This window comes from Papilio machaon, chromosome 21 (assembly GCF_912999745.1).
Source record: "Papilio machaon chromosome 21, ilPapMach1.1, whole genome shotgun sequence".
Lineage (NCBI taxonomy): Eukaryota > Metazoa > Arthropoda > Insecta > Lepidoptera > Papilionidae > Papilio > Papilio machaon.
In genome coordinates, this window is record NC_060006.1 from 3335255 (window position 1) to 3591909 (window position 256655).

Consider the following 256655-nt stretch of genomic DNA (forward strand, 5'->3'; position numbering starts at 1 on the left):
ATTACCTATCCATGTTATTAAATTCACTTCATTTTATAGACAAAATTACATTATTGAAGTACAATAGAAATAAAATATAGGGCAATGTATATTTATTTTATTGCACGGTTCAAGTCTTGAGTTGGATTAAATTACACTACAAAAATTAGGTATACTGAGATTTATAAAGGGAGAAAGAAATAAAAGTTTGTAAATAGTATAGTTGTGAAAGTTTTTATTAAAAATATAATAAAATATATAAATTATTGATTAAATAAGACATTAAACTTTGAAATATCTGGTCGCTGTACCATCCCAGCCAGTTCTGTTAATTGTCTGAAATAAAAATGACGATTATGAATAATATAATTTTAAACTAACAATCACTTTTCGTGTTTTCGTATTTATAGGAGATTATTTTTTTTCCTGCTGCTTGTTGTTAGTTGGAATATTTGAAAATGTTTATTTGCTCTTATTATTTAGACAGGAGTTCATAAAATTAATTACTTTGTACATATTAAGCAATCTCTTAGGCCTTTCGTACACAAGGCAACGTAAACCGTTGAAACTAATATTGTTTTCCCTACACATCACGTTGAATCGTCGACACTCGTCGTCTATTCGATCAGTAGGTACAGGCAAAGCGACTACATGTCAATTGTATAGATTTGCTGCGCCATCTTGAAAATCGCAGCAACTCTTTTTACGACAATCTATCCAATCGGGTTTCGAGACTGGGCTTCGAAGATTGACGTTGCCTTGTGTACGAAGGGCCTTACGAAACTACAAAACTCTTTTCGTCTAGGATTAACAACTTTAAAAAAATACATAAACTATTCGCCATCACAAATAGAGGAATAACGCATAAAGTTACTTTTTGTTTCTCAGACAAAACATATAAAAAGATAAAAAGCTTACCACGATCATTTTGTCATTAAAGAATTCCCTCTTTGTAGTTACGGTGCCCTCATTGAACTTCTGGACTTGCGTAAGGGTGTTACCGTTAAGACTGAAGGTTGTCTTTGCCTTGAAAAGGTATACATTAAATTATAATAAGTTCAATAACGTCTACACAGGATCCTAAACAGAGGCAATCAAGAACCTAAGTCTTGAACTGAACTAGCGTTAACTGTCTGTCGGCTGAAGATGTCTATGAGCTTCGCTATTTTAGCGAAATCAGGTGGACGTTTGCTCGTTTTGCGACAGTTTAGTATAAAAGATAGATAAGTTTAGTGTAAAAAATGTAATTCAACTTTTATAGCGTCATAAAATATGTAAGAGAAGTTACTAAGCATTGCAAGAAACTTTGAAAACCAACGCCGAAATTGTAAACAGAGGTACGTATAATTCTATTATACAGTGGACATTGCGACTTTCATTTATGTAGTGGAAATTGTGAGATAAAGATATTTTACACAGTTATGTGGTAAATAGTGTTTCACAACAGTGGTAGACGCCAGCAACAACATCAGGTGCACGAATGAGTCGGCTCGCCAGGTGCAATGTGAGTGAGTTTGGTGTCGGAGGCCTAATTTTAGTCCTCTTCCCACTCTTTTCTTATAAAGTTAAGGATGGGAAGGAAATGGGGATTTGTCGGAGTAAGGAGAAATATTCTCTTCCTGAGCGTGTTATTTACACTTACATTGCGTCCGTCTACAACCGCCTCGTCAAACTCCTCGTTGAGCTTGAAGGAGGTGACTCTGTTGTACTTGTCAGAGAATGTCGTCATAGTGTAAGTGTCACCATTTTTCTCTAATTTGTATTTGGGTTTGGAGTTTTTTAGTTTTTGTAGGTTATCCTCTGATAAGCCTGGAAATATTTAATTATTTTAGTAATCAGATTTTAATACCGTTATAATTAGTATAATCTTTCAACACAAAAAAATGGATAAAAGTTTGATTTAAATTCCCTTTTTCAGCAGGATTATTGGAAAGTATGTACACAAGCATATTTGGACACTGTTAAGCATAATAGATCGAACCAACAATTTGTCGAAAATCGAGTTATACCACCGTGAGTCATTTTTTTTTCTAGAATAATCGTCTTGTGATAAAATATTATAACAGTTGATCATATTATAATCAATCGATTTATACATGACTAGCTTTAGACCGCGAAATTGTCCGCGCGGAATTAAACAAAATGATTACTCAATCATAATGTACGTATGTAGTTATGAAAAAAAACTAAAAAAATAACATAAGTAAAAAGTTTTGACTTGTTACGTCTCAATACAATTCAATTGTCTGGGCTAATTTTAATCTACCATTATCTATCATAACATTTTTGTGAGTAATATTGAAAGAGGCGAAAAAATAATAACAGCACAATTAATCATACAAATCTCACTGCAGTGGAAACTTATTTAAATTATTAAAAAAAAAATTGAACGATAGAAAACTGATTTTAAGTGATTAAATTAGAGTATACAGACCCAAAGTAGCAACAAAGCCTTCGAAATTCTCGTCTCTGTCGTGTACGTAGACTTTCCCTGCGAACGCCATTTTTTTTAAATACTTTTAGCGATTGTGAACTCGGAACTGAATTTGAACAACTACTAAATGAAAATGTCGATAATCGACCTATATAACCACTCTGCTATATAGATAGCAAAATGACAGCGCAAATTATAAATTCACATGAATCATTTTTATAACGGGGTGTCGATGATGTGATAAAAATTATTAATCAAACTAAATCTTGAAAACTCTCACTGGATAATATTTTTAAAGGCAAATGCTACAAAAAGGTATAGTATAATATTGAAAGGTACTGCTTTTGCTAAACCGACGTGTATGTACGTGTATATATATGTACAAATAGAAGTCCGTAGTCCATGTTATTCACTCACGCTATGTCTTTACTTTATTTTGAAGTATTGTGTATTATCTGTACTTTCACATATTTATTTTCATGCATTTTTGTGTAGTGCAATAGATTGTGATAAGTCGACCACACAGAATACGGGCGTTAAGTGGAAGCAATCCGCGTTTCATATGATGAGTGTGGAATATATATAGCTGTGCCCGTGACTTCGTCCGCGTGAAATACTGTTTTCGGTTAGCATTTTTTAAGGCTTTTTGTTTTACTTCACCAACGTGTTATGCGTTGCTGTATGGATGTAGACATAGAGAGATGTGTGCCAGGACCGCGCCAAATGTAGGTGCTTGGTCTCTGCCTAACCCTCTGGGTTACGGTCGTGAATTTAGTTGTTGTTGTGGAATTTTACTTAAACTTATGAAAAATTACAATAAAACATATTAAACTTCCAAAATATTCACATATACTCATCTACTCCCATACAAACTTTCATCCCCTATTCCCTTTTGTTATATTGCAACACTGAGGGTAAAACTAATACAATCTTTATATGTCCTTATTTATATCGATTTAGCAGCTTAAAATATTAGATTCAAACTTCTAACTTAAAAATAACAATACTTCCATACGAATTTCCACCCCTACTTTTACAATATACATTTAAATATTACACAGTTAAATATTTGCTGTGTGTCCTTACTCAGGCTGTAGACTAAATATTAGCAAGGATTTCAACAAATCATATAAACTTGCAAAACAGTCAACAAATCCTAAACCAATCTAAATATTAGAAAGGCTAACAGCAAAAATAGTAAACAAAACATTAACCAAAACCTCACTTATTTCCAAACAAAATTTCATCCCCTATAGTTATTTAGCAACCTTAAGGGTAAAATTTGTACAAAAATTGAATTTCATATTTATTTATATCAAATTAGCAGCCTTATATAGAAGTTTCAAGCTTCTAATTGTAAAAATGACGATATCTCCATACAAACTTCTACTCCCACTTTCAACTCCTTACAACCCTTTTTTCGCGTTAAAAAATAGCCTTTGTTCTTTCCGAGGCTCTAGAATATCTGTGTACCAAATTTCATTTAAATCGGCTCAGTAAACGATAGTAGGCGGTACTTCCATACAAACTTTCACCCCCACTTTCTACCCCCTTTTGCATTAAAATGTAGCCTATGTCCTTCCTAAGGATCTGGACTATCTGTGTACCAAATTTCATTTAAATCAGTTCAGTAGTTTTGGCGTGAAAGCGAGACAGACAGAGTTACTTTCGCGTTTATAATTTTAAGTAAAGATATAAACCCAGATTGAATTTACCTTCGTACGTTTCATTACAACTGAAATAATCTATAGATAATTTATTTCTACGAATCACTAATTGATAAAAAAGTGAGTCAATCATACTAATATCATATACGTGAATGTTTTGATGGATGGATGTATGGATGTTTGCAGGTATCTCCGGAACGGCACAAAGAATCTTTATATTTGGCACCGTTGTAGAACAAAGAACATATGGAAGAACACGTAGGCTACTCATTAAGTTTTTTCTTTAATTCTGCGCAGACAGAGTCGCGTGCGACAGCTAGTATTTTTTATATTTGCACCTTGTACATAACCTAATCTTATTGTAATCGCTCGTATCAATATAAGTAGCATTTAAGATAATATAATTTAGCCTTGACAGTACAAAGTTCAGAATATCTTTCGATTCATATTTTTATAAAGTTAATATTATGCCAGTTAAGTAGGACAGTAGCGTTCAAACTCAGCGCTGGAATAAAACTGGCATAATATAAACCATTGTAGAACTACAGCTGTAGAACATAGTCTGGAAGAGCACGTATGCTACTAATTATTTTTTTTTAATTTCACACGGCCGGACTTACGGTTGATAGCTTGTTACTTATGAAGTGAATTTTTCCACAAGTGAATTATTATCGACGTTTTTCACTACCGAAACATTTAAGAAAACATATGTTATATCTATTTTTGCAAACAAGAATAAGAGGAATGGCAATATGTTATATCGGCATTGGAAAGTCATGGTTCATAATCTCCCAGACCTTATCCCACTCATGTTGGGTCGGTGCAACAGTTTCCATCCTCCGTATCTATCCAATGACCTACTTCACTACTACTATCTACACTACTATCAACTTTATTTTATTTGCCTTTAAGTACTGTTGTATTATAATACAACAGTACTTATATGCTGCGAACTCTACCACTATTATCTATTTATAAATAGATAATAGTGGTAGAGTTCGCAGACGGCTTATTACGTCAGTGCAATGCCACAACCACACAGAAGACAGCCACTTTATCCCCATTACTCGTGTAACGCATAGAAGACGATGGAAGTAAGCTAATTCTGACTGTCGCAAGCTAAACATCGATTACGTCACAGCGGGACCGGTTATAGTGTACGATGTTTACGCTCTGCTTACAATTACAGTAATCTGTACACCAGGAAAATGCAATTTTACAGATATGTCACTCTTGCATATCGTACTAGAAAATGATGTAGGGGTGCATTAAATCAAGACTCACAGTAGTACTCGTTAGTCCCTACCTAGCCTGTTAGTCGCTATTATAGTACTAGGACAGGTAAAAATTACACTAAGGAGCGCCCTCATTGATTAAGCGATTTTTAGTACGGCAGTTGATAACCATTTTCTCAAATTACTTACTTTATAATATTACCTATCCATGTTATTAAATTCACTTCATTTTATAGACAAAATTACATTATTGAAGTACAATAGAAATAAAAAATAGGGCAATGTATATTTATTTTATTGCACGGTTCAAGTCTTGTGTTGGATTAAATTACACTACAAAAATTAGGTAAACAGAGATTTGTAAAGGGAGAAAGAAATAAAAGTTTGTAAATAATATAGTTGTGAAAGTTTTTATTAAAAAATATTATAAAAAATATAAATTACTGATTAAATTAGACATTAAACTTTGAAATATCTGGTCGCTGTACCATCCCAGCCAGTTCTGTTAATTGTCTGAAATAAAAATGACGGTGATGAATAATTTAATTTTTAACTAACATTTACTTTTCGTGTTTTCGTATTTAAAGGAGGAGATTAGATGTTTTTTTTATTTTACTGCTGCTTGTTGTTAGTTGGAATATTTTAAAATGTTAATTTGCTCTTATTATTGCGATAGGGGTTCATAAAATTAATTACTTTGTACATAATAAGCAATCTCTTAGGTCTTTCGTACACAAGGCAACGTAAATCGTTGAAACTATATTGTTTTCCCTACACATAACGTTGAATCGTCGACACGCGTCGTCTATTCGAACAGTAGGTACAGGCAAAGCGACTACATGTCAATTGTATAGATTTGCTGCGCCATCTTGAAAATCGCAGCAACTTTTTTCACGACAATCTATATAATCAGGTTCAGGCTTCGAAGATTGACGTTGCCTTGTGTACGAAGGGCCTTACGAAACTACAAAACTCTTTTCGTCTAGGATTAACAACTTTTAAAAAAATACATAAACTATTCGTCATCACAAAAAGAGGAATAACGCGTAAAGTTACTTTTTGTTTCTCAGACATAACATATAAAAAGATAAAAAACTTACCACGATCATTTTGTCATTAAAGAATTCCCTCTTTGTAGTTACGGTGCCCTCATTAAACTTCTGGACTTGCGTAAGGGTGTTACCGTTAAGACTGAAGGTTGTCTTTGCCTTGAAAAGGTATACATTAAATTATAATAAGTTCAATAACGTCTATACAGTATCCTAAACAGAGGCAATCAAGAAATTAAGTCTTGAACTTAACTAGCGTTAACTGTCTGTCGGCTGAAGATGTCTATGAGCTTCGCTATTTTAGCCAAATCAGGTGGACGTTTGCTCGTTTTGCGACAGTTAAGTATAAAAGATAGATAAGTTTAGTGTAAAAAATGTAATTCAACTTTTATAGCGTCATAAAATATGTAAGAGAAGTTACTAAGCATTGCAAGAAACTTTGAAAACCAACGCCGAAATTGTAAACAGAGGTAAGTATAATTCTATTATACAGTGGACATTGCGACTTTCATTTATGTAGTGGAAATTGTGAGATAAAGATATTTTACACAGTTATGTGGTAAATAGTGTTTCACAACAGTGGTAGACGCCAGCAACAACATCAGGTGCACGAATGAGTCGGCTCGCCAGGTGCAAGGGATTTGTCGGAATAAGGAGAAATATTCTCTTCCTGAGCGTGTAAATACTTACATTGCGTCCGTCTACAACCGCCTCGTCAAACTCCTCGTTGAGCTTGAAGGAGCTGACTCTGTTGTACTTGTCAGAGAATGTCGTCATAGTGTAAGTGTCACCATTTTTCTCTAATTTGTATTTGGGTTTGGAGTTCTTTAGTTTTTGTAGGTTATCCTCTGATAAGCCTGGAAATATTTAATTATTTTAGTAATCAGATTTTAATACCGTTATAATTAGTATAATCTTTCAACACAAAAAAATGGATAAAAGTTTGATTTAAATTCCCTTTTTCAGCAGGATTATTGGAAAGTATGTACACAAGCATATTTGGACCCTGTTACTCATAATAGATCCGACAAACAATTTGTCTAAAATCGAGTTATACCACCGTGAGTCATTTTTTCTAGAATAATCATCTTGTGATAAAATGTTATAACAGGTGATCATATTATAATCAATCGATTTATACATGACTAGCTTTAGACCGCGAAATTGTCCGCGCGGAATTAAACAAAATGATTACTCAATCATAATGTACGTATGTAGTTATGAAAAAAAACTAAAAAAATAACATAAGTAAAAAGTTTTGACGTGTTACGTCTCAATACATTTCAATTGTCTGGGCTAATTTTAATCTACTATTATCTATCATAACATTTTTGTGAGAAATATTGAAAGAGGCGAAAAAATAACAACAGCACAATTAATCATACAAATCTTACTGCAGTGGAAACTTATTTAAATTATTAAAAAAAAATTGAACGATACAAAACTGATTTTAAGTGATTAAATTAGAGTATACAGACCCAAAGTAGCAACAAAGCCTTCGAAATTCTCGTCTCTGTCGTGTACGTAGACTTTCCCTGCGAACGCCATTTTTTAAAAATATTTTTTAGCGATTGTGAACTCGGAACTGAATTTGAACAACTACTAAATGAAAATGTCGATAATCGACCTATATAACCACTCTGCTATATAGATAACAAAATGACAGCGCAAATTATAAATTCACATGAATCATTTTTAGAAGGGAGTGTCGATGATGTGATAAAAATTATTAATCAAACTAAATCTTCACTCTGAAAACTCTCACTGGATAATATTTTTAAAGGTAAATGCTACAAAAAGGTATAGTATAATACTGGAAGGTACTGCTTTTGCTAAACCGACGTGTATGTACGTGTATATATATGTACAAATAGAAGTCCGTAGTCCATGTTATTCACTCACGCTATGTCTTTACTTTATTTTTTGAAGTATTGTGTATTATCTGTACTTTCACATATTTATTTCCATGCATTTTTTGTAGTGCAATAGAATGTGATAGGTCGACCACACAGAATACAGCCTTTGCCTAAAAAAGGCAGTCGTGCCGACCATGCAAATTATCCATACTCTGTGAGATTTTAGAACGTGTATTGAACTCCCGCCTCATCGCGTACCTAGAACAGAATGATCTCCACAGCAGCCGACAATACGGATTTCGCCGAAATCGGTCGACAGGAGACTTTCTAGTGTTCGCCACTCACCTAATTGGCGAGGTCCTAGAATAGAACGGGGAGGCCATTGCTGTCTCTCTCGACATCTCAAAGGCTTTTGACAGGGTTTGGCACGCCAGCCTTATAAGCAAGCTTCCAGCCTACGGTATATCCTCTGGTCTGATCGAGTGGATAAAGGACTTCATGAGTGAGCGATCGCTCCGCGTCGTTGTCTACGGTTCTTCGTCTGACACTATGGAGACTAATGCTGGTGTTCCTCAGGGTTCCGTTCTCTCTGCAACTCTTTTTCTGCTGCATATTAACGACCTGTATCTTTGGGTATGCAGATGACAGCACAGTTATAGAGAGATATCTACCGGTAGGTCGGACCAATCTGGATCAAGTACAGTCTGAACGTGAGGCCATGGTAGAGCGTATTAATCGCACACTCGAGGCAGTCTCATCTTGGGGACAGGCCAATCTTGTGCGATTTAACGCCGCCAAACGGCAACGGTACCAACACGCGGCACTAGATTCGGTGGAGAGGCGAGCCAAAAAGTTTTTCGGTGACCAAGACCTAAATTTAATCAGTCTTGAGCACAGGCTAGTCTCTCAGAGTTTTACAGGCTGCATTTTAGGGAGTGTGCGCAGGAATTACAAGATATAATTCCACCATCACCATTCTACCATCGGACGTTCAGACATACGGCTGGAATCCATCCTTAAGTAGTAGACGTGCCGCGCGCTCGAACGAAAAAGTTTGAATCATCGTTCCTTGTGCGTACTGCTAAGGATTGGAATAAGTTGCCGTCGTCAGTTTTTCCGTCCAAGTACGATGTGGGGGCCTTCAAGAGTAAAGTGAATAAGCATCTACAAAGCTAGCGCGTGTCATCTTTAGACTACATCATCACCTCATCGGGTGGGTTCGTGGTCAAGCGCTAACTTTTTCAATATAAAAAAAATACAGGCGTTAAATAGAAGCAATTCCGCGTTTCGTTCGAAGGGTGTTGTGTCGGAGGCCTAATTTTAGTCCTTATTTCTTCCCACCTTTTTCTTTTAGGGGAAATGATGGGAAGGGGAAGTGCATTTGGCGAAGGGGCGAACGCATAGAAGGGGGAAATATCCTATTTCTGAGCGTCCTTGGTGGATTAAGGTAGGCAATTTTAGGTGGCCACATACTTGTTCGTCACCATATAGTATAAAAAAAGTTTATTACTTTTTTGGAAGACAAATATTATGGTCATAATATATATAAACCCAGATTGAATTTACCTTCGTACGTTTCATTACAACTTCAATAAGCTATAGATAATTTATTTCTACGAATTACTTATTGATAAAAAAGTGAGTCTATCATACTAATATTATAAACCTGAATGTTTTGATGGATGGATGTATGGATGTTTGCAGGTATCTCCGGAACAGCCCAAAGAATCTTTATGATATTTGGCACCGTTGTAGAACAAAGAACTTAAGGAAGAACATATAGGCTACTTATTAAGTTTTTTTTTAATTCTGCCCAGACAGAGTAGCGGGCGACAGCTAGTAGTTTTTATATTTGCACCTTGTACATAACCTAATCTAATTTTAATCGCTCGTATCAATATAAGTAGCATTTAAAATAATATCAGTTACCCTTGACAGTACAAAGTTCAGAACATCTTTCGATTTATATTATTATAGAGACTGGTTTACATTATGCCAGTACATTAGGAAAGTAGCGTTCAAAATCAGCGCTGGTAAAAAACTGGCATAATATTAACCATTGTTGAACCACAATTGCAGAACATAGTCTGGAAGAACTTAGTAGCCGACTAATAAAGGTTTTTTTTTTAAGTTTCGCACGGCCAGACTCGCGGGTGATAGCTTGTTACTTATGAACTAGTGAATTATTATCGTCATTTTCCACAACCAAAAAATTTAAGAAAATATATGTCATCTCTATTTTTGCAAACAAGAATAAGAGGAATGGCAATATGTTATATGGGCATTGGAAAGTCATGGTTCATAATCTCCCAGACCTTATCCCACTCATGTAGGGTCGGTGCAACAGTTTCCATCCTCCGTATATCTATCTAATTACCTACGTGTTTATTTTTTCCCGACGTTCCCATTCAACTCGCTTTATTTGATGCCTTTAAGTTTTTATGTATTATAATTGAATAATAGTGATAAAGTACGCAGACTGCTTATCACGACAGTGCAATACCACAACCACACAGAACACAGCCACTTTGTCTCCATTCCTTGTGTATGCATAGGAGACAGTGGAAGTAAGCTAATGCTGACTGTCGCAAGCTAAACATCGATTACGTCACAGCGGGACCGGTTATAGTGTACGATGTTTACGCTCTGCTTGCAATTATAGTAATCTGTACACCAGGAAAATGCAATTTTACAGATATGTCACACTTGCATATCGTACTAGAAAATGATGTAGGGGTGCATTAAATCAAGACTCACAGTAGTACTCGTTAGTCCCTACCTAGCCTGTAAGTCGCTATTATAGTACTAGGACAGGTAAAAATTACACTAGGGAGCGCCCTCGTTTAATTACATAACCATTTTCTCAAATTACTTACTTTATAACCTATTCATGTTATAAAATTCACTTCATTTTATACACAAAATTACGTTATTTAAGTACAATAGAAATAAAATATAGGGCAATGTATATTTATTTTATTGCACGGTTCAAGTCTTGAGTTGGATTAAATTACACTACAAAAAGTAGGTATACTGAGATTTATAAAGGGAGAAAGAAATAAAAGTTTGTAAAATATATAGTTTTGAAAGTTTTATTAAGAATAAAAAAAAAAATTATTGATTAAATTGGACATTAAACTTTGAAGTATCTCGTCGCTGTACCGTCCCAGCCAGTTCTGTTAATTGTCTGAAATAAAAATGAACGGTTATGAATAATATAATTTTAAACTAACATTTACTTTTCAGGAGATTAAATGATTTTTTTATTTTCCTGCTGATTGTTGTTAGTTGAAATATTTGAAGATGTTTATTTGCTCTTATTATTGAGACAGGGGTTCATAAAATAAATAACTTTGTACATAATAAGCAATCTCTTAGGCCTTTCGTACACAAGGCAACGTAAATCGTTGAAACTAATATTGTTTTCCCTTCACATAACGTTGAATCGTCGACACGCGTCGTCTTTTCGATCAGTAGGTACAGGCAAAGCGACTACATGTCAATTGTATAGATTTGCTGCGTCATCTTGAAAATCGCAGCAACTTTTTTCACGACAATATATACAATCGGGTTTCGAGACTGGGCTTCGAAAATTGTCTTCGCCTTGTGTATGAAGGGCCTTACGAAACTACAAAACTCTTTTCGTCTAGGATTAACAACTTTAAAAAAATACATAAACTATTCGCCATCACAAATAGAGGAATAACGCATAAAGTTACTTTTTGTTTCTCAGACAAAACATATAAAAAGATAAAAAGCTTACCACGATCATTTTGTCATTAAAGAATTCCCTCTTTGTAGTTACGGTGCCCTCATTGAACTTCTGGACTTGCGTAAGGGTGTTACCGTTAAGACTGAAGGTTGTCTTTGCCTTGAAAAGGTATAAATTAAATTATAATAAGTTCAATAACGTCTATACAGTATCCTAAACAAAGGCAATCAAGAACCTTACACTTTGAACCGAGCTACCGTAAACTGTCTGTCGGCTGAAGATGTCTATGAGCTGCGCTATTTTAGCGAAATCAGGTGGACGTTTGCTCGTTTTGCGACAGTTTAGTATAAAGGATATAGACAGCATAAAAAATGTAATTCTACTTTCATAGCGTCATAAAACATATAAGAGAAGTCACTATGTCTTATTCCATTTCACGGCGGACATTATGACTTTCATTTATGTAGTGGAAATTGTGAGATAAAATTTTTTTATTCAGTTTTGTGGTAAATAGTGTTTCACAACAATGGTAGACGCCAGCAACAACATGTTGTTGCGCGAATGGATCGGCTCGCCAAGTGCAATACCACGACCACACAGAAGACAGAGGTGAAGTGGAAGTAATTCAACGTTTCGTCCGTTGAGTTTGGTGTCTGAGGCATAAACTTAGTCCTCTTCGCCTTTTCTTATAAAGGGAAGGATGGGAGCGGGTGGGGATTTGTCGGAGGCGGGGACAAATAGTAAGGGGAAATATTCTCTTCTTGTCTGTGTAAATACTTACATCGCGTCCGCCTAGCACCTTCTCGTCAAACTCCTCGTTGAGCTTGAAGGAGACGACTTTGTTGTAGCTGTCAGTGAACGTCGTCGCAGTGTAAGTGTCACCATTCTTCTCTAATTTGTATTTGGGCTTGGAGTTACTTAGTTTTTGTACAATTTCTTGTGCTAAACCTGGAAATATTCATTTATTTTAGTAATCAAATTTTAATAACGTCATAATTATAATCTATTCATCATCATCATCATCAGCTCACTATACGTCCCCACTGAAGGGCTCGGAGCCTACCCCAAGTTTTTGGGGTGACTAGTCCATAGTCAACCACGTTGGCCCAGTGCGGGTTGGTTGACTTCACACATAATATCTTTTGAATTTCTTCTCAGATATGTGCAGTTTGCATCACGATAAATGTACATATGTAAATCGAGAGTCGAAAAACACATTGGTACATGGCGGGATTCGAACCCAGGACCTGCAGATTGCAAGTCAAGTGCTTAACCCCTGAGCCACCGACGCTTTTACCTACTACCTACCTAATTACCTATCTACCTATAATCTATTAACACAGAAAAAAAAGAATAAAAGTTCAATTTAATTTAAATTTAATTTTACCATTATTTATGATAACATTTTTGTGAGAAATATTGAAAGAGGCGAAAAAAAGTCAACATCACAATTCAAATCTTACTGCAGTGGAAACTTTTTAAAATCATTTTTAAAAATTTTTGAACGATATTAAACTTTCATTATTAGTTTATTTACTTTTCGATTATATGATCGGTAAAAAAGGTAAGTAGATGACATCGTGAGGATGCAGGACTGGACGTGGATGAGCCAAAAGACCTTAAACCGAGAAGTAAAAAGAGTCCTTTGTGCATCTGTAGATTAGTAAAGGCTAAAATAATTATGACCCAGAAAAACAGTAGAAGATTTTAAGTGATTAAATTAGAGTATATATACCCAAAGTAGCAACAAAGCCTTCGAAATTCTCGTCTCTGTCGTGTACGTAAACTTTCCCTGCGAACGCCATTTTTTTTAAATATTTTTTAGCGATTGTGAACTCGGAACTGAATTTGAACAACTACTAAATGAAAATGTCGATAATCGACCTATATAACCACTCTGCTATATAGATAGCAAAATGATAGCGCAAATTATAAATTCACATGAATTATTTTTATAACGGGGTGTCGATGATGTGATAAAAATTATTAATTAAACTAAATCTTGAAAACGTTAACTGGATAATATTTTTAGAGGCAAATGCTACAAAAAGGTATAGTATAATACTGGAAGGTACTGCTTTTGCTAAACCGACGTGTATGTACGTGGATATATATGTGCAAATAGAAGTCCGTAGTCCATGTTATTCACTCACGCTATGTCTTTACTTTATTTTGAAGTATTGTGTATTATCTGTACTTTCACATATTTATTACCATGTATTTTTGTGTAGTGCAATAGAATGTGATAAGTCGACCACACAGAATACAGGCGTTAAGTGGAAGCAATCTGCGTTTCGTATGATGAGTGTGGTGCCGGAGGCGTTATTTTAGTCCTCGTTTCTTCCCACCTTTTTCTTTTAGGGAAATGATGGGAATGGGAAGTGCATTTGGCGAATAGGAGGGGGAAATATCTTATTTCTGAGTGTCCTCCATGGATTAAGGTAGGCAATGCATCTGCAATTTTAGGTGACCACATACTTGTTCGTCACCATAGAATATAAAAAAAGTTTATTACTTTTTTGGAAGGCAATTATTGTGGTCATAATATATATATATATATATTATAGATACATACGACGTATATAGATATATATATATATATCTATATACGTATATAGATATATATATATATATCTATATACGTCCGCGTGAAATACTGTTTTCGGTTAGCATTTTTTAAGGCTTATTGTTTTACTTCACCAACGTGTTATGCGTTGGTGTATGGATGTAGACATAGAGAGATGTGTGCCAGGACCGTGCCAAATGTAGGTGCTTGGTCTCTGCCTAACCCTCTGGGTTACGGTCGTGAATTTAGTTGTTGTTGTGGAATTTTACTTAAACTTATAAAAAATTACAATAAAACATATTAAACTTCCAAAATATTCACATATACTCATCTACTCCCATACAAACTTTCATCCCCTATTTCCTTTTGTTATATTGCAACACTGAGGGTAAAACTAATACAATCTTTATATGTCCTTATTTATATCGATTTAGCAGCTTAAAATATTAGATTCAAACTTCTAACTTAATAATGACAATACTTCCATTCGAATTTCCACCCCTACTTTTACCCCTTATAACCTCTTTTTCGCGTTAAAAATTTGCTGTGTGTCCTTACTCAGGCTGTAGACTATCTGTGTACCAAATTTCATTTAAATCAGTTCTGTAGTTTTGGCTTGAAAGCGAGATAGACAGACAGAGTTACTTTTGCATTTATAATATTAGTAAGGATATAAACCCAGATTGAATTTACCTTCGTACGTTTCATTACAACTTAAATAATCTATAGATAATTTATTTCTACGAATCACTAATTGATAAAAAAGTGAGTCAATCATACTACTATTATGTACGTGAATGTTTTGATGGATGGATGTATGGATGTTTGCAGGTATCTCCGGAACGGCACAAAGAATCTTTATGATATTTGGCACCGTTGTAGAACAAGGAACATATGGAAGAACACATAGGCTACTTGTTAAGTATTTTCTTTAATTCTGCGCAGACAGAGTCGCGTGCGACAGCTAGTAACTTTTATATTTGCACCTTGTACATAACCTAATCTTATTGTAATCGCTCGTATCAATATAAGTAGCATTTAAGATAATATCATTTAGCCTTGACAGTACAAAGTTCAGAACATCTTTCGATTCATATTATTATAGAGACTGGTTTACATTATGCCAGTAAAATAGGACAGTAGCGTTCAAAAACAAGCGCTGGATTAAAACTGGCATAATATAAACCATTGTAGAACCACAGCTGTAGAACATAGTCTGGAAGAACACGTATGCTACTAATTATTTTTTTGATGTGAAACATCTATAGGCTCACTTATAAACCGAATTGTAGGCGTGGCGACTCTTGCCGTGGCGACGGGTCGCCACGCTATACTGAGGTATACATATACATGTATATATATATATTATTTTAGTAATATTTAATATTATTTATTATTATTATTATTATTTCTTTTATATTAATTCTGTCTCCGCCTGGCTGGTTTTTGGAAACGGACATAGGATAATTTTTACCCCGTTGTCTATTTTTTATTCCGCGCGGACGGAGTCGCGGGTAAAAGCTAGTGATAGATAAAGTAAATAAATAATGGTAAAATATAAACTAATAAATGTACTGCGTATATACGATATATACATATATATAAAACTTAAATTAAACACTATACATACATACATAAATAATCCTAGCCAGGTGGGATTCCCTCGGCAGGGGAGACCAGACGGCCAAGGGTCAGGGAGAAAGGGAAAGAAACCGGCGGACAATTCGGGCGGTATCGAGAAGCTCCGCTTTCTGCATTCGAGCTCGGAGCACACCGTCCCGGAGCCCCAGCCTCCTCAAGTATCCAGAGAGGCTGACTGACTAATTAAACCGTTTGCAGAAATCACTATCGGTATAATTTCAGTCGACAAGCCACCCCACATGTCAAAAACCTCGTGCCAAGTCTAGATATTTTCTTTTCTTTTCTGTTTCTCGAGATTCTCGTCATGGGGGATCGCTATGTCAACCAAAAATATCCCTGACTGTGCCCGGTCCATCAGCACAATGTCAGGCTTATTCGCTGGAATAGTCCTGTCTGTGATGATGGACCGGTCCCAGTAGAGCCTGGCGCGGTTATTTTCGAGCACGGCTTCCGGGACGTACTTATAATAAGGCAGTCTAACATCCAGAAGACCATACTTCAGAGCGAGCTCCTGATGGACAATCCGGGCTACTAAGTTGTGTCTGTGCAGATACTCAGTGTTAGAAAGCGCCGAACAACCGGAGATAACATGTCTTAGTGACTCACCGGGACGGCGACATGCTCGACAAATGTCGACGGTGCCGTCCTCTAGGATGTATCTCCGATAGTTGTTGGTCTTAATAACCTGATCCTGTATCGCACAGACAAAACCCTCGGTTTCCCCGAAAAGGTCCCCAAAGCGTAGTTTCTAAAATAACTGCCTTTTGTATCAGGCCCTTAATCCAACTGTTTAGCGAGAGCTTCTTAAGATGTTGGTCGAAGCTCTTCGCTATCAGTCCATTCACCGATACGACTATCGGAATAATGGTAGTCGATTTCATACGCCACATGGCGGTTACCTCGTGAGCCAAGTCTAAATATTTTAGTAATTTTTCTTTTTCAGCTTTCACGAGATTCTCGTCATGTGGAATAGTGACATCGACTAACATTACTCAACCCTCAGACCGGTCATTATTATTATTATTATTATTTATTTACTTATTTAATTATAATATTTAATATTTTATGCATATTACTTGTACACACACGATGTTTCACATCTGCCGGGCGTCCCATGACGGCTCACATTTTTTAAATTTCGCACGGCCGGACTCGCGGGTGATAGCTTGTTACTTATGAAGTGAATTTTTCCACAAGTGAATTATTATCGTCGTTTTTCACTACCGAAAAATTTAAGAAAACATATGTTACCTCTATTTTTGCAAACAAGAAGAAGAGGAATGGCAATATGTTATATGGGCATTGGAAAGTCATGGTTCATAATCTCCCAGTCCTTATCCCACTCATGTTGGGTCGGTGCAACAGTTTCCATCCTCCGTATCTATCCAATGACCTACTTCACTACTACTATCTACACTACTATCAACTTTATTTTATTTGCCTTTAAGTACTGTTGTATTATAAATAAGTAATAGTGGTAGAGTTTGCAGACGGCTTTTTACGTCACTGCAATACCACAACCACACAGAAGACAGACACTTTGTCTCCATTCTTCATGTACGTATAGGAGACAGTGGAAGTAAGCTAATTCTGACTGTCGCAAGCTAAACATCGATTACGTCACAGCGGGACCGGTTATAGTGTCCGATGTTTACGCTCTGCTTACAATTACAGTAATCTGTACACCAGGAAAACGCAATTTTACAGATATGTCACACTTGCATATCGTACTAGAAAATGATGTTAGTCCCTACCTAGCCTGTTAGTGGCTATTATAGTACTAGGACAGGTAAAAATTACACTAAGGAGCGCCCTCATTGATTAAGCGATTTTTAGTACGGCAGTTGATAACCATTTACTCAAATTACTTAAAATAAATTCATTTTATACACAAAATTACGTTATTTAAGAACAATAGAAATAAAAAATAGGGCAATGTATATGTATTTGATTGCACGGTTCAAGTCTTGTGTTGGATTAAATTACACTACAAAAATCAGGTAAACAGAGATTTGTAAAGGGAGAAAGAAATAAAAGTTTGTAAATAATATAGTTGTGAAAGTTTTTATTAAAAAATATTATAAAAAATATAAATTATTGATTAAATTAGACATTAAACTTTGAAATATCTGGTCGCTGTACCATCCCAGCCAGTTCTGTTAATTGTCTGAAATAAAAATGACGGTTATGAATAATATAATTTTTAACTAACATTTACTTTTCGTGTTTTCGTATTTAAAGGAGGAGATTAGATGTTTTTTTTTATTTTCCTGCTGCTTGTTGTTAGTTGGAATATTTGAAAATGTTTATTTGCTCTTATTATTGCGATAGGGGTTCATAAAATTAATTACTTTGTACATAATAAGCAATCTCTTAGGCCTTTCGTACACAAGGCAACGTAAACCGTTGAAACTAATATTGTTTTCCCTACACATAACGTTGAATCGTCGACACGCGTCGTCTATGCAATCAGTAGGTACAGGCAAAGCGACTACATGTCAATTGTATAGATTTGCTGCGCCATCTTGAAAATCGCAGCAACTTTTTTCACGACAATCTATATAATCAGGTTCAGGCTTCGAAGATTGACGTTGCCTTGTGTACGAAGGGCCTTACGAAACTACACAACTTTAAAAAAAATACATAAACTATTCGCCATCACAAATAGAGGAATAACGCTTAAAGTTACTTTTTGTTTCTCAGACAAAACATATAAAAAGATAAAAAGCTTACCACGATCATTTTGTCATTAAAGAATTCCCTCTTTGTAGTTATGGTGCCCTCATTGAACTTCTGGACTTGCGTAAGGGTATTACCGTTAAGACTGAAGGTTGTCTTTGCCTTGAAAAGGTATACATTAAATTATAATAAGTTCAATAACGTCTATACAGTATCCTAAACAGAGGCAATCAAGAACTTAAGTCTTGAACTTAACTAGCGTTAACTGTCTGTCGGCTGAAGATGTCTATAAGCTTCGCTATTTTAGCCAAATCAGGTGGACGTTTGCTCGTTTTGCGACTGTTTAGTATAAAAGATAGATAAGTTTAGTGTAAAAAATGTAACTAATTCAACTTTTATAGCGTCATAAAATATGTAAGAGAAGTTAGTAAGCATTGCAAGAAACTTTGAAAACCAACGCCGAAATTGTAAACAGAGGTACGTATAATTCTATTATACAGTGGACATTGCGACTTTCATTTATGTAGTGGAAATTGTGAGATAAAGATATTTTACACAGTTATGTGGTAAATAGTGTTTCACAACAGTGGAAGACGCCAGCAACAACATCAGGTGCACGAATGAGTCGGCTCGCCAGGTGCAATACCACGACCACACAGAAGACAGACGTGAAGTGGATGTAATTCCACGTTTCGTCCGGTGAGTTTGGTGCCTGAGGCATAAATTTAGTTCTCTTCGCCTTTTCTTATAAAGGGGAGTATGGAAGCGGGGTGGGGATTTGACGGAAGAGGGGACACATAGTAAAGGGAGATATTCTCATCTTTTGCGTATAAATACTTACATCGCGTCCGCCTAGCACCTTCTCGTCAAACTCCTCGTTGAGCTTGAAGGAGACGACTTTGTTGTAGCTGTCAGTGAACGTCGTCGCAGTGTAAGTGTCACCATTCTTCTCTAATTTGTATTTGGGCTTGGAGTTACTTAGTTTTTGTACAATATCCTGTGCTAAACCTGGAAATATTCAATTATTCTAGTTATCAAATTTTAATACCGTCATAATTATAATCTACTAGCTTTTACCCGCGACTTCGTCCGCGCGGAATAAAAAATAGAAAACGGGGTAAAAATTATCCTATGTCCGTTTCCTGGTTCTAAGCTACCTGCCCACCAATTTTCAGTCAAATCAGTTCGACCGATCTTGAGTTATAAATAGTGTAACTAACACGACTTTCTTTTATACATCTTACTAGTTTTTACCCGCGACTCCGTCCGCGCGGAATAAAAAATAGAAAACGGAGTAAAAATTATCCTATGTCCGTTTCCTGGTTCTAAGCTACCTGCCCACCAATTTTCAGTCAAATCGATTCAGCCGTTCTTGAGTTATAAACAGTGTAACTAACACGACTTTCTTTTATATATATCTAACTAGCTTTTACCCGCGACTCCGTCCGCGCGGAATAAAAAATAGAAAACGGGGTAAAAATTATCCTATGTCCGTTTCCTGGTTCTAAGCTACCTGCCCACCAATTTTCAGTCAAATCGATTCAACCGTTCTTGAGTTATAAATAGTGTAACTAACACGACTTTCTTTTATATAGTCAAAATCTGTTATAACGACATCGAAGGGACTACTCATATTGAGTCGTAAAAACCGATAGTTGTAACAACCGGTGACAGGTATTAATAGGAAAGATATGTAATAACATTCAGCCAGGACCTTTGATTTTGGTCAATTTAACCGGTATGTTGTTCTAAACGATGTCGCTATAAACGGTTTTGACTGTATATAGATATATAAAATTCTCGTGTCACAGTTTTCGTCACCGTACTCCTCCGAAACGGCTTGACCGATTCTCATGAAATTTTGTGAGCATATTCAGTAGGTCTGAGAATCGGCCAACATCTATTTTTATTTTTTTTTTAACTGCGCGCGGACGGAGTCGCGGACGACAGCTAGAATATATAGATTAACACAGAGAAAAATGGATAAAAGTTTAATTTCATTTTTTATGCTTTTTTTCAGTCATTGCGAAACGTGTGACATTTTTGTTTACGTTCGGTTGGAGTTTATATTATTGCGAGGATTATTTAGAAGTAGAGTTAAATGCATTATTTCCTTGTTAATTTATTTTTTTTATAAATATTTTCTGATCAAATACCTAATTCTATAGATAATTTGTTTTTACGAATTACTAATTGATAACGATAAAAAAGTGAGTCAGTTGCACTTTGTACATAACCTTAACTAATTGTAATCGCTTGTATCAATATAAGGAGGATTTAAAATAATATCATTTAGCTTTATCTTCCGATTCATATTATCATAAAGCCTGGTTTACATTATTCCAGTACAGTAGGACAGTAGCGTTCAAAATCAGCGCTGGCATAAAACTGGTATTATGTAAACCATTGTGACCATGCATTAAAATGCACATAAGATATCTTACTAACATTAATACGAATGATTAGATACATAGATGATTGTCATTCGGTATCTCCAAAACAGCTTAACGAGTCTGGCCGAAATTTGATATAGATGTAAAAACTGGTCTGGAAAAACACAGAATAGTTGAGGCTAAATGATACCATCTAAGAATGAAAAATATCTTCAAACGATAAGAATTAGTCGCGGAGCAAATATCTGAAAGAATTTCGGCCTGAGAAAGCCGCAAAAATAGATATTTTGTTTTTAATTTTTAAGAAAGAAAGAAGAAAGAAAGAAAGACATTTATTCAAAAGAAAAGGTGTTCATTCGACATGTGCTGCGGCGGGATCGTTTTTTAAGTTTATGTCATAATGACAGCTAGAGAAAATTCACAATGAAGGTGGTAATTTAAGTAAATATCTACTACGTGATTTTATTTTGAATATTAAATTAGATTAATTTAGATAGAACTGTATCGTTATAAATCAGGCTGGTGGTGGTTACGAGTTATATAAGAGTTATGTGGCTGATTTTGAAAATATATAAGAGCACCTCTAGCTGTCACGCGGCGTGTAGGTAATCTTTGCTACAAGCGCCACACGAACTCAACCGACACACAAGGGAGTATTAGACGACGTGGACGAAGTTTGACAAGTTTGAAGACATGCGTGACATTTTAAATGTTGCCATAACCCTAAAACCGAATAGTTACGTAGTACGGTTTGCAGTCATTTAAAAATGCCTGAAGCCCAAAGAACTATATTTTTTTCACTAAGTTTACACCTATTATAAATAATAAGTATCTATTTGAAAGTAAGTATTGGAATATAATACATAATAATAATTTCTAATTCATACACTTTGCTAAATATAATTACCAAAATACGACAATTTTTAAACGGTGGGAACACTTTAATGAGTGAAAAGTCAATATACATCCTTTAAATTATTATGTTTCTGTGGCTTCAACAAAAATAGAATTATTTACGTAAATTATTAAAAAAATATGTAAATTAATTGTATCTATATGACATTTCTTTTTTCAACTATTTTTCTGCCATTGTTCTTTTGTTTTATAATTCGGCGCGCACTAAGTCGCGGGTGATAGCTTGTTACTTATGGAGTGAACTTTTCCACAAGTTAATTATTATCGTCGTTTTCCACAACCGAAACATTTTAGAAAACATATGTTATCTCTATTTTATTTGTTGCCTTTAAGTACTTTTGTGTCATTAATAATTAATAGTGGTAGAGAACCACACAGAAGACAGCCACCTTGTTCCCATTCCTCCTGTACACACAGAAGACAGCATTTCTCTCTTCATCAAATATGTGTATGTGAGATGCATAATTCTAGCCCTATTCTCGTTTCTAATCATTTTTAACGAGGAAGGGATGAGAAGGGCAGTGGATTTACTAGGGGAACAGTATTATCTTTCAGTACATTCCCTTTTCTGTCCAATTAAATTAGATTACACATTTTAACTTCTTCCAGATGTCTATGATCAGTGGTAACTACAGTATTTTCCTGTGTCCTTTAAATTCATCTTTCGAATATATCCGTATGAACAATGTACCTATATATATCGAGAGAGTATATAATTGTAACATACATATTATGTACTTAAGTTTCATACGAGCTTTATTATTTCAACGATATATATGTTTTTCTCTTAGTCAGGGCTGTTATAAAACAAAGACATAAATGAAGTACTTCATTGTTTTTTTTTTCATTTATTAAAAAAAACTAAACAAATTATCGTGTAATTAGTAATTAAGGTGAATGTTACTTCTGTTATCAGGTTTCCAAACTTTATTTACTTTGCGCCGTTTATAAAGGCTTGTAGACTTTTCTGGCAACACCATCCCACAAGCTATGAGAAATTTCCTAGAAAAGAAAAATTTGAAGAATTTGGGTGTATGTTATTTCTTTTAAAACCTTAACTACGAGTATATTAGGCGATCGGGAAATCCAACTATGCACATCTACTTGTAAAAGTATTACGTCCATACACTCGCGCCTCAGGGCCCAGCGTCCGTGTTCAGGCCCAGGTACCCTAGGTTATGACGGCTCTGCTGACCTCGATATCAAATAGGTTGCACCTAGTTGGATGTATTACTATTATTTTACCTCGATAAATTTGTCATCAAAGTATTCCTTCTTGATAGTAAGAGTGAAACCGATGTCGAATTTGATGATTTGCGTCACTTTATTGCCATCTACAGTGAATATAATTTTGACCTGCAAATAAAAAAAATGAGCCGCTAAGTTTTTTGAAAAAAAAAGTCGACCGTACGTGCGAATTTAAATCTTTGCAACTATTTCAAAGTATGTGTGTATATTTTATCGCATTAAAGTCCGTTGACAAGACACACCTTTTAGATGATAATAAAAAACAGGGCATAGCGTTTACTATCTTTCTAACCTAAAATAGCGAATCAATATCTTATCTGTTAGAATTTTAAAAAAAATATTAGTTTTGTAATAAAACTCCTTTTTGAGCAAGACTGATATTTTAATGTACCCTTTGAATAAGTATAAAATGCACAGATAACAAATCATTCACCTGTTTTTGAATACAGATACTACATCAAGTTCTAAGATAGCCTAAAATGTCACTTGGCGCCAATTAATGTTTCAACAACTGGGACAGGACCGCACAGAAATTTATTTAATTTTAACAAGCTTACAAAGCTTTAGTGTTTGTATTGATTAAAAAAAAAAGATGGTGGATATATTTAAGTCTTACTAATAATAGAAAGAAGAAAGAAAGAAAGAATAAAACATTTATCACCACATTAAGAAAATAGAACGCACTCAAGGTTAAGGCACAAACAACTACACTACTACGACTCGGGGACTACTACACTTACGGGAAGGTCTTTAAAGGTGTCTGCGAACTCCTCGCCTGATTTAGACTTGTACACTTTTTCTCCATTCTTGGAGTAGACGGTGAAAGTGTATTCGTCACCGTTCTTTTCAATTTTCTGGCTTGGTTTGTACTCCAATAGACTCTTCGTTTTCTCCTCGGGGAGACCTGAAACCAAGAATTAATATTGGTTAAATACACACGAGTTATGTATTTAGATATATTTGATGTGAAAAATTTAGAAATGAACCATAGACTACCGATTTTTTTTTACAAATAGATATTAATATACGACTTTAAAAAAAAACTGAGAACAAAAACATATATTAATGAAATTGTAGTATCTGTATGTAATATCGAAAAAAAAATCATACTTCTTACACGTGATATATTTGCGTAAGTGATAAAAAAAAAACAATTTTAACATTTTTTTGTCTGTATGTATCCACAAGGCCGCGCTTGTTACGGGTTTTTCTTTTAATTCTGCCTTGACGAAGTTGCGGGAAAGTTGACTATAAAAATTTGTTTTAGTAGAATTTGATATAAATTAACTATTTTTTGTTACCAGTAGAAGTACATATTTGATATAGATGTGTATTGAGTAAAAGTTAAACACTTAATACTACTTAGCATTTTCAATGTCAATACTTGACTGATAGGGCAACATTTGTTCAATATATCTATACTAATGTTATAAAGTGTACACACTTTTTTATAACGCAGGATCGTAGCAATCACGGCATATTTTTGAATAATTCTTTTTGTAATGAAATGTCCTTTACTTACGACATGCTTAAGGCTATATTTTTTTACACCATCACACTTCGGAGTTAGGAGGTGATTTAATTGCAAAAAAATGTTATGCAAGAAAGAGATAAGAATTGCAAGCAATAGTAGCAAAGATGGATGGTTGATATGGTAATGGCAATACTCAGCCAATGGCGATGGCCGTTGCTGTCATTTGAGCATTTGAATTTTGACATTTCCAATTGAAAGTTTTACCAAATGCAAAAAATAAAACAAAGTTTTTTTTTTGTAACAAAAGTTAATGGAATTACACGTGAAAGAAGTTTTTAGAAAGCGACCTGATTCACCGCAAAGTAAAGTGACTGTTGCCCATACACATCCGCAATTGCTGATGCGTTGCTTACCTTTCATATACAGAGGAGGGGACGCAAAGAAAGAGAATATTTCCCATTCCTAAGTGTCCCATCCTTCTTCACATCCACTGCCTCTTCCTTTCCTTGTAAGAAAAGGGTGGGAAGGGAAAGAGGACTAAAATTAGTTCTCCAGTACCACGCTCATCAGACGAAACGCAGAATTGCTTCCACTTCACGCCTGTCTTCTGTGTGGTCGTGGTATTTCACCGGGCGAGCAGACTCATTCGTGCAACCGATGTTGCTGTTGCTGGCGTCTACCACTGTTAAATAATTATTTATTACATACCCATTGACTTGACGAATTCTTCGTAATTCTCTTGGCTTTCAAGAGCGAAAACTTTACCGTAGAAAGACATTTTTGTAATTATTATTTTTGGGATAAGCACCTCGTTTATTTCAACTCCAAAAACGAATTAATGCATCCGGTTACAATCGCCATATTTATCAATTCTAGCATTTATCAAACGATAATCACGGATTAATGATAAATTCAATGACTTTCTTCATTATACAATTTGTACTTTATGTTCTTATAAATAATGGTTATGGTCTTATCTTATTTGTTTTTCTAAAGAATTAATCTTATAGCATTTTAAATACCTTGCACTTTAACTATTGAGAAACGGACTTGGTTAAGAGCTGTCGGCACTCGCCGTGTCGCGCCTGACCGTCGTTGATTAGAACTTATTTATGGTTCGTTTTTATTTCACTAAGTGCTAAAGATATCTGATCGTTGATTTAGGTATTAAAAATCGGTCATGACCTGTTTCTTACGGCGCTTAATTTTGCGTAACATTATACTCATATGACTTTTACTCATAAAATGCTCCGCCGAAGAATACTAATCGAATTTCACATTTCAAAACCTATCAAACCATTTTGATTCCATATAAGATTCCCCTACTTATATGCTCCCCTGCTAATAGTCGTTCGTGCCAATTCCACATCCCTTTTCTAATATGGATGGATTGATAAATAAAACTCATTGGACATCTAATTGCCTCCGACAGACATACCATGTGCGTCGGTGGCTCAGGGGCTAAGAACTTGACTTGCAATCTGCAGGTCCTGGGTTCGTATCCCGCTATGTACCAATGTATTTTTCGATTTATATATGTACATTTATCCGACGTTCTTATTTGCACATATCTGAGAAGAAATTCAATGATATGTGTGAAGTCAACCAACCCGCACTGGCCAACGTTGACTATGTCCTATCCTCTCGGTGGGTCGTATAGTGAGCTGATGATGAGACGTACCATCTGCTATGTGATCACTGTATTGTACCAAGCGGGCTATTCGCAGCAGCTTTGTACTTTATACCCTTTTTTAAATTCAACAAACGAATAAATTCAGTTAATGTGAAAAAAGCGCCTTAATCGAATAAACGTAAAAATACGAGTGTAATAAAGATTTAACTAGAATTAATTGTAGTTCAAAAAAAATCAAACAACGGGCAACAACTATGTAGTTTATTTTATAATTATTATTCAACTCATAATGTCTTCTTCTATACTCATATTATAAAAAGATAAGATTTGATTGTTTGTTTGTTTGCATTGAATAGGAACCGAAACTACTGAACCGATTTGAAAAATTCTTTCACTGTTCCGAAGCGACACTATCTCAGTTGATATCGGCTATATTTATTATTATATTTTTATAATTTTACGCGAATAAAGTCGCGGGCAACGGTTAATACAAAATTAAATAATTCTATAGTTTTTGTTAAAATCAAAGATAAGTATTTATGTAATGAGTTTGATCATCAATAAAGATAAGTATATATGAGTGAGCTTGTATATATTTAAATTTTAACAGCAACATATTGCGGGTTTGAAATAAAAAGATTAAATCTTAATTATAAAATAAGGAGTTTTAATTTAATTTAAATTTGCAAATTAGAATTATATAAAAAAGTGATTTAGTGCAGTGGCCATGTGGTAATTGAGTTTATATAAAGCTCAGAAGCTTAGGAGGCCACTGTCATTTGTGCTTTTAAAGTTGTGTGTGGATGAATGTGGACGAAATGTTACCTTTTAATGTCGCATCCTGTTTCTTATTAATTGTGACGGTTGCTGCGACAAAAATTGGTATTTATAATCTTAAAATTAAACCCCGATAGCTTATGTGTTCTTTCAGACTATGTTCTACATCTGTGCCAAATTTGATCAGGATCCTTTGAGCCATTCCAGAGATAACTTCTAAAAAACATCCATCCATCTAGACATTCAGATTTATCATATTAGTAAGATAGTAAGAAGTAAGATTACGTAAACATCTTTTGTGTTGACCATAAGTGTATTTACTTATTGCGAGTAAAATAAAGTTAATTAGGAAAACTCTTCTTCTGATTAGCTGCCACGGTAAAAAATACACAAAACTAATTTTTTTCTTATTATAAATCTGTTGCGAAGGATCAAATTTTCGATTTAGTTACAATATTATGATTAGATGTTTTAGAGCATGACACCGATAGGTTTCCACGTTTGTTCCATTTGGACAATTACGAGCGATGTTTGTCGAAAAGGAATGGCCTTTACTGTCTTGGTACGTTCCAACTCAGTTCTGACAGCCCAAATTCGATGTTTGACTCCTTAAAGGTATGTAATCGGTTTTTATCTACTTGTTTACTTCTCAATAGATAACTAACCTGTCTGATATAACTTATGATTTAAAAATCCTGCTATAATCAAATAGTGATTATTTACTTAAAAATCTCTTAATCTTGCTATTAATTTTTTACAGGAGTATTCATCCAACTCCATTCACTTTAATCATACTCTATTACATCGAGGCTACTGTGTTAGCTCCCGCTGCCAGTCTTCTGAACGCAACGCAACGCTTCGCTTCGAAAGATGTGTTCAAGATCGCACTCAGCTTTTATCTATGAACGCGACTTTAAAGACTCTGAAGTACTGTCGGAAAAGCAAACAAGCAAAGACGTTTGAAGATAATGAGCAACCATACATAATAGTTGGAGCAGTAGTCGTTGTTTTGCTGGTCTTAAATGCCATTGGTACTGTGTATCATGCTGTTGTAGGAAATAAAAGTAAGTAAGTAGTCTTATCTCTACGTAATTAATATATGTACTTAGTTTAAATATTTCTCAAGTTTAGTCAGATTTTAAAGGCCCGACGATAATAGAAACGCAGTGTACTATTTTATCTGGCCACTGATCTCTATATATGGATACCTCCGACTTTAACGAGTCTGTTGATCTTTGTCGGTTTCAGACAGTTCCATATCTATATTAGTTCGAATCCTCTTCACCACTACTACCCGCAACCGTCAGCGCCAAAATGACGAAATCAGATAGGTTAAAAATACTTCTGCTTATATCCTGTCCATTAAGAGGTCATATCTAACGATCTTAAAAAAGTAATTTGATAATAAATTGTAGGTTATACCAAATGCCTCATTGTTCATTTATTTTTTAGTACAGACTATATTAGTGTCTTCTATAATTCCAGAGAACAGTATACTGAATTCTTGGTCAGTAAAAGAGAATTGGCGTCGTCTCGTTCGGACCTACGATGACAGTGATTCGATTCGAGCCGCGCTGTCGCCTATACAAGGAGCCAGGTAAGGTGAACAAAAAATAGTCATGTTAATTTTGAAGATGACACAACTGTTTGGCAATAAACAATAAACAAAATTAAAGTAATAGTTCTTCAATTATAGTAACTCGTTCTATCTTTTCAGGGTGCTCTTGCTATTTTTCGTGGTAATAGGACATGCGATTGAAATAACCCATAAAGTGCATCTTGCTAACCCTATTTTCTTAGAAACCGTAAGTATTAATGAACTCTTAAAGACGTTTGATATGAAATCCCTTAAGCAGTGATAAGTGAAGGATTTGTAATTGCTATGATCAAACGTAGTAAACACAACAGAAAGTAAATCAAGAATATTTTTGATATGCGTTACCATAACTTTGTCCGCAAAATTTGCATAAGATTTGTTGTTGTATTTTATGGCCGATAACGCCCGGTGCTGTACAAATCTATATATATAAAAGAAAGTCTAATATAAATGTAGCCAATGACATTCCGAATACTCTCGAAAATCGTGCAAGGCCTCTGTATGTAGTTATAAAAAAAATGCTGCTCCTTAAATGTCATTTTTGTCTCGTCGAATTTATATTTATTCTACATTGAGCGTTATTTTTTTACAATCGGAAGAAATGTGATTATAAAATAACAATATTTCTAATTGCAGGCTCAAAAAAACCCGATGTCGATATTTTTCAAGAACGGCTCCTCAATAGTCCAAGTATTTGTAGTGGTCTCAAACTTCCTATTTGCTTACATGTTGCTAGCATACTCTCAGAAGAACAAAGTCAGCATCTCTATGTTACCATTGTCAATTTTGTATAGAATTGTAAGGTAACTACTAATATTACAAATGCAAAAGATTGAATGTATGGATGGCTGGACCGTTCAACAGATCTTATTGAAATTTAGATTTTAGAATAATTTGAACTAACTTAAAAAAAACTGAGCGGAAAGAGTCACGGGCGACAGCTAGTAGGATAATTAAGACTATCCAAAATATAACCCGTGGGCTTTACTTTTAGCTTAGTTCGTGTAAAATTAAAATAAAATCTAAATATCACTACCTCTGTTCGAAGTTGCATCCGAATTCCTTGGGCCCTCTTGAAATTTAGTGGTAACAAACATACATACGTCCGTACATCAAAACAAGTAAATATATGTAATGAACGTAGTAATTACAAAGTACAAACACTAGACAAAAATTGCAGAAATGACAGAATAAATCATATCGTATGCTTCAATATTTCAGAATATCACCAGTGTATCTCCTAATGGTAGGCTTCAAGTCTAGCTGGTGGCGGCTGGCTGGTGACGGCCCGCTGTGGTCAGACTTGGTCATACCCGAGAGCGATGTCTGCAGGAAGAAGTTCTGGTTGCACGCCTTCTATTTGCAGAACCTGATTGAACCTGAGAAATGGTGTATGCTGCAGTCTTGGTGAGGGAAAAGTTACATCTAGTTCATAACCTAATTTCATAGTAATTGTACAGTTTTGTTTGATACAAGGTCTGCCTGAAGGTCATTCGTGCATGGTTGAAACCGTAATGCGAAACATAACATGCGTGACACTGTTTTTTCCTTATTCCCCGGCTGGCAGAAGGTTTGTATGTATGTTTTGGTGAGCGAGGTTTCATTTGGTTAGTGTCCTTTCCTCGAATTCCCTAAATTAGGTATTTGTTTGTATTTCACCACCAGGTTTACCAATAAAATTGAGAAAATTCTAGGTAATCGTGAGACTTAATCATGACGCAAATTGTACCAAGTTATTGATAGACAAGATAATTATAAATATTGTCCAGGGCCTGCTAAAGATATTCTAGATTTGCAGAAAATCCTACTAGATCTTTAGACCTTAACTCATAAATCCATTTCACTTACAGGTTCCTAGCGGTTGATATGCAACTCCATTTTGTAACATGCTTCTTGACTCTCGTTTTATTGAACAATCGCCGACGAGCTCTTTATATCATTGGTGCGTTGTTTATCGCCTCCTGCGTCGTCAATTCTGGCTTAGCTTACATCTATGATTGGAAACCTTTAATGTATTTGTTATCACCTGAGTAAGTCTTCTGATTGTATTATAAATAACTGTTATTTAATATTTCTTTAGCTATTCTTCTCTGAACATCTTCTTTGTCGGTTTTTAATTTTTCAATTATTAAATGATTATTAATAGGTAAATATTGTATGCGATATTGTACACTTAAATTATAACATGACCTAAATTACGAGAGCAAAATATTGCCTTCTCGCTAATGTCAGGCGCATATTGAAAAAGTTAAATGAAGTAAAATATACAAAATTCTTTAAAGAAAAGCTGCTTTTTGATTTAATGTTAATATTTACTCAGGGTGATGCGCAACACATTTGAGGGCGTGTCCTCGTTTTGGTATTTCTACACTACCCCGTGGGGCAGTCTTCCCGCTTGCCTGCTCGGTCTGTTCGTAGCTCACCTACATTTCTATGCCAAAGAACAAGGATATCAAATAAAAAATACTAAGGTGCGCATCAAAGTAGATATAAGCCGTAGTAAAATATAAACTTCTTCCATTAGATCGTTCTATTTTAACGTTTTTACTATCTATGTCTTTCTATCTATTCCTATGTTCCAAATTCTCTAAAGTGAGTTTGTATAAACAAAAGGCATACCACACAGCTTTAAATTTATTTATACAAAAAATTACATTTCCGATGAATATCTGAGATAGTACGAAACTATAGCAAGTAAGGATTGTTTACAAACGAAATGTTTTGAATTGCACTCAATTGCTAGCCTTTTTCTCACTGACCACAAATATCTTGTTATTCGTTTAATAAGACATTTCTATGTTTTTAGTGGCTAGTACAACTGTATCACATAGCAGTTCCGATCTGTCTCGCTTGGGTACTCAGCGGCTACATTATATCATCTTGGACCACGCGCCGCTCCACGGCCACGTACATTGCCATCGAGAGACCAATGTTCTCCGCTTTATCAGCTCTGCTCCTGTATGGCTCTACTGATAAACTTGATAGTAAGTTATTTACTTGAAATTAAAAATTTTGATGGTTCTTTTCTGAAATTCTTCTTTACAACTAAACGCATTACAGCGATAGTGATGAAATCCATTAACATGAGATTGAACTGCTTCTGATGAATGCTTTTTATTCACTTGGTCGTGACTTGCAACAAAGAAACAAAAAAGTGGGTGCTTAATCCTTCTCATCCCTGGATTTAGCAATAGATATGTTGAACACCTGTATATTCTAATGTTTTTTCATTGTGATGCACAGACTGCTATAGACGTTTTATGGCGTGGAGCGGCTGGCAGGTGCCGGCGCGACTGTCGCTATGCGTGTTGGTGCTGCATCGCACCATCAATATTACGCTGGTCGCCATCCGCACCGCTGCTGTTACTACTTCTGTATTTGCTATTGTAAGTAACAACTCACGACTCATGTGTCACACTTTCTTTGATAAGTTTACATCGCAAATTACTTTCTACTAATTCCTACATTAATTCATCCTAATACCGTATTGCAATGTAGTGATAGGTAGTGTTATCTTCGTGTTCGATATTTCAGAACATTTAGCCTTATAGCTATTCAATCAATTATTTGCTATTCAAACTAGTAGAAATAATCTCACCAAAAACCTCTTAATTCCTTTCGTCTTCAGATACTTATTGTTTCGAATTAAAAATATTATTTTTTCAGGCAACAGATGTTATCATAACGATGTTCGCTTCATATCTACTGGCAATACCTTTAATGGTGCTCGTAGAAATGCCAATACAACGCACATTTGTTACATATATCACAAGAGGGAAGCAGTATGAATAGCAACACGTACACTGCAACATGTTACCTTATGCCGATTACAACTAGTACAACAGTGTACGTAAAAAGTTTACTCATTGAAATAACTCAGCTATATAGAGCAAGATTGTATTGCGTTGTTGCTAGCTGTATAGACAAGGGATCTGGTGGAGTCATTTTATCGCTTTCACAGCAAATATATGTAACAGAGGGTCTATCACCAATATTATATTTTAGTAAAAATGATGTGATGAATTGATGATTTCTGAATTTTATTTTATTGTTTGTTTTTCTTGCTACTTTGCAATTAGATTTGTCGCAGGCGTATTCATATACTGTACATACAATAAAAACTGGATAAGCATGAAACATCTATATCTAAAGCGAGAAAAATATTGCAAAGCCTTGGACACTTGCTTGTCCTGGTTCTACTATAAATAGTAATTTAACAGAAGTAGAGCCTGCAATAACATCTTTTGAAGAAAATCGGCTCGACAGGTGCAATAAAAAAAAATTCCTTTATTTCAGTTTTACACCCTTATCTAGTCAGTAACATGTCTTATATCTATGTTAGTACTTAAAATTATATATTTTTAAGAGTCGGAGCACATTAATCACAGTATTAAAAGATTAGCAACTTAATCAGTGATAATATAGCCTTATAGTGACAAGAGACAAAAAAAACAATACCATGACCACACAGAAGACAGGCGTGAAGTAGAAATAAGTCACTTCAACATTCATACAAGTACACCTACATATAAACATATATGTTCATTATTTATGTATATGCATAATTTGGTTTAATTACCAACAATATTCAAAAAGACGTCATTTTTTGCGTCCGAAATATATTAATAAGTTCATATAAAATATGTTAAAGGGTTTTTTTAACAAACATAACGATGAATAAATTTATAACACAATGAGAATAATAATTATTATTTTACAAAGAAGGGGAGGAAAAAAATTGTTTGTTTGCCAAACCAAGGACTTATTTCTGGAGATATCGTTTACTGGTTTTTATTTAGTGAAGATTTAAATAACCATAATTCAATAAGAAGCCATGTTTAGGATAGGTCTTATGGCGTAGGTTCTGGCTGTTAAAATGGAATATTTTTTTATCCAATAAGTACCGTGTGCCTTAAAGAGTTGGCCATATTTCTGAAGGGTATCTATCAAGTTTAAAAAGTTGTAAACTGGCCGCCTACATAGTGAACAATTAACTAGAGCCTCTGCGTCGACCATTCCATCATTACTTTCAATTCGAAGCCCAAAGTCATCGGGGCACTGCGCAATGTCATTCCCCCGCATCCTGCTACGCACCGCTACATCTCCAATTTGTTAGGCGCAAGACTCACCATGACATCTGAAAACTACTATTTAAGTAAAGTATTGAACAAGAAAGTTATCTGACACAGTGGCCAGTTAAAATAAGTTACGATAGCTTACTAGCGCCCCTTGTTAATGTCGAAAAAGTGTCACAATATCCTTGACGTATTGTATAGTGCCACAAGGATATTATGGCATTTTTTAATAAAAATATTTAGGCCTACAAATTTTAAGGGTTTTCAAAATTTGTCAGCAAAAATTTCTTGCGAAAGTCGTCTATGTTATAATTACGAGCTATTTATTTGCAACTTATGAAGTCTGTTCTTGTTACTCCTCTTTACTATTTTAATCGATACATCCAAATACATTAAATTAACCAAAATATCATAATATCATGCGGGATTTATTAGATTTAATTTCGATATTATTAAAATGGCAAAATTAAATGTAGCTGCCGCTCTCTTAGTGGTCAAATATGTCGTCGTCAAGATGACATTGTTAATTCTCATATTTTCCGACTACCACAAGATCTTTGACGAACCATAGCTGACTTGTTATTAACATTTTTATATTTTAAGTAATTTTCTATACTAAAGTAGCTTTAACATAATTATATTTCGTCAGAACTAACTGCGATAGTAGCGCCTCTCTTACCTTGTATCTATCCTTGTATATAATACATATTGTTATGTCTTTCCTTATCTGTGGAAAAGAGAGACAACAATATGTGTCTCTGCAGTAGAAACCCAAAGTAAGGTTTAGCTTTGAAATTCGACTTTCGTGTCACATACATGTTGTTGTCTCTATTTTTTCAAGAGAACGAAGAAGAGAAGAAGATTTTTTCCACGACAATTGTTAATTTTTTTCAGCTTACGAGTATATTTATAATATAATCTGAAAACAGATGAACTGTAGGTCCTCTGTCAGTGGTAAAAACTATAATTTTTAACGTCATATTGATCCTTGTACAGTATGTCAGGCACTTGACCTTAGACCTTGTACGTAGAAATGTACTGACAATAGTTTTTGATAAAAACTTAAACAATAGGTGGAATAAAATGTATTTTTAATAATTAACTATGTGTTTTTGAGTACGCATAAGTTACTAATAAGTGACAACCAATTCAAAGGTACTGAAAATACAGCTTATTTAAAACTAGCTGAAACGAACTACTACTTACTACTTTAAACGGCCGGGGTGGCTCGCTATCAGAATTATTATTGATTGAGATCACTTGTGGGCGGCTATGGGTAATATCGGATTCAAGGAATACACTGCTTATCACTTCTCAACTCGTTATAATTGATTCACAGGCTCATGTACAACGAACAATGCTTTAGCTACAATCCATATTTCCAGAATAAGAAAAAACAAAACGAAAAGAAGGCAAAAGGAAGCTATTAATTTTTAATATGTTTTTACAAAATATCAAAAAAGGTACATGTGAAATATAGACTTCAATAAAAATAAAATGTTTTGTTGTAATCTGTGGCACAATATCTCTATGTAAAAATGTCTATGATTGGTTGTTGCGGATATAACATTAATGAAGAGTAAACGTGATTATTTTCTCCACCGTGTTTTATTACAATTTAACTTCGCAAACATTCTAAAAGCCCATAATAAATAACAGTACAACGCAACCCCAAGGTCGCAACACAAATATAAGGAGTCCCTTTAGAGAAGGTCTCGAAGATACTGGCAGCGTCCCCCCTTCGAATGGCTAGACTAATTCTTTGTCCGAGGTTTGAAACTATTATTTATAAAATACTAGCTTTTACCCGCGACTCCGTTCGCGCGGAATAAAAAAAAAGAAAGAAAACGGGGTAAAAATTATCCTATGTCCTTTTCCTGGTTCTAAGCTACCTGCCCACCAATTTTCAGTCAAATCGATTCAGCCGTTCTTGAGTTATAAATGGTGTAACTAACACAACTTTCTTTTATATATATAGATAGTGTTATCGGATCCCTAAACCAACTGTTTGGTGATAACTTCTTAAGATGTTGGTCGATGTTCTTCATTATTACTATCTCGATTATTATCATTAGTACACTTTAATATTATGTAACTAGCTGTCGCTCGCAACTCCGTCCGCACGAAATTATAAAAGTTAATTAGTAGCCTATGTGTTTTTCTGATTATGTTCTACATCTGCGAATTTAGCGAGAAACGTTGAGCCGTTCTGGAGATACCTTCTATCAAACATCCATACATCTAAACATTCGCATTTTTAATATTTGTAAATTAGTAAAATTACGCTAAGTGCAAACTTAGGGCACGTCGCTAGTTTAATTTAAGTATGACACGATGTGTTACATAAAAAACAAAAAAAAAAACAAACAACTCAAACTATGAAGGTACTCTTATAATACTCCGGCGAAGAAAATGCCTCAGTTCAGTTGTTAAAGTTCCAGGCATTACGATAGAACTTAAAAACAAACCCACATACATACATGAAAAGGTAAATCTTGCCAGTAGGGTACTTAGGAAATTTACTGCGTCGCCAGATTTAGTGAAAGCCAGTCTATAAATTGAAGGGAGTTCAGACACCATCAAATAAAGTTTTATAAATGATATGTTTTTGTGTATAAATATTGAGATGTCCGGCATTTTTAAATATCATAAGATATTTATGCAAGGATATAACAATAAACCTTAAGGTTAATGTGTGTTAGGGTTGCCAGCTGCGAACTTTGTGAACATTACCAATTACCCGCAAGCCTGTTACCCGACTGACTCAGAGTACTTTTATTTCTTAACAGCTTAGTACTTACTCCATTGTCATATCCTGTAGCCTAACCAATTTAACCTATTTTGATGAGTGAGGTGTTCGTTTTTCATCTGTGTTTTTCTAATGAAAAATCGTATGTTATTTCTTTTAGTTTCTAATAATCCAAACTAAATTCCGAGAATAAAAAACTAATTTCTAATGTTTCGAAATCGGTCAAGTCTTAAAAACCATAATGACAATAAGACGAATTACACAAGTCTTAGCAGTGAAAACACACACTTATTCGATTTTTAAATAAATTTGAGTGCGTTTGTTTCTTCGTCATCCATGAATGTTAATTTGCATTTGTAAATATGCATTTCTATAAAAATAAAAACTTGAATCGTAAAATTTTAACTGTCTGTTTTCTCTGCATACTTGAAAAAAACATGTATCAATAAAAATTAATATACTTATAATGCTATAATTATGGCAAGAAGGGCCTTGTATGCCCTGTTGTTTATATGGTCTGTAAGGACATGTCTATAATACGAGTAGTGCGCTCTCCTATTCATCGTGCCAATGTGTATTCCAACGTCGATACACCTACACAAAATATATTCTAAATCTTCTAAAACTATTTTTTCATATCATAAGGTGACAAACGAACGAGTGGCCACTTACATTCGCCGAAATAACGAAGCGACCGCTGCCCATAGAAATCCTCAATTGCAGATGCCTTGTCTTACCTTTAATCAACGGAGGAAGGGACGCACAGAAAGGGAATATTTCTCCTATGCATAACCTCCTTCGTCAAATCCACTCCCGATCCTCTCCTTATAAGAAAAGGATGGGAAGGGAAAATATACTAAATAAGGCCTCCGCCATATGGCTCAACGCTCATAAGGCGCAACGCGGAATTACTTCCACTTGAGACGTACTTTCCGTATGGTCGTGGTATTTCACCGGGCGAGTCGGCTCATTCGTGCAAAATGATGATGATTTTGTTATTGCTGGCGTCTACTAGTTTAAAATTCTTAGAAAAGATAGAGATATAGGGTAAAGGCGAGATAGATGCCTCAGTGGGATAGATGCCTCATTTTCATAAAACCTAACTTCGCAAACTCGCGAATAAAAATCAATAGTATAACTAAGAGCCGCAGGTACCCTGCACCTTAGTTAGCAATGGGCCGAGGTGCGGTGAAGAAGCATTTCGCTTATTTGTGGATTTATGTCCGCGGCGCACTTAACAAACACGTCAAAGTTTTAAAGGTAAGTATTTGCTGTTGTATATCTTTATAAGTAGTTATTAATTCCGTTATATTTTTTATTACATCAATATACTGATTCATCAAGTATGCATCTAGATGGAAATAGTAGCTCTTTTGTTTTTTATTTATTTAAAAACTACTTGGGCATCTATCCCTATCAAAAAGGATAGTTGCCCTGATTTTCCGGGGTATAGGTGCCCCTAGGGGCATCTATCCCTCCATTCACCACGTTGTACTGAATGCGCTTTGAACATATTTTTATGTTCTATTATATTTTATATGTGTTTATGTATATTCATATTTAGACTTTTTACTGATTGTAGCAGAACTATGTCACGAAAATACAAAAGAAAGGAAGGAGTCCGAGCTCGAGTAGGTATGTTCTTGGCCTACAGAACAATTACAGTCAGCTTTCGAGGAATTGGACAAAAATACAAATTAAGGGGAAGAAAACTAAAGGTTTGACGGTAAAGAGAACTAAAAGAGATGAACAGCATAAGCCTAAAAATACAAAGATAACTGCACAGAATGTTTTGAAAATTATAAACATACGAAGTCTCATTCCGACTGGATACAATGTGTAGAGTGTCAAAACTGGCTACATGAAACATGTACATTCTTCATAAATTATTGCTCAAGATGTGGAAAACTAAAAGCTCTATCCGGTTAAGTATCATTTCAGTAGAATTACAAGATGATCTTTTTGTGTATTTAAATTTTTTTAAGTAAAGGCTTTTATGAATATGTGTGTTGAAACTTAATAATTTGTATGTTATAAAAAGAACTTAGAATTTCTGTTTTTGTTGAACAAATGATATTAGAAATTTATTATGATAATTTTATTTGATCTCATAATTAGAATTAAATTGTAAAGATGACAATTAAAAGATTTTAAAAACTGCAAGATGCTTTTCATTATAAATAAAAAAAAGACAAAGACAAAAATAAAATATTATAAATATTATAATTTTACAGTATGAAGGGCATGTATCCCGCGCCGCAGGCATCTATCCTTGTTAGTATTTTCATGGTGGGGCAACTATCCATACGGGAAGGCATCTATCCTCAAAAATCGAGGTCCACAAAAAGCTAAAATCTGCAAAATCTGTCATTTATAGGCCCAAAAAGACAAATCATAGTAAAAGATAAAGAATTAAACTAGCTATATTAATAAACACTATTTATATAAAATTTATATTTTTTAAATTAGGAGTATATTCCAAAAAGTGGGGCATCTATCCCGCCTTTACCCTATATATCATATCAGTCGGACAAAAACAATACTGAAGTAGATCGAATGAATCTCAGTGCTATGAATATTTCAGAGAATGTTGGAATGACATCTAGACCAACAAAGTTATCTGACAAGGCATAAATCAAACTAAATTATATAACATTTTTTTATAAGAGAAGGAGGCAAACGAGCAGCTGGAACACCAGGGTGTTCATCGACCCCCATGGACATCTGCCAGAGGAATCGAAGATGCGTTGCCGGCCTTTGAGATGGTGATACGCTCGCTTCTTGAAGGACCCTAAGTCGTTGCAGTTTGAAAATACCGCAGAGGACAGACTATTCCACAACACGGCTGTACGAGGCAGAAAGCTACGCGAACATATTTACATATATTCTGACAGAACATAACGCGATAGCAGCGCCTCACCGGGCCAGATAAGTTAGTCGCTGTTTAGGTGGCTTGGCAGTGGCAACCTATGGAAAAGGAATGATAGGAAAAGTCACTAGTGTAGACATAACTTAAGCTATAAAGCGTCTTATTTTATAAAGTCGGCTTCACACCTAAAACCTTACGTGCGCAGTTAAAACTGAAGACTGAACAGTCCGACTGCGGTATTAAAACTAAAGGTGTGTAGCCAGCTTTATACATCATTCAAAGTGCGCTTTCAATGAACATTGTAATAACATAGTTGGATGACAGTGAAGGTCGTGTGAAAAGGTCCGATGGAATTAAAATAGCTCAATTAACGACTAAGTACAACATAAAAATTTCATCGTCGGCCGATGTCTTATAATACAATGTTTAAATACTTAAAAAAATGTTTATAGGGATTTTATGACTGTACAATTTAAATTTAAACTTTATTACATTAAAAAAAGTAATGCCAACACAGATCGCTACATTTAAACAATTAAATAATTTACTTAATTACTTACTTAAACTTAATAATAACTAACTTTTTAATATAATCGATAGCATTTTAAGATGTACATTAATTAAGTTTTTTTGTTTTCATAAGTATATTATTTTTCTTATCGTTATCATTTATCTAAATGTTATGTTATCTTACTAATACGGTTAATAACAGTACAATGACTGTCTATCACGAATATTTGATAATCGCCATTATATCATCATCGCCAAATTTTGTATTAAAATTTGTGCAGCGTTATCAGTTGTGAAGTACGGAAAATTTCATACTAATTTTGACATAATTGATGATAATGATGGTGATTGTCACAAACATGCTAAGCACATTACATTATTAACGCTAAACTTCATTAATTGGATAATATTTTTCAACAAACAGGAAAAAAATTATCGCATTAAAACATTGCTTATTCATTTTATTCAATTTCACTTTATTTTTAATATGGGTGTCAATCCTTTTACCTTACCCTTTAAATTAAATCATGATTATTGAAATAGGATTTTATGTTCCTAAATGGGTTCTAACGAATAAATAACTAAATAGGTATACCGGTAAAAGGAGTGTTGGTCGCAGAAAAAAATCCTGGTTGCGCAACATCCGAGAGTGGACAGGGGTTACGAGTGCCGCCCAACTATTTCGCCTCGCAAGAGACAAAAGAAAATATGGAGAACTGATCGCCAACCTTCGCTAGTCGAAGAGGCACTACAAGAAGAAGAAGAAGGTATACCGGGAGCAGTTTTTTCTAGTACATATTAAAGTGTAAAATACACTCTTTTATAACTACGTTGACATCCATCAGTATCATCGATGTTCAAAATATTAAAATACGTGTTTAACTAAACATTGAAAAACTGTACTTTTATCATATAGTATTGTAGGAGTAATACACAGTAAATATTGTAATGATACCATTTAAATGCGACGTATGTTTATCAAGTTTAAAACTTGATTTAATATAAATTGTATGTAGGTATCGATTATGTCCATTCTCGATTCATGGCCGAATCCTTTGTATTGTTTTATTATGACTAAGATGAAAATAACGGGACTTAAGGTGAAGGATAGCGTGACCATAAACAATACGTAACACGGTAATTATTACTTTAAGATATGTTAATTAATCGGAATCGAACCGAAAAAGTAATCGGACGGAAGAAGTAATCGGATAGGAAAAGTAATCAGACGGCAAATCTCTATAGCCTTCACAAGATTTACGACTCAAGGTTTTTATTCTAAACATTTGCTAAACAGATTTAATTGCCATATTAGTTTAATTATTTTATTGATATTGTATGTTCTTGCATTAATTACGCAAACTTTTGAATAGTTTAGTTAGTGTCTCAATAATTTACAAATCCATTTTAGTAACTATTTTTTTCCGTTATGAAAACGAAACTACTTGCAATAAGGGTTTTTGGAACGAAGTTCCTTATCGCGAATTGTGAAAGGGGGCTAGACGGAAAAAATTCTTACGAAAAGTTGTCACGACACTTTTTGCTATAGTAAGTATGTTAACGACGAATGAGCGCTACTTCACCATGGCAACGACGTGACAATATATAACGAAAATTCATAGAAATAAAATGTACTTCTTGTGAAGACTTAAGTTTTTTATTCATAGAATAAACATTGGTTCCTTCACTAATTAATCGAAAGGAACGTCGTTCCATCCGAGTGTCCCTTGACACCTCTCAAGTTTTTTTTTTTTAACAGGGTTGTATCTATTCTATTCTAAATTTGTTCTATTATATTAAAATATATGTCACAAAGCGACAAGCATAAATATATGCAAAAAACCGAACGAACAAACCTTGCAATAACAAAATTTTACATTAATGAATATGTAACAAGAACAGCATATTTAATTAATTTTAAATACATTTTAAGATACGAGACATTTAAATAAATACGTTTATTTAAAATTACGTATCATTTGATAACATAAATGAACTTGCGTCGAAAACGACTGAACCTATTATAAGTGTGTGTCAAAGTGAAAGAAATCCGGATCTCCTTGCGATTCAGCAGTGCTGATTAAATTTGATCGATTAGAGTAGTATACTTCGACAAACATATCAGCTTTGGTGAGCATAATATAAACTAAACAAAAGTTCCTTAACATCTCCCTGCTAATGTCAAAAAAGTATCTAAAGTTCCTTGTACAGCTGCATTGTATTCTGCTATGTTTGTTATTACCTATGCCTAAATATATTTTCTATATTTTCTGTTAATAATACCCACGATTACTTCGCCACTGTCACCGGGCCAGATAAATTGGTTGCACTATACTACATTCGGAAAAATATTGTACGGCAGAAACACTGACCTTGGTAACTGCATAGGAAATTTCTAGAAAATGTAAACATATTTTAAACATTCCATTACACTACATTTGAACATAAGACACAGTTATTTTACTAATATTATAAATGCGAATCTTTAGATGGATGGATGGATGGATGTTTGTTTGAAGGTATCTCTAGAACGGCACAACGGATCTTGTTACAATTTGGCACCTATGTAGAACATAGTCTGGAAGAACACATAAGCTACTTATTGTGTTTTTTTTATATTTACTAACTTTTTTTATACTTAATATAGAGAAGGGCATTAAGCTATTTTTAATCAAAAATATTTTTTTTCGGTTAGGCATGAAATATGGATTTTCGAAATATTGACGACGGTTTGGCGAAATGTTGGAAATTGTGAATTTGTAAATCTGAGAGATAATTGACAAGTGAGGTGTGATCCGATTCATTCGATTTAGCGAATCGATTTCGCTTAAAGTTTATTTACTTTAATATTATGTAATGTTTTATTATATATTCGAAAACATTGAAAAAAGATTCTGCAATGTAAATAACTTAATGACATTCGAATCCTGTTTTTCACTAAATTAGAATTTTATTACTTCCGTCCACTGTATGTATTTTGTGCAATGTTATATACGCATTTCTGGGAAAGAGATGAATGTCACCTCCCTTGTCAATCATATTATCTCTTCTCTCATATTTACAAATTCACAATTTACAACATTTCGTCAAACCGTCGCCAATTTTTCGTAGGTCAGTAAATTAAATATTTTAAAATGTTAAAATCATAATTAAGAACCGCTTAGCTCACGTATGACGGCACCGACTAGTTTCAGACCCTCACTTTTCACTTTCTCAATGTCTCACAAAAGTTTAAATAATTTCATTTTAAAATCTTAGTCTAATAAGTTCTTAAATGTAGCCAAAAATACTTGAGACACATTACATTACATACACACATACATAAATTTTTAAAAAAATCTAACATAATGCTTGTAAAAATTATAAATATTACCTAAATACATACTAAAGGTTAATTCAAGGTATATATTATATAGCCAAGGTACAGTTTAATTATACTTTACAGTTATATTCTTTGTTCATAGATCAATTTTGCATCGACTACGTGAATAAAGGTCGGCTATGATATTATCTTGTAATTACATTAACTAACATAATTTATTATCATACTGCGACATTATTATGACAAATTATATCTCTTAAAATATATCATAAATACGAGTATTATACAACGCTTTTATTCAGACAAATTCGTTAAAGGAAAATCGATCTTTGTATTACAACTTTTCAATGTACAAAGATGTTTACCCAACTATCATTTGTTACATATAGGAGGCGCGGCAGTGCCCCCGCCGAGGGTAGCATAGTCAACCCATCTTTTTCTCGAAGCGCCTAAAGCCTATTTTGACTCATCGTGGCTTTGTTGTGGATAGACATTTTTTCTTACATTAACGGGTTAAAATTATTGTATTCAATAATTTGTATATTTCTTAATCATAATTTGTATAATTATATTTCTTTAAGATCATTCTATATTTGTTTAATTTAAATTAAATGTTAAATTTAATATTATGATAATAACATATTCGTTAATTCGACCCTGACCAGATTCCGACCGCCTTCTCTATGAAAAAGTTCTAAATATGCTCAGATAGCGAACTTTTATCGGTGGGCTTCCACAGTTGAAAGGACTATAAAACGTAATTCATCCCTTAAAAGTTTATTAGGTCAATTTGCACTCCTGAAACTGCGGCTCTGAAAAGCGCAACACTTTCCGAACCACTGGTTGATATTCTTATAAGAAAGGGATAGCAAATCAATGGCACGCGACACTTTTCGACACGACTATTTTTGGTACGTCACTGCTCACAAAATTCATTATGCACCATGAAAAAAGTGTGGGGGGGGTATAAAATTATGAGCCAAACACGAGTGATCTGTACGCCACGAAGTGTTTATAATAATTACAATGTAATTTTATGGCACGTATATTGACGTCATTTAAAAATTCATTAAAAAAAAAAATAGCACGTTGTTACGTAAATGTTCGTCATCTGTTTTATAGGGTATTCTACTCGGGCCTACACTTAGCTTTTTTTAAATCTTTCTTTGTACGATGACCTGCAGTAATTCGTACTTTATTTCATTCCTAATTAAAAGACCTAATTATTTTCAAGTGTTTTAGTAAATATATCTTCAAAAGTTAACATTGTAAAAATATACAGAAACTTGAGAGAAATGTTAGCTGTTTACAATAAAATGTATTTTACTCGTATTTAATTAATTATGACATTTAATTTTTTATTCTTATATTTATTTTCAAATGTTACAATTAATGTGTATTTTTTTTAATTAAATGCCTTCGAAGTTTGTGTTAAGCTTGATTTGATTGACTGAAGAAAATATTTATAAAATTTATGTTAAATGTATTTTTTATTAAATTATGTGTACAACATCATTTTGGAATGACACTGACACTCAGTCGTATGTCAAACACAACCCATGAATATTAATATATTTTGCATTCACTGCGTAAATTCAATTACTATTTTTGTATCTAAAAAAATATTTCATAACATTTCGACAGTATTTGCTTTTTGTTTGTTTGGTCATGAAAATATACCTACATATATATTTTCCATCGAAACTAAGATCTCACTTGTTTTCAGTGCCAAACCTCTAAGCGGTCTTACCGTGGGTTTCTGAGACCTAAATATGTATAAAAAATATCGTCTTACCTTTGACAAAACACAGATAACAATATGTTTTAAACGCAGATTTTGGTTTCAGTAACCCGTTAACGGTTAATAAGACTGCAAGGAACCAACATAAGATATTAAAATGAAAATAAAGCATACATTATACTTATAAATACTACTTATTTCTTTAATCGTTTTTAATATTCAGATTTCAAAACTCTACGATAGTTTAGAATTTAGAAGATAGTTAAGAATAGATAAAACATAATTTTAATCCACTTTCCCTCTCACCTTTTTGTTATAAAGAAGGGATGGGAAAGGGAAGTAAATTTGACGGAGGAGGGGACGCATAGGAAGGGTATTTATCCTTTTACTGTGCGTTCTCTTCTTCGTTGATTAAAGGTAGGCATCGCATCTGCAATTGCAGTTGTCTATGGGCAGCAGTCGTCTCGCTATTTCGGCATATTTAGGTGACCGTCTATTGTCAAAAAAAATAAGTAATGAAATATTACATAATATTTGACTATATCTTTGCTATTTCTAAGAACGATTAGAATTTTATGTAATTATATGTTGATACTTTTATTACTAGCATTTAAATAAAAAATGTGCTTTTCTGGCCCCGAAACTTCGCGAATTTTTGTTGGCAGTAAAATAAATCTGTCGACTCAGCTGTTATTTCGTGGACCTTACCCTTTTCGTATTTTATAAATAATGCTGGATATATTTTAATTTCGCAGGAAATGAGATTAAAGCAAAGAATAATTATTATTGATCTAAAGATAAGTCAGAATAATACAAAAAAAAGCAAGGTGCTTGCGAAGCCGTGGAACAGCCAGTGCGTCACAAATCCGAATAAATAACGTAATAATATGTCCTTATTAATGAGGGAAATTCTGAGGGTCGCAACGAGGTAGCGGACCTATCTTAACAATCCCTGATATATTTCCATGTAACAAATATTTGTTACCTTTATGGTGGGTTTCTAATGTCCAAATTCTTATATAAAAACAATTGTGATCTCTTAAGTTATCTTTGAAAAAAAAAATAGAGCCAATTTTTGCACAACAATATTTATCGACACATCTTGTTGTCTCTATATTTTTCAAATAGAATGAATAGGAGGAATTTTGTGTCACTACAACACATAGTAACAAATGCGAAGACTATTTTTAAGAACCTGTATAAAATAAAACAATTACTTGTTTTGCACACAGGTTCTTAAAATTTATCAACTTATAAATGCTGCATTTATTTATTCATTACCTTGATCTGTTTAAGGATTTTTCCACATATTACTTGCATAATTTAAAATAACCAAGATGCCTCACTAACTGTACGATATCGTAAAAATGTGTATATTTCTCGAACATGATGTATTTACATGACTTATAATGAAAAATCATTTTTGTCTGCCTGTCTGTCTGTCTGTCCGCAAGGCCAAATTTGTTTTGGGTAATCTCCGGGACGGTTGGACCGATTTTGACGGAACGGTAGTGAATGCACCCGGTAATATTATAGGCTACTTTTATTCTAAGAAGAAATATAGTAGCATGAGTTTCCTCTAATTCAGGCAAATTTTGAAATAACGCTCAATATAAGTTTAGAAATCTCTTAATAAGTAAGCACAATGCTTTTTTGGCTAATAAAAATAAAAATCATAAAAACATAAGTACTGATATTTACTAACATGCATTACGTGTCGAATTTTATTAAAAACATCCTTTTACAAACAAGTTTACTAAAAAAAATAACAAATTTTGAAAGATACATTTTTTGTGTGATACGCATTAATAAAATAAAAAATTATTTTCGCACATTTTGAAAATCATCATAAAAATTTATTATACGTTTCGAATACTTTGTTTACGTTTAATTGTAAATTATAAAAATATCAATGACAGGTATTTTGGCATTTCGTTGTGCCTTCGTAGCCGACATGTTAAAGTGGTAATAAAAAAAATACAAATTCCCGCACTTCCTAATGAAGCAGAGATCATGATGACCTTTAACTCACAGTGCCCTTTGCCTTTAATGTAAAAAAAAATAACTACTGTAATTTTAGTCCTATATTAAATATTATGACATGGAAGTAATCGTAACAATTTAACTATATTTTAACTTTTTAAGTATTACGAGATCATAAAAAAGAATCTCGTTTATCAACGTTCATATTTTTTTGTTAAATACAGAGATAACTGTTAAATATATTTCTGTAAAAGCTGTAAAGGTAGTGGAAGCTCACGTTCAATTAATAATTCGTAAAAATTCAATAACAGCTCTGAATTGTTTCCGATAGTAACGTACGGAGGGTAATCAAAATCATTACTGCATTTAATGTAAGGTTGTTCTTGTTCGTAATAAATAATTGTAGTGCCGAAAATAAACAGACCCAAAGATTATGTTCAAAAACAATTCTTTAAATAACTAATTTAAATTTTAAGTTATGAAAACCGTTTAAGCGCCTAAGTTCGAGATAATAATAACAACTTACAAAATTCAACTTGAAGTTACTTTTTAAGGAAAATTAGAAATTCTAATTCACAATGTGAAAGTAATAAAGAAGAAAGTGACATTGTAACTGATCCCGTTGAAGTCTTTTTTTCTTAAGGTTATTTTATTTAAAAATTCGGTAATGGGCAAAAGTATGCGATCTAAAATACATCCTACTTAAAAAACTTTGGCCTATTCATACAGTTGCAGTGTTAAAATAGGGCGCAGTTTTCTAACGTTGTTGTGTTAAATGATAATGGTTGGTACTTGTCTTTTGTAAATCTCATTATTTATGTTACGGACCTTTGTTTACGTTATACAAATAAAGGGTAAGTAAGGGCAAGTATTCGCGTGATTCTATCTAATTATATGCAGATAGTCATCAGTAGTTGTAGGTTAGTTCCGAGACTTTGTTAAAGTACTAATGGAGTAATTATTGAATTACGATCTGGTTACATAGAATTCCAAACATTAGATTAAAATATAAAGTTAATTTGTATTAATATAAAGACAAAAAAACGTACAAATTGGATCTTTAGTTTTAATGGAATGTTTAAAACTTCGAATGGAACTACTAACGAGTATTGCATACATATAATACAAAAAATAACTTGCATTTGTACTTTAACTCAATATATAAATGTTTAATTATCTACTCCTATATTTTTCAAGGAAGTTAAAAGTTATGATATCTCTAATTACTTCTCGAAGAGTCACATTAAACTTTTAGTGATACCTAGAATACTTAATAGCTGGTTTTATGTTTTATCTATAAATACAAGGAAAATTCTTTAAGTTGTCGCTTTTTCATTTTAATTTTTCCTAATTTTTAACCATCTTAACTAACTCTAAATCTCATTCTACCTATAAGATTATGTTTTAAAAAATCTGTAAAAATAAAAGAGCTTCCGGCCTTCATCGAGCTGGTTTAAATGAATCATTGAATGCATTGTTGATGTAAAAATTATACTCAAAGAAAATCGAACTCAACGCAGACGGACGGACACGCGTGTAGTCGACAACTAGTTTATATGACGGATTTGATTCTACGTATATATTGTAGAACTGATCGCTATTTGCTTAGTGCTGGTTCATCCTTAAGTTTGGATGTAAGTTTAAGTGATGGGTGTGTTGTGGTTATTATTAACTGTTACCGTGGCAACGGGGAATGCATTGAAATTAACTGGTAAGTTGTTTCACTAAGAAATATAAATTTATCTTCTAAAATTTTAAATTAATTATGAAATTTTCTCAATTTTTTTTTCTATCTATTATAAGAAATTAAATCAAGGAGCGCTTATGGGCAAGCATATAAAACATAATTTTTATATATAGTTACAAGTATAATATAGTTACAAGTTGGATATCTTTAACTGTAATGACACGATTATATGATGTAGCTTATATTACACTTGAAAATTAAACTGCTTATAAAGGTGTTTGAATTGGTATTAAAATGATAATATTTGATTGAAATTCTTAGATTCGAAAATATACAATATACGATAGATATTGCTATTCTGAGGGTACTGCAGTATTCTCGAAGAGATTTAGGATATTTTTGACATCTTTACATTTTTTTTTATTTGTACACATACTTACAAGTTGTAATTTCCACTTATTAGACAGAACACTATGCAGAATACATGACTAGGTTTTACACAAAGAGAATAACATGTCAATACAGCGGCCCGTCTCGCCATGACAAACTTCACAACTGTGACAAAAGCATTGGTTTATGTGGTGTTTGAGCAGAAAAGTTTAGTTCGTGATGTACGGTCTTTATATTCTTGAATTTCTTTGATATGAGATCTCACCTTTTTTTCTGATATTGCGATATTAAGATGTTTTATAAGTATTTTATAATTTTTCTAGAATACAATTTTCTTATTTAATTTCAAAAGAATTATCAAGATAAGTTAGCAATGAATGTACATATAGTGGAGTAAAAATTAAAAAGGTACATAATATAACTTATGTTATATACATATGTTGATGCTCATCGCATCTACTTAGTGGCACGGGAGAGGTGCACCCTATTTAAAAGTCGAATTGGCCCCTAACGATAAAGAGCTTCAAAACTATTTTAATTTTTTTTGGAACGAAGTTCCTTATCGCTCGTTGTGAAAGGGGGCTAGACGGAAAAAATTCTTACGAAAAGTTGGTACGACACTTTTTGCTATAGACGAATGAGCGCTACTTCACCATGGCAACGACGTGACAATATATAACGAAAATTCATAGAAATAAAATGTACTTCTTGTGAAGACTTAAGTTTTTTATTCATAAAATAAACATTGGTTCCTTCACTAATTAATAGAAAGGAACTTCGTTCCATCCGGGTGTCCCTTGACACCTCTCAAGTTTTTTTTTACTTTTTTTGTATACTTTACTGATTTATTATAGTATATTTATGTGTCATTGAAAACAATTTTAAATCGCGAATAGATGTTATGTCCAAAAGAGGTAGGTTTATAATTATTACATACATCATACAGTCATGGGCGAACCTACTGCGCGCGGCTAAATTTATCAAACAGTTACACAAAATTTTTGTGACTTTAAAATTTTTTACATTTAAATATGAACGTGTAAAATTATATTGAAACAATGAAATTGTATTTTACCTATAATAGAAATATACGAAACATATTTTTATACGTATTTAAAAAAAAGGTAATTTTTAAATTTGATGAACAATCTGCAAATTAATTAAAGTTTCTATCAGTACCAATTCGATAAACGTATATCATAACCGCAGAATTCCATTGTTGTAGTCTTTGTTTTGTTAAAGAGAATTTGGCAGTAAGTTTCGACTGTGTTAATAAATATACAATGACATCTCTATGATTATTTTTGAAAAAAAAAAAAAACAAAGTATCTCTTACAACTGAAACACCAATAATATCTGAGAGCGGTCACGATATACACGTCTTTACAGAGAAAAAACTAACAAAATCAATTTATAAAAAGTCCCCTACTATGACGCAGAAAATAAAATAAAAAATAATAATGATAATATTAAAATGAATATAAGTTATATGTCATTGCGATAATAAAATCCGTCGCAAAATAATTCATTATTCATTAAAATCATAAAATTATTAATATAACGAAAAGTAAACCGCCAATTGCCTTGACAGAAACATTTTATCAAGGTAATAATAATCGAGAAACGGTCAGTGAACTTATTTTATAAATAAACTCCCATCACTTTTTTAAAAATGACCAAATTACGCACCACAAATCATCAACATCAGTAACAGTGGTAGACGCCAGAAACAACATCTGTTGCACGAATAGGGCGGCTCGCTCGGTGCAATACCTTGACCACACAGAAGACAGGCATCAAGTGGAAGCAATTCAACGTTTCGTCTGATAAGTGTGTGTGTGTCGGAGGCGTAATTTTAGTTCTCTTTCCCTTCTCATCCTTTTTTTAAGGAAAGGATGGGAAGGGGTAGTGGATTTGATGGAAAAGAGGACGCATAGGAAGGCGAAATATTCTCTTTCTGTGCGTTCCCTCCTCCGTCGTTTCTATAGGTAGGCAAAGCAACTGCAATTGAATATGTTTATGGGTAGCAGTCACTCCCCTGTTTCCGCGAATTCATATTTTGTCTTCCAAATTAATCCTTTTACACGTCATTTCATTCTTCACTCCCTTCTCCATCACATCACCTTTAAAGCAATACCACTGTTTTCCCAGGCCCACCTGAATTCACCGAAATGGCAAAGCGACGGCTGCCCATAGACATCCGCATTTGCAAATGCGGTGCCTACCTTTAATCGACGGAGGGGGAGACGCACAGAAGGAGCACATTTCCTCTTTCTATGCGTCCTCCATCAAATCCATTTCCTCTTCCCTCCCTCTCATAGGAAAAGGGTGGGAAGGGAAAGAAGACTAAAATTAGGTTATATTAGAATTTATTATGATTTTTTGATTTTATTTATCCAAAAATCTATATATATAAAAGAAAGTCGTGTTAGTTACCCTATTTATAACTCAAGAACGGCTGAATCGATTTGACTGAAAATTGGTGGGCAGGTAGCTTAGAACCAGGAAACGGACATAGGATAATTTTTACCCCGTTTTCTATTTTTTATTCCGCGCGGACGGAGTCGCGGGTAAAAGCTAGTTATAAATATTGATAGAAACTTTTACATTTTACTAGCAGAACCCGGCAATGTAATGTCAGTCAAATGAATGGCAACTCTAAATAAGGAAAAAAAAAAAATTAAATGTCATCACGCGAGCACGTTTCAATAAAACTCATATATTTTATATTTATAAATTAAAGGTACATTTATATATTAATATATTACTCATTTTAAAAGCCATTATAAGAACTGAGTTTTATTTTTGCGGATTGTTTAATTGTTATTTTTATGTTAATACTTATTATGGTTAAAGTTTAAGATGATTCCATAATTTTTTTATCACATAATTAGATTCTTAACGTGCCCAATTTTTTGTTAACGTTAATGAAGACTTTGCTTGTATGACTTGCCAATCTTTTTCAAAAGTCCTGTGTCTTCAAAATGGCGACTGACATATGGCGTTGTAAAATGGAAAAGTACTGAGATCGATAATAAAAGGGGAAGGGGGGGAGGCGTCGATGGGATTAAACGCAAACAATATCGCTAATTGCACAAAAACAGCAATCTTTATAACGTAGATCTTTTACGTTTTATGCGGAATCGTTTTTGCACAATTAACAGTAAATGTTACATAATTGTTATGTTGACGCAATTAGTATTGTCAGTGTACACGTTTGTAGCCAATTCGTTAAAATAGTGAAGGGATCGTTGCCCATAGACATCCGCATTCGCAGACGAGTTGCCTACCTTAAATTGACAGAAAGGGGAATGCAAGGATCCCCTATACCACCATATATTTTCTAAAAAAAAAACACCCTTTTTTAAAGGGAAGGAGAAAAATTTGCCTCCGGCACTACTACTATGTTTTTTATTTTTTAATTCCGCGCATACCATGTTGCTAGTACATAATATTAGCACAAATACTTTTCGATACGAAAGTTCACTATATAAATATATAAAGTCATTCTTTGTAACAAAGTTGTAGAAGTCAATAATTATAGGTTTTGAATACCTACGCGGTTTCCATTATATCATTTATGGTTCGTAAACTAATTACTACTTCGTAAGTTAATGTTACTCGGGTCAATGACCTCATCTTTAAAAAAAATAGTGCATTGAGTTCGTAATATCGGCTAACTAGTTTTGCAACAATAAATGTTTATTTCTTATCCATCTATACAATTAATTAAATTGGAATGACTGTGTAATATCGGAAAAATATTACGCGATTTTACATTTTTATCTATCTGTCTGTCTGTCCGCAAGACCGCGTTTATTTTAGTTAATCTCTAAAACGATCGGGGGACTTTGACTGGAAGGTATAGCTTATGTATGCGCGAGTAACTTAGGCTATTTTATTAATTACGCGCTGACGAAGTCACGGGCGACACCTAGTCTTATTTCATTTCTTATTAATATTATAAATGTTTAAATAGATGGATGGAAGTTTGTTTGAAGGTATCTCCGATACGGCTCAATGGATCTTGATGAAATTTGCCACAGATTTAGAATATTCTGGAAAAACCTATAGTCTATAAAGTTTTTTTTTAATACCGCGCTGCCGGTGTCGCCGGACAAAGCTAGTATACAATAATACAGCTCTGTATTTGTAAGACGACGCCAAAAAGAGTTTCCTTTCAAACTGTATAAAAAATAATGTACAAAGATGTTTTTGGTCCGGTAAAAAGCGTTCATTTATAAATTGACTTGGAATTGTTTAAAAAACTTTTTTAAACAATTCCAAGTCGTAAAATATCCTCGTAAGACTTTTTTGTATTATAAAACAGAGTTATTTGAGGCCTAAACCTTCCTACTAAACGCCCTCGGTGGTCTAGATCGAGTGCAACAGGAGATCGATCAGGAAACTGCAAGAAACGCACCGGTATCCTAATAGGACCAATAAAACAATCGTTTATTGGATAAAATTTTGGAAATACATCATAAATAGCTGTTGCCTGCGACTCCATACGCGCGAAATAAAAAAAAAAACTTAATTCGTAGCCTATGTCTTCTTCCAGATTTTGGTCGATAACCATGTCAAAATTCATCGACGTCCATGAAGCCGTTCTGGAGATTCCTTCAAACAAACATCCATCCATTCAAACTTTCGTATTTATGATATTAGTAAGATTTACGATTTTTTTCGCATTAACAAAAAAATCACTTCGTTGAATGATATGACATCTCAAGAACAAGAACCTAGGAGAACTGTAGCTGACTTATCTAGCCTTGGTTTTACATAATTATATTCTCTTACCGGACCAGAAAAGTTGTCGCATTACAACGAAAAAATTCCACTACGTCTAATGTGGGTATTTACGTCAATTACCTTGCACTTTGTTTATTGGAAAGGAATTGTAAGTTAAAAATAATCCGTTACAATGAGTAATAGCTAAACCAACGTTGAAGGCTTTTGGAAAAATATTCATGAACGCTATTAAATTATTTAATTCTATTAGACATTGTTTGGTGTTCATTTTAAAATGACAATTTCGTTAGCTTCAGGAGACGTATAAGCTGCAGGAACCCTTCTCCAAGGACTATGACGTAATATACAAAGCCATAATATACAAAAACTTACATAACACTCCTAAATCATTCGGGGAAATCCCCGAAAATCCCTGTTATCAGTGGGATAAAAAAAATATTCATTCTACAGACGAGCAATACCACCAGCTGCCGGAGCTGTTCCAGCTGGACGACTACGAGGCGTGCCTGTCCCAGCGGCGTGGCGCTTTCTGTCTCGCCACCTTTGACCTATTGCCGTCTTCTAACAAACAACTATTCAACATAATTCAAGTAAGTTTCAACTATAATGACATAAAACTAGTACCAATCACCATGCGCAGGAGGAACAGAGGTGGTTTTATGGGTATGCTCCATAAAGGGGAGAGAATCCCACATAACTACCGTGTCCCTGCCCCTTGGGGCACGAAGTATGCAATAAACATTCCCAACTCTATAAAAAGAGCCCAATTACCATGATCCGAACAATAACGGTAAAAGAAGACTAGTGACTTGTGAACGATAAAATACTACGAGTAAGTCGGATTCTTACAAGTTTACGACCTAAAACTCAAATGGCGGTGCAAACCAGGGTTATAGATGAAAAAATATTGTACTCGAAATTTCGAAATGTGAGACAGCAGCAAAATTACGAAATCGCTATCTCAAATATAAATACTGTATCTGTATGTATGTATAGAAAAAATCTGTATATAATATAGAAATAAGTATGTAAATTACGTCAAAGTTAATATTAATTTCTGTTTATCTTGATATTACAATTTTAATAGGGTCCCTTGGATACTAACTAGTTATTTTGTAACTGTGAGTACCTTGTGATGTCCGACCTTGCTTGTTCTTATCCTTTTTGGAGCTAAGGTCTTAATGCAAAAACCGATTTTGACATGTCATTTAAGGCCATTGTATCGTAAGGTCAAAACCATGACCGGTCCCGAAACGGTGTGCAAATGTGCAAATATAATACGCCCACAGTGCCATCTACAGAGTTTAAATGGATTTAAATTACAATTTAAATTACGAAAGCGCTTTTATTAGATAAATATTAATATAGAGATTTCTTTGAACTGATTATAATAATAGTTTCTTTCGTCGTTGGTTTTCACTGCCGAAACACTCGTAGTTATTGTTTTTCAGTTGCTTCAAGGAAAAAGAAATGGATGTCATATGTTTTTTACGCATGTTTCGGCAATGTAAACCGTCATTTCTCTTTCTAGATCGAACCTGTAATTTATATTTGTATTTTTAAATTACAGCAATTCTCCGAAGACCGTGCCAACTTTAATCATACAAGAATCCATCGCGGATATTGTGTGAGCACCAGATGTTCGCACATCGACGAAGTTTCCCTAAATAGGAGATTCGTAAAATGTGTCAGTGACATAACGAAGAACACTTACGGTTTGGACACAAAACTGGCAACACTGGATTATTGCAAGACAACTAAAACACCACCAACAAAACCCATAGATGAATTAGACGTCGCATTCGCGTATATATCCGGGTTTATATTACTTATGAATGTTATCGGAACTATATACGATTTAACAAGAAACCCCGACCACAAGCGTGAGTAGCTCATTCATTATGCAAATGCAAGGTGTACTGGAAAAATTTCCAACTTATATCTATGATTTTTATTAATCTGTGAAGACTCTGCAAAAAAATTCCATTAACAAATAGAGAACCTATAGGAGACAAGTTTACTAAGATTTTTCGAGAAATTTCTAACGATCTTTAAATTAATTAATATGGGCACATATTGTTGCAATACAGAAGAAAATCTGATCAACTAATTTCATTTAAATTTCTATATTTTTCGAACAATAAAATATAATTCAAAACATTATTGTGTCATTTTAAAAAACTGGGGAAGAAATACAAGTTAAGTTACATTGATCCAAACTACTTACGTCATAGCATTGACGTATTATTTTCGATGTAAACGTCACTCGCGCCAAGCTATAATAAAAAAGGTTAATCGCATTGTGACCTGTTAAAGCATAGTTCTAGTTACAAGTAAATGCTTTAGTATTTGCATCATTATTCTAGTTTCACACGAGGGCAGCACAATAAACAGTAGTATCCGTATTGCTATTGTTTGAACACTGGCAAAATTGTACCAAAAGTACACGAAAACACCGTCATCCTTCATACTACTATTATTGATGAGAAAGTTTAGATGGATGGTGGGATGGACATTGTTGTATGGTATCTCCAGAACGGCTCAAAGGATCTTCATGAAATTTGTCACAGCTGTGAAACATAGTCTGGAAGAACACATAGCCCGCGGACGAAGTCGTTGGAGTTGAGGTGCAGCTCAACAACTAAATTGGCAGTTCATTGCGATGTACTATAACTATGTGAGCCGAAGAGCCGTGAGCTGCCTGGTGACAGCTCGGTTATGTTCAGTGTAGTTATGACTATGCCTCACTATTCTGCCTTCGTGTGAGATTATCATTACGTCACTCTAGGTGTAATGTTATAACAAATCATGGCTCACTGTAATTACTTTATAGACGTAGATCAAATAACAGATGTAATTAGCAGGTAACGCAGACAACTAAAGCGCTCATTGAATAGAATGGTCTTTTCCAGTGACAGATAATGGAAACAATTTACGATTTTTTTTTTTATGGATGGCAAATGAACTAGTGTCATGCACACACTATGAATATGATCATCTGCTAACACAATTCTTACATTTTCTTTGTTTAATAATTAAAATAGATTTTAACGCACACTACCCTACTTAGAGATATTTTTCATCAATATGTCATATAGATAATACTATGTTTTCTTACAGCTAATCGTTATTTAATGACATTTTCCTTCATGGATAATTGGAGGCGGCTAACAGACTCTTATGAGAATGGAGATGCCAGACTCAACGCACTTCAGCCTATTCATGGCATGAAGTAAGTATAAGTATTATTTGTATATTTAATAGCGTAAAATATACAATTGTACATTTATGTATTTTTAATGTAAAATGTGCAGTTTATCCACAGTACGTCTTGGAGTGGGTTTTGGTATATTATGTATTTATCCTTCGTTTCGATTGAAAGCCTAATTTGCGTTAACAGCCCTCCGAGACAAAGTGCATTCGTTCCGAAGCGATTTCATAACGAATTTCAAAAATGTATGGAATTTACACGTTACAATCATGTGATTTATCGAAAGTCATTATCAGTTTCCACATATTTTTGTAGTTCGTATGGCATCGCGGCAAAGCGAATGCATTTTGTATAAGGAAGCTGAGGCACGTCAAATCCATACATCGCGGCCATTACGATATTTGATATATTTTATTTATTTTATTAAATCTTATCTATAAAATAAAACTGTTTGTTTCAGAGCGATCACTCTAATGTGTGTCATGCTGGCACACACCGTGATAACTTACCACGCTGCATATCTCATGAACCCACGCTTCATTGAAAATGTAAGTTATTACTTATTAAACAATTTATATTGATTTTATTTTATGATATTTTTATCATCAACGTTTCAGGCGACGATTGTCCAAAATTTATTTTTGCAAATATATAAATATTTGTCACAAATCGAAAAATTAGGGATTTTTATCTTTTCTATTGATTCGCAGGGTAACCGTCACCCGCTGTCTATCTTACTGCACAACGGTACCGTCATAGTGCAGACCTTCATCCTGCTCTCCAGTTTCCTTTTCGCCTACAATATGCTCATCTACATTGAGAACAATCCCAAGAAGCAACTTAACTTAAGTCTGTTCCTCAGCTCTGTACTAAATCGAGTCTCCAGGTAAGATATACTAAGTTCTGCAGCAAATTGAACCAACAAAATGAAGCAAATGCTCTTCATCTTACATCTTACTAATTAGGTACTATCTAATTAGTAAGAAGACGGATGGATGAGGGATGGATGGATGGATGTTTACTAGGTATGTATTAATTATGGTAGACATGTAGAAAACAGTCTGGAAGAACACACTTCTTTTTTAATCGACCGATCTGATTTGGTCGATCGAAATGGTCATCGAATTGATCCAATTTCCATGTCGATTTATTTAAGGTTTTTATAGGAGAAGGGGGAAAGGGGTAGCGGATCGCTTATTTTTAATCGATGCTACGTCCAAGGACAAGGTCTAAAGGTTCATTTAGACATAAGGCGGAAACGTACTTACAGTTCAGTATTATATTAGTAGCGCTTTCATGTATTCTCATACGTTTGTGTCGCTCTAAAGCGACTGCCAAGCGTTCTTCGTACGATTTCGGCTTATGTGTAAATGAACCTTAACTTTTCAATACCGGCTGAAACTTCTGGGCTGATAATACAATTCAATTTTCCAGAATCCTGCCATTGTACATATTCGTTGTGGGTTTTGTGACGACATGGTGGCGACACACGAGCGATGGCCCGCTTTGGTCGCCCCTGGTGGAGGCGGAGTGCGCCCGTTGTAGGGACAAATGGTGGTCTCAGTTCCTATTCCTCAACAACTTCTATAAGCCTGATGATAAATGCCTTGTACAGACGTGGTAAGTGATTAATTTAAGATCTGTGTAACTCTTTAAAATCTTAGTAATGTAGTATATCAATTTTATTTTTATACATTGTGAACTAGTCTAATTCCAAACACCTAGTTCTAATAGTCGGAAGACGAACTAATGATGTTAACTTATTCGAATCCGTTATTAATATTTAAAATGTATCTTAGTACAAGCTTTTAGGCTTTGAAGTATAAACAATATAAGTAAATTACTTCAACAATTTGCTAACATTTGTAGTAAAAAAAATATATTGTGCTAAATGTTAGGAAAAGTTTTAAAAGCGCCTTATTATCTCCAGGTTCCTCGCAGTGGACTTCCAGCTCTACGTGTTGGCGGTGTTTCTCACCCTCATCCTGGGCCAGTCTTTCCGCACCGCTATTAAGGTCTTATCCGGTCTTCTCGTTTTCTCCATGGCAACCAACTTTGCGATCGCATACTACTGGGATTTGAAGTCTGTACTCTTTGTAACGAACACTGAGTAAGTATGAAAAAAAATTTATATTTTATCTCCTACTGTAACGTAAGTTACTTAAAACGACATTGTGTTTTAAATTGTCAGTAACGCCATCTAGCTGAATTATACACATACTTATTTTATTTTCAATAAGGAGTTAGCAGAAATTTTATATGAGTTATGAAAAGTAACATATCGTATGCAACTATAGCAAACAGACAAGGGATATTATGCTTTTGTAGAGGTTTTCAACAATGTAAACTTACGGTATCAAGATTTTATAAGTCGTCTTTTACAATAATAGAGCAGTATTTACAACGTATAGGTGGGCCAATTTACAAGGCCACATTTGACGCAATATTGTAACAACGTTCGAATGACATGGTTACAGTAAACATTTAATGGAAATTTTTAAAAAAAGGAAAACAATTGTTCGATTTAAACTCCAAAAAAAATAATAATTAGTATTTAATGCCTGCCGTTACAAGATTAAGTTGTTAGATTTTGATCAAGTATCTCATATCTTACAATGACCCATCTGTAGTTGTTTTCAATGAAAGTATTCCTTCTAGAGCAATCCGTAGTCTTTACTACGGCGTACCATCGTTCAAGTGGATTTACATGGCGCCTTGGACAAGTCTGCCTTCCTCTCTGCTAGGACTTATAGCAGCTTTTCTTCTCTATCATTGGCAAAAGAACAACTACGATCCCAAGGAGTCACTGGTGAGATGAACATACTAAAATTTAACTAAAATCTACTATATTTTATATTTTTTATTGTTGTATTTCAATATGATTAAAAATCTCATTTCATTTGTTTATGATTTAAAAAGACTTTGGATTGCATCAAGATATAAATAAAGGGTCTTTCAACAAAGACGGTCTTGTACGGTCTTTATAACAGAATACTTTTGATGCAAATTATATGGTGTCTTTTTAACATTTATCTTATGTTCTTTTCCCAGATCTATCGTGTTCTGTACCGATGTTCGGTGCCTATCCTCTTAATTTCCGTAGTGTTGGGTTATTTCATCAGGGACACGCAGTCACCTCTCGTCACGTCCATATACACCGCCATCGACCGTCCACTCTTCTGTCTTACGATGGTTGTCGCATTATTAGGATTTATATATAAAATTGATAGTAAGTAATTTTTGATAGTCTTTATGTCATAGATAGACTGAGTTTACAGTGCCTAGAAAGTTTTGTTATATCAAAAAGGGTCTTTTTATATTTTAAGATGGCAAAAAGTAAGCGACCATCAATTTGCTTAAATAGCGAAGCGACCGCTGCCCATAGACATGCGCAATTGTAGATGTATCGCCTACATTTAATAGATATAGGAGGGGACGCATAGAAAAGCCTATAAACTTTTCTTATAAGAAAAGGGTAAGAGGGAAAAATTAGGCCTCCGTAACGGACACTCATCAGACGATACGCTGAATTGCTTTACATGACGCCTGTGTTCTGTGTAGTCATGGTATTTCACCGGTAGAGCCGGCTCATTCGTGCAACAGATGTTATTAAAATCCCAAGATATTTTATGTAAACCAAATCATGTGTCTTTGTATCCAGGTCTCTGGTGGCAGTTTCTTTCCTGGTCCGGTTGGCGACCGCTGAGCCGGATGTCTCTATCCATCCTACTGATTCACTGGTGTTATAACCTCACGCAAGCCGCAGTTAAAACAGACCTTGCGAGAACTTCGGTATACGAAATAGTAAGTTTATTCTTTTTTTTCAATCAAATAATTAGCCACGAGGAACTATCCAAACTACGTGTACTGAGGAGGAAAAAAATAATTATGATCCAATTATTTTTCTCTAAGACGATCTAATGTAATTTTTTATTAATTAATATTAGGACACGATATAAAAACTAAACTCTGTAAACCAACGAATGTTGTTTTTGAATGCATTGTTGAATTTGTACAGTGAGCTCTGTTGACGCTATTCTACTTACAGAAAAATCAAATTTAGACGTAAAATACTGCTAGCAGAAGCAACTGTACCATTCTATATGTCTGTACATCGTGGTCCAGCGCTCGTAACTGGTTTATGAAGTTAAAATATATAACTAATTGTAAACTTTATTTTCAGGGTGGGCATTGGTTCGTGACAATGTTTATGACGTATGTGACGTCATTGCCGACATATCTGCTAGTAGAACTGCCACTACAGCGGTTCCTAAAGGCAATGTTTTTTTAGAATGAACCACAAACAAACAGCTCTAAACAAAACCAAATAACAATCGACATTGTTCTAGTGCAATTAATAGCCATGTAGTTAATTAATTGGTGAGGAAATTCGGGAATTTTTAAATCATACCTATTGGAAAAACAGATGTACGAATATGTTTATTACATTTCGACAGTGGAATCCAACGGTAAAGATTTCAAAATGTATTTAATTTTAAGATTAACTAACGTAAACTTACTATAACAGCGGTGGCCAAGATCTTCGACACTCCTAAATATTTTTCTTATCGATGCAATTAAATACGTATTTAAAATATATGGAAAAACAGAAATTATCTTTATTATATCGATGCACTTATTATTTCATATTTGGCATCAGTAATTTAAAAGAGCATTTTGAAACACAAAAATATAAAGGGAACTCGGAAGAGTAACAAATAAGTCTTCAAAGAGCCGTTTGTTGAGCGAGTCGCCTCAGCTAGGCCATCGCAAATGAATTGTTCGAACGAGTGCCACAAGTTTGTAGAATATTTTAGTATTTTTATATTCATCTTGAAAAATATATGTTTTCCTATATTGACAAAATAGCGGTAAATATTAGTTATTTACGTAATTATAGAGTAAATTATTTAAATACTTGCAAAACGTCACCTTAATAATATAGATTACATTCCTACATTTTCCAGTTACTATTTATTTATAAATTTATTTTATACTTTCTACTTATAATATTGAAGCTAAAATATAGTTGCCAATACACAAAAATAAATCCATACAAAAATTTATTAAAAATTGTATTATAGAAGCCGAAATATAGCCTTTTATTATATAAATCGAAAGTCCTTATTAATTTTAAAAACTGTGATATACTATAATTGTTGGTATACTATTAGATAAATTTAGTTACTAAGGTTGAATTAAAGGTTTATAAACAATTGGTTGATTTTATTAAGAAATAACAAAACCCTTACAACCTAAATAACGCTTATATACCTTAAACTGCATTAAGTTACATAACACTAGTTGAAACTGAACTGAAAAACAAAACAGTACATTTATATTGTTCGTAAATATGAACCATTAACCTTGTATATTATATTAAAAACGTGCTAATAGTTAAAGAAGTTCACAAGTCAAAACATTAAATACTATAATAGCATAAAATTGGTCCTTCGAGCACGATTTCCTTATATTACATCATTGGTATCATGAATAAAATAGATGAGCGAATCACCTTACGTATAATAACAAAGTAATTACACCTTTAAACTCTAAAAAAAAAATCGCATAAGAGCTAAAACCGACTAAAAACGAGTACTTTCATACATCGTACACAACTCATTTACAGTAACACGTCATTCAAAATGTTGAAACAATTATCATTTCAAAAGTGAAACACCAACAACAAACTTGACTGTACTTTTGTACATATAGTCTAAGATCCCGCTGCAGGATTGGTGTGCTCATCGACTTTTTGTTTAAAACCAAATTTTTATGTCTATTTATAGTTAAGAGAATATATATTTACTAGGGTGCCTATCAAAATTTGGCCGCCATTATTTTTTTTTAAATTATTTTTAATTGATTTTCGGTAAAAAATTTCGTTTATTTATTTTTTTAAATAAAATAACGTCTACATAACGGTAATTAATATCAAGATTCTAAAAAATCACGGTTGCCGTTGCGCACCTGGCCGCACCTCTTTGCAGCCAGGTGTAAACAGGTATGATTTCGATAAATTTATACGTTCATAACCTATTTTTATTAATTATATGTCAAATTAAAGCTAATTTTTTTCTATTAATTATCATATAAAGTTGCTTAATTAAATCTGGCCGCAAATAAGGGTTACTGGCTGTTAAAGATAATAAATATTTAAGGTAGAGTGAAAGAGAGTTAGCGCGTAACATCATTTGTCAGACGAGGACAGCGATTGCCGGCTGTGCGACGCTTTTAAGCCATTGCGCATGCGTCGAACGTTAGTGTTCTCAACCACCGGGGAGTAATAGAGACGACTTATAATAAATACTCCAAAAAATATGTAATTTTTTTCAAAATGACAAATTTAAAAATTGCAACAAAAAATTAATATTGATTTGATATATCGACGGTCTAGTTAGGAATTTGTCTAACTCTGAATTTTTTAGAGGGTGATTTTTTTAACATTTTGATGAAGCAATAATCCAATTACAAATTATTTGAATGATTCAAACTTAAATATTATATCTCTATTAGATATAAATAATTTTAAATGGTTTTTTAAAATGATAATAAATTTTGAAGTAATTGTTTTTTTCGTACAAATAAAAGATTCTCTAAAAAGGAGTTAGATAATTTGCTAATTAGAACGTCGATATTTAATATTAATTTAAAAAATAAAAAAATTCTGAAAATTCTGAAAAAAAAACACTCTGAATGATATCCAAAATCATTAGTAGAGTCAATTGTAAATAAAAGGTCATGATATTTATATATTTTTTTACGACGAAACAATAACATTAGCGAGCACTTTTGGAATGAGATATTATTAAAGTCAAGTACATTGCTTTTTTCGTTACACAAAAAACACGACTTCATCTTTATCAATTCTATTTTACGTTAATTAATATAATAATTTTTAGATGCACAAATAAAATAACAATGTAAATATAAAACGTTGTTTCTTACGAACTCCAAAAAGGACAAATGATGTTACGCGCTAACTCTCTTTCACTCTACCTTAAATATTTATTATCTTTAACAGCCAGTAACCCTTATTTGCGGCCAGATTTAATTAAGCAACTTTATATGATAATTAATAGAAAAAAATTAGCTTTAATTTGACATATAATTAATAAAAATAGGTTATGAACGTATAAATTTATCGAAATCATACCTGTTTACACCTGGCTGCAAAGAGGTGCGGCCAGGTGCGCAACGGCAACCGTGATTTTTTAGAATCTTGATATTAATTACCGTTATGTAGTCGTTATTTTATTTAAAAAATAAATAAACGAAATTTTTTACCAAAAATCAATTAAAAATAATTTTTAAAAAAATAATGGCGGCCAAATTTTGATAGGCACCCTAGTAAATATATATTCTCTTAACTATAAATAGACATAAAAATTTGGTTTTAAACAAAAAGTCGATGAGCACACCAATCCTGCAGCGGGATCTTAGACTAATATTACCCACTAAGGTAGAGACGCACTAGAGTACGTTCTGTGGTGGGCAGTTTGGTGACTGGGCAAGTGCCGTTTGCACGCACATGTCTAGATACACAGCCGTAACAGAACACAAATCTGTAACAAATTACACTTACTGTCACACTCAAGAGTTGTTAAGTCAATAATAGTATTTAGTAAGAGAAATCTACACTTACTACACTATGGATACAAAAAATCAATCAGTTTTTATTATATATATCTACAAAGATAATTGTATAATTTATAGTTTTTTTTTTCTTTTTATATTGGGAGACATTTGACCAAGACTTTTGACCGAAACAATTGCATCAATATAATAAAAATATTTACCCAGACACAGGCAAAACAGTGGGCACTTTCCATGGTTGCAAACAAACAGGACATTTGTTCTTCCATCTAACTGCCTGATCACTTTTCTGTGTAAAATAAAATTCGTTCTATATATTTTATCTTACTATTTAATAAAATTTTATATAATAAATGCGATGTTTGAATATATTGGATGTGTTGGAAGAACACATAGCCTCGCGCCGAGTCACGGGCGACACCTAGTATTTTATATATACAGTTGAAGTACAAGTGACCGCGATATTTTTTGAGGTTTCTCTCTAAAACTAGTTTCTCGCTTATGGAGGTCGTCCATTAGGATTGGACAATGACTCTTGCTTATCCAGGATTGACAATGCCATAAAATGTCGGTTCTATCCTGTTATATTGACAACTTGCATAATTAAAAAATAAAAACAAAAAACTTATATAACCTGTGGTGGTGTTGGTAAAGGCAGTGAAGTGACGGGTGAAGCTTTTGCTTCCCACCATCTCAGTAACTGCACACCAAATGCCCCATATTGCACAATATTGAGTAACCCTCGGCCCAGCAGTGGGAAAGTAAGAGTCACATCACTGGAAAACAAATATGTATATAATTTAAAAGTTTTTAAACCACTCAAAAAAATAAACAAAAGGAAGGATATTCTATTATATACATAATATATATTTTCATACCCAATTTGTCCGGCCCAAAGACTTTTAAATAAATCAGACCAACAATATTCCTCAGGTTCAGGAGGTGGTGCTTCCTTCACCGTTAGGCCAAGCAATGCAAAGTCCAATGTTGGAGATAATGTACGACCAGTCAAATAGCGAGCTAACTGGATAAACTTTGCTGCTTCTAATACGAAATGTGCTATTGAATATAGCTTTATTGCAGCTTTACGCGCTTGATTACTTGTACTCTAGAAATTATATGTGTAGTTTATTAATCTCAAGTAGCAATAAAGGATAGATAGCATTTGCTAGATGAAATGGTCAAATGTACAAATGTGTGAGTGTTACATATAGTCAATCAGGATCAGGATAAGTGTTAACCAAGGATGCAATTTTTTCTCGCTTATAGAAGTTTCTCACTGACCAGTTTCTCACTTATAGAGGTTGTACGTCTGTTCCAGATACCTACTCTCGATTATAGTGGTTTCTAGCTTATCCAGGTTTGACTACATTTTGATTAATGCATATAAAATTTACTCTTTCTTTCAACAATATCTATAAGACCTCTACATATATGTAGCTAGTGAAACTACTACTTTACCAATGTGTAAGAACCACCACATAGAATTTTACTATAACCTCTCAAAATGTTTTTAATTATGTTTATTCACTTTAGATTTATAAAATAAATATGTACCTTGCCAAGTTTCCCATCTTCGTTATCTTCCCTCCATTTCTCAATAATCTGCTCAACTTTATCTTTAATGTAAGGCACCAGAACAAGAAGCAATAAAGAACCTTTCTCCAATAGTTCAGGTAACCGAACACCAGAATGAAACTCGTTGCTTGGACTTATGGGTACCCGTAATAAGCCATAGAAACACTCTGAGAATGAAGAGGCTGAAAAAAAAAAAGATTTTTAAACATACATAATTATAAATACATTATCCTAAGACTTAATAATATTTCTAAATCACTCTACGTTATTATTTTCGATTTATATACAAAATCCTAAAAGTAAAGCTGTTAAATACTAATATATCATGTATTATTTCACTTCATATATCTTACCGTAATGTTTTAAATAGTGATACTGCAAGCAAAAATCTAAAAGTAAATACAACTCGTCATACCATCTCTCACACCATGCATATCTTTGTGGATTGACAACTGCTAAGTACTGAAATTGAAGGAATATTACATTACAATGTGCAAATATTTTTAATAGTATGGTGCATATAATAATGCCCAAAAATATTCAAGTAATTAATAAACCAAATGGTATTTGCATATTATTTCAGTATATTTATATCTACGGTAATAGACTGCAGTACAAAAAGTTTAATTATCATTTGCAAAAAATTTTAAAACTTCGACAGGAAAAATATGATGTAGGTGTAAAATTTTAGATGTTTTTAAAAATGTTTACATGGATATTTTATGTGCAATATGTGGAATACTAGTTATTTGATTGTCTGTTTGTTTTATTAATTGATTTTACCTCTGCAAGTCTTTTCAACGCAGGTTTGACCGTTGCCCCCAAGGCTTCTTGAGCAGCAATTTGAAATATCGAAGGTGTTCCTTGAAGAGTTCGCGTTAAATGAGCAGCGTATACTGCCATGGTTATTATATGATTGTAGATCGAACTTTAATAATTTTTCAATTATTTTCTCTGATATTATAACAAAATCTCATATATTTTTGTTTTTATTATTTGTCGAGATGACAATGACATTTGACATTTTGTGTAATATGTCAATGTCAATTTTTTTTTTAATTTATTAAGGTTTGGATATCGGTGTCCTTTAGCCTGTCTTGAAATAACAAAAAAGTAAAAAGTCGAGTCAAAAATAAACGTTCCACGAGGTTGCACGTTTCAGGAACGCTTCAAATTTTTTATTTTTGGAACTGAACGATTCCCAAATTTGTACCAATATTTGTGCTTTAACTGTGCGTTTCCTTTGCCATTTTGTAGTAGAAACTCACGGTAAGAACTCTATAAAACCGACCGAGACATTGAAAAGGTTTTAGATGCAACATTCTATAATTTCTACGGTTCCGCAGGACATCCATTTACAACTTCAATTTCTATTGAAAGTTGTAAAAGTTTAAATAAAAAACATATTTGACTGAGAAACCATTTATTAAATACATATACAGTATAATACAAAATGTAAAAGCAATTAACAGCACTATCGCATAATCAGAAAACAAATGGGTAATACATTTTGGCAGATAAAATTATTTTCCTTTACATTGAGCTATCTAGACTAACTTAGATGTTAGATTAGACTACTATTAAAAATTAACTTTTACAACAAACGTGTACGAATTTTTGTGATGTTTTTCGTCTCATGACAGATTGTTATAAGCCATGGCCTACTTTAGCACCATTCATTTTAAAGCGAATTTAAGACAATAATTTACATTTATAAAGCGGGTCTATCTATGCTTACATTCTATATTAAACGATTTGGTCCTTTGAAAATATTTATGTACTTTAATGTTAGAGTAAAATAATAAAAAAAAACTGTCAATTTACATATGAAATACATACATTGCTATATAGAAGATATATTTCAATGGGTCCTATGTACAAGGGTCAAAGTAACAAATTGATGTTTTTACTTTTTTATGTTAAAAGCTACGTCAGTTAACATGCAATGAACACATTTACACATTTACAGGTGTAAACGTGTTTTTTTTCTGGTAAAGTAAAATGGCCTATGTGGCCTAATTTCCTACACAGTTGAAACTTTGAGAGCCTCTCCTGTAAAGTTGTCAATTTTTACATTGACCCTTATTTGTAGAAGCCATCGATTTAAGTACACGTTTATCCTTTCTTATTACTTTTATTAGTTAATTAATAAATATATTTTAGAAGAATATATGTATTTAATTAAGTATTAAAGGACCGATTCCAAAAATTATAACAAGATTAGAAAAAAAAAAGTTATTTATAGAACATTCTAAATATAAATAATATACGTTATTAGATCTCCGAAGTTAGCAATTATATTCCGTCTCTTTCATACCACCTGTTCACTTGTATACATCCATCTCGCTCACAAAGTTTAAACTAACTTCAGAGAATAAATGGGTATCGTTTTATTATATGATGAATAGTAAATAAAGCGTTAGTTCATACAAAAATGTTATAAATATTCATACAAAAATGTAATACATTTATTATGCTCAATATACAATAATACATAGGAATAAAAAAAGTAGACAGAAGTGATTTCCTATAAAACATAGTCATTTACTGCGTCTGTTAACATTTTATTGTAAAAGTATATAAATAACATAATGTTATATAAACAATCTTGAGTTCACACACACATAAACATTAACATTTTGTAATCACGTTTGTTTTCTGCCAAAGAAATACAAAATGTGATCACAACATGTTTTTATACAATGTTTCGAATATATGTGTAAGGAATGGATTTGTTTTGATCAAAATGCTATATGTCTTTGCAAGCTTCCTTATCCCATTACTATCTAAATAAAAAAAAAACAGATCCAATAATAGCAAAACACATGAATAATATCAAATGAAAACATTTCGAAATTTTTGGTTAAAATAATTTTTTTTTAAAAAGTTTTTTATACTTTCTACTAATTGACTAGAAAGTTTTATATTTAATTGTTGAACTTGCTAACTAAGTGAAGGCATCAAATTCAAATATTTGAATCGAAAGGAAATCAAAAAAACTACTTCTATCGACCAAAAATATTATATCGGCAAAAAGGCACTGACTTAGTAGAAAAAAAAAATTCTTCAACATTAAAATTACTTTAAGATCACTTAACAACAGTCCCTTATTTATTTACATTTTTTTTGCGATCACTGCAGTATGTTCCCTGACACTGCAGTTTATTTCTATCTACAGTATGTACCAACTGACTGCAATATGTTCCAACTGACTCCAGTATGTTCCAACTGACTCCAGTATGTTCCAATTGACTCCAGTATGTTCCAACCGACTCCAGTATGTTCCAACTGACTCCAGTATGTTCCAACTGACTTCAGTATGTTCCGACTAAATTCAATATGTTTCAATTAACTACAACATGTTCAAATTGACTGCAGTATGTTCCAACTGACTTCAGTTTGTTCCAACTATTTGTGTTTGTGATGTTCCGTTTCCCCAAACTGCAGTGTTCTCCGTGGGCTGCAGTGTTATATTACTAGCTTGCCGAGGTATTGTATTGTGGCCTACCCGCTAGCTCTAATAGATATCTATCGGGATGTTCTATCCAATCAGCTGCGGATAGTTTGACCTGAAAATTTTAAAAGTTTTATTTAAATTATTGTGGAAAAATTAAAAAAAAATTAAATTAACTAATAATGAATTATTTGTTCGATTAGAAATTTTTTGTCAGTTTATAATATATCGAGCGAGATTATAAAGTAAGTTTTTTTTCATAACAAGCGCACTTACACTTCTTTGTCTCTCCGCCTCGCGTACTTGCCATTTCTTAACTTCTAACTGGTTTTCTCTCGACGTCTGATCACCGCAGCCCCATACCTTAAAATAAAATGTTATGACAAAAAAAAAATATGTTACACAAAAATGAAATTGGTTCAAGATATATTTATGTATATTTTTGACACGAGCATATTATGAAACTTTTTTCACGTTAATAAACTAATTTATTTATTATCGTCCATAAATTTAACAGGAGTCCAAAAAAACGTATAACATCAACTCTGCGCAATTGTAATACTGTGTGTACTCTATGGTTATTTACTCTTTGACATAGATAATAGAAGCCACAGAGTATATTATTAGTTATAAAACAATGAATTTCAGCCAACCTGCTAGGTGTTAAACAATTTACTCTATGATTTTTTTTTGTGATAAGACGTAGAGCATAATATTTACCATAGATTATTTTAGGTATTGATCAGTAAGTATTATAACAACACTACCTCGATAGCCTGTATCGTGTAAGGCACGCCCTGGAAGGTGAAGGAGTCAAAGTCCTCGTTGACGGACAGCAAAGGCTTTCGCGGATCGCTACCAGCTCGTAACCCGTGCGGATAACCCCGGATTGAAGTGTTCAGGTAGAGCATCTTTGGTGCGTGCTCTATTACTGCGAATCTATGGACATATCAGAAAAAGAATTAATCTTTGACAATAATTATAGTAAATTAGGAAGACTTCTGATATGTTGCTAAGTCTTAGATTGCACGTTGAATGTACGAATAAAATTTTAACTCTATGAAGTGCAACTTTGACTTTCAAGTGTGGGCTTAATTGTGTAAAGACATCATCCCTCTTATTTTCTTTACAAAACAGAGGCAAATATATCGTTCATTATCGGCAGTGGATCTAAATGGTATAACCTTTTTCAAATATCTAGTCGGCTCGGAACATCGTAGCTACTCTGAACTAAAAAAAGATTGACACGACCTATATAATAGGAATATACTGTTCACGGAACATAGTTATTATTATTTAAATACTTTTATAAGTGCAGATTCAAAACTTACGTGGGATAGAGTTGTATGAGAGCACAGTCTGGGCCGCCCCAGTACTGGTGCGTTTCTCTCCACTCCTGAGGACACGCTATGACAGCTGTCATCTCCTCTGCCGCAACCACCACTAGCGTTGGACCCCTGGTATAAAACCTCAACATATAACGACCAATCCGAAGAAAAAAAAATCTTACGAGAATCCGAGGAAGAATTATTGTGTGTAGGTAAATCAGCTCTGAACCGGATCAAATAGGTCACATAGACTTGAATCGTTGAGTTGCGACTCAATAACTAAATTCACTCACGGCTCATTACCATTTACTATAATGCCCTTAATATACAAGACAAAGTTAATCTTCGAAACCCAGCGAGTTCAATCGCTAAGAGACTTACGAAATACAATGTCAAAGTTCTATCTGTCATTGCTAGAGCCAGTCGCTTGCGACGGGTTTTTGAAGATCGTCGTGAGAAAAGTCGCTGCATTTTTTTAAACGGCAGAACAAATCTATCCAGTTCACATAAAGTTGCTACATGTACTAACCGAATATACGACTTGCGTCGACGACACAACGTTGTGTGTACGGAGCGCGCAATCAAACAATTTTAATTTCGACGATTTTAGTTGCTTTTTATACGAAGTGTATGTGAGAGCAGACGAGCCGCGAGCTAAAAACTCTTTACATGTACAAATTGAGTTGAGATACGAGTCAGTTCACTGATCCGTTTCATGTCAACCATGATCTGATCTGCAGATCATCAATTTTGAGTTACCCATGATTAATTGTGTGACATTTTAAAGAATGTAAGTTTTGTTATCGGTTGTTTCAATTTAATTTAAAAATAACCGTATACCTGTACGCGAGCGTGTGATGTAAGAAGCGGTTAGCACCTAGGCCGTGTTCCCGCGAGGCGTAGAGCGGCGCCCAGTGCGAGGGCACCGCACATACAAGCCTCGCCAGCCACAGCGCCGCCGCTGAACCACCGCCTAGCGTAATATTACTAGTGAATAACAAAAAATGCTGCACTCAAAATTGATGTATTCACTAAGAGAGTTCCTTAGTGTAGCAAAATAAATAAGAGAGATTATTTCCCGTTAAATCAATTAATTCAATGTTTTTAATAGGCCAAATGGCATTATTTTTTTCCGACTGAATTTCCGATAATCGGAAAACATCCCTAAGTGTGCATTTCTTACCAACAGCAAAAACAATTCAAAAAGTTGTGTACATTTAATAATCAGAATGTAGTAAAAAACATATTTTCCTCACCTCTATATCCCCTCCCCTTCCCCTTCCCATCCTCTCCTAATAAGAAAAGGGTGGTAAGGGAAAGAGGACTAAAATTAGGCCTCCGGTACCACACTCATCAGACTGTACGTGGAATTACTTCCACTTTACGCCTGGCTTCTGTGTGGTCGAGATATTTCCCCGGGCGAGCCGACCAATTGATGCAACAGATGTTGTTGTTGCTGACGTCTACCACTGTTAAGTTACCAGTACCTTTGCCGTAGACTTACCCGAGTGTTGTGCGGGCGGAGGTTTGGCCGGTCTGGAGTAGAGCGGCGGGGCGGTGGCGGCCAGCAGCCAGGCGGCGGAGACGGGGAGCAGGGCGCCGGAGCCCGCGTGCCACGCGCCGCGCTCCAGCACAGGAGTCGCCAGCTCCAGGCCCGCGCCAGACCCGTTTGATTCCACGTGCGCTTCGATGTCACGATGACGGGTTGCTAACATGTGGACGCAGTATCTGTACAAAATAAACCCGACTGACTATACCCTATAGCGCTCAGAGGAATAATTGAATGACACAATTATTCTACAGGAGGCGGCAATCTCACAATGGTATTGACATAAATATCGATGGGTCCTACTTATAATGGCCAAAGTAACAAATTGGCGATTTTTACTATTCTGTGTTAAAAGCTACCTCTTAGTTTATTTAACAACACCCACTAAACAAAATACACATTTACAAATGTAAATGTTATTTTTTTGCTAAAATAAAATGGCATATGCGGCATCTTTTCCTATATGGTTAAAACTTTGAGAGGCTCTCCTGAAAAGTTGTCAATTTGCACATTGACCCTTATTCGTAGGAGCCATAGATATACTAATTACGGGCAAAAACTTTAGACTCAGTAAATACAAAAAAGTCAGCACAAAATTATTCATCCCACATACAGGCCTGTAGGCCTGGGATGAATGCTACGTGAACAATTCGGATAAAATTTAGTTTCTGATAGAAATGTGACAAAAAAGAACAATAATTATTTTAAAAAATTAAGATTAACAGATATTTACAGACATTAAAATCTTTCAAATTTGACATTCAGTATAACGTGGCGCCAAACACTAATCAGAAAGCGTGACGTCACGCCGTGGACGACACCATTGTGACTGTCGATATTTTCATAGTTCAGAATTCAGTACCACAATTCAAAATTCAGTACCACAACAATATAGATACGATTCCACTCTACAACACGGCGTGACGTTACTGAAGACACTATGACAGTTTAACGAGTTTACGCGGGACTTAGAATTTTTTCTTAACAACATTATGTTTTTTAAACAAATCATGTATTTCTTTACAGAATAAAAAAATGGTACACAAAGTAATTATAGACTAGCAAAGACAATTTTCGTATCAATTTTCAAACAACAGAAAATATAATTACAAATTCGTCACTTACCTATGAACGGGAAATATAAGTCTATGACAATGCTCTCCCAACCAACGCACGACAAAACCAACACTATGCGTGTCTTTCTTATTAAAACAGCCATTGATCACCGCTGATAGAGTTTTATTAATCTGCAATTATATCTTCGGTCAAAGATCAAGTATGTGGTCCTTATCTTTTAAGTTATTAGGTCACTCACCATTAGACAAGTCTGTGGACCCTCTGGATAATGGTCCATAGACAATTTGTAACTTATATAGAGTAGACTTCTTAAACCATCTGGAGTTACAACACTTTCATCTGAATCTGAACTAAACATTCTGCGGAAAAAAACACAATTTTTTTCATAAATCAGATATGAAGCACAGATATCCAAAACGGTCTGGATTGTAAAGATCTATAGTTTGTTGATGTTGAATAAGTAAATTATTTACAATAGATTATTTATAAAGAACTTAAATCTCAATGAACGATGATCATATCTATAGCCAAATACAGGATGTCCAAAAAGTCAATACATAACTCCAGAAGATTATCCGATTAAACACATGATGTTGAACGAATACGAAATCAAAAAAAAATGTCCTTAATTTTCGCAACAAATTTTGAAGCTATATTCAAAATCTACTAGTCTTCTAGTTATTTAAAAAAAAAAATGGGACCCATCTGCAAGCACTTCCTTTCGATTAAAATAATTTTTATCAAAATCGGACCACCAGGGGCGGAGATTCGCAGTAACACTCATAAAAAAAAAATCAGTCGAATTGATAACCTCCTTCTTCTTGAAGTCGGCTAAAAAAACAAGATGTTCAAAAAAAAAACCAATAAATTTAGATTACCTGACATAAGCCTCAATAATAGCATTGTCATCAAGCATGGCCATAATACGTTCGCATTGTTGTTTGAACGTCGACAGATTTATGTGCTTGTTCTTGCATTTGCCAGTCTTGTGCAGATATTTGAAGAAGTGTCGCGCCAGATCCGGATACATTGGGAATAGGTATTTCTGCCAAATAATAATCCGATAAAACTATACACGTATTTCACACACACTAAATCTAGATAGTATCTCGTCTGTGTGGAATATGATAATAGAATTGGAGTATGTAACTTATTCTTTTTGAAGCAATGACAGTAGGTACTTACCATAGTGGGGAGATGATGGACACATAAACAAAAAGTAACGAGAATAAATGTGGATGGCACTAAGTTAGAAAAGACCAAAGAGGATATGTATAAGAAGGGAGTGAATTCAAATATTAAGGTCGACAGATGTGTACAAGTGTGGATGACTAGATGATCATAACACGACAGAAAATATCAGTCATAGGCCTATATTAGGTATAGCGCCGCTAAAAAATGTACATATTAAAAGTAACGGACGAGAACATGTTTTCATACAAGTCTTTCACAGTGAAAACTATTGTAAGAACTGTAATATGTAACAATGTTTGTTATCATTCCAATCACTTATACATAAACAACATACCTATTGTCAGCAGTTAAGGTATCTATAAAATTAATAAAATCCGAGTGCATGTAAGTAAAATCGAAAAAAAATATTTTTTTTCAAACATGATGTATAATAGTTTACGGTGCTTAAGGCGGAAAACTATTTGTCTGTTTTCCACGAATTCGCGTTTATTTCGGGTAATCTCTGACACGACTGACCGAATTTGAAGGGACTTTTACTGTAAGATAACTGGTACGGGAGTAGCTTAGGCTATTTTTCTAATTGCAAGTATAATTGCAGTACAAGTGAAATGATATCTGTATAGCTTAACCTCTGTTAATATAACAATTACTAGTTAACGCGAAAAATAAGATATTAAAAGTACTTACAGCGAAACAACTTTCCGTAACTCCATTGACCCCATCTTCTTTTTGTGAACGTTGAACCAGCAACTGAAAAAGAAAGTCATATTCATGATGACAAATAATACTTTATTCGATATAAAATTTCAAATATGTATCTTGGCGCCTCACGGTCATTTGTGCGCTGTTATACGCCCCGCTACATCCGAAACAAAATCAAGTCACACCAAGAATAGTCTTTTGTGCAGCGACTTGTACGATATTTCGACCCAACAACACATATGTATGAGAATCTTTTTACATATGTATATTGAAAATTAATTTAAAATATAGCAAAAGAATGCTAAACATTGCAATTGTATATGCTGATTTTTAAATACTAGCTTTACTACTGGGCTTTTTGAAGAAGTAATGATAATGTAGCGTTTCAATGGCAAAATAATTTTTAAAATGGATCCAGTAGTTATTGAGTTTCTTCGTAACACACAAAAATACAAAGCTTTTTAACTACTTTAAATTTAGATAGATTTTTATTGCAAATCAGTGGTAATTGCATACATCTGATATGTCAAAAACATTTTAGTTTCCAATTTGTTATATTTGTTTTATATTTCGCGTCTCGCCAATTGAATAGGTAAATAATGAGAGATACATTTTACGGTGACCTACGTTTTTTCGCGATACACAAATTAATTACTCAAAAATAAGACCTAATTCCAACACAATTAGTGCTAAATTCGAATGTCCGACAAATACCTTCAATAACACTGTACATAGTAGTGGTTATAAAAATAAAAATAACATAAATTACAAAGCTGTCTAGGACAAACCTTTACATTAGCGGAAGCAAACATGTTTCTTCCATAGATGGATTGACAATCTAGACAGAGCACAGAAAAAATATAAAAAAGTAGTGTACGCTTCTAGCAGCTGTTTTTTTCTACTAGATAATTGTAGTTCACGTTTAAAGTTTCCTTATAAAAATATTTAAAGGTTAAGTTTAAGTTCAAAAACCGACCACTAACCCTAAAATAGACAAAAGGAAATTACAATTTTACAAAAAATCAATCATAAATATTCTTCAAAAGTAAAGTGTTTTTCAATTTGTTACTATTTTTATCGAACATACCAAAAGATTTTACTAGATTATTGTTCAGAATAGATTCATTAATAAAGATTATACGATTACAGTCAATGGAATTTTAGATAAATTCAATATTATCTTTTAATTTTACTTTTATCGGTTACGATTTGGTTTTTAATTTAATTACGTACATTTTAGATTTCCACCTTGACCCGACTTCGTTCCTTGCAATGTCAAAACCAAAGTTAAGGGGGTTATGAAATTTCCCTATAACGCTTCGAAAAAAGGATAGTTCGACCATGGGCGGGGCAACTACCCTGCACTCATACTTCTTAAATCTTTTCTAATATCTTGGAGGCGCAGACATTTCTTAGCACAGCTACACTTAATATTGTGATCTACGCAGCGAGTTGTGCGTGTTAAGTGCTGCCAAGATATGTGCCGACTACTATACTACGAATAAAGACTAGGCTTTGTTTTGATCTTGACAATAGGTCTTTAAACGATGACAATTGCTAATAATTGCGACTGTTAAATAAACAGGAAGTAATTATAGAAGTCGGTTATACTACGAATGTTATTAAAAACAATTGAATGATATTTAACGATAAAATGAACGAATTTTGCATTCCTTTAGTTAAAATTATATGAAGGATGGTTATCTGTGCTAATATTATAAAGAGGGAAAAAATTGTAATTTTGTGTGTAACGAATAAAGTCAGAAACTACTGGACCGATTTCAAAAATTCTGTTAGCATACTAGAAAGCTACATTATCACTAAGAAACATATTTTATACAAGATTTCTTTTAATCCTTCGCAGCAGAAATCGCAGTTATATGCTTATCAGGCATTTTTTATTGTGTTGTAAAAAGTTTAAATATCTTGTTTAAGATATTCGGGACTGTACCTAGTATTTTCAAGAACTGTTCCAATGGGTTATCAGTTTACTATACTATTAGTAATTCGAAGATAATAAAATTTCAGTCTGTTCTTTTTTAAACAGTCACAAACTAGATTAAACCCAATCTTTTATTGACCGTTTTATAGTATGGTAACTTAGACATTACTTAATATAAATTTCTCATTTTAAACTTACACTAAACACTTCTTTAGTGGCTACCTAAAGACTCTGATATGGCAGTTAGGCACAGGAGTTAAAAAGACCGATTCCTACTAAATTTAGTGTCTAGTTTTAAAGTGTCAAGTAAAATAGCTTTTATTTACTAAAATGTTAATTAGCTAGCAATATGAGGAGGATGTAAACGTAGGTTTCTCAGACCAAAATCTTCGTTAAAAACAAATTGTTACCTCTATTTGTTCATGATAATGACAGGAATAATGATATATTTCAAATAGAGAAGAGATTTTGGTCTCAAAAACCCACGATAAGTCTTGTATTAAACTATTTTAGTAATACATAGCGCATTTATTGCGACGAAAATTTAAATATTTTTGTGGAAATATTTATACGTATGTTCTGATGTGTCCTTAAATTATTGAAGTTTGAGGATGTTCTAAGGATATTATGAAAGGGGTTTCTGGTTCATAAGAGCATAATTGTAGTCCTCTTTCCCTTCCCACCTTTTTCTTATAAGGAACGGACGGGTAGGGAAGTGGATTTGACGGGGGATGCATAGAAAGGGGAAATATTCTCTTTCTGTGCATCTCCTCCTCCTCGGAACAGATATTGATTTATTCACCTTACACGTCGGAGTCGCAGTCGCCTTCCGGACTTGTTTCACTTGTATACCAACTATAGTAAAACGTAAATCGTTAACGACAACTTTCCAACGATCCATTACGAACATATACAAAATGTATGTATTTATACCTTAATAAAGATCAATTCACATACAGTCACCAAGTATTTAAAATTAATATTAACACTTCACTTAGCATGCATGTAAGCCCACATTATACTGTACGGCACTCGACATAATCGTTGCGTTCTCGCGTTTAATATAACAATGGATACGAATGAAAACAAATCAGTTATATCTAATATATGATAAGATAGGGGTTAGTTTATATCATTTGTCGGATAAAAAACCCATTAGTCTTATAAGGCCCTTCGTACACAACGTCAAAACTAATATCGTAAGGTTGCGCGCGCTCCGTACACACAACTTTGATTTCGAGTCGTCTATTCGGTCACTACAAGCATAGCGCGAACATGTCAACTGTATAACTTTGCTCCATCCATCTTGAAAATTGCAGCGATTTTTCTCACGACGATCTTGACAAACAGGTTGCGAGGTACTGTTTTTGACGTTGGCAGAAAGAAATGTCGGCGACGCGCACTGTGTACGACCTCTATGACAATGTATTGCATATATCTACCTATATAAGTTGTATTGTGTACGAAGAGCCTAAATGTCTAAGACAAAGGTAACATTTCTTATGACAACTAATAACAGATGTAACTTTTTTCGTAGCGATCTGAGATCATCTGAGACGTCATGTGATGAATTGGCTTTCATTAACTAATTATAATTAATAAACTTATATTAATATGATTTGACGTAAATCTTTGGACGGGGCGACATTGTTTACGTTTTTACGTAGCGCGGCGAAATTATGCGAACCATTCCGAGCGGGTTTAAGAATTAAACGGATCTAAAAATCTGAAAATCTTTTTAGGCATATTGGGATTTGGAAGAACTTTTTTTCGACCGTTTTTTTATACGTACGCATTACCGTGAGTTTACATGTACAAAAACATTATACTGTTATCTCTTTTTAATCAAATAAAATGAGGGGGAAGATATGTATATTTGGATGGATGGATGTTTGTTATAAAGTGTCTCCAGAACGGCTCAATGGATCTTGTTTAAATATGAACCAGATGTCAAACATAGTCTGATAAAACACAAAGGCTACGTAACAAGTTTTTTTAAATTTACACGCGGACAAAGTCGCGGTTGACAGATAGTAGGTTATAAATTTGACAAAATTTTATGGGAAACCAACTTTTGCCAGAGTCGCCGTCCGCGTGTAATAAAAAAATATTAGTAGCCTATTCGTTCCTCACAATATGTAAGTACATCTAAGCAAGATTTCAGCGAGATCCGTTTATCCGCTCTGGAGTTAAACTTTTGCACTTATAATATTAAGTTAGATGTAATTCGAAATTTTAGAAATAGTTTTAAATAAAATCCCAAAAAAGAGCGGAAGCTTTTTAAAATATTTATGTAACCTAAAATGACTGAAGAATTGTGATCGATAATCGCATCAGTAATTTCATTGGCCTGCCTCATGGAAAATCAAGATACTAATGACGCAAAATTGTTGACTCGTATCACACGAAGTGTAAATAGATCTCACAAATGTTACCCGCGCCATGTGATCACCTTTAAACATTGCACGTGACGTATGTGCTTAGGGTTGCCACTACTAAGCAAAAAAAGCGACACAATATTCAATAGTAGAGTAGAGTGGGAATAAATAATCTGAAATTAATCTTATCTCAAAGAACATCTTTTATTCATATCTATGAGTAGACGTCTTTTTTGTAGGATTCAGACAGGAAAAGTGAGAGAAATGTGAAGGTGTTGTGAACTAGAAACAAAGAATTAATCTAAATTTGTATGTTAAAATAATTATAATTTAATAGAAAAATTAAGCCTTTTTCCAGCTTCTACTGTGTTTCCACTGCCCAGATATCTGTATAAAACATAGAGTCATTACAAGTGTTGCAGCAAAAGATACTCATGGTAATAAAATGAATAAATTCTTAAAAATTAAAAATACCCTGTTTTCCATATTATATGCTTATTTTTACATAACATCCATCAAGTATTTCATAAGTTAGATATCGACTAAGTTTTAATTTGTAAATATTTTGTAATATTTGCCAACCCTATCTCTAATATTAATTGACCCCATAATCAATGGAATCAATCAAGTTGAATACAATCACAACCTTGTTTTATTGAAACATATACCTTTTCATAAAGATCTAATGTTGTTTTTATAGTGTTTATGTTTAGAATTAGTAAAGTGGAATAACATTTTTAATAATAACTAGCTGTCGCCCGCGACTCCGTCCGCGCGCAGTTAAAAAAAACTTAATAGCGGTATGAATTTTTTCTCGCATTTTAAACCTTCCCTAGACCTCCACGAACATTTCAACACTAAGATAAGATAAATCTGTTCAGCCGTTCTCGAGTTTTAGTGAGACTAACGAACAGCAATTCATTTTTATATATATAGATATAATAATAATATTAGTGAAACTGCTGTATGTAATGAAGATTGCAATCAATGGGTCTAGTACAAATATTTTTAACAATCACTTTAACATCATCATGGTTGATTAAGTCAAAATTAATATGAGATTTTTTGGTATACTTTACACCAGATAGGGCGCTGCACAAATTTGGTTAATGGCAATATGATGGTGGTTGTCACAAATATTTATGCTAGGCCTACTAATGATATTTTTATGGATTTTACATTTATAATATACATAATATACTTATTGATGGCTCCTACATAAGGGCTACTCCTAAATAAGGGCCAATGTGCAAATTGAGAACTTGTCACAAGAGGCTCTCAAAGTACCATGTACAAAAGATGCCTCCTAGACCCCTTTACTTTAGCAAAAAAACATTGTTACAACGGTAAATGTGTATTTGTGTTTACTGTATGTTATTAACTAGACTAAGACGTAGATTTTAAAATAAAAAAGTAATAATCATCAATTTGTTACTTTGGCCCTTATACATAGGACCCATAGTTATGTACCATGAATGATGAATTTGTAATAAAAGCAATAATTTTACTATGTTTTACCATTTTTACAGCTTAGAAATTATGTATTTCTGTTTGTAATTATTTTTTATCAATTGCTGTGTTATCATGATATGTGCTTTGTTTAAGCCACTGCAATACTGAGATAATGAATAAGATGTTTAATACGATATTTTACTTTTAAAACCTGCATCTCGAAATCATACTTGTTTTGCAATCAAGGAAAAATACAAGTTCTACTGCAGTTATCATAAAAACGACAACTCAGTATTTTAGCCAAAAAAAATGAATTTGAAACAAGGTTAAACATTAATTCATTTTTCATACTATTAGTTATATAGGGAAGGAAAACTATTACTAACCCTGACTAAGACCTTGTTTGCATAACATACCTTTGCTAGTTTTTCAACAGGAACCATAGATGTGGTTTGGGAAGTTTCTGGCTTCTCAGGCAGTTCCCCACTTGAACCGGACCGTGTACCTCGCTGAGATCCTCGAGGAGTGCTGGAACCACTACCTCCTTCGACTGAAGACTTTTCATGGCTGTTATGACTTCCCATTTTGCTATAGTTCTTAGAGCATTGAAGACCGTGCTGCCTCGAAATTTACTTTATAATGAAGTACTAAACTCTAAAATAGTTTAAAAATAACCCCAAAACTTAAAACAAATAAATTAATCGTAGTATTGTATAATTATTTGGCGATCGTCGGACACAATTGGACAGATGGACAGATCTTTGACAATTTGATAAAGATCGTCACAGATAAAATGAAAATCACACAGACTATATATATTCGTAAATCGAAATGTTCACTTCAGAGATAAAGCCACGCAAATCGATTGGAAGGTTTAAGAAATAATATGTTTTTCGACTTAAAATACTAAGCCACGATACCATTTCACTTATACCAACTAGCAAAGGGCAATAATAATAAAGTAAAGTAAAGGGCAGAACTTGTAAACTAGTAAAGGGCAATAATAATATAAGTAAACTTCACACCACTCTCTAATCACAGCATTCTTTTTAACATACTTTCAGATTGGTTGAAACAATCATATACAAATGTATTATTTAGAAAAACATTTATTAACTAATTAAAAAACAATTTCTATTTGTCATAATTTTTTATAGTCAATTAAGTAATGATATAAAACGAGCCCGGTTTGGTCTAACGAAGTATAGTAAGTAATCGGCGAATAAAAATCTGTTTTAACGAGTTGGAAATCGATATATTATTTTGTACATTATAAATTGGATCATTAACTTTGGGTTTTGGGGGGTGTTAAACTCAAATTTCCAAATGTGAAAATTGTCAGAATTTGTAAGTTTTTCTATGTTTTCGTCTGTGTTATTCATTTTGTTTTTTATTTATTCTTTTATGCACTGTTTTCTCTGGGCAGCCTGGGTAAATCAGTACTAGAAACACTAACAAAAGTAGCAGACGGCATAAATATACAAGGACCAAAAGTATTACAAGAACAGTGTAAAATATGTGCTGAAGCAAAACAGTCAAGACTACCATTTAATACAATCAGAACTCGGGCTGAAAGGTACTTACAAATAATACACACAGACATCTGTGGTCCCTTTGAGGTGAAGACTCATGATGGATACAGGTATGTATTAACAATAATGGATGATTACAGTCATTTTACAAAAATCTATTTACTTAAAAACAAGAGTGATGCAAAAGGAGAAATTATAAATTACATTGAAGAAACGGAGCGAGAGAAAAATAGTAAAGTATCAACTATAAGATGCGACAACGGAGGTGAGTATACAAGTAACGATTTTAAAGCATTGTGTCAACAAAAAGGCATTAAATTAGACTACACAGTGCCCTACTCACCACAATTAAATGGCAAAGCTGAACGCCTAAACCGGACATTATTAGAAAAAACAAGAGCATTACTTTTTGATTCTAAATTGGACTTGCTTTAGCCAAAGAAATGCAAACATTAAAAAACATTTTAAACTGCCTAGAAAAGGAATTTGAAATAAACATATTCAATGATCCTACTAATTTTATTGGATTTGAAATTAAGAAGACTGAGAAAGGTATAACACTGAAACAAGAAAGCTACATTAAAAATTTATTGAAGAAATTTAGTATGGAAGATTGTAAGCCTGTTAATACACCCTGCAATACAGATAAAAAAACAGAAACGCAAAATACAGATACTACAAACTTCCCATATAGAGAACTGATCGGAGGACTTTTATACATATCTACAAGAACAAGGCCAGACATAAGTCAAGCTGTAAATGAAGCAAGCAGAAAAATAGAAAACCCTACGAAAGATGATGTAATAGCTGCAAAGAAAATACTAAAATATTTAAATGGAACAAGACAGAAAGGAATTATGTACAAGAAGGGAGGAGATATTTCAAAACTAAATGCATACTGTGATGCAGACTATGCCAAATGTATCAAGACAAGACGCAGTACAACCGGATTTGTGATAATGTTAGCAGAAGGACCTGTGTCTTGGTGTTCAAAACGACAACCAATTGTTGCCTTATCATCAACCGAGGCAGAGTATATTGCAGCAGCTGATTGCTGTAAAGAATGCTTATATTTAAAGTCATTTTTAAAAGAGCTGATTGGTTCTGAAGTTGAAATTATATTAAATGTTGATAACCAAAGCGCTATTCAGCTGATTAAAACAGGTTCATTTAATAAAAGATCCAAACACATTGATGTGAGATACTATTTTATTCATGAAAATTATAAACAGGGTAAAATTAATATTAAATATTGTCCCACTGATAAACAGACTGCAGACATATTTACAAAACCATTGTTAAATAATAAATTTAATTTTCATGTCAAAAATATTGTAAACTAAATAAATTCATGATATAGGTATATAATTTAAGAAACACTTAGAAATTGTATAATTTAAAATTGATAGCATAGAATAATAGGTATTATTTAAATTGTAAACAATTTTAATAATAGGAGAAGGTGTTAGTGGGTCATCCCTATTAATGTCAATGGGTACATCCCTATTAAGAGTAGCGTCATTACACTATGGTTTGTCTTTGTGGTTACAATAAAATGTCTAACAAAAGTAAACGGTGTGTTTCAATAAAATAATATTAATAACAGTTCGAATTGTATCAGGCTTAAAAAATAATGGCAACAGTTATCACAAGGGAAATCTTTATAAGTATTGAACATCTGAAGCGTGGACTCCATAAAGATAATAATGGGCAAGCTGTCTTCCGTTATGGGTTATTAAAGTTAATCTTGGAGTCGCTCCCGTCAACAACACAGGTCGCACTGGCAGATCGGAAGTTACTTCTGCTGGTGATAAATTCGTCAGATGTTTTCTTAACTCGTCTCGCGAAGAAAACGTTTGATCGCCATAAATTACTTCTCCCTGCATCGGATGTACTATTTCCCATGGTAAAGATGTTTCGAAATAACCACCTTCACCCTGAAAACGAATTTAAACAGTTATTTCGTTACTGTATTTGTTATGCATTTTTCTTTAAAAAAAAATCAGCTTACTTCAAAATTAGAAACGGCATAATGATTTCCTCTCTTAGCAGTAACAACCGATACTAGGGCGCCCTCTTTGTTGACGATCGGTGTGCCAGCAATATAGTGATTGGCGGACTCGAATGTAGGCGCGCAACGCCATTGCGCCAAACGACCATCACTGGATACCATCAGAACACGCTTACTACGGTTGATAAATACCTAAAAATATTTTAATTTAATTCGTTGTTGTACGTACTGAATGATATACGCAAAATGTGATGGACAATTATGTTATTTATTATGATAGAACCAACAGCGATAGCAGCGCCTTTCTCAACGGTTCAGATATCCTTGTTTGACTTGTGGTGTTATTTCAAACTCTTTACATCTTTTAGTTTTTTATATTTTGACATTATTACGTTGTCATTCACACTGTAATTTTCAATTAAATAAAACCAATATATTTTGGTGTTTCGTTATTTCATTATGTCAATTTATTTAATTGATAAAAACACAGTAATATAAATGGCTACTATAACGCGATTACTTCGGCCTGAGAAGTTTGAAGCGGATCCAGGTACACCCGCTGCGGACTTGAAATACCTTCATTGGAAAGAAACGTTCGAGAACTATCTCGCTGTAGAAATTGAAGATGTTAAGGTATCCGATAGTACTAAACTAAAAATATTGCTTAACAACGTATCTTCCAATATATACTCATTTTTACGGAATATTAAAGACTACACTAAAGCAATAAGAACGTTAGATGAGATTTACCTGAAGCCTAAAAATGAGATTCATGCTAGATTCATATTGACTTCCACAAAGCAGAAACCTGAAGAGACCGTAGGAGATTTTTTACGAAATTTACAGCAATTATCTTTCAATTGCAATTTTAAATCTGTCACTGCCGAAGAATACAGGAACGACTATGTGCGCGATGCTTTTATAGCCGGTATACATTCTCAAAAAATTAGACAACGATTGCTGGAAAATCTTGAGATTTCTTTGGAAGAGGCTTATAATCAGGCGACATCTCTTGAAATGGCAGAAAAGAATTCAAACGATTTCAAAATTAACACTTCAAATTCTGCTATGGACCTGAACCAGGTAGAGAATATCAATTTACGATCCAACAGCCCTAATCTAGCTGCAACGTCATCACGTAAACGTTGTTTTTTTTGTGGTGGCAACGTACACCAAAGAATTAAATGTCCCGCTTTTCGTGCTACTTGCCAAATCTGTGAAAAGAAAGGACATTTTGCGAAAGTTTGCAGAAGCGGCTATGTGTCAAATAAACTGGTTAATAATGCCATAGTAGATTCAAATGATGAAAGGCTATCGGCAATTTTAGCAGCATCGCCAGCTAGTCTTCGGAAATGTACTGTACATATTACTATTAACGACTGTAAAGCTGATGCTTTGATAGACAGCGGAAGTTCAACAAGTTTTATTAACAAGAACTTTGCTGAATTATTACGTCTAAAACGCCATCCCTGGAAAGAAACAGTAACTTTAGCTTCAAAGAAAAATTGTTCTCATGTAGATGGATATTGCACTTCTACGATAAAATTATGTGAACACACATACAAACAAAAGTCTTTGTATATCTTAGAAGATCTATGCGCTGATGTAATAATCGGACGCGATATATTACAGGACCATTCGTCCGTAGAGATAGAGTTTGGTGGTCCAGCTAAGGCTTTAAAAATTTGTAACGTTATGGCGGCCGCAGTGCCTCCAGTTTCACTATTTTCGAATCTTTCATCAAACATAAAACCTGTTGCTATAAAGTCAAGAAAATATTCAGAGGCTGACAATCAATTTATAAAAGACGAAATTGGTAAACTTCTAAAGGATCACGTTATTGAACCAAGCAACTCGCCTTGGAGAGCTCAAGTCTTAGTTACCGGAGGAACGACACATCGGAAACGTCTCGTTATTGACTATTCATTAACTATCAACAAATACACTGAGCTAGATGCATACCCGTTGCCTAATATAGAGTCAATAGTTTCGGAAGTAGCAAAACACAATTTTTTTAGTCAAATTGATCTAAAAAGCGCTTACCACCAAATACCGATTTTGCCGAGTGAAAAGAAATATACAGCCTTTGAAGCATGTGGGAATTTATACCAGTTTACTCGAATACCATTTGGTGTTACCAACGGAGTCGCTGCTTTCCAAAGAACATTACAATATATCATTTCTAAGGAAAAACTGACGGGTACTTTCGCTTACCTCGATGATGTCACAATCTGTGGTAAAACGAAAGAAGAACATGATCACAACCTAAAGCAATTCAAAAAGGTTGCGGAAAAATATAATCTCTCATTGAATGAAGAAAAGTGTATATACGGGCAAGAATCAGTCAAACTGCTCGGTTATGAAATCATAAATAACTCGATTAGACCAGACGAAGAACGTCTGCGTCCTTTAATAAACTTACCGATTCCAAACGATTCTCAATCTTTAAAACGAGCTCTGGGCATGTTTGCACATTACTCTAAATGGATCAAAAATTTCTCGGAAAAGATTAACCCTTTGACAGCAATCACTGAGTTCCCTTTGAACGAAACTGCTATTAATTGTTTCCAGAAATTAAAGTCGGATATAGCGAAATCTGCTTTAACTGTCATTGATCCGCATGAAACCTTTACCGTGGAAACTGATGCCTCTGAACACTCAATTGCAGCTTCACTTTCACAAAACGGTCGTCCAGTGGCTTTCTTCTCTCGTTCTTTAAACGACTCTGAGCGTCGCCATTCCTCGATTGAGAAGGAAGCGACCGCTGTGGTTGAAGCTTTGAGAAAATGGCGACACTATCTAATCGGGAGACACTTTCGTTTGATAACAGACCAACGATCAGTTTCTTTCATGTTTAACCAGTCGCATAGCAGTAAGATCAAAAACGAAAAGATAGAAAGATGGCGTCTTGAGCTATCCAATTATAAGTATGATATAATATACCGTCCAGGTAAACAAAATGTTACAGCTGACACTTTGTCACGTATCTGTGCCAGCTCAACGATAAGAAGTTTGAACGAATTACATACTCTTTTAGGACACCCTGGTATAGTACGGATGACACATTGGGTGCGCTCGAAAAATTTGCCGTACTCGGTAGATGACATAAAACGAATAACATCGGGCTGTCGTATATGTGCCGAAGTCAAACCTAGATTTGTGAAAAAGCAAGGGACTCTTATCAAAGCCACTGCACCATTCGAGCGATTAAATATTGATTTTAAAGGGCCTCTACCTTCTACTACAAGCACTCGCTACATTTTAACAATAATTGACGAATATTCCAGATTCCCATTTGCCTACCCATGTAAAGACTTATCAGCAGCCACTGTCATGAAATGCTTAAAAGATTTATTTCTTACTTTTGGTAGTCCACAATATATTCATTCGGATCGTGGGTCGGCTTTTATGTCTGAAGAATTACGGTCTTACTTGGTGTTGAATGGTATTGCTTGTAGTCGTACTACGCCGTATAACCCACAGGGAAATGGCCAAGTTGAACGCCTTAATGGCACTTTATGGAAGACAATAAAATTACATTTGAAGACGAAGAATCTTGACGTAGATCATTGGCAGGATGTTTTACCAGCCGCTCTTCACTCCATCAGATCATTATTATGCACCACTATTAATGCTACTCCGCATGAAAGATTCTTTAAACATCCTCGTAGAACAATAGATGGAGAATCATTGCCAACATGGCTCCTGGAGCCTGGTCCAGTGTTAATGCGAAACAATCACAGACAGTCAAAATACGATCCGGAGGTGGAAGAAGTAGAGCTTATAGAAGCTAACCCTTCTTACTCTCACGTAAGACTATCAGATGGGCGCGAAGCTACTATATCGAATAGGCAACTCGCGCCTCTGCCAACACCAGAAAATGACCCATTTGAATCTCGGAATCATTCAGAACCTGCAGGAGGTAATGAAGTTGTGAGAACCGATGAAGCTACTTCTCTTCGGCGATCCTCAAGAGAAAGGAGACCTCCAGTTTGGTTGAGAGATTACGAAACCTAACGGAAGGGTGAATGTGGTGTTATTTCAAACTCTTTACATCTTTTAGTTTTTTATATTTTGACATTATTACGTTGTCATTCACACTGTAATTTTCAATTAAATAAAACCAATATATTTTGGTGTTTCGTTATTTCATTATGTCATGACTACAATTCCACCGTAAGAATTTTTGAAATGTCAATGCTATCCTCTTCAAAAATGACCTAGCAGCTACAGGCTTCATGTCAATTAAGAAAAAAAAACAATGTAACGTATTTAAGATATACCTTTTCAGCCGTGTTTTCATCGAGCCGGACAAATGCAAGCTCGCCTAGCGGCGCTAGAAGTTCCTCAGTGAACACGTCGCAGTAATGATGTGTATTGTTCACACGCTCTTTTACCTGGCAATATAAAGATTTTAATCCATACATTTTTTACATAGCAACAATGAAATTACTAGTCGATAGCTTTGAAATTATAGTGGAAATTCATAATTTCAAACTCAACCGTTTGGTACATTTTTTAAATGTTTGAAGCACTCTTTTCTCGCTTCTTTTTCATTAGTATTTGTAAGCCGCGAACCCACATCCCTTTGTCACATTTGCACGCAAGCTACTTGAAAGTGCCAGTAACAGGCAAGTGAAGTACTGTTCAATTTTACTGGTATGTGTATTCGCGTCTTTACGTTAACATGCTCATCGGCTGTCGTCGTCCTTGTAAGTTCCGTACTATTTTCTATCGCAATTTTAACCTTACTAATTTCTTTTCGTTCCTTTAGAAAATTTCATCAAAACAAACTATAGTGTATGTTAACATTTTTACCTCCTCAGGCGTGCAGCAATGTATGGGTACTACTGTGCCAAAACTGGCATATCTCTTGCTGTTCCTATGATGCAGCTCGGCTGGTATACACATTGACTCCACAAGTCCTTTGTATACTTCATTCAGAACTGTGCGTTTAGACATCGTGGTACACTTTAAGAAACAAAGATCTTACTTAATAAATCTTACTTATATTATAAATGCGAATGTAGAGATAGATAATAGATGGATGGATGTTTGTTTGAAGGTATCTCCAGAACAGCTGAACGGATCTCGATGAAATTTAGCATAGATACAGAACACAGTCTGGAAGAACACATAGGCTGCTTATTCGAAGTCGTGAGCAAAAACTAGTAAAGTTATATTTCTCAATACTTAAAATAACACAAAATTATTATATCAGTTCCTATTTAAAGTAATATTATGATCTAAAATCTAAAGCTATCCAGAGAAAGCGTTCTTTACAGTCAGGAACAAATTTTGATAACGTCACTAGTTTTATTATATTTTTGTATAGGTTATCCGGCGTTCTTAGGGTGAAAGAAAACATCGTGATGCAACCTGCACATATCTAAGAAGAAGTTCAATGATATGTGTGAAGTCGACCAACCCGCACTGGGCCAGCGTGGTTGACTATGGCTTGGTCATCCATAACTTAGTGTAGGCTACAAGCCCCTCGGTGGGGACATATAGTAGTGAACTGATGATAGGTTAGTCTACGTTAATATCTTTAAATAGAAAATATCATAACATAAATATTTATAATTTCTGTACTTAAGCTATTATAGTTTTCCGCGACCGAAATCTCTTTATAAAACATATTGTTATCCAATCTTTGATTAAATATAAATAACAATATGTTTTACACGGGGATTTTGTTCTCAGAAACCCAAATTAACAAATACGAACTAATCGAAGTAATTGATTGCGGCGACAACAAAAATTACAGTTTTCGACACGGCTTGATAATCGTATCTCGTATTAATAAAATGATAAATTGAGGATTATTTTAAAGAATGGATAGAAGTGATTACTTTTATGTAATTAGTTTTTTAAATTTATAATATTATAATTTAGCAGTAACACATAACCGTCTCAATAAACTAGGCTGGAAAGATAAAAAAGTGTTATTTATCATAACTATGTATTCAGCCAAAGCAAAAAACAAAGCTCTCGGTCTTTGTGAATAGGACTTTGTCAATACAATAAAATTTCAAAATTTATCTACATATTAAAAACATTAACCAAATTTCAACTAATTCATTTAAAAAAATGTTTCTTAAAGAGGAATTGCAAAAAACTTAATGCTGATAAAAAAACAGAAAAGTTGACGCCAAATAACAATAGATGAAAAAAAAAAAATTATAATTCTAAACGTTTATAAATTAAAAATTTTTTGCTATAAATAAACATATATGTTAAACATTTAACTATGCAATTAAATTTGAATACATGTAAGCAATTAAAAGACACACTAAAATTAGTAAAAACTTTTAATCAATGTAAACTATAATTAGTATACTATTATTTTTTACATTTAAAAGGTGTATTAAAAGATTTCTCACCTGTAAATTCACAATAGCTCGTTTTCACGTATAAACAAAACTGAATACAAACAGATTGCGATACACCGACTTTGTTTTCGATAACGTATCTTAATTTTGATAAGATGTTACCAACTGATGTAGTGTAGGTAAGACGGTAAACTAAACAATAGTGTACACGTCATGAACTGGGTGATGGCATCGAATTTATTTACTTTGAAACATCGCGAATATAATTTGTTCTATAAAAATATCTTGTTAATATAAAGTTAAAAGTCTTCTATAATAAAGTAAAACAGAAATAATAATCACTACCCGCTAGTTAGGAAAAATATTTTTTTTTCAAACAAGGGAACAATTTGATAAAAACTACAAGAATCGTAAATAAATGACGTTGATTTTTCGCAATTGTCATAAACAGTTACGCGCGCGCATTCGCCGAACGCGGACACGCATTTGCTGCGTCCGTTAAAAATATATAATTATGTGAATGTTTTGCGGTAGTAAACGTATAAAATGTCTGATATTGTGAAGTGTAATGTGTGTAACATCGTTATTGATGAATTGCTAGCATATATACAGAATAAAGTATCTGTTGTAGACGAAGAGACGTTAATAAGACTTTGCACGTCTTCATTTACGAAGGAGGAGATTGAAAAATCTAAATCTCTGTTATACAGTGCTTTGCCAGCCGATAAACGAAAAATTCAACGAAAAAGAAAAGGAAAGGAGAATCGTGATGTGGATGATATCATAGGTATAATTAAATCAACGGATCCGGATATATTACCGGTATACGTAGCCAAACAGTTAGAAAAACTGCCACCGATAACATTTGATCATCTGGACTGCACGGCATTGTTAAAGGATCTAATTAGACTTAAAAGTGACATCGAGTGTATTAAATCGACGTATGCCACAAATGAACAGGTAGATGAGCTTAAAACAGAGGTCAATAATTTAAAATATGCTTCAATTCTACCTACTCCGATTTGCAACATTGACACAAAGCGTGGCGCCTGGAATATGGATAGTGGGCCTATAGGACTATCGCATGTAAACGACACTGAGCTGTCGGATAATAATAAAGAACAGTTGGCAATGATTAGTACAAATAACAACAATAACGGTCGCCGTGAATACCGAGAAGTAGTGCAAACCAATACGCAAACTAATACTTGTAGTAATAATTCCATGCAACAGTCACAGATTCAACGCGTTAAGTGTGTTAGAAATTATACGAAGCAAAACAAGCCGGTGAGTCATCCGAGTAATGTTTGCAAACAGAGTGCGGCGGCGGTTTCAAATCAGCTGTGCGATAACAGTATGCAGCGACCGGCCGAAGTGTTTGCGGAATACCCCCAAAATGAAAAAAATAGTAATGAGAGCGAGTGGTCAACAGTGAAACGATTTAAAAATAAATACCGGTTTGCGGGCAAAACGGGAGTTGCAAAAGATGGTGAAGGAATGTTTAAAGCGGCTGTACGAATGATACCAATATTCATTTCTAATATTCACAACGACACAAAAGATGATGAAATAATTAATTATATTAGACTAAAGACAAATGAATTGGTGACATTGGAAAAAATTGATATCAAAAAGCATGATAGCTACAAAGCATATAAATTTTTTATCCCACAAAGTAAATTAGATATATTCTTGGATGAAACTATTTGGCCTACAGGCATAATTTTTAGACGTTTTGTGAATATGAAATATAGATCCAATAATGCATTTAATAAAGACGGCCTAAAAGATAAAAATAATGATGAATAAGGAAATAATAAAAATTGCTAGTTTTAACTGTAAAAATGTAAAACGTTCCATAGAAGGCATCCGTGAACTTTGCTTATGCTGTGACGTAATTGCACTACAGGAGACCTGGCTGTTGCCGCAGGACATACCCTATCTCAGCAGCATTGATAACAACTTTAGTTACACGGGAACATCTGCGGTGGATACGTCAGTGGGTATGCTGCGAGGAAGACCGTACGGCGGAGTCGCCCTATTGTGGAATAAAAAAGTATTTCAGAACGTTCTTGTGTTGCAGTGTGATAATCCGCGCATCTGTGCTATAAAAATAATAACAAGTGAAAGACCTCTTATAGTAATAAGTGTCTATATGCCAACGGATACGAAGGAAAATCTGCCTGAATTTACGGACTGTCTCGGTGCGATGAGTGCATTAGTGAATGAGTATGGCGTAGAATCGACTTTTATATTGGGAGATTTTAACGCCCATCCTAATGAACTCTTTTTTTATGAACTTTTGAACTTTTGTAACGAACAAAGATGGTTTTGCGTAGATGTAGATATGTTAGGATATTCGTCTGATACGTACACCTTCGTAAGTGAAGCTCACGGGTCTAAGAGATGGCTCGATCATTTAGTAACGACGCAGGCTGCGAAGTGTGCTATATGTAATATATACGTTAAATGTGACGTATGGTGGTCTGATCACTTTCCTATAGTTGCTGAGTGCAGGCTAAACGTTTTAACTCCAAAATTAGTAAATCAAAACATTGTTCATAATGAAATATTATGGGGTGAAAGAAGTAATGAACAAATTGATTTATATTATGCGGAATGTAACGAAAAGCTTAAATCTATAGATATCTCTTTAGAACTTAAAATGTGTGTAAATTGTTTTTCAAATAGATGTAGCTGTAAAACGACAATTGATAAATTATATGATGATATTGTAAATGTTCTGAGTGATGCGGCAAAGAAATGTAAAACTTATATAAAACGTAGGAAACCAGTGATTGGCTGGAACGACTATGTAAAGGCCGCACACAGAGAGGCTAGGCTGAATTTTCAAATTTGGGTATTGTACGGTAAACCCTCATCGGGATATATATATGACAAGATGAGTAAATCGAGAAAACTGTTTAAATCCAGGTTGAAGTGGTGTCAAGACCACCAAGACCAAATCAAGATGGATCGGCTAGCCTTTCTTCATTCCCAAAAAGATTTTCGGGGTTTTTGGAAAAATACCAACAAGTTGAAAGTTTCGCCTGGCCTGCCTGTGAGTGTCGACGGTGTTACCGGTTCTAAAGACATTGCTAACATGTTTAAAGACAATTTCTTGGTCAAATCTGTAACAGAGGTAGCGCCGGTGCACAATGTTGAGCCGCCCAATGGTAACTTGGCTACTTGTATAACGGAGGAGGATGTGGTCCGCACAATTAAATCAATTGCCAAAGGAAAATCTCCTGGTCACGACGGGCTCAGCATTGAGCACATTTTGTACGCGGGGCCGCATATCGCAAAAGTCCTGAGCATGTTTTATTCGCTGTGCCTTAACTGTTCATACTTGCCATCGAAACTTACGAAAACTGTGGTTGTCCCTGTAGTAAAAAATAAAACGGGAAATTTATCAGATAAAAATAATTACAGGCCCATATCGTTGGCGACGATTGCGGCGAAGGTCCTGGACGGAATACTGAATACTAAGTTGAATCAATATGTAAAAATTCACGACAACCAGTTCGGCTTCCGTCCGGGACTTTCCACAGAAAGTGCGATCTTATGCCTTAAACAAACGATTGATTATTATACTTCTCGAAATACTAGAGTGTTTGCTGGTTTCCTTGATTTGTCTAAGGCTTTCGACCTGGTTTCCTATGAAACACTATGGAAGAAATTAGATGAACAAAAAGTTCCTAATAACATCGTAAAAATTCTCCAATTCTGGTACGGAAGCCAGGTCAATGTTGTTAAGTGGTCTAATATGTACTCAGATCCGTATAAGCTGGAGTGTGGTGTAAGGCAAGGAGGACTAACTTCCCCTATCTTGTTTAACCTGTACGTCAATGACCTGATCGTTGCGCTGAGCAGTCAACATGTCGGCTGCCATGTTGATCAAGTCTGTGTAAATAATATTAGTTACGCAGATGACATGGTGCTGCTGAGCGCATCGGTCTGTGGCCTGAGGAAATTACTAGGGATTTGCGAAAAGTACGCGATTAACCACGGTTTAATTTATAATGTAAAGAAAAGTGAATACATGATATTTGAGAAATGTGGTAGGAATCGTGATATAAATCCTGTACCTGACATTAAACTCTGTGGCTCCATTTTGAGTAGGGTATATCAGTTTAAGTACCTAGGACACATCATTACCACGGATCTCAACGACGACTGTGACATAGAAAGGGAGCGGAGGGCGTTATCGGTGAGGGCCAACATGATTGCTCGCAGGTTTGCTCGCTGCTCAAAAGAGGTAAAAATTACTCTTTTCAGAGCATACTGCACAAGCTTCTATGCGAGTAGTCTATGGGCGAGCTACAAGCAAAAGTCCTATAACGCCCTTCGCGTTCAGTACAACAACGCATTTAGGTTGTTGATGGGGCTGCCTCGCTTCTGTAGCGCTTCAGGGATGTTCGCAAAAGCGCGCGTTGACTGCTTTTATGGCACAATGCGGAAAAAATGCGCATCTCTGGTGCGTAGGGTGCGAGCCAGCCCGAACAACGTCCTCAACATGATTGCCTGCAGGCTAGATTGTAAATATGTAAGTTACTGCCTAAAGCTCCACATGGCGGTGAATAATTGTATATAGTATCCATTTATATTGTTACTAACATAGTTAATAAGTGTTTTTACTAACAAAATTATGAGCATAACATTTTGTAGCTTGAAATAAAATTATTATTATTATTATTATTATTATTATAAACATGAATAACTAACTGTCGACCGCGTCTCCGTGTGCGTGGAATTAAAAAAAACGTATTAAGTAGCATTTATGTTCCTTCCAAACTATGATCTACATCTGTGTCATATTTCATCAAAATTCGTTGAGTCCTTTCGAAAATACCTTCAAACAAACATTCATCCATTTACACTTTTGCATTTATATTTGTAAGATTTCTTAAAGCTCGCGGTTAAAAGTAAATTAGGTCAAGAAAATTAATTTTTTGAAAAATAAATAACCACCATATCCGATGTTACCCTGGTGCATTTCGATGGAAGTAAATTTTACTCTTCATCATTTTACTGTATACTACATTATGGATGTGACGTTTAATATTTGATTGTAATTTTGACCAATTCTGAAATAGTTAAAATGTCGTATAATATGCTTTATGACGTAGGTAACAAGTATCCAACACCCGTACAAATAATTTGGCAAATGTCAATCGGGGATTCCCCGTTCAAGACTTCGAAATGTTTCGTTTCATGTTTAACATACGGTACATAGTCTTTGATATCATTTAAATTTTAATCACGAAAATGTAGAAAAAAAAATCATAACATCTAATTGCGATACTTTATAAACATTTATTATGAATAAAAAATATATCGAAACATTTCCTTAATTATAAATATTATTACCCGAAAAATAAAGTTCATAGAGTAACAAGTTGTGTAAAAATCAAGTTCTGGGAGTAATTAAGAAAATAACAAAATACATTGTAATATATTTTAAAGTAAATACATTTTAAGATATGTTTTTATTTACTTAATCACCTACTAAAGACTTTGTTAATAAGTATAACATCAAAATCAGTGCCGGGGGCTTGTCTTGCGGCGTGCAATCGGGCAAGGCTGGTGGCACAGAGTCGGGTGCTTAATGCCGGGTCGCGAAACAACGCCTTGTTCCCGCTGCGACCCACCACCAGAACATAGTGACCTTTGTATCGACCACCGAACACACGTCTGGAAGTTATGCAAATACATAAGTATGCCGTAACCATAGATTGAAACATTGATGGAAGTAGTTAGAGCAAATATTTAGGATACGTCATGATTATGTTTTTTATTACAATAGAAACAGAGAGACAGAGAGAGAGAGATGTCATACAAACTGAAGAAACAATTTCTTAAGATGAAGTTTTAAAGTTAGGTCACTCATACACTCATTTCCTTACGTGAAAGAGAAGGAAGGTAAACAAAATTGACAACATAAACATCATGCCTTATAGAGAACATAAAATTGATACCTGAACTCTGCTTTCATCTTGTTATGTTTGCACAAGTCACATATCAATAAGGGTGAGTCGACTAACACAATGGCCGGGCCTTTACACTCTACATGAGACAAAAGATCTTCCACACTCAACTCTTTCTCCTTTATAAAAATTCCAGCCTCTTCAGCATTATAAATCCGACTTTCAACTCGTTTACATGCCTTAAGGTAAAATTTAAAGGTTTAATTTTTTTATCTCATTTAAATATTAAATGGTGATAAAATTTATTACCTGATAATTTATCCCATCATTGATGGCTCGTCTACTATTTACACCCTTTACAATAGTGTACATGCAATGCTCAATACCAAATCTGTACCAATTGTAAGTTAAACATTAAAAGCCTAACCATAAAATAAACTTTGAGTGTTTCAATTATGTTTTAGTTTAAATTTTACCATAACCCTTTCATTGCACACTGATATTAGACATTAGAAGATACCATGATAATAATTGTTCTGAATCTGTATAATAATTGTGATTTGAAAATTAAAAAAATATTATTATTACTATAATGATTGTTGATATATCTTTGTGTAGGCTTCCATAATTCAATCTTTACAATTAATAACAGAGTACTTATACCCGAAGATGTTTAGTTGATACATATTTAAGGGTTAAATATACTCTTTTATAACCACATCAATGTCATGTTAATGGGTTCAAACACATATTTAACTAAACAATGTCTATCTTACACAACACATTCACTTTCATTTCAATTTTTTTTACGAATTGAACTTGTCAGACAAGGCATTGAACATGTTATTTGATAAAAAAAATATTTTTAAAATGTAACTTTTTTAAAGTAAATTTCTTAACAATTTATTAGTCAATTCAACAAATTTATAACCATACTAAATATTATATCCTAATATTCTTTTTGTCTATTGAATAACTTATATTTTTAGCTGATTTTAAAAAGAAGGAGGTAATCTATTATTCTGTATTTTTATTTTACCTTTTTAATAAATAGCAAAGGTCAATAGTCCATGTTGATTGTAGGAATCCTTCATCATAGCATATCTTTGTGAAATGCTTTCTTAAGTAGTCTCTTTGTTCTGATGGAAGTAACATCATAACACATGCAATGCCACAATCCCAATTGAAACGTTGTTGGTAATGATTTAGTTTGTGCTCAATATACTTAGGTTTTATAGGAACTGGAAATAATAAAAACTGGTTATGTATTATTCTTTTTATTAATATCTATTCAAATTTATTACATTAAAAATATAAAGTTACACATTTATAAGAATTGTATTATCATACAACATATCTTATAAGTCGAGTACCTATAATTTTGCTTACGTTTATCTTTTGTAGACATTTCTTCAAACTCTTGAAATGTATGTTAATAGACTCTTACTTTTGTTTAATACCTTCTTTCATATCTCCCTGCTTAGAAAAATGATTGTTCGAGTTTTGACGAAAAGGAAATGATACAATGTTTAGATTAGATCGAAGATAAAAATATTATTTTGTAACTCGTTTCAATTTCAACCGACCACGGCTCCGTGATCTTTTTGACATTGACATTTTAAGTTTTTAAATTCAAAATTTTACAAGACTCTGTTAAGTTTCTTCTCCATTTTTTAGATGTTAGACTTTCAATAAAGCTCTCGAGCTATCTGTAGTTTTTAGATTCGTCACATTTCTCAAAAATGACAACATAGACTGGCCAAGATGATCATGATAGGTATACCTTTGCATTATAGCAACATTTCCTTTCCGATTTTCAATTTGACATTGACAAACAACTGATCCATTTGTGGACAGGTTACCTTATAAAATTAAAGAATTAAGTTTAATTAGAAAATGTCTTTTATAACAAGAAAAACATTAAGATTGTTAAAAATACGAAACTCGACCCATAGTTCGTGTAAACTTAGGCAGTTGAGTACACAAACGAAAGCTACTTTAAATGAAGAATCCGATAAAAGTAAACAAACTCATTTTGGTTTCAAAACAGTGAATGAGGAAGAGAAATGGAAAAAAGGTCAGTCACTTTTACCATTAATTATAATTAATTTAATACTTGTACTTCGAGGTCAGAATACTTCATTAATTTGTAAAAAAAATTATAACCTTTACTACACAGTATTGAAAAGTCGTTTTTTGATCGCAAAAAAAATATTATTTTGACATTTGACTATGCATTTCTATATAAGTAATATTTACATGTATTATACTTTCAGTGCACGAAGTATTTGAAACAGTAGCTGAAAAGTATGATGTGATGAATGATGCAATGTCACTTGGAATACATAGGATTTGGAAGGATATTTTCATTCAAAGATTAGCACCCACACATGGGACAAAACTCCTAGATGTTGCTGGTGGAACGGGTATAAGATACTTTGTAATACTTCCTGAATAACTTACATATATGTTACTGATTCATATTAATTAAAATAATAATACCACTAAGATTTTTTAACCATTCATTTTATTTAATTTCATTGATACATGGTTTTTTCAGGTGACATTTCATTTAGGTACATAGACTATTTAAAAAATTTGGGTCAAGCACCAGAAAATAAGCAAAGCTCAGTCACTGTCTGTGATATTAACCAAGCTATGCTTGATGTTGGAAAAGTTCGAGCTCAAAGGTAAATATAAATATAATATCATTAGAGGTTACAAAAGTACAAATAAAAATATCCACATATACTGCTTTGATCCTGTTAACACATTCAGTGTTACCAACACATCCTAAGTTTACATTGCTATGTAATGTGTGGCCCAGCTCGACCAATGATATACCACAACCACAAAGAATACCCAGACATGAAGTGGAAAAATATCCGCATACAGTCTGAGTGTGCTTGGCTGTTATAATTTTATACCTATTTCTCTTCCAACATTTTTCTTATTAGAAAGGATGGGAAAGGGAAGTGGATTTGACCAAGGAAGGGACACAGGAATGGGAAAAAATCTTTCTCTGCACCTGCAATTGTAGATATTTATGAGCTTGCTTGGCTATATCAGTAAATTCAGGTGGCTGCTTGCCTTATGTCACTATGGTTAGTATTAAAGGCACTAGAAGTTTGAAATTTAATTATTGATTTATCTTTATAGACAAGGATATACAAAAGAATTGACTGGTGTTGATGTTCAATGGTTATGCAGTGATGCAGAAAAGCTGTCTTTACCAGATGAAAGCTTTACGGCATATACTATCGCATTTGGCATCAGAAACTGTACACATATTGATAAGGTATGTGAATTTTTTTTTTGGGCATAATACAGGGACCATGTCACTGTTATTCACTTTAATTACCATAGCTGAACCTGCCACCAATTCTCACTTTAAAAAAAATTATAGGTTTTAATAAAGGTGTTTTGACACTGGGCACTAGTTACTTATATGTGCTATAACATAGTTTTGTGACATTTACTGTTTTACAGGTCCTAGAAGAAGCTTACCGTGTCCTCAGCCCCGGTGGTCGATTTATGTGCTTAGAATTCAGTCAGCTACCTAATTCTGGAATGCAATGGTAGTATACAATAGTCAATTGATGTTTATCTTTGTAATGTTTTGCAAAAGTTTGTAGCATACTTTAGTAACACCGAGTGGCTATTGTTTTTTTTTTAAAGAACATGCTTTGTAAATGAACATTTTTTTTTAAGGTTGTATGACCAGTATTCATTTCAAATAATACCAGTATTAGGACAGCTTATAGCCGGCCAATGGAAGCCTTACCAATATTTAGTAGAAAGTATCAGACAATTTCCAAATCAGGTGAGTCTTGCAAGCATTATTGCATGCTTTGTCTTCTTGTTACTTTTCTTATCTTGTGGGTAGATATTTTGCCTTTATCCTCTTAATACTGTAACAAATTAAAGCTTTCTATTCTTTTAATTCTGATTTTATAATTTCAGGAAAAGTTCAAATCAATGATAGAGGATGCGGGATTTAGACAGGTGACTTACGAAAATTTAACATTTGGCGTCGTCGCGATTCATTCAGGTTTTAAGATATAGTGATTAAAGGTATTTAATTTGTTAAATTTTTTTTTATTTATTCAGAAAATTCAACAAAAAAATTTAAGTCACTTTATATATTGACACTAATTTAATTCATTCTTACAAAAGATTGATTCAAAGATTAATACAACTCCTTGTGTAATATAAAATACTACTAAACAAGCATTGAATTCACAAAGGGACGGACAGCAATATCCTAAAGAAAATTTGAATAATTAAGACTTAGCTTAAAGATAACATGTAATGTGCCATTACTCTTAGCTAAATTAATATAGTATAGAAACTTACCTTACTGACTTACTTATTTATATACTTATAGTTTGATTTTTAGCTGAACGTTCATATCACATTTCAAAGGATTGTCAAATAATTAAACATGATTTTTAAGAGATATTTATTGAGTTCAAAGTATGTTGGTCTTTGGAATGCTGGTTCAGTTCCTAAATTACATTTCACACGCTATGATATCGTCAAATGGTTGACAAAATATTATGATCAGTCGAAATTTATTATAATTATATGTAACAATTTTTGATTTTTAAAATTTGTAATTTACAATTTATATCTATTCTATCATATGTAAAACACAATCTCTGTTCCCCTTACAACATTCACACAGATAGGAAATAAAAGAAAAAAAATGAACCGGCATACTATCTCTAGCACTCTCTTTCGCACACGCCATCGATTTACTGGATATTTTGTATGAAAGCTCAATTAAGCATGCTAATTATATTTATGACATCGATTTGTTAGGGCTAAGACTAATGAGCAAAGCTAATGTACTCTCGCCTCAGGGCCGTGGCGCACCTACGAGTAGGATAATTACGCAGACATCGAGAAAAGCAAATAAAGTGTGAGTTAAGGATATCCAAAACAAACAATTAATACTCTCGTATTATACCGAGCGTGCACTCAACATAAGTTATTTGGCAAAAATTTATATTAAAATCATACCCAAAGATCCATGATCCTGTGGTCCTGCGTCGAGCACGGTACGACGACCTGACGTCCGTATTCACAATCCAAAAAGTTAACAGTTCACGTCTACAAGCGATACTGAGCCAAATCCTCAACTCGAGAGGCCGCAGCCGTCCGAGATCCTTTGGTACGATCCGAAAATCCGAGTATCCTGTGCGATGAGTGCGCGCGTCCTACCCGACGGTCCAAGCCCAGCCCATGCCATCCCATCCATCGAGCGAGATCCTATCCTACGGCATCCTGACTCACACCTCCAGCCAAGCATATCCAACGAGCCAAATCCACAGTGGATGAAACAAAAAAAAAGTACTTTTAATTATATCAACTCAATTACAAACTACAATATAAATACAACTCATTCTGAAAGCGACTCAAATAAAACTTTTTATTAAATATAAAATCAGCATGTTGTCAGGTTTACTGTTACATTTGTGAAGAGAAGAGAGTGCATGTGACATGTCGCCTGCAAAACGAGGAGTATGGACATACATATGTTGATCTTATTATAAACATGGCAGAGCGCTAAGTGGGCGCAGTCTCGGGGCTACGGGGTCGCGGCGCCCGTCCAGTCGCCGCTCGTCGCTCGCTATCACTGTCAAACAACATCACCTTCAGTCCGACACCCGTTACATATTGTCCTAAACTAGTATACACCCACATACTTATCTCACCCGGTAGGCAAAAGGGAAACTATGCACCGACAAAGTTATCTGACCCAATAGGAGTAAGCTTATTAGCGCCACACTATCAATTGAAAAAGTGTTAAAAGATCTATATTGGATTATAGCTGTATTTTAAGTTATTTTTTATGACTATACACTGACAAGGATGTCTGAACTTGGTGAGCATAAGTCAAAATTATGATAGCTTACTAGCACCCCCTTATCATTGTCAAAATAATATCACGAGATCCTTTTCGTACTGTAACTGTCATGTATTTTTTATGTAATTTCTCTGTTCCACATATTTTCTGACTGAACCATTCAATAGCAGTGCCTCTTACCGGGCCAGATAACTTTGTTCCTCAGAAATATTAGAAAAATAAAGAAATCATATGACATCAGACAATAATCTTATTGTGAACAATGCTAAAGCAGTAGTATTAAAAGGCACCCACGTAGACGGCCTGCTTATCATAAAAAACTAGGTTTTTTTTTTACAAGAAATTACATAGGAAATAAGTGAAAATAAAATAAAAAAATACTAGTAAAAGCAACCTTGGAAAAATAATTATATGTTTAGAATATAACAGTAACCTTGTATGCTTGAGGATACCAATAAATAAAATAAAGTTATTAAGTTAAGTTGTATGTAAAATAGTTTCTTGTATCCTTTATGTGCCGCTGAAATGAAGCCATTGATTAAATGATATCAAATTGAATATTATCAAATATTCAGTATCGCAACTAGCATTATTTTCAATAATTTTTAAATTACTACATTTATGATGAAGTTGATTTCCTTTCAACCAAAATAAAGCCATTTAATTAAGCTTTCGGACTAGCTTTTACACAATGTTGTGAAAGACACTTGTAAATGTAAGATGTGTTCATGAATACAATTCTAAGGTGTACAAGCAAAAGTTTGTGAGAATCTGTATATTGCGTCAATATGAGTATTTCAAGTGTGTATGAAGATTTAAGAGTATTTACAGTTTAAGTCGAACGTGTATTTCGAGTGTGTAATTTCAAGCGTGTTAAGACATGGGGTGTGTGTGTATTTCGAGTGTGTATGAATGTAAACATAGTAATCGCTCTGACCTGCTCAGTAGTTGTGATCACGGCTGCGGCTGCGACTGTAGCTGCGACGCACCGGCGAGTAAGTCGGCGATCCGCGTCGCCGCGGTGAGTACGACCGCGACCTGCCCGATGCACCTCTATATTTGTACACAATTTTCAAAGGCCACAACATATAGTTCTAGAGATTGGAACTATAATGTAGACGACCAGGAATCCAAAATTGACCATGGGTACCTCCTGGAGTTTATGAAAGATCCAAAGGGTGTGTATGATGGTAAATAAAGTTGATGCATCACTAGTTGAAGATATGCATTAAAATCACCCACGTTTTTAAGGATAAGGAAATATTTCTATGTGTACAAAAATGTGAAACAATATACTTGTATATTAATACTCACTTTCAATGTTGGTAATACTAAAACATGTTTTTAAGACTGTAAGCAATCATCATTTACATATTAATGTTGTTTTTATTAAGAAGCTAATAATTCTTTGCTAAATTCAAGGATCCTCTACATAATAAGACTGTATATTGATTAAATACTTTGATCTGTGGCCATGAGAATTTACACCTTAGTGGACATAGACATAGTGAATTGACAACTCTGTAGCTACAGATTTAGATTTAGTAAAAAAAATATTACCTGTCACGATCACCACTGTATCTGTCTCCGCCACCGCCGCCATAGTCCTCTTTCACTCGTATATATGACACTTCGCCCTGAAATAATCGATCTTATTTACACATGCGGCCATTTTGTTTTGCATACTAATTACGATGTACACATGACTTTGAATGAAAAAGCGAGATCAACTTCTTTAATTTGCATGTATTATATTAGACAAGATTACAACACTGTTACATTTTTTTGAAGAGGGTGAAAGATAGAATATTTTGTATTGCGACTTTTATATATTTCATAAAATATTATGTTACTTCAAAATGATATGCAATTCTTACTTCATGGCTTCTAAACCGCGAATCGTCAAGTTTTTTCACTGCATACTTCATATCTTCATGACGAAGGAACTCCACTACACCAGTACCATCTTTGAAAGTGTCCGCAAAGCAAACATCGCCCGCTTCACGCATGTGGTCTTTTAGATCCTGGGCAAAATTTGTATTTGTTTAACACTGAACCAAAACTATACATCTCATTACTATCTATCAATTAGATAAAGTCCGCATTTATATTGTAATATTACAAAAATTTAATTGTGTAAAAAACTTAAATAAAAAAAATAATTTTACTACAGCCAATTGTAAGCATTGTCTGATGTCATCTATTTACCAACCTGCCAAGATCCTGATGGTGGTAACCCAGTAACAAGTACTCTGTACTCCGAACGTCTAGCTGGGGGACCTCTTGTGGCCGGTCTGGCGCCAAAGCGGTCTCCTCCCCCACGCCCGCCTCTTGCGCCGCCGCCGCCGCCACCCCGGGGAAACTCCACCCGGAGACGATAACCATCGTAATCATAACCATCTCTTGCACGTACAGCATCATCCGCATCCCTGATGTGCAAAAATATGGCATTCATGAAAAAAAATAACAATCTCTCTCTTCGCCTAGCTGACATTCCAAAAGAACATATGACTGCAATTATAACCTAAGACGAAATTACCGAAGCTAAATATAACAATAAATTAATTTTTAATAAATCAGAGACCACTATTTTTTATCAAAATCATGTTGATATTGCCAATATTATGCATTGAACACAGATTCTAACATTCTGCCAAAGAGGTGGCATACTGGCCACTAAAAACATTTGCATTTTTCATTATGGAAAAAGATAGGTGAAAAAGAAGAGAACAGCGAAAAGTATTTGTACATAGAGTTCAATGAAATAAGATTGTAAATATGTATAAAGTTAAATAAAGTAATAACAACAAAATAAAAACATTTTGGTTGCTATGCTAGTGTTTTCAATTTTATACACTGTGTGTTATCTGAGTATTTAAAAATGTAGTTGAGAAATCAAATGTAACATTTTACAGTATAAATTAAGTTGTTGTATATAAAGTAAATTATCAATTTCTTATCTCTGTTCAGTACTACTGACTTATCATTATTTTGATAAACAACATACTTTGATAACATTTATCATAATGTAAAATTAAAATTTAAGATATTTTATTAAATATAATGTTATAATAATACAACTTGATATACAACTGATTTTAGAATCATGCTGTCAGTGATGACAGTCAAATTGTATCAACTTCTAGAAAGCAAATAGGTTTATACCTATGCTTAATGCCTCGTTCACGCCAGGCCAGCTCAGTAGGCCAGTCGTGCTGCCCTGTCATGGAAGGTGTTGTCCTCATTACACCAGTCCAGTCTGAGGCGTGGCTTTGTAAAGACAAGTAGAGGGACAATGTAGCCGAGAAAAAAATGGAATACGCTACATATGCAATCCTTAGTACTTCAGGAAATTGTAAAAGAAATTAATTATGAGATAAGTGATAAAAAAACCTTGGGTCTCGCTTTACTATTAAAGCGGCTCAAGACGGAAGATCTGGGGAGCATAAATTAGCGACAACAATACATTTTATAACCTCAAAAAGCAAGTTTAGTCATAACTGGACTGGTTCCCAGACCATCCACAATATGTCCGTTGCAGCGGAATGGTCGAACTGGCCTGAAAAGTAGAATGCCATCACAATTATCAGTCAGACTGGCTTATTGGCTCCCATGGGTGTCCACATTAGGCCAGTTGTATGTCAGTGCTGATTTTGTGTGACTGGCCTACTGAGCTGGCTTAGTGTGAATGGGGTATTATTCTAAAACGCTTGCAAACATTTTGGGTGTCAATACTGATGGACAGCATGACTCTAACAACTTACATATTGATAAAGAAATATTAGCTCTAACACTGGTATGATGGTTAGGAGCAGATGAATAGTTCTATCCAATAATGATAATGCTTATTGCACCATAAGTTTCCTAATACAACACCAATGTTAAAATCATGCGAGATTTATAAAAAATCACTGTGTTACAAAGTTATGAAGGTCGCAGCAAAATAAATCATCAAAAAACTGTTTCTGATTAAAAAACACCACATGCCAAAATTAGTTAAAAAATAAATCGAATTATAATCATGTAATATAGATTACGATAAGACATTATAACACGTTGATTTTTTCTTTAAATCTTTAACCGCCTTTTATATTGTTTGCCAACATATTCTCACCTCGGATCCTCGAATTCCACGAATGCGAATGGTGGACCTTTTCTGTTTTTCAGATCGACAAACGTAACTTTGCCAAATTTGTAAAATAAATCTTGAATGTCCTTTGTTCTTATGTCCGGCGGTAGATTCCCTACGTATATTCTGCACTCATTTCGGTTGCTGCTGCTTCCTCCAGACATTGTTAAGTTTTAAAGAATAAAACTTTAAATAACTATTTCCGTATCTTTTATGTATTTATATACTACAATATAAAATAGGATTTTAATATTATCTTTATGAATAAAATAGATGCTACAACTGAAGCGTTTGTGACAAATACAAGATGGCGGCAAACGACAACGATGCGAATAGATCGGATATTCATAGATTGGCAACAAAGTATCATTAATCTCTTGCAGTCAAAATTAATGACTTCCTTACTTAAGCAGTTTTATAATCATGACTCTTTATTTAGTTTAAAAAATTTTATCAAATAAAAAAAATACAGTTTTAAAAAAAATCCTTTATAGACATTTTCAAAATGAAAAATATGCGCTTTCAAGAATAACAATGAGAACCGAATGAAATGTTTGATCAGATTTAATTTATATACGTTAGAATTAATCAAGGAAACACATATTTTTTATAGAAATACGTTCTTCAGTGTCCTTCTTGGCCACATATATAACATACCATGACCGAGTTTTGTGTTTCGAATCGTTTTGAATTTCGAACGCCCTCTGCCGCAATTGGACAAAATCCGCACTGAAAGAAGCCTGTGAAAGAATCCTCTGGAAAGTAGGCATACGATCTCCGGTATCTAAATCATTACGTGAGAATTTGTTCTTTAGCCCGAAGTAAACGTGAGTATTTTAGTTTTAATTATATTCTCAGCTTTCCTTTTAATTCTAGTTCTTAAAACTGGTAGTTAATTTTAAGTTTTTCTTGATTTTCTGAAAAACTCTTGTTTGTATTAACGTGGGTGAAATAAATCTTCTAGTCTCAACCTTTGGGTACTCATCAAAATATTTTATTGATTTAATTTCTGTGTTTCTATGGGGATAAATTAAACTATGCTATATTCGTTCTTTACGAGATCAAATTCATACATTGGACTGTTCTTTATTTCTACATCTCGTTTCTTGCTATAATCTTGATGACTGGTATAACTGCTAAAGCTACGATTAGAATAGCAAAAAAAAATCCTCAGCATTCGTTTACTTGCGTCAGGTATCGATAATTATCAGTATTTTTTTAACGCTCGAACTTTCTCTAGTTTTCTAAACACTTTTTCATAACAGGCGCGCTGATGTCCAGATTTTCGCGCCTGACCTTTACTGCATTCTATAAATAGTTTTGCTGTTATTGAGCGTAAACAATTAATGCGGCTGTTATACGCATGTGGTGAAAATCTAGGAGGTGTGAACACGGTAGGGTCGAAACAGGGTGGATGTGAAGTAGTTAGAACGTGTTATTTGGTTTTCTGCTACAAGAAAACCCATTGTTTTTTAATATTTTGACGCTTAGATGAAATTCAATTGTTCCTTTTGACAGTGTAAAGTCAATAAGATTTGCTGCTAGCAGATAGATAGTGGTGCAATGTCTGATAAAGTTTTCATTGGTACATACAATAAATAAATCAAAGCTTAAATAAATAAACCAATGAAAAAAAAAACAATACCACTAATAATTGCTAATTTTTATATGGATCACTTGTACATTACAAGTCATAAAATTGTATGGATCAGAACCGCAGAACTAGAAAATGACACGCCTTCCCTTTCCCAATAAGAACAAAGTCAATAATAATATAAACATCCTGCAAGTCCCTATATAATTATGCAGAAATATCAACATTCCACAGACTTTGTCTAACCATTGCAAAGAGTCACTTATTTTATTTAAATAATTTTATTGTGATACAACAAATCTCAAACATTTTTGTAACTAATGCAATTGGAATTTTTCTACTTGCTGTTTATTTCTTTATTTTGCATACAATTAGAAAACAGTTGATGCAAAAATAAATTCTTAATGTTAGAATTTTTTGCGAACACCTTATTACAAAAAAAATGTATAATTGAACAACACAATAGTTGCTACTTAACTGATTGGAAGTGATTTTTGTTTTATTCCAGATTTAATACATGTATTTCTATTCATGTATGTCTAAATTTCTTAAATCTTGTTGCAGCTATACATCTGACAATATGTGTGACCGCAAGGCGGTGATCAAGAATGCTGACATGAGCGAGGAGATGCAGCAAGATGCAGTGGACTGTGCAACGCAGGCCCTTGAGAAATTCAACATTGAAAAGGTGACTGAGTTTTGGTGTTACTTTTTAAATGCATCTTTTTCATGACTTCCAAGGTTTTTCTATTATTAAAATATTACCAGTTTTTTGTTAATTAATGAATCTTGTACTTTCCATCTAAGCTTTACGCTTGTGCTGTATTTTGGTATATGACAGTATTGGAATAGTAGGATACTAACCTTCTACTGCGAGATTGGATATCCACACACTTAGTCATTAGGTTATTGTTGATTAAAAAAATTAATAATAAATTACATTTAAAATACAGAAGAACCATATCTAATTTTTTAAATATAAAAATTTGAAAAAAAATCAAACTACTGTCTTAGTCAATAACTTGGCACTATGTTATCTGGTTTATCTGATAGAAAACGATATTTTAACCTGAAATAAAACACAAATTGACTTAAAGCGGGACATTACAAGCTTATAACTTATATAAAAGTAATGTGGTCAATAAGATAAAAACAGATTATTTGTAGTAGAAACCATTGTACTATTATCTAATTTTAAACTAGTTTGTGCCACACCAAAGCTTTACAAAACTATTATCATTGCTTGGCCATGAATTTGTGAATACTAATTCAATTACAGCACCAATAGCAATGGAAAGTGTTAATGTTCCAGTGAAGCTGATATAAAGGGTTTCTTATCAGTTATTGGTTGCCTGTGATAGTTTGCGGTTAAAATTGAGCAATAGTTTCAGAAAAAATGATAATTATTTGGTCCCTTTATATGTGAACTTTAATTGTACATTTACAATTTTAACCAAATTATCGATGATTGCTATGAAATAAGGGAACTAAGTGTCTGGCATTGGACTAAACTATTTTAGATTAATAATAAAGCATCTCAGTATAGCTGGATTTCAGATATTATTAACATTTCAGAATGTAATTGTTTTTTATTTAATAGTGACGAAATAAGAATCATAAAAGTATTGTACTATATTGTCTTGATGCTTATGGATGTGTATTATTTGCAGGACATTGCTGCATTCATCAAGAAGGAGTTTGACAAGAAGTACAACCCGACATGGCATTGCATAGTCGGCCGCAACTTCGGCTCGTATGTCACGCACGAGACGCGTCACTTCATATACTTCTACCTTGGCCAGGTCGCCATTCTCCTGTTCAAGAGCGGTTAATCCTCTACTCTGCACCTTTGCTCTAAATTTTATGTTGTTAGCGATGGACATAGTATAACCGGGTTCGAGTTCCACCTCTCGAACAACCTGCCAACTCATCCCATGCACCGTGACATAGGACACGACACCTTTACATTCCTACCTATAGGTAGCATTTACTTAGTTAATTCGTCTCCTATCTGACTCTTGGGGTGTGTTGACTTCGGGAGGTGCTGTTGTATGTGTACATGTTGTGCGGTTGTGTGAGTGAATGGGTAGAGTGAGCGGTCGCCATGCCTCTTCACCCCCTCCTTTGTTATAGACGGTGTTTCTTACTCGTCGAATCTCCAACACTTAGTACCCGGCGCACTTGATGTATGTTTCTTTGTTAGCTATATATGTTAAGATTCAATCGACTTGGAAAAAACATTCACTTTTAGTGTATTTATATTATTAAAATTTTTAGTTTTATTCCTAGACTTTAACTTAGCATAGCTGAAGTCATATGTTAGTACTTATCTAAATTTATTGTTTATTTCTTTGTTTTTACATACACTGGAGATATTTTCACTACTTCTATAATAAATTAAACTTTCTTACAAACCCATTTTGATGTTTTATTTCATACTACTACTTGGGCATCATCTTTTGCTTACTATGCCTTTGGGGGGGGGGGGGGTTGGTTTACAAGTTTAAAGAAAATGGCAATCGAGCAAGCAGTGACTTGTCCATAGAGATTTTGTTAAAGTTATTGTCACTTCCATACGTTTTTGACTTATCGAATGTTACTTTGCCTAGCCCCCAAACATTCCTAACCGTCCACTTAATCGTGTCATCCTACCCTTCAAATCCCTTTTAAGAATAGGGTAGGAAGGGGACTATTGATTATTATTAAAGAGAACAAAAAGGATGACATCATGTTACAAGTGGCACGGCCGTGAAGTCCTGCGGTTATAACCACCCATGTACAGTGCCGGTTTTAACGCTACCAGCCCCTGCGCGATTATCCCCCGGAAACCCCTTTTATTAAGCATGACTGGGGAGCAATAGGGAGGGAATTAACAGGGAAACCTGTGACTAATTCGAGGCCTTGGTCGGTAGCCAAACCGCACCCTGCCCTTACGCCAGTACTACCGATAACAGAAAACAAAAATTGCAATCATAAAGATGACATTTAGACTAGCTACTAGCTATATATCTCAGAGATAACGGATAATTTCTGTACCTAAAGCGATATGTCATCTAAATTTGTTGAGAATAAATATAAGTATAAATTATTAGTTGGACATAATTAGGAGTATGTATGTAATTTTCATAAATAAATCTAAGCAGATTCTTGTTGGTCTATAACTTTATCAAAACAATTACAAAGAAATCTGATAAATATGATGAGGTTATGAGTGTGAAAGTGTCAGAGGTCATGTATTGCAATATATAACTTTTTACTTAGTTCCGATAAGAATTGCGTATGACAAATAAGCATGCTAATAAATGTACAACTTTAACCGAATGACCGAGGAGGGTATTGATTTTTATTTACCAGTGGTTTCTGAGACCAAAATCTCTGTATAAAACATATCGACGGCAGAAAGCGGAAATGTCGTATCTCAAAATATCTAGTTTTACACCAGAGCCAAAAAGCTATTTCAAAAAAATCACAACCCCTAAATTAATTAAGATAGGAAGTTGAACTTTGGAACGTATTTCTATCAATCTAAGCGTTATTTGATACCGTTAATTGGTATGTCCTAAAGTTACTAATCCATTGATTATTTTTACTAGTTACAGCAATTGAAGGGGCAACTTATTTGGGCCAATTTTCGAGATACGACATTTCCGCTTTCTGCCGTCGATATCGTCATCCCTGTCATTATTTTTTTGAAAAAAACGCAGAGAACAATATGTTTTAAATGGGGATTTTGGTCTCAGAAACCCATGGTTAGTCATGTAAAAGTTTGGTACGGTAATTTGAGTGACACGTTTTTTAAGTAATTAATTGGTACTGCGATGGTTCCTTTAATTGAATAGTTACACATTACCAAATAAATTTGGCATTAATAATTATTCTCGGGCTGACGCGCATGTACAAAAACATATCGATTTTTTTTAAACAATGAGAGTGATGACATACATGATTTAGACCCTTTGTACACAAGGCTAAATCTTTGAAACGCGTCAAGTTTAGTCGCTAAGGCTTAGGTAATTCAACTTCAGAAGTTCGTACACATCGCCAAAGACAGTCGCTCGCAAGTCAAGATCGTCGTGAAAAAACCGCTGCAATTTTCAGGATGGCGGAGAAAATCTCTGCAATTGACATGTTGTACTGACCGAATAGACAACTCGCGTTGACGATTCAACGTTGTGTACACGGGATGTGCGCAACGCGATACAATATTACTTTCGATGATTAACGTTGCCTTGTGTACGAAGGACCTTAATCACTGGCCTCTTTTGTCTCTGGATAGGCTATTGGCCGTGATATTTTGTGCCTATTTGATGTACGCCATTTTGGTGTTGACATTAACTTTTGGGAGAGGTGTTGGCATCTCGAACTAATAATTAGTGGTTTTTTTAGGTCCGAACAAAGTCAAAGCTGTAATTTCCAAGCAGCGTCCTATTCAGGGTGTTTTTAAAGAGATAGTAGTTTTAGTACAGTTGTTTAGGCAGTGTAAGTTCACGGAAACACACCGACTAGCATGTCTATAATGTAGCTGATGCAATACGCAGCCACCATTTTTCTCGCTGATGGTTAGATGCTTTCGAGAAAACAATAATAATATGAATTTTTTAGTCACTTTCCTTATCATCTTCATGTCATTACGGAGTTCTTGGTACTCACACAGGTGGGCACAGTTAATCGAAAAGTTAACTTCGTTAATCGTTAATCCGTTAATTAAAAAATTAACTTCGTTAATCGTTAAAGCGTTGAATTCTCGAAAATTTAACGCAAGTTAAAGTTAATCGTTAACAGTTAACCATACCAAAATTATACATACTAATTTCGCGCTTATTGTGGCGACACTTGTTTAAAATAGTAATTTGACTGTACATTCTATAACACATTAGTATTAGAGACAACTATGAATGCATTATAGTATATTTCATTACGAGTGCGGAAAGCCTGTCATTGCAAAGAGTTCCGACAAATGTCTACCTGAGCCGAGGCGCAGCCGAAGGTGAGGGTTGACAGTTGGAACAAGTTGTAATGACAGTTCCGCACGTGTACTAAACAACTATTTTAATACGGTTGCGAAAAAATTAAGCAATTTAATAGAATAATTAAAAAAAAATACAGTCGAATTGATAACCTCCTTCTTTTTGAAGTCCGCTAAAAACACAATAAACTCAACTAACTAAAATGTTTGAAAAATGGCGCCAACCGTAAAAGAATACAAACAAAGATTTTTTTGTTTTCTTCGCCCATTCTGGGTAGGCAAAGGGAACCATGCCCAAACAGCCAAGGTTTCAGTAGATTATTTTTATTGATATGAAATGAAATGAAATTTTATGAGATGAAATAAAATGAAACCTAACCTAATTCATTGAATCAAATCATTAAATCTGAAATTGTAACAAATTAGGAGCTTCTTTTTAGAAATATTTGCATGAATCATAAAAACTTCAATGATTTTTTTTTTGTAAAAACTTCGTGGTTGGTTTTTTTCTTTATAATAGACATCATTTTTACAGTTGGGAAAGAGAAGGCACGAGTAAAAAGTGTATGCAAAAAGTGGCGTATTGCAGGGGCGAAGAGCGTTCGGATTGTGGGCTATTACATACTCATGCTTTTATATACTCGTAATGAAATATACTATTTCGAACCTTCATTTGATTTTGTCCTGTTGGTCACGTCTTTCCCGGACGCTCTGATGCATCACACTTGCACGCGAACTTCACATATATCAATTATCAACTCGTTGGTTCACCATTCGAGTCGCCGACAGTCGCCCAACATAGTTATACTTACGAGCGTGGGGTGGCATGTAATTTAAACAAAATGACAGCACGTCTCCAAGTTTCTAATTTAACGATTAACGGACTTTTATTAACGGAAGTTGAGTTTAACGGAAGTTAACAAAAGCGTTAACACTTTTTGAAGTTAACTTAAAAGTTAATCCGTTAAGCAAAATGTTAACTTCGTTAATTAACGATTAACGGATTAACGAGTTAATGCCCAGCTCTGGGTACTCATATATTAATGAAATATAATACCGTAATGGCAAAGGTAACATTGACTACAGCATACTTTGGCCTAGTCGTTTTCAATATGGACTATGTCGCTCTTAGGGTTTATTGGTACTTTAGTAGCCCCTAAGTTTAGATTTCTCATACTAAAGTGTACTAGGACTCTCTGAGCGACCATTACAACAATGAATATGAAAATAACAGCCGAAACGTCGAGAACATTTTGCACGTAGTATTTCATTTCTGTTGTGATATTTGTAACATTAGATAACATAACCGCAATTCCTATCTTGTTTTGGTTGTCCAGGATTGAAGTTCATGCTATTTTAGCCCTTACACCATTGACATATGAGCTTTAGTCCTAGTTTTGATTGTTGTCAGGACGTCTATTCGTTCCAGATATTTGATGCACACGTTTTTGTGAAAAATAATATAAATTGGTCAATTTTTGTTTATCATATCAGTCGAGAATAAGGCTTTCCGACTGACTGCCTTTCGGAACTTTGGCAATTTCATTTGTGTTTTTTTAAATAATTCATCCAAGAGTCAGGTAAGTGTTAAAATTATATTAATATAACGTATTGTATCGAAAATAAATCTACGTTTATTAAAATCATTAACATATTTTAGAAAATTAAAATGGCCGGTTCAAAAGAAAACCTTTTACTTTTCTTCGACCGCCCCACGGAGCCATGCTTCATGCAAAAGGGGGAGGAAAGGTCTACTTTCCAGATACCTGACAATTTCTACGTAAGTTTACAAATATTATAACAATTTTAAGTAGCATAAATAGAAACTGCTTAGTTTTCACAGCATGTTCTACTTCAAAAGACTTCAAAAAGAAGGAGGTTATTTTCTATCAGCCGTCATATCTAAATTCTCTTCTTTCATAATTTCAGTCTTATTCTACGTATGTAGCTATCCACTAAATCATTACTTTCTGAACATCTCTCCGCATTTCACTACACGTTCCCACTGAGGGGCTCGGAGCCTACTCTAAGTTAGGGGTGACTAGGCCATAGTCAACTACGTTGGCCCAGTGCGGGTTGGTTGAATTCACACATATCTTAGAATTTTCTCTCCGCATTTATTTATACCAAATTAATATAATTTAATTATAGCCAGATAAGTACAAGGCACTTAGCAATACCTTGGCCAATCGCTTCGGTGCTGATGCAAAGTCGATCCCGGTGAACGAGATATCCCTGCCGAATCTGCAGCTACCGATGGAGCTGCCGTTCAACGAGCAATTCTCTCTGTTCGTGCCCAAGCATAGGAAAATGGCGGGCAAACTTATTGACATATTCATGGGTAAGCGATGAAATGAAAAAATATTATAAGTACTTATTTATTTCATTTAAATTTTACCGATCTGTAGATAGCAAAAGTAACCAAAAAATATAATTTATTGTTTAGAGGTCGATCGAATATTTTACGTACCCAATTTAATACAAAGCAATTAAAATAATTATCAGATTGATCTCAAGGATCGAATATTGATTTGTGTCGAGTATGTAAAAGTAATAAATAAGATCTCACGCCCTTAACTCGGAGAGGTAGGCAGAGATCATCAATCGATCGCTTTTGTTTTTGTCTTATATACTGTAATTAGGATTTGAATGATATTTTTCTAGGTATGAGGAATGTTCAAGATTTGATATCAATATGTTCGTACTGCCAGCTACGTATCAACCCTTATATGTTCAACTACTGTCTGTCGGTTGCTATTTTACACAGGTAAATATAAATATAAAGTATATTCTACATTTTTAAAGCTTTCAACCAAGTTTTTTGACTAAAAGTTTTTGAAATTTTTTGTTAAAAATCAAAATATTATTTCCAATTTTTTCTAACCTATCAATTTTCTTACTTTATTTTCAATATAGACCTGATACTAAGGGGTTAGATATACCAACTTTTGCTGAAACATTTCCTGACAAGTTTATGGACCCTAAGGTCTTCCGTCGCGCACGAGAGGTCAGCACAGTGGTTACTGCAGGCGTGAAGGTATGTGAAGTTGAACGAAGTTGTGTAAGAAAAAACTCTTGGCATAAATCGCCACTCCCATATAAAAAGAAAAAACTTAAAATTATCAGATTTCCTTTTAAGTTTTTTTTTTTTAAATTATGTACCTGATTTCGAAATTCAAATAGTTAACCGACAAAACTTCTATCATTTAACAGATGCCGATAACAATTCCATTGAACTACACCGCATCGCCGTCTGAACCGGAGCAGCGTGTGGCGTACTTCCGCGAAGACATGGGCATAAATCTTCACCATTGGCACTGGCATCTGGTCTATCCTTTTGATGCCGCAGACCGCGCTATTGTCAACAAAGACAGAAGAGGAGAGCTCTTTTATTACATGCATGAGCAGATCATTGCCAGGTATATCCATTTTACGTCACTTTTTACTTTCTCTTTTCTTTTAAAGAAGAAGGAGGCAATATAAGGCAAAATAAGGAAGCAATATTGTCATAATTATTTTTTTATAATTCTCCTTTAGATATAATACAGAACGATTGTGCAATAATTTGGGAAGAGTGAAACGCTTCAGCAACTTCCGAGAGTCCATTGAAGAGGGTTACTTCCCCAAACTGGACTCGCAAGTGGCCAGTCGAGCTTGGCCTCCCAGGTATTAAATTACTAATATTATAAATGCGAAAGTTTTCATAGATGTATGAAAGTTTGTTACCACTTAACACCAAAACGGTTAAATCTGGATGAAATTTGGAACAAAATACTGTCCAGTTAATAATGAACTCAGTTTTTTAATGTCACGCGGACGAAGTCGTGATAGCTACTACCATATAATTTTCTTATTTTAATTAAGATAAATAAACCTTATTATAAATAAGAGATAACACTCTGAATGAAGTGAGTGAATGAAGAAGAATTTGATGTCAGAAATGTTACACATGGATCTGAAAGAGATATAATTTCTACTAAGTCTATTTATTACAAGAGATCAAACTATACTCTCTCCATTTATTAAGTGATGATATCGGGACCAAAATTATAAATTAACTTTACAATTAGTTATTGTTCTCAATCAATCAGTCAATCGATATTTCTCAAATCATTTTTTTAGAATTAATTTACTATTGAGTATAGATGGCTACAAAGATAAAAATATGGATGGATTGTGTGCAAAAGGACATGCATAAGAAGGGAGTCAATTCAGATATTATGGTTGATAGAGATGTATGGAAGAGTAGTACAGAAACCAGTTCGTGGTCAAGTATCGATGTGCTCAAAACATCACGTTGATTCATTTTGCAATATTACCAAAACGCTATAAGTCATTTCTCTAGCAGCTTTCCATAACTTGTTTGAATTTACGATTCTTGCTCGCGTGAGTAAAACCCGTACTAAGAACAACCTAGTACGGAGCAAGTTTTTATTTGATATATTTATTCGGTTGTTTTTGTAGGTTCGATGTCTATAATCGAATTTATGAATATGTTTTATTAGATAGTTTTTGTTTTAATTGTTTTAGGATTACAAATAGATAAATGGTTGTCTCTTAGTCCTTATTATTGTTTTAAATTTTTTTTATTACTTACACAGAAATATTATCAATATAAATATACATAGTATAAAACAAAGTCGCTTTCGCTGTATGTCCGTATGTATGCTTAGATCTTTAAAACTACGCAACGGATTTTGACGCGGTTTTTTTTAATAGATAGAGTGATTCTTAAGGAAGGTTTGTATGTATAATAAATGCATAATATAGTAGAGAAACACTGATAAATTTAAAGTTTTCTAATGTGATGTCGTAAATAAGCACGTTTTTTTGCGCTTATATTGCAAACGCTGGCTGAACCCTACGAGATAGACCAAAATAATGTACTACAGTATTGTTCACCTTAAAAAGTTCAACAAAAAAGTCCGCGATGGTATATGTCTATCTCTTAGGGATAACCCAGCATAACCATTTTTATTCTTTTACGAAGTGATTTTAAACAATACAGCATTAATCCTTATCCATTTAAGTACCTTAAATAAATTGTGCATTTATTCTGTAGTAGGTATATTTTGCATTGCACCCGTGCGAAGCCGGGGCGGGTCGCTAGTAGAATATAAGCCATTAACAATCAACGGATAATAATTAAAGTCAAAAATTTAACTTTTTTTCAAATTATCGCCGAGTCTCAGGGTTTTCTATACTTTCGGAAACGTTGGTATAAATAATCTTGCGTTTGTGTCTTGCATAAAAAATCTTTGATTACTACAAACACAATGAAACAAAAACAATCTCCGGGTGTACTTAATTAGTATTCATTCATCATACTATTATTTGTTTTTTTTATTGTTATTTTCTTGTACTTGTAATTATTTTGTAAGTAATTTGCTATAGGACTGGCATGTTCTTAAGAACTAAAGTCTCTATAAAGAAAAGAAACGTATTCATTAAACACTTTTCCTCCGTCATATTAAATTACAGATTCGAAGGTTCATCAATTCGAGACTTAGACAGACCAGTCGATCAAATTAGGAGTGAAGTTGCAGAACTGGAGACTTGGAGAGATCGTTTCCTTGAAGCTATACAGAACAATGCTATTCTACTGGTATATATTAAAACAATATTTATACCTTGTTCCAATCTAAAGCTTAAATATTTCAACCATAGATAAACAACATACATATATTAAGCTGAAACTAGTAAATTCCAAAATAATCCCGATAAAACATTCTCATATTAGCCTTAAAATTAAATAACGTAATGATCGCTATGCGTAGAATATGTCGTTCATTTGTGAATATGCGTTGCATTGAAACAAGATAATAGATATGGGTAAGGACTATTACCAGGTTGTGTACACGTGCTCATAATTTCTATTCTAAGTTAGTAACAAAGTTACTTAGCCATTTTTGATAAATTTATTTAATTGCAAACAGTGTTTCAAAACAGATTTCAATTTTTTTAATTATTATTGATGACTATAACAAATTCAGTTTTCGGTTTTTTTAATGCAGCCAAACGGCAGTCAAATGGCTTTAGACGAAGAAACAGGCATAGACGTGCTCGGTAACCTCATGGAATCATCTATCATCAGCCGCAATAGAGTGTACTATGGAGATCTGCATAACATGGGCCACGTGTTTATCTCTTATTGTCACGACCCTGACCATCGTAACTTGGTACGTTGATATGTTTTAAAACAGTTGAAGAATTAAACGTTATTGTTTTAACAGATTTAAAACGAGGAGGTTCTATATTTTTCTGTATGTTTTTAATATAGGAACAATTTGGGGTTATGGGTGATTCAGCTACTGCCATGCGCGACCCTATATTTTACCGTTGGCACGCATATGTTGATGATTTGTTTACCATGTACAAGAGCAAATTACCACCTTATGGGGATGACAAGGTGAGTAATGTTATAATTTCTCTTTTCAGGACGTGAATTCGGCCATACATATTTAGTAAATAATTTACATCAACAATATTGATTAATTTGAAATGTCAACATCAACATTATTGATTAAATTGTATTTTGACAACTACAACATAATTTTACAGTTGGATTTCCCTGGTATTCGCGTCTCATCTATTAGTATCGAGAGTCCTGCGGGAGCTAATACGTTTGCAACTCAATGGGAACAGAGCACGGTGGAACTGAGTCGTGGCATGGACTTTACGCCTCGTGGCAGCGTGCTAGCTCGCTTTACTCACCTACAACATGATGAGTTTGTCTATGTGTGAGTATTATTTTATGAACGAGCGCGATGTGATATATTAGGTCCTTACATATGAAATTGGCGTTCTGTATGGGAGGAACAAAAAGTCGAATATTTTTTAATATAATATATTTAATTAATCAAAGTATGAACCATTATTTTCTATGCACTTTTGCCATCTCATAGGTAGTTCATTGATCCCTTTACTAAAAAAACCAGTCGGACGGGAATCAATAAAATCTTTGAAGGCGATTTGGACTGCCCCATCGGAGTTGAATTTTTTCCCTTGCAAGAAGTTATCCAAATTTTGAAAAAAATGGTAATCTGTTGGAGCAAGGTCCGGGGAGTACGGAGGATGTCTTAGACTTTCCAATGGAAGCTCTTCTAATTTAGTAGCCGTCTGTTGCGCAGTGTGTGGTCTAGCGTTGTCGTGAAGCAGCAGTGGCGTGGAGCGATTGACCAGCCTAGGTTGTTTAGCCGCTAGCTTTTCCATCATGGTTTGCAATTGCTGACAATAGACATCAGCCGTAATAGTCTGGCCAGATTTGAGAAAACTGTAATGAACAATACCGGCACTAGTCCACCAAACGCTTACAAGTAACTTTTTTGGGGTTAATTTTCGCTTGGGGCAGGATTTGGCTGGCTGGCCAGGATCCAACCATTGCGCTGAGCGCTTCCGATTATCGTAAAGAACCCATTTTTCATCACAGGTAATGATTCGGTTTAAAATACCTTCATTATTGTGCCGGTTTAGTAATGTAACGCAACAGTCGACGCGCGTTTGCCGGTTTGCTTCAGTCAATTCGTGAGGTACCCACCTTTCAAGCTTTTTAATCTTCCCAATTTGCTTCAAGTGAATTAAAACAGTTTTATCACTAACATCGCAGCCTTCAGCTAACTCGGACGTGGTTTGCGATGGATCCGCTTCCACAATAGCCTTCAACTCTTCATTATCAACTTGAGTCTCAGGCCGTCCACGGGGCTTGTTCTGCAGATCGAAATTTCCAGAACGAAAACGTTGGAACCAAAAACGAACTGTGTTTTCTTTTGCAACACGACCGCCATACACATCATTCACCCTTCGAGTCGTTTCCGCAGCACTAGTGCCACGGCGGAACTCGTACTCGTAAATAATGCGATATTTTAAGTTTTCCATTTTGTCAAATGAGTGACACAAACAGAAAAAAACAGAAAAAAAAACAAATGAATGATGGTCATCGAACCACAAATACATGAGTCTATAGCTGTACAAATTTGAATTTGAAATTCCTTACCAAAGAGGAGAAATTCGTGATTAAAGTGGCCAGAACAAAAAACGCCAATTTCATATGTAAGGACCTAATATATTATAGCGATAAAACCCAATGTAAGTCCTTGAATTATGTCGTGGAAATGGTGAACATGAAATGAAACAATGAATCTATAATTGTTGATAGAATGTTGAAAAAAAAAATATTTTTTATTATATTACAGTTAGTTTTATTTCATTGTCTAGGATCGAAGTGAATAACACCCTCGCTCAAGCCGCCACGGGTACTGTACGCATATTCATGGCACCCACTGTTGACGAAAACGGAGCTCCTTTGTCCTTTGAGGACCAGAGACGTCTCATGATTGAATTGGACAAGTTTACACAACCATGTAAGTTTCATTACAAATGAAAATAATATATCCAATAAGCTGTGCCACTAAGATTTTTTCTTATAAAAGACGGCAAGTAGGTGGCGCTGGACTAATTCTTATATGAAACAAATTCCAGTGAATGCGGGAACCAATACGATCCGTCGTAGAAGTGTCGAATCATCAGTGACCATTCCATACGAGCGTACGTTCAGAAACCAGTCGAACCGTCAGGGGACCGCGGGTACAGCACAAGCCGCTCAGTTCGACTTCTGCGGTTGCGGATGGCCTCACCACATGCTAATACCTAAAGGCACGCCTGAGGGTTATCCTGTGGTAGTCTTCGCTATGGTCACCAATTGGGATGACGATAAGGTATCCTGTCATACTTCAGACACATGTTTGGTATAGCTTAAAAAATAGAGTGTTTCGACGACATTTTCTCTTTTTGTATGAAAAAAAATTGTGCATGTATTGACGTCTCTTTTTTTTTAAAGAGAATGTATGAGATGACAATAATCAATGCAGTAGAAACCTACAGTAGTATTATAATGACGCTTTTTTATCAACGCGCATACAGATTCAAAAATACCTACGTGTTTTTTATTGGGTTAGTTTTGATAAAGAAAAATAATTAATTTATGAGAATGAGAGAAAGGGATAAGAGATGCATAGAAAATATAGAGTTGGGAATACAAATTACATTGCTATAATTAAATTATTTCATTCCCCAGATTGAACAAGACCTAGTAGGAACCTGCAATGATGCCGCGGCATACTGCGGCATCCGTGACCGTCGCTATCCGGACAAACGTCCTATGGGATTCCCCTTCGACCGTCCTGCGCCTGTTGGTATACTAGAAGACTTCCTAAAACCGAATATGGCGATTAAACAATGCAACATTCGCTTTACCGACGCCACTCGAGTACGCACACAGCAAGGGTAGGTTTAAAATAAACTTTACCGTCGTTAAAATTTACGCCGTCTTAACAAAAATCATACACATTTTCGAGATTTGTTACTGGCAACATTATTTTAGTTTCTGATTTACAAACGGGTTTTTATGGTTTGACTTGTAGGTGAACCTTTGGGAAATTATTTGAAAAAACATCTATAGTAGATATCAATAAATATACATATTAGATATGTTGTTTTTGTAAATATGGCGTTTTAGACTGGTTTGACAGCTGTCATTACGACATTTGTATGAGAACTAAAGAAACAGATTAACAAAGTTACGTTTAAAAATATTTTTATTCGGGATTTTTTATTGTTGTAAAATAATAATGCTTTTTCTACTAAATAATTATGTTTATTTGGAAATTCATTTTGTTTAAATCTCTAGTTGTCACACGAGTGTATGTAACGATTATAACAGTACAGAATAAAAACGGTAAAATTACCTTCGAATCTGTAATTAAGTTTAATTGACGTGTAATATTGTTCAATCAAATAATGTTTCATTTACCTAAATTCGAAAATTATGTATTTTTCTTCATTATTTAATAATAGTAACTAAAAACGATAGCAAATAATTTTGTATAAATACATCAAAAATAAAATTATTGATAATTTATTTTAATTTGAAAAGTAAAGTATGTTTGTCTAGATTTAAGGCAGTAAAATGTATTGTAGATCAAGACCAAGCACTAATGCGCAGCCGTGTGGATGCCAGAAGGAATATACTGCGAAGGACATTGACCAAATAATAAAAAAGCCATACTATTTTAATAAAATAAATCAGAAAAAACATTGTCCAGACTACATATTTTCCCGGATAAAAATTTTTAATAAACCCTGTTTTTTAAATAATCTTTGAATTTATCGGTTAACAAAATTTGCTAAAAATATGAAAATATTTTTTTTTCAACTTACTTATCATTCATATATGTTTTTAATGTACCTAATGTTAATTAAAATAAGCGTATTCTTATAAAATATTATTTTTAAGATTTGAGTCCCGACGACAACCTCACTGTTTATGGAACTTCTTAATTTTTAATACGGGTCATATTATTTAGATTTAATTCTGTCAATATTTTGTATTTTATTTATTTCGATTTATAAGATTTAATAAATATTGTTTTTCGTATTTTGTTATTTTATTCTATTATGTGTTAAGGGTAATTAATGATTTTTTTATCATTCTTATTGCAGAAAAAAGGTCTACAAATAAAATTCATAACTTTTATGAAGAAAATAATACATAATTTTTTTATCTTAATTATTATTTTTATTATTCTTAATTTATTTTTCATTCAGAATTTAGTTTTTGATAACTTTCCGTCTTGCCCCAACTGGCACCATGTAGTAATCTTTATTCCTTTCTGCGTTAATTAATTCCATAGGTCTGTAATTACTTGGAGATTCCAAACCAGGATACATCGGCATATATCTGATTTCTGGTATGTTCGACCTGCTGAGTGGATATTCAGATCGATATGGTTGGAAATTGGGGTATCTGGGGTAGCTGGGTAAGCTGGGGTAGCTGGGATAATTGGGACGGTTCGGTTCGTCGCGTTCATGTATCTCAATCCTTAACGGTGGTTTTTGTGTTGTTGTAACCGCGTTTGAACATCTGCATGATTCCGTTTGCGACTCCTGCCCGCATGGGGATTGTGCATTGGCGAACACACAAAATGTTGCCAATATAAGTAGCGGGATCTGTAAAATAATTAATGATTATTCAATGCAAAATATTATTAACAAAACATGTTAGAGACTCCCGTAGATATAGAAGTCAGTTTATACAGGTGATTCTTTAAAGACGGATCATAAGCTTTATACAGAAAATAGCGAGAAAGTAGAGAGTAGCGATTTTACATAGAAAGTTATTTCATTTTTCACACATATTCAAATTCGAAAAAAAAAAGATTACCTGCACTCCGAAGGCCATATTGAGAACTATTAATATAATTGGAAATTTGTATTCTTATATACTTTAAAAAACTCAAAAATTTAACGTTTTCTAATGTGCAGTTACATTAACGATAATAAGTAATTAATAATTAAATATAATGAACCAGACTTAATTGTATACTCGTATACCGTTTGATCAAATCGTATTTAATTATGTGGTAAAAATGACACCATTATAATAATATTCAAAGAATTTCAATTATTATCATGTTTAAAATAAATTATAAAATGGATTTTTAGGTAGAAAAAAAATTACGAACCAAACCGTACTCTCAATATCAACAAATAAATGAATAAATAAAATAACAAACCACACTAGTCATACAGTATCGTCTAGTTTGAAACTTGTGCAAGACTTACGTTGCATTGTGTACGAAGGGCCAATCGTACACAATGAAATGTAAGTCTTCGAAAACCAGCGATCTTAGTTGCTACGCGAGATGCGTAATACAATGTCATCTAGGTTCGTACACAGCGACATTTCTATCCGTCATCACTAAAAACAGTCGCTCGTAAATTGTTTGTCAAGATCGTCGTGAGAAAAGTCGCTGCAATTTTCAAGCAATTTTATACAGTTTACATGTATTCCCTATACCTGTACTGACCGAATAGACGATTCGCGTCGAATACTAAACGTGTGTAGAGAGCGCGGAAACGCGATTCTCGAGACGCAACATTACAAAAATATACTAGTTTCGAAAATTTACGTTGCCTTATGTACGAAGGGCTTTAGCGTTACGGACGATTACTTGTGATTATGTTCAAGAAAGGAAAGCGATCGCAATGTATATAATTAATATTATAGTATTTATTATACTGTTTTTGTATGATTATTACATTAGAAACTCACGTTAACATGTTATGTATTTTTTTGAGGATTTTTTAAACATAAAAACATCAACTTATAGGTTAAGATTGCACAAGTATTTAATTTAAATAAGAATAGGTATTTATAACTTAATGCTTTCCACCGACTGATAGTCGACACGATTTGTTCAGCGCACTGAGGGGTGGCCAAACCGAGCCCTTAGTTGGACATAGACCTTTGTCGTCCATAGATGCGTTAATTTTAGCAGTTTATGTACAATTTTTGATTTAGGTGCCAGAAGCGTTCTCTTCTTCGTTCCATTTCCATTGTTTAAAAAGGTACTCTGTGGAAATTGAAGTTGTTTGTGCTTCTGCGGTCAATCTTATCGTTGGTTTCCACTGAGGAATCACATATAATATCTTATTTTTAAAGATAGTGAGAGGGTTGTAGATATATATTGTTTTACGGTGTTTGTAGAAAACCGCGGTTATTTTGCATGTATCAAAGGATGGATGAATACTTTCGTTTTTCATTTTACGTGCGTCTGAAATTCGTAGCACTTATTGAGTAAAAGTTAAGTAGAACTCTTGGTCTTAATACCTACATAATGTACTCCTTCCTTTTAGTATACTTTTAAGACATTTTCTTTTTTCATTAAAAAACTTTACTTTTAATTTTGATAATATTAAATACTTTTAACTATCTATACCTAAATAGGGTACACCGGAAAGGTAAGATCTAGGAAGAGATGGAGTGATTGCGTGAAAGGGGACGACTAAAACGAAAGATAGATCAGTCTGGAGGACGAAAACGCGCAGACCCTACTTAAGTGGGATAAGGACAGGGAGGTAATGAGTATGTGTATAAAAACATAAAGACATAGAAGAAAGTGAGCATGTAAGAGTAGTAACTACAAAGTATGTCGATACTTTGTAGGAAACTGGCCATGATGTGGTATTTTTGGTGGGCTAGATAAGTATCGTTGAAAATAATAATATTTGTGGCTCTACCTATGCATTAGTTTACTGAACAGTATTTTTATTAGTATTTTCTAAACTTCTACTCAAAAAGATACTTTGATTATCTTTGTTTCCCGTTTTAGTAACCATGTAAAGTAATATTCCTCCATAAAATAGAATAATTTATTTCATTTCCAAATAATTTATTTAACTACTCATTTTATTTACTTTAAACAATACATTCTAGATTTAATAAATAACATTAAATAGTTTAATAAATAAAGTAAATAACACACATATTTTTTTACGCTAATTTGATTCTTCGGTGGGAGTCTTCTTGATAACCTTGCGACGTACCGCAACAGGCATCATGTAATAACCACCTCTATCACCTACAGGATAAGGACTAGGATATCTGACAGATCGACTGTTCTGAGGGAACACGAAATATTTTTGTATAGTCGGTTGCAGTACCACCGGCTGACGCCTGTCTATGGTTTGTGGGTCACGTCTTCTCTCCTGATCTCTGACTCTGACGATCTCTATGGTTCTTGGTGTTGTTGAAGTAGGGTTATTACAGCTGCATTGCTCCGTCGATCCACCGCATTGCCCGTTGACGTTGATAAAGATAATTGCGAAGCAAATGAATACCTGAAAAGTAAATTATTTATTAAAAATTAATTCACCTGTTTCTCCAGCTCTTCCATGAGGTCTTCAGACCCTCATGGTCTGCGTTCCTTATCAGTCTCTTCTACTACTCTCTGTCATTACGATGAAAACTACGAAACAAATGACTTCTCGCTTTTATCAGTCAAGATTGGTCTAAGTCGTTTGGGCTGTCACAATCTATCACTTGTAAAAAACATTGCACTTGTAAATCGGAACTTAAAGTGTTACTTTACAATTTTTTTAATTAGCTATTTTTTTTTAAATTTTATTTACAGTTACAAATGTACCAGAATTTTTTTTAAAGTTGATTATTAGCTTAATATTAAATTCAAATATTAAATTGAAATATTATCTTACCGTGTACAATGGAAGAGACATCTTGATTGAATCTTGTTACAGTTTTCAAACTTTCTCTTTTATAGTTTCAATTACAATCGCTTACCTCAAACTGATATAAAATTAATTAATTAATTAATTAAATATACAGTTCATTATATATCATTAAGAAAGAATGTTATAGAATTTTTGACAAAAGTTTCGGATACAATATTGAATAATGCTGATTAGTATAAAATTAAATTAAAGAAAGTTTTACTCACTTGAAGTACTTCTATGAAACTTTCTTTATTTTAATATATATAAAAAATGATTCCAACTATTTTAAATTCTTTTCATTATTATTTTGAAGTAAAGAAAATGAAACAACAAATAGTCATTCGTAATATCTTTTATAACAAGATAACAACTTATAGGAAATTTAAAAAATATGTCAGAATCCTTCATCGACTGGCATTTTAAAGTTTGAAGACATAATATTTTTTTTTTAAATTAATAACTTTTAATTTCACGTTCCAAATCATTAAATTATTTCCTTTATTTAGTTTTACATCTCTTTCTACTCACTATTTTGTCAAAAAAGTCATTCAATTCCGCAGAGAAATCTTTAGTTTGTTTCTTTCGATTTCTACTCTTATTGACTTCTGGGTCATTTCTATAAAACTCCTTTAATTCTCCAGAGAAATGTTTAGTTTGTGCCTTCCAATTTCCATTCTTATTGACTTCTGTGTCATTTCTAAAAAATTCACTCAATTCTCCAGATAAATCTTTAGTTCGTTTCTTTTGATTTCCATTTTTATTGACTTCAGTGTCATTTCTAAGAAAGTCATTCAATTCTCCAGAGAAATCCTTAGTTCGTTTCTTTTGATTTCCATTCTTATTGACTTCAGTGTCATTTCTAAAAAAGTCATTTAATTCTCCAGAGAAATCTTTAGTTTGCTTCCGATTTCCATTCTTATTGACTTCCGTGTCATTTCTAAGAAAATCATTCAATTCTCCAGAGAAATATTTCGTTTGTTTCTTTTGATTTTCATTCTTTTTTACTTCTGTGACATTTCTAAAAAAGTCATTCAATTCTCCAGAGAAGTCTTTAGTTGATTCTTTTGGATTCCCCTTCCTACTCACTTCTGTATCATTTCTAAAAAAATCATTTAATTCACCAGAGAAATTTTTACTTTCAGTCTCTAGATCAGTGTCATTGTTAGATTTACTTAGGACAGAGTCTTCCATATTAATTACTTCTTTGTCACTCACATCACTAAAAAAGTCAATCAAATCACCGGTGTAATTTCTATTTATTACAATTATCATCGAATTATTATTATTGAAAAAGTCATTCAGTTCTCCAGCGTATGTTTGATTATTTTTATTACTATCATTAGAATCTTTCATATAATAAGTGTCGTTTCCTATTCCAGGAATTTCCCATTGTCCTTCATCATTTCTTGGATCTGTATTATCGAAAAAATCTTGATCAGGAATTATTCGTTCGATAATTGGCTTTATATTTAAATAATTATTGTTTGTCTTCTTTTCATCGTATTCTTTATACGATGTATTTACAATACTTATCACAGGGTTGTGAGAATTACATTTATTGGTCTTATAATTACGATTTAGTTTGTGATGTTTTACTAAGTACTGGTAACCAGTATCTACCCCTTTGTGGTTCTTATAGTTAGAAACGTAGTGAATAGGTGATGTCCCACCTAAGACAATGAATGTAGACAGCGTCTGTTAAATCAAAATATGTTATGAACCAAGTAGGAATATTGGATTAATTTACTTCGAGATACGTATTACTACTCACCAATATTGTTAGCTGGTTCATTTTTAAACTAAACTTAGGTAGTAAAGGCACTGGTAATTATTATTTTAAAAGCATTTGTTATTGCTTTAGCTATAAATGAATTCTAGTAATCCTTTAACTTATATCGTTTCGTTAGGACTGCAGTACAGTTTTGCAATGCGAAATAATAACCGAAAACTTTAAATAATTCGTGCAATATCTAATGATTGTTAGTTTTTGCTTCCCCGTCGTATAACAATTAGAAACTTTAGATTAATGAAGGAACGATAGTAAAGCAATCAAAACTCGTACGTATGTAATGTTGAACATCCTTTATTTACAAGAAAATTGCTTATTTTAAGTGTAAAAGGATACGAGAATTTTAACCCGACGCATATCACTGGTTTCTGATGCCAAAATCTCTATATAAAATATATCGTCATCCCTGTCATTATCATTGACAAAACAGAGATAGCAATATGTTTTAAATGAAGATTTTGGTCACAAAAACCTAAGGTGATACAGGAGAGTTTTCCTTTTTTATGTAAGTTTGTATGTGTGTTTTAGTAGACTTTTTGTGCCAGTCACATCGTAATTGTAAATAAAAAAAAATTGAACATTGTTTTGATAGAAAGACTGATCAATTTTCACGTGGATAGAAATACTTTCTATTGATGAAAGAAACATCCTTTTGAATGGTATTTAGAAGTTTATGAATCTGTGAAAAGCTTATTTTTAATCTATTTGGTGAAAATTTTATATTTTTTTTAAATTATCCGCATATTTAATAGTTAGGGTTTATATCTAATTTTTTTACACAAATGCCAAAATAAGTAGTCCTAAAGTCCTTACTTAATATTAAAAATGCGTAAGTAACTGTGTCTGTCTGTCGCGAGTTCACGCCAAAACTACTGAACCGATTCAAATGAAATTTGGTTTCACAGATAGTAGAGTCTAGAGAGAAAGGACATTTTTAATGCGAAAAAAGGGTTGAGAGGGGAAATGAAACATAGTATGGATTGTATCGTTATTTTTACAGCTAGAATATTGAAACTTATTTTTTAGGCTATTAAATTTATAAAAAAACATATATGATATTCAAAACTTGTAAAAGTTTGAGAATGTTTTGTTGTAATATTTTTTTTTATAATCTATATATATAAAAGAAAGTCGTGTTAGTTACACTATTTATAACTCAAGAACGGCTGAATCGATTTGACTGAAAATTGGTGGGCAGGTAGCTTAGAACCAGGAAACGGACATAGGATAATTTTTACCCAGTTATCTATTTTTTATTCCGCGCGGACGGAGTTGCGGGTAAAAGCTAGTTTTAAATAAAATAATCAGCCTAAATAATTAAACTAGAAGGTAGTATTTCAGACGAACGAAGTCGCGGGCATAACTAGCTGTGTATAATTAGACCGTTTACCACTTTATCGTAAGCTATAATTATAGTTTAATTAGTTTGAATAATACTTAATAATGAAACAAGTTTCCATTCATTAGGTAATGCCACGATGTCCGGTCGGTCGTTAACTATTCGAATAACAGGATTTTAATTGTAAATGTTGTCAATTATAATTTCATATATTTATCTAGGTACAGTTTGGCCATGTTCTTTTAAAGGGAATACATTCGGCCAAAAATAATGTAGTGAAAAAGTTGAAACATACTGATATCATGTTTCCACTATCAAACAACTGTATAAAACTTGTTTTTATCTCTGTTTTTTTCAAATATAATGATAGTGATGTTTCCGCAGTGTAAATCCATGGGAAAACAAGTCTTAGTCACTGCAATATGTATTGAAAAGTATTGCTGTCTCAGTTTTTATAGAAGAGAACGAGGGTGATGGTAACATAAAAGTTTTTAATTGAATTTATTCATAAACTAGCGGTCGCTCGCGTAAAACAGTAGCCTATATTCCCGTATACAACAGCTATCTTCCAGTCAAAGTCCCGTCAAAATTGGTCCAGAAGTTTCGGAGAACACTCGGAATAAAGGCTTGGTTGACAGAAAGACAGATAAATATTTATAAGTAAGCATCTTGTGAATGAAATATAATTGATTTTTTTTCGATGTTACATACAGACACTCTACTTTTATTAATTTATATGTACATATATGTAGAAAGATGAAAAATAAAAATCAAACTGATTAAAAGGCATATATGTAATTCAGTCTTATAAATTTTAAAAAAAATGTACAAAATATTTTACACAGCTAAACTAAATCTATTGACCCGTTAAATTAATACAATTGCTATCATAGAATTTTAAACATGCAAATTATTGTTTGCGATCCCTTATTTCATCGGTGAAGCGTATCGTACAGTCAGTGATAGCCATGTTCTCTGTGATGAAGTTTTGCAGATTTTTAACATGAGGTGCTCCAGGACGGTCGAAGGGGAATCCCATAGGTCTCCTATCAGGGTATCGACGGTCTCGAATACCGCAGTACGATGCAGCGTCATTACAAGTTCCCACCAAATCTTGCGAGATCTGTCAAAGAACGATCGAAATATCAAACAGTTTAAAGGACACCAGAAAATGCATCAGAGATTAAGCAATTGGATATTGGTGCCACCGGTGTCACATTTACTGTTATGAATTGGTTAAGAAAGTTTAAAGTAGGTGCTCCAACTGTTGGTATCTGAGACCGAAATGTCTGTATAAAACATATCATTGTCCCATTTTATCTTTGACAAAACAGGGGAAACAATATGATTTTGGTGAATTTGCTAGCACACACGAGTAAGACAAGCTTAGAAGTATACATGGAGACTTGAGTAATACGTAACTATTTTGTTATATTTGCTCTTTTAGAGTAAGTGATGACAGAACTGAATGGTAAGGACATGCAGAAAAATAAGTATGAAAATTATATCGAGGATGTAACATACATCTGAGTGTATCGCGAAATCAGTATAACATGATCTTTCACTTACCCTATCGTCATCCCAATTAGATAACATAACGAAGAGGGTCACAGGGTAGCCTTTAGTAGTGCCTTTGGGTAAAAGCATATGGTGCGGCCAACCACAGCCGCAGAAGTCAAATTCCGCCACGCTTTGGTCACCGGCGGTGCCTGACCTGTTCAACTGGTTGCGGAATGACCGCTCGTAAGGAATGGTTACAGATGAATCCAAGCTCCTGCGACGTATTGTGTTCATTCCATGTTTTACTGTTAATATGAGAAAACTGTTAGTATTGAATTGAATTAATTCGTATTAAGTCACAAGTCAATTCAGTAGTGGATTTAGTATTGTAATTTTAATTGGGTTGGCCTCCATTTTCTAGGGGATTTGGGTTCTTATCTTCCAAAATGGTGCACAATACAAAAGGGAAAAAGAAGCGCAAGACAGAGAGAGATTAACATATAATGAGATTCATTAATTCGTTAGTGAAATGTTTCATTATTGCTATTTGATCAATTTGAAAAATAATTGAATTGCATAAAAATAATGCGTTACTTACAGCTTTGAGTGAATTTATCGAGCTCGATCATGAGTTTCCTTTGAACGTCAAATGTCATTGTGTTGCCGTTGTCATCGAATACAGGAGCCATGAATATGCGAACCGTGGTCATGGCGTAGTTCCCACTTTTATTATTCACTTCGATGCTGTAAGAATGAAACAAAATCATTTCTCATTCAAGATCAGCATTAGTAGCTTTGTATGTCACAACTGCATAGAAACAGAGTGGTTTTAGAGTTCAAAAATAGATAGATACCTTCTCTTCTCTCCTATCTTTATCTATATTGACTATTCCTTGTTCTAAATATATAATGTATCTACTCATACCTATGCTGTATTGTTTTTGCATGACTGATTTTTTGTTTTGATTTTAAAGAGAACTATGATTCCACTCGCATTCAATTAACGGAATAAGGAGTTTATCTGCTTGTTAAATGAATTACTAATACTCACACATAGTTGAACTCTTCATGCTGTAGGTGAGTGAAACGAGCCTGTACGCTACCACGTGGCGTGAAGTCCATGCCTCGGCCCAGCTCCACAGTGCTACGCTCCCAGAATGTTCCGAAGACATTGGTGCCGGCGGGACCTTCCACTTTGATTGAAGTCACATTGATATTATCGTACACAATCTGTAAAACTTTAGTTTATTAATGCCTGGAAGTGAATCGACTGTGGCTGTCACACCATGTAACATATAAGTACCAAACTTACGCTGACTTAAACAATAGCAGTTTTCAAGTCTCTTTACTAACTTCAAATTTTATAATTAGTTAATATTAAGGTTTCTTAAGGAGAAAAAACTTACATTGTTTCGTGTGTAAGGAGGCAGTTTATTCTTGTACATCTGGAAGATGTCGTCGATATGAGCGTGCCAGCGGTAGAAAATTGGATCTCGCATTGCTGTTGCAGAGTCGCCTATTACTCCTGGTCGTTCCTATTGAAAAATAATCCAAAGCATTAAGCATAGCATTCAGCAGAATTATCCTTAAGACTGGTTTTTAATCAAAGCCACCAAAGAGGCGAGAGAGACGTCGTTTAAAGGTAGGCCGGAAGGAAGAAGAAGGAATACAGTTGGCCGCTTGTTCGTTTGCCACCTTATAAGATAAATATAAAAAAATAACAAGGTATCACTGTCGAATAGAATTCTTCAACAAACTGCACATCAATACCATTAGCTATAAGGTAAAGGATACTGTTTATTAACTATATATGTATGAAACAAAACCTCACCAAATTGCGATGATCCGGGTCATGTACGTATGAGATGAACACATGCCCCATGTTGTGGTAATCGCCGTAGTAGCCTCTGTTGACGCTGAGGATGGAAGACTCCATGATGTTGCCCAAGATATCGATGCCAGTTTCAGGGTTTAACGGCATTTTACGACCAGAAGTTCCTGGCTGTAGAGATAATCATATGTCTAGAATTTATAATATTTTCAAGATTTCCCTTTTAATCTCCTCTAACATTTAAAAAAAATAGCAATTCATTGTGTTTTAAACTACAGATTTAAATAATTATGTATTAGTTTAAAATTGCAAGTGTTGGTGTTTTTTTTTCATATTTATAATATAGAGGTAAAAAAGCATATTTCATTATAACTATTGATTTAAAGTGAATTAACATTGGCTACAAATGTTATGTAAAACCCAATGTACTAACCAAAAGCACTGCATTTTCTTCAATAGCTTGTATAATACAATCTCTCCATCTCTCCATTTCTGAGACTTCAATTTTGATTTGTTCTACTGGTCTATCCAAATCGACTATAACAGATCCTGGAAATCTAAAACAAAAATACGCATTATTTATTATATCTCCTAACCAGAAACTTCTAGATTATAAATCCGGTTGATTTTAGACAATCATGGATTGTACGCAAGAACTTAAATTAAGCATAATTTAACTTTCCAATAAAGAAGAAGTAGAATACCAGAATATTGTAATCTGTTCATAAGGCAGTGGTTTAATGGCGTGAGTGCGTATTTGTCTATTTGTAATTTTGATACCTTGGCGGCCAAGCACGACTGGCAACCTTCGAGTCCAGTTTAGGGAAATATGCCTCCTCAATGGGTGCTCTTAAGTCCTTAAACATGACTACCCGAGGTAGGTCGTTGCAGAAACGTTCAATATTGTATCTGGAAAATAAATTTAAATAAAGAAGTATTTCATTTCGATCATGTGTTAAGAAAATAAATATGAAAATCAGTTGCCTTGAAGAAGAATAACTTTACAAACCGTCTCATGTTACCTAGAGTCACTAATCTTATTTGCTATTCATATATTTTGACGATCTTTATGCAATTTATTTAAAAGTCATGAACTGTGTACCATTAATTAGAGAATATATGTACTTACCTTGCTACAATTTGTTGATGCATGTAGTAGAAGAGCTCTCCACGCCTATCTTTGTCAACTATACCCCCAGTTGATAGGTCGAAGGGATAGACGAGATGCCAATGCCAATGATGGAGGTTGATCGCGATGTCCTCACGGAAATACGCCACACGCTGCTCCGGCTCTTGATCTGACGCCGTCAAGTTTTGCGGTATTGTTACTGGTAACTGTGTAAGGAAAGGGAGGCAAAAATTATTATGGTACAATGTACATAATTTCGGTTATAGTCAAAACTGTAAAATTGCTCTCAGCTCATTTATCCATTAAAAAACGGTAGCAGTCGAATGTAACAGTCACGGGCGAGCCAGTGGTCTCGGACGAGTTGTGATTTAGTGGAAAGGTGGGTTTGAATATAGGAAGAGATTGATCTTTCTACACTAACTTAGGATAACGTGAACAACGAGCAATAGACGCCTTTTAATGACGGAACAACTAATAGTACCATGAGTTTCAAAAATTGCTTAAAATTACATACCCTCGGGCCTTTTTTTACAACATTCGTCGATTGTCGAGCTTGTCGGAATACTTTTGGGTCCATGAATTTATCGGGGAACGTCTCCGTAAGAGTTGGAATATTCATGCCTTTGGTGTCATCTCTGGAACAGATAAATGATTATTGTCTCGAAATATCACTAGAAAAGTGTTGTGATTCCGAAGTTTCAGAGTTGATGGCGTTATTTGACTTTCATAATCTATTCAAAACCCATTTTAAATAAAGAATGACAGTCAATTCAAATGTTTTTACTAACATTATAAACTAGCTTTTACCCACGACTCCGTCCGCGCGGAATAAAAAATAGAAAACAGGGTAAAAATTATCCTATGTCCGTTTCCTGGTTCTAAGCTACCTGCCCACCAATTTTCAGTCAAATCGATTCAGCCGTTCTTGAGTTATAAATAGTGTAACTAACACGACTTTCTTTTATATATATAGATGTGAATGATTAGATTTTAGATGGATGGATCTTTGTTAAAAGGTATCTCCAAAACGGCTGCATGAATCTCGAAGAAATTTAGTATAGATGTAGAACACAGTCTGGAAGAACACATATGCTACTAATGGAGTTCTTTTTTTAATTCCGCGCGGACGAAGTCACGGGCGACAGCTAGAAAAAATTTTTTTTTTCACCATGTTAACGAAACTTTATTAATAAACCTAACTTAATTAAACCTTGTACACCAACCCTACGTGAGAAGGTTGGTAAGGTAAAGCCAGGGAGATGGGGATGTTATATAGATTTTAAATAACCTGTGAAGTAACGCAACGGAGAGGCAGTAGTTAAACATGTAAGGGTTGATATGAAGCTGGCAGTAAGATAATATGGAAGTCAAATCGTCAATGTCACGCATTCCTGAAACAAATAAATTGGTATTTTTATCATCAGTCAACAACTATCCAAAACAAAAGATAGCTTGCCTGTTGTCTCAAACGATTAGTTAAAATTAAATTGATTAACCATTGAAAAACAGGGCATTAGCAATTAATAGTAAAATATAAGTTGTTAAATTAAATTAAGTTTGCTGCTTTTCATTGTCTGCAAGCGGTTCATAGTCTGATCTCTTTATCCCTTGAAAATGAAAAACGAATAAAACTTAAGACATAGAATAAAGCTATTATTTTCTTACCCAGAAATATATCAATCAATCTGCCAGCCATCTGTCTATGTGTGGGCAAGAAGACGGAGAACTGGTCGTTGTAGGGGAGTTGTTTTGCGAAGTTTAGGTTCGGCAAGGCGATGTTTCTAATTGGAATAGTTCGCTTCGCATCGTTACCGAATCTATTAGAAAGACTACTCGACAGGGCCTTGTATTTTTCCGGCTGAAATTAATAAAGAAATGGAGTGTTTATCAAATGTATTAAAATTACCAACATACTGTGTCGTCGTCAGCTCATTTATACTACCGAGCTTGGAGCCTATCCTATGTTAACGGGTGAAGGCCGGGCCGGGAAGGGCCTTAGTTAAACAGCTCAGTGCGGATTGGTGGACTTCACGCTTACCATTGAATTTATTCGGAGAAATGTGCAAAATGCATCACTATGTTTGTCTTTACTGCAACAACTTTATTGTTTGAATGTATGAAATTGATAAAGTATGGACAATAGTGTCAATAAGGTAATTTATAAAATTTAAAAAATTAAACAATGGTAGACGCTAGCACAATAACATCTGTTTCACGAATTGGCCGGCACGCCCGGTGCAATACCACGGCCGCACAGCAGACAGGCGTGTAGTGGAAGCAATTCCGCGTTTCGTTTGATGAGTGTGCGTAAACCGAGGCCCAGTTTTAGTCCTTTTTCCCTTCTCACCCATTTCTTATAAGAATAGGATGAGAAAGGGAAGTGGAGTTGATGGAGGAGGAGACGCAAAGGGAAGGGAAATATTCTCTTTTTGTGCATCTCTTCCTCAGTCTATTAAAGGTATGCAACGCATCTGGAATTGCGGATGTCCATGGGTAGCGGTCGATTCGTTATTTTGGCGAATGCAAGTGGCCGCTTGCTTGTTTGCCACCTAATAATTAAAAAAAAAAATGTGCACAACACTTCCCTTTCAAATTTTTCAAATAGAGAGGGTCAAAAGCTTCCTTGTTTTGTTTTTAGCTCTGTTGCCTATGGTCATCAAAGGAAGGTAAATTGCAATTAATTACTTATTTTAGATGGGTGGCGTCACTATTATTTTTTTTCCGTTTTCGACTATCTCCGAACAAAAAAAAAATAACATAACCCAAGTTAGTAACTTATCTCTTGATATTACTTTCAAACAAAATATTAAATTAAATAACTTACATAGTAGTGATCCGGAATGTCGAAGACAACTTTCTCTTCTCCTTTTTGCATGAAGCATGGCTCAGTAGGACGGTCAAAGAATAACAAGAGGTTCTTCTTTTTTATATCCGCCATTTTGATACTGTGATTACAAACTGATTACTTGATACAATTTTTTTTTAGTTTTAAGGATTTTTGTTTTTTTCTAAATAATGGAATTATAGAATATTATGAAAAAAATATAATAGTTAACCGTGGTATACACGGTTAAACTGTAACATTTAAAAGTTTTTTTGCTCTTTATATACAACAATTTGGGAAATTCCCAACTTTGACTAGTTGATAAAAATTTCAGTGGGTTCCGTACATTTCGAACTGTGTTGAAGTATCGCCGGCTCAAAAAGCCCTACTGTGGTAAGAATTCCGTTTCTAATTTTATCTAAAGACTACAAAAGTTTAAAATTATTATTATTACGTACTCAAAATTACAATAGCTAGTGTTCGCTCTTTGGTCGAAATTTGACCTCAATTCATAAACAAATAAATTGCTTTAAATTTCTTTTTCTAATAATACTGGCTTTATAAATATTACATTAACTTTAAGTGTGTCTTTCATGTTTATATATTCACGCAATTTCATTAAAAAGGGGTATAAAGTTATCGGTACATGTATTAAAATGGCAAACGTTTTAATTCCATGAACAAAGAACCCTACTTGCCTATTTCAATGCGTGTGAAATTTGTGGGCGGCTTGTTAAAGAATTATTTATCTAAAGGAAACTGTGGTAAGTTTATCTTTGGCTGAAGCCCACAATACAATAGATTGATATTTTTTATTTCATTGTGCCATTACGATTACCATTTTTTTTTTAATTTAACTGTTATATTGAATATTTTATTAGCGATTTATTATGGAAGAGGAAGGTTTAAGTATTTTCAGAAACTCAACATATTTGGTGAAAGATAATGATTTATTCAGTCTTATAAAATATAAAATAATATGTACAAATATTAACACAGCTTAACTAAGATAAATTGACCCATTATATTTAATCATTTCTTATTCTATCATAATGTCCATTATACACCGCGGAGTCACATTTATAGCGCCATCGTCGAAATCCATATCAAGCAACATATTCCATATCAAGCAGTCTTTTTATTATGTACGTTTAATAAAAACATAGAATTTATTTCGCTCCTCTGACTCTGACTGTGTCAGTGAAGCGTATCTTGCAATCAGTAACCGCCATGTTGGGCCTCAAGAAGTCCTTGACAGTCTGCACTCCTGCAGGCACAGGCCTGTCGAAGGGGAAGCCCATAGCGCGCTTGTCTGGGTACTTGCGGTCTCGGATGCCGCAGTACGATGCCGCGTCTTTGCAGGTACCAACCAGATCTTGTATAACCTAAATGGAAATGTACATATAAAACAATATGTAAGAATAAGCCGAATATAATATATAGTATAGTTTTATGGTGAAAAGTGAACTAATTTATAATAAAAGATTGCGGGAAAATTAAATAATAGACCACAAATTATGTTATACAATCTAAAATCTAAAACTAAAACCATCTGATAAGTTGCAGATTTATGAGGCCTTTATCTATATCTGTGATTTCTGTCAATCTGAGCAATATCAAATCGAATGAAGTCAGGGTTTGAAAACGTCGTAGAGTATTGTCCAATAATATATGTAGATAGATAATGTGTGATTTGACTAGATTCAAGGAAGTAGGAGTAAGTAGCGTGACCGTCAACTTAATTATCTAATCGACATTAGACTTACAGCATCATCAGCCCAGTTGGACACCATAACAAACAGTATCATAGGGTATCCCTGCTGTGTTCCCTTCGGCAGCAGCATATGGTGGGGCCAACCGCAGCCGCAGAAGTCGAACTCCGCTGCCTGTTTGGTGCCAGGATCTCCAGGTCTTTTAGTCTGATCCATGAATGTTCGTTCGTATGGTATAGTCACTGATGACTCTATGCTTGCACGACGAATTGTATTCTTTCCAGGAGCCACTGCAATATAGATTTTTTTTTTACATTCCACAATAGGTTTCATAAAATAATGACTTAAAGTTTTGTGAATACATTTAGCGATAATATTATAAATCTAGGATTTAAAAATAATAATTAGAGAGTAATCAAAAGACTGGTATAGCGAAAAGTGCAAAACCATCAGAACCGCTTGCAAAAGATGCAATACTTACAGTCTTGAGAGAATTTGTCCAATTCAATCATGAGTTTCCTCTGATCGTTGAACGCCAGTTTATTTCCTTTGTCATCAGTAATTGGCGCTAAGAAAATGCGCACGGTTCCCATAGCCTTTTTACCAGATGAATTGTCCACTTCAATTCTGTCAATTAAAAGAAAAATAATCTTGATCTTATATGAACCACTTCAAGGGCTCTAAAGCAAAAAGTGGTAGAGCTCTAAAGAACAGCTATAAATAGAAAAGTGGTGCCTTTAAAGGCACTTACTCTTATATCTTCCTTTCTCCGTTTTCTAGCAAAACACCTGGCATTTAACGTGTTTAGGGCAGTAGTTACCAGTTAAAATAAAAACGTTCATACTAACACGTAGTCGAATTCATCGTGTTGTAGATGAGTGAAAGTCGCCAGTACACTCCCACGTGGGAAAAAGTCCATGCCGCGTCCCAGCTCCACCGTACTCTGCTCCCACTGGGTTGCGAATGTATTCTTACCAGCCTTGCCTTCAACTGATAAAGAAGACACGCGAATACCCGGAAAGTCCAGCTGTAATCATAATAAAAATTTTGTCTGTTTGTCGCGATGTGTGTATTCTAAGTTATCTAAACTGAAAAGTGGCTTAACCAATTTAGAGCCGGTTTTCATTAATTGTACCTTATCGTTGGCGTAAGGAGGCAGCTTGTTTTTATACAAGACGAAGACGTCATCAACAAAGCCGTGCCAGCGGTAGAACAGCGGGTCGCGCATTGTGGTAGATGGGTCACCCATCACACCGAATAGTTCCTAAAATGAATTATAATTATACTTTTGCATTCAAGGAATAAAATGTTCACTGTCAATTAGCTGTAAGAAAGTAAACTAATTTCTATTCAAAGATAATCACGAAACTAGAATTTAGAAAGGACACGGAAGGTATCTTAACGAGAGACCGTAAAAAATGTGAATAATCAGAGATGAGGCAAAAGGAAATCTAATCTAAAGTAAAATAAATGACAAAGAGCAGTAAAACTCACCAAGTAACGATGATCTGGATCATGAATGTATGACATCACAGTGTGCCCCATGTTGTGGAAGTCGCCGTAGAAGGCGCGGTTGGGAGTAAGAATTGACGCCTCCATCAAATCACCAAGTATATCAATGCCCTTCTCTTCGTCAAGTGGCATTTGTGTCCCATTTGGCTATAAATTATTTAAATATATAATTTTGAACCCAAACAAATTCAAATATGACGGAAATAAAAAAAAATACAATTGAAACCATAAAAAAACCATACGCATTGTCATCTTGGACAGATTTTTTTTAATAATGTGAACAAACCAAAAGAATGGAGTTGCTATCGATGGCTTGAAGGATGCGATCTCTCCATCTTTCCATTTCTGACAGTTCTAATTTGATTCTTTCAATGGGTCTGTCTATATCCTGCATAACTGAGTTCTCGAACCTTAAAAAAAGTATTCCGTCAATACATTAAATAATTGTAATTCAATCAGTAATAGGCAACTTTCCACAGTAATAGTAATCCGACTTACCTTGGTTGCCATGTGCGGCTAGAAACTACAGAGTTGAGCTTGGGGAAGTATGCCTCTTTGATAGTCTCTCTTAAATTGGCGCCAAAAGGTACGACGCGAGGTAGATCGTTGCAGAAACGTTCAATGTTGTATCTTGCAATAATCTGTTGGTGCATGTAGTAGAGTAACTCCCCGCGTCTGTCCTTTGCAACAATTTCGCGATTGGCAGATTCAGCTGGGTAGACGAGATGCCAGTGCCAGTGGTGTAGGTTGATGCCGATGTCTTCACGGAAGTAAGCCAAGCGCTGCTCCGGCTCTGCATCAGATGCTGTAAAGTTTCGTGGAATCACAACCGGCATCTGTGGAAATACAGAAAAGTTATTAATTAACTTAGAAAAATGTTTTATATTTTTATTCTATTGTTTAAAATGTACCCTTGGCCCAGTCGCGTTAATACTGGCATCAGTTCGCATACGGTTGAACACCTTGGGGTCGACGAACTTATCGGGGAATGTCTGTGTCAACGTCGGGATGCTCAAACCTTTTGTATCAGGCCTGAAATATCATAAATAATATTTCACTTTCCAATAGAACAATAAATTGAAATCCAAGTTATCAACTAAAAATAATATAAAGAAATAAATAACAAATGTTTACATATACTACAAGACTATTAACATTATAATAATAGAAATACTCTCGTTGAAACAATTCAAGAAGATGAAAGAAGAAAATGTAGATGAATTAATGTAATTTTGTACATAGTACTAACCTGTGCAACAAAGCAACAGTGAGGCAGTAGTTGAACATATAGGGGTTGATGCGTAGTTGGCAATAGGAGCATATAGATATTAGTTCTTCTATATTGCGCATATCTGAAAGGTAATCAGTAATTACCTAAAATTATATTTTACTCTATACATTTATTATATTTGAATCTATGTACACTTACTGATAAAAATGTCTATCAGTTTCCCCGCTATCTGCCGATGTCTAGGTATGAACAATGAGAACTGAGAGTTATAGGGTAACTCCATGGGCATTTCTAAATTGGGCAAAGCGATTTTACGGACAGGAATCTCGCGTTTAATTCCTTTGCCGAATCTATTAGATATAATGCCAGAAAGTTTTTTATATTTCTCCGGCTGTAAAAAAAAAACATAGAAACTAGTTACAGTTTTAATAATTCAATTAATTATGTAGGAATGTATTATATTTGTTAATGAAATTTGGAACAGATGAGAATGTAAAATAGATGTGACGGAAGAGGAGATGGATAGGTAAAGAAATATAACTGTTCTAGTTTATGTTCTTCATTAAATTAAATAGACAACGCAACTCTTAAACTTGTCTTATCCCATATCCTTTACCTCTGTTAACGCTCTTTTACTTTTCACACAAAAACCAGTCTGGTCAAAATCTGAATTTTACTTACGTAATATTCCTCTGGCAATTGGAAGATCGTATTTTCCCCCTTCTGTAGAAAACATGGCTCCCGCGGTCGATCGAAGAAAAGAAGTAAGTCATTTTTCGAGTTAGTCATGATTTCGACAATTTAAACCTGCGTAAAATAATAAAAAAAAATATTTAAAAAGTGTTATATAAATCGTAAGATTTCTACAGCGTTTTCAGTACTTTGCCAGTCTTTTTACGGACTTGTGAAAAAACAATTATCTCGGACGTTACGTGCGAATTATTTATATTTTAATAAGGGGAATTTGGTACGAAAACATCGGCCGAATATAATTTAAAGGTGTTAAAAGTCTAAATTTTAAATTCCTTTATTCTATCCACTTTAAGCCGTAAATTGCGTATAAAAGAATGATGAACTCACCAATAAAAATGCCAAAAGTAGTTTCTCAAGACAATTCACGATTAAACTGCGCCTGTTTTTGTTTAACGAAGGTATTTATAGGTACACATATGTTATTTCCTTAAAGAATACACTAAATTATCTAAAAGGAAACTGTTGTTTATTGAGTGTGAATCTATTTTAAAATGTATTTCAAATTAATTATATTAAATTATTATATTCGTAGATGTTCCAAAGACTTAATTATGCCAAATATATGATACGAATTAACATACATATTACTGATTTAATTAATTTCACAACATGCAATTTTTGTACAAGTACTGTATATAGTTAACATTTATTGTTGTTTTTGGAAATTTCAAAAGTACAACATCCTTGTCGATGGAGTAATTTTTATTTTCCTCTCTTGTTCTCATCCTTTTTATCTCCTGATACGACACAACGACAACTTTATTCTTTATCTGTTGCGTACGGTATTTTCGGTCTTCTTCTATTTCTTATCAATTTGATTTTTCCTTATGCCAACTACTCCAACTTATTATTTCTATTTTTAAAAGGAAAAATAGGAGAAATAAGTTGTTGGGACATCTAATATGACATGAGGCACATGTGAAACGACATTGAGGTCAGATGTCCTAACTTCTTTTTTCTGCTGTTTTTTTTATTAATTTTAATAATGTTGTTTGTGCTTTTCATCTGTCCAGTACTTCCTGATTTATGACCTTTCCACCCAACTTGTCTTTTCCATCCTTCGTCAACATCACATTTCAATATTTCTTTTTTTTGTGCAAATTCAAGTTTTTATATATTAAAAACTCAGTGTTTTTAAAGGTAGGAAACACATATGCTCTCTATGGGCTGCGGTCGCTGAGCTATTTCGGTGAATCCAGGTGGCCGCTTGCTCGTTTGTCCCCTAATAATATAAAAAAAATATGTAACATAAAAGAGCATTTTAATGGTGACCGGTGTTTTATTTTATTAAGTAGAGGAAAATTGATAAAATTACATCACAGTCTTCCAAATCGTTTGGTTAGCTAAGTCTAATACAATAATTTTATGTTGCTAAGTTTAGGTCAACAATGAACAGAACCTTTTGAAGTCAATTACTTATGGTAGAATTAGACAAGACACTATACACTCAGTCACCGTATTAACACGTGTGTCTCTAGATTCATACATACAATTGTAAATAGTATAGACATTTTTGTCGCAATTTATGCTGTAGTCTAATTGAACCTTTAATTTTTATTCTATTAAAATTTGCTATGAAATTTAAACCTAAATGAAATTAAATGTGGTTAATGTGTTAATTATGTGATGATTATCTTTTACCTAACATAATAATAATAATAGGTAAAGTACAATAATAATAGAAATCCCTAACGACAATTCTCAAAGCATACATTTTCCTGTTTAGATTATTATGTTGAGGAAATTGTAAATATTGGTTTTTATTGAAACTAAAACCAGTAAATCGATTTAATAAATTACAACACAACAATCTGACTCTAACTATAGGATGGCCTACAATTTACATTTTAAAATTGCTATAAAAAAGACGGGTGGATATTTTTCAATTGTTTTTTTTAATAGCCCCAATATTGCGGTTTAATAGTGTAAGATCACTTCAATCACATGACTGCCCTGGCTTCACAGTAGCTGATTCTGGTGAACAATTTTTCATGAGATTTTTGATGGTGGATCAGCAATGGCTGCAATGGCGACATCAATCTCGTGCTTTAGGACGTCTATAGTCTCTTGATGGTTGGCGTAGTACTTAGCCTTGACGGTGCCCAACAAAATTAGTTCAACGGGATCAAATTGCAGCTGTTTTGCGGCGAGCTGACATCGCCGGTTCGCCAAATAACCAAATGCCGTCAATGTCTTTTTTTTAAGATAATTATTTGATAAAAAATTTCTTGAAGTTTCGGTTGAAGACTCACCATTTTGGAAGCAAGTTTTCAACATTCCCCAAATTTATTGCAGCGTAAACTTAACCATTCCGTAAACGCAAACCCTTTACTAGATATTTGGCACATTGGCAAAGTCATTCGAGCTGTCAAAGCCGAAATAATAGAGGGTTCAAAAAGCAACCGATAAATGGGCCACAATATATTTATATACATTGTATAAAACATGTCCAAAATATTATAAATTAGGCTCTTATAGGCTTAATAGGCTCTTTATACATTTTTTATTTTTCAATTCCACGCGGAAGAAGTCGGAGCTAAAACCTAGTATTACAATTTTTTAAACTGGTATTCGCTATTGGTCAAAATTTGTTTATATTTCATAATTAAAGATTTTTGTGTTTCGTCAGTGGAACCTCACGGATATATTCATCAGATTTTATAAATGTAACTGAAAAATGCTCAAGACCGGGGTAAATTTTTACTTTGGATTTACATCATTAGAAAAGACGCCATCTATTTTAAAACACGGGAATCATTTCCAAAAAAAAATGCTTGTTTAAAAAACAGAAATATATAAAATGAAATACCTAATAAACTTTTAAACAAATGTCTTGTAACACATCAAACAAACTTTACTTTAACCATTAAAATTAATTTAAAAACTTTTTTGTCTGTAGTTGCCATCGTTTTTCTTAGTTGTGATATTAGTTTTATAAGTTATAAATAGATGTCGCTATACCAAAATTACGAGAGAAGCGTTACAAACGGTTAACCAGTAGACTTGTAACCTATAGGGATTTTCAGTTCGATCCCCACCAATGTACCAATGTAATGTTCATTTTTATATTCTTTGCTTAATTAAATTAATTATCGTATACAATTACTTCCAATTATGTATAAATTTGGCTACCGTGAGATCGACTGTACAACTTTTAATTTTATGATCTGTATATTTTTATAACCAATAAAATTGTATTGTATTTTATTGACTACCATGTAGGAAAACAACGTGATGCGAATTGCTCATCATTCATAAAATGAAATTTAAAACATGTATGCGAAGTCAACCAACTTGCACTACACCAGCATGGTTGACTAAAGCCGAGACTCTAATTTGATGGTTCATCTCATAAGTTGAGCCGGCAATATTTAAACAAAAATCCAATACACTAATAGAAAGGTTGTGATTGAATTATTTTAACAGCTTTTTTATAATATTAGCTACTGCTTTATAATTTCGCAGAATACCGAGAAATTGAATTCCGCGGAATTGATTTCGGAAGCGTTCCTTTCATTCTTCTTTATTTTAGATAATTGCATTGATCAAATTCTTAAACTCTTTTACGTGACGTTAATACAATTAAGACTAGTCTTTGAAAACAAAAGACTTCGCTAACTTCAAAGAATTGTCTCGTGCCATTATTTCTTTACTCGGAACAATACGTACAATGCCCAGATGCTTTCCAAATGAATTCTTAAAAGGCCTTAGATAAAATACATATGCCAGAAAAAAAACATCGTCGCATTGCAGACTTTTCAGTCGTTATTTTTTTTAAAATTTTTTACAATACCTTCTGAAGGTGAACATTTATAGTTTCAGCAAATTGATAAATTAATAATTAATCTGCAAAATTTTACAACGTTAAAATAGTTTACCTTATCTTAAAAATTTATAATTAACACGAGTACAAAAAATTGTCATGTGTTCTATTCTTTTGTCAAAACAGTAGCATCGAAAACACACGAGAATTGTTCTAGTAAAATGTTCAAAGCGAACGAATTCTATCAATAAAATTATCGAATACCGCATACTTCCCAGGGGAAATTATGGAATGGAGGTGCCCAGTGGCATCACTCATCTTGTATGTGACGTGTGAAAGAATAATTTACTAATCCATAGAGTTTGACGTTTACTATGTACAGTCAAAGAATTTAATTTTCTTCCCGCTTAAGAACTATAATTTATTTATTAAAAATGTATACTAATTGTATGTTCAACAAGAACGAATAGGTACAAATAAAACACAGACAATAGAAACAGATGACAGGTGTACATAGTATTTAAAGGTTGAGCCTGGCCATTCAACGGGGAAATGCCGCCAGTCTCTTGGGCACCTTACCCTGCGAGCGCAGCGATTTGGGGTCGATTTTTTACATAATCTAGTTTTTATTCTTAGTTTGGTATAAGTATATAGTTTAGTTTAGTAGTTTTAACATATTATTCATAGTTTTTACATAATAATTTAACCTATTTAATAAAACAATAAAAGTTTAAAGGGAACAAGATTTCGATGTAAATAATGTATCCAAAAAAGGTAAGGTCAGCGTATATGTCGCTATGATGATGTATTGTATTGTGAGCATCATTGTATTGTAAATAAAGTATTTTAGTACTAGTCGCAGTCCCCCTTGATGATTCGCTAGCCCTAGCTTGAACAACGGCTGGCGATGCCCTTGGTTCTCAGATGAATATAAAGGTAATTCAAGTAGTCCATTAATGTACATTTAGGAGCAGAAACCACAACTAAGGGACTTCTTATATAACTTTGTTGCAGTTAAAACTTAAATACTTAAAATGTCACGAAGATGTTCGTTTAGGAACTCAAAATCATTGAATCATTAAGTTGTTTATTTACTATTGAGAGTGACGTAAACAACTTTATTTACATTTCTATTTATCTATTTGTGTGACACTAAGGGTTTTTTGTTAGGTAATAAAATAATATAAAGAAAGAAGCGCGAACGAAGTAATACACTGAAATACGAAATTACAAGAGTACTTTAATGTGGTAGGTGCCTATTCGAATGGGCTTTGGGTAAGTTTATTCTAATATTTGCTTGTTTCTTTGTATGTCTCCAAACTATTGAACTTGAACTAAAAATTCTTTCACTGTTTTGAAGCTACACTATCCTGGGTGACACAGGCTATATTTATTACTAGATTGCTTAAATTCCGCGCGGACGAAGTAGCGAGCAACTGCTAGTTTGAAATAATTTTTTTTGCTACTTTAGAATGGCGAAGTTCACATGAATTGGTCACGCGAAAATCTATAAATAAATTAAATTTATATGTTAGGATATGAATACCGCAATATGTGATATAATGACCACTTCCTAAGATAATGTTGGTTGCACTTGACACTATGTTATGCACACGTTCGGCTTTAGAAATCCCCAAACTGACTTTTGATAATAACTAGCACGCACCTTCGTCCGTATGAAATTAAAAAAATAATAATAAGTGTAAGCTCATGTGTTCTTCCAGACTATGCTCTACCTCTATACCCAATTTCATTAAGATCGATTGAGCCGTTCTAGAGATACCTTCAAACAAACATCCAGCCATCTATCAAAATATTTGCATTTATAATACTCGTATTAGTAAGGTGTAGGATTATAAAATAATAAAACTTTTACCTTGAAAAATGAGATAGAGTTGAGAAGGACATGGTACATGAAAGTATATTATGAGGCAAACGCCATTATAAAAATCTAACTAGGTAATTTTAGAAAGCATTTAGTGAAAAGAAATGAATTAAGGTAAAATTTACTTAATTAATTGGAAAAAATAATTGAAAATGAAGAAATTGATACAATGCCCTATGTCATTTTGTTTTTAGGGTTTCGTACCTCGAAAGGAAGAAACGGAACACTTATAGGATCGCTTTGTTGTATGTCCGTCTGTCTGTCAAGGTGGTTTTTTTCAGGGTCGCGTGAAGTTATCAAGCTGAAATTAATATCAAACACTCAGCTTTACTGTTCCTCGGAGCTGTGAAAAAATCAAACTTCTACAGTTACAGTCGTTTTCGTTTTCGAAAATTTCCGCAATTTTCATCACTCCCAAGGGAATCAAAACCTGTAGGTTTACCCTGTAGGGTACTGCCCGTGAACTCAGAATTTTGAAATTTGGTACAAAGCCTCGTCTTATACAGCTAAAATATATAAATAAAATAGATAAATTTGGAAAATCGTAAATTTTACTTATGTTTGTGCGGAACATTCTGTGCGCGAGTCTAACTCGTACTTGCCGGTTTTTTTTTGTAAAAATGCATTCAGAAACCGCAAAACAAAATAACAATTTGACCTTCCTAAGGACACTTTCAAGCGAAGTGCAATTGCATAAATAGTAACAAATCAAGTAATACGAGCCAGTCAAGCCGTGTTTTTCACGGCTTACGTAGCCCTCAAAGGTATTATTTCCTTTTACAAACCCTTTTGGACCATTTAAGTAAAGGTAAGAGAAAATATTGTGATTCCAAAAAAATAAAACACTCTTCATCAATATTGCAACATTTATTTAATGATTTTGAACTGATGTGTGCGGAAGTAACATAGGCTACTTTTTTAATTCTTAACTGACGAAGTCGCGGGCGACCTCTAGTTGCTAATATAACTGTGGGTTTCAAGAAATGTACAAAAACATACTGTTATCGTGCTCATACTCCTTGTGTAAAATTAGGATAGCAATATACCTTTGTATTTCGCCAGTGAAAATTTACGGTAATAATTTTTCAGAGTGTAGATAGCAGAATGAATGACTCCAAGAAGAATTTACTATTGTTTTTCGACCGGCCGACGGAGCCATGCTTCATGCAGAAGGGAGAAGAAAAGGCGGTCTTTGATATCCCTGATCACTTTTACGTAAGTATTTTTAATTCGTATTTATATAGTCTTTCACCATAATGTTTTAAGACACATATTGTTGTTAAAATTTTATCTGCAGTAGTAGAAATTGTAAGTCATTAACGATTAACTGGACATTGGGCCATATGTTATTTTATAATTTTTATTACAGCCCGAAAAATACAAGGCATTGAGCAGCACTCTATCGAATAGATTCGGGAATGATGCCCGCCGTACTATCCCTGTGCGGAATATTGCCTTGCCCAATCTAGACCTGCCCATGGAGCTGTCTTACAACGATCAATTCTCACTGTTCGTGCCTAAGCATCGCCAGATGGCAGGCAAACTGATTGATATCTTCCTTGGTACGTCATATCTAATTTAATTTGCCTTTCACAGTAGCTTGATTTCTGGTGAGTGAGTGATTAACCCTCAAAAGCGATACAACAAAATAAAAAATATCGGCATCATGAGACGAAAACAAAAAGCCATAAGTAGACTAACGTGAAGAATTTTAATGAAATGTTGACGTCATGTCAAAATATTATTGTCAATCCTCGTCTCATTTGAGACTGGTTGTTGATTAAGTTCTTCTACACTACTGAATATTTCCAAACCATGACTTTTTTACATCTATCCCGTCTTCTGCCTGCGATTCTCATCATAGCAAAATTAATTCTAGAATGACCTGTCTAATCTTTTTCGTAAGGTGGGGATCGTTAGTAATTTTTTTAATACAAAAATAGTAGTCCTATGAATATAATAAATGAGAATGTGTGGATGTATGGATAGATGGATATTTGTAAGAAGGTATCTCCAAAATGGCTGCTGGATTCTCGCTGAAATCTGGCACATGTGTAGAATATAGTCTGGAAGAACATGTAGGCTACTAATGAAGTTTGTTTTTCAATTCCGTGCGAACGGAGTCGCGGTGTACAGATAGTAATAAATGATTTCTTTGCAGGGATGCGCAACGTAGACGACTTGATATCTGTCTGCTCTTTCTGTCAGCTCCGCATTAACCCCTACATGTTCAACTATTGCCTCTCTGTTGCCCTATTGCACAGGTCAGAATAATTTTAAACTTACGACAAACTATTTCAGACAAACAGCACTAAACTCATAGAGCAAAGTCGTTTTTGGCACTGCGACGGTTTTTTATTTACTATAATATGTTACGGCAGTATAAAAAATTTAAATCATATAACCATTCTCGTTTAGAAAATTGTGACGCAGTTGGTTCTGCCGGGAATATATCCTGACTTAAATCAATTTACTAAATATTAGTAACTAATACGAGTTCTTCAACTTACGGGTTTGTGTTAAGTTTTTAGGACGTTGTTGTTTTTTCACAGGCCTGATACAAAGGGATTGAATATCCCAACTATTACGGAGACGTTCCCGGATAAGTTCATGGATCCCAAAGTATTCCGCCGCGCGCGTGAGGTCTCTACTGTCGTTACTTCCGGCCCTAGGGTGAGTATAACCCTTTTTCTTCTCTGGTTCTTATTTAAATTTTTTATGAATATCTACATTGCAAAATTAGCTTGGTATATGTTGCAATGTCATACAAAATAACTAGTTTCTATATACATATTAACTTCGAAACTATGGTCCCGTATGTATTATAACTTTATGTTGAATTGCGCAATTTTATTGTATTAAATTCTCATCTCTAGTTTAACAACAATGTTTTAACACCAACTCGTCATACGACACTGATTTAGTTTCATGTTGAGTTTTAAATTTTTATTTAACTATACTACTTTTACATTGTGATACCTACTAGACTACCTTATACAATGTGACGATAACTATTTTTGTAATTTTGATTTCCTTTAACATATTATTCTTAACTATTGGTCGCTCATTGGTTGAAACTTGACCATATTCCAACTTCCATCTAGACCACTTCACAATCAAAGATTTTTTTTTATTTTTGATTAAAACTGCTTACCCTTCTTTTCCACATTATATTATATGTATCAACAGTTGCCCGTGGTGTTACCACAAAACTACACGGCATCTGACGCAGAGCCAGAACAGCGCTTGGCATACTTCCGCGAGGATATTGGCATCAACCTGCACCACTGGCACTGGCATCTGGTGTATCCCTTCGAATCGTCAGACCGCGCTATCGTTGCTAAGGATAGACGTGGAGAACTGCTCTACTACATGCATCAGCAGATCATTGCCAGGTTATTTATTTGATAGTATCTATAGGAAGTAAAACGACCTGGGTCGACTAATGTTATGTGATTCGATGCAAAAGGAAAGCCGCAGCACCAGAGGAATCTGAACAATGATTACTTCTACAAGAAGATCTGAGAAATAGATGGATAACTGGAGTGGAGGTCATTAAGAGGGGATAACTTTTATAATTGTTGTAGACAGAGAGAGAGACAATGAGTTATACATAATTTAACACTGATTTATTAAAATAGAATCGTTTCCTTTACTCATAAATCTTAAAATGTCTTTCAGATATAACATCGAACGTTTCTGTAACAAGTTGCCTCGCGTAGTACCTTTTGGTACAGATTTAAGAGAGCGTATCACCGAGGCTTACTTTCCTAAACTCGACTCACAAGTCGCCAGCAGAGCTTGGCCTCCAAGGTAAGGCTTTTTACTGCATGTACGAAAAAAAAAACAATTTTTAAGTTATGAATAATGTATTTTAAAATGGTTTCTTTTAAGGTTCCAAGGTTCGGCACTTCAAGACCTCGATAGACCCGTAGACCAAATCAAAATTGACGTGTCAGAGATGGAAATGTGGAAGGCTCGCATTCTTGAGGCTATTGAGAGCAACTCCATTCTTTTAGTAAGAATTTTATACTTCTTTGCGAATAAACAAAAAGTCTATATTTGTTGTAAAAATATAATTAAAAAAAAATGTTTTTTGTAGCCGAACGGACGTCAAATGCCACTTGACGAAGAGAAGGGCATTGATATTCTAGGAGATCTGATGGAAGCATCAATCCTCAGTCCAAATCGTGCCTATTACGGCGACTTGCATAACATGGGCCATATATTCATGTCCTATGCTCATGACCCGGATCATCGTAACTTGGTGAGCTTTATCGACACGAATACTCGTAATAGATCCAAAATATTTTTGATGAATTAATTCTTCTTACAAAAACGTAGCACTAATAAATCGATTTATTTCAATTTTAGGAACAATTCGGTGTGATGGGAGACCCGGCTACCACTATGCGGGACCCGCTGTTCTACCGCTGGCACGGCTTCGTTGATGACGTTTTCGTCTTGTACAAGAACAAACTACCTCCTTACGGCAATGACAAGGTAAGGTCACTGGTAATAATAGTAATGAAATCACTACAAAGTCTTAGTATGATGTAAATGTAGTCTTAGTAAAATGATTAGTTAGGAGCTCGCAGAACCAATGTTACCAACATAGTAGCGTGATGAATTGTTTAATTTTAGTGCAATGGGCAAAGTTATACTCATAATTACAGTCAATTAGCAATATAAGTAAACAAATACCTGATTTTGTTATGTTCCGATATTCTTTATAAGTACAAATTCAACACAAAAGTCCAATAACATTTTTCTGATGTGTTGAAAGGTTAAAATTAAATTGAAGTTATTGATTTGTGTGTTTAGTTGGACTTCCCGGGTATTCGCGTGTCATCTGTGTCCGTTGAAGGCAAAGCAGGAAGGAACACATTCGCGACTCAGTGGGAGCAGAGTACATTGGATCTGGGACGTGGACTGGACTTTACGCCTCGTGGCAGCGTGTTGGCACGTTTTACTCATCTACAACACGAAGAGTTTGATTACGTGTAAGAATGTTTTACTCTTAATACAATCAATTTTACAATTTTTAACTGACTTCAAAAAGGAGGAGTTTCTTTATAGTATAACTCTAGTAAGTTAGCCCTCGATCCGAGGAAATACGAGACCCTGATCATCCTAATCGTCGGAGTCGTACATATCATCTTCTCCTTATCCTTGTCCCACTTACTCAGGATCGGCGCACCAGGTCCCGTCCTCCATATCAATCTATCTCCACATACAAAGTTACATAGGGGTAGCACTATTAGTTATTGTTCATTACTTGAAGTTTCTGTGTTCTTCTAGTATCGAAGTTGATAACTCATCAGGAAAAGCCGCCATGGGAACTGTGCGTATATTTATGGCTCCAATCGCTGATGAGGCAGGAAACAAGTTCCCCTTCAACGAACAGAGGAGGCTTATGATCGAAATGGACAAGTTTTCGCAAGGCTGTAAGTATCATAAAATTCTAAAGTTCTTTGTCGAAGTTTTTTCATAAGAGAACGGAGGTTTTTTTTTTATAACAGATCTTAATTTATCCGATGATGCAATTTTATATTTAAAAATATTCTTTTCTATAGTACGTCTTAGTAGTAGTATTTTTTTGCTATAGTACGTCCAGGGAAGAATACGATCCGCCGTCGCAGCGTAGACTCCTCTGTGACAATTCCGTACGAGCGCACCTTCATGAACCAGAACAACAGACCTGGTGACCCTGGCTCCGCGGAGGCAGCAGAGTTCGACTTCTGCGGCTGCGGCTGGCCGCACCACATGCTACTGCCTAAGGGTGATAATAAGGGATATCCGATGCAGCTCTTCGTTATGGTGTCTAACTGGGCTGAGGATGGTGTAAGTCTTGTTGATAAAACTATTTTTATGTTGAGGTACACAAAGACAATTTACTTGATATTAGATATAATAACGTTGCAATGGTCGGGCAAAAACGAGACGGGTGTATATAAAGAAGAGGGTAAAAAGACAGAGGAATGGTAAACACATCACTAATTTTGTTCACAGATTAAACAAGATCTTGTTGGTTCCTGTAACGATGCAGCATCGTACTGCGGCATCCGAGACCGCAAGTACCCAGACAAGCGCGCCATGGGATTCCCCTTCGACAGGCCTGTGCCTGCAGGAGTGCAGACTGTCAAGGACTTCTTGAGGCCCAACATGGCGGTCACTGACTGTAAGATACGCTTCACGGACGCAGTCAGAGTAAGAGGTGGACAGTAAGTCAACTTTAGTTGAAATTGATGCTGCTCTAAATGGAAATGGCAATGAAAAATGGATATATACGTAAACATTAAGATAAAATGGGTCAATTTTATCAACGAATAAAGCTCTGTAAATATTTGGACATACACAGTTAATATTTTTATAATTCATAAGACTGAATAAATTTAATCTTTCAACAAAAGTGTTTTATTTTATATACTTCGGCACTGATTACTTTAAAAAAGAGAGTTTCTCTTTTTGGGAATAAAATCAATCGTCTAAATCGTTTTAAGCCACAATATTTAATGAACAGAGATAATTTTGCTTTGATTAGATTTACTTCATTGTTTGAAAGTTATAAATTCTAATATAGTCTCTTGTGAAATTAATTTAGGCTTATAGTAAACTTCTGAAGACATTAAGATAGACGAGATTATCCCTTGAAGTGTAATTTGTGATTTTAGTTACTTCCTAAATAGATTGATTTAAGTTATTAACAATTTAATCATTCATATTTCTTCAGAGCCTTTGAAAATTATAAGTGTTGCTGTTTGTATTGTGGTCATAAACTTGCAGCTGTTGTCTTTTCAGAAAAATCGTTTAACCGCTAAGCTAAATGCAATTCAAACTTTAAATTAAGCACCAAGAATTTAAGGCGTTTGTCCACCAACGCACCGTCATGTCTATGAGAACAAGTTGGCGGCAACAGCGGCTTGTCCACCGCATGCCCATGAAAAAACATCTGACGTGAACATGGTCTGTTGTTTTAGTTAATGTAGTAAAAACTCTACAAAGTAGCAATTCATCTATAGTCAATTAAAATGCAAACGTAATGCATAGACGTGATAGAAATGACCCGTAATTATTGATGGTTTCCATTAATATCATATCTTGTGGTTTAACAATCGCTCCCGAACACTTTCAATACAGAATAATTGTGTGTTACAATGAACTTTCGTAATGGTTTAAAATATTAATTTTACATTCTCCAAGTCACATTTGATAACACATAGGTATAAAATGTGAATTATTTCTAATATTTGGTATTCAGAATCCATCATGGCTCCAACAAGTAAGGTATGTATTCGAAATAATCTTTACTTATCCTTAGTAGTAGAATTATAAATGCGTAAGTAACTCTGTATATCTGCCTGCTACATTATTGAGAAGAACGAGGACAGGTTTTTGAGACCAAAATCTCCTTTTAAAAACATATTGCTATCTCTGTTTGTCATAGATATAGGACATGGATATATTTTATAAAAGGATTTTGGTCTCATATACCCACAGTAAGTCTTCTTTATACAATTTATTTTCTACAATTCTTAATTATTAGCCTAAATCCTTACTTTTTTCTCATAACTTTTAGTGCAAGTTATTTTATGATATTGTGCAATGGAATTTTCTTAATACTAATGCAGACCTCATTCTTTCAGATTGTTGTCTTATTCATCTTCGCAGTTTGCGTCGGTATGACAATAGCTCAATCATCTGATAGTGCTGAACCATCTTCAGAGACCCCAAATGAATCTTCATCTTCACAACCTGATGAATCGTCATCCTCATCTCCAAAACCTGATGAGGCGTCATCTTCATCACCAAAACCCGACGAATCGTCATCACCAAAACCCGATGAACCGTCATCTTCAAAACCAAATGAAGCGTCATCTCCAAAACCTGATGAACCGTCATCTTCAAAACCAAATGAAGCGTCATCTCCAAAACCTGATGAACCGTCATCTTCAAAACCAAATGAAGCATCGTCTCCAAAACCCGATGAATCATCATCTTCAAAACCAAATGAAGCATCATCATCAAAACCAAATGAATCGTCATCTACAGCACCAAATGAACCGTCATCTTCAAAACCAAGTGAACAAACTAGTTCTACCCCGTCCATTGCACGGACTCCAGCACCGTCGAAATCTGAGGAAGTTGTAATTGAAACAGTTTATTATGCGCCATCATATTTGTTGCATCGACGTCATAGGCCTGTCTTTTTTTATAAGTAATACAGTCTTAGACTAAAATTGTTTGTGATTATAACGTTTTAAATAAAGTTTTAGTTGTAAAATTATGTCGAGTTAATTATTTACATTACAACTGTGATACTGGATCTATCGCGAATGAGAGAAATCGAATTACTTCAGACGTTAAGAGGATGAAATATCAAAAATAAATTGACGTTTATAAACAAGCAAGCAGGAAAGGCGTTGCGGCATTTCAAGGCAAATTTTTAAATATTTTAGAAAATAGATTTCCTTAAAATTATGGTATTTATAGTAAAAGGTAGTAATCATCGTTTCATTAAAATCGTTAAACCGCTAAAGTACAGAGCAATTTAAAACATTTTTTAAGTAGCAATTCATCTATAGTCAGTTAAAATTAAAGCGTAATGCATAGACGTGATAAAATAACCTGTATTTAAAAATGATTTTTATTAATATCATATCTTGTGGTATAACGATCGCTTCCAAAAATTTACAATACAAAGAAAAATTGTTTTATAATTGTCTTTAGTAATGGTCTGAAACATTAATTTTACATTTTACAAGAAACATTTGATAACACAAACGTATAAAATATGAATTATTTCTAAGATTTGTTATTCAAAATCCATCATGGCTCCAACAAGTAAGGTATGTATTCGAAATAAAATTATTACTTTTAAATCTATTTTTTATATTTACATGTTCTACAGTCCGTTTCCTACAAGCGAATTTTCGTAATTCTTAGCCTTAACTCTTACTTACTTACAATTGGTCGTGTAAGTTATTTTATGATGTTGGAATTTTCGCTTTATACTAATACAGAGCTTATTCTTTCAGATCGTTGTCTTATGCATTTTCGCTGTTTGCGTTGGAATGACGATCGCTCAATCATCTGATGGTGCAGAACCATTAAATGAATCGTCGTCTTTAAAGTTGGATGAATCTGCAGCTTCATCACTAAAAGATAGTGCTACAAATGTACAACCTGTTCCTTCCCCGACAACCGCAGGGACTCCAGCGCCGTCGAACTCCGAGGAAGTTGTAGTCGGAGCAATTAATTATGCACCATCATATCTGATACATCGACGTCATAACGGTTAATTTTTTTTAAAGTACTACATACTCTGAGTAAAATTGATTGTTGTTATAATCTTTTAAATAAAGTTTTGCTTGTGAAATTATGTTGAGTTAATTATTTACATTATAATAGTGATATTGGATCCCATCAGAGATAATAGCGTTACTTCAGACATTTAAAGGATGAAATATCAAATATAAATTGACCTTATTTTCTATAAGCAATCAGGAAAGGCGTTGTGACACTTCAAAGCTTTTCTTACTAATATTATAAATGAAATTAATAATGAATTTTGGGATACATGTACATCATAATCTGGAAGAACACAAAGGCTACTTATTATATTTTTTTTAATTTCACGCGGACGGAGTTGTGGGACAACTAGTTTTGAATATTTTGGAAAATATATTTTATAGCAAATGTTGGTAAACGAGTAAAATTCGCCAAAATGCGAAAGCAATGCTGTCCATAGACATCCACAATTGCAGATCGATGCCTACTTTTGGAGTGAAGTGGAAAAAGTGAGGAGCATAGAAAGCGAAGATTTCCACTTCCTACGTTTTAAGATCATCATAAACCTACCCTTATTGTTACGGAGGGTCGGCACAGTATGTAGTAGTTCCACCATACATCTCTATCAGCCATCATATCGGAATTCTCTACCTTCTTACGCATTTCACACAATCCATCCATACTTTCTTTGGTCTTCCGTTACCTTTGTAGCCATCCGCATTCAATCTCGATTTAAATATTTAAAATAAAATTAATAAAATTATTTAATTTCCCACATTTTACGACGTAGATGGAAATTACAAGTTCGGGGTTGCAATGATTTCTTGTATTTTTTATTGAAGAAATTTTTTGTTCTCAAAAAATTTCTTGCAAATACAATTCAAATGAGATTCAGAAATAGAGCAACATCTGTCGACGTCATGAATTATTCGGGTTAGTTGCAGATGCATTGCGGTGTTAGAAGAATAATGACGACTGGGAAACGTTTTAAACGTCTGTGTAAGTTCGTTTGGAACTTAAAAATACGAAATTATAACACTGAGGATATTTTAAACCGCTCTGGTGTTATTTAACCTTAAGTTTCACGGCAAAACGTGTTGCAAAATATAACAGCATCCTTGTGGTTCTTTTTGAAAGAAACAATGATGTCGATTTGTTTTGTACACTTTTTTCACCAGTGGAAATCTTCAGTTTACCTAACTACTGGTAAAACGGGGTAAATAGATATAAAAAGTCTTTATTATCCTAACAAATCACTTATTTTATCTATGTTGTAAATAATTTGCTAAAGAAAAATCATTCAAATGCATGGCGAAAAAACTACATATTTATAGTTTTTGTCAATTCACATTGTGATTTGTAGTCAACCAATTTTTCGATGTCGGTTGTTTGAGAATATTCTTCAGTTATCTGGATCAATATGAGTAACTAAAAAATGGTAAGATAAAATACAGTGGAATTTCGACATCAAAAATGTCAAGGGAAATGCAAAAGACTTCAACTTATTGAGTCTTCCACTTAACAAGAAGTTCGAGATATTTGAAATCCTAACATTGGAGAAATCCTAATAAGACGTCAATATATTTTCACTAACTTCGACTTACAGAGCCTGATTTTTGAAATATTACTTGAGTACTAAAAAACCTGACGAATAAAATTTTGTTCGAGTTACAAAGTTTAAACTGAAGTTTTAACAAGTTCAAGTTTTAACTGCAGCTGAAGAGGACGGCATTGTTTTCGACTTATTCAACATTTCGACTTAACAAACTTCGTGTTATAAAGAAAAAGGATGGCACGGCCTTGCTGGTTTTTTTTGATAGACTTAGCGAGTGCATTGCCGTGCCTCTAGATTCCACTGTAGATTTCAGTTCGTTTAATAACGTTAAATGATCTAATAGGTTTAAATGTCAATAGATAAAATTCACATCATGTTGTAATAATCATTTAAATGTAGTTAAAGCCTTGTCAAGTATTTAATGGACTATAAAATGAGAAGAGTAATATAATTTATCATTACTTTGATAAAAGACCGCATCTTGTTGTTTCAAAAGTCATTATTGATTGAATTCTGATTTAATTCAGTTTCTTGTTTTGTTAGTTACTCCAATTTATTTGTTTCAATTGTTTATGATGATAATTTTACGGGTATGTGTATGATTATATTTATCTTTTTTATTTTATTTTCTTATAATGTTTTCGTGATTTTATATTTACAGGTTTTTAGTCTGGCCTCTGTTTTATTATTGGTTACAGCACAATCAACATCAGATAATGCAAGAAATTCAAATCCATCAACCGCTAAATCACCTAAAGATAATGTGCTAACATTTTATTTGCCGCCAGTAATTATTCCACCGGTTGAGTTTAAACCTGTGAAAATTGATGACGTTAAGTTGAAACCAAGAGAACCTAGACCAGTTAAGTTTGATCCTATTAAATTGAATCCTTTTATTATTAAATTGATTCAATTCAAACCCGTTATGTTATTACGTTAGTCAGAAATCATACGGGATTTCAACCTTGTTATATAAGCTAGTGGTAATTAAATGTTATTCGTTAATAAAATTTAATATTAACTTTTTTTTTTTCAAATTTGAATTATCAATCTTGTTTAATTGGAAATGTGTATTCGATTGTTTAACTAATTTAAATATAGATATAACATATTAAAATAAATTTCTGGCAAAAAATCTCTAAATGATCTTTTCATACTTTAAATTGTAAAACTTTCTATTTAGAGTAAGACAACCTCTAATTTCATATTAGAGTAAGTAGGTAGGTAATTAGTATTTAAGTCAATAATAACAAATCTTCATTTCATTCAAAAAAGACTAAATGCAGATATATTTTGCAGAAAATTAAAAATATATATTTTATACGAGGCTCAAGTATATTTGCGGTATTCTCTCTGGATTTTATGCAAAATGTAAGCTGTGCTGAGGCAGTAGCCAGGTTTAATTAAAGATGCTGAAAATTATTATGCGCCTGTGGCTTAAGGAATTCAAAAGAAATCTTTAGATGAGGTTTAATTGAAAATGTTCTACATGAATTTTTAAAAAAAGGATGAATTCAAGCCAATATAGTTCTTATGAAGACAATCATAAGCGTCACGTGCATGGTATTTGTTTACCAACAACTGGCAGTTTGATTCTAATATTGTTATCATTGATAGATGGACGAGTTTTTTGATAAAAAAGATTCTTACATTTTTAATCTGTGTTAATCAATTTAAAAATATCAGTGATTATTTTTAAAGCAGACCTAAGAATGCAAGATTACGACAGAACAATTTAGACATGTATGCATTGACAACCGGAAAAATGTGCTACAGTTTTAAAATATATTATATGTATTAGTAAAAAAAAAACAGTAATAACTTTAATGCTTTTCCAGCTAAAGTCGAACAAGACATAGTCGTAATTTTGATGCCAGTTGAAGTTTTTACGATCGCAAGAAGTTTGAATGTAACCACTTTATGTTTATCTACATGTACTTTGTTGACTTAACCCTTGTGTTAACATCAAATAAGTCCGTAATTTAACATACCGTAAAATACTTATACTATTAAATCTAACTAATATTATAAATGTGAATTGTGAGATGGATGGATGTTTGTTTGAAGGTATCCCAAGAACGGCTCAACGGATCTTAATGAAATTTGACACAGATGTAGAACATAGTCTAGAAGAACACATAGGCTACATATTACGTTTTTTTTTAATTCCGCGCGGACGGAGTTCCGGGCGATACAAATACAAATACAAATATACTTTATTGTGCACTATCATGGAGTTACAAAAAAAAAAGAAAGTACAACGGGATTGTTAGTATTGTAATACTTATAGCACGAAATAAATGACTGCTGAGACCTTTGTGATCTCAGAAACACTGAACCGTCACTTGTATTCATATAGTCATTCCTTACAATCTCTTTAATAAAACGGAGACAGCAAATAAGTATTATTAAAAGTTAAACTACACTCCAAAGCTTATCTACCTAGCCTATAGTAGAACTACCGATGTACGTATATCTTTGTACTCAGACTATGTTAAGTTTTGTTAAAAAATTGAATACTAATTTTAAGCATTCCTATAAGTATATGTGTAATATTTTTCTACAATTTAAATACAACGTGAATTTATGACCTCGTCGTTTACCGTATTTATCTAGGAAAAGTTTTAAGACATTCTGTTAATAAAAATATTATTAAAACGTAAAAAGTTTCTTAAACTTTTTCAATGCGTGGATTTGAAATTAAAATTCTTAAGAAACTGTAAGACTTTATGAAACCTTACTTTTTTGTTTAAAAGTTGTTAGTAATTTTTTTTTAATAGTCTCTGTGTTCTTTAGATTTTTATAAATGTAAAAATACCAGCGTTTTAAAAGAGGAAGTTCATATTATCGTAGGTATTCTATATCTATATTTTATTTATTTTAATGTATACAAATATTTATGAATTCGAGTTTTCTCTATAACTTAGGTTTACCATACACCGAGTGCTACAAGTATCAACAGATACATGTTGTTATTTAGTAAAAAATTGTATTTTTTTGTATTATCGTAGAATTTAAATAATTTTATTCTTTCTATTTAACGGGTATTAGAATCAGCAAAGTTTTAATAAAGGGGTCGCTATAGCAACATTAACGCGTACGAATAACATAGCGCAAGATAAACTCCGTATTTGCATCTAAATTGTAACAATTTGCGACGCTTACATATTCATGATCTGGCTCTTTCCACCCCTACTTTATGACGACAGTTATAAATTTGTAAAATATACAAAGGCAAATATACATTTTATCTGTGAATTGTATAATCCAACGCTGGTTATAATGGAATATTTTGACTTTAAACTATACTGTAATATAATTTACATTTATAACCCAACATAACCATAAGCAAGAAAGGTTTTGTCACTACACTTGTGAGGAATCCAAGTGCATCATATCGCTGTAGTCATGTGTAAATCAGCTCTGAACTGATTCAAATGTTCAGCTCCAGCAATCCAAGTGCGTCAAATCGCTGTAGTCATGTGTAAATCAGCTCGAAAATTTGAACTGTTGAGCTGCGGTTCAACAATTAAATTGGCATGTCATAGCTCATTGCGATGTATTACACTGTGAGTCACTGAACCGCGAGCTGCCTGATGACTAACAGTTCGAAACGCAAATCACAACTCTTTGAAGGTGCAAATTAAGCTGTATCTATCTACTTATATAAATAAAGTCAATAAAACATCCGTATCAATTAATTATTTTGTAAAACTCATTCATTTTATCGTACATCGACAACTATCGATAAAAATGTATCTGCTTTTTAAAGGGTTGTTTTGAGACATATCTTCTTTTAAAAGTATGCGCTTGTACCCGAAATCTTTAGTTACTTGAAATTTGTTACAATTTCTTTTATATTTTAACTAAGTGAATTAATATTGTAAGTAGTTTTTACTTTTTTTTAGCCGACTTCAAAAAGAAGGAGGTTATCAATTCGACTGAATTTTTTTTTTTTTTTTTTATGTGTGTTACCTCGAATCTCCGCCCCTGGTGGTCCGATTTTGATAAAAATTATTTTAATCGAAAGGAAGTGCTTGCAGGTGGGTCCCATTTTTTTGTTTTTTTTTTTAAATAACTAGAAGACTAGTAGATTTTGAATAAGCTTCAAAATTTGGTGCGAAAATTAGGGACATTTTTGCTTTCAGCGCTTACGTAGGCTAAACTATAAGACCTACATCAAAATGACGTATGGCGAATTGTAGCTCTTTAAATGTGCTAAATAAAAGTCCGCGATAGCATATATCTATCTTTTATAGTTTTCTCACAATAACCATTCTTTTCTTTACGAAACATTAATTAAATTCTTGCCCTATTTCCGACGCTATTATTCAAGTTCAGTATTAACCCTTATGTAAATAAATATGTTCATTATCAAGAGAATTTAATGTAGATTATATTTGCAATTGAAACTATATCATTCTGTCTAATAGTTTAGGAGATATCGTAAGAATAAAATTACGCGGAAACGAAAAATGCTACATCGCGTTACAATGAATAGCACAAATTTGCTTTCTGGGCTTACGTAGGTCAAACTATATGACCTACATTAAAATGATGTATCGAGTAATTATAGATCCTTAAATTTGCTAAATAAAAGTCTCAGGTGGCATATATCTATCATCTATGGATGTCTCACAAAAACCATGTTATTATGAACAAACTTCGATTAAATTGCACACGAAAAACAGCGTCGTAAGCTTACGGCGCTATTATATTATATTCGATATGAATCCTTATCCAAATAAATATGTTTGATGGCTAGAGTATTAAATGCAGATTACATTAGCCTTTAAACTATGTAATTCTGATCAATAGTTTGGAAGATATTAAATTATTAAAAACTACGCGCATTCGAAAAATGCTACTGCGACGCGCGGCTGGACAAAATTAAAGGCACGCTACGATGTATTAGTTCGTTAATTTTCAATTTGTATACCGATTTTGATAATTATTTCATTGTTTAAAGGATAAGTGGTTATCTGGTGTATTCTAAATTAGTTTTTGAATTGAAGTACACACATATTAAATAAGAAAGTCCTTTTCTTTATTTGTCTTATTTATGTCCTTATACGTATTAAGGAAATTTGTAATTAAACTTCAAATTCACTAAAAATTGAGAAATAAAACAAACATTTTAAGAAAAAAAAATAGCCGACTTCAAAACAAAAAAAACTATCTCAAACAAAATGCGCTCAAAAGTAACTTAAAAAAAAAACAATTTCAAACAAAATGCACTCAAAAGTAACGTAAAAAACAATTTCAAACAAAATTCACTCAAAAGTAACGTAAAAAAAACAATTTCAAACAAAATTCACTCAAAAGTAACATAAAAAAACAATTTCAAACAAAATGCATTCAAAAGTACCATAAAAAACAATCTCAAACAAAATACACTAAAAAGAAACAAAATAATGTCATGAAAACTTCTTTCTTTCTTTCTTCTCTCTTTCAAAAACCCTCTAAACTCTAAAGAAAGTTCTCTTCTTTCTTGTAACATGTCTATATTGTATAATTATTGTTATTTTGGAGTCGGTTTCGGCCTAAGTAGGGACATAAAATGTATAATATTATATTTACTTCGGCCGACACCGACTGCGAAATAACAATAATTATACAATATAGACATGTTACAAGAAAGAAGAGAACTTTCTTTAGAGTTTAGAGGGTTTTTGAAAGAGAGAAGAAAGAAAGAAAGAAGTTTTCATGACATTATTTTGTTTCTTTTTAGTGTATTTTGTTTGAGATTGTTTTTTATGGTACTTTTGAATGCATTTTGTTTGAAATTGTTTTTTTATGTTACTTTTGAGTGAATTTTGTTTGAAATTGTTTTTTTTACGTTACTTTTGAGTGAATTTTGTTTGAAATTGTTTTTTTACGTTACTTTTGAGTGCATTTTGTTTGAAATTGTTTTTTTTTTTACTTATCTTTTACAGCAATCTTAAGGTCATTTTAAGAGACAATAAAAAATGTTTTTTTACTGCCATACTTATGTTTCCTTCGAAGAAGCTTGAATATAGAATACAATGTGTAAAGTCGCTATGTTAAAAACCCTGTCAATAATACTGTAGACTTGTCAGGTTAGGGTTGTCACTTTTTAATATTTTTTAAATAAAAAAAAACAAGCACTTGATTTTAAAATGTCTATTAAAAAAAGTACGCTTTTCATTGTTTCTGCCACTTCAGAGTTTAGTTATGATCAATAAGAGAGTCCCTTAAAATAATTAGGATCTGCTTGAATGACCATTACACGACTTAGGGTTACGGAACTGCAAGAATAGGTTATTATTCTAATAACAAATGAACTGCGGTTTACTAATTAAACTATCAGTAGTTAAGTTAATTACTACAATAATTACAGATTATTAGATATATCATTTATAAAAAACCAATTAACGTGAAATATACAAGTTTGTGCTTACCTTTTTTTTATATCATAAGGTTAGTAAGGCAAACGAGCGAGCGGCCACCTGAATTTGCCGAAACAGCGAAGCGACCGCCGCCTATAGACATCCGCAATATTGCAGATGGGTTGCCTACTTCTAAAGGATGCACAAAATGAGAATCCGTTTCCTATGCATCGTCAACTCCGACAAATCCACTTCCCCTTCTCATCCTTTCCTTATATGAAAAGAGTGGGAAGGGAAAGAGGACTAAAATTAGGCCTCCGTTGCAAGAGTCGCGATCATCTTATGCGTTATCTCGTAAAATTATGAACCGTATAGTGACTTTACAGACTTTTTTTTTAATTTTATTAACAGCTAGAAGTATTAATAAATATCGGTGCTAACTTTACGTTTCGTCCTCCACCAAGAAGTAGTCCAATAAAAAGCTCAAAGAAAATCCGTCGCCTGGCCTTAAAGGTATGAATAATTCAGTGGAGAGGCGATTTACATAGAATACTGATAAGCCAAGAAACTTCGTTAATCCTGTATTGACATAGACCACGCCAATACAAAACATTGAAAAAATATTTGTTTATATTGCGACCTTCAAATATTACTGATTTTTAAATATAAAACTGTAGTATTATCTATACTATTCTTATCTATATATATATAAAAGAAAGTCGTGTTAGTTACACTATTTATAACTCAAGAACGGCTGAATCGATTTGACTGAAAATTGGTGGGCAGGTAGCTTAGAACCAGGAAACGGAGATAGGATAATTTTTACCCCGTTTTCCATTTTTTTTTATTCCGCGCGGACGGAGTCGCGGGTAAAAGCTAGTATTGAATATGCTTGGAAATTAAGGAGCCGATTTTAAAAATTATATCACTGTTAGTAAGCTACACTGTCTCCGGGCTATATTTATTATCCGTGCGGAATGTGTGTTTGTGTGTGTGGAAAAATATGTTTGTCAAACTGATTTGTGTTTGCCTGACTGTTCGTTTCAACTTTTTAATGAATCAGAAGTGAAATAGATGGTCATAAATAGATACAATCCATTACTTTATAGTATTTTGTTTTAAACTAAAGATTCTAATTTGTTCAGTCAAAAATTATTTGCGAGATAATTTTTTAACGCGCCTTAAAATATTTACGTTTAAGGAAACATCTTTTTCTCTCCTTCGTAGAGTCAACATGTTCAATTACTTTCAGCCCTTGTAAATTAAGTTCAAACAAGTCGAAAGTAATTTGAAGTCATGGCCTCGGGGAACGAATTAAATATGTGTATTTCAAATAAATGCAAACCTTATAAATTTTCTTCCAAAAATAAATACAGACATATTTTATACACTAACATTAGATAAGAAAGACATTCATCAACATCATCATCTCTTAATGCAATTAATTCTCACTTTGTTTTATGGTTGCTTAAAAAGTTGCTACTTAATCTACACTAAGCCCCCTTTTAATAGTAACTTAATTACTTCGAGTGTGAAATTATATATAGTGCGACAAGTAAATACAGACCGATAAAAAAGGCGCTTCAATCGCAGTTACTTCTGTCACAAAATAAGCGAAACATATATAAAAATTACACGAACGAAAAAAAACTTGACAAGGAAGCTATAGTACGACAAGGATCTTTTCATACTTTTTTGAGATTAACAGGGGGCGCTAGTGACCTATCACAATTTAGTTTGACTAATGTTCACTGGGTCATATAACTTTGTCGGCTTATACTTCTGTTATCTAATGTTTCTGTCTTGTCATGTCTTTTTCTTTTGTGCTAATTCAACAATAAAATGGGTTTCTGCGACCAGTATTTGTGTATAAAACATATCGTCATGCCTGTAATTATCTTTGACAAAACAGATGTTTTAAATAGATATTTTGATCTCAGAAACTAACGGAACGTAAGTTTTTACGTATTTTCTGATGTAACTTACCATATAGGAGCACCTCTTTCATCAGTTTCTCAAACCTATAAACTAATACATAATTAATGTATATAATAATTTTATGTACATACATAATTAAGATATAGTTAAATAAATATAAAAGAACATCACAATTTCAAAGCCTTTCCGTTAATAAATAAGACGCCAAGTCTTAGTCTCCTTTGATCGTTCAATCATGAGATTGAAGAGTTTTTTTACAAAGAAAAGAAGTTCTTCTAGACTTTTTATTAATTTCAGTTACTTACATTTACTATTTTCAGTTTCATTTTTACTTTATAATATTTTGGAAAGAACACGTCATGTTTCATATAAGCAATAAATACATGACTAAATATTATGAATATTTCTTTTTATAATTTCCAAAACAACCTCAATATTGTGTACGTTGACTTTGTACAGGAAGTAAGAAGTTTCCTACAAAGCCTTGGGTGACATGTAAAAGACGTAACTCTCATTTATTATCAACTAAAATTTGGAAATAAAATATTGCTTAATAATTATATAATATATGTTTTTATAATACTACAATTAAATAAAATTTCATTTATATTTTTATCATAATTTTTCTGTTTCAAAAAATCCAATTTATAATTTTATTTGTCCTTCTTTCTGCTGTCTTCTTTTCCAATGTCGAATTATTATAAAAATGTCTGAATATTTAATGGAAAGAAGACTGGAAATGTGGGAATTAAAAATCCATTGTTTTATTGTAATATTTAATTTATCGATTCAGAATGAATTAATAAAATCCATTATACATAATTATACACCCATTCAATAAAATGTCTTATGCAATTTGCATTTATAATTTCTTTAAGGAAATAATTAAATTGTGATTGAATAATCAAGGTATTTTTTCCTCAAGTCTTTTTTACTAGAACATGACAAACGAATAGAAGTGAAGTGACCACATAGACATGTTCAATATGTTTTCAAATATCTTGGCGGTCCAAGCTCATCGGCGCGCTGCACAGTGCCTTCCTCCACGCATCCCGCTACGCTCCGTAAGTGCGCGAAGTTAAGAGCCACAAAAAATAAAAAACAAACACAGTATACAACATTGCAGATGTAACTTACATTTACCAAAGGATTTGCAGTAGAGGACGTTAATTTCAGACCCAATTTTAGTGAAATGACAATTGAAACTTAGAAAAATATGTAGCACATATGTACGTGCTGATTTATAGCTCTCATTGTTGTAGTCATCTATACGATGTAGGTATAAAGCTAATTTAATCTTTTGATTGTACAGGTAAAACGATTTTATCCCTTTTCAATACATCTCCTACCCTGCCAGATTTACTTTTAATACTATCAATCGTTATATCAACGTCTGTTACACGATCCTATTCATAGAGGTTATAAAGCACGTATGGATGCTCTTAAGTACTGATATTTGCTGATTTCAAAGGTAAGTTTGATTGATTGAGCACTGATCTCGAATATTAATATTCCTTTGATCGTGGAAATATAAAATCGAGTGGATTTCTTGAGCTTTTCTTTAACATACTAATATTAGTTTTACTGATTGATAATAATTTTTCGTTTTTAATTCAAAGAGTTTTACTGGATAAAACCAACTTTTGAAAAAATGTCTTTACCAGAAGTTGGGACACTCCTCTATCTATAATAAGTTGCGTTTTATAAAATAAAATGACCAAAACAAAATAATTACACAATAAATACTTATTTACCAAAAGTAAATATAGCTCTACCAGCCCTTTTAAATAATTTATCTAAAGCCATTGAACCCTTACAAAAGCGATGTAATTAACTTTATAATATTAAAACTATTTTAAAATTGGAAATTGTATTACATTTATAATCTATACAATTTATATAATAATATTAATAACCTTTTTTAATTAATAAGCATTTTGTAATCTAATCTTCTATCACAACATTTAAAGGCGATATAATATTTGGACCATTTGCTTGCCATGGATGAAAATCGCAAAATCAAATTTGAAACAAATCAGAGGCCTTTGTCTCTATTTGTCCAAAAGTAAAATAAAAAGAAAAATAAATATGCTGCCAATGATTTTTGGGCAAAGATCGTTAAAGTTATAGACAACCTTTTGGGATTACGCTGCGTCAAAAAATGGAGGGAAAGTATTTTTTTTAAACATCATCGGACATAGACAATTTTAAGTGCTATTTTCGTAAGTTAGTGCTTTATATTCTTCAGAAAGGTATATAATAGGTATAAGTCTATGTGCGTTTATTAAATTAAGCTCCTTAATAATCTGTTATAACATTGTACAAGATGGTGAATTATAAAATTAAATAAATGAATACCCAAATATTTAAACAACATAGATTAAAAAACAAATGCACCAAATTAGGTAACGAAATGTAATTTGTATGGTTTTAATAAAATTGATATATTATTTGTTACAACCATTAAATCGAATATTATTTTTTTTAAATATTTATTCTTTTAATCCACTTGACAATATTCAGTAACATCTTGTAATTGAAACTTGGCAGTTAATTGTTCGTTGTGCGATTACGCTTTCAGTTTTTTTCCAACATTGTCCAAGACGATAGTATTTATCTTTGGAAATTATTCTAGTTCAGTTTTATAGTTTTAAATGCTGGTTCATTTACAAATTAAGTCACTTTTTATAAATTAAAAACAAAATTGTGGTGTAACATTCGATATTTAAAAAATATAAAGTGTATAAAAATTAAATAATGTAAAAAAGTTTCTCAGAGAGGAAACGATGTAAAAAAATATTGTACATTAAGTAGACAAAAATTTAGTGAGTTGATGAAAAAAATAGTGCATTTCTTATCCTAGATAGAGTTCATTATGAAAGATAATAAAATGCTATTTACAATTCAGCTAACTTTACGACTAGTTGAGGAATGAAAAATATTACAACTAACAATAATTGAATCACAAAACGTATTCTAAAATTAATTACAGGTAATTAATATAAAAATATCACTTTACTTTTAGGTACAAGTGAACGAAATTGAACAAATCGACACATACGATGAAAAAAGATACATCGCTTCAGAGATGTAACTTTTCAAGCCATGTTCGTACTATCCTTATAATCCACGATTGTAGGTTTTTAATATGAAAATATATTTACGAATATATTTTATAATTATATAAATTATATGTATAATATCTATACATTTACACCAAAATGGTCTCAAAAGATTTATAATTTAGGGAACTATAAAATTATTATTTCAATCCAAAATTTAATGAACGGTATACTTCGACCTCTTAAATATACCTTTTCAGGGTTGCGCAAAGAATATCGAGTAACGATAGTTGCTACGGATGAAAGGTAATATGAGTGCAGGTTTTATTTAATTTTATTTTTTAGATCCTAGCGCGATGCGCCCATGCGCAGCATCACCGTCTTGTCTCTAGTTTACCATTTTCTTTGACAGCAGTTTCGACCGGTTTCTCCTTCGTCTCCTGAACTGCCTCTAAGCCGATATCAAATGATGGTTGGCGGCTGTAATTTTGAAGAATTTCATTAAGGTTGAGGTTAAGGTCACTACAGCAACGGTGTAAGTAAACAAATATTAATTGTGCTTTTTTACTTATCTTACTATTAAAAAACTTACTTTTCTGTAAGATAATTTCCGGGGGCCGAAAGCGATCGTCCGGATTTGGCTAAAGCAGTTCTTCGAAGTGATTGCTTATGTGCTTCGTTGTCGATTTCACCGACATTAGACTCCCTACGGGCACTACCTTCACGGCTGCGTAGGAAGGGATTCTTAAAAGGGAAAATAAATTCAAAAGTAATGAGTAACTTTGATTTTACTGGAGTCTATTTAATATCTAAACATTTATATTTTGCATTATAGTGGTCACTTTCCTGGTATGATATAAATTATTAATTAATTAAATTGTTTTAAATACCTGAAAACTATGTTTCTTGAGCATTGTCTTGATGAGTATTAGCGTTGATAGGTTCGGTATGGAGGTAACGACTCTGGCCATATCTTCGTCTGTTACTTCAACTAATCTACAATTCTCTTGCTCTGAAGGAAGAGGATCTTTACCACCATTTGTTATCCATTCGTGCTCCTGTAAGTGAATATTAACATTTACTTCATTGATGATACTAACATTTACTATATACGAAATATGTTCTGTAACCGCGACAGCTTATCCTATACTGAAAATAATTATAGAAATCGGCGACAAAATAACTATCTCCATTCTTATAAGATCTTTCATTCTTGACTTTAGTATAGTACTAATTCTTAAAAATAATATGATAAACTTACTTTGATTTCCTGCATTAAAGCTCTCGTGTTTGGATTTTTATCAAGCATTCTAGCCAGCAATCGTCGTAGTGGCCGAGACAGCGCCGGTTTTGAAGGGAAAGAGAGTGGCTCAGTTAGGACCCGCTTTTGTAGTTCCGTTGTATTGTCACCACACCATGGCACTCGGCCTGTTACCATCGCGTATAATGTAACACCTAGTGACCATATATCTGCCGCCTATAAAGGAAAATTACGGTTCAATACGTGAACATATAAATTAAAAATATTATGTAAATGATACGGCAAGATACAGGAATCGTCTGTGTTTAATTTTTTGTTGATAAAATTTTCTCTTTTCTGCTAGTTGAGCTGTTTCCGTAAATATTTACCTCGCCTATATACCTATCCGCTGGTGCAAAGGCTTCGGGTGCTCGGAAGGCGGGTGTGCCAACTGCGCCAGAGAGTTTCCCAGCACCTGCTAGTTCACCGCACGCTCCGAGATCAGCCACCTGCACTCTGCCCTCACCGAGCAGTAAATTCGCAGGTTTGATATCACGGTGCGCTATTCGTTGAAAATGTACTATGACAGAAAAAGAACATTGCTCAAACTTAATCAGCATTGAGATGTAAAAAGCTGTGTAACAGCGTTGTTATTAACTGTTGGTTTCTGAGACTGAAATCGCTGTATTAAACATATCGTCATCCCTGTTATTATCTTTGCTAAAACAGATATAATAAAATGTCTTAAACCTTGAATTTGGTCTCAGAAACCCACGGAAAAATTATATAGCTTCATGGTTTTTTCATAATTGAAAATCTGGAATTGGAGGCGTTGTTGTTGATAAAATTACACAATGTACATATTTTATTTACTTAGTAAACGAGTTCTATGGCTTATTTGTTAATTAAGAGTGTACTTACAGTATTCGACACCTAGCAATGAATCCCTAAAATATTTTCTTGCTACGTTTTCATCTAAAGGATTTTCAGTCGGTATATCTATCACAGGACCTCCTTCTAACAGCTGGAACACTAAGTACAATTGGTCTTCAGCTGGGTCGTCTAAGACCTAAGCAAAAACAAATGGATTTCATAAAAAAAAATTATGTTTGATGAAAATTTTAATATCAATCAAACGTCCCCGAAAATATAAAAATGATAATTATGTATTATTTTGCATTATGATAATTTTGACTTACCTCAACTAATTTAACTACATTAGGGTGGTCTAATTTTTTGAGCACGGCTATCTCCCTGTAGATTCTTTGCAGCGGGTCCGGCGACGGTCCGGGAGCCTGGGGCCCAGGACCCGGGCGCCGCGGTGGTGCTCTCCCGAACAGACCTGCGCGTCGCATCAACTTACGCTTCGAAAGGATCTTCATTGCCTATATTAAATAATGCATCACTCTGTATATAGGTGTTCGAAAAAGTAAACAACAAGTTATGGTTCTAAGTTCTTTGGATTATTAACTTTTGCTGCAAGGCACTTTACTAACTAAAGTAGATATTACTAGAAAACAAACTTACATAATGCGTATCATCTTCTTCGTTGTAAGCTAACTTAACAATACCGTAGGAACCCTGAAAGATAAAAGAAATGTTATCACCTGCTTTTAATGTTATTATCTATTCCCGTAAATTTGTTTTATACAAAATAACTGATAATACGCATACAAATTCTATATTTAATCATCTATATTTTCAGTGCTAAAATCATTTGTCGGATTTGTAGAGATTATTCTTGAAATTGTTACTATTTGGAAAAGAGTATTAGTACTATGTTTTGGTACAGTTTAGGATGCTCAAGGATGTATTAAAAAAAAACGAGCCATTTTGTATACAATTTTTTTGTGTTAGCACGCCTTAAATAGGTTAAATAATTATTTAAGTTCATTATGGAAGTTTTAAAACAAACCGACCCTGACCCTGACCCTGAAAAATTAACTTGAGTTAATTTTACCATATAAATAAATGACATTCAAGAGGGTCAAGAGCTCAAAGTTGGAATCCGCAAATCCTTTAATTGTCGTACCTGACCAATTGGTTCTAGCAGCCGATACTGGTTGAGCTGGACATAGCCCGGCGCCTGCGCAAGGGACACTCGACGGGACTCACGGGGCGCGCGGCGTGGGCGCGGTGAACTGTGTCCGCTACACTCTGCAGACTTAGCTGCGTGAGACCGAAGTAGAGTAGAACGTTCGGTGCATGTTGTTAGTCTGTTAGCGAGAGATATTAGTTCAACGATGGTCTCTGATAATTAGGTGTGGAAAAGGTCTTAGTTTCCGCCACTGAAGCCATTCAAGTCCAAACTACTTCTCTGTAAAGTCTACCTATTTTGTTAATATTCATATGATCACGTTAACACTCTTAATTAATTGTAATTTTAATAAAGTAAATTATTTACTCCGCAACTCACACAACAGAATTTCGATTTAAGTCATAATGAACGCCTTGTAATCAAACAATATCGAGATCTGTTTCGATCCCAACGCCATCTATGTAAATAGCTAATACTTTAACATGAGAATGTGTTAAAAGTAGATAAATTATCTCACCTGTCTCCATCGGTCTGTTGCCATCTTTTATCGACGTCATTTTTTCTATTAGCCTCTGCACTGACGTCGACCGCTGAATGTCTACCAAAGCAAAAAAAGTTACAAAGATAACACAAACATACATTTTTAAACATTTCCTTAATAGGTAAAATAATTAAGTGTGCAAAGCACAGTCGTAAAAATATGTTCAAAGTCAAACGAAGCTTTGCAATGTGAATTGCTAATATTTGCTAGTACATTTCAACAAAGTGTTCTTTACATACATTAATGGTTACCAAATATACGTGAGTAAATCTGCAAATAAATTTGTCACGAAATATACATTATTTTGTTTATTTAAGAAATATTAAATTATTAACTGGTCATGATTTTTACAATATTTAAATTATTATAGTTGCGTTAAACTATTACAAGGATTATATGAAGTTTAGAGCATAGATAATATATCTTCTAAAATATCTTACTAATATTAAAAAAACTACTGTTTTGATGGTTGGATGTTTGTTTGAATGTATCTCCGGACCGGCTTAATGGATCTTGATGAAATTTGGCACAGATGTAGAACATAGTCCGGAAGACCACATAGGCTTATTACGTTATTTGTTATTGAATTCCGCGAACGGAGTCGCGGGAGACAGCTAGTATTTAATAAAAATGACTTTCAAACTCGAAAACTATCCAAGGAAATTGCAAAATAATGTACGAAACAAAGAAATCTTTTTAATTAAGTATAGAATAAAAAAGAATATATAAAAGACTAGCTGTCGCCCGTGACTCCGTCCGCGCGGAATTTAAAAAAAAAAACTAATTAGTAGCTTATGTGTTCTTCCAGACTATGTTCTACATCTGTGCCAAATTGAATCAAGATCCGTTTAGCCGTTTCGGAGATACCTTCAAACAAACATTCGGATGAATGTTTCTGATAAAAATAAATAAATGAATGAATGGATATCCATCCATCCATTTATTTTAACATTCGCATTTATAATATTAAGATAGAAAAATAATCCTGTTTGTATGTCCTATGAGCTGTGTTTAATTGGGGGTTAGGATAGTCATAGGTTTTTTGTAAAGAGGAATAACAAAATTTATTACGTGTGAAGTTACGTATAACTTAAGATAATCATCTTATTTACATCGACAATATTTCCTGCATTTGCATAATAATGACCTTTGTGCGTCATTATCTTAGTTAATAATAAAGCAATAATAATTCTATAGCAGCTGTGCAAGTAATTTGTAATTATATACCGCAAATATTATGCGATGTACTCGTGTAGAGTCATGTGTATGAAAGCTAGTGCTCATAATATAGTATTGGTTTTTATAAACGCAAATACATGAAGAAAATATGAACTCACATGACGTCACTATTTTTTTATAGTAGAAGATGGCAAACGAACAAGCAGCCATCTAATTTCGTCAATATAGCGAAGTGACTGCTGTCCCCGGACAAGATCTCCAACAATTTGAATTGTTGTTGATAAGTATAAATTTGTAGAGGAACGTTCAGAAAGACTTTTCCCCTTTGACTGTTGACTGTTGGATTATGATATCTTAATACTTTTTATCTGACAAAGGATATACCGGACCAAATGAAGTCCTCCTTATTTTGCATTACAGAATTCTTACATGTTTATTTAACACGCCTGATGACGCCTGTGAGACAAAGTGGACTGGGGTAAATATATTATATTACTAGAAGTGTAAAATTACCAAATCTATAACAGCTAGTATTTTGTTTTTAAATTGTCAAGATTTGTATGGATTTTTCTGCGCTAACCATGAAAATTAATTATGTCTGCTTCACGCTCAATTTTAAACTACTACATAAATTTTTAAATATTTCTACTTAAACAATGTAACATATAACGTTACAGTAATAAGTACCAAAATAATATATTATTATTAAGTTATGTGTTTTTTTAAAATCATAAGTTGGTAAACAATCAAGCGGCCACCTGAATTCACCGAAATAGCGAAGAACCAATGCCCATGGACATCTGTAATTGCAGATCTGCTGCCTAACAGTAATCGACGTGGGACGCTAAGCGTGAACGCGTGGATAATATATCCCCTTTCTACGTATCCCCTCCGCCGTCAATTCCACTTCACCTCTCCTTTTATAAAAAAGGTGTGAAAGGAAAGAGGATTAATATTAGACCTCCGTCACACATACGCATAAGACGAAATGCGGAATTACTTCCACTTCACGCCTATCCGTGATATTGCAACTTATGAGACGGTCCATTCTTGCAACTGATGCTGTTGCTGGAATGAGCCATCTCGACTACCACTATTGTTATCTTCTAAGTAATAACAAATGAAAATGTTTTTATCCTTCGTTTCGATCCAAATCCGAAATTAAGTAAACAGAGGAACTTTAGCGTAAAGTGCTGAATATTGGTTACGAATTGGAATTAGGCATACTCTATGCAAAAAGGCTCTCCTTGCTTTTTTGGGCGCGTCTTTTAAATAACACCTCATGTAACTCATAAAATCAAATCACACATTGAAAACAAACTGCCAGTATTTACATAACACTTTTTTATTTGCCTGTATACACTTAATAATATAAATAATATAAAGAGAAAAATGTTTACTTTTGTATGTAAAGAATAAACTAAAAAAACTGGACAGGTTTCAAATATTTTCCTACTACATAGCTAGATCACTGTGTAACATAGGTTATATTTTTTACTATAATTTTTTTATGATTCCGCGGACGAAGTCACGTGCAAAAGCTAACAAACAATAAAACAATGAGACGTGTTATAAAGGTATCGTAAAACAAATAAACGTTACCAATTAATTATCCATCTATGCTCGAATTGTTACGTTTTGTGGTAACTGTCATTTACAAATAGGAGCCATTAACATAAATCACTCTGTTTAAATTATTTAGAGGCCTGTGCTATGACATAAGCGTTTTATTGTTTTAATCTTTGAATTTTAATAGTCAGGATCCGCCAAGCTCTCGCATTCTACTATGTGAAATAAAAACGAACAATAAGTTCTAAACTTTCTTGGTTCTTTAAAATCTCAATATTCACGAATACACATTCGACGGTGGCCCAATCCGCAAAAAGACACGTTTTGTGTGTGTGTAAATTATATAGACGTTTCAGTATTACGTGAGGCACGTCATGACAAGAACATGTGTAAATGTCTTCTTCACCTGCGAAAATTGGCAGAATTAATTTAGTATAACAGCGGCTAGTCTAGTCACTTTCTCTATAGTCAAAGGTTTTAATGAATGAACGAGTTATGAATATATCCGTTATGGCGGGGGTATTTGTAGCCATTTTAACCGCAGCCCACGCGTTGTATCATCTACACAAATTAAACAATATTCAAAGCTGGTTGTAGGAGTTATTTTACACCCCTAACAAGTTACACGTATCATCAGTTTTAACACAGATTATGTAGTCAGAGCTTGCACAACATAGTGATATTAGAGACTATGTTAAGTTAGGTGTGATTAAAGATACATTTCGCGTTGCTATTGGTAAATTGCACATCAAGGGTTTTATAGCGAAAAAAGTACTTGCGCTTGGCTACATTTCAGACTGAACCACCCACTGACGATTTTGAGACGTCAAGCGGTATGAGCGTGTTCTTTGTGTGACGTTCATCTTATTATTTTCTGTTATACAGTAATTACGAATTGGAGCGGTGACAGAATATTATAAATTACGAATATGAACCATGTGAAATCACAAGAAAAAACATATTATGAGTTGTTTCATTTAACCTTAATTTTTTAATTATTTTTTCACATAAAAAAATTGATTAAATAGTTAATTAGTAATACATACTATTATAGTGAGCTGATGATGAAAATGACAAACAAATTTCGAACATCTTAAAACACATTAGTTCATAGCGGGGATTGATCCCTGACCTGCAGATTAGTCCGGTTATTAACCACTGAGCAAACCACGATAACGGGTCTTTGTTACCGAGTAAAAAGTTTTTTCAAAAAAACTAAAATGGAAAGTTAGTTTACAATAGTTGCTGTATTAATTTTAACACGTGTATTAACCGCTATTATTAACCACATGTAGGCGGGAAGTGCAAACGACACATTATGTGGCTTGTTAATTAACTATGGCAGCAATTGCGTCCTTTTCTAAAGTATGTTTATAAAAAGAATCACATTTTATATAACAAACTAGCTGTCGCACACGACTCCGACCGCACGGAATTAACAAAAAACGTAATAAGTCGCCTATGTGTTCTTCCAGATTATGTTCTGCGTCTGTGCCAAATTTCATCAAGATCTGTTGATTCTATCCGGAGATACTTTCAAACAAACATCGATCCATCCATTGATCCATCCATCCATCTAAACATTCGCATTTATAATATTAGTAAGATAAGATTAACTATCATAGTCAGAGTCGTCACGAAACAAGTCCCTTGGTGTAGAGTTAACATGAGACTTATCGTGACTTTCTGATACCAATATTTCTGCTTAAAATATATTGCTATCTCTGTTTTATCAAAGATGAATGACAGGGATGACTATATTTTTTATACAGAGATTTAGACCTCAGAAACCCACGGTATACAAGTTACAAAATTGTTACAACATTTTAACCAAGCAATGGTTAACGAACTTGTATTAAAATGCATTATAAATTTGATACAGATGTAGAACATAGTCTGAAAGAACACATAGGGTATGTTATTTTTTAATACCATGCGGACGGTTTTGCAGGCGACAGCTAGTATATGTATAATTATAATATATTCACATGGAATGTTTTTGTGTTGGTGCGCAAGCGCAACCTCGACTTTGCCAGTAACCTGTTCTTCAACCTTGAGGCGGCATCGAGATGTGATGTCAAAACACTAACATTAACTTTGTTAATAATTTCTGAGGAGAATCATCACGTCTTATCACGTTAATGAATGAAACATTCAGTTTATTAAGTTATGGTCTTTTTTATTTATTATTTTATATTCTGATGCCATTTCGTGATGTTTGAAATCGGACTGGCGTTGACATGCTCTGGCATGACCGTCAGCAATCAATGTAGTTTTGAAAAGGAACAAATACCGTGTCAATAAAACCACTTATCGACTGCATTGTACGACTCGGTTTATTAATCGTTGATCGATTCGGTCAAGTGTGATGTATTTAATTCATTCAGTTCAGAGACCGAGAAGCGTTTTAATAATGTTATGTTGAATTTTATAGGAAACTTCATCATTTTACAACTTATAAAGTGTTAGGTGAAGTTTGTATTTGTGAATATTTTTACATTCTAAAGCACAGCTTTAGAAACTTGAAATTTTATCCAGAGATTGTTAAGAGAAAGAACACTGTGAAAGGATTTTTCCAAGTTCACTTTCCGATGGTCTTAAATAGGTGTTGAAATTTTGCTTATATGAATATGATTTTAGCAGATTCACTGTGAAAGTTATTAAAATACCATTCATGTAGGTTTTTAGAGTAATCCATAAATTTATCAGTATTTAGAGTTTTTTGTTGTCTTCAAATAAATAAATTTTTCAACTTTAATGATATAATTAAATTCTTAAAATTTAACATCCGGTAACGATTTTTTGAAGTTAATTCTGAAATTAAAATTTATCTCAAAGACAGAAGTGTAACCACAATTAGTTCCAGTTGTCTCCACAATTCTAAGACGAGAATCTTGAACTACTTTCTTGTTGGATATAAAAATAAAACTGAAAAGAGTTTCCTTAATCAACAACATACGAGAGTGTTGCCTGTTGTACAACTTACAACTATTTGAGCTTTTACTGTAAACTTTAAACAGACAAAGTTTTCTTGGGCTAGTTTGTATTAGTTATTAAGTTAGATATGAAGTTTCTTCCTATTAATTAAGTTAACTTTTTTTAACATTTCAGTTTAAATAAAATTCATATTTCATATACGTCTGTTTGCATTGTCGGAACACTTTTACAAACAGCAATGTCGTCCCTTTTATTCTCTTTGAAAAAACAGAGATAAACAATGTCTTTATAAGAGTGTTTCAGCAAAAAATCCAATTGACCCTGTCGATAAATATCAAACTAATTATCAGAAAATAAAACGTGGTTAATAAAAATTAAATGAATGAAATCAATGTTAATTATAAAAGTGAATTAGGTCACCGCGCACTGAACTGACTGGAATGAAGTACAGGATAAAAAAAAAATTATCAGCTTAGGTTCTTTTACAAAAAATAAATACGGATATCGTAGATGTTTCCGTAAAAATTAATTAAAACTTTCACTAACATGTTTCCAACATGTTAACAAACGTTGGTTTTAAATAAAAAATATGTAACATTTTGTTAAAGTTATGATAATTGATTTTAAAAATGTAATCAGATATAAATAAGTACGGCTGTACGTGATTAATGACACAAATTTAATGCAGAGAAATGCATAAACGCATTTTTATTTTTATTATAGTCAAATAATGGCGTATTATTCCTAATAGGCGACATAGAAAGCCCTATAAATAATCTTACCTATACTAGTAAAATGATACCTTTGTACGACTTATTCAGTAAGTCATATATTTTGATGTACAGTCAGCTTCATAAATATAGTGGCAGTCAAGATATCCAAATATATAGGAACACCTAAAGTGATCAATTATATAAGTACAACCAAAGTCATCAAATTAATTGAAGCATCCACTCTGCTCAAAAACACCGGAGCGTTCACATCGTCATATATATGAGTACATTCAAAGTGCCCATAATTATAGTAACAGACAGAGCGTCAATAGTAACGAAGCATCGAAAGTATGCAAAAATATCGGAACATTAGACAAAATTGAACTCTATCTCTATTCACTTAAGATACACTTTGAAATATACTACTTCTGTTAAATTCATTTGACATTTTATAATCAAAACATTTTTTTGCTATTTACTACAAGTTTACGTCCCGCATGACAGATACTAGATAGATAAGCAATATCAAATTTTAATTTGTCACCATATATGCCAGTTTGGCCTTACGGCTTAACTGTTCGCTGTAATACGCAGTTTTGGCGATTCGAATCCCAAACTTTTTTTTACATTTTTTAAGGTTTTTAATTTTATTATCAAAGCGTTATATAAAATTGAACTTTATCGCAACAATTATTGGTTACAATAGTAGTCGAATACGACATCTTTAAAAATTAAGGAACCACAATATTCCTTGTCCCTTTTTTTAACCGAGTCGTCATTAGCATGTTTTTTCATTGTTCACGTTTGTTCTTGTAAGTTTCGTCATTTAATTCCGCGCGGACTAAATCACAGGCGACATCGAATACGTGTAATAAATCTATGCTTGGAAAATTCTACTGCAACCGGACTGAAGATACCTAACAGTAAGAGAAAAATAATTTGATACAAATTGTCAATGAATTTAACAGAATTTGTATACTTTCAAAGTGTCTTTCAAGGATATGGATATACGAGTAGAATTCAATTTCAATGACCGCAATGACAAGTGAAAACACTCTCCGCCCACTCGCTTTATTCCGAGATGGCCGAACCTATTCGTTATTAATTTTATATAAATATTTAATACCCCAAAAATTAAAATTTAAAATTGTTTTTTGTTAAGTAAAAAACATATTCTAAGTACATTACCAGATTTTTCCTTTTCATTAAAAAAAAAACAAGCTCTATATGTGATTGATAATATTGAAAAATAAAAACCTTGTAAGCCTGGGATTCGAACCATTAAACTTACGTACTGCGGCGAAAATAGTAAAACACTGAAACTAGCACATATTGTGACAGAGTAAAATTTGATATTACTTACTAGCTTTTACCCGCGACTTTGTCCGCGCGGAATAAAAAAAATGCTCACAAGATAAAAAGTTCCTATGTCCGTCTCCTAGTTCTAAGCTATCTCCCCATCAATTTTCAGCTAAATCAGTTTGACCGATCTTGAGTTATAAACAGTGTAACTAACACGACTTTCTTTTATATATATAGATAGATTAGGTATCTGTCATGTATCGTCAATTTATAAATTTTAAACTTTATAATAATAAGAAGAAAAATGTTGGGTTGTCCGATAAGTTCGTGCCCATTTTTAAGGGAAGTTTTAAAGGCCCTTAAGTTTTGGAATACGTCTTTTAAATTATATTTGTTCGATTTTATTGCAAAACGTCTTATGTATTTCGGCAAAAATTAAGTGAATCAGTTTTTATAAAACTGATAGAAAAGAACGAATCGTGTCCTACCGTTTGTCAAAACATGGCTGAAGTTATCCTCGTTTAGTATGTACTAGCTTTTACCCGCGACTCCGTCCGCGCGGAATAAAAAATAGAAAACGGGGTAAAAATTATCCTATGTCCGTTTCCTCGTTCTAAGCTACCTGCCCACCAATTTTCAGTCAAATCGATTCAGCCGTTCTTGAGTTATAAATAGTGTAACTAACACGACTTTCTTTTATATATATAGATGTGTTATCTAAACATGTCATATGTTTTCAATAATTGTAATATATTCGGGTCTATTCTAAGCTATCTATTAAAAATCGGAACGAACTTATTAGACAACCTATTATGTTGATAAAAAGCGTCAAATGAATTTAACAGAAGTAGTATATTTCAAAGTGTATCTTAAGTGAATAGAGATAGAGTTCAATTTTGTCTAATGTTCCGATATTTTTGCATACTTTCGATGCTTCGTTACTATTGACGCTCTGTCTGTTACTATAATTATGGGCACTTTGAATGTACTCATATATATGACGATGTGAACGCTTCGATCTTTTTGAGCAGAGTGGATGCTTCAATTAATTTGATGACTTTGGTTGTACTTATATAATTGATCACTTTAGGTGTTCCTATATATTTGGATATCTTGACTGCCACTATATTTATGAAGCTGACTGTACGTACGTGACTTTAAATATATCGTATAAATGCATACGTGATACTATGCAATAATTTTAAGATGATACGTACGACGTACGTTAGGCGAAAAATTGTCTGAGTGAAACTAGGCCTCACGTTCTGTCTTTAAATTCATATTATATTTAATTCACTTTGTTAATCTTACTTATAAAATAAATGCGAATGTTTAGATGGATTGATGGATGGACGTTAGTTTGAAGGTATCTCCAGAACGGCTCAACGGATCTCGTCGAAATTTGGCATAGATTTAGAACATGTTACTAATTATGTTTTTTTGTTATTCCACTTGGACGGAGTCGGGAGCGACAGATAGTTTATTACATAAAAAAAGGAAGATAAATTTAAGGGAATTAATTACAAATAATGGATTCAAGCTATTTTAGATCCATTAATCTATCAATCCATCTGTTGTTAGACGTTTGATTGTACAGTCAGCTGGATAAATATAGTGGCAGTCAAGATATCCAAATATATAGGAACACCTAAAGTGATCAATTATATAAGTACAACCAAAGTCGTCAAATTAATTGAAGCATCCACTCTGCGCAAACACATCGGAAGTAGTATATTTCAAAGTGTATCTCAAGGAAATAGAGGTAGAGTTCAATTACGTCTAATGTTACTATATTTTTACATACTTTGGATGCTTAGTTACTATTGATGCTATGTCTGTTACTATAATTATGGGCACTTTGAATGCACTCATATATTTGACGATTTGTACGCTCCGATGTTTTTGAGCAGAGTCGATGCTTCAATTAATTTGACAACTTTGGTTGTACTTATATAATTGATCACTTTAGGTGTTCCTGTATATTTTTACTTGACTGACACTATATTTATGCAACTGACTGTACACGACACAGGAAGTTAACAATGGTTATACAACAGTGATATCTTTGCAGTCACGAAGTTATTCATTAAACAAGAATAACCTCCGTGTTTGTAGTTTAAACGATTTTTTATTTGTATTTACAACCAGCGTCCTTGGCTCAGAGGTTAAGCACTTAACATATAATCTGCCAAATCCTTTGTTAAAATGCTGCCATGTATCAATGTGTTTTTTGATTTACAGATGTATGATGTTTTTACAATGAAGGCAAACATCAAGATGTTCATCATTTGAAGGTTGCAACTTGTTTCAAATATGTGCGAAGAAATTCAAAGATATATGTGAAGTCAATATGAAGTCAACCAACCCGTACTAGGTCAGCGTGGTTGACTATGAACTAGTCATTACTGACTCCGAACCTCTCATTAGGGAAGTAAAGTGGGGTGATGATGATGATGATATAATTTGCAACGCACTTTATATACCAAATGTTTATTTTGTTAAATCAATATCGGTATTAAATTAAAACTGTTTACCAGGACCACATAAATACATAACATCTGTCTGCAATTTATCCTGCAAATAAATTTATACGTATACCAACGTGCGATTCAAAATAGAAACGATGTGAAACTGAAGATCTTGCATTACAGGTGGTGTTTATTTGGCGGCGTGCCAGTTGTACGATTTATGACCTTAAAACCTAAACAAAAGACTAAAAGAGTGAAATAGTGACGTAGAAAAGGGGGCGTTAGGTAGCGCCAGATGAATGGATAAAATATGTATCTTTTCCCCGTGACTTTGTTCGCGTTGATGTCAAAAACGTATGTAATCAATAATATTACTTTTTGATAATTAGCATATAATATCTAACCAGTTATTGATAAGGTCATCTTGAATTTTTTGTCTAAATCAATTAAAAATATATTCAGAAAACCAACATAAAACGAACTGATAAGTAATTATTGTCAGTTTCGATACTATACCTAGGTTGTATGTTAGAATCTTAGGTTAGGATTAGAGCTTTGTGTCCAGAAAATGTATGAAACCCTTTTTTGTCCGGCAATCCTTAACGTATAATAAAATTTATATTCTAAAACATTAAGTCTTTTGGGGTAACAGATGTCGCTTTGAGCCTGAATCAGCACCTTGATAAAGCCAAATTATATATCAAAAATAATTAATGAAAACAATTGAAATGAATTTACGTTATATTTTCATGAAGTCGCAATAAAGATAATAAAGTACAATTCCCCAAAACATAAATGAATTCTCTATTTATATTACACTATTTGACATCAAACGGAAAACCTACTTCCTGAAATAACTTACAATCAATATTTACGGACGTGTCATTTGAGCTCACTTGTTTGGTCGGCCTAAATAAAGCTGTAGTAACAATGTTAAAATTGTTGTATTCATACTTACTTCTTTATTTCTTTTTAAATCGAACTTCATTTTCTACATCCACTCATCCGTCACTATCGAATTTCCCTTCCTATCATATCCTTATTAGAAAAACGTTACATTAAAAGAAGAAAAAAGCCTAGCCTCTGCCAAACACATGAAACGAAAAACAAAATTACTTCCACTTCACGCCTATAGATGTGTGGTCGTGGTAACGCGTTACGAAAGGTCAAAGGCGAATTAAAATACAACTTATCAGATGTTTCTTAAATATTACTGGTTCGTCTTGTCGTATAAAATAATTAAAACGCTCAGTTTTGGGAGACGGAGCTGTGGCCTCGACCCCTCATACGATCCGTAAACAATCGAACTGTCCTTGCCGGCCTACGGCTTCCCTGTCATTCGACAATTAATATTGTTTCATTAAGATACTTCAGCATTTCCTTAATTTGATCCTTATTTTCTTTTATAAATAATGTTTATATATCTAATGTGAGTTATTTAACCGTAATTGAGATATTCTGAGGATGCCAGAGAAGGTTTGTGCCTTAAAAGTTTTAAAAATTAAATTATGACTTTTAAAATGAAAACAAACGTATATTTTATGTATTAACTATTGTTTTGAAATTGGAATTGCAACGCATTCTCATATTATACTCGTACGTTAATGTTCTATACGTAATGATGAGTGCACTATGTGTGAAAATTTTGCAATTATTCCAGATTTATTATGGCAACGTTTCTCAATAAATTAACAGAACCAATCATCCAATCATTACCCTTCTATTTGGTGGGTGATTGAAAATAATTATTTACATTAAAGTTATCAAAGCATTCATAAACATTTTATTTTCCGTGACGGCGTAAATAAACTAGCTATTGAAACAATGCACAAACAATGTAGAGATAAAAAACGCTTAATAATTCGGCATCTTTAAATTTCAAAAGGTTACCTTTGGAATGTTATATTATCAAAACATTTTGCAAGTGATAGAGCACTTTGTTTTATTAACCACGTATGAGATAAAAAATGACATTGACTTTTAAAGTATATATCTTACAATCTTTTCATACGTTTAAATACTTAACAATGTATTTCGGTTTGTGGAAAATTTTGCCGAATTATGGACATTTGAGCCAAAATTTAACAAGCAATTAAACGCATAAAATTTTCAACAGAGTGTTGCTCACTCCGTTGAAAAGTACGTGTTTTATTCGTGATTTTGTTCTACCACAACACCTATGTAAAACATTTGCCATCTCTATCATGTCTTTAAAAAAGTCAGAGACAACAATGTTGCGGTGTATATTCATGGTAGAGGTAATTGAACATTCATAATTTTGTCGATTAAAAATACATCATTAATTTAATCGACATTAAAACGAGTTTTAAACAATTGATAAGGGCAACATGTTAATTCCTACCTCAGAGAATGGTGACATAATCTACTGTGACTAATGGAAATTTAATTGTTTATTCATTAAAGACGCTTATAGAATTCGGAACGTATTGAAACTGCGTAGTTTTCTTGTTTATTCCAAATACCGGTAACGCAAGCACTAACTGCCATACAGAGTCACTTCGGCAGTGGAAAGTTACGGTAAACGCAACGAATTTTCATTGTCCTTTTTCGTTCGATAATAATTCTTTTAGTCGAATACAATAGAAATAAGAAATCATAATAACCTTAAAAACCTTGAAAACAGAGATGATATTAAAAAATAAATCCGTAGACAATAAAGGACATTGTCAGCTAGTGAAATATGCAATTATTAATTTTACTGCACTCATGATTCGTCTAATGTTAACAGTCGCTTAGTGTAGCTTTCTCAAATTAAATCTGCTCTAAAAGACTCCGTTAGTGACCATTACATAGTCCTAAGATTCGTTTACTATTTATTTATCTATAGTAAAACTACATTGCATGTCTAATACAAATAAAACAAAACAAGCGAAATAACTTGTTAAACATAGAGATATTTTCGCCTCACTTGAGGGCAAAGTACTCTTTCTATTAAACTCGAAGGAAATTAAGCCCACTTCTGTCAGAATTTATGTTTGAAGGCACGCAACTTAACAACACGCAAGCTTACTTGATTGTGCGTAATATTTAGTAAATTTCAGCCAGTTACTAATAAAAAAATAAATAGTTTTTTTATATGAAAGAAAAAACTTTAGGTGTTTTACACATTGCGGCAAAAGCGAAGTGTAATGCGAATTCGTTTTCGCGTGTAAGCCTATTTCCTGTATGGTTAGCTAGAACAAACCATATCCATTTAATACCATAATCAGATTAGGTTCATTTTAAGCCAAGAAAGGTTAAAAAAATATTTTTCAAAAAGAAATAGAGTCGTAACTACGATCTAATAAAATAGAGGCTTGAAAGTGTTTGCCTTTTGAAGACTGTGTGGTTTGTTCGGTTTATTTGTTGACGGTTTATATGTTGGTTTACTGTGATTCAAATATAGTATCAAAGTGTTACTGTTCCAGTTCTGGATAGGTCTCGCCTACGTCTACACAATATCTGCGAATATCAACATTGAATATACTCGGTATTTTAGCGAATTCGTATCGGACACATCAATAGATCAAAGACTGTTTATATTAAAATAAAAGATAATAGATCTTTGAAAATAACAGGTTTGCAATAACAAAGCTGTCTATTTTTTTAGCCGACTTCAAAAAGAAGGAGGTTATCAATTCGACTGCATTTTTTTTATGTGTGTTACCGCGAAACTCTGCCCCTGGTGGTCCGATTTTTCCGAAATATTATTTTAATTGAAAGGAACTGCCTCCAGATGGGTCCCATTTTTTTGTTATTTACACTAACAAAACAATTTATTACTTCGTACAAATCTATAGAAAGTGAACATTGACAAATGACAAACAAAAAATTGAAAGTTGACATATGTTTCCATTGTCTAAACACTTGTTTAACAACATATTTTCACTCTCATTTACTTTGAAAAAACAGAAACAACAATATGTTTAAATACAAGTATTACAAAAGTGGAATTTCAGGGTTGGATTTTTACCTAGCAAAGAATAAAGACACCTTTGTTTACGACAGTACGTGTTCCTTTAACAGACGTCAGTTCATATAGGTTATCAATAGGTTATCTATAGGTTATCGGCTCAAATATAACCCAACATTAATAGAAATACTATTTTCGACTCACTGTCGATAATAAAATGTCTATTTCGTATTCAGTTGCATTACCGTTTATACGATCTGTATTGAAAGAGGTCACCAGAAATAGGAACATTGAGCTCGATCTTTAATTTATGAGGAATTTATCGGGTATTCATTCGCATATATGTATATATATGAACGATACAATTATTGGTACTATATAGGAATACAGATACAGTATGATATTGCTAGTTGCCAATTTGCCAACTCTTAATTCCGTGCATCATTGAAAGAACCAAGGTGTTAAATTACCTGATCAAGTAGGGAGTGACGACTGAAAAGACGGAAGATAGATTGATCTGGAGAAAGAAAGGCTCATGCGCCGACCTTACAATAGTGGCAACAGAACAAGGAGATGATGATGCTTGTAAGAACCATTGTCACTCAAAGACAATATTGGCTCTCTGCAAGATCGCCTCAAAAGTCAAGTGAGCAACCGACATTGCCTAAAGATATGGAGACGCGTAGCTCATAGAACGGACTATTGGTAGATACAAGATGATTGAAGATCTGGTCAAAGAGTATAATTCTCCAGAAATCCCAGATGAGGTTGTGTATTTTAGCGATCGATTCTTTAAAAGTCAAAGGGAATTATATACCAAGAATGTCAGTATAGAACAGCAATGAGCTCATAACTTGTTACGATATTTTTTATAGTGTGTGCTTCTTTAATGTTATGTCTAGACACGTTTGACGTCCAGGACATACGTAATGACCTTAAGAAGTTTTTAGTAGAGTTTTATACTCCCCTACGATAGATGGGACAATTTACAGTTCGACTATAACATATAGTATGGAAATTTTTGTAATTCCTCTACACGTCTAACCGTGGGTTTCTGAGACCAAAATCCCCGTTTGAAATTAATTGTCATCTCTATTTTTTCAAAGATAGTGACAGGGATGATGATATGTTTTATGCAGAGATTTTGGTCTCAGAAAGCAACGGTAAATGTGTCTATACTGATTTAGGAATGCATAGGATTTTCCAATGCATCTTGGGGCCTTAGATATAGAAGTTTCCGATTGTCTGTCTTTATTTATTTTAAATACACTATAGAGTACTATAACTGAGACAATCCGTCGTCAATAGCTGTAACCTTATATTATTTGTTCAGACAAGTGTCAACCGCCAAAATTGTGAAAATGATTTTTATTTTATTATCCAATCAAATACAACATCATCATCTCCCTGACGTTTTCCCCCTTACTTAAGGTCGGTGCACCAGGTTTCCGTCCTCTAAATCAATCTATCTGCCGTCATCTCCATTGTCACCCTTCATTCTTGATCATGTCACCTTTCACGCAATCCTAGGCCTACCTCTACCGGTGTACCCCTCCACACTAATACTTTACGTTCTCTTTGCCACTCGTGATCCTTCCCTCCTCATAAAATGCCGATACCATTCTAACCTTTTACTTCTCAATTTTTCACAACATATCCCATTTTAATAAAAGTATTCTCTGGTCTTATTTGCGTGATTTGTTAAAGATTCTATAAATGTTTAAAAAACATTCAAGGTATTAGGATTTGGTTAAGTATGAAAAACAGTTGCTTGTTATAAAGTAAGCATACAGTGCAAACGAGTCGTTATATTTCTTGTTTACAAAGGCGTAGTCCCCACTAACCTAACAACGATAAATTATTGCACCAATGTTGACTTAGTTTATTTATTATTCAAAAACTCGTACATTAGAAGACTAAATTACAATGAGGATATAAATCACAATATAAACATTTACTTTACATTGAAATAAAAGATCTGTAATGAAAAATATTTTCAAAAGTCATTTGTTTGATTTGTAAAAATAGAGTATTAAAAATTCCATTACTTTTAGACTGTAAGCAAAATAGAGAAATTCTTCAATGAAAGTGCGGAACAATATTCAAAAAGTCACCAATAAAAAAAACTGTATTAAAGTGTATATATGTATGATAAACTGTTACCAAAGTGTAAAAATACCAACATACGAGTATTTAGTATTACATAGCTTATTACGTTTATTTTATTATTTATTACTTTTAATTTATTAAAAAAACAAAACAGGATAATTTGTCTTTGATAATCATTGACCTAAAAAAATGTTTGAAGCAAACTAAATTCAGGTCATTTGAGTCTCTGATATTTAATTTCTTGCAAACAATGAAGCTAATACAGTGAGATTTTCTTTTTTAAATTTACTTTACGAATATAATTTTCTGTATTCATATTTTTTTCCATCGTAATTTTCCAAGCCTTGGCTTATTCCAACAACGAAATAAATTGTAACACTCTCCGCTTTTAATTTTCATTTCTCTCATTGTTTCCTTAAAAATCATACTTGTAAAATTATTTGCTTATTGTCCGACAGGTCTGAGTGTAATGTTTATCAGGAGTATTAATAAGTAGGATACATTTAATATATTTCTTATTAATATTATACATGCAGAAAGTTTAGATGGATGGATGGATGGATGTTAGTTTGAAGGTATGTATCTTCGGAATGGCTCAACGGATCTTGATGAAATTTAGCACAGATGTAGAGCATAGTCTGGAAGCTAGCATATAGTATATAAGCTAGTATATATATATATATATATATATATATATATATATATATATATATATATATATATATATATATATATATATATATATATATATGTATATATATATATACAGTCAAAACCGTTTATGGCGACATCGTTTAGAACAACATACCGGTTAAATTGACCAAAATCAAAGGTCCTGGCTGAATGTTATATACATATCTTTCCTATTAATACCTGTCACCGGTTGTTACAACTATCGGTTTTTACGACTCAATGTCGTAGTCCCAATGTGAGTAGTCCCTTCGATGTCGTTATAACAGATTTTGACTGTATATATATATACAGTCAAAATTTACTTACTACAGACACGGGTATATATATATATATATATATATATATATATATATATATACCCGTGTCTGTAGTAAGTAAATTGCTTGAAGGTTTCTTTACAAATTATTCTCTAGAACTCTAGAGTGTACCTATTCAGTCACTTTATTTACCAAGTTCCTTTGAAATTATGAAAAAATTTTATTTTTCTTTTTTGTGCACATTATAAGACCAAGATTTACTCCTTATCCTTTTATTATAGTAAAAGTAAACTTAACCCAAAGTAGTAGACAGACACCACGGAATTCCATTTGGCGCAGTCCTAACACTCTACCGATTCATAATAAACATATTAATATTTTAAAAATAAAATGTTCGATAATTCTCCAATTAAATGCTTAGTTATCAAGAAAGAAAATGTTTATATTTAGATCAAAAGTGTATCTGCGATATCTACTTACTAAGAATGATAACATAATTTCGGCTACCAGTTGACCTCCATTCAACCGGACAGTATTAATGTATAGATAAAAAAATACAAACTTAAAAGAAACGCACACGTGTAAAAAACACAATTTTGTTCCAAGAAATTTCATTCTCTATGAAATATTTTTTTTTTGGTAGGTTTTTCTTCATTGGATACTAACAGTTGTACAGTTTTCTCTTTTCGAGTTTTAGAGGTACGTAATTTTTAGTCTTGATGAACACAAGCTATCATTTTAGTTATCTTACTAATATTTAAAAGGCGCAAGTTTAGATGGATGGATGGATGGATATTTGTTTGTAGGTATCTCCGTAAAGGCTCAATGGATCTTGATGAAATTTGGTACATATGTAGAACATTGTCTGGGAGATCACATATTTAACTTATTATTTTTTATATTCCGCGCGGACGCAGTCGCAGGTAGCAGTTAGTTTTAATACTTTAATAACGCGATGAACATGTCTTAGGTGTAATAGGTTAATGATCACCCATAAAACTTTTAAAAACTAATTTAAAAATGTTAAAATGCAATTTCCGAGATAAGATTTGCAGTATTAAAATTTTACCGACAATGACAACGCCCGGCATAAACAACCTCCTTGGTCGTTAACCCCACGGAGGTCTAGGAAAGTTTATCGCCATTACGCATATTTGCTGCCACACTGTTATATAATTTCAAATACAAGGGTATTCAAACTGGTTCTTTATAATGCAATTCGTGATAATGTAATGAGTGAAAATAAGCTGATTATTTTAATGGTAATAAACGTCTGAGTTTAACTTTTAAAAGAAGAAATTCAATAAATAATATATGTAGTTTGAAAAGTCCGAATTCTATTTTTGAAAATAACGAATTTCCTAAGAAAAAGATTTGAGAACGTCTGAATTAAAGGTTGAATATATAAATCGGAGAATCACCTACACCTAAGAAACATGCTTTTATGTCAACTTTTAATGTTTTTGGACAGGTTTATTCGTGGAAATCATGAAAAAGTCTTTCTAATATTGAATTAAATTATGAAGCACGTAAATTATGTTTTTATATATTTTACTAATATTATAAATGCGAAAGTTTAGATGGATGGATGTTTGTTTGTTCGAAGGTATATCCGGAACAGCTTAACAGAACTAGATGAAATTTGGCACAGACGTAGAACATAGTTCGTAAAAACACATAGGCTTACTACGTTTACACACGTTTACACACTTACTACGTTTTTTTTTTAATTCCGTGCGGACGGAGTCGCGGGCGTCAGCTTGTTGATCATATTTTTAATAACACGTCGTTTTAATCATATTATTCTTTATCTCACGGTATGATAGAATTTGGCAATTTAAATAGTCTCCTTATTACATCTTAATAAGGCATGAAATACAACGGCATCTTAAACATCCTTTTGATATTTTTTTGTTATCCGGATATTATACAGACGGCAGATGTTAGAATTCTTCATTGAGTCATAATCATGTGACTGTATCAAATGTGTTCTTTGTTATATTTTAATTTTATTTAATACGTAAATCTTCTGTTTAATTCTTAATTTTTCTATGTTTAATGGTAATTTTGATGAAACTTTGATGAAACATGATGTCATGAGGCCCCCAGAGAATGTTTATGTCGAATATCTTAACTAATATTATAAATGTGAATGTTTGGATGTAGGTAAGTTTGGATGAATGGATGTTTGTTAGAAGGTATCTCAAGTAAAGGCTGCATGGATATCGCTGAAATTTATCTGCATAAATGTAAAACATCATCGGAAAGACGACGGACTTGCGGACGACAGATAATCTAAAATATAAAAACAAATGTTTTTAGTTTTAAATGTAACTGTTTCCTTCGCTTGTTAACATTATTGTTATTATTTAGACTCAGATTAGTTATTTTTTACTAACTGTTGCCCGTGACTTCGGAATTAAAAAAAACTTAATAAGTAGCCTATGCGTTCTTCCAAACCATGTTCTAAATCTGTATCAAATTTTATCAAGATCAAACAAACATCCATCCATCCATCCATATAAACATTTATAATATTAGTAAGATGCTCGGTTTAGTTCTAATATATGACATTGTTGCGTCGTATACAGTTTTTAATATAATAAAGACAATGGATCACGAAAAGTGCTACAAAATCCATTTAGCTCATGTTTCGAAAGCTTTATCCGAGCTTCCACCGAAATAGTGTAGCAATCTCATTTCATAATATTGAAAAATCATTACAAATATTATTTTATTGCCGAGTTTTAGTTTACAATAATATTACTTACAATATTTTCTTACAGGGTTTTCAAAAACTATTTACTACAGAAGAACAAAAAATTCTTGAAAACCGAAAACATGCGTGTTTAGTACACATGTTTTTGGTCCAAGTAAGTTTTTTAAATTTTTTTTAGTGAATATGACAAACTAGCTGTCGTAAGCGACTCCTTCTGCGATGAATTAAAAAAAAACTTCATTAGTAGCGTATGTGTTCTTCCAGACTATGTTCAACATTCTACCAAATTTCTTCGAGATCCGTTGAGCCCTTCTAAAATATCCATCCATTAATCCATACATCTTAATTTTCGCATTCATAATATTATAGTTAGATTTAAATATAGAAAATAATATCACTAGGGCGACGTAATAAAACACTCGTAGTATTCAAATTTCATTTTCTAAAAGGCGCTTGTTGAAAGCGATCATTTCTATTTGTATTGGTATTTCTCGTCCTTTGAAATAAGAACTCTTTGGTACAAATTTTATGAAGAACAAGACAGTAAAAACTTGCCTCATGACAGACGTACATTTTCATAATACTTAAAACAGCCAGTGCACATCTTAGCAGATTATTCTTCTGCAATAAAATTTATATAACAACATCAACATAAGAGATATAGTTTATACATTTAAATAAATAAGAGATATTCAGCATTGTAACTATAGAGTTACAATTGTTATACCCTCAGAGGTTAATTTGTAATAGACTTTAAGCCTCGAAAGTTTGAATAGGAAACCTCCTAACAACTAATTCTTAGTTATAAAAACTTCTGAATGGTATATATTTATCATTTAACCAGCGGTCGTCAATGAGATTTCGTAAGCACGGAATAAAAAAAAATCAGCTTAAGTAACTCCCGTCTTCATAAGCTACCTTCCAGTAAAAGTGGGACCGTCAAGGTCCAATAGTTTCGGAAATTGTCCGGTTCAAATGTGGATTTGCGGACAGACAGACAAACAGACAAAAAAATGAATTTTCGTAATAATCAATGCAAACACATGATCTTCGCGAAATATGATTTTTTTTTAAATACTGATACTAGAATTTAATTAATTGTATGGATTTTTAAATACATAACTTATAAGTATCAAAGGTAAAACAAATGAGGTATTTATATTATTATGTAACTAATGTAAAAGTTTATGCTTCATTTAATAAATTTTCCATACATTTATTTCGTAAATTATATTTGTAACTTAACTTCAATGTAATTAATCGTTTATTAATTATGTTATTGATATATAAAATTACTATTAAATACTAATAAAATATTAATCATTGTTAAACATAATGTTGCTTATTTTTTTTACAATCGAAGTATCTTAAATTATATTAATATGTATTAAAAATTTATAAAAATATTCAGACTAAACTATTATTAAAACCCCATAATTTTATTATTGTTTATTTTTTTCTTATAATTTAATTTAACTCACCGATTATTATTTCCCGCCTTATCAGTTCGTTTCACAACAACACCATTCATAGTTAAGTGTAAACTTTCTCCACAACACTAACTCTTATTATAATAAAATTAATAAATATAGATGCACATTTTATAGAGTTATTTTAATGAAGTCTTTGATATAGACCTGTAAAAGTTAAGAATGAAAAGTAAAAAGGTAAATAAAGAGAAAAAGGCGACGGACGTCCGTTTGGTCAAGGCGCCATGCGTTTATGTTTTCAAACCCGACTTGTATACCGCGTGGACTGAGGCCGCGGAATTATGTAACATAGAGTAAGGATGCGCAGACTCGTTACTAGTACAAGTTACAATATATTTTTTTATATCATAAGGTGTCGAATGAGCCAGATGCCACCAGAATACACCTAAACAGCCAACCTTTAATCGACAGAGGAGAAGACGCACAGAAAGAGGATATTTCCCCTTCCTATGCATCCCCGTAAAATTTACTTACTCTTCCCATATTTTCCTTATAAGAAAACAGTGGGAAGAGAAAAGAGACTAAAATTAGACCTTTGGCATGTTTACTCATCAGACGAAACGCTGAGTTACTTTTTGTTAGAAGTACCTCGCGCAAATATGTAGCTTTACTTATAACACCGAATATATTTGGAATAAAATATTCTTTGGCTTGACATGCTTTAGGTAAAATCGGGCGTAGTTTAATGCCTACTGGTACCGCTGCGCGTTAATATTTAATATTCAATGAATAACCAGTTGCTCGGCGGAGTGCGCGCGCAAACATTACAGGAGCGGCGTTTACAAACGCCTGCAATTTATACTACTACTCTGTGAAACAACCAAAATATATTCCTACATATCTTTACCTACGATTATTCACTCTGGCACTATGTAGAAATAAGGAAAAGATTTTTTTTTAAATGTGTTAAACCTTATGATATTCAGAATACCATCGGCATTCAGTGCCGAAAAATAAATCATAAAGTATTTGGACAGTTAAAAAGAAAAATAAATACTTTATCTATTACTAAGACAAATTGATAATTTGAATTTAATTAAAATTTCAACGCGTCTGTAAAGAAATGAAGAACATTCTAAGTGTATTTTACTATTTTTAACTATAAACTGTTTATGAATCAATATTCAGACCTTAGAAGACCAGACATCACTCCAACGTACATGAGTATAAAGTACTTGCAAGAAAAGAAACTTGAAGAGTTTGTAAACTTAACCAGTGTCCTGACACATAAAAGGAAAAGTCAAGTATATAGTAGAATGCATTTTCTTTGCGGAATACCCACATACATAATTATTAATTGTTCATACTTAGAGATTGAATGCAAATTTCCCAGCACAGATTAGAGCTCAATGGAAACAACTACTTTAAAGCTAATCTTTTATGAAGGACAGTAAAAGTTTTACTTGACGCTGCCATTGGCCGTTGTTTAGAGACATTTTCTACAGTCAGAATAGTCACTTAAAATGCCTTTTTGGCTTTTATGTAAGGCATTATCAAGTTTGTTAAAACACCCAACTGTATAGTTTTGTCACATATATGGGTTTGCCTGTAGTTTATACGTGGAAGTTAGCTATTTATGCGAAACCTATCATGTGTGGATTACGAAAATCTGAGAAATAGATTTTTTTTTTTTTGGAAACAAATGACAACCGATTAGGCGCCCTAACTAATGTTTAAAGTCTTTACCACTACCTATACGCAATAAACAAACGAGTCGCGGATACGGATACATACTGATATATATATATATTCGGATGCGATACGGATTTAATCTTTATTTCAGACTAACAACACTCTTTCCTGTTACATCTTCCCTTTCTAGGAAATAGGAAGGGGATGAAAATTTCTAGGAAATAGGTTGGTTAATGAAAATTCATCACGTCTATTTTTTAATACATGTAAGGAGTTTTATTTAAATAACAGTGATAACACAAAAGAATGAAAACAATTAGAATCATACATCGGTGACAAATGGTCTAAATGTTTTACAATGAAATGATAATATGGGATGACTAAGTACAATCATAGATTCGACGTTTGTTGCTAGATTTAGTGATAGTGGAGCTTCTTTTGTTAAGTTTAATGAATAAAAAACAAGTTGACTAATAGTTAGTTTTCTACAAGATCATCAACTCATGGGCCTTTTCCCACTCACGTGGGGTAAGCACACAAGGTTTTATAAACCTTTAAGTTTTGGCTTAAGTTTTAAGGCCGGCCCGTCGCCAATCATTCTTGGGAGGAATTTCTTAAAATTAAATATATTAAAAAAAAATTATGTTATAAAAAAGAAAAAAATAATAGCTAAATAATTCATCTATATATACAAAAGAAAGTCGTGTTAGCTACACTATTTATAACTAGAGAACGGCTGAATCGATTTTCAGGAAACGGACATAGGATAATTTTTACCCCGTTTTCTATTTTTTTGTTATTCCTGTGGACGGAGTCATATAAAAGAAAGTCGTGTTAGTTACACTATTTATAACTCAAGTATATATAGATAGATTGATTTCTGTTGTGTAAAGATAATGAGTGGTATGGCGCATTGGTGCATTAAAGCACATTATAAATTATTTCTAAGTTTCAAATATTCTTTGTAACCTCCAAATGGGATAAAATGCGGCTTTCGTTTACTTTGCATTTGAAGGTTATTTTCGTGAAGCGTAGCACGAAGTTCTATCTTCTTACTTTATTTGTACATCCTTACAATTTGAAATTTCTGTTTCATTTTAGAGAAAATAGAGATTGAAAAAGTTTAAAAGAATTCGTTTGAAATGTTTAAAATAGCAAAACTTCCATTGAATTTATTTGAAGCCATTTTGAATTATTACTGCATTATAAATGTAAATGAGTCCGTTACACTTCCGCATTACAAATAGTATATTAATAATACTAATTATTTCATACCGCTTAGTTAGTTTTATTTACAATTTTACTTAACGCCCACATTGTTATAAACTTGGATATTAATTATTTTCCTTTATAAATAAACAAGCCAGCTTTTCGAAACATACAACATTTTATTCCTTGTCTAATAAATGTTCACGGAACTGATAGAAGACCCTATAAAATACAGATGCGAAGAGAATACTTTATCGAAGATACCTTTGTTGAATTTATAAACTGCGGTGGGACTGCGGTCCGTGCTTTCACTGAAACTTTTATCAAAGAGCTTTGGATTCCGTTCGCAACGACATTTTGACTTCCAAATCTGAACGGAAATTACTGAGCATCTAAATTCTAAGTTAAATGTATTCTCATACTACACATTTATATTTTGTAAGTGTTCTGTGATCCTGCTTTTTAGAAAAAGACTGAACAATTTTATAATAAAGCGACTGGTGAACACAAACATCACTGTCTTTATATATGTCATTAGTTATTTCAAGATAATAAGTCTTCAGTACTGCTAAAATCGTTTGACTGCCAATTTATTTAAATTTAGGTATTATATCCGTAATTTAATCAAGTACTATTTGTAAGAAGCGAAGGTAAAATAAGCTTTGTCTGCGCCAGACAAAAAATAATAGCAATATTTCAAAATAGACTTTTTGCAGTGTACATTTCAAAGTATACATAAAGACAATCGGTCTTTATTTATCTTCATATTAACGTTATGCTGACTCAATGGACTGAGAATTATTTACTTTGTACTTGACTAAAATTACAGCAATTTGATATAATATCTCATTGTATATTTTAACTTCAATACAACTACTTTTTTTACTATTATTTTACTCAACTGACGGTTATTTTTTCGACACACACATCTTAAGGGACATATGATTTCGTATGTCCCTTAAGATGTGATATGTAGTTCTGCATGTTTGTGTGATTTGAATAACTATTGGAGTCGATTTAGTGTCCGTAATGAGTGTTTTTTTTATTAATTGCTAGTGATTCCATTTTAAGAATTATAGAAAAATAGAACAAGTTTTTAACTTAAAGCGTATTGTTTAATATGCTATAAAGTAGAAATACCTAAAACTTCAATGAAAATTTGTAATAAGGAGAAAATTTACACACTCCAACATACCCGTAGCGTAATTAGAAAGTTACATGCGGGTTTCCTTGTAAAGTACATTCGAAATTTTATTCGTTCTTGAATTTACTTTGAAATCGTTAAAGTCTCTACAAAATGGACAGGTTTCAAAATAAAACCACGTATTTGAATAGTGAAAATAATTGTCCAAAAGTCTATTTCTTATTGTCATACAGAGTCCCTTAGTGTCAATTAGGTATAAAATCAACAGTAAGGAGTAGCTTTAGTAACATGAAACGTCGCTGAATGTGACAGTTGTGACAGACACTCTAGTCGAAGTGTCAGACCCAAAGTTGTTACTGCTAATCGTAAAAGATTACAAGAACTTCTAAATGAAAGGTATTATTTCTTTTAGACTAGTAAGTCTTTCACGATTCCCTGAAGAAGTAAATAATGAAATTTACTATGCTGTAATTATTCTAACTCTAAACTTACCTAGTGTTATATTTCATAGCGTAGTATACAAGTGTCTTGACAAAACCGCAATGGGTTTACATACGCTTTCAATGGAATAGTGTAACTTGTTTAATATAAATGAATAAAATATACGAAGTTTAGGCTAAGCACCATCTGCGCCCGGCCACCTTAAACCCGGTAAAACTATAAATGCCTCTTCAAGGCAAACTGTAACTAGTCAGTCACGAAAAAACTACTTCTTTTACGAAGGTATCAACTACTCGAGTGGTATTAAAACATATTGTCTTTGTTTCGTCAAAAAGAATTTAATGGATGATAATATGTAGGTTTATTAGTGGCAGTGGAGTTCTACGGTTAGCAGCAGTGTTTTTGAAAAGTCATGATAGTATCGTCGTATGCTTGTATATCTTATGATCACGTTTTTATAAACGTGAATTATGTTTAAAAATAGAAATAATGCTGAAGTAATTGGCTTCAGATTTCACAAACTTTGCAATTAACTTTTGCAGTCGCGTGGCTAAAGTGATTCCAAATCATGGCAGAGTAAAGATTGAGAAATGCAAACTTATTAATATGTAAATGGAGTAATTAATTAATTAAGAAACGGCTTAACTCACGTTTGATCGTCCGGTGACGGCACCGACTAGTTTGGGACCCATCGGGGGTCCATCTTCAGGGCGAGTGTTTAATCCGAAGACTTCGCGGTCGCGTCGCGTCTCGAGGGGGCGACGGGCGCGGGGGGCGTGGTGGCCGTTGCGTGCGTCGGCGACGGCGATGTCGACGAGTTCAAAATTGATGAGTCACTGTTGTTGTTAACATTAACTAGTTAACACTAGTCGGTGCCGCCACCGGACGATCAAAACGTGAGTTAAGCCGTTTCTTAATTAATTAATTATGATGTCTCACGAAAGTTTAAACAATTTAAAAGGAGTAATAGTTAGTTTTTTAATAGAAACCAGAATTAAGTAAAAAAGTTGTTTTTTTTTTTTCGAAAATTAGAGTTTCATCACTATGTTAAAATTTACCAATTATGGACATTTTTTTTTATTCAGTAAAAAAACATACTAAAAATATAAAAATGTTAAAAAGCAATTCAAGGAATGTTACAAAGGCAAAGAAAATAATTAAAAATCTTGTGCCGTGAAAGAAAGTTTAAAATAATAAAAGTATTGAAATGCAAATAATTTTAAGTTTTCATTTATTTAAAATTCTTTTCTAAATGTTCATACTTTGCAGAATTTCTTTACAGTTATTTGAGAGAAAATAAATCTAAAAATGTTATGCCTGCTATGTTAATTTAAATTTACTAAACAAGAATTTACATAACGTATTTTGACTACTTATATTACTTAAAAGTATGGATGGATTGTGTATAAGAGGATAAACATAACAAGGGAGTGAATTCAGATGTGACGGCTGATAGAGACATATGGCAGAGTTGTATATACTGTGCAGAACCTCTGTAGCGACAAGGACATGATGATTTTGAATATTCATATTATCCATTGTCATAAGATGGAGTTTAAAAATCAATTCTTTAGTTGTTATCTGAAAAGATATAAACTTTAATAACTACTAGAGATTTTTGAAAGTTGAATTTATTAGATCCAATAGTCCAAAATTCAATTCTCCAATCAATGAGCCATCAAAAAGCTGTAAAAAGTATTCAGTTTATTAATTTACTCTTATATACGTTACTGTAAAACCACGGACTCAAATCAATCCTAAGATTTGCCAGTAAAACTTGAGATTTGGATATCATATATCGTAAAAGTTAACGTAATGTTATTTGGCAGTTTATCGACCTTCAACGTATACAAATTTGAAGAAAATAATTCACCAAGTAGTAAATGCTGAACATAAATAAAAAATCACATAATTTTTCGGACTTTTACCATAATTAGTTGGTAACTATTGACACTAACGGAGCTTTTACGGTAACATCTATATTTTGTAAATTTTTACGAGAATCGTAATTAATGTCTCTCTTATATTAATTTGAAGTATAAAAATACTCGAAATAAATGTTTTTACGTTTTATTTTTACAAGAACCTTAAAACGAAAGAAGAGTTATGAAATATGAACGCTTTGGGGTGAAATTGGAGCGAAAAGCGAAATAAACGGCGGGAAATTCAGAATTTATTACTCTCTTCAGACATTACGGATTACCCTTTTAACTTTTGACATCGTGTTGCAACATATGTTTGTAAGTGCCCAATTTAATAAAGTGTTTGTTTTGTGCTTTTAAAAATAATATAAGTGTTTAATGTAATAAAGTTTTAATAGATAAAATAAAGTGTACAATAGATAAAAATGTAGCCCTTTTCCTGTTCTATTAAGTTACTAGGTCTAAATAAGACCCAGGCCTTGTTTAGGTCTACAAACTTGGAGGCCTAAGCTTTATCTATAACCTAGATATATTCACGTGGTAAGCAACATCGCTAGTAGATAAATATTATTGTATAAATTGAATTTTAATTTAAACAATATATTAACTAACATAGTTTATTTTGGTATAATGTAATAATTGAAATTAGACCCAGCTTCTATTGAATTATGGATCTAAATGGTTTGAACACCTTAAATTTCGATGATAAAAAATTATTATGCAATAAAGTTACATTAAAAAAAGACTTTTATGTTAGCAAATGTAATTATGTATACGGTCCCTGTAATGTCATTCTCACAAAATGTCAGAACAAAGTAAATCGAATGATGTCGAATGGAACATAGATTGTGAATGAAAGAAGCCAACTGTAATCCCCTTTGATATTTATCACTATATAATAATCTCTTAGAGAAGCATGCTTAATAAGATAATACTAATCTCCTTTGCGTAAGTCATTTGAGAGCTAAATTGTTCATGAATCAGTTATAACGAAGCATTGCGATATCAACTACTACACTTAATTTCAAAGTCACTAAGGCTTCCCTCGCGGTGGATTAAGTACAAAACATCTATACCAACTATCGCAATAATAGTAGTTTAATAGTTAGGTTAGGTTAGGCAGTTTCTGTTCCGAGCGCCTTCTTAGGAAGACGAGTCTATGCCAAGTAACTGTCCTTATCCGGACAAGGATAAGCATCATCGAGTGAAGGACGCAGGCTCAATGCCGAGGCGACCCATTTGGTTTATAGTCGCCAGTTGTGTTTGTAACGAATAAATTCAAAAATTACGAGACTGATTGCAAAAATTCCTTCGCAGTTAAACTGCTATATTATCTTTTAGTAACATAGGCTACAATTAATAGTTAAAAGTTTAAAAAAAAATTCCACTAGTCTGATACTTGCCGATAGCTTATGCTAACTTATAAGTTAAATTAGATGCTTTTTAAATGTTTACATGTCCAGAAAGTGCTTATATTGAGACACGTTAAAAGGTCCGAAGGACGTAGTCGGAGTAAGGTCACAATTATTTATGCTGTGTAATCCAACCAATCCAAAGCCAACTCCAACTGAAGTGCTGAGTATCCTCCGATAGCTTTTTATCAAGAAATAAACTCCAGTATATTTTTTTGTGGTGGCTGTATGTTTTATGTGATTGCTTATATTGCGATTAGTATAGTAGTGTAAGCTTTCATACCTCTAATAACTTATGATAAATTTTATTAGAAAAAAACTAAATCAAAAAGAGAACTTACATATAAACCCACATATATTATACATGCATACGAGCGAATAACCCTTATGAGTCAGTCAAGGATATCGATGAGTAACTTATTGTAGTTTAATAGTTTATGTTACGCAGTTCCTTTAAACAGCAGCCGGGGTTGCGGGTTCGCTTCACCAGCCCCACTCGTTGGCTCGCAGAAGAGTGTCAAAAATATATCTGTTAGAAGTTAGTTTGACTTATTGTCCACTTGGTGAGATATCTTTGTTGGTACACTGCTTATATTTGGATGCAATATTGCATACTAATCACTTTTTGCTATATTTATTTTAATATTGTTTGTAATGGTTGAAAAATTTTATATTTTATTTTAAACGTTATATTTAAAACGTAAAAAAATTCAACCAGACACAACGCATTCGTTAGTCTCACCAACGAAACCAATTAGCATTTGTGCATATCAATTTTGCACATTTAATTTCCGTCCGCCCGCGAAACTGCCGTGCGGTACTGCCGTGAACGTATTCAACGAAACTTTCAAGCTCTCGTTATAATATTCATTACAAACTTATGACAAATTAAAATTAAATATTTAGTCATATTTTTTATAGAATAAGCGGGAAATCGTTGTCTATTAATATAATGGTCCTAAGCATAATATTACATTCGCACGCTGACGTAATGTTTAAGCGCACAATTATGTTTATGAGCACATTTATTGCTCTCTCATTATTTATTTCGTGCAGTTCAATTATGGTGAAATATTCTCTACCACTAATAGGTGTATTAATATAACAGTGTTATTGGATAGTGTCGAATTTCAATAGGATTAAAATCGACGTCAGTCAATCTGAAATCCGGTTGATTGGATTTTAAACGAAACATTCGATTAAAATGATTGCACAACTGTATACCAATTTCATACCATATTGAAAAACTTAAAAAAATACTTTTTCTTTCTATTAGAAATGGAGCAAATAATTCTTCTCTACAACATCCATTAGTGAAGGATATTAACGACGAATGAGCGCTACTTCACCATGGCAACGACGTGACAATATATAACGAAAATTCATAGAAATAAAATGTACTTCTTGTGAAGACTTAAGTTTTTTATTCATAGAATAAACATTGGTTCCTTCACTAATTAATCGAAAGGAACTTCGTTCCATCCGGGTGTCCCTTGATACCTCTCAAGTTTTTTTACAAACCTTAATACTTGGCCTAAATATTTTGGCTTAATTTTTACGGCCGGTCACCTGTCTAATGTCAACCCTACTTGGGAGGTATATTAATTTATAATATGAAATGTATAATTAATAAACTAAATAATTAGAGCCAAATACTTGTGTCTATTTAAATTTTGATTAATTTTGATGTCAAATTTGTATGAAACACTCCATCTGTAGGTTATAAATCTATGCAGTGTACCTTGGTATGTCTGCCAGCCGTGGCGCCCTTGGCCTCCGCACGGACCCAGTGTTAGGCAGAACACCAATCTGAAATAACATACAAGAAAGTTTAACGTATATAAAACTATATATCTAAGTTCATGTAGCTGTACGGAAATACATACAATCCTGTAAAAAAAACAACTGAAACTCTATTTAGGGTATCGTATTTAGGTGTAATAAAAAATGATCAAATAATTTTGATGTGATTTTTCTACTAAATATTATTTTTGTCGTGAATCTAAAATTTTCAAAAACTTTTTTTTTAATTCCGTACACACGGAGTCGCGGTTGACAACTAGTAGTTTCTTAAGGTTGTTGGTATTAAGTTTTACTAGTAATACCGATTAAATTATATATGTTAGTAGCTCAAATATTGAAATGCATTGAAGCGCTATAAAACACATTTTATATTTTTTTATTTATGGTGAGTAAAGTTTTCGTAGTTCATTGAACTTATGAGGTTCACTGAGTCTGAAGATTTGTAATCTTAAAACGATGTTTTATTAATTTTCTCAACCGTTTAAGGTAAGATTTCGCGAAGCGTAAAAGATCATCGTTTTAATTAATTTTATGATTTCTTTTCAATCGTTGTTTTTTTTCTATCAAAAATTGCATAAAGTAATCGAAACATCTCTACTAGCGCCATCTGTATTTAATTACCAGAAGTCATTTTGAACAACTTCACGTGTAGCGTAGATTTTTTTTATTATATTAGACGTAACTTTTAAATTAAAATTTTATGAATACATTTTGTAGAAAATTAAGTACTGTGTACCTGTTTTAAAAAAAATCTTTCAAGCAGGTAAGTAAGGTAAGTAAGGTCTTCTTTATTTACTCTCTATAAAGTTCGCAAGTCGACTAGTTACGGCCCAGTCTGTTGAAAAGCCGATTACGTGACTTGCTTAATGTGAAAACTAGGAACTTTTTCATACCCATTTCTTTTGAAGTGTACTTTTCTATGGACAAATGCTATTAACAAGTTCCTTCCATTACTTTTAATAAAACATAAATTTATTCTACTTCTTACTTCTCAATAAAAGGCGATACTGGTAAAATAGTAGTCACCTGGAAGACGATAATGAGATAAAGACTATGTTAAAGGTCAAAATACAACATTGTATATTGAAAATATATTGTGGGCCTAGCACGAGTATATACGATTAGCGCTATCGTATCTTCATCGACAAATTTATTATTAAAATCTGTACAGCGCCCCTTTAAGGCTATAAAGCACACTAAAAATTTCAACCTAATTTTGAGGTAATTGACGATGACGATACGAAGGCGCTTGTCGCAAATATTAGTGCTGGGCACAATGAAATTCACGTAAAAATGCGCAATAAAAAGAAATACGACGAGAAAACGATTGGATGTTCAAACACATTATGTTAAAATGTCTGTAGTTTGTCAACAAAAAGTGTTTTCTTGGAAACACTAACACTAACTCTACGACCTTGTTTTATAGAAGGTCAATAAATGTGTGACGGCGTAAAGGACCCAATTTTATTATACATTTCATGTTCGCAAACTGGGATAACATTATATTTGATGTTCGCAGAAATTCGTTTTATGTTTGATATTGCTAGTGTCTATTGCAACTTTCAAAGTTATTGTAAAGATTAAAAAAGTACAGTCAAACAAGCATATCCTACTGGGTCAGATAACTTTTTCGGTCTATACGTTACATATCGGGGTTCGACTATTACACTGGTCATCATCAGCTTACTATACATCACATACTACCCTAAGTAAGGGGTGACTAGGATATAGTTAACCACGCTGGCCCAGCGCGGATTGGTTGACTTCTATATCTTTGAATTTCTTCGCATATAAGTGCTGGGCATCATGATGTTTGCGTTCATTTTAAGAACATCGTACATCTGTAAATTGGTTGTGAACATATTGGTAAATGGCGGGATTCTAACTCGGGATTTGCAGGTTACAAGTCAAGTGCTCAACTCCTGAGCCACCGACGTCCTTATATATCTTTGGTTATAAATACGAATAATATCGTTTTGTGAAATCATACCTCCCAAATGAAAATAAAAACAGGAAATGTTACGCAAAGAAACTTTTCCGTTTTAACTTTTCTAGTGGTTTATGATAGATAAAGGTCGTTGTTTGATCCATCATATATAAAAAAATCTTTTCATTCATGATTTCATCCTTCATAAATCTAATTATTCACTAATATATCCATTGAAACATTATTATCAAAGTCCTTATTTGTTATATTATATCTCAATTAAATGTAATTCAGTAGAAAACACATTTTATATCAAAAGGTTGCAAACGAGCAAACGGTCACCTGGATTTGCCGCAACAGCGAGGCGACCGTTGTCTACCTTTAATCAACGGAGAAGGGGACGCACAGAAAGAGGATATTTCTCCTTATAATGCGTCTCCTTTTCCGCCAAATCCAATTCCCCTTCCCATCCTTTCCTAATAAGAAAAGGGTGGGAAAGGAAAGAGGACTAAAATTAGGCCTCCGGGACCACACTCATCAGACGAAACGCGGAATTGCTTTCACTTGACGCCTGTCTTCTGTGTGGTCGTGGTATTTCACCGGTCGACCCGGCCAATTCGTGCACCCAACAAATATTCACTCACTTTAAAGTCACTCACTCAGCCACTTTAAAAGGCAAATATTGTAAATTTATAAAATTCAACTAGAAAGTTTGTAAAGAAAATTTATGGATTCATACGAAGAAACTGGTAACAAGCTACTTGAGAAGCGAAGGAGTTTTTTGATGACATATAAAGTAAAGCCGGTTATACTTTGTGCGATAAGCAGATAATTATTTTTATTTTTGTTTACTATAATTTGACATTAACCATCAAACTGCCTGCCTGCAAACTGGTCAAGTATCACGGTTGTAATACGGTTTCTGTGCGTCCTTTTCTCCGTCGATTAAAGGTAGCCAAGGCATACATTTCGGATTCGAATTGTCACCTTATGATGTAAAAAAAATATTTTTTTTTAATCTACAGTTATCTAAATTTGTAAATTCTATATAAAAAACCCACATTTGTAGGTTCCGAGCGATTATTTTCAAACTATTACCATTCTTTTATCAACCTATCCAAGCAACTTTTGCCCTTTCCTTTACAAGCAAATACGAGTACAATTTAATTACTGTTTAGCAACAGAGATACGGTTAGAGATAATTCGATATCCGCTTCACTTTAAGCTAATTTCCTAAGTTCTTTGACGCGTGAACTCATGTTTATTACCACAAGTCAAATATTATTTACTAGCTTTTACCCGCGACTCCGTCCGCGCGGAATAAAAAAAAAATAGAAAACAGGGTAAAAATTATCCTATGTCCGTTTCCTGGTTCTAAGCTACCTCCCCATCAATTTTCAGCTAAATCAGTTCGATCGATCTTGAGTTATAAATAGTGTAACTAACACGACTTTCTTTTATATATATAGATAAGAAGATGTGTCAATCGTATATACAGATGTATAAAGTATAGGTAAAGTCAGTGCTCTGACTTCGAAATACCCAAATATAGATCAGTCTAAATTACCATAGACAATCAGTAGGACAGTATCAGTAGAGCTAGTAAATTGAAACATATTAATACTTCAATATTACTAGCTGTCGACCGCGACTACGTCCAAGCGGATTAAAAAAAAACTTAAAATTTGCCTATGTGTTTTTATAGGCTATGTTCTACATCTATGCCAATTTTTATTGGATCCATGCAGCCGTTATGGTGATACCCTCCAATAAATATCCATCCATCCATCCAAACATTCCCATTAATAATATTAGTAAGATAACATTATCTGGTAAAAATTGTGATGTTTAATTAATAATGTATTATGTAAAATAATTTTCAAAAGAGGAATAAGTACGTTGAAGATATTGAAGGACTTCGTAACATTTTTTTAATTAAAAATTTATTCGAAATAAGGTCAACGGTTTTATTGACTCTGTTATTCATTCAAAATGAGGATTTATATACCATTTTTATTTGCGACTTCACTTTGTTAATAAGTTTTATTTTAATTTTATCATTTGAATTGCTGGTTGGAATTCTTTTAAATTTTATGATGCAAGGAACCAAAGTAGTAGAGTGCCCATTTTACATATAGACCATTGTATTTGTAAATTTATTCAGAAACAAAAAAAAACAAAAAAGACAAATAAAACCGGAGACAAAAAATACTGGATCACACACAATCATACATACAATAACGTAGAAGTTCATCATGATTGTTAACAAAATAAATCACCGTTATACCAATAATAAATCAATCAAAAGGAAAAATGATAAATGACTCGATTTTTCTCTATCGATAAAATAAACAAGGATTGTAATTGGTGATAATAAAAAGTGTCTTTAAGTGAATTTGACTTTTTTGGATAAAATATATTTTTTATTTCATCTGTTGAAATACTAGTTACACATACGAGATTGTCAAACATTCATTTTTCGAAGTGTATTTGACGTTATAAGTCATACGTTGTGTATAAATTTTCACTGTTTTCATTTCAAACACTCGGCTGTTTTCAGGTCAGTATTCGGATACTCCGATTGATAACAAATATTGAACGAAAAAGGATATTGTTTCAGACCAAAATGTGATTTCAATATACATTATAAACGGGATTTGATTTTCATTTATATGATAACTAGCTGTGCCCGCGACTTCGTCCGCGAGAAATACTATTTTGGGTAGCATTTTTTTTGAGCTAATTATTTTTTTTAACCAACGTGCTATGCTTTGATGTATGTAGAAGAACATAGAAAGAGGTGTGCCCGGACCGCGCCAAATGTAGGTCCTGGGTCTCTGCCTACCCCTCTGGGTTACGGGTCGAGAATTATGTTGTTGTTGTTTTTTTTACTTAAACTTATAAAAAATGTCAAAAAATATTAAACTTACAAAATATTCACATAAACATCTTCCCATACAAACTTTCATCCCCTATTCCGATTTGTTACATTGCAACCTTGAGGGTAAAACTTTTACAAATTTCAAATGTCATATTTATTTATATCAAATCAGCAGCCTAAAAAATAAGTTTAAAGCTTCTAACTGTAAAAATGACGATACTTCCATACAAATTTCCACCGTCACTTTCAGCCTCTTGTAACCCTTTTTTCGCGTTAAAAAGTAGGCTTTGTACTTCCTCAGGCTCTAGACTAAATATTGGTAAGGGTAACATCAAAATATATTAAACAAAACATTCACCAAAACCTTACATATTGCCTAACAAAATTTCATCCCCTATTGTTATTTAGGACTCTTGGGGGCAAATTTTTTACAAAAATTTAATTTCCTATTTATTTATATAGAAATAGCAACCTCAAAAATAAGTTTCAAGCTTCTAACTGTAAAAATGACGATACTTCCATACAATTTTCCACCCCCTCTTTCAACCCCTTAGAACCCCCTTTTCGCGTTAAAATGTAGCCTACGTCTTTCCTCGGGCTCTAGACTAAATATTGGCAAGGATAACAGCAAAACATATTAAACAAAACATTCACCAAAACCGAGCATATTGCCAATCAAAATTTAATCCCCTATTGTTATTTAGCACCCTTGGGGGTAAATTTTTTACAAAAATTTAATTTCATATTTATCTTTATCAAATTAGTAGCCTTGAAAATAAGTTTCAACCTTCTACCTGTAAAAATGACGATAATTCCATACAAACTTTCACCCCCACTTTCAACCCCTTCAAACCCCTTTTTCGCGTTAAAATGTAGACTACGTCTTGCCTCAGGCTCTAGACTAAATATTGGTAAGGGTTACAGCAAAGCATATTAAACAAAACATTCACCAAAACCGAATATATTGCCAAACAAAATTTCATCCCCTATTGTTATTTAGCAACCTTGGGGGTAAATTTTTTACAAAAATTTAATTGCATATTTATTTATATAGAATTAGCAACCTCAAAAATAAGTTTAAAGCTTCCAACTGTAAAAATGACGATAATTCCATACAAACTTTCACCCCCACGTTCAACCCCTTGCAAACCCTTTTTCGCGTTAAAATGTGCCCTATGTCCTTCCTCAGGCTCTAGATTAAATATTAGTAAGGGTAATAGCAAAACATATTAAAGAAAACATTCAACAAAACCGAATATATTGCCAAACAAAATTTCATCCCCTATTGTTATTTAGCACCCTTGGGGGTAAAATTTTTCCAAAAATTTAATTTCATATTTATCTTTATCAAATTAGCCTTGAAAATAAGTTTCAATCTTCTACCTGTAAAAATGACGATAATTCCATACAAACTTTCACCCCCACTTTCAACCCCTTACAACCCCTTTTTCGCGTTAAAATGTAGCCTATGTCCATCCTCAGGCTCTAGACTATCTGTGTACAAAATTTCATTTAAATCGGTTCAGTAGTTTTTGCGTGAAAGCGAGACAGACAGACAGAGTTACTTTCGCATTTATAATATTAGTAAGGATTAAATTTGTTATATGAGATAAGATTAATATAAAAATTCAGCTTAATTGATAACCAGGAAGTGGATCAAATTTAATTTGCAACATTTGATAACAAACATCGAGATATGTGAAACTAAATGAAAGCTTGTAAAAATCATTTGTTAAAAGCTGCTTGTGTTAAGATATCTAACATATATCTATTAAGTTATCCATTAAGTCAGAAATAATAAACATTTAACAAACTATCAGTATCTTAAGTTGACGCTAAGTGATCGCTGCGGGGTAATCCATCAAGCTAAGTTACATTAATTTGCTCCATAAAATAACTTACTGAGTAACTTGTGTACATATTAGATGAATTTGTTTCAAGCGCAAATATTAAAAGACATACACTTTCCTTTATGAGTACATTCAGATTTATTTGAGTACGAAACGCGAAGTTATGTTGTACAATGTTCATGTCAAATATTATATTTATGTGTATACTAAACTCATATTTAGTAAGATTAATGTACGAATATTAACTTGTGAAGATATACTATCGTTCTGTTATTTCTTACATCGATTTTTCTTTTGTACTAACTAGACTTTGAATGATTCGGATCGACCAGTGAAATACAGGTATGAAGTGGAAGTAATTCAACGTTTCGCCTGATGTACTTGCAGGAGTCCTTGTAAGTCCTCTTTCCCTTACCAACCTATTATTTTAAAGAAAGGATAGGAAGGGGAAGTGGATTTGACCAAAAAGTCGACGCATAGGAAGGAGAATTATTCACTTTCGTTGCGTTCCCTCCTAAATCGATTAACGGTAGACGAAGCATCTGCAATAGCGATTATCTATAGGCAGCAGCCGCTTGCTTGCTCGCCACCTTATATCATATAATGTGTTAATGTATTTATATAGACTAGTATTGGTTGATATTCAATTGTTTTTTTCATAACATTTGATTAAAATTATTATGCACTTCTTGTCCACATTAAATTTAAAACACCTACATCTATTCGCGCAATTACTTTAAAAATAGTCGTATATTAAAAGTCTTCGCTTCAAGTATTAATATTAGGTCCTTACATATGAAATTGGCGTTTTGTATGGGAGGAACAAAAAGTCGAATATTTTTTAATATAATATATTTAATTAATCAAAGTATGAACCATTATTTTCTATGCACTTTTGCCATCTCATAGGTAGTTCATTGATCCCTTTACTAAAAAAACCAGTCGGACGGGAATCAATAAAATCTTTGAAGGCGATTTGGACTGCCCCATCGGAGTTGAATTTTTTCCCTTGCAAGAAGTTATCCAAATTTCGAAAAAAATGGTAATCTGTTGGAGCAAGGTCCGGGGAGTACGGAGGATGTCTTAGACTTTCCAATTGAAGCTCTTCTAATTTAGTAGCCGTCTGTTGCGCAGTGTGTGGTCTAGCGTTGTCGTTAAGCAGCAGTGGCGTGGAGCGATTGACCAGCCTAGGTTGTTTAGCCGCTAGCTTTTCCATCATGGTTTGCAATTGTTGACAATAGACATCGGCCGTAATAGTCTGGCCAGATTTGAGAAAACTGTAATGAACAATACCGGCACTAGTCCACCAAACGCTTACAAGTAACTTTTTTGGGGTTAATTTTCGTTTGGGGCAGGATTTTGCTGGCTGGCCAGGATCCAACCATTGCGCTGAGCACTTCCGATTATCGTAAAGAACCCATTTTTCATCACAGGTAATGATTCGGTTTAAAATACCTTCATTATTGTGCCGGTTTAGTAATGTAACGCAACAGTCGACGCGCGTTTGCCGGTTTGCTTCAGTCAATTCGTGAGGTACCCACCTTTCAAGCTTTTTAATCTTCCCAATTTGCTTCAAGTGAATTAAAACAGTTTTATCACTAACATCGCAGCCTGCAGCTAACTCGGACGTGGTTTGCGATGGATCCGCTTCCACAATAGCCTTCAACTCTTCATTATCAACTTGAGTCTCAGGCCGTCCACGGGGCTTGTTCTGCAGATCGAAATTTCCAGAACGAAAACGTTGGAACCAAAAACGAACTGTGTTTTCTTTTGCAACACGACCGCCATACACATCATTCACCCTTCGAGTCGTTTCCGCAGCACTAGTGCCACGGCGGAACTCGTACTCGTAAATAATGCGATATTTTAAGTTTTCCATTTTGTGAAATGAGTGACGCAAACAGAAAAAAACAGAAGAAAAAAAACAAATGAATGACGGTCATCGAACCACAAATACATGAGTCTATAGCTGTACAAATTTGTATTTGAAATTCCTTACCAAAGAGGAGAAATTCGTGATTAAAGTGGCCAGTACGAAAAACGCCAATTTCATATGTAAGGACCTAATATAATGAATAGAATCATAAGGGTAAAACACAATTCTATCAAAGTGAACATTTGTCCGATCCTGTGTAGCTTTAATTAAAACCACAGACAGAAATAAGTCCGACCAGTGTGGGACTCGTAACTGATCTTTTCAATTTGTCGTTTATTGAAGTTTGCGTTTCCATTCGTTCGCTAACTCTCTCTATAACCGCTTTACGGACATTGATTGAAACTTTACATACCTTCTAAGTTTTAATTTGAAAAGTCTTACGATATGCATTTATGAAATTTTAAATAGAAATCCATCTCTGTCTACCTCTGGGTTTCAGGCATTGTTGTCAGTACATTTAAAATATTTAATGATTTACTTGAAAGACGTATCCTGATCCAGAGTTAAATGGTCACAGTAAATTTATCGATTTTACAAAATTAACGTATCGAAAAAGATGCATATAAAAAATTTCACAGCATTGAAAATTTAAAATAAAAAAGCGAGGCCATTGGAGGCGTTCGAAGGCTAATAAATTGTATAGCTATATTGTAACGTTGCCCCGATAGCCTTGTTACATGATCATCATTTATAACCTCTATAACTTTGTTAAATTTTATCGAAATTTAAACGTTATAATATCTTAATTAGTATCAAAAAGGTTTATTTAAAACCACTAAATATAATCTTATCGATTTCTGATTAACTTCCAATATGTGTAACATGCCAGCGATATAAAAAGTAATGGAAAATATTGTAATTTTTCCTGGAATTACAAAAATACAAAATGTCAAAATTAAACTCTGCCGCTGCTGCTAACTCATTGGTCAAAATATGATACCATAAGATACTCGTCGAAGAATATAACATACTTTGTATAAAACTAACAATGACTACAGTATTCGAAGTCAATGTTAGCAAAAAGTTCGCTGCTTGAAAATAGCGCGTCCAAAAGCTCTCCATGATACTTTACGTTTTATTGTTCAATTTTACAGCCCTCTAGTGGCTTTCGAATTCCATTATGGACATTCGTCGTGTACAAGTGTACTTAATTGTAAAGAGGTTGGATTACATATCCTGATATCTTTAAAAACTAATAAAATAAGCGACGATGAAAAGTTTTTAAAGTATGTTGTAGCGAAAGCTCGCCTAGACGGGGCACAGCTGCGGCTTTAAAAAGCACAAAGGCAAATAATGAAAGCTATAGTCACAAATATCAAATATTACTGATCTTCAATTAACAAAACCATTTATAACGTGCTACGATAGGTGAACAATGTCTATATATGTGTCTTTGTTTAGGTGCTACGTCGTAGATGTACTACGAAATTGTGAATTGAATATTATACTTAATTATTTTTTTAATTAAAGGAGACTGAAAATAAATAACTAATCAATATTTGAGATCAATATGACTTGATAACATTTATTTAATTTTTTAATTTATTTGTATACATTAATTAACGACGCAAAGTAACAAATACAAAGAGAAAATAACTGTACAGGTTGAGCCCAACTCTAAAAGTGTTATATTCTAGCTAACTCTTCGATTCGAAATTTATCATAGTAACTACTTGTTTATGGATTAAACATTAGGGCTCAGGTTAATATAGTAAACAACTACATAGGCAGAGAGTTCAACAAAGGTTAACGGCACAGCTCAATATTTGTTTTTCTATTCCTAGAAACTTTATCGCCAGTTCTATCGACCTTATAAATTAAAACTTTGAGGTCAACGACTTCGTGTTACAATTTCATAGATATTAACTTTGGATTTATATATGATATAACATATATAAAACAATATCGAAACTAACTGAATAAGTTTTACCCCGAGGTCGCCGTTACAAAGGATTGGTCGTAATTTAATGCGGTTTGTGGAAATTTGTTCGGTATCAAGTTAGTTTGCCGAATAATTGAAATTTCACACCCACATACAGAAATACGCTAAGGAATTGCAGAAACAGGACCCGGAAAAACTAATTAACATCACTCTATAACTTTACATTTAATGTTTTTGGATAATTATTTATATTTATAAAGTGAAACAATAAAATAACTTAAATCTGTAACGAAAAGTAGACGGAGAATCCGGATTTAATAGTGAACGATCAAAAGACCAATGAAAAAACTATCTTTCTGCACGCAAACAGTAACACTTAAATATTCATTTACCTTACATCAATATTAAGCGTTTTCGCAACTTCGTAAAATATAAAATGTATGGAATATTTAAATTTCTACAATATAAACACACCGAACATGCCTCCACATTATCGTACAAAGTGAATGTAGCCCAACATGTGCGGAGAGGGAATTTAATAAAGAATTTCGCTGAATGCGCCATCGTTCCGCCGTGTAACGCAATTCCCTGGCCTACGTGAGACGCTCGGAAGTCGTAAATGTGTCAATTACGATACGAAATGTGTCGAATTTTTATTTAAATTTATTAGATGTATCGGATACTAACTGAACCCGATATAAGTCGCAATTCTATGTAGAATAAGAATTTGAAATGGCAAAATTATGCAAGAAAAGAGGTTTTATAATATTATTTTTAGATCCTTCCTCCTTCCTGAATCCAGTTCCAAATCCTGCGCTAATTATTCTACCAATCAATACACTGTCAATCAAAATCTGTCCAATTATTGAAGAAAGCATTGGGTAAAAGTTTTCACCCAATAAAATAGCTAGAATTTTCTCAAGACAATATTTATAAACAACAACAAGACATTCATATAACAATATCTTCTGAATGTTAAGAGAACATAATACTGGAACATCCTATATAAGAAACAATAACAAATCTACAAAATTACCCTGAACGACTGTTGAACTCAAGGTCAATAGTATGAACACAATACTTTATGATTATAGTATCTTACGATGAAGAACAATAAAGGAAATCGTATATTATGTAATATAAAAAACATATGTAATTAAGGTGACGGTACATAGTAATAGTTCTATTATATGTGTACATAAACGTTATTCACTACTAATATTGTTATTGACTTTCTACCATTCATTTTACATTAACGTTCAAATGAACAACTTATGTCTGATGCAGAAATGAAAAAATAAAGATTTATAACAGAACTGAAAATTCACTTATTTTAACGTATAGCTTCAGTAATACGAATAGGAAAAAAATATTATGCATAGTGTAATAAATAACAAAATTCATGTCTTGCTTATGCATGGAAAACCATAATGTCGGAAAGACACGTTTTACGATAGATGGGCAACTGTGTAAGAAAACTCTATTTTCTTAAGTAAATAAAACCTAACAATTACATCAAAAAGATAAAATAAAATTGTGTACGTTAACAAAATACATTCATAAACAAAGACACATTTTGTTATCGTCCACCGGAACTAGCCGCCCGCCCAAGGTCGAGGGCGCCGCCCTACTTCGCAAACAGTAGTGCAGTCCAATACATAAGCAGAAGCGATTTTCATTATATTACAATTCATTTTTTTATTTAATTAAAATAATAGGTAGCAAATAATAAAGAGTAACGAAACAAATATATGCATTTGAAGGATTTCTGTTCTTAGGTCTAGGATCTTTTAATTGGATTTTATTTGACATAAATAAAATTTACCAACATGTGTTCAATGTTGTGGTTCTCGAATCAATTGACAAAAATAGTCAATAGCAATAAACAAAAGCAGGTTGATGACGTATTAATTGGGGAAGGCAAATCGCTATAAGCTAATAAAACAAACCTTAACTTTCCCCACGCTGTACCATCCGTCAGCTATCAAGTACAATAACAGCGGAGTGCTGTGTGGGTGAGATTAGATAAGCCCTCGGCGACGGAAGCCGTAAGCGACTGTTGTAGGATTACGTCTGTTACATACTTTACTTTTGTTACGTTAAACTTTTATTAATTCATATTTTGATGGTTTTATGACTTCACAAATTTTTGCAATTTTCTCAAGAAAAAAAGTTAAAATTTGCAAATAGTAGGTTATAAACGTACAAGCTCAGCTTTGGGTGCGTTTATATTCTACTTTTATAACTTAAATAATAAATAAATAATATTTAACTACATGAGTTCCCTTATATAATATATGAACTATTAAGATTTTTTTTTCAAAACGAATTCAATATTACTACAACAGTAAGGGTGTGAGTTGGTTTTAAATACATTAGTTTTTTTTTAATAAATATATATCATTAAAATGTATTTTTTTTACTTCGACATTATTTAATTTTTTATTTATTTAATTATAAAATACTTGATTTTATGTTCTAACTGAAATTAAAGTCTGAGAAAGTTAAAAGGACGGGAAGGAGAAGTGGCGGGGGAGGGAACAGCTACGAGAAATAGTATGCTCTTTCTGTGTGGTACCTCCTATGACTAAAGATAGGCAACGCATTTGCGGATGTCTATAGGCAGCTGTCATATCACTATTTCGGCAAATTCTGGTACCGGCTATCTCCTTTGTCATCTTATACTATAAAAAAAAAACTATAGCGTGAGTGTTTGCGATTTTTTTATAGGTATAAACTTTTGTAAAAAATGAACTATACAGAATTTAGTGTATAGAAGAATAGCAGATAAAAAGGGAAATGTCAGCATCGCACCGCTGCTGCTGACGGATAATAAATTAATTCATTTATGCTTCGTTTCTCTCCGTCGCTGACTCGTCTCTCCGCTGCCAAGTAAATTTTATCATTAAGCTACGAGTGTTGCATATTAAAAAAAAATTAACTATGTTTCAGAATATATAACGTCAAAGTCATCTGACCCGGTGGGCATAAGTCAAACTAAGTTATGATAGCTCACTAGGGCCTCTCAGTCAACGTGAAAAAGTGTCACAAGATCCTTTTCGTACTTTAACTTTCTTGTCATGTTTTTGTTGTTTTATGTCATTTTCTATTTTTATGTACAGTAGATTTTACATATTTTAGCGCCTCTCACCGGGCCGCATAATCTTGTTGCACTTTACTTGATTCTCAGCATATGTTACTATAATTAGAGGAAAGTCACGTATACCATTGAATTTTGCATAAATGAATGGACCCATCTAGGTAACTACAATGCATTTTACATAATAACCAGCTGTCCCTCTCATCTCTGTGTGGAATTAACTGCTGCATGTTCTACATCTGTGCCAAATTGCATCTAGATCCGTTGAACCGTTCCGAAGATACCTTCTAACAAACATCCATCAATTTATCCATCTATCTGTCTATCTACGCTTTCGAATTTATAATATCAGTAAGATAGTAAGATGTGCATGAACCCGGCAAATGGTTTATTTTTTCCAATGGACTAGGTTTTTGTTACGATTATTCAAAAACTTGTTACCTTTCACATTATTATGCTAGGAGAAACTTTTCTCATTATAACATCGGTTTTATTAGGTACAATTGTGTATCTTTCTGAAGAAAACATTCTGTTTGTCTTTAGTCAGACTCTTATACTTGCTTTAAAAACATTTAAATATGAAATGTCATGCCATAATATCTTTTATACGTTGTAATTTGATATTCGTGATTTTTATGTAAAATTTTATAAAAAAATTAGGATTTTTTAAGTATTAATTTTTTTATTACTTCGCGCCTGATGCTCCAATTTTAAAAGTTATGTAGGTACCTAACATTATATTTAGACAATAACTTTGATAAATGTTAAGCATTTTACTTTACTGTACAAATAGTTTTAATCAAAACAAAAATATGCATTAAACTCGAGAAGAATTAAATCATTCCCACGTTTATTGGCAGAAACAAAAAAAACACAACACAAGTAATATCATATACCGAGTACTTCAATAAATTCCAATTAATTCAACAGGGTGACATGCTCACTACAGTGACTACGTTTACAATTTTCCCCCGGGGACTGCTCGCAAGCTGCTAAAAATTGACACTCGCAGACTGTGTTCGACTGTGTGCAACTGCGTGCTATTGCGTTCAACTGTATACAACTGTGTGCAACTACGAGTATGTGAGGTTGTGCAGAATTACTGATACGTTCCGTTGCGAACTCCGCTCACGTTTATATTTCTTATTCCCAGTGTTTCAAATTGACTTACTTAGAGACTTGTATGAAAAATAGCTAAATATAAATTATATGTATTATTAATACAGTCACAAAAACGTTCTTTCTTCCGTCATTAACCTACGGAGGGTTGATACGGTATGTATCTTCCATACATTTCTATCAGCCATCATATCTGAATTCATACTGATTTTCACCAGTGCAAGACCCACTCTGAGTTAAAACTATCGGCTACAGATAAACCCTAAGGTTTAATAATGGCTTTGAAACTATTTAAATATTTCATGTTCAATTTTCACGATGTTTAAAAAAATTGTTACAGTGAAAGCAGACGCGTGTTTTATTTTAAACCAACATTAAAACAATTGTTAATTTAAGCAGTCCCTTTTGGAATGTAGGCGAGCAAATTGTGAGTCAGTGAGTGGAAACGAGTATTGTTTTAGTATTCGTAATTAACAGCTAATAATTTCCGCTACAGCTATAAATCTCTGTGCGGAATGCGGAAATTTGGAATGGAATTTGAATTTACGGTAATCAATTAGTATAAAATTAATAATTCTTGTTTTGAGGTCAGCTTAAGCTGGACGTGTCATACTTGAGCGCATCTCAACGCCCAAAGGCACGTAGCGTAAAGCCGTTTTGCTAACATAACTATGTTGATAAATGTGTTTGATTTATGTTGTAGTTCCATGTTATATGCAAAATAATTGTTTATTAATTAGGTTTGTTAGTGTTTTCGATAAAAGCTTTCAAGTGGTTTTGCATTTCAACGTTTACAAGTTTTAGCGACATCGATCGATAAACTTGTGAAATTTTATGGAAGAAATACTCGTTTTTTTGGTATCTTAATTTTTTTAATACCTTTTTGAAGAGAATCATATAAAAATATAAACACAATAAAACACAAAACAAAATACACTATTATGTACCTTTTGTTCGTAATATCAAACTTGTTTGTGAAATGTAGTGATAGTTTAGTTTCATTCCCAACCTTCTCCTCGTCTTGTTTTCGTTTATCGCCGTCACTCTCGTCCGATTTGACCGCAATCCCTAATGGAAACAATATAGAGGTTCATTTGTTACGTCAATATTGATTGTGAATCAACTAGCAAGAAAGCTTATCCCCTTAATATCCACTTCGCTTTATAGTATCTTGTTAGATAGAATGATAAAGTATAAAAAGGTACGTCATGAGTATTTTTTTAAAAAGATTAAAATCAAATTAGAAATTAGATTTTTGTGTAAAATTTAGTTACAAAATTGCACTAATCATTTATGAATTCTCTACTCCCATATCTATATTTACTGACGCATTAAAATGTATATAACTTAACCAATTAGTATTCATGCAAATCTAAAGTCACATTTTCCTCTTCTTTTCCTTATCCACCACATTCAATATCCACTAATCATTTCCATCTTACATAAAGAGTGATAGCCTTTCTGTACTTTTTAGCCGACTTCAAAAAGAAGGAGGTTATAAATTCGACTGTATTTTTTATGTGTGTTACCGCGAAGCTCGGCTCCTGGTGCTCCGATTTTGATAAAAAATATTTTAATCGAAAGGTAGTGCTTGCAGAGGAGTCCCTTTTTTGATTATTTTTATAGTTACAGATGTTGAGTAACGTAAAAACATACTTGGAGATATTCATATCCATATCATTTAAAACTTATATACTACTATATGTCACACGCGATTCCTTCAGCGCGGAATTAAAAAAAATAACAACTAAGTTCTACATCTGTGCCAAATTTCATCAAGATCCCTAGAGCCGTACCTAATCTACCACCCACCTAAACTTGGGTGGGTTTATAAGATTAGTACGCGTAAGAGTCTATAAAATAAATACACATTCAATTTCATCACTAATAAAAGAAAAAACATGTGTAAAGAATGTCGGAGTAACGTAATAACGTACGCGTTTGTAACAGAAAATTGCGGAGTTATTTATAAAGTCTAATAAAGAAATTTCTAAGAAAGTAACCGGAAACATCTACATTTATTTTTAATAGGCAACAATCTTATTTCCTGAGAAATGTTATGTTTTATCTGAATCAGCCATATTGTATACATGTATACATATAAATAATTTTCTTTATTGTCTAGCCTACTGAAACAGTGCCAAGAAAATACACAAAAACAACAATAAACATAAAGAATATGAAAAGACCTTTCATTCAGCAAAGGAAAATTTTCACAAAATGACCTTCAAAATTTTATACCATAAATATCTAAGGGGTCTGCTAATTAAAATCTGAATTTGATACCGACTTCAAAAATAATAGCAGTTGTATAATAGACATAAGTTGCCGCAATTTTTATGTTGCATTTTTTTTATAGAATTCACAACTGTTACGAACGTACGCAACGTTTTGTACTTCACCCAATAAAAAAACTTTAATGAATTAAACCATCATATTACTGAGTCATGGGAGATCATTTCGACACCCCCACCGAATAACCCCGTAATAGGAAAAATCTAATTTTTCAGGAGAAGCAATAAACCGTATTTCTTTAATAACTTCATCAATAATTATTGTACAAGAATCTTTAAGATATCAAAACAAAGCTAATTTTTATAGCTACATTGTATTTAATTTTCATTCATGTATTCCGGGCGTATTCTGTGCTATGAAGGAAAAATGATAATACCCGAAAAAAAATCTGTTTCAATAATGACTTTTTATCTCCGTAATTAATATTAAGAAAAATATAAAAAAATCACAACGTGGAGTAGGACCTTTAGATGCCGAATTCGACGGAAAAGCAAGAACCCGGTAAGAGTGCATTACAGGATTATTCGATGGGGACGTCGATTTAAGGAGTGTCGAAACAAAAATCGATAAATGATAGTGTTGTTTTTTGTGGAAAAGTGTAAAAATACGACAAAACATGTACGAGAACAAACAATTGACATCATAAAAAAATTTCATAATGTTATTTATCGGTTTTTATTCCGACGCTTGTGATTTACTAATGACTCACAGTAAAAAGCCTATCTCGCTAGAAACATTTAGGTATGCTAAAACAACACAACAGTGTCAAGGTCATTCCATCAAAGACGACAAAAACATGACTTTTCTTGAATATAACGATTTAGTATATTTAAAAAAAAAACGGAAAGAAAGGGGAAAAACATACGATACAAACAATTTGATAAAAATCTCAGTTTCTGATTTTCAGTCGCGCTGGTCTCCAGTCTCTTTAGAGATAGGGCGCAGTTTCAATAGTCGTTAGCGCCCGCATGGATGGGGCGAGAGATTTCCCATTCACGTATACCATTTCCCTCGCATACGAGTACCGTTTCCATTAATATTATTTTTCCTTGGCGCATTATACTCGTTAGCTGAACACGCACGATGCTTGCTTTATATTGACAGATCATTTTGATTACTCGGCCGAATGCGATTACTCCAGTATGCTGTATAATGACCGAGTTATCGAATAATGAAAATGTACCCTTAGGTATTTCTGTAATTACAAGTGGAATGTAATATAGGATAGCAAGAAATGTACATAATATCTCTAGATAACTAGAACAAACAATGGAAAAGAATCTAGTGACCAAAATAATCAAGTTTTACTGCTAAAGCGGAAATTTAAATTCGTGGCAAGAGTTTTAATATTAGTTTCTTTTCAAAGAAACCTTTAGGTATATTCGAGAAATTTGGTATGTTCATCACTTGCGTTATATGAAACAGCATATGAGGTAAATTTTAATATGAGTTTGCCTAATATTAAATTTCGAACCTTACGTTACCAAAGTTACATTATCAACAGACTAACTCACACCATTATCCTTCAAAGTTTGGTAAAGAGTACCGTAGGTTAGGGTTTGGTAAGGACTAAACTGATTTTGACGAGTGTGGTGTCATTCGATTAACCTTTTTCTCCGGAGTTTCGTAGGGTATATTACATCAGCACAAACAAATATAGTGGACGTGGAATGCAATTCTAAAAAATAACTAGTGAAAAGAACGAGTTCAAATGTCACTCGTGTTAATTTATTTTTTCATTGCTAAATTTTTCGAGTTAAATCCAAAATAAAAAGCGTTACATATTAAAAAAAAAAGAGTTACAGTTTAATTACTCTAAATTAATAAAAAATAATCTTTATTTTTATACGCCGACAGTAGATGTCGCTATTTCATCAGTTGGTGTCTAAAAGTAATTCTGTAGCTGCTTCTAATTTCGGATATATTATAATTTTTGGGTCATGATTTGACCGATAAAGTGGTGGGGGGCAGAAACAGCTTGTATTTAGGTCAGATTTTATACCTGTCATAATTGGTGCCCTCGATCGTACCTTCTGTTGCTAACATAAAAATACATTTCTACTAATCATTTCTATTGCAGATTGCCAAAGATGGTTAACGATAAAAATCATATTTACAAAATAGTTTTTTTTTTACTTTTTATATGTTAATGTTGTTAACTTTTTATATGTATGTGTATGTTAATCTAAGTTGTTAATGTTAAACAAAAAATTCCACCATGAAAAGTCATAATACAACGATGAAAATCTCGAGAAAATCATGATTTTGTTATTACTTAGGCAAATGCAATATTAATAATGTCGAAAACAAAACACGACAAATATGCATTGTATTTTTTATCACTGTTTTGTATGCTGAGTTACTTTTGGCATGTTTGTTTTTAAATTATCTGTAGAGTTGTAGGTCCCATTTCAATGGCAATATCAATTAGTCTGACAGCTCTCGGGAGACACTTCGCGTAAATACGTGACCTCTATATTCAGAACAGAAACACGAGGAAATAATATAAAAAAGTAAATTCCTACTTATGCCAACAATGACAAATTTTGTAATGAGAAGTTATTATTTATCTACTTTTTATTATTAACTGTGATCAATTACAAGTTTAAAATCAGACGAATTAAAAAACCATCTTGAAAATTCAAACAAGATATAGGGAAGGTGTAAACATATAGGATGTTTAAAATGTTTAATGGCGAAAACTAGTTAATGACAAAATAAAGTCTATTTACTTTGTTATACAAGCAGTTCTTTTGCGACTGACTATGGCAGTCATCTATCCAAATTTATTATATCTAAATGGTAACGATCAAATCGTAACTTTAACGTAGTCGAAACTTCGAAGTTAGCGCAACTTTATCATTGAGTTGTCACATCATATTCCAATTTCTACTCAATTTGACTTGGTAAGTTATGCGACCGCTGTCACATTTCATAATAAAGACCTTCAGAGCGACAGCAAAGAATTTTAGTTCTTGAATAACGACGAAACACACCTAGTTCATAAAATCCATTAGGAGAAACTGTAAATTCTAATAAAAAAAAACACGAATTATATGTAAAACAAATAAATAAAACTTGAGAGGTGTAAAGGGACACCCGGATGGAACGAAGATCCTTTCGATTAATTAGTGAAGGAACCAATGTTTATTCTATGAATAAAAAACTTAAGTCTTCACAAGAAGTACATTTTATTTATATGAATTTTCGTTATATATTGTCACGTCGTTGCCATGGTGAAGTAGCGCTCATTCGTCGTTAACATACTTACTATAGCAAAAAGTGTCGTGACAACTTTTCGTAAGAATTTTTTCCGTCTAGCCTCCTTTCACAACGCGCGATAAGGAACTTCGTTCCAAAAGAAAAAAACTTAAGACTGCCTGCACCCTGTACTATGATACTACTCTCTATAGAAGGTAACGTCATCTCTGTCATCATCTTTGACAATACATAGATAACAATATTTCTAAACGATGTTATGGTTTCAGAAACCTATAACATCGTATACTTACGTATACTTATAGACTTCCTGAGACAGACGAATTTTATCATCAACATTTTAAGCATTTGGTTTTTAAACGAATGCTAAAAAATTTGATAAAAAACAATAAACAAACCAAATTATAACAGAAAAGAGAATAGATTATTCACGATATCCATGGAATGCTCTAAATAAAATCCCTCAATACACTTTGTGCAAAAATCTGGCATAAATAACACGTGTGAGATCACATGAGCGTAAAACTGTACCGATGTTCCTTGCACAACTGCACTAGACTTGTGGATTCAGTGGCAAGTTAGTAATTTAAGAATGTGGTTGAATTTGTTGAGAATGTCTTCCAATTTCCGAGTTTATCGGATTCTGAATAAAAAATGCTTTTATATTACTCTAATGAAGAGATACTTAATAAGATCATAGGTTTAAGTCAGGGATCGTCATATTTTCTACCTGAAAAATATTACGATATACAAATATTTAAGGTCAGGTGTCAGGCGTGTTTCTTATTTCGGGCTAGCGATTGCCTGCGAGTTCGTTAGGGCGGAATTTAAAAAATAGCCTAAGTTACTCACGAGCACATAAGCTACTTTCCAGTAAAAGTCCTGGCGTAATCGGTCCAGCCGTTTCGAAGAACACCCGAAATAACCGGACAGAAAATTTACAAAAATTTCGTTATAAGCAACGCCATGTTAGCGAGACATGATTTATTAATTGTAAGATTTGAAAATACATATGTCCTAAGCAGATAGAGTAGTTTCGAAGAGTAGGTGAAAAAAAAGAAAATTAAGAACAAGAAGAGAAAAGCTAACACTACTATTCGCACTTCACTTATACCGTTAAACCTGGATAACGTTTATAAGAGAGAGTTATTGACCAGTTGGAGAGAATCCTAAGCGAGAAAAATATCGCGGTCTTGTAACTTTCGCTTATCCAGATTTCGACTATATGTATTTACAGCTCGATCTTTTCCATATTTACTTTAACAAGATATTTTTTTCAAAAGAGAAACATCTACCAGAACGTAAAAGAAATATAAATAAAATATTTTGAAGTAAAGTCACGTATTTTTTTGTGACTTGATGTTTGTGAGACAGTAATTTTAAATTGATTCCTTATAAGGCATTCTTGGCACGAATCAATCAAAAATCCAATTTGAATCCAAATCCCAGTAGACTGGGTTTAAGATGGACGATATCTATATCTATACAATAAATAAAATTAGAGTGTATGTATGCAATATCGAGAAAAAAATCATAGTGCGTACGTATTTGCGTTACTAATAACCAAAAACCAATTTTAAAAATTTTTGTCTGTCCTTTTCTTTCTGCCTGCAACTCCGTATTTGTTCCCGGTAATCTCAGAAACGTCTGGATCGTTTTTGACGGGACTTATACTGAAAGGTAGGTTATATGTGTGGGAGTAACATAGGCTACTTTTTGTCTTTTTAATTCCACGTTGACGAAGTCACGGGCGAACGCTAGTTCTTAAAAAAATCAGCTAACACTTTATTCTAGAACAGTGTTTTCGGCAGTTTACGCTTTGTTTAAATTATTATTATTTTTATTATAAATAGCCCTTGTGAATTCGACCGACCGAGAGACCGACACTCGACCCAGTTACCTATCGTAGGTCTCAGTGGCAATGTTAGTACAAGGTCTATATATGGCCTCGGAGACCTTGATGCTTTTATTAGTTGAATAGAAAACTCACTGAAAAGCACGACTAAAGAAATTCGCATGAATATATTATGTTTGAAATACTTTGTACTTTTAATTTTCGTAAAATGGAAAGGATCTAGTCTAGTTTGCGAAACAATTGCATTTATATTACGAGTATATCAACCTTAAGTTTAAAAACTGAACCTATTGGATTTTTATTGTATGAGCACATAAAAAAAACATACTTTGTTTAAATCACTTTATAAGATGGGAAAACGAAACAGCCCAGTTATAGAAAACAAAGTTTCATATTGTATACCATAGACTGTGGAATAAGTTAATTATTCAGATCTAATAGAACCCTAATACATATAAGGTTAAGAAATACTCAATTGCACGTTCCGTTTGTCAATTTTTTTTTTAAATTAAAATAAAATAATGGAGTTTAAATTTAACTTTCTATTTGTTCACGTCGTCGCATTTAGAATTTACAGTTGACGAAGTACTAAACAAAGCATTAAATTATGTAACACGACGCGGGTACTGAAATGAGATAGCAGCTTCAAAGGTTTAATTTAAATGCTGTCGAGTGTACAATGTCTTCCCTCAAACCTGGCTTATGTGACTTATTCACTTCGTTAACTTAAGTTCTAACTTAATGCACAACTTTAATTACATCTTTACGTTTTATTTTGAAAATAAAAAGCTTTAGTTTATACGTTATTCTTGTACATAAACAAGAAAAAGTAAATTAAAAAATCTTTTTAAATAAAGCTTTTATTATTTTCGTGTTAATTAAAAGAATTGAAAATAATAACATACTCGTCAAGACGATTCAAATGAGGCTAAACTCGATAAGATTGTGTCGTTTCACTGCGCAATTCCTATGGCCACTCCATTATCAGATCAGCACCATATCATCATCACATTGCATTGTAGCGCGATTTACACATGTATGCAAAATTTCAGCTCAATCAGTAACAGTGGATCGAATTTAATTAGCAAGATTTGATGATAAACATAGGGACAGGTGAAATGAAATAAAAGTATGTAAAAATGAAATTATTTAACGTTCGTAATTATAACATATAAATAACTTTAAATTGTATTACATTGTAAGAAGCGACTTAACTTTTCCAAGATCAATCAAGCGGTTACAGAATTTTTTTACACCTTCAAATATTATCCTTGAAATAAAATTGCTGCAGGAAATGAGTCTGTGACCCCACATCCCGTCGTCACACTCGAGTTTCTCATAAAAGTCAATAAGCTTTACATAAAACAAATATTTGTAATATATGTTAAAATATATTCTAATATTTACTTTGTTTTACTTAATAGATAGCATATGATTGAGCTGACACCTGAATTCGCTGAAATAACAAAGCGACTGCTGCCTATAGACATCTGTAATTGCAAATGCGTTACCTACCTTTAATCGACGGTGAAGGGAAACGTAAAAAAAGAGGATATTTTCCATTCCAATGCGTCCTCTCCTCGTCAAATCTACTTCCCATTCCCACCCTTTTTTATAAGAAGAGTTTGAGAAGGGAAGGGGGACTAAAATTAGACCTCAGACGAAACGCAAATTTATTTTTTTATTTAAGAATACTATTAAATACAGAAGCGTTTATTTATAATTAAAACGTTTGCTAATTTTGATAGATCATATGTTAATAGACAAGTGTAAATCAGCTCTGAACCGTTCCAAAAGTTCTACTCATAATAACTAAATTGTCAGCTTTCAGCTTATCGCAAAGTACTATAACTAAACTAAGTACTATAACGAGCCGCAAGCTGCATGGTGAGTCGTAGTTCGCAGTTCGAAACGAAAATCATTAGTCTATGCAGGTACAAATGAGCTGCGAGTCGGTTCACTGATCTGCTTTACAAATGTGAGCATTGAGCTGATCTGTAGGTCATCAATTTTAGTTGAGTTACCCATGACTGTATGTTATCATGATTAATTATGTTCTCTATAATTGAGAAGCTTAAGACCAAGTTTCAAAACTACTCAATCTATCTTAATCGAATTTTCATAACTACGTGTAAGTTTAAACTTGTAATATATAATATACTAGCTGTCACCAGCGACTGTGTCCGCGCAGAATAAAAAAAAAATAAAGTAGCCTATGTGTTCTTCCACACTACGTTCTACATCTATGCCAAATTTCAGCGAGATCGGTTGACCCGTTCCGGAGATACCTTCAAACAGACATCCATCCATCCATCTAAATTCTAAACCTTCGCAATTATAATATTAGTAAGATTTTAGCTAGATTATCTATCCAATAAATAATTCGAAGATGTTTTCTTTAGTAGATTACAAAAATCGCACTTGTAAAGTCGAGACTGCTACTACACTAGTTACAATAAAAAATCATGAAAACAGCAATACTATTCTTTTTATTCAATAAAATAAAGCTATAGTGACAACATTTTAAATAAATTCTTGAGTTGAAAAGAAGATAAATTGCAATTGAAATCGTTAAAGTCAATGCTCACTCAGATAAAATGCTGGCCATTTTCTACTTCACTGAGTGCCCTCTCCTGTGAAAATGATAGTGCTCTTTGTATATATCTTAGGTACATATAAAAAATTGACTAATTTATTAAAAACTGCAAAATGACTATATCAAAAAGATTTTTATCTCATCAATATGAATGACTTTTTTCCTGCAGAATAAAGTAGTCATAGTATGTCTATTTAAGCATGATTAGTTTGACATTTCATTTGACAAAGAACTACAGATAGGTTGACTAAAATTAGTTATGGATCTTTTTGATTTTCGATGATTATTCTCATAAGACTTGCAATAGATAATTTCTTGATATTTGTTTTTACATTACAATATAAATATAATTGTTTCTTTCTATTCCTAATTCTTTCTTCAAAACTAAATAAGGAAATAAAATTTTAACTAAAAATTGAAGTCTTTACAAACAAAAATGAAAGGTATGTCATTTTTTTAGGTTAATTGTGCGATATATAATTAAATAACTTTAATAAATACAAAAAGTTAAAACCTAATTAATTTTACTTATTAGGTTCCATTTTCGATTAATTTTCTTACAAGATCAATTCTCTATAGTCCGTAGTTGTTCTTTATGCGCGTACGGTCCGAAACTATGACAACCACCATTAAGTTCGATACTTCATAGGCATCAGTTGACAAACTAATCATATTTGAATAGACAACCTATAAGTGGTAAGATCTCGTCAAGTTAGGAAAAAACTTTTTTTTTTTAAAGAAGGGGACAAACGAGCAGTTAAAACACCAAGGTGTTCATCGAAATCTGCAATACCAGAGGAACCTCAGATGCGGTGTCGGCTTTTTTACTATTTTAACTTTTTTTTCTTTTGCCAAGATGCCATTACCAAATACATTGTTGCGTAGTATTTATTTACAGTACGAAACCTGTAAAATATAAATAGCTCCGAAGAAACGCCGAAGGAACTCGTAAAGAGAATTCATGGGCTATAAAGAATGCCTCCAATGCTTCGTGTTGTTCGAGCAATTTACTAATAATATATGTTGCTATTGCGGCGGTGTTCCGTATGTATTACATCTTAGAACATGAGTTGGCCGAGACGTTTAAAACGGCGATGAAAGCTTGTGTTTAGTACGAGTTATACAAAGATGTTTTGAGTACATTACATTTAATCTTTTACTTTTGTCTTGAATCCAAATTTTTAAAAACGAATAAGCTATTTGACAAAGCTAGTAGTTTTATAAAAGGAAATATTTAAATTCTTTCTTTCTACTTTCAACTGCACATGACAACATAATTATAAGATTTAACATAAAGTAAGCGTGTAATAAAAACAATTGTCCTAACTACGACAGCATAATGAGCGCGTAGCCAGACGTGGTATTCAAAGCATCCTTTCGGTCAATTTCAGCATGTCTTGCAGAGCAACACAAAATGTGTGGCATTTGTCGGAATTACCAACAACGCTTATTCCTTGGTATTTTCTAGAATAGGGTTTGAAAGAATAATTACATTGTGAAATGTTGTGTGTAATCTTATAATGTTCTTTAGCTTTTCTAATTAGCTATCTACCTATGCCTTTAGTTTACATTAAATATTGTTATTATTTAGTATGATTGTTTAGTATGTAACAATAAGTTACTTTTTTATATATTATTCATTTATTTAATTATTATCTATATAAGACATTTTATATAAAATATATATTTTGTTAAATTACGTAAATATAATGCATTTTATTCTAAGTATATAACATTCACTTAAATTATTGTAGATAACTTATAATGTATGGAACTAGTCGGAGAAATATTAAAGAACATTTTACGAATAGCGATAATTTTATATTCATCTCTTTTTTCAAAAGAAAATGTATTTGAAACTTCTTTACTATGTAAAATTCCTACGATTTTAATGGAATACGCTGATTTTATCTCTTCGTTATTAATGAATAACTAGTTGTCATCTTTTAGGGTGTCAACAAATTAGTATAACTATATTCTTTTTAGCCGACTTCAAAAAGAAGGAGGTTATCAATTCGACTGATTTTTTTTTTTTTTATGTGTGTTACCGCGAATCTCCGTCCCTGGTGGTCCGATTTTGATAAAAATTATTTTAATCGAAAGGAAGTGCTTGCAGGTGGGTCCCATTTTTTTGTTTTTTTTTTTAAATAACTAGAAGACTAGTAGATTTTGAATATAGCTTCAAAATTTGTTGCGAAAATTAGGGACATTTTTGCTTTCAGCGCTTACGTAGGCTAAAATATAAGACCTACATCAAAATGATGTATGGCGAATTGTAGCTCTTTAAATGTGCTAAATAAAAGTCCGCGATAGCATATATCTATCTTTTATAGTTTTCTCACAATAACCATTTTTTTCTTTACGAAACATTAATTAAATTCATGCCCTATTTCCGACGCTATTATTCAAGTTCATTATTAACCCTCATGTAAATAAACATGTTCATTATCAAGAGAATTTAATGTAGATTATATTTGCAATTAAAACTATATCATTCTGTCTAATAGTTTAGGAGATATCGTAAGAATAAAATTACGCGGAAACGAAAAATGCTACATCGCGTTACAATGAATAGCACAAATTTGCTTTCTGGGCTTACGTAGGTCAAACTATATGACCTACATTAAAATGATGTATGGAGTAATTATAGATCCTTAAATTTGCTAAATAAAAGTCTCAGGTGGCATATATCTATCATCTATGGATGTCTCACAAAAACCATGTTATTGTGAACAAACTTCGATTAAAATGCACACGAAAAACAGCGTCGTAAGCTTACGGCGCTATTATATTATATTCGATATGAATCCTTATCCAAATAAATATGTTTGATGGCTAGAGTATTAAATGCAGATTACATTAGCCTTTAAACTATGTAATTCTGATCAATAGTTTGGAAGATATTAAATTATTAAAAACTACGCGCATTCGAAAAATTCTACGGCGGCGCGCGGCTGGACTAAATTAAAGGCACGCTACGATGTATTAGTTCGTTAATTTTCAATTTGTATATCGATTTTGATAATTATTTCACTGTTTAAAGGATAAGTGGTTATCTGCTGCATTCTAAATTAGTTTTTGAATTGAAGTACACACATATTAAATAGGAAAGTCCTTTTCTTTATTTCTTTCCTCATACGTATTAAGGAAATTTGAAATTGAACTTCAAATTCACTAAAAATTGTGAAATAAAACAAAAATTTTAAGAAAAAAAAAATAGCCGACTTCAAAAAAAACAATCTCAAACAAAATGCACTCAAAAGTAACATAAAAAAACAATTTCAAACAAAATGCATTCAAAAGTACCATAAAAAACAATCCTCAAACAAAATGCACTCAAAAGTAACATAAAAAAACAATTTTAAACAAAATGCATTCAAAAGTACCATAAAAAACCATCGGCCTAAGTAGGGACATAAACGTAAGTATGTCTCATACATCTCAAATATAAAATGTATAATATTATATTTACTTTGGCCGACACCGACTGCGAAATAACAATAATTATACAATATAGACATGTTACAAGAAAGAAGAGAACTTTCTTTAGAGTTTAGAGGGTTTTTGAAAGAGAGAAGAAAGAAAGACAGAAGTTTTCATGTCATTATTTTGTTTCTTTTTAGTGCATTTTGTTTGAGATGGTTTTTTATGGTACTTTTGAATGCATTTTGTTTAAAATTGTTTTTTTATGTTACTTTTGAGTGCATTTTGTTTGAGGATTGTTTTTTATGGTACTTTTGAATGCATTTTGTTTGAAATTGTTTTTTTTTTTCTATGATTAGTTGCTAAACATGCTAAGTATAGTCTACAAAATAACGTAGATTATTATTTGAGAATACGAGGTTCATGTATACAAAAAATATTTGCTTTGAGTCTGAGCAATCATATTTGTAATTAAGACAACTCGATCATAAAATAAATATTAGTAAAATACTCAAGGGACAAGAAGTAATCAAGACATTTTTTTGCTAGCATACTCGTATCATTGGAATATATTGGCTGCGAAGTTAATTTTTGTCATAAAATAATTTATTTTATATGCCTTTTTATATTATTAAATGCATAGATTAATTTTCTTTCGTAATGATACTAACACCCTTAGTGTGGATTTAAAAGCTTTGCTAGGAGACTGCTTAAATAATCATTTAATGTAATACTTTGGAACTTAAATATCACTGTAAAATTCAGTTTTTAAAAGCCTTATTCAAACTATTGAGATCAATTTTTTTTTTTTTGGAGAAGGGGGCAAACGGACCGAAAGTTAAAAAAAAGTTAAGTATTTTTATTGGAACAATAGAAAAATAGATAAATTTAATGGAAATGAGAAATTTTATATACACATGTCGTTTGTTGTCTATGGATGTATTGTTTTTGGAATGTTTGAAATTGATGATACAAACATATCGGTTTTTATTATTAAGACATATTAAAGAGTTATGAAGGAAAAATTGTTTAAGATTTTGTTATTATTTCTCATTTCCATTGAACTGAACTATACGAATAAATGCAACAGGGATCTATTAATATCTCGTTTAGTAGGTCACCAATCGAGTCCGTAATAAGTATAAATATGTGTGAATCGATCTTAAAAAAGAGAACTTCATAAATAGGCGCATTAATAGACTGGTTAGTTGGTATATGATCTAATATAGAAACTTCAAACCGAATCCGGAGATATTTGAGGATATTTTTTTTATTATATTGGAATTAATGCCCAAATAATTCCAGTGATGTCTTAATAATTCTGACATCATTAAAATTGTTGAGATGAACGCTTTGTATACTTTGTTTTACAATGAACGATATAAAGTATACATTGGATATTTAATATTCTTACTGAATTCTTAATGAACAGTGAAAGTCCACACTTAGTGTACTTATAGTGGGCTTCAACTGCCATACATTGTTTATCATTTATATATATATATCATTATTAAAGTTCATGAACTTTATCTTTTTTTTAATTGCTGCATTTAGTTCATTATCAATGTCTACAATAAATTCAAAGAACTAATGTACATTATATTGTGTGACACATTTTTTTAATGGAATTGTACTTTCTTATCTTATAATTTTCCGAACGTGAACTTTCTTATTTATAAGTCTAATGAAATAATAAGTATGGTATAAACAAAAATAATAGTTATCTGTATCCTCTAAATAATAAAAGAGAACTTATATCTTACTCGTACTAATATTATAAATGCGAAAGTTTAGTTGGATGAATGGGTGTTTGTTACAGGGTTATGTCCAGAACGGCTGCATGAATCTCGATGAAATTTGGAACAGATTTAGAACATAGTCTGGAAGAACACATAGGCCACTTATTAAGTTTTTTTTTAAATATCGTTATTAATAAATGCAAAAAAAAGCTTTATTTAATTTGTAAATAGAATAAAATCTGTTTTCCTTTCTAATAATGCTTAAAACGTTAGATGATATCTTGTTTAATATTTTATTGTATGCCCAAAATGTTTGCAAAGCGTTTCTGTTAACCTCTCGAGGTTTCAAACAAAATACATTTATTATTCCATTATGTTTATCTTACGATAGGCCAACAGTTTAGGAATTAATGAAGGAACCGTCGGTACATAATACCATCTGATTCACTTAAATGTTAAAATAAATTCAGTCTATGTAATGTAATGTTAAAATGTTAAAATAAATAAATCTTTCTAATATGGACCTGATACAAAAGGTACGTAATACAAGTATTAGAAACCGCGCGCATAGTGAGGAGGATCCTGTCTCTGCAGCTCTCACCACTAGTTGCTTGAGTCATGGGATTCTGTAGCCGGTGTATACTACTTTTTATATGATATGTTTTTTTATAAAATGCATTATAAAGATAATAAATTAATAAATGAATATGGTAAATACTATTTATATTGATGGATGAATGTTTGTTAGAAGGTATCACGCGAAAATTTGGAATAGATGAAGAACATATGCTGGAAGAACGCATAGGTTATTAATTAAGTTTTATTTAACCCTAATCGAAGCAGTCGCGGGTGACAGCTAGTTTTACATATATTCATCGGAATTATTCCGTCACAGATTTCAAAACAAAGTTCAAACTCTGTTGATGTCAATTGGTAGTAAATTTGTGCCAGAGTTGTGCACCTAATGAAGTTTCCCACTCAAACAGATCTATTTGTGTCACAATATTCAACCGTAGCATCGCTCTATTTGTCAAATAACTTCATGTGATATTTACATGGAAATTTACTTTAAAATATTGTTGACAGTATATCAAAGATAAACAATTGGTCGCGTGTTGAATTTTAAGACATAACTTTATACATAAACTAGCTTTTACCCGCGACTCTGTTCGCGCGGAATAAAAAAAAGCACACAAGATAAAAAGTTCCTATGTCCGTCTCCTAGTTCTAAGCTACCTCCCCATCAATTTTCAGCTATATATATGGATATATAAAAGAAAGTCGTGTTAGTTACACTATTTATAACTCAAGAACGGCTGAATCGATTTGACTGAAAATTGGTGGGCAGGTATATTCCGGTCGCGGAGCACGAAGAATTTCGTACAATGACGTCTTTACCTACTGACAGAGGTTACAAACATTTTTGTATTTAGTGCGGTTTACATGAATTATTTGAAGGAGAAAGAAAATTTGCCAACTTATAAAATATTGTTATTATTATTATATAAATTATTTATTTAGATTTAATAATACAAGTAATAAAAATCTAGACAAGTATCTAATAATAAAAAATCAAAATTCAGAATCCGATTCCTCTGTTTCGGAGTAACTGTTTTCCGAAGACGTCTCACCTGTCACATTTATTATAAAAGAATCAACAGTTTTGTCAACATTATCATCTAGTCTAGCTAATTTCGATTTCTCTTATTAAAAATTAAACTTATAGTCTCCAATAAAAGGTTTACAATCCCTGAGGACGGCGGCCTTTGTTTATGTGCGAGCGAAATTCTTCGTGCTCCGCGACTGGACTATAGCTTAGAACCAGGAAACGGACATAGGATAATTTTTACCCCGTTTTCTATTTTTTTTCCTCGCGGACGGAGTCGCGGGTAAAAGCTAGTATAAGATATAGATTTGATTTTCAGTATTGCAATATCGAGACTCTGTAATATGGTTGAAAGCTTAAACGAAGGTCTAGTTGAAAAGTCGTTTGATGATGTCACTGAGGCTGAAATTTATAGTCGGTACTCGGACTTAGCTCCGACTTGACTTAGGTTTATCTTATGGCAAACTCATCTAAGCATTTGCTTAAAGTTATCTCAGATTCGAATTTATAGTCGTTCTGGGCTGAGATTTTGTCAGTGTTGCCAATTTAGCATATTTTATGCAAAATTTGGCAGAATTTTAGGACATTTAGCACATTTTTCTTCATTTAGCATATATCATTATTTTTATTACCATTAACTTATATAGATATAAATGAAATTTAAAAATGAACATGATGCATTTTAGACGTATTCAAGAAATCACGAGGTAATGATTATATATTTTTTCGTATAATTTAGTTCGGCATTCATAACAACGAGTATAGCAGATCCACTTTAATAGGCCACATTTAATACTTGGAGGACTTTTTAAAAAGATAGTATATTTAGGCATATTATAACAGGTCTTTAAGCACATTTTGAAGAAGCCGAGGTGGCAACAGTAATTTTGCTAAGCAAGGGAGTTTTACAAAAGTTTCTATTCGCACAATATCTTCTTGGTACTTCTCAGTATTTAGAAAAAATATATTTCAAATACTTGATCCATATATCATTTAACTTATTAATTTAATCGAATAGTTGTATTTATTTATAATTTGCTATCGAAATTATAAGCAAAACGACGAAATTAACATTTTTAAATTAACACTTTTGCAAAATTATGGTTAGGTATACGGTAGAACGGAACGAGATTATTTGACTTGTCAAAGTAAATGACAACGTCAAACCCATAACCTATTTAATTTTGTTATTGTTGAGATTACTAGAGATCCATTTTATGCATTTCTTCTGGATTTTGGTTTATCTACCTGGACATACAAAGATTCTATCCTTTGACGTTTACCCTGGACTCGTATTCTTATGGGCTTTCCATACTTTATCTTTCATTTGGATTTGGCTAACGAACTAACAAAGATTTTCGAATGGATTTTATTGAACGGACAAATTGGATATTGTCTCGAATAGATAAAATTAACAAGCTTGGAACATCGCCTCAACTGGTAAATATGATCAGTACCGGCAATAAGTAATACTATATTTATTTTTCTGTTAATAAAAATAATGTATACCTACTTTAGAAGAAACCTTTTTCTTTGGTATTATATTTTGTTACTAATTTTCTTCTTTCTGTTGTAGACTGTTTGTGGATATTTTCCCGGCTTAAGCCAACCTACACTGTACGTCATCATAAATAAAGTTTCAAGAAAATTGAGTCAACTTCTACCGCAATTTATACGTTTCCCTATCCACCTATATACGCAAATTGGAATAATCGGGTAGCACTAACAACCTGCATGGCCTGAACAATATTCTTAATAAATATATATGTATATTAATAAATATATTTCTTCTTAAATATTCAGAATATGGTTTTTGTTTGTTTATTTTATTGTAGCAATCCATGTCGTAAGCAAAATTGAAATCCTTTGAAGCGAGAAAGAAGTATTTGTAAGAGTAGGCAGGTACAAAATCCTTGGAAACGGAGTGGTCATCAGGTGAATCCAAAATATATAAAAAAGGTTCAAAGTACGCACATACTCCGAAACAACCATAACAATGACAAATCCATATTGATAAAATGCCAAATGCCTATTAGTAAACTCCTTCGAAATCGTAGAACAGTGGTAAACACCAGCAACAACAATATCTTTTGCACGAATGGGTCGGCTCGCCCGGTGAAATACCTCGACCACACAGAAGACAGGCGGAAATGGAAGTAATTCCTTGTTTCGTCTGATGAATGGGCGTATCTGAGGCCTATGTTTAGTCCTCTTCATTATTCCACCCTTTTCTTATAAGGAAAGGATGGGAAGGGGAAGAGGATTTGACGGAGGAGTGGATGCCTAGGAAGGGGAAATATACCCTTTCTGTCCCTCCATCGATTATATGTAGGCAACGTATCTGCAATTACGGATGCATATATTATACGAATTTAAAAGTAGTCGAGAAACGTGTCAGATTTCGCTAAGTCAACGATTTTGGTGACTTAGCATTTGCTAAGCAAACGTCTAAGGTAAGCTTAGCATGTGACTATAAATTTTAAACTCGTAAGATGAGTCTAAGCAAAGTCCGAGTACCGACTATAAATTTCAGCCTTATAGTCACATGCTAAGCTTAACTTAGACGTTTGCTTAGCAAATGCTAAGTCACCAAAATCGTTGACTTAGCGAAATCTTACACGTTTCTCGGCTACTTTTTTATACGATAAGGTGGCAAATGAGCAGGTGACCATTTAAATTCGTTGAAATAGCGAAGCGACCGCCGCTTATGGACATCCGTAATTGCAGATTCGTTGCCTTCATTTAATCGATGGAGGGTCAGAAAGGGTATATTTTCCCTTCCTAGGCGTCCACTCTTCCGTCAAATTCGCTTCCCCTTCCCATCATTTCCTTACAAGAACAGGGTGGAATAATGAAGAGGACTAAACTTAGGCCTCAGACACGCCCATTCATCAGACGAATCTAGGAATTACTTCCATTTCCGCCTGGCTTCTGTGTGGTCGTGGTATTTCACCGGGCGAGCCGACCCATTCGTGTAAATGATGTTGTTGCTGGTGTTTACCACTGTTCTAAGATTTCGAAGGAGTTTACTAATATGCATTTGGCATTATATCAATGTGGATTTGTCATTGTTATGGTTGTTTCGGAATATGTGCGCACTTTGAACCTTTTTTATATATTTTGGATTCACCTGATGACCACTCCGTTTCCAAGGATTTTGTACCTGCCTACTCTTACAAATACTTCTTTCTCGCTTCAAAGGATTTCAATTTTGCTTACGACATGGATTGCTACAATAAAATAAACAAACAAAATCCATATTCTGAACATTTAAGAAGAAATATATTTATTAATACATATATATTTATTTATTAAGAAAAATATTGTTCAGGCCATGCAGGTTGTTAGTGCTACCCAATTCTTCGAATTGCGTATGTAGGTGGATAGGGAAACGTATAAAATTGCGGTAGAAGTTGACTCAATTTTCTTGAAACTTTATTTATGATGTACGGTGTAGGTTGGCTTAAGCCTGGTAAATCACCACAAACAGTCTACAACAGAAAGGAGAAAATTAGTACAGAGTTAATGAACATTGTCCATACGTATTTTATACGGGGCTCTCTTGTATTCACGTTTAGCTGATATACTCGTAGGTAAACATCTATGGTGTAAATGTAACAAATATTGGGTTCCAAGCTTGTCAATTTTATCTATTCGAGACAATATCCAATTTGTCCGTTCAATAAAATCCATTCGAAAATCTTTGTTAGTTCGTTAGTCAAATCCAAATTAGTCCAGGGTAAACATCAAAGGATGGAATCTTTATATGTCCAGGTAGATAAGCCAAATTCCAGAAGAAATGCATAATATTATAGAAAAGCGTAATGGAATGCAAGAGTCGACAAAAATTAAGATATTAACCTCAACAATAACAAAATCTAATTAATTTTGTTGTTATTTGTTTGACGTTGTCATTTACTTTGTCAAGTCAAATAATCTCGTTCCGTTCTACCGTATACCTAACCATAATTTTACAAAAGTGTTAATTTAAAAATGTTAATTTCGTCGTTTTGCTTATAATTTCGATAGCAAATTATAAATAAATACAACTATTCGATTAAATTAATAAGTTAAATGATATATGGATCATGTATTTTAAATATATTTTTTCTAAATACTGAGAAGTACCAAGAAGATATTGTGCAAATAGAAACTTTGTCAAACTCTCTTGCTTAGCAAAATCACTGTTGCCACCTCGGCTACTTCAAAATGTGCTTAAAGACCTGTTATAATACGCCTAAATATACTATCTTTTTAAAAAGTCCTCCAAGTATTAAATGTGGCCTATTAAAGTGGATCTGCTATACTCGTTGTTATGAATGCCGAGCTAAATTATATTAAAAAATATATAATGATTACCTCGTGATTTCTTGAATACGTCTAAAATGCATCATGTTCATTTTTAAATTTCATTTATATCTATATAACTTAATATGGTAATAAAAATAATGATATATGCTAAATGAAGAAAAATGTGCTAAATGTCCTAAAATTCTGCCAAATTTTGCATAAAATATGCTAAATTGGCAACACTGACAAAATCTCAGCCCAGAACGACTATAAATTCGAATCTGAGATAACTTTAAGCAAATGCTTAGATGAGTTTGCCATAAGATAAACCTAAGTCAAGTCGGAGCTAAGTCCGAGTACCGACTATAAATTTCAGCCTTAGATTAGTTTCAACTTATTAAAGACTTATAAATCCGCATGACTGTACTTCTATAGCACTCCGGTAAATCCTAATAGGAAGAAACCTCTCATCAAAATTGGTCGTCCTTTAAGCCAAATGAGGTTATAATGGACTGGAAAGTATTCTCGTGGAGTAAATATAGTCTACTTCTGGTATTATTGTATTTATTTACTTTAAATTATACTGTACTAGCGACCCGCCCCGGCTTCGCACGGGTGCAATGCAAAATATACCTACTACAGAATAAATGCACAATTTATTTAAGGTACTTAAATGGATAAGGATTAATGCTGTATTGTTTAAAATTACTTCGTAAATGATTAAAAATGGTTATGCTGGGTTATCCCTAAGAGATAGACATATACCATCGCGGACTTTTTTGTTGAACTTTTTAAGGTGAACAATACTGTAGTACATTATTTTGGTCTATCTCGTAGGGTTCAGCCAGCGTTTGCAATATAAGCGCAAAAAAACGTGCTTATTTACGACATCACATTAGAAAACTTTAAATTTATCAGTGTTTCTCTACTATATTATGCATTTATTATACATACAAACCTTCCTTAAGAATCACTCTATCTATTAAAAAAAACCGCGTCAAAATCCGTTGCGTAGTTTTAAAGATCTAAACATACATACGGACATACAGCGAAAGCGACTTTGTTTTATACTATGTATTGATTCACTATACTGGACTATCTTACTAATATTATGAATGCGAATGTAAAGTTGGATGGATGTTTGTTTGAAGGTATCTCCAGAACAGCTTAACTGATCTCGATGAAATTTGGCATGAAATATAGAACATAGTCTGGATGAACACATAGGCTACTTTTTTTTAATTCCGTGCAAACGAAGTTGCGGGCGACAGCTAGTAACTTATAATAGTAAGACAATGTAACCATCTATAAGAGTGGTGTTTTCACTATATTTGTCAGGAATTAAAATATATCTCATCGCAGTGAATACCTGCTTGTATAAACAAAAGCAATAAAGCAACCGTATTCATTGGTTATTCTGCAATACCAATACATTTTCGGGTGCACCGGAAATGAGGGTGACAATATGTAAAAATATTATAACTATACTAGCTGTCGCCCGCGACTCCGTCCGCGCGCAGTTAAAAAAAAAATGAAAAATAGATGTTGGCCGATTATCAGACCTACTGAATATGCTCACAAAAATTTCATGAGAATCGGTCAAGCCGTTTCGGAGGAGTACGGGAACGAAAACTGTGACACGAGAATTTTATATATTAGACTAGCTGTCGCCCGCGACTCCGTCCGCGCGCAGTTAAAAAAAAAATGAAAAATAGATGTTGGCCGATTCTCAGACCTACTGAATATGCTCACAAAATTTCATGAGAATCGGTCAAGCCGTTTCGGAGGAGTACGGTGACGAAAACTGTGACACGAGAATTTTATATATTAGATAGGCTGTGATGACGATGTTGAAGTCCTCTGTGATGTAATCCGTCAATAGCGTACGTTGCTGTCTCCGAGAGTGCGATCGAAGGTGACGGTGAAATCCACATTTAGTTTTGAAGAATCTTTAGATGCCAATGAGACATTTACGCTACAACTAGCTCTGGTTTCTGGAATAAAAAAAAACTAAAAGTAGCCTATGTGATGTCTCTGACTAATATCAAACATACATCCATCCATCCATCCATACATCGAAATATTCGCATTTATAATATAAGTAAGATTAATTAAACATGAAGTTGACATTATTTACCTCGTATAAATATATTTATTCGAGAGTGAATTAATTGAGCGATAACCGATTTTTATTTAAACTAGGCCTTTGATTGATCGAGACTGACATAAAAGCAAAAATAAATGAGGGCGAACAATGTAATAAATCTTATCCCAAACTAATGGGTACCTATCATCTGAAACTTTACTACTTTGATACAATTTTACTGCCTTCCACGTAACTTACTCATAAAATATCAAACAGCTTTTGTATAAAATGTTATTATCAAATGTAATTCTGAAGAGTTGAATTACGATACGAAGTGGTTTTTTTCGATATATTTTCAATGCAAAAATTAATATACTTTGTTAGCATTGTTTTTATTAGCTTGCTGTGAAAAAGGCTATAAGTAAAGTTTTATATTTGTAATTATTATTATTCACGTGAATTTAACATAAAAACACGAGAGAAATGTAACATAGTCATTTTAAAAGGTTATTTGGAAATTACACATCAATTAACAGCTACTTGATTCTTATAAATCGCTTTAGATACTTATTTTTTTAATTAATTGTTAATTAAAATAATTTTATTTAATCTACTAAATATGGCGGTACAATTATTTGCATATTAAATCCGACCTTTTGAATGTTTACGTACGTGACTTATTTTAAATACTTCTCATAGTTAATTATTAACTATTAATTACTGGCAATGCTTGTATAGTTACAGCATTAAAATATTATAGTTAACGAATACAATGTAAAAAATTTCATTTAATTTTTTTATGACTTTTGTTTCTAAGAACGTGTCATATGTTAAAGTTTAAAAAACTAATGTAAACTAATGTATACGAATTTTTTATCGCTTACAACCCTTCAAAGTCATTGTAAAATGCATACTATTAGTAAATATTATGGTTGAAATATTATTTCGTTCTTAACTTTATTGTATTTTTAAAATGTACTACTTACGGCTCCGCAACTAACCTTCTCAGCCATCGAGATTTCCTTGCACCTGCTCCTACCATAACACGACGAAATAATTCACTTAATTATATCCATAAGCCTAATGTAGGTACAAATCCGCCACTATTTATACAGTTTCACATTAATAATTAAATCAGATTGTCAATTATTTACTTTAAATTGACGTAGTGTTTACAGTTTTTTGTTTATTTCACACAAAACGCGACTGGACCCTTCCAAAGTTTCGGGGAGACTGGTTGCGCGCGCCGTATCCGTTGCCATGGTTACCATTTGGAGGTTATATTTCTGTTGTACTGAGGAAATTGATGTCACCTTAATTTGGATTTATTATTATCAAAAGTACTTCATTAAGAGTTGAAGCCTTCTCGTATAGTATTATTTTAAGAGATTCTTTCATCACATCAAATTACGTTTCAGTCTTTTTAAAAATTTTAAAAGTCTTATCAATTCAGAGTAAGCACAAATTTATTACTTGGGGTTGTTTTTTGTTTATTGTATTTTTTCTTTATTTCGATCACTACCAATTCTCGACCGCCAGTTCGTCTAACTCCCAGCATTTCCAAACTATTGTTATTATCGTTACAATTTAAATATAATTTTATCAATTAAATTATGATTAAAATCCTGAATCATTTTGACAATGTAAATTATAAATAATACTATTTTTATCTTCAATCTGTATCCAAGTTTAATTCGTGTTGATTTCTTGGAACTCATACATCATACATAGTTTGTTAAACCAGACATTGTTCAGATTTACACAAACATAGTTAGACTTGATAATTTTAGTTCTAACATCCAAGTCCCATTTAGTTTCAGACTAGACAGGCTTTGTAAGTGGATTCTACGACATCAAAGCCGTTGCCGACAACAAGTTTATTCTAGCTCTCAGAGTTTGAGATAAGTTTGTAATAGGACCTGTTCGCATAGTTCTAGAGTAGTATTTTTATATACTAGCTAACGCACGCGACTACATCCGCGCGGAATTAAAAAATCTAGTAATAGATATAACCTATTATGGAATATTTTCAATGTAAACAAACGATCAAATCTTTCGTCTTTATTATATTGGTATATATGTGTATTTTAGTTCTAAGAACGTTTTGTGTGTTCATTCTTTTTTAATCAAAATATTTAGTATAGGAAATTGTTTTTCTTGGTTTATATTGAGATTTCAATTTAGATTATTATTATTATTTGAACAGTGATATCATAAGACCTGTAATGTATATCTATATGTATAAAAGAAAGTTGTGTTAGTTACACCATTTATAACTCAAGAACGGCTGAATCGATTTGACTGAAAATTGGTGGGCAGGTAGCTTAGAACCAGGAAACGGACATAGGATAATTTTTACCCCGTTTTCTATTTTTTTTTATTCCGCGCGGACGGAGTCGCGGGTAAAAGCTAGTTACCAATAAAATTGTATTGTATTGTATTGAACCATAGTCAGAAGACAACAGCAAGAAATTAGTAGAACCGGTCTCATAAAAATGAGAATGCGCCACAATAACAAATACAATATGCAAAGAATTTATAACATAAATAGAGAGGCTTACAAATTCCTCGTTAAACAAAAGTAATTTATTTTATGCTCGAATGACAGAAATTGATTATTTCTAGTAATTATATCAGTATATTATATAAACGTCTGTTTTCGATTTGTGACGTAATTCGATTGATATTTTTCCCTTGAGTGTCAGTCGGATTTTTTAATGCACTTCATATAAGCTGAAAGTCCCGCATTACTTAATTAGAGTTCAATATGATAGCAATTAACTTCCGTGTTATATATAGGAGAGATGTGTTTTAAACAGATGAGCTACGTCCACTGCTTCGTTTTAATGACTGTAACACACAGACACGAAAGCGAACCATAAACGAATAGCAGTGTACTATAATTTTCTATCTATTATTTCAGTCGTCACTCATTTTCAAATTATGTCACCTATCACACAATACATTCATCTCTTTCGAGGCCTCGCTTTATCCATATCCCCTACACTTTTATATTAAAAGTTAAGCCTAAAGTAACATCGTATCACATAAAAGAATACGGAATACGATTTGCTTGATATTTGATTCAGTTTCGCCTACAAAGTCTGCTGAACGTTTTATTGGAATTAATCAAATCCATGATAGTTTGAATTGTTTTTCGTCGGTTTCGAATCGCTTTCGCGTTTGTGTGCTACAGACATAACCGCAAAGAGTTTACTCTCCCATTAGCTGGACACAGTGTATCTTTCATTATCTCCACTGATAGACTTGTGGACTAGATCATTCGTTTAGACGATAATATTTCCTTGGCAAAGCTGTAATATTGTAACAGCATTTTATTTTCCATGGAATTTCTGTACTAGTTATTTAATATTTTATTTTTGTTACTTCGGTTTGCAATGTTTTTTTTAAATCTGTTAAAAAATAATTTCTTAAACTCAACTTAGATTAAGCTGACTTTTTTTTTTAAGAAGTTCCGGAGATTATTCGGAACAAAGGAGTTTTTCGGCCAGAATTATAAACAAAAAAAATGTTTTTTGCCATATTACATACATACATTCGAATTTATAAATTACTACGAATTCAAACTAAGTTCACGGACATGAACTGTGACCGATTTCTAATAAGTAATTGTTATTTTTTTTATTTACCCGTGCTTCTACAAATTTCGTCTTTAAAATAATGATATCAAATAAAACTTAAAGTAAAATAAAACGTAACACCGGTCCCGCATTTACCAGCAAAATAACAAACAGTAAACTTTGCTAACAAATTCGCAAAGGGTCGTTCATTTGTCCGCTAGAGGCTCAAAGGCCCCCATCTTGTCCGCTGTCATTTTACATACAAATAAGCTTTGTGACAATAATGATACACAATTTAGTTCTATCAAATAAAGCATTTCAATATATTTATACAGCATGTTTATTTTTACGTAAAATAGAAGATATAGTAATATTTTGTTTTTTCTTTCAGACTGTCAGGACGGTTATGTTTTTCGAGAGTAAAAATATTTTTACATAACATTTGAGTTCATACGTTTGTCAAAATTGTGTCCTATTTGTGACAAACTAAACAATAATTACTAGAATAATAAGCTTAAACTTTACATTAAACTTTTTAGCCACATGATCATTTAACGTTAAGATCAGGTGGGGCTGTGGTCAAGTACTGGTTTATTCTTTTTCAAAAAAAAAGTAACGACTTATCTCCCGGTTTTCCTCATGGATAAGGTGACTAATACGAAACTAAAACATAGTATTGACACGCAAATCTCATTTGAGGTTTAAACAGGGCTGCCAAACCCTCGGGTGTGTACCATACAATAGAGTGATATGAAATACGTCACTGCATATCTTTTTTTTCTACTCTACTAAGAATCAGAGAACGTCTTTTTTGTCGTTCGCTAAGGAGTCAAGGGTTGACAAGTCACTGGTAACTAATTTCTTTTGCCATCAGTACTCGTGTCTATGTTTTTTGAAAATTGACAACCCTAGATGTAAGTAATGAATAATAACAAAGGACTCCGCGCCTACGAATCCGGTGCCCATTCTGAATCATCAAGGATATTATAAAAACGGCGATTTATTTATTTCTCCTGGTCGTTTGATACACGAGTTCACAGTGAAAACACTATTTATTTGTAGCGATAAAAAAAAGCCCGCACTTTTTGCGGAACTCCATAGCAATTGACTCAGTGCTCAGTCGGTGTTAGGAGCTGATAAAAGGCGGTTTAATTGCCTTGCTGATTGGATTAGTTCGCAATATGGGTTCTAGAGTTCTACTTTGTTTCGCTGTAAGTATCGTGCAATTTTTTTTTAATTTAGGTTTTTTCCAAGCATTCAATGAATACTTAATCAAAATTTTATAACGTTTTCTATCATAATTGAATCTATTTTTATATTATATAATTTGTAATATAAAATTATAATGTTATTATATTTATTTTTATATTTTATTAGCTGTCGCCCGCGACTCCGTCCGCGCGGAATAAAAAAAAAATAGTAGCCTATGAGTTCTTCCAGACTGTGTTCTACATATATGACAAATTTCATCGAGATCCGTTGAGCCTTTCTGGACATACCTTCAAACAAACATCCATCCATCCATCCAACCAACTAAACATTCACATTTATAATATTAATAAGGTTTATGTATATTTAAATAAATTAATTTGAATAATTGAAATAACTATTAGAGAGTTTACAAACAAACTTTTGCATTCAAATTGTGTAAACATTCAAAACAAGTGAACAACATCTTAAAGTGAAACAAATTTCTCGAATTACTAAAGCTTATCTTACTACATGAATAATCTTATCATACTAAAGCTTTTAACATAAAAAATAAGATATGTACAGATGCATAAATTACCTTAATAGTGTTTAAATCTGTCTTTACAAAATTAATTTACATAAAAGAACTGTTCTTGGAACTTGTATAAGAGTATAAACATTATCCGTTGCTTTTAGCGTAGTATCTTTGACTACTAAAAAGTAGGGAATTAAATATATCTGTGAGTTTCCATTACACAAAAACAAGAACAAAAACATGTCATCTCTTGTCTCTCACGGTAGTAAAGCGCATTGTTTTTTTTTTAATACTTTTTGTAATCAACAAAAAGTAAGATGTTTTCTTTGATATTCCAATTCAAAGTGAATTGTAAGAAACAACATAAAACGTTATTCTTATCTTCCTCGAAGATTGTATCTTTATAACTATGATGTAAATATTAACTAAAGTTAATTAAAAATATTGTTTGCTTAATTATAAATAACAAACAATGGATGTTATTCTAACAATAATATTACAATGTATTTCAAAACATTTACGTTTTGATAATTAGTAGATATAATAATAAGATAAAAAAACATTCCACATTATTTATTAAAACCCTAATTTGAGTGAGTTCCCAATACAAAAAACTACAAAATCGTGTTATTATTTTCGCAACATTATATTTGATTTTTTTTGTTTATTTAAAAAAAAAGTATTTTATAAAACCCTTTTTATAGCACGCAAACAAATACTGAAGAGTAAAAATTTTAAATATCACTTCTTAAGCTATGGTCAATTTTTTTACGTTTTTCTTTATATCTTCACGAAGAACGAAATTCGTCAAAACGATTAATTTTACGAATCCCAGCTCTTGTTTCAACCGAATCAGATTTATATTTCAAGGGTTCGGAAGTCATAAGAGTATGAAGGACTTCAGTTTTTGTTCGTTTCGCGACGCAGCATTATTTATGAAGTATTATCAAAAGTACTTAAAAATGTATGTAAAAAAATCAGAACAATCTCGAAGACCGTAATTTTAAGGTAACTTATCAAACCACTGGTTGTGGATCAAAATAATCTAAATAAAACGATTAACAAATATTATATCTTAAAATATATAGTTCTTTAAAAATAGAGAAATACAATTTAATTGACATTTACAATTCAATGACATTTAAAATTCCTACGATATAATGAATACAGTCGAATCTAGAATAAGCGAGAAATCTCTAAGCGCGAGACATTGTCCGGTCCCGACACACTACCTCCATAAGCGAATTATTCCGGCTAGAGAAAAACCCATATAAGCGAGAAAATATCGCGGTCCTTTAGACTCTCTCTTATATACTGTACCTGACTGTATTTGTAGATGATCCAAATAATAAGAATAAACATCACGTAATCATACTAATATTATAAATGCGAATGTATGGATGGATGGATGTTTGTTTGATGGTATCTCTAAAACGGCTTACCGGATCTAGATGAAATTTGGCATCAATATAGACCATAGTCTTGAAGACCATAGACATAGGCTACTAACAAAGTTTATTTTTAATTCTATGAAAATGCTATTAAAAGAATGCTATGCTATGCTATGCTAGTAAAAGAAAAAGTGCTAAGTTATAATAACAATTAAGAAAATGTAACTGAACCAAATACGACAGCGTAACAAATTCTGTAGGGTTACTGTCATCAAGGAGTGTGACTCAGAATGACAGAGCTAAATAAGTTGGATATAGAAAAAGTAACATCTAAAAGAGTACTTATTGTAACTACACGAAACTATTGATTGAAGGTTGCGGTTAACTTGTTTAAACAATGAATGATTGTGACCAAAGATTTATGATGCATTTTGTGGTTACATAGTTCTATAACAAGTGCCAGCCCGCCGTCTTCCATGGAAATAATAATGACACTCTTCTTCGAAATCTGCAAAACGAACTAACAGAAAATATAAAACCTAGTATGTCAATGCAAGAAAAATATAATAACTTAATTAATATACTAAAAACGCCAATTAAGACAGCCTCAGTTAGAAAAAAGAGTATTTCAATAGAAGCAAAAGAATTACTAGAGAAGAGAAAAAATCTTATACAAGGTAAAAAGAACAGAGAAGTACGGAAGGAGATATCAGAGTTAAGTAAAAAAATAAACGAACAGCTGAGGAAGGATAGGAAAATAAAACGAACAAATACTTTGAAAAGCCACATAATAAGAACAGGAGGTGTAAGAAAGGCGTTTAAGGAATTAGACAACAAAAAAGAATGGATGCCGAGCGCAAACACAAACAGTGGAACATTCACTACTAGTAGATTAGAAATATTAAAAGTCGCCACTGATTACTACAAGAATTTATATAAGACTCAAAATCCTATTTCAATAACAACGGAACACAGCCTCACAAGGGAAGAAGAAGAACATATACCAAAAATATTAAAAGAAGAAACTATAAAAGCAATTCAAAGTCAAAAACTAGACAAAGCACCGGGATTAGACCAAATTACTAACGAAATTCTGAAAGCAACAGTACCAGTAATTGCCGGACGACTTACAGATATTTTTAATGAAATTATAACGCTAGAGACTGTACCTGACGACTGGACAAAATCAATCATTGTACTACTACACAAAAAGGGTAATAAAGGAGATATCGGGAATTACAGGCCAATTAGTTTAATGACCAACATTTATAAGGTATTTTCAAAAATCATATTATCACGAATTGCTAAAGCTCTTGACGATAACCAACCTAAAGAGCAGGCCGGATTTCGCAGTCACTTTTCCACTGTCGACCATATACACGTGCTAAGGCAAATTCTTCAAAAATACAGGGAATACAACAAAGTGTATTACTTAGGTTTTGTTGATTTCAATAAAGCATTCGACACATTAGAACATGAATACATTTGGAATGCACTAGAAGATCAAGGAGTTCAGGCAAAATACATAAGGATAATCAAAAACATATACGCAAGGAGCACGGCAAGAGTTAGAATGGAGTCTTTAGGGGAAGAATTTTCGATCCAAAGAGGAGTTCGGCAAGGGGACCCTATATCTCCTAAACTATTCTCAGCGGTATTAGAAATGATATTCAGGAAATTAGAATGGTCTGCATACGGACTCAATATCAATGGAGAAAACCTTAATCATCTCCGCTTTGCAGATGATCTAGTTTTATTTTCAGAATGTCCTAACACCCAACAAAAAATGTTGCAACAATTATCTGATCAAAGTGCAGTAGCAGGCCTTACAATGAATACCTCTAAAACTAAAGTCATGAGTAACACCACACATAGTTATGTTATCAAAGTAAATAACGAAGAAATAGAAAAAGTAAAAGAATATGTATATTTAGGACAACTGATTTCGACTGAAAATACAATGCAAAAAGAAATAGACAGAAGGGTTGCCAACACTTGGAAGAAATTTTGGTCGCTGAGTGAAATCATGAAAAACAAAGATATGCCAATGAGTGCGAAGAGAAGAGTATTTAACGTTTGTATATTACCGTATCTGACGTATGGCTGCCAAACATGGGCACTAACAGAAAAACTACAAAATAAAATAGCAATTTGTCAAAATGGAATAGAACGGAGCGTAGTAGGAATAAAAAGGAAAGATAAAATACCACTGGATCAAATAAAGAACAAAACAAAATTTAAAAACACTGTTGAAACTACAAGAAAATTAAAATGGAGATGGACAGGCCATATGCTACGGGAAAAGAAGGAAAAGTGGACAAAAATTGTTACTGAATGGTATCCAAGAGGGAATAAAAGGAGCAGGGGTAGGAAAGTAAAACGATGGGAAGATGAGTTTAAAAAAGTAGCGGGCCCAAATTGGACCCGTCTCGCAAAAGAAAGAGAGAAGTGGAAAGTGTTAGAGGAGGCCTTTGTCGAAAGACACGCTGATACATAAAAACGGTAGTATCCGCTTGCCGATGTGTAGATTACAGACATGTTATATCTTAGTTACATTTTAACTTTAGTTTCAAATTTTGCATCTGTATTTATTTTAAGTTTAAGTTTTAATTTTAACATAACTTTAAATTTTCATTTTTTTTTAGTTTTTTTAGTTTCATTTTGTTAATTTTATTTAATTCATCGCAACGTAATATTATAGATAAAAACACTATTGTAAAACTTTCTATTATCAGCAATAAAGGCTTATTTTATTTATTTTATTTATTATTGTGGTTACATATTGTACAGTTCGTTGACATTTTAAAGAAATTTAATTTTAAATGGTTGCTGAAAGACATGGACATAATACACCCAAACCACGATAAGACGGATAAAAATTATCATAAACTAAAATTAAAAAGCAAAATTTTAAAAAAATAGCGTCATAGTCGTAGTAATTTGACTCGACAATATTTTTTTCATCACATTTCGTTAAAAATCGTAACGCCTATTTCTGCAGTTAAACAGTAGGTTTTAAATTGTACTATCGTTAAAGTAAAAATATAATACTTAGGACGAACAAACATAAGTTTAATATAGGTAGCTCTTGACACACGTTAATGGTACAACATTAAAGGGGAACCCTGTTTATCCAATTAAAACAAAAAAAAACAAGGAAATGGGAATTAATAACAAAAGACTATCTTCGCTTAAACATATTAATTGAAGAACATACTAACATATTTTAATAGTCTTTCCGAGAATCGTGTCCTGCAAGAATTGCTTGTCATATTGAGTCACGGCGTACGAAGGCTATTGCCGAGCACGATTTAACCTAACTTCGGAGTATACTAATCGAGGTATTCATTCATAAGTTATGACGTATCAATGGCACTAGAGGCAAATAATGTAACGGTAGTTTTGATTTGTAAACATGAGACATGACCCAACATATTCGCTTCTAAAACTTTTGTCACAAGCCATTCATCAATGCGTTTTTCATTTATGTATTCTGCTCCTTAGTTAATCTCTTTTTGGGTGATTCTTTTAAATTTCTTTACGCCTTATTATTGATATGCCACACATCAATCTTGTTAGCCACAAACTGTAGATTATTATCGCTTCATCTATTCTATTGTTTTATTATCATCCAACGAATATTATCTTTTTCTAATGTTTGTGCAACATCAAATTATTATCATCTAATTGAAAGTAGAGATGGGCTACGGATATTTGAAATTGATGATTTATTTACCCTTAACTGTATGAAATCAATTAACATCGATCTCTTTTAATTAATTGGTTCAACAATAGCATAACCTTGAACAATACAAAAAAATTAAAAATCCAATGCAAGGATTTCATCCATTTTTATATTTTAAATGCAGTGCAATGGTAGACCGCCGTTTGTAATCGTGTGCATATTTATTTTAATTTCAATGCTTTCATTTAAATCAGCATCATTATTTTGCAGGTCTTATTCAGCAGTCACGTACTAGCATATCGACTAGATAAAGAAAATTTACCAAACGATAGCCAATATGATGACAACGACTACGATTATTCATACGATGACGTGGAATCACGGAAAGAAAATACTTTAGATTCTATTGAAGAAAATAAAAATAACACCACAACTCCAAAAACAGCGACATATGAAGTAACAGAAGACGTTGATGATATTCCAAATCCTAGCACTAAATTCGGTCCTATTTTTACAAACTACTCAACACCTAGACCTTTAAATAATGCAAGTTTACCAAACGTTCAAAATCCCACAGAAAAACCAGAAACGAATTCTGAAAGTAACAATGATTTAAATAATAATTCCAATGAAAACATTAAAGGTAAGAAAAACTCTTATAGCATACTACACGTGAAAGCAGAATACGATGATGCACCCAGTGGTCCTTTAAATTGGGGAGAAAATCATATGCATAATAAACTAGGTATAAAAGACTTTATTTATGGTATATCAAAAGGTATTTATAACAAAATAACTAGGTTATTTAATAAACATAATTGCGATAATGACAAACACGAATTTCGAACAGATGATTTTGAAGAATCACACAAGTTTCGAAGCGAAAATTCCAAGACAGCAAATGGATTTGTACACGAATTCCATGATGATACTTACTTACTCAGCGATTACGAATAAATAGTTTTAATAAATATATTTCTTTTATTTATAATTTGGTTTTTATTACTTTTAATTTAATTATTGTGTTTTTAAATATTTCTTACCAATCAAATCTTACACATAATACTTTATAATCATTAGTATTTCTCAATTGTACTATTCACCAACGTCTTACGCTTTCGTGGTTACGTTCCGACAATGTGCCGCGAATACCGAATCCGTCACAAATATTTTGGGAGTGAATACGGGAAGTTGCCTACTTTTGCCTTTTTTATCCTCGAACTTTGAAATTGTGAATATCAGAATCGCGGATTAAGACTTTTAACAGTTTAATATTTGTTAGACGTAAAATTAAAAACAATTGTGAAAAATTGTAGCCAATTAATTTCATGTATACTTCACTCACTCACTCACTCACATAATACTTCACGACGTTTGACAAAATAAGGTGTTACCTTTAACATTTCAATAGTCATCAAAAATTGTGAATAAAATCATACTTAACTAACTTATAGTTTTTAATAACATCGAAAATAACTAAGTAATCTAAATAAAGAAAACCTTAATTTCAAGAAAATCAAATTAATTTGTATCTGGAATATTCGAAAAAGATTCAAAGGACCCTTATTTCTCATCAGACTTAATTAAAGAACATCCGATCTTTAATAAATACATATTGGAACTTCTACGTATAAATTCTTCATTAGTAGAGTTCGTTGAATCATTGGTGAAAGATCTTACGAAGTAACTAAATCAAAAAAATTAAATAATAATATTTTAGAGATTTGCATTCCTTAGCAATTAATAATGTTGTAATGAACCTTATTTAGGTATGTGAGATTTAGCTAATTTTAAACTTCAAGCACAATCTTACGACTATACTATGCTATTTCTATTAGTTAATATTTGAAAATTCGAGCGTTGGTGGTTCAGGCGTTAAACACTTGACCACAAGTCATCTGCAGGTCCTGCGTTCGAATCCCACCATGTACCAATGTGATTTTCATTTTTATACGAGTATGTAAATTTATCTGACGTTCTTACTGTGAAGGAAAATATAATTATGCAACTTGCACATATCTGAAGAAAAGAAGAAATTCAAAGATATGTGTAAAGACTATGGCCTAGTCACCCCTAACTTAGAATAGTTGCCGAGCCCCTTAGAGAATACGTTTAGTGAGCTGATGATGAAGAATATTTAAGAACTTTTCCTTGAAAATAATTTCGTTTTAAAAACATTCAACACTACAAGATAGCTTAATTATAAAGTTGGTTTAAAAAGAAACAATTATAGTTATATATTATATATAATTGAAAGATTATTAGGTAGATACCTTGTAAAGGTTTTATATAATTTTTTTTAATCGTCGATATTTACCTGTTATTTAGTGCCAGGACGATTCAAACTTTTGTTTTTAATACGCCTACTCTCATTTTTATAAGTCAAGTACAGGTCAATTCAGTTTAGTATTCTGCAGCCGGGTCGGCTAAATTTTACCTGTGTATG

General features: G+C 33.1%; 19 protein-coding genes and 1 long non-coding RNA gene across 23 annotated transcripts; 8 read left to right on the forward strand and 12 right to left on the reverse strand.

The window, feature by feature from the left end:
• Positions 1 to 261: 261 nt before the first annotated feature.
• LOC123722213 (fatty acid-binding protein 2-like) lies at positions 262 to 2483 on the reverse strand. Its single transcript, XM_045683341.1, has 4 exons — positions 2414 to 2483; positions 1622 to 1788; positions 898 to 1005; positions 262 to 315 (listed from the first exon to the last, which is right to left on the reverse strand). Exons 1-4 carry the CDS (start codon positions 2481 to 2483, stop codon positions 262 to 264), a joined length of 399 nt encoding a protein of 132 aa, XP_045539297.1.
• A 3310-nt stretch (positions 2484 to 5793) lies between these two features.
• On the reverse strand, positions 5794 to 7216 carry LOC123722199. The gene is made up of 3 exons (XR_006756445.1): positions 7055 to 7216; positions 6416 to 6523; positions 5794 to 5828 (listed from the first exon to the last, which is right to left on the reverse strand). It is a non-coding gene; the product is annotated as an uncharacterized LOC123722199 (long non-coding RNA).
• Positions 7217 to 11335: 4119 nt separating this feature from the next.
• Positions 11336 to 13765, reverse strand: LOC106712610 (fatty acid-binding protein 1). Its single transcript, XM_045683342.1, has 4 exons — positions 13668 to 13765; positions 12714 to 12880; positions 11984 to 12091; positions 11336 to 11407 (listed from the first exon to the last, which is right to left on the reverse strand). Exons 1-4 carry the CDS (start codon positions 13735 to 13737, stop codon positions 11354 to 11356), a joined length of 399 nt encoding a protein of 132 aa, XP_045539298.1. The 5' UTR covers positions 13738 to 13765; the 3' UTR covers positions 11336 to 11353.
• A 9257-nt stretch (positions 13766 to 23022) lies between these two features.
• On the reverse strand, positions 23023 to 25646 carry LOC106712609 (fatty acid-binding protein 2). Its single transcript, XM_045683283.1, has 4 exons — positions 25557 to 25646; positions 24115 to 24278; positions 23372 to 23482; positions 23023 to 23128 (listed from the first exon to the last, which is right to left on the reverse strand). The coding sequence occupies exons 1-4, from the start codon at positions 25624 to 25626 to the stop codon at positions 23072 to 23074; spliced, it is 402 nt and encodes a 133-aa protein (XP_045539239.1). The 5' UTR covers positions 25627 to 25646; the 3' UTR covers positions 23023 to 23071.
• Positions 25647 to 27299: 1653 nt separating this feature from the next.
• On the forward strand, positions 27300 to 32670 carry LOC106712622 (O-acyltransferase like protein). Its single transcript, XM_045683343.1, has 12 exons — positions 27300 to 27363; positions 27734 to 27873; positions 28019 to 28322; positions 28744 to 28855; positions 28976 to 29063; positions 29492 to 29658; positions 30077 to 30262; positions 30706 to 30885; positions 31176 to 31338; positions 31662 to 31839; positions 32099 to 32241; positions 32522 to 32670. The coding sequence occupies exons 1-12, from the start codon at positions 27300 to 27302 to the stop codon at positions 32645 to 32647; spliced, it is 1851 nt and encodes a 616-aa protein (XP_045539299.1). The 3' UTR covers positions 32648 to 32670.
• Positions 32671 to 48557: 15887 nt separating this feature from the next.
• On the forward strand, positions 48558 to 61633 carry LOC106712633 (nose resistant to fluoxetine protein 6). Its single transcript, XM_045683344.1, has 12 exons — positions 48558 to 48815; positions 54384 to 54523; positions 55504 to 55816; positions 57054 to 57165; positions 57605 to 57692; positions 57855 to 58030; positions 58579 to 58764; positions 59075 to 59254; positions 59803 to 59953; positions 60094 to 60373; positions 60806 to 60948; positions 61328 to 61633. The coding sequence occupies exons 1-12, from the start codon at positions 48752 to 48754 to the stop codon at positions 61433 to 61435; spliced, it is 1941 nt and encodes a 646-aa protein (XP_045539300.1). The 5' UTR covers positions 48558 to 48751; the 3' UTR covers positions 61436 to 61633.
• A 1170-nt stretch (positions 61634 to 62803) lies between these two features.
• On the reverse strand, positions 62804 to 67288 carry LOC106712600 (peroxisome assembly protein 12). Its single transcript, XM_045683236.1, has 8 exons — positions 67102 to 67288; positions 66672 to 66780; positions 66298 to 66500; positions 65619 to 65848; positions 65375 to 65516; positions 64944 to 65029; positions 64594 to 64709; positions 62804 to 62855 (listed from the first exon to the last, which is right to left on the reverse strand). The coding sequence occupies exons 1-7, from the start codon at positions 67219 to 67221 to the stop codon at positions 64595 to 64597; spliced, it is 1005 nt and encodes a 334-aa protein (XP_045539192.1). The 5' UTR covers positions 67222 to 67288; the 3' UTR covers positions 62804 to 62855; position 64594.
• A 2411-nt stretch (positions 67289 to 69699) lies between these two features.
• LOC106712599 lies at positions 69700 to 82245 on the reverse strand. Of its 2 annotated transcripts, none has more exons than XM_045683189.1 (11): positions 81811 to 82245; positions 75608 to 75670; positions 74605 to 74771; positions 73965 to 74085; positions 73775 to 73896; positions 72605 to 72828; positions 71941 to 72073; positions 71104 to 71229; positions 70540 to 70711; positions 70049 to 70135; positions 69700 to 69887 (listed from the first exon to the last, which is right to left on the reverse strand). In XM_045683189.1, exons 1-11 carry the CDS (start codon positions 81976 to 81978, stop codon positions 69795 to 69797), a joined length of 1476 nt encoding a protein of 491 aa, XP_045539145.1. In that variant the 5' UTR covers positions 81979 to 82245; the 3' UTR covers positions 69700 to 69794. The 2 variants fall into 2 exon arrangements, with proteins under 2 accessions (XP_045539145.1, XP_045539146.1); XM_045683190.1 differs by lacking the exon at positions 81811 to 82245 and adding an exon at positions 78367 to 78486.
• Positions 82246 to 84537: 2292 nt separating this feature from the next.
• LOC106712630 (poxin) lies at positions 84538 to 91411 on the reverse strand. The gene is made up of 5 exons (XM_014505247.2): positions 91321 to 91411; positions 89756 to 89908; positions 89221 to 89334; positions 84938 to 85129; positions 84538 to 84863 (listed from the first exon to the last, which is right to left on the reverse strand). The coding sequence occupies exons 2-5, from the start codon at positions 89897 to 89899 to the stop codon at positions 84588 to 84590; spliced, it is 726 nt and encodes a 241-aa protein (XP_014360733.2). The 5' UTR covers positions 89900 to 89908; positions 91321 to 91411; the 3' UTR covers positions 84538 to 84587.
• A 333-nt stretch (positions 91412 to 91744) lies between these two features.
• Positions 91745 to 95922, forward strand: LOC123722186. Its single transcript, XM_045683221.1, has one exon. The coding sequence runs from the start codon at positions 93068 to 93070 to the stop codon at positions 95861 to 95863; it is 2796 nt and encodes a 931-aa protein (XP_045539177.1). The 5' UTR covers positions 91745 to 93067; the 3' UTR covers positions 95864 to 95922.
• On the forward strand, positions 91816 to 92992 carry LOC123722214. Its single transcript, XM_045683346.1, has 2 exons — positions 91816 to 92874; positions 92987 to 92992. Exons 1-2 carry the CDS (start codon positions 91816 to 91818, stop codon positions 92990 to 92992), a joined length of 1065 nt encoding a protein of 354 aa, XP_045539302.1.
• Positions 95923 to 96742: 820 nt separating the features above from the next.
• Positions 96743 to 98666, reverse strand: LOC106712632 (protein GUCD1). Its single transcript, XM_014505251.2, has 5 exons — positions 98586 to 98666; positions 98236 to 98437; positions 97506 to 97587; positions 97248 to 97435; positions 96743 to 96963 (listed from the first exon to the last, which is right to left on the reverse strand). The coding sequence occupies exons 1-5, from the start codon at positions 98602 to 98604 to the stop codon at positions 96771 to 96773; spliced, it is 684 nt and encodes a 227-aa protein (XP_014360737.2). The 5' UTR covers positions 98605 to 98666; the 3' UTR covers positions 96743 to 96770.
• A 358-nt stretch (positions 98667 to 99024) lies between these two features.
• Positions 99025 to 101285, forward strand: LOC106712631 (2-methoxy-6-polyprenyl-1,4-benzoquinol methylase, mitochondrial). The gene is made up of 7 exons (XM_014505250.2): positions 99025 to 99273; positions 99473 to 99622; positions 99757 to 99886; positions 100356 to 100494; positions 100686 to 100774; positions 100908 to 101019; positions 101160 to 101285. Exons 1-7 carry the CDS (start codon positions 99093 to 99095, stop codon positions 101259 to 101261), a joined length of 903 nt encoding a protein of 300 aa, XP_014360736.2. The 5' UTR covers positions 99025 to 99092; the 3' UTR covers positions 101262 to 101285.
• A 1344-nt stretch (positions 101286 to 102629) lies between these two features.
• LOC106712626 (serine/arginine-rich splicing factor 1A) lies at positions 102630 to 107395 on the reverse strand. Of its 2 annotated transcripts, none has more exons than XM_014505243.2 (6): positions 107183 to 107395; positions 105281 to 105497; positions 104946 to 105092; positions 104629 to 104705; positions 104006 to 104106; positions 102630 to 102837 (listed from the first exon to the last, which is right to left on the reverse strand). In XM_014505243.2, exons 1-5 carry the CDS (start codon positions 107359 to 107361, stop codon positions 104010 to 104012), a joined length of 717 nt encoding a protein of 238 aa, XP_014360729.2. In that variant the 5' UTR covers positions 107362 to 107395; the 3' UTR covers positions 102630 to 102837; positions 104006 to 104009. The 2 variants fall into 2 exon arrangements, with proteins under 2 accessions (XP_014360729.2, XP_014360727.2); XM_014505241.2 differs by having other exon boundaries at positions 104006 to 104121.
• A 491-nt stretch (positions 107396 to 107886) lies between these two features.
• LOC106712608 (dynein light chain 2, cytoplasmic) lies at positions 107887 to 111197 on the forward strand. Of its 2 annotated transcripts, XM_045683195.1 has the most exons (3): positions 107887 to 108024; positions 109356 to 109479; positions 110462 to 111193. In XM_045683195.1, exons 2-3 carry the CDS (start codon positions 109372 to 109374, stop codon positions 110621 to 110623), a joined length of 270 nt encoding a protein of 89 aa, XP_045539151.1. In that variant the 5' UTR covers positions 107887 to 108024; positions 109356 to 109371; the 3' UTR covers positions 110624 to 111193. The 2 variants fall into 2 exon arrangements, with proteins under 2 accessions (XP_045539151.1, XP_045539152.1); XM_045683196.1 differs by lacking the exon at positions 107887 to 108024 and having other exon boundaries at positions 109357 to 109479; positions 110462 to 111197.
• A 4042-nt stretch (positions 111198 to 115239) lies between these two features.
• LOC106712598 (phenoloxidase subunit 1) lies at positions 115240 to 123367 on the forward strand. Its single transcript, XM_045683395.1, has 14 exons — positions 115240 to 115337; positions 115418 to 115537; positions 115909 to 116098; positions 116422 to 116524; positions 116674 to 116794; positions 116971 to 117176; positions 117295 to 117423; positions 119239 to 119362; positions 119772 to 119936; positions 120038 to 120166; positions 120319 to 120497; positions 121972 to 122117; positions 122236 to 122471; positions 122831 to 123367. The coding sequence occupies exons 2-14, from the start codon at positions 115427 to 115429 to the stop codon at positions 123041 to 123043; spliced, it is 2052 nt and encodes a 683-aa protein (XP_045539351.1). The 5' UTR covers positions 115240 to 115337; positions 115418 to 115426; the 3' UTR covers positions 123044 to 123367.
• Positions 123368 to 131746: 8379 nt separating this feature from the next.
• LOC106712620 (phenoloxidase subunit 1-like) lies at positions 131747 to 138439 on the reverse strand. The gene is made up of 13 exons (XM_045683239.1): positions 138240 to 138439; positions 137081 to 137273; positions 136704 to 136806; positions 135930 to 136050; positions 135416 to 135621; positions 135067 to 135195; positions 134720 to 134843; positions 134287 to 134457; positions 133862 to 133990; positions 133507 to 133685; positions 133054 to 133199; positions 132525 to 132760; positions 131747 to 132078 (listed from the first exon to the last, which is right to left on the reverse strand). Exons 1-13 carry the CDS (start codon positions 138351 to 138353, stop codon positions 131866 to 131868), a joined length of 2064 nt encoding a protein of 687 aa, XP_045539195.1. The 5' UTR covers positions 138354 to 138439; the 3' UTR covers positions 131747 to 131865.
• A 937-nt stretch (positions 138440 to 139376) lies between these two features.
• On the reverse strand, positions 139377 to 143855 carry LOC106712619 (phenoloxidase subunit 1). Its single transcript, XM_045683240.1, has 13 exons — positions 143775 to 143855; positions 143376 to 143501; positions 142893 to 143085; positions 142713 to 142815; positions 142375 to 142495; positions 141962 to 142299; positions 141750 to 141873; positions 141446 to 141610; positions 141087 to 141215; positions 140800 to 140978; positions 140433 to 140578; positions 140006 to 140241; positions 139377 to 139624 (listed from the first exon to the last, which is right to left on the reverse strand). The coding sequence occupies exons 2-13, from the start codon at positions 143481 to 143483 to the stop codon at positions 139409 to 139411; spliced, it is 2058 nt and encodes a 685-aa protein (XP_045539196.1). The 5' UTR covers positions 143484 to 143501; positions 143775 to 143855; the 3' UTR covers positions 139377 to 139408.
• Positions 143856 to 149806: 5951 nt separating this feature from the next.
• LOC106712616 (phenoloxidase subunit 1) lies at positions 149807 to 155402 on the forward strand. The gene is made up of 14 exons (XM_045683288.1): positions 149807 to 149903; positions 150185 to 150310; positions 150465 to 150657; positions 151257 to 151359; positions 151648 to 151768; positions 152285 to 152490; positions 152777 to 152908; positions 152990 to 153113; positions 153198 to 153362; positions 153470 to 153598; positions 153920 to 154098; positions 154397 to 154542; positions 154704 to 154939; positions 155108 to 155402. Exons 2-14 carry the CDS (start codon positions 150200 to 150202, stop codon positions 155321 to 155323), a joined length of 2061 nt encoding a protein of 686 aa, XP_045539244.1. The 5' UTR covers positions 149807 to 149903; positions 150185 to 150199; the 3' UTR covers positions 155324 to 155402.
• Positions 155403 to 171624: 16222 nt separating this feature from the next.
• Positions 171625 to 217062, reverse strand: LOC106712595 (calcium/calmodulin-dependent protein kinase kinase 1). Its single transcript, XM_045683347.1, has 12 exons — positions 216973 to 217062; positions 205961 to 206028; positions 175087 to 175167; positions 174564 to 174747; positions 174059 to 174112; positions 173731 to 173916; positions 173453 to 173600; positions 172921 to 173111; positions 172553 to 172768; positions 172182 to 172349; positions 171884 to 172035; positions 171625 to 171771 (listed from the first exon to the last, which is right to left on the reverse strand). The coding sequence occupies exons 1-12, from the start codon at positions 217060 to 217062 to the stop codon at positions 171666 to 171668; spliced, it is 1644 nt and encodes a 547-aa protein (XP_045539303.1). The 3' UTR covers positions 171625 to 171665.
• Between the last annotated feature and the right edge of the window lie 39593 nt (positions 217063 to 256655).

Coding starts and splice junctions, on each gene's coding strand:
- LOC123722213 (XM_045683341.1), bottom strand. CDS start 2,483: ATGGCGTTCGCAGGGAAAGTCTACGTACACGACAGAGACGAGAATTTC. Junction 1,789..2,413: donor AGGCTTTGTTGCTACTTTGG/GTCTGTATACTC, acceptor AAATATTTCCAG/GCTTATCAGAGGATAACCTA. Junction 1,006..1,621: donor CGGTTGTAGACGGACGCAAT/GTAAGTGTAAAT, acceptor TACCTTTTCAAG/GCAAAGACAACCTTCAGTCT.
- LOC106712610 (XM_045683342.1), bottom strand. CDS start 13,737: ATGGCGTTCGCAGGGAAAGTTTACGTACACGACAGAGACGAGAATTTC. Junction 12,881..13,667: donor AGGCTTTGTTGCTACTTTGG/GTATATATACTC, acceptor GAATATTTCCAG/GTTTAGCACAAGAAATTGTA. Junction 12,092..12,713: donor AGGTGCTAGGCGGACGCGAT/GTAAGTATTTAC, acceptor TACCTTTTCAAG/GCAAAGACAACCTTCAGTCT.
- LOC106712609 (XM_045683283.1), bottom strand. CDS start 25,626: ATGTCTTTCTACGGTAAAGTTTTCGCTCTTGAAAGCCAAGAGAATTAC. Junction 24,279..25,556: donor AGAATTCGTCAAGTCAATGG/GTATGTAATAAA, acceptor TCTTGGTTTCAG/GTCTCCCCGAGGAGAAAACG. Junction 23,129..23,371: donor TTGATGACAAATTTATCGAG/GTAAAATAATAG, acceptor TTTCTTTTCTAG/GAAATTTCTCATAGCTTGTG.
- LOC106712622 (XM_045683343.1), top strand. CDS start 27,300: ATGTTACCTTTTAATGTCGCATCCTGTTTCTTATTAATTGTGACGGTT. Junction 27,364..27,733: donor GGTTGCTGCGACAAAAATTG/GTATTTATAATC, acceptor TAGATGTTTTAG/AGCATGACACCGATAGGTTT. Junction 30,886..31,175: donor ATGTATTTGTTATCACCTGA/GTAAGTCTTCTG, acceptor ATATTTACTCAG/GGTGATGCGCAACACATTTG.
- LOC106712633 (XM_045683344.1), top strand. CDS start 48,752: ATGGGTGTGTTGTGGTTATTATTAACTGTTACCGTGGCAACGGGGAAT. Junction 54,524..55,503: donor AACTATTCAACATAATTCAA/GTAAGTTTCAAC, acceptor TTTAAATTACAG/CAATTCTCCGAAGACCGTGC. Junction 59,255..59,802: donor CTCTTTGTAACGAACACTGA/GTAAGTATGAAA, acceptor TATTCCTTCTAG/AGCAATCCGTAGTCTTTACT.
- LOC106712600 (XM_045683236.1), bottom strand. CDS start 67,221: ATGGCAGTATACGCTGCTCATTTAACGCGAACTCTTCAAGGAACACCT. Junction 66,501..66,671: donor TCACTATTTAAAACATTACG/GTAAGATATATG, acceptor TTTTTTTTTCAG/CCTCTTCATTCTCAGAGTGT. Junction 65,849..66,297: donor AAGATGGGAAACTTGGCAAG/GTACATATTTAT, acceptor TATAATTTCTAG/AGTACAAGTAATCAAGCGCG.
- LOC106712599 (XM_045683189.1), bottom strand. CDS start 81,978: ATGGGAAGTCATAACAGCCATGAAAAGTCTTCAGTCGAAGGAGGTAGT. Junction 72,829..73,774: donor CTTATATTTCCCGTTCATAG/GTAAGTGACGAA, acceptor TATTTTGTACAG/ATACTGCGTCCACATGTTAG. Junction 72,074..72,604: donor TCCGCCCGCACAACACTCGG/GTAAGTCTACGG, acceptor ATATTACGCTAG/GCGGTGGTTCAGCGGCGGCG.
- LOC106712630 (XM_014505247.2), bottom strand. CDS start 89,899: ATGTCTAAACGCACAGTTCTGAATGAAGTATACAAAGGACTTGTGGAG. Junction 85,130..89,220: donor ATGAAAACACGGCTGAAAAG/GTATATCTTAAA, acceptor AAATATTTTTAG/GTATTTATCAACCGTAGTAA. Junction 84,864..84,937: donor ATGCCGTTTCTAATTTTGAA/GTAAGCTGATTT, acceptor ATTCGTTTTCAG/GGTGAAGGTGGTTATTTCGA.
- LOC123722214 (XM_045683346.1), top strand. CDS start 91,816: ATGTCTGATATTGTGAAGTGTAATGTGTGTAACATCGTTATTGATGAA.
- LOC123722186 (XM_045683221.1), top strand. CDS start 93,068: ATGATGAATAAGGAAATAATAAAAATTGCTAGTTTTAACTGTAAAAAT.
- LOC106712632 (XM_014505251.2), bottom strand. Junction 97,588..98,235: donor CTTTGCTATTTATTAAAAAG/GTAAAATAAAAA, acceptor CAATTGGTACAG/ATTTGGTATTGAGCATTGCA. Junction 96,964..97,247: donor AAGATGAAAGCAGAGTTCAG/GTATCAATTTTA, acceptor CATAACTTCCAG/ACGTGTGTTCGGTGGTCGAT.
- LOC106712631 (XM_014505250.2), top strand. CDS start 99,093: ATGTCTTTTATAACAAGAAAAACATTAAGATTGTTAAAAATACGAAAC. Junction 99,887..100,355: donor GGAAAAGTTCGAGCTCAAAG/GTAAATATAAAT, acceptor TTATCTTTATAG/ACAAGGATATACAAAAGAAT. Junction 101,020..101,159: donor TCAGACAATTTCCAAATCAG/GTGAGTCTTGCA, acceptor TTATAATTTCAG/GAAAAGTTCAAATCAATGAT.
- LOC106712626 (XM_014505241.2), bottom strand. CDS start 107,361: ATGTCTGGAGGAAGCAGCAGCAACCGAAATGAGTGCAGAATATACGTA. Junction 105,093..105,280: donor CACCATCAGGATCTTGGCAG/GTTGGTAAATAG, acceptor AATTTTGCCCAG/GATCTAAAAGACCACATGCG. Junction 104,122..104,628: donor TACAGTGGTGATCGTGACAG/GTAATATTTTTT, acceptor GTACAAATATAG/AGGTGCATCGGGCAGGTCGC.
- LOC106712608 (XM_045683195.1), top strand. CDS start 109,372: ATGTGTGACCGCAAGGCGGTGATCAAGAATGCTGACATGAGCGAGGAG. Junction 109,480..110,461: donor AGAAATTCAACATTGAAAAG/GTGACTGAGTTT, acceptor TATTATTTGCAG/GACATTGCTGCATTCATCAA.
- LOC106712598 (XM_045683395.1), top strand. CDS start 115,427: ATGGCCGGTTCAAAAGAAAACCTTTTACTTTTCTTCGACCGCCCCACG. Junction 120,167..120,318: donor CACCTTATGGGGATGACAAG/GTGAGTAATGTT, acceptor ATAATTTTACAG/TTGGATTTCCCTGGTATTCG. Junction 120,498..121,971: donor CATGATGAGTTTGTCTATGT/GTGAGTATTATT, acceptor TTCATTGTCTAG/GATCGAAGTGAATAACACCC.
- LOC106712620 (XM_045683239.1), bottom strand. CDS start 138,353: ATGGCGGATATAAAAAAGAAGAACCTCTTGTTATTCTTTGACCGTCCT. Junction 136,051..136,703: donor TCCGTTGCGTTACTTCACAG/GTTATTTAAAAT, acceptor TATCTGTTCCAG/AGATGACACCAAAGGCATGA. Junction 133,686..133,861: donor CTCCTTACACACGAAACAAT/GTAAGTTTTTTC, acceptor AAAGTTTTACAG/ATTGTGTACGATAATATCAA.
- LOC106712619 (XM_045683240.1), bottom strand. CDS start 143,483: ATGACTAACTCGAAAAATGACTTACTTCTTTTCTTCGATCGACCGCGG. Junction 140,579..140,799: donor CACGATGAATTCGACTACGT/GTTAGTATGAAC, acceptor TTTAATTGACAG/AATTGAAGTGGACAATTCAT. Junction 140,242..140,432: donor GGACAAATTCTCTCAAGACT/GTAAGTATTGCA, acceptor TCTATATTGCAG/TGGCTCCTGGAAAGAATACA.
- LOC106712616 (XM_045683288.1), top strand. CDS start 150,200: ATGAATGACTCCAAGAAGAATTTACTATTGTTTTTCGACCGGCCGACG. Junction 153,114..153,197: donor AGAGCAACTCCATTCTTTTA/GTAAGAATTTTA, acceptor TGTTTTTTGTAG/CCGAACGGACGTCAAATGCC. Junction 154,940..155,107: donor CTAACTGGGCTGAGGATGGT/GTAAGTCTTGTT, acceptor TTTTGTTCACAG/ATTAAACAAGATCTTGTTGG.
- LOC106712595 (XM_045683347.1), bottom strand. CDS start 217,062: ATGGCGCATTCAGCGAAATTCTTTATTAAATTCCCTCTCCGCACATGT. Junction 206,029..216,972: donor ATAATGTGGAGGCATGTTCG/GTGTGTTTATAT, acceptor ATGTTATTTCAG/ATTGGTGTTCTGCCTAACAC. Junction 173,112..173,452: donor ATTGCTAGGTGTCGAATACT/GTAAGTACACTC, acceptor TTTCTGTCATAG/TACATTTTCAACGAATAGCG.